Source organism: Nipponia nippon, unplaced genomic scaffold (assembly GCF_047370975.1).
Source record: "Nipponia nippon isolate SJK-2023a ecotype South Korea unplaced genomic scaffold, ASM4737097v1 scaffold_7, whole genome shotgun sequence".
Classification (NCBI taxonomy): Eukaryota; Metazoa; Chordata; class Aves; order Pelecaniformes; family Threskiornithidae; genus Nipponia; species Nipponia nippon.
In genome coordinates, this window is record NW_028262391.1 from 44,198,590 (window position 1) to 44,486,947 (window position 288,358).

The 288,358-nt window shown below is 37.4% G+C and overlaps 2 long non-coding RNA genes across 5 annotated transcripts; both read left to right on the top strand.

The window, feature by feature from the left end:
• Window positions 1-11,193: 11,193 nt before the first annotated feature.
• Window positions 11,194-57,107, top strand: LOC148051049 (uncharacterized). 4 transcript variants are annotated; one of them, XR_015700418.1, is made up of 5 exons: window positions 11,194-11,247; window positions 52,856-52,947; window positions 53,692-53,920; window positions 55,125-55,256; window positions 55,716-57,107. It is a non-coding gene; the product is annotated as an uncharacterized LOC148051049 (long non-coding RNA). The 4 variants fall into 4 exon arrangements; XR_015700417.1 differs by lacking the exon at window positions 11,194-11,247 and adding an exon at window positions 44,288-44,353; XR_015700420.1 differs by lacking the exon at window positions 53,692-53,920.
• Window positions 57,108-74,229: 17,122 nt separating this feature from the next.
• On the top strand, window positions 74,230-198,838 carry LOC148051050 (uncharacterized). The gene is made up of 4 exons (XR_015700464.1): window positions 74,230-74,785; window positions 116,729-116,874; window positions 187,370-187,471; window positions 197,977-198,838. It is a non-coding gene; the product is annotated as an uncharacterized LOC148051050 (long non-coding RNA).
• Window positions 198,839-288,358: the final 89,520 nt, after the last annotated feature.

A 288,358-nucleotide genomic window follows, 5' to 3' on the forward strand; every position in this document is an offset into this window, starting at 1 on the left:
TCCCGCTCCTTCAGAAGACGGAGATGGACTTCAGTGGAAATTCTTCTTTAAAAACGAAAGAAATTTACTGAGGAATGATTTATTATTGAAAATACACATATGCTTTTCCTTTGTGTATTATTTTCACTCAAAGTTCCCAAAGTAATACAGTAAGGCTTGTTGCTTATGATTTTATTTGCTCCTTTTTGTTGCTAAGATCTGGTTCAAGTAATTACTATGACAAGTAAAGGTTGCAGTTACTTCTGATTCTGAAGTAGTGTTGGAATAAAGGTGGTGTTTTAAGAGATCTTGAATTAGATCCTGTATAATAGAAAGAGTGAATATATACATCAAAATCTGATTTTGATGGATATATTAAACTGTAGAATAAACAGGTGCGGCTGTGATATCCTCTCTTCCTTTTCAATTTTTGGTTTAACTTTCAATACTGGAAGCCTTCAGCTCATAGCAAGAAAACTACAGTCAGTTTATTCCTGATAAAATAAACTACAGAATTCAGCAATGATATTGTTGAGTGCAATGATATCATGACTATGATACCTGCAGAATATATCCAATAATAGGAATGTGTCATAGATGTCTGAAAGAAGTGATGAAGCAGCTGCAGTTCCTCCACTGGAGAGAAAGGAAGCAGTCAGAAAATACTGAGGAAAAAAATGAAGCAAATACAATTGCCCTTTTAAAATTGCTATTCCCCTCCCTATGGGCTCAAATAGTCCTAATTGCTTAATGGAATGGGCACATTTGCATTTGAGTTTTGAGAGGAGGCCTCAAAACTGCATCAAAATTTAGTTTAACAGCTTGTTAATGTCAACCACAGCTTAACACTGAGGCATTTTGTAAGGTAACTTTAATTAATGAGCACATGAACCAAGCTATGATACAGTATCTTCAGAACCACCAGTGGGGAAGAGTTTGGTCTCAAGAGATATGTAATGTTAGATTGGTCAGAGAACTAGAAAATACCTGTCTTGCGGTTTGGCAATATATGGGCTGGAAAACACTAATTGACCTGTTTTAAGATGGGCTTATGCAGCCTTCCAGTTCTGGATGTGTAATTGTATGTTCACAAGAACTTGCAGTTATGAGTCACTAAGAAACCAGATTATGATGATCAGGTGATTAAGCCATAAATATTATTCTTGGCTTACAGTAAATAACATCTGTGAGATGAGACGTCATCTTTCAAAATAAGGCCTAGTTACTGAGACCCTTGCCAATTTTCTGAAGTGCTTCACATTTCCTATGGAGGCTGATCATATTTTTTAGACTTATCTTTATGTTTTGGCCAATGAAATTCTTTCAATGATATAATATTAAGTTGGTTAAGCACTTCCTAGGGAGCCATGCTTAACTATTTTTTTTTTTTCTGATGGCAGTTCTTTGCCCCTCTTCTTGTTGCCTCAATAAAGACTACTCTTGAACAATTCACAGCTTATCCGACTTCAGCGATAAGCAAGAAGGGAAGAGACAGATTCTTTTGCAGACTACAGTTTCTTGAAATAATTATCCTGACTTGACTGATTCTAGTCAAGTTTGCCCTGACATTTTGAGAATATAGCATGGGAATTAAAACACAAGGGGAATTTTCTTTTTCCCTTAATTTTCTCAGTAGACCTGTGGGTGGGACATCAAAACTGTTTTCAGAGACCCAGTTTCTTACTGTTGAAGTTCTTAGTTTGGGAGCAGAAATCCCTTTTTGGGGTGCCTTTGTTTTTAAATAATTCTTTAATTGTGAACTGCCAAGAACTGTACTGAGACATCATGGTTTTATCTGCTTTAGCCCAGCTGAAGAGATGTGATAAATGCAACCTGTTAAACGCCACAATAAAACATAGAAAGCTATAGAGAGAAAAGACTGAAATGATAGGCTATAATCAAAGGCGAAGGGAAATGTAGTGCCACACAAATACCTCTGAGCAATTTGTTAAACAAACTCAAGCTCTTGTATAATTAGATGACAAGATTTATTTTAAACTATGAGGTATGAGTGTGACAGCACTATAATTTGTCTTAAATAATTTCTTCACACCCAACAAGACACGGTCTTCAGAGTTCAGTCCTGCTATGCATTTCTTAAAAATAAAACCAAACATTTTTTACACCTAAATTGGGTATGGAAACTGAAATAAAGCTTGCTAAAAGGCAGGTTTGAAATTTCCTTTTAAGATTAAAGAGATTACTTGATTTAGTGAGGTAATTACTCATGCTTTGCTATCTGATTTCCTCTAAAATAATCTTGTTGACAGCTCCTGTTTTATTTTTTCATTGTGAAGGGATGTGTACACACAGAGCTAGCTTAAACATTTTGGGACAGGGCATCTATATCTGGTTCTCCCTTCACTCCCTGTGTAACCCATTGCTGTCCAGAATAAACAGTACAGAGTGAAAGTTCTCTCCTTTACAGGGGACAGTTAGAGGGAAGACATTTAGAAGTAGTACTGCAGGTACCATCCTTCTCATTTTCCCTGTTCTGAAAGGGGAAAGAGGGATGACAAGAATGCCATTAGATCTGGTGGTCCTAAACTCTGCCATGCTATTAACATTATTATTGTAATTTCTGTGAAGGCTAGATATCAAAATCCGTGTTTACTACATCTATTCATTTGCTGTACTTGTTTTAAATTAGTTTTCTAGGAATATTTCATAATAGCAATGTCCCAGTATGCTTTGGCGCTTGCCTGAACACAAATGCAAATGGTGGTAATGCATAGTTGCGTTGCCCTCTTGCTGCTTGTGGTGTCTGTGGCAGAGGACCAGGAGTGAGATGTCTGTGTCGTATTGTATACTGTTGCACCGATTCTTTACAATGACTGACTCTGCGAACAATTCAGGGAACATACCCAGGCAGATGGAGTTTTGTTTCCATGGCTCTGAATTGCTTTCTGCAAATATTCATGCCAGTCTATTGAATGCTAATGGCAAGGTGAGTCAGTGTGACCATAGCAAATGTCTATAAATATCAGAGTGAATATTTATGGTAACTTTTTGCTGTATTCATGCAGCCTAATTATAACATATGCCTACATTATTCATGACATTTTGAGCTCTTCGGTTTATTTCCTATTGTTTCCAGATTCTAGTACATTTTAAGCAAAAATACTTGCTGGCAGTACAAAATTCCTCTGTTTTCAGTGATCCATCTGCCATTTGGAATAGTTTGTTCAGACATCAAGTCAGAGACCCCTTCTTTGTGTGCCAGCTTTTTTCTCTCTATAAGCTGTGATGAACTTTTCCTTTCACCTTATACTCTGAGTGCTTTCATTCTTGCCACAGGGTCTTTTAAAAGCTCTGCATCCATCGCTGATATGTCATGAGGAATTTGAAACTTCACTGAAAGGGAAGGTAATCAGCTTTATGTTATTTGCTTATATTTTTGGTGTGTTTTATCCTAACTAGATAGAGCTGTTCTGAACCAGTGTCGATCCCAAAGGAAATCAGCTGATTCTTCATGGTGACATAGCTGGGTAGCCTTCCTGACAAAATAAAGCATCACTGCTCTGTAGCTTAACTCTCTGGAGGTAGTGCTCATACTTGCAACGCTAGAGCTGTTATATATTCATGAAGCTTTGAATTCATTAACTGTGAATCTGTTGTCTTGTCAAGTCCCTAGTAAGAAATGTTAAAATTCAGCCAGATGTCTGGTGTTATCTCCCCCTTTAAAAAAATAAAAAAAAATCAGAGAAAATCTTTAATCTGTGAAGTTGATAGTCAGTCAAGTTCAGTACTTTTAAAGTCCATTCAGATACCTGGCACTTCTCATGGCTTTGAACATAATTATTACGGTTGGGTCAGGAATTTACACTCAGCAATTTTTTTCTCAGGAAATGGTTAGAAGGACGTCTGTCGTTTATTGGTTGACACCATGAATATATGACACATTTGCTAGTACTGTAAGGCTGCTATTCTGTCATGCTTGGTAGCGGAGTGATACAACTTCTGGTAGCAGATTTTATGGGTGTTCTTATCAGAAGAACGTCAAGACTCAGAATTTCTGACCCAGTTCGTTGTTCTGCATGGAAAACTGCATTGATTGATCTTGCTGTCCTCTTTCTCAGAACTTACAGCTCAAGGATAAGATTGTAAAAATGGTTGCCCCAAGCTCTAAGGTTGGTAGCCCAGAAGCCTGGGAGCCTGATCCTAGTTTTACATAAGGAATCTTGCACGCTGAAGAGCCTTGTCTTCATGTTGAGTTTACTGCCTTGTGACAGTGAACCCAGCAGCTCTTGGACCCCTAAGTCAAGTTAGGAGCGTCAGATTTTCTTCTCCTCAGCAACAAGCCCCAAAGCCTTGGATTTCCACAAATTTGCTCAGAGCTTCTTGCACCATTGTGTGTGTGTGGGGGGAGTCCTTGGCTCTGGGGATCGTGCTCTCAGCTTGCTCCTGTACCTCCAGGACAGCCAAAGAGCCCCTGAAGTTCACAGCCAACGGCCATGGCATTTCTAAATGGGAAACAGGAAAGGAAGTTTTCTTGGTGTTCTAATATTTTTAGTGAGTTTTTTTTTTGTTGAACGTTCTTTATTTAGAATCTAACCAAAAATTATGTGTGATGCAAAATCTAAGCATTTCAAAATGCTGGCATTTTCCTCCTGAAAATAAGCCAGTTTGCATCTGTACAAGCAATAACTGGCACTTCTCAGCCGCAGACTGGGAACTCCTGTATCGCCAGCGCTACAGAGATCCCGTAGCTTCTATCATGACACTTTCTTCACTTTTCTTTTAACAGTACCTTTGTTTGAGGGGCAATAGCAGTTAAATGACTAAGAAAGATTTCCTTAGGAAATCCTGCTCCTCAAGAGCCTGTTGAGATGTTAATCTTCAACCTCCTTCCTTATTTTGGACTCTAGACAGACACTGTAAAAGCAGACTGGGATACCTTACTTCAAAAGACATTTTCAACACCAGTGGTTGCTTATTGATTCAGCTGTTCATAAATCATTTAGAGATCCTCCTGCTGAACACATCTTTCAGACAGGATTCCTGATGTTACTAAACTCAGCTATACAAGCCCTCCCAGGCAATCCACCCCAACAATAGCTTGTTTGATCAAGTGTCTGCTCTAGATTTCTTTTCTAGCATGAAACCTTTATGTGTTTTCAACAGAGTTTAGGTAGAGAATCCTAGATTTGTATTTTGAAGTAAGTATACGTTGCATTCAGCTCTATTTTATTGCAAACTACAAACCAAAATCAACCAGTGTTTAAAAGAATGAGGTAGTTTGCAAAAAAACAACCAACACAAACCCCTCAGAACTTGGGAAATGCGAGATATGCAACCTTAATTCAGTCACCTGTGCTTCTGAATTATGAAATACAAGGCTATATGATATGTAGTCACAATGCCTACATGCAGGGGAAAGCTGCTGCTTATTCCTCAGTTCTGTCACTCCTGACTTCTGAATGCTTCAATTTGCAGCATTAGCAATTCACTCTTTTTGAAGCATGCTATCTGTAATTCTCCCCAAACTTGTAAGTTGTCTAAATTTGGATAAATTTTCCAGCTTCTTCATACATTTACTTGATGAAAAACATCGGGCCACTGTTGTAAAACAGAGGGTACTAGAATTTCTCAATAAAACCGGCAAAATTTACCATGGTAAGAACAATGTATTTTTCACATAAATTATTCTCTAGAAAAGCTGAATCATTTTTGCTGAAACGTAAAAAAAAAAAAAAAAAAAAAAAAAAAAAAAGCCTGAGGCAGACATCAGCCTGGAATGGAAAATGTCAGTCAGAGCAATTAAAGTGTAGAAACCTATAAGCAACTAAAGCAGAGTCTTATGACAGAAAGTATCTCGCCAGTCTTGGCTGAACACCAGAGCCAGTATCACTTACCTTTATATAGGTGTTATAATCTAAGTAACATATACTAAAGCAAAGAAATGGTCAGCTCCTGCAATGTCCCATACACTTAGGGAAATGGGTACCTAGTTCAAACTGATGAACATGGGATTAGTTATTGCTATTACAGCAGTGTGGACTTAGAGCCACTCAGTTCAATAAACGATCCTACAACAATTGCACGTGTGGAATGAAGCACACTATTGCACAGCTTTTTAGGACAGGATGTGCAACAGATACTGTGCTATGCATTTGGGATGAACTGGACGTGGGTGGACAACAAGAGGTGGCAAAAGGGTAGATAACTAGTGAGAATAGTGAGTTACGGTGATGCTGAAAGTGTCATTGTAATAGCACTACAAAAGAATGTATGGAAACCTAAAGAATAACACTGAACAATTTTTGAATCAGAGAGAGCTTGTGCAGTCTACAAGGAGATACTCCTATTTGATTTGCTAAATTACACGGAAACAGATTTCTTCTTGTGAATGTGTGTAGGTGATGAAAGGTTTTATGGTATTGCGCAGGTATCATTTCTGCATATTCTGTCTTACAAATAATTATTTTGAAAAATAAGTATTTGCATTTAATTTTGCATTTGAAAAATGCAAAACAAGAGAGAAAGTATCTCGATAATTTAATTCTATATAAATATTGCAAGTTAAAAATACTAAAAAGCAATTAAAAGCTATTACAGGGAAGCCTTGTTACATGTGCTCTATCTAAGCTCCCCAAGACACTGAACCCAAAATTGTCATCGTCTCTACACTGTGCACCTCACTGTCAAAGAAGAACATGACTCTTACTCATACCCCTAATCATTTTCTGCTGTCTGAGGTGGAAACATGACAGGCCAGTAAGATTTTCAAAAACATTTAGAAAATGTGTATAATTGTGGGGAGTTGAAATAAATAAGACCTTTTCTTCCCACTGCCTTCACAGAGACACTTCTCCCTGCTGCGTAATTACCTCTCTGCCTAGCACTACACTATGCATCGAAATAAACCTAGATATTTAATAATCTAAAGGTGTTTCCTCTGCAAGAGGTGATAAATGTTTTATGGCTGAGTACTTTTTAGCACCAAAGTCTAATTTTTAGCATTGCTGTCAGTGTTAGATCTTTCTAAAATAGGAACAAAAAGGAATTTTCTTTAAATAGTCTGCTAACTCAAGTTAATTATTAGACTTTGGAACATCTTTTATCACATAGTAGAGACAACTTTACCAACACAGTAGTTGTTCTTATCTTACTGTAGGTATTCTTCTGAATAACAACATTGTTAAGTTGTATTTGTGCAAGGTGTTAAGTAGTGGTTTATATCATGCTAGCTCACTTGTTTGGAAAACATAAATACGACAGAAAATGTCTTTGTCAATACCCATCTAGACAGATGCCATGTTTAGTTGGTTACATCTGTGTGAAGGGAGTGTTGAGATGCTGCCAAATAGAAAAGTGATGTTAAGCAGAATGCAAATCCCAAATTCTCAGAGTGCAGACCAACGTGCTTATCTATTCTAATTATTACTTAACCGACGTTCATGTGTCTTTTTCTAATTCCTTATTATCATCTAAGTCTAGTAAATCCAAATTAAAGAGGAGAAAATTGAAAAGGCTGGTCTGTAAAACCAACAAATGACAAAAACAAGAAAAATTTTGTGCAACATATCGTTAAGGAATTGTTCATAAATCTTGTCTGGTCAGGCTCAACTTGTACTTGTGACCGTGCAAGTTTATTCCTTTTTTCCTCTTTTTCCCCCCTTTTTTTTCTTCTCTTTATTTCTCACAATTTGGAGCATCCTAAGTGTAAAAGACTTCAGAGTCTAGAAGTGCCATTATAAATAGAACTGTGTGCCCCCTTCCACCTCCATAATAATTTTATTTCAGTGCTTTAAATAATCAGTATCCTTCCTTTGGATCTACACTTTGTAGAGAGCTGGAGGTTCTGTAATGTTTCTCTGTAGCCATCACTTGACTAGAAAATATACTCTAAGCATCCAGAAATTTTCTGTTTCTCTTGATTAATGCCCAGAGTTGGAGTCCGTCCCTGACCTACTATAAGGTCTGGGTAAACATGACTTCAAGATTCAGTGCCTAGGTTTCTTTTGGTTTTGATGTTTGTTTTGTTTCCCCCCCATGAAATATATATAAGGCTTGGGTTTAGATTCAGGATTATGTTTCCTGAAACTGTAGCTTTTGAGAATTTTTACACTGTGTACAGAAGACTTAAAATAAATTTATTTTGTTTGTGAGCCTATGATTTGTGGGTGGGTCTAACAGTTTGACAACTAGGTGATCAAACTGCATTTTTGAGGCTGTAAAAATGAACCAGACACCAGTCTAAAACACAATTCAGCATTTTATCTTTGTAGAAGATTTTGTCTTCAACAATTTATTTTGCTAGTTCCTGTTGTGTTTAGTTGCAATGCATTTATGAACCTCTATTTGCAGCATGCTATTTTAACTTGATGTGCCAGAATGGGTAAATCTGAGGCTGTACAGGATAATGACAATGTCGTTTTCAAGGCGCTCTAAATGATATGGAAGATAACTTGAACAAATATTAGTTTCCCACTGTGCTCAGTTGTTACACAGTAGCTAATTAAAAGGCAGTTGACAAGCACATAAGACAAGCGATGCTTGTTGGAGTCCTTAGCAAGCTGAAAAATAATCTAATAACCCTAGAATTAATTTAGACTCAAATGTTTTCATTGCAAATGGTTAATAGGCTGATGGTTGAACTGGTGTGCTCAGACACTTTTCTACATGAAGTAGTACATGACCAGTTTAACTTTTCTCCTATGTAATAAAATTATACAAATCTAAATTATACACACGCTCCCAAGTTCCTAGACTTCATTAAATACTAGGGGATTAAAAACTTGTATAAATTAATCAATGTGCTATAATCCTAAAAATTATAAAATGAACCCTTGAGGAAGTAATGTAATACTAGCTTTTTAATTAGTGTGACACCAGAGATTCATTGTTCTATAATGTAAGTCATATGTTTATGAATTGTATTATCATTTTAAAATAGAAAAAAACCACAGCGGTTTTACTGTTTGCGAGTAGGTGGTAGGTGCTTATGGATTTTGATCCTGTAAACACATCTTCATCTTCATCTTCTGCTCACACAGGTAAACCTAGGCTACTGAGTATAGTCTTATCTTTACTTTCATGAGTAAATAGGTATCTTATGATTCCTGGGCCTATTTTATCACGATCTCCATAAATAATCGTTCTGGAAGCCAGAAGCCCTACTGATAGCAATGAAGTACTAGCAGTGCTTAGAATATCAGGTGCAATTTTAGTATGAAAATGTCACTTTGTTTTTTAGAGGAAGGTGGAAGCCAGTGTTAGGTACAGTCAGTTTTGAGAAGTGCTTCCTATGTCATTTGACATACTGTATTCGTTCAAGACACAAACACTTTTTCATATAAAAATATTTTTGAAAGTCTTCATTCATATTCTCAGTTCATCTTCATCCTACAGGCTGTTGTCATGGTCATTGTTATGGGAATAAAAAGCACTCCCTTCTATTACACAGGACTGATTCTGATAATGTTAAACATCAATGAATCACTCAAGCTTTTAATTCTGTCATGCCAGACCTGTCAATAAACCAAGTGACAAAATTTGGTGAAGTTAACCTTCAGATGTCAATGACCATAGGAAAAATAATAGCAGCAAATTTTACTGTTGTTCGTATGAAAACATAAAACCACTTTGATTTTCCAAAGGTTATTATAAAAAACACAGCACATGGCCAATTACAAAAAAATACTTCAAATTTCTTTAACAGTATCTATGATGTAAACAGAAAACTGCTATGTGACAAATTAATATGGGAGAGGGGATTTTGAAATAGAATTACAAATACAGCTTTCCAGTTTCAATGTAGATCTCATATTTTTTTCGTCAATGTAAAGCTAGAGTCCAGACTTTCCACTTAACCTCAAGAGAACCCATATGGGCTGTATTCTGTACCTACATGACCAAATTACACCTGCTGAGTATTACTTGTACATCTGGCAATGTTTTCTGAGCAATTTTGAAACTCCTTAAGTTTGAGAATTCTTCCTCAGCATATATATTTCACATTAGGGTTTATAATTGTTTAGAGACTGGTGTTGTCTAAATCGTATGCTTTGACGTTGTGTGAATTCCAGTTTGTAAATTCACCTTAATCTGGTTTAGAGAATTTAATTTCCAAGCAGAGCAAGTGCCTGTGGGCACTGTGCACAGCAGGATCAGTGCAGTGCTGGAAACCTGCACAGACCGTATTTAGCAGTGTGATTTAACAGCGTTGGACAGGGAACACTGCTTGAGATTGCCCCTTGTTTCAAAGGGTAAAACAAAACAAAACAACAAAAAAGAGGAAATGCTAACTCTGTCTTTGGCAAATTTCCCCAACATTGTCTGTTCTCATGAAAATGAACAAGGAAGATCAGAGGTTTGAGCATTTTTTCATATAATTCCTGTGGAGCTTCTGGAAGAGAGACAAGTTTCCTATGCAGAACATAATGGCAAAAAAGACTGTGGCTCTTTTGTTTCCACTCTATTTTTTAGAAATCTAAAGAAAAAAAGTTCAATGAAATTTGAATAGTCCAACAGTATCTGAGTCTTTTATATGTATTATTTATTGTACCAATCCTCAGCTGGTATAAATAAGCCCACTTACAATGATGCTAACTGTGGATTTGCTCAATTACATCCTCCATCTGGGCAGTGGAGCCATGCTTTAATAATAAAGAAGCATTTCTCTATTTCTTCCTTCCTTTCTCGCTTCCTGTTAGAGTATTAAAATAATTCTGTGTAAGCAAACTATCCCCAGGATATCCAAGAATTCTGTTGTTATGTCTTCTTCTGTTACTATTTACATTTACTGTAAATAACCCTTTTGCATTAACAACAGAAGACTCATAGTTATGGGAAATGTTCACTATTAGCTAATTTCTGATTCCATCAAATTTCTAGAATTACATCGTGTTATGAAAGGCAGATATTGCAACATTCTTTCCTTTTCAGTAGGATTTTCAGCAATTCAAAAAAAAAATCTAGCATTGGTTATATTTTATTTGCAGAGGCCAATTTTCACATTAGATCTCTTTTATGTTCAGATACTTCAGGGGATAAGCCAATACTAAGTTTTGAACTACAGGACTAGATTTTGAATATAAAAATGCACCTCTTATTATGAAGTGATTGCCAGAAGAGCACTTGAAGGAAACCCAAATTATGATTTTTTTGGTTTTCTGTACTCTAAAATAGCCTCACTACACTGTTTTTTATATGAACATGAAACATTGCTTCTAGGCTACTAACTTGTATTCCATGTTTCAGGTCAATGCGTTTTGAAGCAGATGGGGCAGTAATTAATGAAAAATAGTGTTTAGAAAAGAAGAGGTAAGTCAATTTTACAGATACTGTAATGTCTATGAACTGGCTTGACTGTGGCTGGATTGTGAAGGGGTCAGAGTTGCTCCACAGCTAGTTAATTCACTTGTAGGGAAAAAGGGAGACTGTAACCACGGTGAGCCGGATGCCAGAACCTAGACTGGACACCCCACCTCTGTACATTTCCTGATTTTTCCTCAGTCTAATTGATAAAGTATTTATAGATCAAATGAAGTATTTTGTTTTTAATGACATTTCGTGGACTCTTTATACCATTTTGCATTTTATTTCCATGAAAATCTGGTAAATTGCTGAAAGATGCATTTAATGAAACAGCAATCATAAGGGAGAGGTGCAGAATGGTACCACTGCCTGTGGATGGTGGTTTCTGAAGTAGCACCTCCAAATGCTCACAACTTCTGACAGTGACACTTGCTGAGGAAGAGAAATGCCTAAATTCCATTTGTCTAGTCCAAATAGTTGGAATTCCGAGTGCTAAAGAGCCTCCATATTAGATTAAGACCAATACCTGAATAAACAAGTGACTGAAATGCATTTATAAGAAGGAAGTATGTCTTTTACAATTTCTAGAAGAAAAATTGTTTAGTGTCAGTAGCTCCTTGGTGCAGTATTTGATCTCCTCAGTTCTAGCCAGCTTTCTCATAACATAAAAGTATTGGAGAAGTTTCCGTGAGAATTTGGAGTAGTGCTTGTCCTCCATTCAATGTCCTGCCATTTCCCTAACCTCCCTTCCAAATAGATCTGCCCGCGTGGTAAAGGTCTGTGAATTGGCTTTGGCTGTAGCAAACTTCATCAAAAAGTGTTGCTTTAATTAATACTTTTTTAAAAAAAAAATTATTTCTGAAATGACTAGGAATCTTAAGTGCAGACATGCAGATCTTAGCAGGATAGACATGCTTTACAAACAGATGATACAGTTGTAAGGGACAAGTGTTGACTGCTATGTCTTCTTCCTCCTATGACAAATCTGGGTTGGTGAGGTACATCAAGGAGCGGTTATTAAGTAAGCTCCATAGATAAATGGAGGTCTTCTGTTCCTGCTGCCGTTAAGCTGTCAGGTAGGGCAACATGTGGTAAAGTTTTGTTGTTAGCATACTTCAAAAACCTGCTTGTAATTCCTCAGTTCATACACACCATTTAGTGAATAATTCGACTCACTGGCTATCTTCCAAGCCAATAATGCTGACCAAATTATTTCGAACATGCAGATGGTAACAAAAGGGCACCAGGTGTTGTTTTATTGTAATAAAGATGTGCAAACCTTTGCATCTCACTAAGTTATTTATCCACATAAATCATCAGGATGCTCAGCTTCCTACATTGCTTTAGTAAATTTTGAATAAGAAGCATCAGCTGCTTTCAAAATGTGCCCTTCTCTGTGTGCCACAGATATTTTGCTTTGGGCTTATCTTCCACACTATGACCCATAGAGGCATTCAGTGGATCCTCTTTTTGATTTAAATGATTACTGAGTGATCGGAAGGCCAGATGTTCAGTGGCTTAATTGCTAAGTGTTACCCTATAAAAGAGAGCAGGCAGTTACTATCTGAAGGGAGGATTTTACTGCATATAAATGTTATTTGGTACATTAAGTGATATTATTTACATCCAATTTCTCTTTCTAACATGGTAACCTGAGGCAGTAAGTTGCCATGATGGAAAAATAGCATTTGGTTTCATATAATTCTATGTCTACCTTTACAGATTCAGAGAAACAAAACAAGCAAACATAAATGGAGAGCAATAGTAAGACAATATTGGTCAGCAGGATAAGGAGTACGCTAATACACCAGCAGACTAGTGATTGCCAAGTTTTCTGTAGGCTTTGGGGAATGACTACACTATATTGTCTATAGGAAGGATTTAAAACTCAACTGTAAAATCACAGAATTGAATATTGTAGCCCTCGAAGAAGATCAGGATTTGGTGAGATCACAAGAAGGAAATTTCCATTTCTTTCTGTTGTCACACTGATGTATGAAAAAGAACTTAGGCACGCAACATTGATTCAATATCATTCAGAGCTCTGCAGTAACTGGAATTTCTTTTTGTAAGAGAAGAAATTAAACGGCTACCTTAAGTAGTACAATAATGGGGGTGAGGGCTCTCTGAGCAGATCAGAAACGGCTAGTGATAGCACAGCTCATAACTGTTCAATATTCAGATAAAACTTACATTTACCTCCTTTGATCCCCATTCAAGTTTCTGAGTCCTCAGGGTTGGCTCATGCAGGAATCAAATACACAAACTGATTTTCTTTTTTGTAAATCCCTGTCACCTGTTGGCAATGTGAGCTGGCAGTAACCATTCTAGGCAACAATGCAGCTCTCCATGGTAAAAGAAGTGGCCTTCCACTAGGAAATGGAAATTCGCCATTACCGGAAATAAGTATTGACAGTGCAACTCATCTGTGGTGGACAAGGACCATGGAATCAGGCCCTCTGCAATACGTTTGATATTGTAGCTGATGGTTTATACCGCTAGTGCGTATTAGGGTTTTTTTAAGCACGTAAATGCTTGTGCCAGTTTCATCTATTTAAATGCCTTTTTTGCAAAATTGCATAGTTACTGAGAGTATAGAGCACCTGCAGACATCGTTAACTGTGATTCTCTAGCATGTCTTTGTCAGGAAACACACTGTTTCTGCTAAGATTTTATTATATTATGGCATAAATGACAACCTGAGTAAAACTGTTGGGGGAATGCTAAGGATAGTGCTTCTACCTCTGCAGGATGTGGGCAAAGAGTTAATTAATGTCTATAGTAGTTTTTACAAACAAGTCACACTGATTGTGAAACCCAGTTTAAACTGTAATGATGATTTTAACTTAAGAAATTAGAGAGTTTCCTGACTTAATGCATGGACCATCCATTCTTTTTCTTAGTCCAGGTCTATCATAATCTCTGGTATTGCTTTTTTTCCCCATAGAAAGGAAGGCTGAAAGATGACCCATTACTAGTCACAGCACGTTGCTCTCACTGATTGGAAAGCAGTCACACACCACCAAGCATTTATTCTGTTTACTGAGATGTAACACCAAGGAACAGCAATTCACACCTGCAGTGAAGTTGTTATACTTCCCATTTCTTTTCTTTATTCTATTTTTATCCTTCTTCATTTTTCCTGTTTCATTTTTCTTTTCTTTTATTTTATTTTCTTTTCTTTTTTTTTAATCTTCTCTGTTTCTCCTTCCCTCACTTCTGTGATGGGTGTCAGTGTCACCCTTGACACTTCCCTTAAACCTGAAGTATAAATGGTCAATGGTACTTTCTCAGCTATCAAATGAGTATTACCCTAGCTGTAATTGATGACTTTTCTGTTGGGCAATCAATTTAAATGTATCTGGCTAATATATGAAGTATATATACAAATGTATGTGTATATATTCACATATGTATAGCTTAGACGCAAATCACATCACGAGCTGTGAAATTTAAAGAGGAGAGCTCCCTTCTTATACACAACCTGTTATATGATATCATAGTATCCTCCAAAATATGGCATATGACTGGAGACCAATGAGGGACAATACTGTGAACTAACCCTTATCTGTGACTGACTGACTCATTCACAGAATCATCAAACCACAGAATATTTAAGACTCTTTTTGCAGAATATCTGTGCTAGACAAGAGAAAACATAGCTGGAAAACATTGAAGCAGTGTAGTAATCTTGGAGCAGTCCTTGGAAAGAAAGTAAGCAAGAGAGCAAGTAACATAGCTCTCTAAGGCAGCACAAACTTTTGTCTGAGGGTTCCAGGATTATTTTACTTTGCTTGTAAGGACCATAACCTAAATAAATAAATTTAATATAGAAATATCCCACCTGCCCCATACTTATTACAAACCAACCCCAGAGGTTTAAGATTACTATTCTTAACCTCTACAAACATGACACTTACCAATATAATGTCTCTCAGAGGGACAGGTGGGCATAGAAATGGAATTGCTAAAATGATTTTACTGTAGAAAGAAATGGAGACCTGGGTGGTAAGAAAATATTACATTTGAATTGGTCTCAAGTGTTAAATAATGGATATGTGTGTATGTAGGCTATTCAAATGTTTTTGATTTCTTATGCTGAAGATTAAAATTTCCATTAGTATTCCACCTCTTCAGTTTTGCCTGGGGACTGTTAATTACATTTCTGAAATTGCAACCAAATAAAAACTTAACAAAAAAGTAACAGCCAGATAACATAATAAGTAGTTGTTTTCCCCTTTCTTCTTCCCTGCAAGCAATGTGCTGTCCTCTATAGAGCCCTGGCCTAAAAACTTACCTGCATTAATTCCTGCACTCTCCATCTCCCCATCGTATTTACTACTGAGTAGAAAGAGCCCATTTCAATGTTATTATAAGCACTTTCATCAAAATGCTGGTGTCCTGAAATGCTACTGATGGTAGCAACTGTGATGTCTCAGGAACAAACCAATGGAGATTATCTTGGATTTAATCTAAACCTCCATAAAGTCCTATGCTCAGTGATGACAAGATTCTCTAACTAATGATGAGGTTCTACTCCATAAACCAAGACACTCAGTTGCTTTTTGGAAAATGTTATTGATATTTCACTTCTAATAATTTCTATTTGTGAGGGTGTTTGAAATCTACCGTTTTACGCAGTGTTTTAATCTGCCTGAGCATTATGGGTAGATAGGAATATACTGTCATGGCTGGTGCCCAAAATTCAAGGCTTTGTCTATTTTCAGAACTGTTCTCTGGTAACAGTATAGGTTCCAGTGGGAACTAGGTCTTGCAATGTGATGATGGCTGCTTTCATGTTTATAATGTGCAGTTGCATGAATACTGCATAAACGATGACTTTTTTTTTTTTTTTGTAGGGTTTAGTGGAGAATTTGGTATAAAAACATAAAGCATAAAGGCTAAGCCTTTTTGTTCTGAGTCTGCTGCAAAGCTGGATCATGGCACAGCCATGACTCCCCTGTGTGACTGGGGTACCAGTGAACCTCCTGTTTATACAGGCAATGACTGCCCAGCTGCCTAGAAGGCTGCAGAGAGCTGTTACAGTTTCATGGCAGTTGCAATGAGTAAAAATATACATAAAGGTAGTGGACATAAATGTAGACCTCAAAGTACTACTGAACTTTCTTTATAGCTTATTTCTGCAATCTTAATTGCAGTAAATTTTGCTGAACTGAAAGTAACTTCCAAGGGCCTACCTCTGCTTCCCTCCTATGAGCTTTAAATTGTGTTTTTATAATTAAGCTATAAATTTTAAAGCTATTTCAACTACACTTTTTAATATGCCACAGGTTGTCCACCTGTCGTAACTGTGGTTCGATTGTCATAGATCATTTTCTTTGGTGCACTGCATGACAAAAAGCTCTTAATGTGGCAGAAAAATCCTTCCTAAGTGAATGGCGTCTCAAGTTCTCTCTAAATAGGGGCATAATGCATGTTTCTAATACAGGTGAAAGCAAAAAAGTTTTAGTAGTGAAATGATAGAGTATCAGCGTAATCTGAGAAATATTATGTTTTCTGAGATTATTGATACTGATTTCTGATACGTCAGTGAAAGTGTTTGAAGATGTAACATCAATAATAAGCTGTGGCACTTATGGTGGCTACCATAATGCAACATTGAGATGGTACCATATGAGTTTTCAGCTACTGTATTAACAATTTCAGGGGTTTTCTAAACTAGGAATTACATGTCACTTACCAACAGATAAATGATAACTCTGTTAGGAAAGCAGTAAACCTTTAGCAGCTGTCCTAATGATCACTGCATATGTAGAAAATATGATGTAAAACTTCCAGTTAGTATAAGGAAATAATACAATTACAAGTATGGAGCTTTTTGAAGTAAATGGCCCTGGCTATGATGTGGATTACCTTGATTTTCGCCCTGTTACATCAAAAGTAAGTAAAACTTTTAGTCAAAATATGCAGAAATTACCCTGTGCCTTTCAAATGCTGTTGTAGGGTTTTGCATTAGTTTAGTATACAGGCTGCTGGTCACTGGCATGTGTTTTCTGGTTCAGAGAAGACATGAACCTGTTTAATATGCTTTGATTGTTCTGGTTTTCTTTCTAGTTTAAGGAAGGGGTGGGTTGCAGAAATGAAGTTTTCTTTTTTTCTGACCATTTTCTTTTATTCTTATTATAAATAAGGTTATAAAAAATGTACTTTGAATTAAAGCTATCAGTTTAGACTTAATGGAATTGGGCTAGTACAATGGCTGGGGTACAGATAAGGAAGCTGACAGTGGATTTCCAGTTTTTGTGTACTTTAGGGAAGGGAGTTTAGGGACATCTGTGATATATCGGCTCCTCCAGTTTCAGCATTATAGACAACTAAAGTAATTTGCTGTTATGAATACCTCTGGAGAGTCAATGTGTGCTGCACTGAATTAAATATCTTGAGCTAAGCAAACACAGAAAGACAACCCTAACTTAAAACTTAATTCAACTCTGAACCTGTGGATTCAGGTCTCATGCTTCTTCTTATTGAAGTATATTTCTATTTAATCTTTGTTGGGAACGATTGCTCAGTGTATTCAGTATATCCTTCTCTTTTTCATGCACAGAAGCCTGTGTGTATTTTTTAATTATAATCCACAGCTAGATGTTATGGAAGCCAATTCAGCATAAAATCATTCTTGTGATGTCTGAGCTTTACTGAGTCAAAGCATAAGTACGGCATAGCCAGCCTTCCACCATAGAAAAAAAAAGAAATTAACAATTTTTAATATTATGACATTTTCACCACTTTTTATAAATGTGTAAAACCAAAGTATAACGCTCTAGAGGAAGCAATAATTTCTGTCTTTGAGAGCATACACATGCCCTTACTGGCTTTGGGTTACAGGCATATGTATTTGAAACTAGAAACTTTTTCACCATAAGAATACTTATGGTGAAGAGCACATTCAGCTCTTACCAGCCCATTCCCTTCCCTTTATATCAGTGTAGAGTAAATAGGCTCAATTTCTTTGCATTGGCCTTATGAGAAGTATTTTTTCTCGGTCAACCTTGTTTTGTAGAGTTCGTCTTTTCCTTCAGTTTCCAAAGGCAGTTCTTAGAGCCTAGACATTGTAAAGGACTCGGGCATTTCTCTTATTAAAGTCATGGATGCTCCCAGATTTTCCTTGAGAATTAAGTTTCCAACAGCACAGGGACTAATAAATGTCTCTTCTGTTGAGAGCGCCCCATTTAGCATTCAGCCCCGTTTACAGTACATCACTGTTGCAGGAACATCGACATCCATACTTATTCATACCAAGGATGCTCATGCCATGTCCCTTGATCATTCTGCACTGTGTCTTTCTCATTTCTGCTGATATTCTTCTCTAAAGATAATTCCAGTGATTGTTGTGTTGGTTTTATTTGCCCCCAAACTGGTAACCCAGTGTCCACTTGACTGATGGTGTTACCTTATTTTCTTTATGGACTTCTCACACTGTCACCTAGATTATTAAGAATCTACCTACCTCATCTGGTAACCCCAAAACAGATCTAGATGAGGATATTTTATCAAAAAGTCAGGCTCTGAGGGAGCAGAGGAGCAATTTCATCATTCATCATGTAATCATTTTTTAATCAATATGAGTCTGATTGCATGAAAGACTCCAAATCCTAGTTCCAGGATATTGCAGGGGATACTACTTCAGGCTAGATTACACATCTTGAAGTGCTCCGGAAGATCTTTTTTCTCCCCAGATAAAATCTGTGTTGTCATCAAATGTATACATATGAGAATGAACCATCAGGAAAAGGCAGTCTCTGTCCTAATCCAAAGCCTAGCTGTGGGATGGTAGGAGCAATTACTCTTCCAGCCGATGCCCTGAAAAAAACCTGCAGACAGCTGTTTTCCATGTTCAAATCAGCACGGGTCCTAGATCAAAACAATGCAAGAGTCATTCTGTCCCAAACCTAAGCCCAGACTTGAACCAGGCAGTGGAGAGACCACCTCCATGAAGCTGGTGATCTTCTCCGGCTGTTTCGGAGCCTGACTGAGCGGCCGTGCGGCCCTGGGGCAGGGGAGCCAGTGTGAGCCTGGCGGTTGCTTGCTGTGGGGTGGCTTCGGCAGGTGCAGCCACTGACGTGCCCCTCGGAGCATGGCATAAACGTTTTCTTCTGCATGGGGAAAGGTATTGTCAATGCACACTAATTGCTTGCAGACAGCCTCTAAGGTGGCTGTTTATTAAATGCTGTAAGTTAGATCCGCGCAGTGTCAGAAATGCCTCTTTTTGCATGCTTGTTTATTATCAGCCTGCATTGTATTCCTGTCTTCAGTGAGAAGGATGAATAATTTCTAATCTGTGTGTTTGGAACTAGAAATTCAAATTTGAGCTTCACTGTAAGCTTATAGTATTTTAAATTCCTTCCAAGCTACGTTTGGCCTCAACTGCACAACGTATTTACTGAGACAAAAACAAAAGGACGATAATTTTCACTACAGCACACCTGCAATAATGGCTCACAGCATTTAATTTTTCCCTTGGTTTCCTAGTAGACTTTGTTTTGACACCTGCAAACAACCTTTTCTAAATCAAAGTGAGCTTTTTCTCTCCATGTCATTCTGCCACCCAAGTTGAGCTGACGAAGTCCAACTAAGAAACAGAGCAATTATAAACACAGTTTCCTCTGGTGCTTGTGCTGTTTTTAGCTTTGCTGCACTCCCAAGGAGAAACCTGTGCCTAATGTTTCCAGCTTAGCATGCAAAATTAATAAAACCTGACAATTAGACTGAGCAACATAAAATACAAGTAAGGGATCCTTTCCGATGTGATCGGACTTGAAGATATTAAATTGGCTCCTTATCATAAAACTTTTTTTTTTTTTGTTTAACACAGTGATCATAAAATGTGTATCTGGAATGATAAACAATAATTGGCTCTAGGCAGCCTTTTCTCACAGAGACAAAAGAACAGTTGTTATTGCTGTACTTCTTTCAATAAATACATTTGTAAGCTGAAACTCAGCTAGCCTGTCCTGAAAAGAGGCACACTTTCGTGAGAAACATAAAAGAGATCAAATTTATAAGTGGGCATGTAGACTGAGGGAAAGATTTTATTATATTAAAAAGTGTTATCTGTGCACATAAAATGCCAAGAAATATCTTGCCAGGAAAAATGCAGTCTGAAGTGAATCCTGTAATATTCTATAGGAAAGAATGGATTTAGCTTAGATGTAAATTAGGTCCTGATTCAGCCTATAGATGGTTTGGGGATTAGAATCATAGAATCATAGAATCATCAAGGTTGGAAAAGACCCTTAAGATCATCAAGTCCAACTGTTAACCTAACACTGCCAATTCCATCTATACCATGTCCTCGAGCACCACATCTATCCATTCTTTAAATACGTCCAGGGATGGAGACTCAACCACTTCCCTGGGCAGCCTCTTCCAGTGCCTGACTACCCTTTCACTGAAGAAGTTTTTCCTAATGTCTAACCTAAACCTCCCCTGGCTCAACTTGAGGCCGTTTCCTCTTGTCCTATTGCCTGTTACTTGGGAGAAGGGACCAACACCCACCTGGCTACAGCCTCCTTTCAGGTAGTTGTAGAGAGCAATAAGGTCTCCCCTCAGCCTCCTCTTCTCCAGGCTAAACAACCCCAGTTCCCTCAGCCGCTCCTCATAAGACTTGTGCTCCAGACCCTTCACCAGCTTTGTTGCCCTTCTTTGGACACGTTCCAGCAGGAATTAATATTCCTTATTCCTATAAGGTTGTTGTCTAATACTACTTGGGCTCACTTTTGGATTTCAAGACTTACACCACAATATTTCCAGTTGTTAGCTTGCTTTCAGTTTGTCTTCATGGGAAGGATTCAATTCATTTTCAATGTATTGATCATTAAACCTCATCACGCAACTTCCTTCTCTGTTTCTTGAAGTGCTGAATGTGTATTACAGTGATATTCTCCAAGATTATGGATAGCTCAGAAGTAAAATACTTTATTTAAGGATAAATATTTCTTTATTGTGTTGCTTTTCTTTGAATAACCAAGAAAAACAAGAATCCAGTTGCAGATGTGTTTCTTATATTTTTTTGTATGTGTTCTTGTTGGTTTCATGACATAGTGTAAAATGTTCTATTGCTACTGCAAACAAAATTTCAACCATTATCTAGAGCTTCAAGGATTTATTCCATAAATTCTAGATGATCCCATTTGATGCAGTACAGTTTAGACTGTACCAGACTTTGAAATGGGTATGTGATCATTCACCACGCTGTTTGGGTTTATTATATTTCCAGATTATTTATTATAATCATTGGTAAGTTGCTGCAATTGGAAGTAAAAGGAATATATAGGATACCAATTTTTACAAGGTGTTTTCCTTAGAGAGAGAAATATTGAAAAATGATGTCAACCTTCCATTATTCCAATTAACTAATTTTATTCATGGCTTGCTTTCTTACAGCAAGACATAAAAGCAAGTATGAATTGCCTTTAAGAAATGGCTGTATCATTTGTTTGAAAAAGAAGCGATTGTTCTAAAGGATTGCAAGTTGACAGCCTAATTTATTGACTAAATACCTATTTGAACAAAGGCTATAAGAGACTGCAGAAGAATCTTAGGAGTAGCTTTTAAGATTGACTGGGAGTCTTAATGAAGTCAACGTCCCTTGCCCTTGGCCTGTATTTCTATTGACTTCAGCAGTCACTAGATGAGTCCCATGATGACGACCACTTGCAGTAACAACAGCTTTCCTAAACTCTTGTGAGTAGTATTTTATTAAAGGAATACGCTCAGCTGATTGTGGACCTGTCCTAAGCATTTTGGAGGCCCTGTACACAGCGCTAATCAGTGCCTCTGCATTCCCAGAGGCTCACTTCATGAATCATATACCTTTGCTTCAAGTTTTATTTGTATGTGTGCCGCAGCCAAGAGTGGTCAGAATCTGGAAAAGTGGTTGGTTCCTCTTCAAAGCAAAATAAAATTGCATCTTTTTATGCAGCCCATAGGATTTGATTGCATAATATAGGAAATGCCCTATCGTGTTCACATCCTAAGTCTTCTGGCAAAGCTCGGTCTGACCAACAGATCTTGGATGGTCCTGAAGGCATAACACCTATGTCCAGCCACAGGGCATCACTGAGTATGAGGAAGCAGAGGGACAGCAAGAACTGGACTGACAATGAGAAAGGTGGTATATCTTCCATACTTTGTGTGGTCTTTGTAACTAAGTTTTGGTTGAGTTTGTTCATTTTAGTGTACCTGCATCACTCTTCTGTAAAGCACAAAGCATGAGTACTGTGTTCGGTTTTGGGCCCCTCACTACAAGAAGGACATCAAGGTACTAGAGCATGTCCAAAGAAGGGCAACGAAGTTGGTGAAGGGTCTAGAGAACAAGTCTTATGAGGAGCAGCTGAGGGAGCTGGGGTGGTTTAGTCTGGAGAAGAGGAGGCTGAGGGGAGACCTTATTGCTCTCTACAACTACCTGAAAGGAGGCCATAGAGAGGTGGGGGTCAGTCTCTTCTCCGAAGTAACAAGTGATAGGACGAGAGGAAACGGCCTCAAGCTGTGCCGGGGGAAGTTTAGGTTGGATATTAGGAAAAACTTCTTCACCGAAAGGGTAGTCAGGCACTGGAAGAGGCTGCCCAGGGAAGTGGTTTAGTCTCCATCCCTGGAGGTCTTTAAAAGACATGTAGACGTGGTGCTTGAGGACATGGTTTAGTGGTGGGGTTGGCAGTGTTAGGTTAACAGTTGGACTTGATGATCTTAAGGGTCTTTTCCAACCTTAACGATTCTATGATTCTGTGATTTACAAAATACGTAGTAAAACACAACCAACTTTCACATTAAATGATTAAGAAGAAAAATAATAATAAAAATATACAGAAATATTGTATGAACACTTGAACCACATATTTATAAGCACTGACCCTCAGCTATTCAGGAAAACATAAATATTTATTTGAGAAAATTACTATAAGAAGGGAAGAAAAATCTCAAATGTTTGATAAAGATTGAATCATGTTAAACAAATTGATTACCTCTAATCAGGTGTATGCTTGAATATAAGGGCCAAGGCCCAATAAGCAGACCTGAAACTACTGTCACCTGACATGATCAGCTTGACCTTATTAGTGAGTCAGCAGTTAGTATTAAATAAAGGAGACAACAGGATTGGTAAGTAAATGAAGACAGAAAGTCAAGTTAACTGCCTGGGTTTGTCTGATTGATATCTGATTTATTTTTAAGATAACTGCCTTATTTTGTCTCAGTGCAGTTGTTACACTTTAATATAGAGTGGTGCCTGCTGGTTAAGATATTAAGAAAAGTGCTATTTGGCTTATCCAGAGTGTTTTTTGAAGTAAGCACAAATGGTAACTTTCTGATTTTAAAAAGAGCTTGGAATTTCTTTTGCCTAAATGTTACATCATCCTGTTCCTTCTTGGTGTTCCTCAAAATACGATTTTTTAATATTTTTTCCTCATAAACTATCATAGTGAACTTGTACAATGTTAGGAATAATACATTACTTCATAATGTCATTTATTAGCATAAGTTCAATAGTTGCCAATGATCATAACATGCCTATTTTTGACTATTGGGACTCCATCTGTTATGATACTCTAGACCTAAATGAAAGATTACGTTGTACATTACTGGAGTGAGTCTTTTTACACATGGGAGGTGCTAGGAATTGTTATATACTTAATTTCTAATTTTTTTAATAAGACAGCTTTCATTGAAGGAAATCAGTTTTTTCAGTAATAACAAAAATACAATTTTTCTTCTGTTTTATTCTTCTGGTATTCAATATTCTTAATAAGCTTGTTTTTTTTTTCCTGAGTGGTAGGCTGATGATTAACCATATTCTGTGAATCCTGGATCTGTTAATATCCATGCTGCAATTTGGCCAATGTTCTCTTTTCTTCTTTCAAAAAGAAGAAAAAAAAAAAGGAAAAAAAGAAAAAGAGGAGGTGGCTTTTAACTGATACAGGTATTTGGAGACTCATTTTTAATTCTGCAGCTAAAGGTGACACCTCTGACCCTATTGTTCCTACACTACTTACAGGGTTTTTTTCCCCAACCTCCATGTTGAATTTCTGTGTGTATTGAAAAGGAAGCCTACTGTCAGCTCTTTATTTCCTGTTTATTCTACTGAGTCTGAGAGCTTTTAAGTAAAGCAGTACTCTAAGTGCCTGTGGAGATTGTGTCTGCACACTCTGTATACATTAAAAATTTCCAAATGGTGCGGGAATGGGAGGGACAGAGCTTCAGGGACTGCATTTTGGTGACTTACATTGTTACCCCATGTCCTTTTCTTTAATACTGTGTATTTCCACTCAGAAGCGCTCTTCATCTTTCCTTAAGGGTTCCTAGATAAAACATTTGCATATTAGAAGTAGTATGCTTCTGGTAGCCTTTCAATAAAGCTACAAGACTGACAAAATAAGAGTGTCTCCTTTTTAATGCTGATCTGCAACGTTACTTACTTAAAATGTTAAATGTTTTGCACTATTGTGTAGGTGCATCATGATACCGTGTGGCACAGCATATTGACATATCTTTTCTAGCTGGCAAATCCTAGCTCCCCAGTGTCAGGGTAAAATAGTGTTTACTATGGATGTATTCTTATAAAGAAAAGGTTGCTAGTTCTTGTCAATTGCTAGTGATTTGATAGAGGAATGTGTTGTGGTAGAGAGGGCTGAAATTGGGAAGGGTGAAAAAAGGAGATTAATTTTGAATCATATCATATATGAGCAGGCATCTACAATTGGTCCTTGAACTGGATATTTAGGTAACTGGATGCTGGATAATTTTTAGCTCCTGCTTAGGCATACAAATGAAGATTTTGAAACTTCAATTGAGGATAGGAGCTGGAAGCTCAAAACCTGTTCACTTCATTGCTGAATGGGAGCTGAACTTCTAAAAAGCGGTTGCTTGTTTAGTATCTGAATGCATTTTTTAAATCTGTTCTTGTACATGTGATTTTAAAATAATAGGAAAAGCCTTTTGGCGCTGCATATTATAGCATTATGACGTTGAAAATTGTTTGTGTTGAAAATTTCCAGCATACTAAAGGAAAATTTTGAGAAGGTGGCAATCTGCACTTTCTCAAAGACCTCTGTCATGTTAGACTGCTTTTGTAAACCTGTGCCAAAACAGATCATTACCAGCTGTCTTGTCAGAGCTGACAACTTGCTTTAGGTATACTTCTAAGATACTGTTAGCTCATCTTGTTTAAGGTCAGCTTATATGTTCAAACCAGTATGTGCTTATTGGCCCAACTTTTATTCTTGCATGTTTAGTTTTAATTAACGTCTTGTCATATGCTCAAAGATCTGTAGGCATGAGCTATGGTTATAATTTTTTTTCCCCAGGAAAGATGTCAGAGTGGAGCTAGTGCACAGACCTAGGAGCTGTTGTGTCCCCTCCATAATGCAGGTTAGCCCTTTAGTGCACAGGTTTTGAAAGCCTTTTCAGAAGAGTTGACAAAATGGGCTCTCTGAGGCACTTGAAAGATTCCAATATCTTTTTATCTGAAACAAGGACATAAAAAGCAGCTGGGAATAAAATATAGCTGAACAGATGAGATACACAGTCTGTTTTCTCCTAAGTAAAAATAGAGATTACTGTTCATTTTGAGACTATATGATACAATAAGAGTTCACTTGCAGTGTAACTATAGCTTATGTTCCAGAAGAGTTACAAAGATGAGAATGCTGCATTTACTCACCTCCTTTGCCAGTCTTATTCCAAGAGGTGTCAAGTGAAAGAGCAGATGTGTGTGCTAGGATATTATCTAGATTCTTTTTTAGCGATTATCAAGACTTTCTTATGTAGTAGACCTTATGTAATGAAATATATATATATTCCTCATTCTCAAATAAGAACACAAATCAACGCTGCAAAGATCATACTAAAAACATCAACTGAAAATTCCAGTAAGTATAAATTTTTAAACTGTTTCACTAAACTACCAATGTGTTAGGCTTAGCAGATGTCTTCAGTTTTTGTAAACATTTACAGTTCTAGCAAGGTAGGTGAACACTTAACATTAGTGAGTGTTCTGTACTTACAGCCGTAAATTATTTGTGATTCATGTAAATATCTTTACATGCCAAGAAATGCTGCCAAGTGAACACTGGTCAGCTATTTAGAAACACCTTGTATGAAAACAGACGGCTTTAAAATTTTTGTGTTTTTTTTCTTTTCTTTTTTTTTTTTTTTTCGCGTATGACCCAAGTTAACTAAATCTTCTCCTTGGCAAGGAATGCTATGTCTTTGATACCTGTCTTAAATTTACCTTTTATAGCTGTAAGACAGATTTCATTTTGTGAAGTCACAAACTGTTCTTCACTTCCCTGAGTCATCCCTGAAATAATTAAATTTAGGTCAAGCCTTTCCTCCAGCTTTGACTGCTGTTAAAGCTCCATGTGTCCCTGACGCTTGCTCCCTTGCTCTTTCTGGATCAGTGTTGCCCTCAAGAGGGTGGACTAAGAAGCTGGATAGCTTGGCAGTAAGCAGGCACACTTGCTTTGTGCCAGCAGAACCTGGGAATCCCAATGTGCCAGCAAAGTAATGTGTTTTAAGAGGCAAATATTTTCCGAATACCTTTTGTTTATAAAGGTGTGTTGCAAAGTATACAGCTTTCTTACCATTTTTAAATGCTGTATTTTTGTGGTTGCAGAAGAATAAATCATGCCAATAAGTAACATTGCAGAAATTAAGAAAATTCCAGAGAACAGAAAACTTCAGAGAAGTAAATAGTGAAACATATGCACCCAGTTTTAAGAAAGTATGATTCATAACTTCTAGCTGCAAACTTTCCATTTGTTCACCGTTTTGCTGTTCTAGGTTTGATTCAGAAACTAGCTCTTGAGCAAGGATCTTAATTTAACTTTGAGAGTCTCTTGGTTGTAAAAATGATGGTATTATGTATATATAAAAGATACCTATTTTAGTCTTTGTCTATGTAACAAACTACCACCCAGAAACATCTGAAAAGACAGCAGATAGCTTTATTTTTCCAGTGAGCCATAAAAATGACTAAAGAGCAGAACAGTTAACATTACGAGTTGCAGTTAGGTGTAGTGATACTAAGCGGAGAACATGGCAATAACTTTTCAGGATGTCCAACTTATCGATCAAGTGTACACTTTTATACACTTGTATACACTTTTATATAGTTTATTGCTTTAATATTATTCTGCTAGATAGTTCAAATCATACTGTGATGAAATTCCTTTCAAGGAAATTCTGACAGTATAATGAAGAACACTGTTTGTACATTGCTTAATGATACATTTCTTCAGCTTAAACTGAACAATTGTACTTTATATTTTGCTAGCTGAGAATATACAAAAGGAGAATAATTTTGGTCACAAAAAGCAGCTTGTATGTTTTTGAACTACACGCATGCTTGAGGGCAAAACCAAAATTATTTGAGTTTAGTTTTGAAACTGCATATTACAAACAACAGTAAAGAGTTTATGTGGGGAGTAAGAGATTCACAATGCAGTATTGTAATTCAAAATATCTTGGTGTGTAATTGCTGGCCTAGATGCTCGTTGCATGATTGATGACTCTGAATTAATGAAAGCATGGTTAGCATTCCTCAAAGTCCATTTACAATGCTATGAGAAAACGAATGGTGCAACAAAATCAAACACCATTTGTTGCACTTAAAAATAAATGGGGGGGTGCGGTGGGGAAGTGCAGTAGTGAGTTTGGGCTTACTTTCAACCATTCTGCATGTCATCTTCTCAAGCCTTTCTACTCTTGGAATCTATCTGTCTGTAGCTGTCATAAAAACCTAAAAGAAAACGGCACCTTTCTTCACAGTATTATAGTCTAACAAATATTAGACTGAAATCTGTTTGGTTTAATGAATGTTTTAATTAAGTTATTTTTGAAGTTATATTGATGGTATTAGATTAGAGAGATCATTTCTTGGAGAAAAGTGTATTGCTGAGGCAACAGAGGAGTGTAATGAAGTGAGTTTCTGCGATTTCATTAACAGTTCCCTTGATTAAAAAAAAAATAAATAAACAAAAAAACAAACATTGTTTAAATATCACAGTTCTTGTTCTAATGAACACTCAAATGGGAACAGATGAGTGTGTTGCATATTCTCTCTTAGTTCAATTGTAGTTCTTTCAAATGGCAACTGAAAAACATGGGAACATCATATTTGTCTCTTCTTCCAAGTGGAGAGCCCAGCATTGCTTACCCAGAAGCTCTGGCATGTGTAGACCACACACAGGGTCATCCGTCTGTTTATCTAGACAGAAAGATGGCTTTCTGAAAATCCTGGAGACATGAAACTGCAGAGGTACTCTCACCATTTCTAATTGTCTTACGGCTGTTTGACATTTTCACTTCCTGGGCTAGAAGTTGGAAGTATGCAGCTGGCAAGATGAGAAACAGGAAAGACAGATCTATCCACTCTGCAAAGTTCATGACAGGTTTTTCTCAAGTTTTTGATGGTTTGAGTTGGTTTTTCTTGTTCTGTACCAGTTCTTCCACCGTCTGTGCAATTTCCATTAATAGTTGTGAGTGATTTGTGTGTCTAATTCTTCATGCAGAGTGTTGAAAATCTACCCTAAAGCTATGAAAAAAATAATGGAAAAAGCATGTATAATTGAAAATAGTCTTAATCACTGGAATGTTGAAATCCACATGGCTTCGAAGACTTAAAAGATTTCTTGGTTTAGAAAAGTTGAATTGAAAAGCGCTGTCATTTTCTTTAAATACATTCTTTTGAATAAAACATCCATTCCTGGCACCAGCAGCAAGCTTCTAAACATGTTCAAGATGACATGATTGATAACAAGAATGCTCTTCTCAAGATGTTTCTAATTTCATCTCTCTGTTTCAAGAATGTTAAACTTCCAATATGATATATGATATAATAACAAATATTTAAACCAAAGATTAATATTTTTCTTAGGACCGTACAGTGACTGGAACTGAATGGAAGTCTGAAAGCTAGTTGCTGACTCCAGAATGTGGGTAAATTCTAGAAGCTACTGCCTGAGTACAAATTATTTCCCACTTAACGCTGCAATGGTAGGCACATTTCCAACTTAAATAAATGAATTGACTCCATTTAAGTAAGGGCCTTTCCAGTTTGACTATAGCAGCACATAATTTCAGGCTTTAATGGATTTATTGAATTTATATTGATATGATAGTCCATGTAGTTTTCACCTGATCTGAGGAAGATACCTTTCTTTTGCTTGGATGCTAGTCAACTCTAGTTGCTATCAGAAAACTAGAATCAAATAGTAATAAATATTCTCTCTCTATCTCCAAACCTCAAAATTAAGTAAGGAGTGTTGACTTTCATGGCTTCTTGGTAAGTCTGTACCAGAGAGCTTCCAGTTTTTGAAACTTTTAATGGCCAGCATCTGATTTGAGATGAGATTCCTCCTCCAATTCCAAAACTTTCTGTCATTACACACGAGATGGCCAATGCTAATCATGTTGTCTAGGTCAGCAATGGTCCATTTCTATGTGTAGAGAGCCTGTACCCAGGAAGCGTGTCAGATTTGTCAAGGAAAGAAGTGATGCTGCAGCCTGTTGAGACAAAGGGTAGCCTAAAGCAACTTAGCCTAGCTTTGGGAACCAACCAAAGAAGTCTTATTTTGTAATCTGGAGTCAGAATCATCTTGGAGTATGAAGAGTATGTTTGATCTTTTCATAAGGGTGTCTGAACCAGACCAATTCCCAAGGTTCTTGGCTGTTCCCAGTAAAGAATTGGGTTTTTTGTTTTTCCATCTGAAAAAGGTGATCTCTCAGACGGTTGAGGCAGATACACGTGTTTGAAGGTCAATGTCATTTCTCATCTAGTGCTTGCCAGCTGGCAATCTCCACCTGTAATTCTCTGAATTAACGTGATGGTTTTAAAACAATTAAATTTCTGGAACAATATGTGGCTGATTAACGATAGTGGAACTTGGTATGGGAAAGGACTAGCTGCTCAATTTTAATTTAAAATGTGTCAAACTACATGACGTGGTGTTATATTAATGTATATCAATGCCAGACAATGACATTACTGTAAATAGTATTAACTGGCTGGCTTAGGGAAAAACAAGAAAATTTAGAGTTGATGTATCAAATTATAGCTCAGATTCCAGCTTCAAATTATACTCTTGTCAGAAAACATGGCTAAATAAGGAGAGTGAAATGCTCATTAGTTTGAGATAAAATGGAAGTGGTACCCTGGATATTTAGCAAGTCGCAGTTTGTGTCATACCCTGAAAACTTCCTATCGACATCTCATAGAAGACTTTCTGTAGTACCTCTAGACCTCTTCACTGGTTTTCAGGAAGAGGTAAAAAGCCTTTTGGGTCAATCAGAAACCAAATTCCTTGCAACTTTTCCATTCAGTCAAAAAATATCTCCAAGGGGCAGAAATTGTTAACCAGGAACAATGAACTCTGTGAAAGTCACACACAGAACTAGAAGGAGGAACAGGTCAGCTATTGCTCTGATATTTAGGAACAGGGCCAAGTGTGTTATTTCTATATGATTCACTTACTGGGCTATACATGGAAGCAGGCTTCACTCTACTGAAGTACAATCTGCTGGGCCCAGGCTTCTACAGAAACTTTTTTTTTAAAAAAGTATCTGTATTTTTCCAGTCCTCCTTTCCAGTTGTTGAGAGTTAACCCTCTTAAAATTCTCTTCCTGCTAGTAAAGCCCATAAACAAAATGCAAAATCTCACTAGAAAAAAACCAAGCCACTCTTTTGGAAAAAAAACCCAAAGAAAATGGCTTCTATATTAATCAAGCCAGCCTGTAGAAACGTATTAATAATGTAAGAATATGCATGAATAGGTTTATAGAAATGTGAAAAAAATCTCAACTACCTATATGACTCAGACTAATAACTGTCAAGAAGGAAATACAGAAAGAGGAGAAACAGCATCTGACACTATGCAAAAATATAATATGCTATTCAACTTAAATAGGCCATTTATTTAAATAGTCTCCTTTAACCAGATGCAAGTGACCTGCAAGTATTTGAACAGACAGAAGATAAAATACAATCACTGTCATAGGAAGTCAATAATTAAAAACAAGATCAAGTAGAAAGCCACAGTTTAGGCTTTGCTACTGTTTATGCCAGCATGGCTTCCCGTCTCCTTATTGTAGGTTCCTTCTTCCCATTCCTGGAATCCCCCAGCAACGGGTGGCTGATGAGCTGAATCTCAGATGGGCATTGGGAATGCAGGTCTGTTCTTCTGCCTCCCCTTCACTCACCGCTGAACAGTCTAAATGAAGAGTTTCAGAAGAACGACACTCTACCTGATACTTGGCTTCTTCAGGCTTTTAAGTAATGTTTGCAGAATTGCCAGAATGCTAGGGGAGAAATAATACAAAAATGCTATGTATATATAGTTATTAATTATAATTATTAAGAATAATTTTTAACGAACTGATTAATATTCTTTCTAAATCCCATGCTCCTAAAGAGGAAAATTATGTATCTTAGATAACTGGAGAGTAGATAAAGCTAGAGAGTTTGGACTTGCGGCAGAACTCACAGTGATACAAAAAGCATCCTCCAAGTCATCACCTAGATGGGTTGAACTGTGCCTCATAGAAAATCCAGATTTAATGTTATCTTTATTTCTCAGGGGGAAAGATTTGCTATTGCAACAGGACAGCTGCACAGAACATACTCCAGTTACTCACAGGTTCACAAAAGCAGCGCTTGCTAGACCTTGCATCCAGGGCGACTGCTAAAGTAGCTCACTAGGGAAAAGGCGATTAACAAATTTTATGTGATTAATGTGGTAGGTCCCTTTGGCAGAGAGAGCTGTGATCTGGCTGTTGGAAAAGTCGTCTTTTGCATCTTGGAGCATAATCAGCCGGTAGCTAGTGAAGCCTGCCTGCATTGGCTCAGGCTGGACTGTGCCCTTGTCCTCCTGCAATGGGGAGTGTGGGTCAGGGCTGTGTGAGAGGACAAGCTTACTCTGCACGAGGCTTGGGCATCCCTGGGAGGCATTATGCAAAGTTCATCCATCAGCTAACTGCGGTTACTAACAACAACCTTCATTTTCAACAACCTTGATAATATTTTACCGAAATCCCAGAAGGTTTACCCAGAGTTCCTTTTAGAGACAATTGCAGCTGTTAAAATAATTAAATTTAATTTGCTTTGCCATGATACCAATTTGTTGTTTGTTTTCGTGAAGGTTTTAGCTGAGAAGCCTTTATAGATTTCATCTACTATTATCTGAAATGTAGAATTGCAACACTCAAGATAATTTTAGAAAGGCTGTTCATTAATTCAGCTGGGAAGGTTTCACTGCACCAAAGCTATGGCTCCATTTTTCTCTCATTGCACCATCTCTTTTTCTTGAAATATGGCAAAAAATTATTAAACCATGAAAAGTGCTGGTTATTCATTTGCAACAATGACTTTTCTGGGGGCTTCCATTGTCTTTCTTGTATCTCAGTATGATAAAAATCACAGATTCTTGGCCTGAAAAAAAAAAAATCCTTCATTTTTCTGGTGCATATTTCCATATAAGTGCAAAATGTTGGGTTTTTTTTCTGCTGTCCTTTTGTAAAGGTAGCCATGGATTCCCACATGAAGCACAACTATGATCACTTTTAAACTTGAGTAATTCAAGTTAAGGTGAAATTCAGATTCAATTGTAACTTTCTAGGGGACAGCATCTGGAGATACTATTCGTTTGTCCTGTCTCCGAGGAAGATTCTCTTGTAAGTCCATCCTTTAAAATGCATCTGTACTCTCTGCAGTGGATCTTCTCATGTCTAGCTTGTGGCCATTACTCTTGGACTTTTCACCTCAAACCACCTCAAACAGTTCCTCCCTATCCTTGTTTTGTTGTTATATATACATTCCACTGATACATCTCCTCTGTGCGGTATCATTTTCCACTACCCACTTCTTCAAATGTGATGGCCTCAGATCCTTAGATTGTGTAAATTAGATTAGCTCCTCTCTGGCTAGAAGTAAATCAATGGGACTGCCGCTGATTTACACCAGCTCAGGATCTATCCTGGTGCTTTTAATCATTTTTATAGCACCTCTTCAAGTAATCAATGGCATGTCTGTACTGTACTGAACTGTGGACTGAGTTCCAGCCTGTCGTGAATGAGTGGAATGCACCTCACTCAAAAGAGAGAAGCAGAAATATGTTTTATTGAGGTAAAATAATAATTTGACAGAGTTCAATGTATTTGATGGAATTTAACAAAGTTTAACAGGGGTTTGCCAAGGTTCAGTAAGTTTGATGGCAAGGTTCACTCTATTAATTACTGTATGGAAGAAACATACAAAGGACAACTGAGTTAGAGTTGAGTTAGAATGAATCACACAGAGACCAGAGATGAAAAGGGTAAGGAAGACCCTCCTGTTGAGTCACAAGGTTCAGAGTGGGCCCCTTTCCTTTCTAAACTCCTTATGGAGCTTAGGTGCAGCTACATCCAATCTTAGTCTCAGACTCGGACAACGGTTTATGTCTAATGGAAGAAACACAAAGAGTAAGGAAGACCCTCCTGTTGAGTCATGAGGTTCAGAGTGGACCCTGCTTGCTTTCTAAACTCTTGATGGAACTTAGGTGAGGCTAGGTCCAATCTTAGTCTCAGACTTGGACAATGGTTTATGTCTAATGGAATTACCTATACAAAGTTTATATTAATTAATATTTAATAGCTACATGGATTAGTGATGTTTCGTTAGTATTAATGCAGCATGCTATCAGTCACTTACCAAAGATCTGCTATTGGTAAAAGGTGTCTCTGCTTCGAGGAGCAACCTTGAGAGGTGTCCCAGCTCAAGGGGAGATCACCACCATGCAGCTGTGCTGCCTAGCAGGCATTGCTCAAAGAAGGCTCACTTTGTATGTTGTATTTATGGAATAAAGTGATTGGCTTGTAGTCAAATTACATGTGATGGGAAAGGTATGCACGAGGCTCCTTGTACCCACAACTAACTTTGTTCCTTGATAAACGAGTCGTGGAAAAGCCACCTGCTGTTTATGTGTCAATCGCATGATTGGTGTTCCAAGCTCATATGCATTGATGTTCACTGTGCCACTTGGCTCCTTTGTGGGTTCTCAGAGGACAGACTGGAACTAGGGGAGTTTTTGGCCCAGCCATGGCTCAGGCCTTTACCTCCTTTGCAGCCCGTACCACACTACTGCTAGTTTGGTTAAGGGGTTGAGTATATCCGTCACACAGCCTTAGGAGAAATTCTGGTCTTGGTTACACTGATTGAATTTTGTTTAAAATGAGAGTCCCACATGTGTACCTAGGGGCACAACTTGGACTTTCTGCACCTGAATACAGACGAGTAATGATCCTTCTAAATAGAAAGCTATATCTGTGTGTCCTTTTTAGATGTTGGCTCTCGGGAGTGTTCATTACTATTCTCTTAGAATGCATTTAGCGAAAGAGGAGAATTATTAAAAAGCAGATAAATAAAATGAAAGATGGATTCACAAAGGGAAGAAAAGTAAGAGTTAACTGGGTTTTAATTGCTGCCAGATTGCATCTAGTTTTCAAATGCTTTCTGGGGGAGGATACTCAGACTTCCCATCTCCAGCTGGGTTTGGGTTTCCAAATCTCTGTCAAACTAAGCCCGTTTCCTTGGTAACTATCTCTCTCTCCCACCTATGTATAAGGACAATTACTTCTTTCTGCTGAGCGGTGATGGTGGAGCCAAAAGAGAAGGAATAAGGTGAGTCTACTGCACAAGAACCCTCCGCACAGATTCCAAGTGGTTGGGTCTCTGTGGGGTGTGTAAGGATTACATGAATTAGGTAAGGACAGGGAAAAGACACAATATACAGCATGCTTTCCTCCATACTTGATACTTTTGCTCCATCTGGGTGCAGTTTTACATATTAACAGTTGCAATGATAAATGAAGAATGTGTCTTACATATGTGGATGCTCAGGAAGTTTGGGGTTTTTTTGTCTTCTCGAGACATTTTCCTTTCCCCTGTGATTGCGCTTGACTAATCCCTAAATCTATACCTAGAGTCAGTGGTTGGTTTGAGAGTAGTGGCCATGTTCAAGATCACTGGAAAGTGTCACTATGAGACCAATATTATAATTTAGAACTAGTATTGTTTTCTTCTTCATTGTGCTAAAAAATAAGGATTCGTCAAGGTTTTGAGAGTCATCCCTGAAGATTTTTCCATATTTTTGCTTCAGATTTTCGACAAATTTGAGGCCACGGGAATCTGTCCATCTCAGTAGAAATTATGATTTTATTTCTTCTGTGCTGTGACAAATTTAGAATTTTGCTGTGAAGACCTTCTTTATCTCTACTATTGAAGTTCTGCTTTAATGGATGTGTTTGTCATATATGGTGATATATATGATACACACTGAGTCTCAATGAATGGCTTTTTAATCAGTCTGGCAATTCAATCCCCTTATACAGCCTCCTTCCTTAGTTTACATTGCATAAAGGAGCTGACACTTCAATTATAATTTTTATAAAATAGTAATAGACTGTTCAAACATGAGGAAGGCTAAAAACTAATTCTCTCCTTCCTTGTCGCAATTATTCATCTTTCAACAAAATGGTTTTCTTATTTACTGAATTGATTTTCTATTACTTTTTTTCATATAAGGCCACAGTAACTATTTGTGATACTGTTACAGATACTACATCAATTATTTCTTTTAATTGCTTCATCCACCCATCTGTTTTCATGTATCTTTCTTCAGTTTTTCTCCTTAGTTAATGGACATTTTTCATACAGAGGTAAGATAGAAAGTGAGCTTCTACTCATACGTCTCCCAACTGGATTGTCGTTTCCTGTAGGTTTTAGACTATTTCTAAGAGCTTGAGTCAAAGCCAATGTACTGATGATGGAGCCATCAGCATTTTCAGTGCTCTATGGGAGGCTCAGTTTAGTCTCTATTGTGGAGAAACACTGTCAGCTACACATAAACCTAATGAGACAATTGTTAACAAGGTTGGTCATTGGAGGCTGAATCTTTAAAGGTCAGCCTTAAAACTTGCAACTCCTTTTTTCTAAGGTAATCTAAGTGTTATATCTATAGACTGAGACAACCTATAATCCAAAGAACCATACAGAGACTAAACAGGAGACTAATGATACCTCTAGTGAGCACATAATGTTTACTTTGACTTTTATAAAGAGGTAATTTGCAAGACTGGAGATAATCCCACTATACTTTATAATTTAAATGTCATTCAGAATGTATGCTGACATGCAACTGATTAACAGCAAACTTTGGTGGCAAATTAATTAGTATTTAATCCAGAGGCTCTATTAAGATGTGATGTGATGTGATAAAAATACCTTTTTTTTTCCAGTAGTCATTCAATTAAAATGCACAAATGATCTCGACCATCTTCTGAGTTTCACATATTTTATTGAAAAGCCTAATAACCATGTCTCACGTGTATGAAAGTTGGCACATACACAACAAACTCCCAGGATACAGATTGGATTAATGTGAAGTGCCTATGATAAAAGAGCAATTGTACATTTTTTAAAGAAAAACTAATGCCAATAAATATGGCTTAGATGAGTCTGTTGATTTCAGCATCCTTTGTATACTGTTTATATTCCTTATTCTTCCCTTATTTTGCTAAGTGCACTGTATGTAGTTTTTAGACTATCATTTATCTTTCAGCACCTCTTTGTTTCTTTTCTGAAATCAATGGATTAAAAGAATGTGACTTTAAAAAAAAAGATTTTTGTGCTCCTAGATAGAATTCTGTGTAAATAATTTATCTTCTTGCAGTGGTTTTCTGTTCTTTCTTCAACATCCTTCCATCTACTTCTTTCTTATTGGAGCCCATAATGATATTCTCTTTTGCAGATAAGAGTTATTCTCCTGCAAGCTCTCTGTTAGAACAGTTGTGCCTTTATGGTGAGAATATTAATGCAGAGCTCTTGTGACAATGGCCACTATTCAATAAGAAAGAGCCCAAAATTTATTTGGGGAAGGAGGGAAGCCATAGGCTGTAGGCAATAGAGCTGTATCTTATTAAAGTCTATGTGTGCCTTTCTTTAAATTTTTCAAAGATTTATTTGTGTGTCTCTTTTTTTTTAAGTTCAGTGGAACCCCATGTTACTGTTATAATGTCTACAATCATCAGATGTGCATGTGTTTTCTCACCAGCTAGATTAAAAAAAAAAAAAAAAGAGCTCCTCCCTTTTCAGTTTTTATCTAGCAGCATCCTTACAGCCAAGGAAGATGTGGCTTTCAAAATCTCAGATTTTGTCAGGTTTCCTGTTCAGGTCCTCACTGACATTTTTCAGAAGCCTTTGCTCACATGTCAGGAACAGTGTCCACAATGAATAAAACAGCCTACACATAACTGAAACAAAGAAAAGAAAGTTATCATGGTAAGTCAACCTAGATCAAGCCAAGAAAATTGCCACTCATTTGGGCTGTACCCAAATTACAAATCTTTGTAAATTATGCCTTGAAACCAAACAGTGGTAGTGGGTTTTTAATACCTGCAAAGCTGTATTTTAAGTGATGGACAACAGAGTGGTTAGCTGTAGTAAGCGTGACTCTCTGGCACTGGGAATAGAAATTTCGGTACTGAAACTGAAAAATTGCTCATGAAGGTATTGGCTCATTTTTTGTCACATATTCATAGACAGAGAAGCCTTTCGTGTATTGTTGTTTCCCACAGCACCTGTTTAGACATGAGTAGACAGTATCAAAATGGAATGGGGGAACATAAATTACAGAATTTTTGTTTTGTAGTCTCAGACATGTCTGTTGTGTTTGCTGGCTTGTTTTATCATTACTTGCCATCATAATCACTGTAGCTATAATACCCTTCAGAGATCAGGAGCTGCTCTGAAATTGGATTTATTTATTCATTTTAACTTTTATAAACTGACTTATTTCTGACACCATGACATATATCTTTTATCTCTGTAAATCTAATAATGTGCTAAGGCTACACTCTTGGATGGTGTAAATCAAGACAGGTTCACTTAGGACCAAGTCAGCACACAAGCTGAGAATCTGGTCTACAAATTTTCATAAAAGTACTGAGCAGTAGGCCATGGCCTTGATTTGCAATCATCTCCTAGAAATGGAAGAAGTTCCCGTAGTTACCTTGTTCCAATCATCTGTTTGTCATTTAAATAGCAATTGCTGTGTTGCTCTGCTTAATATTTTAGTTTCTGTCTTTGCAATATTTCTCAGATACTGGAAACTTTCTTCTGAGCCTTTCTGGCTCACTTTCAGCAATGAAAGTCAGCCTACTGTTGCTAAATGTCAGCAATACAACTACCCACGCTAGGACTCAACACCTCCCCTCCCTCTGTCTGTCTCCTTTTTCCATGTGGCAAATGACAAGTTTTCAGGAAAAGCACAGCAGGTGCTTGTGCTCTTGTGTGTCTCGGTGAGCTTCCAGGACCTCCTAATATTGAATGAAGGTGATATTTCCCTAGAATACCCTCTTCACCCGATTTCCAATATAAACTGAGCCAAGGGATTGACATAATCTGACAAAACATTATTTCTGTTAGGCTTTTAACCTTATTGTTTGACATAACTAAGGCAAAACCTTGCCCTGGAGTCAGTGAGCATTTTCCACTAAAGTGCCTGAGCTCTCTGTGAGGTTTCATTCCCAAATAAGTTGTATGTTTTAGCATATGTATTTAATATGAAATAGTACGTCCTTGTTCTTAGTGGGAATGTCCTCAACCTTTATCTTAAACTCTATCCCCATACCTTTTTTTTTCACGTCCTTCTGCTTTTCCTCCCTCTACTTTCTGCTTGCGTGCAGTCTTTTGAACAGCTTCCAACTAACAGCAAAATTGTCAAATGTGAAGTGAACGTCTGCTTTGCCAGAATGAAGCACATCTAGGCTGCGGCTGAAGTGGGGGAAACAACCTCATTGTTGTGGCTTTGTGTGCGGTAGTGGCTGATTGTTAGGCTGTCACCACTGCAAGAGGCAGCACCCGCCACGGTGCTCGGAGGAGCATGGCAGGGCAGCATCCTTGGGAGTCCCCGCACCCTGCCGCAGTGGCTCGGGGCCAGCTTTCCTCTCCTACAGAGGAAGAATGTCATTATTCAAAGGGAAAAATGGTGAAGCTCCCTGTTGTCACACTGTCCCACTTTGTAGCGTAGCTACAGGAGGGACTAACCTGAGACAGCTTTAAATGAAAATGTTTGGGATTCAGTACCATAGTAACTGCAGGACCACTGAGGAAAGCATGGACTGGAAAGCCCCTTTGGGATTTGAATGAGACATGCAGCTAGGCTGCTTCTTTTCGTGATGCTTTTTAATAGATTTCAACAGTATCTGAACTTGATAGTAAAATCTAACATGGATAGAGCTGAGCCCTACCTTTGACTGCAGTATTGTCATTCCATCTACAGCTTGATTTTTAAGAAGCAGCTGTTTTGCAGGCTCTGGATGTGATTGGAATAAGAGCTCAACATCCTTAATGTATCAGGTTACCCTATTGCTTTCTTTAATGTAGCAGTTGGAGGCATAAGGTAATGAAGGATCTGATTATCAAATGTGCTAGAAAAATTTAAAGTTGACCTGGACGTCCAGGTGAGCAAAGATAGAACAATAAAGTAGTTCCATTTGCTTTGTCTTTGCTGCACTTATATGCATAATATGTTGATTATCAGAGCAGCATAAATTTGTACTGCAGGAAATCTGCAGGAATACTGGTCAGAAATATCCTAATTTGATAATTTTTCTTCTTATTGAGATTTATTGCACTAAGCAGATATTCAGAATTTGTTTAGTCATGTAATCTAGAGATTTTCTGTCATGGGGAGTTCTCAAGATCATCATTTTAGAAGTCTCATCCTTCGATAGAACAGTGCTGTTTGATTAAACACTTGGTGGAGTAATTCCTTTCATGAAACAAAGAAATGCCTTGATCAGGTATTCAGACTTCAAATTTCATCCCTATTACCATGCATGTGAGTATAAGGCATGCCATTTCTTCAAGTAAGGTTATAGTATTCATCATAGCTTGAGTTTATAAAAGGATTTCCATTGAGTTGATCAGATGCCTGTCTGACTTTGCTGACAGATTAAGTCAAGTATCTTTTCACTTGCAGATTGATTGGAGTGTAAGATTAATTTAGTGTCTTCCAAATCACTTTGCCACAAATTCTTTTATTTTACCCTTTGTTTGCCCTGAGAAAACCTTTCTGTCTTTTTAATATGAAGCATAATAGAACAGTTAACCTATATTACTTCCTGAGAATATTGCTACCAATCATATATTAAAATATGATCAAGAGATATATAGAAGAAAATATACTTTATTGATAGTAGTCAAGATTAGAGGAAAACCACTCTTCTGTAATCCTATTTGTGTTTTCATAGTTGTATTATTATTTCAGGGAGCTGACCTTTTTTGGCTTTGGATAAGAAAGGGGAGGATCTGCCGAAGGGTGTATACAAGTGAGCCCTAAAGTTATTCAAATAGTATTACTAGTATAGAATAGCTGTGAGAGTGCTGCCGTGCATTTTCCTTGAGGCTATATCTGATATACTTGAACTAATGAGTTTCTGTTTGACCTGCTAAAGACAGAATCACAGCACTAGATTAGGAGGCTGGGTCTTTAACACAAGCAGGAAGCATCTTGTCTTGTGCGAGGTGCTAATGCTGGGAATGGAAATAATTTACAATAAAGATTGTACCTTCTTACTGGTGATGTGTTGAACACCAATATTTGGTATAAGTAAATGACTGTATTTTTCTACTGGCTTGAAGAGCTGAAATGTTTTAAGATTAAGTTCATTCATTTCGGGAGCTTCAATTACCTGAACTGATACAAGATTCTTTATACCTATTTTTCCTGTAGCACTGGTAAATATTATCTTCATTATTCATAGTGAACAAGATTTTCTGGTTTTGAGTAGTTTGTTCCAGTATCTGAAATTATTGTTTATGCAAGACAAGGAATAAGGACATTTTGTTTGCAATTTTTTATAGTTTTTGCATGCTATAATTCTGTAATCTGCTTCTATTGTTTCAGTTCTTTAATTGTTTCTGCTAACACTTATATCCTGTACAACCTCTATGAGGAACGTAGCTATTTTAAGAATATACATAAAAGCTGGCAATTACATTGTCTTATCAAGTTTTTGCAGCCTATTAAGTTGTTCAGTGGTACTGGAAATGATTAGACTCAATACTGTAGGAATGAGAGTCTAAAACAGGAACCTGGGCTTTTAAAGCTGTAATGTATCAGAACATTCTACCTGTTGATTAGGTTTAAAAAACACTGGCAAGGATAAATATATCCAGGGTGGAATTTAAAATGTACGCAGGTTTTAATAAAAGCAACCATGCATTAAATACGCCTAGTTGTGGAAGGTGAACCGGAAGGCTGGGTAGACCTCCCATTTAGTTTGGGAGACTCCGAAGTAATGCTCCTCTGCTTTGTTAAAGAAAAGACAAGTTAACATCTTCAAGATAAGTTAATATACTGTGGCCTCCAGCCACACTAAAGGAAAGTGCAGTCCTTGGCTGACAGGCAGCAAGTGTGATCCTGATTTCCTTCCTGGACAATGGACCAGCAAGATCCTGTGCCAGGAAAGGGAATGGCTGCACTTCTGTCTCAGGGCAGAAGCAGCAACTTAATTTTAGCAGTCTAGTTTATCCTTCATTCCTCATCTTTTAGCTGATCTAGAGTGGACTTAGTCCAACTATTTACCACTAAAGGATTTTGTGAGGCCATGCTAACCTGTAAGGAGTAGTGGAAAATTAGAGACATTAAAATACTTTTACAAACCTATCAAACTTAAAAAAGAAGTTCTTTTAATCAAAAAATCCCAAGCCAAGTCCTGGAGGGTTTACCATGAAAAGAAATTATTTGGCTTGCAGAAGAGACTCTGACATCAAAAGAAGCAGACCTGTACAAGCTGTGAAAATATGAAGCAAAGGGAACTCTTCTGCATATTATTAGAACAAAAGGTGCGGCATTATCTGTAGTCTTGGCAGTAGTGGGAGAAAGGACAGCTAGTAGGACTGTAGGGAGAGATGCATAACTATCAGTTGGCCTTTCAGTTTTATCAGTGCCTGAACGGCTTGGAGCTTTTCATCTGCACAGCTCCTGAGTTTATTATACCTCCTTTTTATTTTTTCTCTCTCTCTTTTTAAAAATTAGATGCGTCATTTCTGCCAGATGAATTCTGCTGAACAAAGCTGGGATTCTGTACAAAAAGGAAAACATTTCTTCAGGGAGGTAGAATTTTAAGTGTGCAGGACACTAAGGAGCTGAGGTTAATATGCTGATCCTGACCCACTTAAGTCTTTTGCCTGCAGAGGAAAAACTTTACATATTGTAATGTTCTGATGGCAAAATAAACTACTCAAGAACTTAGAGACGTATGTTGGACAGCTGCTGCGAGTCAGACCAGCACGAGGGTGGAACAGTCTGTGTATACTCTCTGAGTAGCTATTATGTTGCTAGAGTCCAAAAACTATTAAAAAGTTGGATGTTGGTTTTAGCTGGAAATTTTCTTTCCCTAAATTAGTCTTCCCAGATGCTACAGAATAATTTGGTGAAGATAAATAATGTACTGAAAGAAGAGATGCTTCTAAAAGAATTTTGCAGTAAATTACTTTCAAATGTGTGTGTATAAATATATATATATATATATGAACTTAACCAAACATTTGCAGACTCTTTCAGAGTAAAGTATTTTTGAGTTTTCTTGGAGAAACCTTCATTATAATTAATTATTGTCAAAGCCTTGGTCTGGAGAGATAAATAGATATACAGTTGTGTATTTGTACAACATCTGATTTTGCACAGTTTATAAGAACTTATTTCTGAACATCCCTGTTTGAACTTACAAAAACTCAATCTCGCTCTTCCTTTTTAAACAGTCACCAGCTGTGTTATTTTCTTTCATTCATTCAGCTAATTTTTTCCATATTTAAATAGCTTGAGAGCTATGTTAAGGCTTCATTCTGTTCAAAACTCAAATTAAAATTCTGATTTCTGCAGTGCCTGGCATTTCTGACTAGCACTTTAGTGACTAGCTCTGATCTTTTTCCTAAAGAGTTTACATGACAGTTGCAATTTTAGGGGGAAAATAAAAATAAGCAAACAGCCTTTTCCCACTGACATGGCTGTTTACAACACAATGTGGTTGTCTTCCTCATGTTCATGACGTAGTCACACACTTTTCTTTTGTGGGACATCAACTTTTACTTAGAATATATTTTAAAGAGAAATAGTTCTCAGGTATTTTCACTACACTGGATACTATGTTTTTACATACATATGGAATATGATGACTCTAAACAACTGCCTTTGCTCTCCAAGCTGGTTGAGAAAATGCAGATAGGCATATCTGTTTTGAATTCTCTTACTCAAATTTCACTTACTGGTTGCCATCTAGGAACCAGAAAGAAATACAAGGCTTGTAAAGTGTGGGAAAGCAGCTGCCTTTGACAGGCAAAAGGTCCAGTCCAGGTCATTTTCTTGGAGTCCGATAAGATTTGACTAAGACACGAAGAGGCTAGTATGCAACATGGAAAAATCTATCTTTGTTCTGAATGTAGTTTAAACTACTGACCCACGACATTTGCTACAAGGTATTCTGGAGCAGTCCTGAAGCTTTCATGACCAATGGTGTTACTCCCGTCTCTCCCAGATGTCTGTTAAATCAGGATAGATTCTTTACTCAGTTTAGAGAAAATGAAGTGCTAACACAGAGCGGAGGAAGACAAGATTTATTTAAAGCACTTGTCCCTCTTTGGAAGACAAAGCAGTAGATTTAAGTTAAAACTGCCAATATGGATCGCGCTGAAGATAAGCAACGTTCAAACCAGCACTGTCAGCCTTTTGCAGACTTGACCTTGGGCTTGTCTAAAGAGTGGACAAATGGCTCGGAGATCCTTGCCTTGTTTCAGTTTTTCAATTCTATAGATTTCTCCATGAAAGGAACTTGCAGATAACCTGAGCCTAAGATTATTTGTCAGAAGGTTATGGTTGTTTTTGTGGAACGCATCTCTGGAGGGAGTTACTTATAATGCTGATACCTCTTTCATCTGTTCAGACCCTTTGCCAACCTTCAGCTCTGTGTGCAGAGGTTTGTGCTGAATGGAAGGGCACTCCTTTCACCTTGCTGGAGGGAGCAGGTGACGGACTGAGAGAGGATGCCTGGCCTAAGCTGGGTAAGTCGCGTGTATTTCTGTCTGCGCATACAGGATCTGTAAACACCTACTTATCTAAAATGATTTGAAGGAGACAAGTAGTCTTACACAGAAGCAAAGAAAGGTCTATGTTATCAAGCCAAGATTTAATCTTTCAAATTAGATTTTGATGTGGCAGAAACCCATGGAAGGACTCGAAATGGCTAAAATGACAGTATGAATCTTTAAACTTTTTCAACCATCTCATTTTCAGTTACATGCTTATTAGCCACCAGTCTCTGCTAACCTCCACTTTTCCTAGCTCCTTCCTACCTTTTAGCCTATAGTACCTCCTCTTTTTTTATCTGCCAGTTGCTCAGCTTTTGCCCTTCCCTACTCTGTCCCCTTTCATTCAGTTCTTTTTGCCTTCAGCATTCCTTTTTCTTTCCTGCAGAAGCCCACTGGGAATAGATTTTCATGGTAGCTTGGAAACAGTCATTTGGGAAGGCCTTTTTATAGGTGAAATATGAGTCCATCAACATCCCTGCAAAACCTTTTTCAAGTTACTCTGATGAAGGGTTATGCTCATGACCAATTTATATGTAAGCTATGCTACCAGATGTAGTACAGATCCCACAGGATGATGGTTTGTCATTGGCCATTGCTACGGTTCCTGATGTTGCCTTGAAAGAATAAATTATGCTGTCAGTTACTAACTGCTCGTCATACTGTTAGAAAGGATGCTACCCCAGACACAGTTTAGGTTCCTTACCTTCTTTTAAACCTGGATGATTGAGACAGACTGGCTGCCTGTTTGTTCTGTCTTGTTGTCCATGACTCCTCTATCTGTATAATGTGTGAAGACAATATGATATATGTTAAAAAATAATAGAAGCTTAAATTTCTGTACATAAAACCCTCCTGAGGTGATCTTCTAAGAAGAAGGAGGGAGTAAAGACAGAACAAGAGGAGAATGTGTAGCAATATCATGACAAAACAGTATTATAAGCAACTTAAGAAACTTGTTTCTCATTCTGAATTCTTATGCCTTTTACTATTGGAATTGTCCAAAGAAAATACATATATAACATAACCAATTGATTCTATTATATGAAGTGATGCTGTCAGCCAAGTTGATCTGATTGATCACAGGTCTTACAATACAAGCAATGACATTTGTTTTATCTAATAGAAGGCAGAAACAAGAGTGACTGTATCACATCTGTGCTTTTTATGATTTAATTTAAAGTTTTTATATGTCACTGCTCTTGTTATGATGTGCTTTTACTAGTAGGAGAGGGATTAAAGGAGAGAAGAGAAACTGTTTTGCCTCTGCCTTTTGACTATCATCAGGCTTGATTGGCCCCTGAATCACATGGAGTAGAAAATTCTTAGTACTGTATGCATTTTAATACCTCAACATTTTATTCCAGATTCTTCCTAACTGGATTATTATTTTTTGATGAGAAGTGTTATCTGCATAAGCACTCTAGTGACTTGCACTGGCTCACAATGATTGCTGGCAACACAAGGCTTGCTCTAACACATCAAAGCTAATATGAGACTTGGCTTAGCAATAGTAGGAAACAAGTTCTAAGTGTTAAAAGTACCGAGCTCTTGCCTATCCAGGAGACAGCATAACAGCTTGCTTTATTCGTAACACCAAAGGAAATTCTCTGGATCTTAAATTGGATATTCATTTAGATTGTAGGGAGGCAGTTAAATTGGGGAAGCTGAAAAAAAATGCACCCAGTTGTTTGTGCCTAAATGCATTTTCTTCTGGAAACTCTTCCTGAATTATTTTATATTTGGACTTCTGTACCAGTATAAGATGAAACATTAGTATGTGGGTTTTTTTTCCCCAACCATAGCAAAGAAGATCCATTTTCCAGGCGCCTCTGATAAAAACTATAATTTAATCTGCAGTTTTGATAGCACCAGAAGGAAAGATCAGAAAAAATATGATCATACTACCTCCATTTCCTTGCTCTGATCCATCAGTTCATTATGTCAAGGTCAAAGCTGAAAATTTTAAACTCTTAAACTCTTTTTATTTTACAAAATGGAAAATGTCAGAAAATGCCAGGATTAGGAACAGTGTTGACAGAATCAATGCTACAAAGCATCATTTATGAGACCAGCAGAACATATAAATGCTGTGAAGGTCTTAGGTTTTAAGAGAGGAACATGCTCCTCCCCAACAGAGCAATATGCATTTATATTAATACCCTTACTAGGCAAGGTTTTATGGCAGCTTAGTTTGCTACCAACATATAAATCCTTCTGATTTAGGTTGTTTTGACTTCTCCTTTTCCCCAGTACATTCCTTCTTTCCTGGGTTAGTAGTTAGAGATCAATTTAAGCAACCTTCTGCCCTTTGAACTTACTTTCTCTCAGAACTCAAGACAGTCTAAAAGGCTTTTCCCCAGAACGCAATGGTACTATAAATGATAGCCACCCTCTGCCCGTGTGTCCTTTCAGCCTTGCAGTGCTGCTGCAATGAAAAGAAAAAAGTTATATATTTTGTGGATGATGTTTTGCCTTGCCCTATTGCGTGCTTTCCGCTCCTTAATTGAATTAGTAAAGTTTTCTATGTATTTTTTTGAAAAGCAATGAACTGAGTTCAGTACAAGTCTATAGTAAACAAAAAAGCAAATAGCCGAGTGACTGTTCCTTTCATTCCATTAAGTGCTAAAGCACATATTTAATTTTATTTGGAATTACAGTGAGACCTTAGCAAATTTTTAAATATCTTTCTCAATCAGTTAAATAAGTTAATAAATTAAAAACAAAGACGACAGAGGCAGCCCAGAATTTTAAACAGCAGACCTCATCCCTTGCCAGTCCTTCTACCACAAAACCTGCAAAACAAACACATAGTAAAGCAGATGTCTGAATTCTGAACAAAATATTTTTAAACATAACTGTCTGGCTGAAAACGAGGAAGGTGGCATTGATCCCAGGAGAATTTTTTTTGTAGTGAGTTTTTTTTCCCCTTAAAATTTCATCCTGATTTAATCATAATTGATTTGCTGAAACTCAACTATTCATTCAACTTCCTCACAGCCATAATGCGTGATTTTTTTCTCCCAATAGTTAATGAGTTAAGCATTTCTTAGGCTCTCTGTTTTTCCAAGCTGAGGCTTTTGTTTAGAAAAAGTACCTTCAGAAATACTTGTTAATTTTTTTTAGGCAAGTAACACTGTTGTGACAGTTAAAAACTCTGTTGTCAAAAGCCTCTCTCATACACTTAGATATTGATCTAATTCAAATTTCCACTTAGTGATTACAATGGTCAAATTTGAATCTTTCTTTTGTGTTCTGAATAACATGAATTTGTAACTTCACACCTTTGTGATGCCTGTCCTGCTTCACACACGTACTATAGCTAACCTAGCCCGTATATTTCTCAAATCTGATGTTGCACTGTAGGATAGCTGTGGGAAGCTCGAGTAGTTATAGACTCAAAATGTAATTTAAGATACAATGGCAAGAATGGCACTAGTCATGTGGGCTTTGTGAGAAGTACATTATGTGGGAGCTGTGTGATGCATCCCCAGCTTGGGAATTACCCTTTAGACTGAATGGAATTTGGTCCATAGCCATTAATACAATACAGGGAAATAAGGATAAAAGGAGAGGCTGCTTTTGCTGACATGAAAGCACCTCCGTCCATGTTTCCTTTTTTATATGAGCTGCTTCTGCTGCTGCTGCTGCCAAGCTCATAACTTCAAAGTCCTTTCTGTCCTTGTAAGCCAAAATTCTGTGTCTTGGTCTCCAGTTCCTATCTTCCTAGCTGCTCCTTTGCTACTGTTGTTTTTTTTGTTCTTATATCTGCCTATATCTTTTTGGTTTGCCTCAAGCAGATTTTTATTCTGAGTGAGTTTGTAGTCTCTCTTTGTAGCTTTATGGCTGTCCTGTTTCTTATGGATCTATTAAGATTTTTTTTTTTTTAATATAAGGCTGTTTTGCTTCACAAGATACCTAGTTCATTCCCTATGAGATTCTTCTGCACATATGAAAGATTTTCCAATTCCATGTTACTATTTTAATTCTTGTTTGTTCAGCTTGTTATTTTATTTCATTTCCTTACGTTCCCACTTCAATTTACTTCTGTCTCTTTAAGAATTCATTCAGAAGGTGGGTTTGTACAAGATATCACAGCTTTAATCCATGGACTCCTGCTTAGGTATTTGCCTATTTCTACTGAAGACATTAATCGTCCTTTACAATAAAACCACTTAATAAGCTGCAGAAAATTGATAAGGCAATTTAATTGCTAGTGCTTATGTATTTTCTTATTATAGCTAAAATTCCACCAAAGGTGGTGTACAAATGTACCAGAAGCTCTCAACTAAAGAACTAAAGTAATGGGAGCAGATATAGAAAATACAGTGTAAAAAAATTGACAAGACATCTTTACAAAGTTTCTTTTATTTATTCAACTTTTAGAAATATCACAGAGAGTGATAACTTGGTTTATAAATTGAAGGCATAAAGCGAATGTGCCAACATGAAAAAATATAAACAATTACTTTTTCTGTCATTTTTTGAATTATTCATTTGAAATATCTTTTAAGAGTTTTTCATTGCATCTGTAAGGCAAAGAAACAGATTTATAAGAGTAAAATGTAGTAAATAATTATTGAGGTATGCATCAAAGAACTCTTTTGATTATTTTAGAATAAATATTCCAAACTGCCACTTCTGATTTTATTGTCAAGTGTTGGAATATTTGATGTTTTCTATAAGGTTTCAAACCTGAGGCAAACAAATTTACAAAAAAGACCAACTTTTATCTTTTAAAGGAAGTGTATAGCTGTTGTGACTGACTCAGAAAAATAGAAACATAATTAACAAGTTGACAAATAACAAGGTAATAAAAAATGTATTTTAATTAAGGGGAACCAATTCCAAAATCTGAAAAATTAATCTTTGTAACTCCACGTCCTCTACTACTTGCCAGATAGGACATTATTTTCAGCCCACCCTAATTTATATACAACGTCGTATTACCAGATATTTAGGATACTTACGAAAAACTGCCCACTACAAATACACAGATCATATTCTTTCTCCTTAATGCACATACTCATTCACCAAAGCAATTCTCAAGGTCTGTATGGGGGAAAAAAAATGCAGCTTTTGTTGAGGGCCATGGAAAGTTAGTTTTCACTAGTCAAACTTGGATAAAAGTTAATTAAGGCTAGCTCTATAATCAGCCAATCAAATTACATATCCTCAATACTACTTTTTTAATTAAAAAAAAAAATACTAGGGAAGCACTTGGAAAATAAAGGTAGTACACTAGAAAAATATAGCATGAAATATAGAGAGTGCATAATGGAAAAATCAAATACATAAATTATTGTAATATTAAAAGCTCCATAGTTTTTAAAAACTTTAATACTTGTCTAATAATGGCACTTTAAGAGAAATGTGCAATAGAAATATCCAGTCCATTCTAAATTTTCAGAACTAGGAAAAGTTTCAAAAACAAGTTGGGGGGTGAATTTGAGGCATTTTTGGAGAAAGGAGTGAGAGAAGCATTAAACATTCAATCGGAAGTACAGGTAAGAAAAAATAATAGCTATTTCAAGTTGTCTCTCGGTGCAAAATTAAGTCTTATAATGAAATATTCAGAGCACATTCAATAGCTGTAACTGAGATCAGACACAGTCCCAGGTCTCTCGATCCCTTTGCTGTTAACAATTAACAGGGTCAGGATCAAGAGACCCAATTAATAAAGAATAACTCTCAAAAAGAAAAAAGATTTTTGCCGTTGACTTCAGTGGGATGAACATTTACTAACTAGTTCAATAGATAGCAATGCATGCATGCAATATAAAATATTTGAAAACCATCATAGAAATATTGTGTAAGTATTAAAATGGATAAAATAGAAAATTATCATCACTGATTCCCAGGTTTTGACTTGTATTTTTTATCCTTTCAAAGTCATGATTATTTGCACATTTGTTACCAAAAGAGAACTCAGTATTCTTTTTTAAATGTAGTGAAGTTGGTGAATTGAATTTTTTCACTTTCAATTATATGGGTTTGGATATAAAAATGCTTCGAAATATGCTGTTAATCTGTTACAGTCAAAATAATGGGTAATTGGAACAGAATGTCTTTTTTTATCTGGCTACATCTAGCTATCAAACAAATCTTTCTATTAATTGTTAAATCATAATGACTTCCAAAGACATTTCTCAAGTCAGTGTTGGAACTCTGATAACCTAATCTCCATTGGGCACTGTGACTGCATTGAACTGCCTTGTCATTAGTCTTGTCAGCTCTGTACCTACTTTTATTCCCATAAGTTAATGAAAGACTTTATATTTTTTGAGAAAGTAACCTTTTCAAAAGTAGTTTTACAGGTAAGGTTTTAGAAGACACTGTTGTTTTGTAATAATAATGATTTTTCACTATCAGTTCCTTAGTTTTAGGAGTCGTTTCCTGGTAATGCTCAAGTAGTGAAAAAATGAGTGGAAGTGTGATGCAACCCAGTTTCTAAACTTTCTCACTTTTGTGGGAGACAGACTGAGGCAAAATCCTGAATAATTTGGTCAGGCAAAACACCATCTGAGCAAAGAGGGAGTCTGGTTTCAGAGTTTGATCAAGCAGAGCTTGATCTGTCGTGTTAAATGCTGAAAGTGATTGTGCATGCAGAGGAGTGTGCAGACACGTGTGGAAACCTGTCACGTCTCATCCAAAATTGTAACCGTCTATTTTAGCTTAAGTGACAGACTCCACCTTCACATATTACACTTCTGAGAGCCTCTGGAAAAAATGTGGAGTGCCATTGGTGAGCACTGCGTCTCTGGGTAAACGGGCTTCCTGCGGCTGTGCCGTTGGTGTGGGAGGCCGAGGAAGGGAGGTGGGATTTTGCTCTTTCTCGAGGAAGAGCGAGCAGCAGCACAGCAGCAAGACCCAGATCTCCATTCAGTAGCTGGACTGGCTGCACTCACGTGCGCAGTCAGTGCTGCCGCTGTCAGTTGTTCTGAGGAATCACATTTTAAAGAGAGTGAGAGCACGGGCCATCACGACACCGACAGAAACGTGCGCGGAGAAGCCTGTGAGCATTTTCTTGGAACCAGCTGATCAGCGCCAAGGCTGGCTCCCATCAGCTTAGTTCAGTTGGAAGGATCATAATATAGCATCATACTGAGCAAACAGTAGGCTGATAGCTCTCACGTTATTTATCAGTAGCAAGCATTAATTTCCCATTATTTGCTGATATTAATTAAATTTGTTAAGACTTTATGGCAGAGCTACAGACATTTGGAGGCAAAAGTGAGAAAGACAGTTCATATGGCTTCAGCTTCATATGGCTTACAGCTCCAGAACAAAGGAGAGGAAGGCAGTGGTATTTTACAGTAGGTAACAGGGAAAGTAGACAGATGTGTGAGATGGTAATTAAATAGCACTGTAAGGCACTGTGGGAAAGATCCAATGACAGTATGTTAAAGAGATCATATTTAGATACAATTCAATATATTTGATAATGAGAACAAATACTTCATGAGCCTGCTATGATGCAATATTCTCCAAGATTTGCATCCTACATTGCCATACAGATACAGACAGGGTATGTTTGTTTCACGGAAGACTTTAATCAAATTTTCCAAGACCATTTGCCTTAAAATTTAGCTAGGGTTGCCTGAGTTCATTTGGCTAAAGTCCTTTTAAGACATGTATTATAAAGAGTGTTGATTTTTTTTTTCCTGACATATTTAAGAAGTAAAAGTGACTGTGTTTTCATATAGTATATTGGAAAACAAAGGGATTCTGTCATTTGGAGAATATCAGTCTCTTGTCTACATGAAGTGCATTAGAGATCATAGCACAGTGAACACTTAAAAGATCATCAGCTTGACACTGTCAAGAAAATGATTTTAAATTTTTGCTTGAACTTGTCCCCGCAAGCGTCTCTTTCTGCCTGTGCCTCTCTTTATTTGTGAAACCTACAGCTGTGGTGCTTCACTTTTGTTGAAAACCATAAAAATGCAACAACAAAGAAAAAAGCGCGAATCAAAAACATTGAGAGAGTACAAAATAGCTGCTATTTTGTTCCCTGGGCTCTCTGCTTAAGAGCTCTATTCACTTAAAACATTTTCCAGCTTCTGAAACACTTGATTAAAGTCAATTGGGAAAAAGATAAGCTCTTAAAAGTGCTAATTTGTGACTCGGAAAACTTGAATAAGTCTAAATATGAAATTCTCTGTTGCTCTGTGTTCATGATTATGGGGCTTGTTTGGAGAACATTTTGACATTTCTTTGCACACTCTCTGTGCCTACCTCTGCTTTGTGTTGTGTATTTTTTTAGGCATTCACTAGTACAGTGTGGCAGTTCAGCTATAAGCTCCCCTAACCTCCTTTCAGTCTCTTGAGGTTTTAGAAAATCTCCTTCAGATCAGGTGTTTCTTTTCCTTTGTCTTTCTCTGGTCATACAAGCCCATACGGAGTCCTTGCTTGACCTCATACACTAGACTAAGAGTTGAACTGATTATTCTTTGACTAATATCCTCTCATTCTTAGGCTGTGGTCACATGGATGAAATTTAGGAATAGAACCAGAACAAGTTGCACTGTGATGGATGTGTGCAAACAAGCAAGCTCTGCGTTGAGAAGGTAAGAAAGGAGGAGGCCAAGCACTAGAAGGTAACTATTTGAAGCTGTGACAGATCTAACTGCACCTCCCAGAAGCATGTTTGCTGCCATTGCGGCAGGGTGACATGATTTTTAGGGAATACACCCAGTGTTCGTAGCTTTTTCCAAAGTAAGATAGCTTATCTTTCAGTGTCTTAACTGCTTCGTGTGTCAAACCTAATTTATTTTTCATACTGAAGGCATCGTCTACATACTCTCTTCTTTCCTACTTTGAAGGTTATTAATTATCTTCTAATCTAGTAATTCCTAACTCTTCTCTCTTTTTGCAAGAACAAAATTATCACTGCATATCTTACAGATAACCCTATGCCTTGTCTCTCACACCTCCCTTCTCCAGTCACCCCCTTGTTCTTGTGGCATATTTGCGAGAATCCTGATATTAACAGAAGGTACGTGTTTGCCTTAAGAAGAGAATTCGCTCCTTCAACTGTCAGTTTCTAGTCTGCCCTTGAGCTGCTAATATAGTCATGTTGTATAATACATAGACGCTTACGTACAGCCTACAAGGTGAACAGCAGCAGGCTTTTGAGCACTTGAAAGCCTTTTCAAAATCTTGAAAATGAATATTTAGTTATTGGGGCCTTAGACCCTGTCTTCCATCCATAACCATGTCATGCATACATCATATAAAATTAAGAGCTGTTTCTGAAATTATTCCTATGTTATGCTGGTCTTGAAAAGGGTTTTGTTATTTCCCTCATGCAGTTGTCATCTCAAGTGTCAAATCTGTTGCTTCAGTGTTGGTGATGGTTTCAGAATTGCCATAAGACTTTCGACATTTTAATTTTTGGCAAAGCATTGGTGGGCTACTAATGCAGATGGGTTGACACTTGAAACTACCAACTGCGTGGATTAAAACTCTTCCAGAGTCCCTGGATTTCCTAACAAACCGATGTACACAATACAAACGGCAACTCTACATTGCCAGGTTAAAGTAAGTAGCTGCTGGACTTTTAGTATTTTGTATCTATTTTTATTTATAGGTATATAAAATAAAGAAAAGTCATGTGTGAAGTGACGTATGAATTCACTCATGAACAAAAGAGCTTAGCTGTATAAAGCACAGGCGTCTTCCAAAGATGCTTAAAGAAACTGAAATAGCTGACAAAAGCTGTTAAAAAATGAATCTTTCACACCAGTGCCAAATAACAAATACTTACATGATACAGGCACAAATAAAAATATAACTTTGGATTATATTAAATTTATATTCATAACAAATTAATTCCAAGGGTTATCTGTTTATGATATGATTTCTGTTTGGTTTTAATAGTGCATATTTAGGTTCCTGTTCTGCCCTGTTCTGTAATATTTTCATTGACAAAATATGGGACACGGGAAAGAATCAACTACTTGAGGGTGTTATTGGACAAAGGAGGATGCTGAATGACATCACTTTTACTAAAGGACACTAATGGGGTGGTATGGAGTATAAAAAAGAAGTATTGAGGAGCAATCAGTATTTCAGAGGATTAGGTCCCTCTGGTAATGCGATTAACAGGTTGAAAGCCTTTTCAGAAATACGCACTTTCTTTAGACTGAGAAATCAGGGTAGCTAACTTGCCTCATTTCTATTCCCATGATTGTACTACACTGTTCAAAAGAGTGACCTTTGTAGAAAATCAGCCCATTAATTGTGTTATGATAGCTAGAAGAGGAGAGTAATTACTTAACAGCTTAAAATAATGAGGAAAGCAAGCATCTCAAAATATAAAATAAAACTAAAAAATCTATATGACCTCCATCCACTAAGAGGTAGCACAGAATCAGGAAATAAAAGCACAGACGAATGGGCTACCACAGCTTAAAGAACACCAAGAAACTGCTCTGGAAGAACAGAAAGGAACAGAAAGACTTCTGTAAGTGAGAACACAGGTCGAAAAGCATAACAGCGACAAAGAAAGAATTTAATAATCAGAACAACAGTAATAAGAAGTTACGTATATGAAACAATCAGAAATGTTATGTTGTGTAGTTGTAGCCAAATACCTGCATGTTTCTTTTTATGCTTTAAAAAGAAAAAGTTAAACTCCATTGAACATGCTCTGATATTGCACATTGGTTTCTCTTGTCTCGGTAAGGACTCTGAGCATATCAATGTGATCATTAATAAAGTGGTGATGTAAAATATGTTACAGATTGAAAGGCCTAATTTGGCAAAGGACCAAGAATGCTCAGGTAGAGATTCGTCCCTTCTACGTGCACAGGTTAGGAGTCTGATCATCCTCCACTCACTATATAATCAATGAAGAGACAGCCATCTCCAGAAGGTAATTCAGGCTTCTCTAGAGAGTGATTTGTCTTATCATAGATCTGAATCAACCTCTAAAGTTTTCTCGGTCTCTTAACTTACTGCGTATGGACTGTAAGGTCACTAAGCTATTAACTTCGGGCTTCAGCTCTGTTTGGGCAAATACAAGGCCTAGGAAGTTACAGAGCCTGATAAATTACAGCACAGGCAAATGTGATTTAGTTCAAATGTGTAATTTGTAGATTGCAATGCTGTGTAAGATCGCCTCATTAATTCTAGTGATGGACTAAATTCTGAATACCTTGCATTGTATAATAATTTCTTTCATGGCAAAAGTAATTGTCCTGTAAATGTCCGGAGTTGTTATTCTTTTATGAAGAAATCCCACCTAAATGCATGTTCTGCTATTTTGTGCTCTGATTGAAGGCGTGTTCTGCAGTGAAGGTGGCTTATTTAGGTAAACACTCTGGATTTGCAGGTTCCTCTGCCAGGTGGTACCACTCAAAGTGTTGATGGATGAGAGGCCTGACAGGTTACAACTGAAAGGAGCACCACTGAGATGCAGCTTTTGATGATGTGAAAGATATTCTGCTAGTCCCACAAAATCACTATTCCGGGGCACATTTGCCTCCTTTTGCAAGGTATAGAGTCGCAACTCCTCTCTGGCCCACCCATCTTTTCTGCTTGTGGGTAGAGGCAGGTATGAATGGGGAATTGAACTCAATGGGAGCATCTGTATGAATTTTAATGATTCAAATTAGTTGGGGAACTTATTTACTAATATTTTTTGTTTGTTTATTTAAAGATGAAGTGAACTTCAAATGACTTGGAAAAAATAGTACTCGGTTAATACAAGCAGGAAATACGCCGTCGATTTTCCTGTTTTTACCTGTCACTTCAATGTGTATTGGCCAGTAATACTCTAAGCAACATGAACCTCTGTCGTTAGTACTGTCTTTTGCTTTCAGCCCCAGGAAAATATTGTGTATGGTGCAAAATATGATGTTTTAGTATATATTTACAATTCTTATGCTGGCATCTTAGAGGAATTTTTAAGTAATCAAGATCCAGTCAAATGTTTGATGTTGGATGAGGCACTCAACATGTGTGTACACCTGGGTCTGTCCTATCTGGAGCTTCCTAAAACCTGACAGTTTCCGTTTCCCATACGATACATTGCAATAATAAACTTAAAACCAAGTAGAATAATGAAGTACAAAGCCTCCCTATTGTGTCTTTCCAGTGTGATACAATACTTCTACTACAAAAAATGCCAGGGAAATGTGGTTTTCTATTCCTCCTCTTCTAGTGTTTTTGGACAACTGTCATATGTCAGCTGTGTTCAAGACCTGTAAGTATAATATTTACTGCTTCTAGTGAATAAAGAGTATGTGGAAAGAGATGAATGTAATAATGGTAAGGGGATAACAATGTAGTAGCAAGGTAAATTAATTTTTGTCATTCAGACCTAACAGAAAGAATTTTGAGAAGGCACCTTTCTTTTCATATTAAAAGAAAAAAAAATAGGTGCTTTTAGAAACTGAGATAGCAAAGTGAATGAACTTAGGAAGGACAGCTGAGAATGTAAGTATGACTGATCCTTGTCCCTGATGTACTTTTAAATTTGGGCAAAATTCATGAGACTTAAACACTTCGATTTTATTAGTCCCCCCTTCATTTTGATAGTCAGATATAATGGATTCTGTTGTCTGAATGGTGCAATTCTGTGTCTCATGAAAGAGGAGCTAGCCTTGAAAGCAAGTCCGGACGGTGTCCAACAGCCCAAAAGGAGTGAGGCTGCGTTCATACACTTGAATGAATATGCCCCCTCTGACACATGCGCAATGAGTAGCGAAGGCAAGTAGAAATAGGCTATGGTTACAGGGTGTCCTGGTTTCGGAGTTAATTTAAATAGAGTTAATTTATTTAAATTAAAATAGAATTATTTTATTTAAACAGAGTTAATTAAAATAGAGTTAATTTTCTTCCTAGTGGCTGGTATAGTGCTGTGTTTTGGATTTAGTATGAGAATAATGTTGATATCACACTGATGTTTTAGTTGTTGCTAAGTAGTGCTTACACTAAGTCAAGGACTTTCCAGCTTCCCATGCTCTGCCAGGGGCACAAGAAGCTGGGAGGGGCACAGCCAGGACAGCTGACCCAGACTGGTCCAAGGGCTATTCCATACCGTATGACGTCAGGCCCAGTATATAAGCGGAGGGGAGTTGGCCAGGAGTGGAGGAACTCTGCTCTGGGATGGGCTGGGCACTGGTCGGCGGGTGGTGAGCAATTGCATTGTGCATCACTTGCTTTGTATATTATTATTGTTACTACTACAACTACTATTTTACTTTATTTTATTTCAATTATTAAACTGTTCTTATCTCAACCGACGAGTTTTCTCACTTTTACTCTTCTGATTCTCTCCCCCATCCCACCGGGTGGGGAGTGAGCGAGCGGCTGTGTGGTGCTGAGTTGCTGTGTGGGGTTAAACCACGACACAGGGAAATTTAATTTTGTTCAACCTACCTACGTTTAATCTGAGGAAAATGTATCTCTTTTGCTTTATGTGAAACAAGTTTTTATACTGGAGACTACTATGCCACAAGGATGGTCTTTGGCTGATCTTGCTGTTTTTTTCCTATTTAGTCCAGCCGAAAGACTGAATGCACTTCCTCAGTATTCAGACATGACAATCCCTAGTAATTAGCTGTCCCAGAGCTAGATTATTAGTAAGCTATAAAAAAAGTCTCTAATTTCCATCAACAAATACGGTTTTCAGGCATTATAGTCCGCAAGAATAGCATCAGTTTATTTGAGATTTTCCTCTCCTAAGCACTGGTAGGAAGAGTTATTCCCATATGAATTTAGAAGGATGATTAGAAAGAGACTTTTTCAAGATGGCTTCAAAATAAAGCAGCCAGACATAAGAATGTAAATCATGTTCTATGGGAAGAAAAAAAAAAAAAAACAGATCAGGCTAAGAATGCAAATCGTATTCAAGGGGAAAATTCAGATCAATATTAGAATCTGCCTTGTGTGACTGCAGTAGCATAAAATTATCTGCTGAGCTGCCTGTAAAAATGACAGTAGAGAGAAGAAAAAGATTTCAAGCAAAAGATGGCCTGCTGATAATTTGGCACAATTAAGCTAAATTGTAACCCAAATTGGGGGTAAAATATTATATGAAAACAGATGCAAAATACTTGTGGAAAATGTCAGGTACATTCTTATTTCATTGTTACAGCGACATGGAATATGAGATGTTTGAGAGGTGGGGAAAATTACTTGACTGGTATTGAATTCCTAGGCAATGGAAGCCTGATTCTCCAAGGTTCAATTAGGAAACAAGTCAGTGAACTCATTTTTCCAATATAGTGTCTCGCTTCGAAGGAGAGATCCCAAACTTTGGTAGATATATTCTGGGGAAAATTAATTTAGGAAAGGTTTTCATTATGATTCACAACATTACCTGGAATTGGTAAGAATTTTGTAGGAGGAACATTTAGAATAATAGGTAATAAACCAAACCAACAAACAATTGTACAAACAAACCCCTAGCTACTTCAGCTTTAGTTTTCTGAACTGAAACAGAGTTAACTGATTCCAGCATTCACGGGCTTCTTCTCAGCCTCCAGTTTCTGCAGATGCTAGACACTTCCTCAGATTTCAGAGGATGTTTTTTCTGTGGATGGAGGATCCTACAAGTCTGAGAGTCTTGGCTCCCATGTCCTTGGTGATCTCGATGACACCTTTCATTGAATTCATTGTCAGACACCAGATCCTGAGAATCCCAGTGCAAGATTTGAGGTTCAAATTCCTTGCTTTAGAGCTGGGCTCTGACCTCCTCCAGCTACCTGCACAACATGATCTTTTTGGACAGGTAGGTCTCCCTCATTCTGGAGTAAAATATGTGATGGTACATCCTGAAGTGGTAAATCTGCTGAAATTAAGATAGTGCTGTGAAACATTTCCTGAATAAGTATTTTCTGAGCACCTTGTTGTGAGTTTTTTTGAAAATTTGTGAACAAGTATAACGATAGGAGCTGCTAAGTGTAGGCAGTTTTGAAGGTTGTACAGTTTCAAATAGGAGACAAGATTTTCAACATATTTGTCTAAAATTTACTTGAAATGCTGTTTAAAATTTTCTATGCGAATAGAGTGGAATAAATAATTTGTTTAGTAATCTAGATGAAAAAAGAAGCTTGTTCTTATTAAATATCCATTGAGATGACCTTGATTTTAGCATTTTAACATTATGACAGTAGCATATTAATGGAAAAAGATAATAAAGACCTGTTCTGTGCAAGCAGTCAGTGGTTGCTAGACAATTTTCTTCACTAATGACTAGTGAAAAATCATGGTCGTATGACACTATTACACTGGATTAATAAGTGTGCAGATTCTGCTTGTACAAATTAAGATGTGTGTCTGAATTAAGAAATACAATTTCCAGTTTCTCTTTCATGGAAAATACTCAGTTTCCATTGTTTAATAAATCATTTGACAAAACTAAGTAACAGGGGCTTTGATAGTTTGAATATTGTGTAAAGAGCAGGATGGTTAAAAACGTATTTTGTTGAGCAAGAGGGTGTGTTTTGCAATTATTTTCATGCACTATATGTGATGTATGAAGCAGTAAGCCATAGTACAAGGAAAGGGAAATTAAGAATGTCTAGCTTCTTTGCAATTCCACACTGCTGCTGAATGATCACCAAGGCTGGACCTACGAATTTGCTGGAGCAATTATTTAAAACTTCAACTACAGGCTTAGAATTAAAAAGGTATCTTTTAAAAGCTGAACTTGCTTCACAGCACATTGCTGCTCTTTTTACTTGTTTACTTGGAGACTGATGCATTTGGAAATTTCTGACTCTGGCAAGTGCAGGGCATGGTGGGAGAGTGGCAGGGAACACAGAGTCCCCTATCTTTCCTTTCCTTGGCAGACCTTTGTTTTTAGAAGACAGAGAGATGCAAATGAGCATAACTGGGAAAGTGACTTATTCATAGAGAGCTCCATATAGCCATAGACTCAGAAAATACGATGCATGTGAAAGATGTGGCCATCTAAGACTAGTCTTCACACCTATCCTTAGAGAATCATAAAGATTGCCTCAAACGACCCTTGTTTAATTTCTCTATATTGACAATAAAGGCTGAAATGGACATTTGGATAAATGAACCTAGGGAAAGCTGATAGGTGATTCTGTTTAAATTCTTTTGATTGCAGCAGAAATCAAATTTATTTTGCTGGAGGGTGACTTACCAAGCAAAGCACATTAAATCACTCTGCTTCCAAGGGAGAGTGAAGCAGCAGATATATATCCATGCTGGAGAGGTAAGATGTCTGTTACATGCTCATTACACATATTTATGTCTCAGCTGCAAACTGAAAAGTATTCATGAATTTTATATATTTTAAAAGTGTTTCCAGGTATGCCTTTAGCTTTTTAGTTAAGTCTGAGCTTGTACAAACTGCAAATTCCCTCTATGCCTGCTATACTGTTTAATTTTTCACCTGTCAAGAAGTTGTGGGAGTTTCACTGCAAGACAGTAGTGTAGAGATGGCAAGGTGCAACCAGGCATATTAAAGGATATGTATTCTGTGCTAATGGCACAAACAGTTACTGTCAGGTCTTTACAGCACGAGTCCTGGAAAGTGTCTGATCTGGTTTTGTGTAAATTGAGAACATCTTTGTAGGTTCACATTTTATTTAAATGTTGTAGGACTTATTGGCTTGTGTTTTGTTGTCTTGTTCTGTGGCTGTTAGTCTCCAGCAGACCTTTAACAAGAAAGCTGCCGCAAGATCTGCATTTTCATGGTGAGGAAAGTTTTACTTTAGATTAGCAGTGCTGATACAGCAAGGATGGGAACAACCTTATTTGGCTCAAATTTGCCTTAGGTTTCTTGCCTTGTACAGGTCTGTTGTTTGGACACAAGTCCATGCTCAGACACACATGTGTAACACAAACAAGCATTTACTTGTGATATGAAGAGGGTAGGAAATGCTGGGGCTGTACATTCCTGGCTACATCTTCAACTATACAGCTCAAACGTCCAAAATGCAATTATATTACTGCTGACATAGGGAGAGCAAGTTGCTTAAGTTCCCGTCTCTCCTAGAGAGCGGGTTGTGAGGGTGCGCGATGGGACGTGGGGGTAGCTGAGCACTGCAGCGTGGATGCATGCAGCCTAGCACACGTTGGAGATCATATCTAGGGCTTTGCCCTTCTTGCCCGTCATGACGATAACCTTTTGGAAGTGGTATGGGAAGGAAGGAGATGATGGGCAGTAATGCTAAATTTCTGACTAAGGAATATACTTTGCTCAGCAGTGAAAATATTCATTTAGAAACGTAGGAGGAACTGATCCTTTTGAAATCCAGAGAAGGAAATCCGAGCTCTTTTTGCTATGCATTTACTGCAGCAAATACATTTAGTGAAAATGAGAAGATGCACACCTTGAGAGTAAATTTGGGAGAAACAAAGACTTGTTTCAGCTTAACAGTCTTGAGCATTCAAGAGGTTTTAATCCCTAATTAGAAATAACAGCTTCTACAGTTCTCTATCATATTGAACGTTCCCTTCAGGTAAATGGAAATTTTTTGTTTCTACTTTTGAGAGACATAAGGAGTTTTACTAAAACAACAGGACATTTTAAAATAACCTCAAAATTTAAAATTCCGAAAACCAGAATTTGTTTCTTTCAGACAGCTGTTTTTTTTTTTTTTTTTTAAGATGTAATGAAATTAATAGAGTTTATAAACCATCCCTATTATGTTTTTTTTCTTCTGGAGAAAAAAAGTTTTGTGCAGAAAAGTGTCATTGATGTGTCTTAGGCTGCTTCCTTTTAACGACATACAGAGGAGAGTGATATCTGCACATGTGCACTGCTTGATTATATGGTCAGTTGATGATAAAACTGAATCCTCTGTGCCCACTCAAAACTGTTTCTTTGCATGTGCAAATATTAGTATTGTAGCTGGCTCTTAAATAGTTAATATTATTTGTATCACCTGATACCACCATGGTGCATGCTGATTAGCATATTATGAAATAACTTAATGTCCTTTCCCAATGTTTTCAAATGATGAAGCCATTGAAGATAATCTGGAATTTAGTTTTGATTTTCTAGACTGCAGCTATGAAAGAAATAATGAAAACATCTCCAATGGTGACACAAAAAAAATATTAGAAGATCCCAATCAAATCAGTGGTAGATCATCCGCAGGCATAGAGCCACTGCTTTCTGTCACTGGAAGGAAGACTTACCTTTGCAAAAAAATCTGAATGAAAATGCTTCTGAAATTTGTAATGTTTCCACATTCTTCTCTCAGTCCACAATAAGCCAGGTGTTCTTCCAATGGGGTATCAGACTACGGTCTATCAGACTTACTTGTGTAAGAAGAGACTAGAACCTAGTGTCTTTAAAATCTTTTTGTCTAATTTTCTGTAAGTATTCAGAGGAATAAGATTAAACTCTGCGAATGTGGGCAAAGCCCACAGTATTAGCCTTAGGTTATTTGAAATCACGGAGTCCTCCTTTCTTTACTAAGAGTACTGTGTAATGTATTTACAGATGAGGTGTTACTTTGAAGTCAGGATCTTGTCTTTGATCAAAAGCATACAGCTTCCCTCATGTCTCTCAGAAAGAGACAGTAGTAATATAGCACTGGTGTGGGTTTTTTTAATGTTTTGGACAGCAAAAATGACATTTACATGAAACAGTAATCCGGGGAATGTATAAGATAAGACAATTTCAACTACGAGTTGAGAGAAAGTCTCACAAGCAGACTTTAAATCAAGCAGAAGTGATAGTATGCCATACTCACTTTGCCTCCCTTACCTGCTGCTAATTAAAGTACTGATAAAGGAGGTCTGTCAACATTAATATGATGAAAAGTAAAACATGTGTTTAAAATTTTCTAGATGAAAGTACTGTTAATCAGTATTCCAGAAAAAAGGTTTTGAGTAAATGCTCTTAATTCAGCATGCTTCTTTAAGAAGTGTAAATATACTACAGTAGAGCTTTTTAATCCACAAAGGGAAAGGGCATAGAGACTGACAATGCAGTATTTTCTCTGGCTCCTAAGGAGGACAGAGAAGGCACAATACAATTACAAGGAAAACCACTTGAGTACTCGCTTGCTTAGTCCTTGTAGTCACTCAGGGCACTAACTTTATCAGGGCTGTGTATTTGGATCAATGTTATTTTTCTGGTGGTTTTATATTGACTGGCCATGGGTTGTTATATGTTTTTTTTAAATGTAAACTTGAATGTGTCTATCCTGGGAGGAAAGAAGGGAATCTGGAAGAATAATATGCTGCATACACACAGCAAGGAAACACCATTGAGGCATCTTTTCTGGCTTATCGTACAGCATGTAGTAGACTTGAATGTTGCGGATGGGCCAAGCATTGCAGCTCTCTTTATGGATACATAAGTAGTGTTATCTTGGCTAACAGTGGGAATAAGTAGCTCTATTGTTTTATTTTTGTGGCATGTTAATGTAGCACGGACATTTTTTTAAATGATTCTTTGAAGCAACCAAAGCTTCTTTACTGAGACCTGTGATGGCAGAGCTATGAAATATGTTATAGCACAAAGCACATTGTAACACAAAGATTGCTTTATCCAGGCATCATGTCTCTTTCAATATGTGCTGTAATCATGAAGTGCCCATGAAACACTTGCTGTCCCGAAAAGGGGTGTTAGGAAGCTATTTACTCTGTTTGCATCAAGTCTCTTAATGTCACCTAGTAGCTCTAAATAAGCAAAACTAGTGCTGTGTGGCTAGTTAGGTGTTTATCGGTAAACCGTAATACTAGAGAATACTTGTAGCCATCGGGAAACAGTGGGTTTGGACATGAAGTGCCGCTGTTGGGAGCTAAACGAGAATGTCAATCACAGCCCATGCCACAACCAGCTTTATACTTTGGGCAAAGCTTGGATTCCCATATGAGCTTGCTTCCTGTTCTAGCCTGGAGGGAAAAAGGGACAAAGAATGAAGATCCATTCATGTTTCTATATGATTTTTTTTTTTTTTTAACTAGGAGAAAACAAAAGCATTTTCTTTTTAATATAAGTTTTTAGGATTTAGTATTCTTAAAATACTGAAACCAAAATGGTGAAAGTATGATGCCCACCCAATCAAATGACGGTTTGTTGAAAAAGGCAAGCTAATATATAATACTAGTAGAAAAGTGCAGGTGAGTAAGAGAATAAGGTCCAGCTACTTAAATTTCTGGAGGAAAAAAAAGGGCTATAGCCATGAAAGAGTGCTAGGATCCTGTTCTTCCAGTTCCTGCATTGTGCTGGGTAGGGTTCCATGAAGTAGATTTCTGCTGGTGAAATTTCTGTAGCAAAACTGGATTATCTTGTTTTCCGTAGTAATGCATGAGCCTTGTATGTTATATGAAGCTGCATAACTGGAATTTTCTGCATTACATAATTCTTAGCCTTAAAACAAAATTATACAAAAGAACTTATAGTTAAAGAAGTTCAGTAAGGAAAGGACAGGTAACCTTTGTCACTCAAATAGCATTTGAGCAATCTGTAAATCGAACTTCTAACTCAACTGTTCATGTTGTATGTTACCTTTATGATATGAAGTGATACAATGTGCTCAATATTTTTTTATGCTTAAATACAATTACAAATACTTAAAATACTCAATATTCCATGTACCTTTTTAAAAACTTTGTGGGCTTCCATCATGAGTCTGACTTCAGATGGAGTTGTCTATCTGGAGCTGGGAAGCACAGCTGTGAAAGAGGATAGTTTTGGCTAACCAAAACTATCAGGGAGGGCATAGAGAGCATAGCCTGATTTGAGAAGTAACAGCAATACTTTTGGGGATTTTTCTGGACATTCTCCCTTGTGCTGACCTTAACTACTGCTTCCACCAGCCTTCCTTAGAGTATTTCTACCTCAAACTCTCCATCTCCTTCCCAGGATCATCTCCCTCTCTTCCCAGTGATTTCAGTTTTCACTTTTTGAATTGTCTTTCTATCCTCTTAGTCTCTGTTATAATAACCCCATATAAATAAGTAAAATAAAGGAAAAGTAAGGTTTTTTTCCCATTTCTGAATTGGCAGCACTAACAAGATACTTCTGTTTTTTATCATTTTACTGTGCTTCACCTGTTCTTTAAATTTTGGAATGACAGCTACCTGTTGGTCTAGGTCTATTTTGCACCTAGCATAAGGGAGTACTGATCTTTGTTAATTTGTAGTGATACTATTATATTTCAATTTAGTTTGAATAGGTGTTTCATCATTTTGAATTCAAAGAACTGAATAGGAAGAAGTATCATTATTCCCAACTATAATTGGAAATAAATAACAAAGAGAAAATAACTGTTGTTATTATTTATCTTTTTCTAAATAAGCTGAAATAATAAATTGTTCTTCCATCCTACACCATAGCCTTCCCTTGAGGGAAATAGGAAATGAAATGAGACATCAATAATGTCAAAAATCAAGATGCAATTAAAAAACCTGGGAGTGTAAGGTCTCAGAAATAGAGGGCTTTGGGGCCTTCACTTTGCGCTTCATAAGCAGGGCACGCAAACTTTTACTCCAAAGTTGTGTTCACCTCTACAACTTTGTCATAAGATTTCACGGCTAAGAGAAATAGCTTTTGATATTTTCCTTTTCCACATCAATCCTCTGTCTTTGTTTTTCTTCAAATGCTGATTTCTTTATGCTTCTGGTGCCCTGAGAAATGTAGAAGAGCAAGATGTGAAAAGAAAACCCTGGAAGTATTTTAAAAAGCAGCTTTGGTGTCTCACATCCTGCCCAAATGTATGGGAATATATACAATGCAAGTACCGTCTTTGCATTATTAATAAAGTTATTAACTGAATAGCGTAATGCTTTATAACTTTATAACCTTCTTCCAAAATTAATTCTGAATTCTATAAAAATTAAACCAGTATAAATCTGTACCAATTCAGTGGATTCATATATGCCAAATTTTTTTCTTATTTACACCAGTGTAATTCCTCATGTAATTTATCATGAAATTTATCTTTCAACCTCCTGTTGGTCTTAAAATAAAAATCATCTAAGGTCTGTTATAACTGCAGAATGCTGTGTATGTGTGTCCATCCATCTCTAGATAATATTTTTTAAAAGCTACTCCAAATATTTGCACTTCAAATGTCAAGTAACCCATTGTTTGCAATTAACAGTACAGAGTCCTATAACTGTTTAAAGAATGCACATTCACAGGACAGCATGGCCTGTGCGTGTCTGTTGAGGACTGGTTATTTCTGTTCTGTTTGTCGTGTTTGTAGTACGATATATAGAATAATTTCTAAAATGTGAAAGGTTTTGGAAAAGAGACACAATGCACTTAGATGCAATAGGATTAGATTTATTTTGTGTAATTTCTAGCAAGTGCGTTGTTACAAGATGCATGCTGGAGAATGCTCGTGACCTACGCGCACCTTGAAAATGAATACAAGGCAAATTAGCAGAGAGCCACAGAATTTGCCAAAGGCATTCTTTTTGAAGTGTTTAGAGAATTAATAAAAGGTGTTCAGTGTAGATGCTGTATGTATAACGTATAACATGCATAACATGCTGTATGTATAACATGTAAGCATTGTTCTGTTAAAATATGGCTGTCCCAGGCGTGTACTCTGTTCATGTCTAGAGACAGTCTTAAAAATTGCTGGGTTTATAAAATAAATAAAGCTCACTTGCTATTTAAATCCATTGCTTTTTTTGATTTTTATTTCGGCATCCTGAAGGTTTAAGAAGAATCAGTGTTTTGGCCCTCGGGCATTTCCCTTGCCTGCTTAGGAGTGCCTACAGCCAATACTGCCTTGGTTGCAAATGTGAAAGCGCCATTTGTATGAATACCACAGATGCTCTTATTGCTGAGGAACGAGAAGCAATTCTATGGCCAATTCTCATGATGCTGATTTTTAAAACAGATCAAACATGGAAAGAGCAGGGGAAAAAAATCAAAGATGTCTTTCCTATTTAATATAGGCTCTTGGATGGAGTAACCATCCAGAATTAGATTTCAGAAGCATGATCCCTTTTCTTTGCAGAATGAAACATTGTAGACTTAGGATACCAGGGGAAAAAGCTGGCTTTCCTAGTGCATGCTCTGCTATGTAAAGTACTCAGACAGCTGATTAATCTATGGGAGTTGGTAATCATTTGATTCTGGATATTTTGTTCAAATGTTTTTTTTTCAGTGATTCATGAAGCCCTTATCGGAATTCAAAAGGCACTTCACAAATCAACTAGGAGCTTAAAAAAAATAAAAAAAATCAGCAGTAATGAGCTCATTTCCATAGAAATGGACCAGGCTCGCTGGTGGGTCAAACTGTTTTCTGCACTTCCACTTTCCAGTATTTTCCTCAATTCTTCTCCATTTATTTCATGCATCATTATCTTCCATTATCTAAACCATGCCATTTGGCTTTTTGTTCTCTAACCAGCAACTGCCACTTCAAGGTATTTCAAAATGGTGGTAAAAAATTGTCATCCATATGTCACTCAAGAAACTTTAAAATTCATTGTCATCTTGAAAGCCATTATTCATGACAGTTTCCTCAATAGATTACAAATGATAGTTTGAAGTAGTATTGAGCAAAAATTTATAATGCACAAGCCTCTCTATTCCTGCTGGATTAGTAATGTGTTTTAATGATATTGCATTTGTATTCTTTCAGTTTTCTTTCAGGAAACATCAAAGAAGCAACACAATGTATCTTTCATATTCCAGAGATACCACAATACTTTAGTGTTTTCCATTCCTTCAGATTCACTGCTAACAGAGATGAAAGCTAAGGTCTTGTGAGCAAAACCTAAGCCATCTGAAAAGAAATGGTATCCCTTTGAGGTTCTCAATTTGTTGAAAAGAGGGAATTACTTACAGTTTTATACACCACAGCTTAAGACTTGTTTTGGCAGGTTCCGGAGAAGTAATGTTGTGGTCATGTTCAACAGGCCAATATAGAAGGTCACGCACTGGTGCTGGAGATGTTCAGATTGTTTGGTGGGCTCTCATCCAGGAGATGAAGAAGGAACAAGAAAGAACATTTTATGGCTTGAAATCACATACACAGACTTCCAACTGAAGGCTATGCACATTGTTAAGGAAAAAACCTTGTGATCCTGAAAAACAATGGAGTTTGAATAGGAAAATAATATTATTGAAATCCCTTACATAAATGAAGTAAAATCTCTTCAGGAAGTATGCCACTGGAAAGGTTTGCCTTTTTCTTAAGTTGCATCAGGTGAGTCCACATCCAGAACTGAAGATGAAAGACAAGTTCTGCATGCAGTAGAGTTGTGTATCTCCTAGGATGGATACCGTTGGGTTACACTGTGTGATTAAGTGTAGAAGTGAACTATATCTCGGCTGAAACTTGCATTCGTCTCCGTTCTGGAACAGGTAGGAATTGTATGCCAAAACAAATGGCTTCAAAGAGGAAAGCAAAAACTTGTTTTGGAAGTAGACTTTCTACCAAAGATGGTGGAACCGTGACCAGAAATCCTCACAGAGCAGAGACATGCCATGGAGTAGGAATAGGAGGGTAAAGCATACAAGGTTCATCTCCTTTTCAGGAGGCATAGTATTTTCTAAGCGAATACTACAAGTGGCATAATGTAAGGCAGCCACTGCTTCCTTTCAGGAAAAAGAAAGGGTCTCATAGTCTTTCCTTTTTCTCATTTTTATCATACATAAGTGTACATCAAATGAAAATCTGGTCTGCCGTCTCCTGTATCGCGTTTTCTATGAGAGCAACACTACTGGGACCAATAATATGCATATTTTAACACTAGGCAAAAGTGCAAATGGCTTTAAAAAGCAATTAGACAAAAGCACCGAGCATAAGGTCATTAGTGACTGTTAGACAAAATGGACAGGATAAAGCAATAGGTTTAATCCTCTCTAACTAGTGATTGCTGGAAGCTGCCTTCTCTGGAAAGTATGTCAGAGCAGGGTCATGCTGTACGAGCCCCATTTCTTGCATGTATCTGTGGTGAATACTGCTGGAAAAAGGAGGTCAGCTAGGCAGTGCTGGGCTCTGCCGTAGTGGCAGACCCCCTTCCTTACTGAATCGTGAAACGTGGCAGAATCATGATTCCAAAGTCCCCCAGGAAATGTAATATTTTTAGAATATTTGATGTATATTAAAGGACATAATAAAGCTAGCTGCTTTCTTGCTTTTCAAGACTTATATAATGAAAGTAGGTAAACCTTTGCTGGAAAAGAATAAGAGATCTTACAACATAAATGAGCACACTCTCGCATATGATTTCTGTAAGAGACAACTCTGCTCTCTTTCTCATGATAAGTGGTACCTTGTTTTGTGAGTAATGGTATTGAAAGCCATGGTGGTGCGTGCGTAATGGGTTGAAAATGAGCGCATACAACAGAGATAATGAAAGTACAAAGTACAGAGATTTTGATGATTTCTTTATTTCTTGCTCTCGTTGTCTTAAGTAGAGATGACAGTAAAGAACACACGTCTTTTTGAAAGGGAGATTTTTGCTTTGTCTTTTAGAAAGTACAATTGAGAACGTACAGGATGTAAGCTAATGGGACAATGCCAACAAAACCCAAGCCAAACAATTAGTTTTATTCTTGTTTATTTCTATTTTGCTTCCTGAAGAAAATTCTGTCTGGATGAGAGTAATCATACAGGCTTGCTTTTGCTCCTCCAGGCTTCTCCCTACTACAAATCATCCTGGGCTTTATAAAAGAAATCGGGAACTCTCTTGTTGAAACTTTGCAGTGACTAGTTTTCTGGTTAATTGTCAGCTGATTTTTCTGACACTGATCTGTAATGCCATCCTTCTGTGGAGGAATTATTGAGGATGCCTTACTGAGCACAGATGAAGGAAAGTTTCCTTAGCAACAGGAATAACATGGAATGCTGAAAAGCTCTCTGGTGACTCTCCTTGTTTCTGTACAACAAAAAAGGCTTTTTTTTTTTTTTTTTTTTTTTTTTTAGTATAAAGATTCAGACACACAACCTGACATTTTGTGCCTACTTTCAATTTTTCAAGCAAATGAAGTTAAGAAACTAGTAATCCTTCAGGCATCATTCGAGTAATTCTCTTAGTATGCCCAATTCCTTCATTAATTAATTTGCAAAAGCCTATTAGCATATAGCAAAAAAAAAAAGGCATGATTTAGCCTGACTTGTATCCAAGGAAACATGTATACTTAATAACTGAGATAATACTTTGCACCTCTGTAGCACTTCTCTAGCCATGCTTTACCATCCTGGAGGACTTTAAGGCCAGATTTTAAATGTGTTTAGACATCTACAGGTGCAGATAGGTGCCTGGAGAGTTTTCAGAAAGTGATTTCAATAATCCATCAGTTATCTGCTAGCTCCCTTGTGAGAGGCAGCAAAATACTGTTTCCAGTGGTGCAGATGAAGATTAGGAAAAAACACAATAAAGCTTTGAAAGACTGAAGAAAGAATCCAACTTTATGATTCCTACCACTATGCTTTAATGACTGACTAATGTTCCCTGCAAGGCAAGACTGGGTAATTAATGCAATTTAGGAAAAAAAAAAAAAGAACATTTTGTTTGAAGCCTACACCTGAGTGGTAAGACATCCTCTGGCTGTTGTCCTGCAGAGGCAGCTCACCTTGAAACTGGACTCTGGCTCAGTCCACTCCATTACCCACCGTGACCACTTCATCACTCAGCTCTCCACTGTCATGGCAAGGGACAAACACTGAACTACCAGAAGCCTTGTGGGGCAATAAATCCATTTGCTGGCAATAACTAGCAGCCACAACATCTTAGCTGCTTTCGTAACTGACTCTAGCTCCACCTTGAAAGTATAGTATTTGGAGGGCTTGGTTTCATTCTTCCAGTCAGATATGACTGCCCTCTATAAATAACACTCTTAGCCTTTGATTGGCCAAGACTAAGCATGCCAAAGGTTTTATTTTCTACAATAGCTCCTCCATCATTCTGGTATTCCTTGTCTCTGCTTATTTTGGTTTGAATTCATCTTTACAGAACATGGGGTTAAAGTGCGTTAGAACTCCAGTACAAAAAAAATGGGTTTACGAAAAAGTAACTTTTGCCTCCTTCTCAAATGGGAGTTAGCCAGAAATTTCTACATATCTAGTACCAGAACTATTGGGAAGAAAGGCTTGGTATCAGGTCCAGTGAAATGAATAGTTTTCTTTATTCTATCCCTTGAAAAAGAGTTTTGGTCTCAAATCTTTTTGGCTAAGTTTTTTACTTATTTCCTGCTTTTTGCTAGTGTAGACAACATAATATATTAAGGGAAGAAATTAGATTATGAAGACAAAAACAACAGAATGTTAAATAATACTTGCAAAGCAGTATTGCTAGCTGAGGGTGTGAATTCAGATATGCTATTCTGCTAGTACTATAATTTCATTGATTCTCTCAACTGGGAAATGACAGTTAAAAATTTCCTGCCAAAGCTCAAAGTATCTATTAGATAAAATATCTAGTACTGGAATATAACTGGAAATCAGTGGGCGTATTGGTCAAGAAATACAAACAAAGAAAAAAAACTTTTTTGTGCGAAATCTTTGTATCACATATTTTTATGCCAGTTTATATTTCCAAAGAACAATGTTTAAAAGCACTTAAAACAAGTGAGTATACCTCATTACATTTTCATGTAGGGTATACATGTATTTGTACTTTTCACTGTGCAATAATAAAATGGCATAACAGGAACATCATTATGGTCAGAAGAGATTTAATTGTAATGCAAGTTTAATTGCCATGAATGATTTACAACCATATTATTAACAATACAATGCCTTTGATATTTTCACATGTTTGCGGGGTGCAACTCTGAAATATATTTGCCCGTAACTGACAAACTAAATTATGGCTCAGAGAACAGAAAAAGATACTCTCTCTCATTGTTAGGTGATGAACATTGAGATATATAAACCACTGCAATAGAGCATTAGAGTGTTTTACATCAAATCTCTCGTGACAAGATGACATTTTCCACCTGTTAAAAAAAAAAGAGGATTGCACACCTGCTAAATCTCAGATAAAGAATACAAGAATGACAGCATCATGGTTAGGATTTCACCTTATGGGCCTGGGTTTTTTGTTTAGACATTGTGCACGCGTGTGTGTTTGGCAGCATTCTGCAGCTACTGCCTGCTGGCATTTCTGATGTGCTGGCCATTTAAAGGAAGAGACAGTCATCCTGGGATAGTGGTTTTGAAGACTGATAAATAAGGCCTGGGGATATAATGGAGCTCCATTGACCCAGGAAGTGAAAAAATTGAGAAGAACCTGGCCTGCTGGTAGTTGCTGGATTTTCAGCAGGTCCCTCTTCCTGGAACGCTGCTTTTCAGATGTCCTCGGCAGGCGCTGTCTGTGCACGTGCAGTGTTGTGCGATGCAGGGATGGCAATGCACCTCCGTGTGCTAAGGAACGGAGCCATGTGAATTAAAGCTGTCACGCGGTGTATCCCAGGGTGCTATTCATAGTGCACAGTAAACTCTGCATTTACTCAAACATTTCTTTCCAAATTTCTCAAGTGGAAAAATGGGAGCGCTATGCAACCCAAAATCTCACAGCGAGACCTCCTGAGAAAATGCACCCCTGAGGGGAAGCTGAAATTACAGGAACAGCGCAGGGAGCTTTGGAAATAAAATACAACACCGGCACATCGGTTCTGAAGCAGTTCTGTGGAAAATTCATGGATGAAATTCCTTGGACAGAAATTTCCTTTTGATACAAGTCAAATTACACATTAAAACCCCATAAGCTTACCTGGCTCCGTAGCTCATCTGTAGCTATCAATGATTCCACTGCATATGCAGTACTTTGCTTAGGCTCAGCAGATTTTCCACCTCTTTTAATCTATTTATTGCATATACCGCAATGCTATCACTAACTTATTAAAGTCACCACTAGTTTATGATTACCTAACAGCCAAGTTTATTTGCTTCAGATGCACTGAGCCCCTGTTAGAGTTACAGGAACTGCTTGTGTCACAGCTGTTGTGAACAAGGTGCCATCAGGATTTCACTGTTGTCCCTACTGCAACAGGGATGGCTCGGGGAGGTGTTGTCTTTATAAAGGCAGGCTTTTGGACAAAGAGGGAGTCTTTACTGGCTACCAGCAATGTGCTGTCTATTTTATGTACATGCACTGTTTAGGGTGCTGTACCTGTGCTGCCTATAAGTAACCAAATGCATATACTTATTATTAGGTTATTATTTGACTAGTGTGCTGAAGAGAGGAGGATGTGTTGGCTGGAGTGTGCCTCTGACCAGAAACTCACAATTATTTCACTCAAAGACTACAGGTTAAGGGTAGATGAAGATATTCATCGATTTGTATTAAATTTGGCTGATAATTTGGCCAAAAGAAAATGCAACCTACCCCAAATCTTGCAGTTTCCAAAATACTTTAGTTTTGTTTGCATTTATAATAAAAGCAGAGGGATAGACTGGCTCGATTTGCACACTCCTGTGGATGGGATCTGGGTTGTTTGCTGCGTTACCTGTTTCACCCCCTAGCTCTGAGCTCCTCTTGAGGAGATTTTTTTCTTGTTGCGGCTTGCGGCGGCGGGGAGGTCAGGCGGCAGAGCCTGAGGGGGAGCGCTGGGCTCTGTGGGCATAGCAGGGCCGCCCCGGCGGGCGTACCAGGCTGCCACGCAGCCCCCGGCTAGACTTTGCTTTGGACCACAGCGACTGTGGGTGTGACAGTAATCCCAAACCTGTTGCATTTTTTTTATTAAACACCTTGCTTTGTTCAGCCTGGAACCCCTCTTTTGCATTTGTTTCCCCGGGGTGAGAAAGCTGGGCTCTTACCCCACCCCAGCTCCTGATTTCAAGTCAGGGTCACATGTGCCATCTAGCAGCTGTGCAAGATTGGGTCCCTCCCAAAGGCTGGGAAGCCTAATGCCTCTCACCTGCGGCCATCCTTAGATGAAGGCGTTTGCAGGAGCCCCTGCCCTGCCCGTCAGCAGGGCTGTAGCCTTGTGGTTCTCGCTTCCCTCGGCGGGGTGGTGGCTCCCCCAGTGCAGGCCCTGGGCCAGGCCGGGCCTCCCCAGAACGAGCTTGCACTGCTGAGGTGGCTCTTGGTGTGCGCTGCTGCCGCCTGGCAACTTCAGCATCTCCAAAGGCGGTAAAAACAGTTTCTGTTCTTGCCTGAAGCTGCTGTGGAAACTAGTCAACAAAAGTCTTCCTGTCAGTAATAACTGTGGCCCTAATCAGCTCAGGTGCTGATGTAGATGAGTCGCAGCGATAGCCATGTCAGGAGGGCGATGCCTGTGAAGCTGTTGTTTCCCGAGGACACCTAAGGGCATGGAGCAGGCCAGGGTTTTTCTCTGGTTTATAATGTTTTTGCGGTTCCTCGTGTGTGTGCTGTGCCAGTCAATCAGCGCAGCCCCATAGCCCAGAAACTGTTTTTTTCGTCTCTCCGCTGCTTGATGACGGTGTGTGCGTACCGGACGGGAGGACAGACCCTGTCAAGATGCTGCCACTTGTGTTGCTTTCTCCATGCTGACCCCTTCTGTCTTTGTGTCACCGTGTGGTAAGTGTTATTTATTAATTATACTGACAGAGGCAATGAATTTTTTTTTTTTTTGTCAGGTTGGAATATAACATCTATCTTGGCTTATCGTGCATAGAAACTGATTCCCATATACTGCGCTCTTAAAGCTTGTTTAGTGCTTTCAGATCCCATAGCCAGTATAGGCAATTCAGGTACAAGAAATAGATACTCCTGTTAGTGTATTTCCAATAATATTTAACTTATCTTTGCATAACTTATACAAATAAAGCTCTTCAAAGAGAGGAAAACAGGTGCAATACAGCAGTCGAATAACAAGCTCCTTCTGTATTTGGCTGCCCCTGAGGAAAATGAAGGGGTGGTTCCCAGAGCTCTGGTGCTTGCTTGGGTCAGCAGGGAGTCTGGAACATTTGTTTCCATGACCCTGTGCTGCATTGTAACTGCTGGAGATTGCTGCCCACTAGTGATCAGGGAAATCTGTGGTTTAAAGACCTTGCCTTGGTGAATTTTGCATTAGTTTGGCCTGGAACAGAAGAAGAAATCTGGCTAACTGTTACAGAGTAGGATGCCTTAGAAAGCACCCCCTTCCCCCAAGTGCAATTCACAAAATTGAAATATTTTAAGTTGTTATTAGAATGTTAAACTAATTAGAGTTAAACTAATCTTTCTTTTGAGCAGTCTCAGTGTATATGGGTTATACTTCTGGTGTGGCTCTAATGATGAAGTCCTTTGATGGTAGGGTCTGCAGGATTATTTTCCCTTCTACAGATCTGTCACTACATATTTTGAGTGAAAGGCTGCAATAGAAGGTGTGGCAGGACAGATGCTTCATTTCTTTCCAGCTAAACCAGGGAGCACGTGTGGGTTCTTTGATGCTCGGCTTGGATGGTGTGCATTACGCTCCTACTGTGGATTTTAGCTTTTTGGGGTTTTTTTTTCCCCCCCCTCTTCTAAAATGCATTTAAATACTTATTCATAGCTACCATTTTAATGCTGAAATTAAGTTGTGATTCTAGTAGATCAAGATAAATATCAGAAACTAGGTTTTAAGACTTTTTTTTTTTCCTTCCTGTTATCTTTCTCTGCCTAGTCACTATAAACATGCACCTGTTTGAAGGTGCTTTAATTTGCTGTGCTTCCTTCCTAAGGATGTTAAATTGCAGCAGAATCAAAGTGTAACTTGAAGAAAGCTTTGGCAAGCGTGTCTGTGTGTTACAAAGATGCCGCTAAGATCTGCAGCAGGTAGAGCCAGGGTTAGCCGTCCGACAGCCCAAGGGAAGGGGAGGCAGCGGAAAGTGCTGCGTGAAGCACTCAGTGCTTCTGAGAGGCAAGAAGGCTGAATTGCAGAAAGGGTTCTGGCCCATCAGAGGTGGGAATGCAGAGCTTGGCACGACAATTCTTGCTCTATCAATAGTCTCTGGCTGGTCCCTTGATCTTGGACTTTGACTTGCTAGCAGAAATGTCAAGACTATTCAGCCAGACTCAAAGTCTCAAAGGTGGAAAGGGGAAGCATCAGGACTACTTTTGTCTTTTTTAAGAAACTAATCCTAGCTGTGAAACATCTTGCTGCTTTTCATCACTAGTTTTAAAAAATGCACTGCCTTTAGAAATGAGTCTCCCATTTTAGGGCCAAATTATCTGCAGGTGTAAACTCATTTACTTCAGGGAAGAAGTGCCAACCTTACTAGTTATCTTCTAGTGTTTACCATTATTTCAAAGCATTTACCCTCTGAAAAGCAAGAGCAGCACGATCCTGCTTGTTCCTCTGGCATCTTAAAGATTTCAGTCCTATCCCTTTTTAACCTTCCTTTTCTCTAGTGAGTGCAGTGGGTTTTTTATCTTGAGTTGAAAGAGTTTGTGCTGAGTGGAGTTCAGAAAGGCTCATTTTTCTTCAACACTTACAAAACTCTTTTTCAATAATATTAATTATTGTTAACAGGTCTCTTAAAGATTCAACTTAGATAAGCTATTTTGAAACATTGGTTATCCTATTAACTGATTATAAGATTGTTTTTAAAGTGAAAACTGCATGGTTTTCTGGTCATTCAGGTTCCCAAAATGAATGAGCACTTTCCTTTGATTTATTGTTATTATTTCTCAAATACATTTAACGTAGTAGATAGTGCACGTCATTCTGTAAACTGCTGGTCTGAGCTGTTGTTTATTTTGTTGAACTATGCTTCTGTTGCATAATTGCATTTGCCAGGTGGAAGTGAGAGCTGTCTTTTTGAAGTCATAACTAATAGCATCTTGGGAGTTTACTCCAGCTAAATACTGCCCCAGTTTGTTCATCTCCGTGCATCCAATACATATCAGTCAACCTCCTACAGCAGCTTTCAAGGTTAACAGTCTGCATGCCCAAGGATAGATGGCCTACTTATTTATTAAAAAAAACAAAAAAATTGCTTTCAGTGAGTGACAATAGATTCAGTGATGCTGGGACTTCTGGAGAAAAAAAAAAAGAAGGGTTTTAATCGGTTAAAATAGGAGGTATTTTATACAATGTTAAAAACCTAAGACTACATACAGAAAACTATTACTGTGAAATAATTTCTTCTAGGTCATATTAGGATGTAAATGTGATTTAAATTAAATCAAGGAAAGTGACCAACAATTATAAAATCCTATTTCTGAAAAATGGAATTTAGGGTTTGCACTATTTCTCTATCAGACCTTTATGCTATCTCTGTAATAAAAGGTGAAAAGGTGACTTACGCTATTTAAAAAGGAGGTTATTGCAAATTGAAGATAGAGCTATAATTGGGTCTCCTGCTGATGCAAGTGAAGAAAAAACAATTAGTGGAACAGTCTAAGAAAAAAGGCTAATCTCAAAAAGTGGTTGGAAAACAGAAAGTTCTTTCCGTTGACATGCTGACACAGATAATGATAATCAAGGCTCTGCTGCAAAAGTTGCTGGGCTAGACAACTGGGCTTGTGTGACTGACTTCCCTGGTACAAGGCGCTTTTGTTTGCGTAAGTATTCGCTGTACACCTATGCCATTCTGAGTGCTTGGGTTTTTTTGTTCACTATGTTTGCTAATTAGGAATATTGTAGTTTTGCATTTTGATCTATGTTTTCCTTTTTTTCAGTGAGGTATAGAGTTCTTGTGTACAAAATCATTGAATATCTACACACAATTGAGGTAACTGCTATCATCTTCATTGAGTGTCTTCCTAGTCAGTTGATAACTATACCCTGGTGTGCACCCAGGCTGATGAGCACAGGATTCGTAACCAGAGTATCTTTAGAGATTATTTGTATGCCCTGAAATTCTGTCTTTTCCTTAGGACAAGACTTTAAAGATAGAGCAGATTTAAATGCCACTCGGGCTCTATTTACCAGAAAAATAGAAGGGTGATCGTAACTATTATAGGTGTCATCAAGCTAACTTCAGTTATTCACTTTGGGTAGTGCTTGAAATCTAGTTCTTGTAGCACCAAGTTCACTGGGGTGATCTGCTAGCTGGTGGTTAGTTAGCCAACAGGTCCTAAATCTGCTGCTCCAGCTGTGGTGCTGCCAGCATGTGAGATGACCTGTGTTTAGCTGAGCTGCAGTTGTCCCTTGTGTTGCAGAATAGACAAGAGTATCACAGGCATACTGCAGTTCTTCTGAGAAAAAGCTGCACTTTCCTTACCAGATTTGTACTTAATAATTGGTTTTATATTACTGAGTTTTTTGCTAAACTTTTTTTAAGGCCTGCCTTATCAATATTTTATAGAAAATGTTCTTTCCTGAAGTCTCATATGAGTAGCAAAGGTCAGGTACGATGGCAGTCTTAAAATCCACATTTTTATTTGACCTTTATATGCTTAACAAGTGTATAATTCTTCCCCCCCAGCCAATGGGAAGGATGATGTGCTGTGTCTTTGATGCTAAGGTGTCTCAAATTCTCTGTTCCTGCTTCAAAATCACTTTTGTGAAATGCTCTAGCTGTGAGACTTGTAACTCTTGGGGCTAACATATCCTTTTGTTGTTGTTGTTTGCTGGATGGTGGCTGGGTGGGGGGGAATCCTCAGCATTTCCAGCTTGCGTTCTGATTTAGAATAAAATTGTTTTTGAAATATGACCTTTCCTGTAGAATGGAACTAGTTGAAACTTTAATATCGAATTAGTGCTTGTAAGATTTGTAAGTGTCGGGGCCATTTGGCAAGCCTGCAAGGCGTTTCTGTCTCTTGTCGAGACTATGAAATTGCCGGGATTTGACAGACAATATAACAGCTACGTACATCACCGTGCAGAGAACGATGAGGTCATTTTCCCCTTGGATCAGGAAGCAATACCCTTATGAAGCCTGTGTATCCTGCATCGGAAAGAGAGCCTACACCCTGTGGGAGGGGACGGGGAATTGGCGAAGCTAACACTGGGATGTGCTGGTGGGAGCTTAGAATTGCCCTTCTCTGCACCAGTTTGTCTCAACCAAGTTTTTATGTTTCTTACTTGTAGGTGACAGATAAGCCCTGAATTTATAGAGTATGCATATGTAATGAAGGGGAAAAGAAAGCTTTGTGTTCCTCAGTGCAAACTTGTGTTGTAGTTACAGTTTTATTCTGATGTATTGGGGTAGATGCAGTCTGTCAGGATATTACAAATATTCAGGCATTTTTCCAGTTCAGATATTTTCCAGTCAGATATTTTTTTATCATCCAAGTAAGTGCTGATCCCCAAACTGGTACGTCTTAGTGCTTTTAGTTAGGTGAGTTCTTTGGCTTGGAGCTGGTTAATCACTGATTGGAAAGTTTGACTTGAAAAAGAAAAGTCTCAGAAAGATATAACTTGGGCTGTATATTGTAACTAAAACATCTTTAAATCTGTTAATTTTGCTGATATTGCTGTATTACCTACCTGCCGGATGTTACTTACTCTGAACAGTTTCTAGGTTTGTAGTAGCTTGTTTCATGTATTTTGTAGGCTGGCTTTATAAGCGTTAATTAGTCGAAAAAAAAAAAAATGTCGTTGATTGTACGGCAGTACCATCGTTTATTGATGCATCTTTTAAACCATTGCTTTTGTGGTCATTTCCTTCTTATATACATGCATATATTTATTTCTAAAATGAGGTAGTCAATGACCGTCATATCATTTGAATAATGAACTGAAAAGCTTAGATTTGTTGGGAAGCCCTTTGCATGTGGTGATTCTTCAAAACATGTTTTTGTTGTGATTGAATTGGGTGTCATTCCTCTCCCCTGCTTCACTGTTTTGTCCTTATTTTTGCTTCAAGAAAAAGGTAAAAGTAAAATTCTAGGTTTCATTTGTAAAGATTATTCATAGAGGAAATTGTATCATCATGATGAACAAACAAATGAGGCATTTTATTCACTTAATGGCTTATGTTTATAGTAACGTATACAAATCGCTCATGAAAGAGTGCAGAGCTTAGGATGCTCTGCTGAAGGGGAGTCCTGCTTGAACAACAAATTCAGGATGTGTTCAACAGATTTTTGTCTCATGGCTGTAGCATCTGGTCGATTTAGACACTACAATTGTGAACCTTGCTTTAATGAAATTTATGAAACAACTTGAAGTGCAAATGTCTCTTACAGAAATTTTCAATAACAAGCTTAAATTACTATTATATTTTAAACTGAAAATTTTATCTTAGTATTAGCCTAATTCCCAGAATGCAATATAATTTGTTTCTGTTTTTTTTGAATCCAAAGTATTTATAAAGGTAATAAAAAAGATGCATTTCTATGTGATTACTTAAAATCAGGATTAAACAAACATTAAACAGAACCAAACTAAAAGTAAAGATGGTAGAAAGGCTGAGTAGTGATATATTCCAGATAATTAGTCTGATCTTGAGCTGCAGAAAAACTAGTAACAAAGAATCCCATAATAAACTGCATCTGAAATAGTATTAGGCCTTGCAATAAAAGGATCTTGTGGGGTTTTTTTCATCACTGAAAATAAGGCAAAAATGAATGTACGTGTGACTGCATTTCATAAGAACTTTCTTGAATTTGCTTGTATAAATCTATCAATGGGTGGCTGGCTGAGACTCCCTGTCAATGAGATAGCTGAGAGGTCTGATTCCTGAACACAGGAAGGAAGTCCTTCCTCTTGTCCAGTATGAGCTCTCTCTGTCCTTAGGCACCTACTGCAGAAATGAAAAAGACCAGGGGCAAGAGGCTGGAAAGTTATAGGAAAACCAGAGTATTTTATCCTCTTCTGTCTATTGCGGTGATCCTCAGTAGCACATTTACAGCCTGTACCTAAAGAAACACAGTAAATGCAGGTTGCCTTAGTTGTTACCATGAAGTCCTTTATCTCCTAGATTTGGAAACTTCAGATTTTATGTTGTTTCAGAACTGTCTTTATGAAGATGACCTGTCATTAATAGGAAATTCTTTATATCTCTATGATTTTTTTTGTGTGTGTGTTATATTAGAGATGTAAAATTATTCCAACTATTGGGAAGTGTGGTTGGGTTACTGATGTTTAGGGCAAGAGTTGAGGCATGTAATATGTGCAAGCAAAGAGGGGATAGTTAAACTTTCTGGTCTGCTTTTTACAAGACATTTTGTTGCCAAACCTATTTTCAGCTTCTGAGTGAACTTGCAATCACACTACTAGGAATTTTTTTAAGTACTGTAGTTATAATTTAGGAAAGTGTTTCTCCAAAGAATGTGGGTTCTGACAATTTTTTTTTTTTTAATACCTCTGCAGAAAGAGTTCAGCAGTTTCTTGGCTTCAATGACTTTTTCAAAATAAAATCCCAGACGCTGTCTCAATCATTTTGGAATGTTTTCTAAAGTTGAGTAAGAGTGGAGGGAGCGGGGGTTTATGTGCATGCATGCACGCACACGGATGACAAGGATTTGGAGTGAAAGAGGGAAGGGAAATGGCAGTCCTGGTCATGCTTAATTTTATTGAGTTCGTTAGTGGAGGAGGGAAAAGGTACAGCTCAATGTTTTGAGATGGGAAAGAATATTTCAAACTTGGTCAAGTAAACGTGAAACTCTGACTTTGTTTGAGAAGACACCTTTTCCATTTTTGAGCAGCTGCAGCCATTTGCTCACCAATATTTCCTCTCTCCTTCCCCCCAAGCCTGCCTTTCAAGAGGATACTTTAAGCCTGAACTATGAGTTAGGGAGTTTAAAATTCCTCTAAAACACTCTCGGCTTTAATATTGGGAAATTGGCTCATAAACAGTTTCACTAAGTTCACTTGTCCTTAGGATCTCTGTGTCACTCTTCTGTGAGCTTGGGCTTCTGAATGATTTTTTTGTTAGGTTTTAGGACTCCTATGGGATAGATTAGTTTAATTTATAGTCTCTAAACTGTACAAAAGGGAAAATGAAGTTATCTATTACTAATATTTAAAAGTTAGTGATTATATTGTATTTACAAAAAAAAAAAAAACCAAAACCAAAACCCACCAAACAAAGAAACAAACAAAACCAAAAACCAAACCAAACCAACCTAACAGCACCTCTGCAAAAAGGTGTCTTGTGACTCAGATCTTAAGTTTTTGCAATAAAAACACAGCTAAGTGCAATTCAAATATCATGAATTTGAACAAACATATATCATCAGAGCTATATGGAGACCTGAAATTCTATTTTATAGAGGTTTTTAGGATTTCAAAGCTCATTCCCATCCAAAACTAGAATGTGAAGGTTACAGAGTATTTTTTCACTGTTTAAAATTTGCCAAAACATTTGGTTTCACTTTATGTAATTCAAATGGAAAAGCATTAAAAAGTAAAGCTATGATGTAACAGCTTCCTTCAGCTATTTTCCTTCTCGTGTTTCTTTCCAGTACATTTGCAGTGCTACTAGTGCAATTTTATAACCTATCCTATAGATAGGTTATTAAATCTATTTCCTAATGGAAAGCTGATGAATCCTCTTCTAATACTTTTACTCTAAATGGCAAATAATACGCTTTAGTTGTATGTATGTATGTAAATCATTACATTAAGTGACCCCAAAGCTTGTTGACAATGTTTGAATAGAGTTCCAGCTTTGACTTTTGGTTTTTATTTGTGAATTCAAGCATGCTAATGGAAAGATCAGCAGCATACACTGAAACATCAGTCCTATATTGACAAAAGACATTGAACATGTTATGGATCTGCGTACACCCATATGTGTATAAAATATGAAGATATCCATATATATTTTCTGTCCTTAAAAGTGAAATTATATTCTTATTTAAGTCTTGAAATATAGTACACCTATCTAAGTTTACATAAGCTCTGTGACAGAATGTAATTTTTGAGCAAGACATTCTATATTTGCATAATTATTTCTTTCTGAAGTGTTAAAGATACTTTTTGTGCTCTTTTGCACTCATCTTAAGAGGCTTAAAATTTCTTTTCAAATAACAGTAAAGAAAGTTATAAGATCGTATGTTTAGACTGTAAGATAAGAGAAAACAAGGACAGTTAGTAGAGGATGAGGTCAGGATTAATTTCATTATATTCTCTTCTTAAGATGGTGTGTTTAACCATTAAGTGAATTGGATATGTAGTTGATATAGCAAGAATCTTCCTGGATAAATGTGTCAATTTCCTGTGTTCCTGCATTTCATATGTTCTACATAGATCTTGAAGATCCTAATAACTTCCTGCATATGTATTTCATTAAATACTTTATCTTTTGTGCAAATCCCCATTTTCAGTGTAGAACTAAACAGAGTTTTCCAGGGTAGTCTACCGGAATTTGAACTTGGAGCAGAGACACTATTTCTTATAGTGATGGATAGTTGCTGCTTTTGAGCGATGGACACAGGATGTCAGATCCAAATTCACATTTTTGTTGAATCAGATTAATAGTGCAACTATTATGGTGCTCAGTCTTATATGAAATTCAATTTATTTATGCTCTTTTCAATTTTCATTGTATTATTGAAAATCATCTTTAGTGAGCATGACTAACGAGGCCACTACATGGATAAGGTAATTCATATTCTTCAGAGTTAAGCTCAGCTCTCTGCATGCTTAGAGACAGAGAGTCTCTTGATAATCAGTCCACCTTCTTGAGCCTTTTTCCTATAACTGAGGAATTTTTATCCAAAGGAGTTACTTAGCAAGAGGACTTCTGATTAGGAAACAAAACTGTATATGTACACCACATGATGGTGTGATTTCCCAGAACCGGATAGCTTAAACTTCTGGCTCCAGGTTTTCTTTGGTAGATTGAAGATGCTGTGGTAAACGTTACAGCAGCGCTGTGTGTTCAGATGGCTTATTTCTGCACTGCTCCGGAGCTGGCGCCCCAAGCTAGACCAGGAAATGTTCGTCCCCAGTGCTGCTACGTATGAGCTCTTTCTGTCCTTAGGAGTCCACTGCAGAAATGAAGACTAGGGGCGAGAGGCTGGAAAATATTGCTTCCATTTAAAAGGTAGGGTAGCATCTTGCCTAAGTACGTGCTTAAGGGTCTGTGAGAGAGACAAGAACTAAACTCAGATCTCCAGGGCCCCCATCCAGTGCTTTAATCATGAAATCATTCTTCCCTCAGAAGTGAGTTCTTGGTTGACGCGCACAAACAATAAGCTTTCTTCCCTGCCCTGTGATGCCTTACTTGTTTGCTGCTGAATGAACTGAGAAACTTCTGTGGCAGCAGATATCCATATTTCAGAACAAAAATAAATGGACATTGAGAAACTTTCCCCCTTACTTCCAGGCTCTGTATAAGATACTTCTCTGGAATCTACTTGCATTCCCTACAACTGTGGGTTTTTCATCCTTTAGGAACTTTTTTTCGGGCTTCTATTTTTTCTTTTTTTCTAATGCACATGCCACTGCTGGCACAAGGGAGACAGGAAAAATACAAGAAGAATGTAATAATTCAGAAATTTATGAAATCTCCAAGGTACTGTGTGCAAGAAAGCGTCTTAAGCTTTTGCCTGGGTCATACAGTTGAAATCTGGCAGCTGTTCTACTGCTATAACTCTTCTAAGATGCTACAGTGTGTTTATTCTAACATAGTTTTATTAGAATATATATTTCAGAGAAAGCATTTTGTTTGGTAAACTTGTGGCAAAAATATAGTTTTCTCCTGTATTTAAGTCCAAACTGGGGGGAGAGGGGGGAAAGGAAAGAATTATGATTAAGTGTTGTTTTTTTATGATCTGCATGTAAGCTAGACTTTCAGCTGGTTATCTTGCCTTAGTTCCACTGACTTAAACAGTGTGATGCTGATTTGTGCTAGGTGTCAGAGTGACCATTTTATATCATCAACTTAGTATTTGTCATCACGCATATTTGTTTGTCAACAAAAAATGTTGCTCCTAATTTCAAAATGATACGGAATGTATTTGGGAGGTACTGATTAAAAACCAAATTGGGCCAATTGAGATGACAGCGTGTGTGTGCTGGATGGTACAAAACATTTGTGATAGCAGGTTTGCAGAAGCTTAATGGTATAAAAGAGACCATAGTGGCTGCAGTAAAGGAAAGAAGTAATATCTTCCCCAGCAGTAAGCAATCGGACTGCTGAGCAAAGAGTTCTCCCTGGGAGGTAAGGCCCTGATCTAACAAACACTTGAAAATATAACTATGTCCTATTGTCTTCAGTGGAATTTTGCACATGTTCAGTGCTGATAAAAATTTAGACTGAGATTTAGTTGAAACAGATTTGTCTGGAGCAAAATACTAGTAATTTTTTTCCTCATTTGTCCATTTGCTTTCTTAATCTAATATATTTCCACCTTTTTCTCCACCAAAACTATGTGGTATAAATCTTTTATGCTTGCCTTTCCAGCTATGCCTTTTAATCTTGGGAATAGTTTCTTTATCTTTTCAGGTGTTGGGGCATCACTTTAAAATGCAGTTACTGACTCCAGAGATAAATTCTGAGTAACTCATACCAGCTGTTTAACTTTATCATAATTTTCTTAGTGTTAGCCTATAATCTTAAATTACCTATAGTGAGCATTTTAATTTCCTTTTTAAAAATGGCTTGCCCTTGTTGCCTGGAGATGATACGTACAGTGAGGACTGTCCATTACCCAAGGGTCCCTGGCCGTTTAGTTCCACTTGTTTGGACTTGCACGTTTTGATGTTGTGCCAAGGTATATCATTTACATTTGTCAACAGTGAAGCATGAGGGAGCACTTGGTTTGTCAGCACAGTTAAAGAGGTACAAGCACCGTAGTTCGTTTCGTTCCTTGTGCCTGTATCTGTTTGTTCAGGGTGCAGCGGCTTGTACTAGAGATGATCAGGCTGTAGCCTGAAACCCCTGTTTTATTTCAATACATGAGTTCAGCATGCTTCCGTTGCTGAAAAGCAGAAAGAGGGAGTACGAGTGCCTCATCATTTTGTGCTGTGACTATTACAGGCTTTATTAGTAGCCTCCAAAGAATATCTCCAAATATACTGTGATCCTCAGTGGTGAAATGAAGAGGTAGAGTACTTGTATCACTTATCTCCTGCATCTCCCACCATGTTAACACTCTGCAAACATACTAGGATTGTTCACTGAGGAAGTTATTAACCTTTGCATGCTGGAGGAAGCACACATTTTATTGCAGTCAGCTGAAACCTAAAAATTCATTTAGGTCATGTCAGCCTGAAACTTGTTTTTTAGCATTTAGGTTACCTTTGTAAACTTCATGCAGTATCTCATTGATAGAAAACTCATGACTGATATGAAAAGCCTGGTTCGTCATGTCTTCTACCATTTTGACAGCTCATCTTTCGCTTGTTTTATTCTTACTTTCATGGTAGCTGTTGAAGGGTTTTAAACACTCCCCTGGTTTCTTGACGGATATTTATGCCTCTTATGGGCCTCTTATGAGATGAAGAAGCAGAGGTCAGAAGCATCCTGGGAAATGCTATATGGAGGCAATAGTAAGCTGTATGTACATGATAGTGTGTTTGTTTGTTAAGAAGTGATTTATGTATCTCTGAGGTGTTTACTTTGGGGAACTGAAGTCACCTTGCAGAATTATAAACAAAATGGAAAATGTGAGTCTTTACGAGGTTGGGTTAAGTGAGTATCAACACTTCAACGCTACTTGATTGAGAGGTGTGGTTTAGTGTGTATAGGATTGGGTCTCTAGGTTTTGCACAAACATATGTAAAATAGAGTTTATTTAGAAGAGAGGGATTATTAAAAAGGTTTTTGCTGAAAAAAATAAATTCTTCTTTGTGTCAGGAAGAAGGGGCTTCTATCTTTTTCTGGTGTCTAGTTTTTATATAGACCTGAATATCTTTCTGGCTTAATTTAAGTTATTAATTCCTTGACTCCCCTTGAAGTGGACCGAAACTAACATTTATTCTCAAGAGCTTGTTCCTTAGACCAAGAAATAAATGGAGATACATTTGAATGAAGATACATGGCCTATGACCACTCTGAACAGAAGGTCAAAATTTTACTGAACACCTTTTTTGAGAAGTGTGAGGAAATTGGGTGGAAATGGGCTGTTGGAGGGGGTGCTGGTGCTTTCTACAGCATAGAGTAAGAGTTGTCAGCCTGAAGTCTTGGCTATTGTGCAAAGATAAAAGTAGAAAAACCATTATTTTCAGTTTCTTGAGGATTTTTTTTTTGAGGGGAGAAAACATTTTCCATCTTCAGTTGTAGTAAAGTTTCATTTAGGCATTGGTGTCTGTGTGAAAGTTCAGGCTTTACCAAAAAGAAAAAAGAAGGGGGGGAAAAAAAAAACCAACCCAACCATCATCTAAAAGACACGTTCTGCAAAACCACCCTTCAAGGAAAACAAAGACTTCCCTGCCTAGTTCTGCAATGATCACAGCATCTCTAAGAACAGGGGGTAAAAGGAAGATCTTTGGAGAGATATAATCGCTTGGATCTAGGGAACATTGTGTCACACTTTAATTGACTTGTGGCATTCTGAATCTACTACCCAGTCCTTTGGAAAGTTTCTCCTTTTCTTTTAAATGAAACGAATATATAAACCAGAAATCGGGAAGAAGGCAAACATGCCTTTCTCAGAGCCTGAGTGTACTTCTACAGTTCGTTTGCATTCACAGAAATAGTCTCAGTGAAAATTATTAAGTCACATGAATAGTTTTAACGTTCCTGCCCTGGACTTGGATGGTTTAGTCTCAAGGAAGCAAATATTATTCCAAGTATATCAAAAAAGGAAGTTAAGTCTTTGAAAATAATAGTTTCAAAGTCTTTGCTGGCAGACATCATGTATCATTCCATCTCTGCCCTGCTCTAATTGATTTAGAAGTGTTAGGCATTTAGTGAGTGTGAGTTTATCATTTATTGAAATCAGTCTCTTTCTGCAAGCTTGCTTTCTTCTCCCTGGCAGTCAGCTAAACTGTCTCCAAACCCTGAATGGCTCCAGGCTGAACTAGCCCAGCGCTGATTGCATAACACAGTAACAGCCCCGAAACGTTGCTGTTATAGATTGACCTCATCTGACCTGGAAATGCCAATCCATTAGAGAAAATAGCGCTGGCCTCTGACAACAAATAAATGTAACCCCTGCACTAGGGCAGAGCAGACTCGAAAAACAATGAAGCGTTTTCCCATGATAATTGTTCCACGGTCTGGAGCAAAAATATTTTGAATGCCCTCTAATGAACAGTTGTAATTAATATGCATATGGTTATGTTTTAGTAATAACCAGATCTCATAAAAATGCCTCTCTGATATTCCTGTACAGCTTGTAGAGTAATTAATGTAGTTCAGTGTACTTGGTCTATTATGCATTAAAAAAACAAACTGTGGAACATCATGTTTTCCACTATGTATTTTACAGAAAGCCTGTAGATTTAATGAAACCTGTCCGATGTTGAGGAAATTGCCATATTAACTACAATTTATGGTTACACAAGCAACTTTTATGGCTGACAAACAAGGGATCTAAGACATGCAAGTAAAGTTAAAGAAACAAAAGCTGAGCTGCATTGTATGAATGTGATTGTGACCTCTAAGAAAATGTCTTGAATTTTCAGAGCTCTCTGAACTCATATATTACAATCAGCTCAGGACCCTGAGAAATGAAATCACTTTTTCCTTGTGTTTTGTGTGCAGTTATAGAGTTATAGCTAGGGCACACATCTCTTGTCAGCAGTGTGCAGCAGGTGACTGTGCCACTGTGCTACAGTCTATGCATTTTCAGTACAGACTTAATAGCTCTATGGTCAGTGTCTTGTCTCTTCATTAATTTTGGTAAGCGCTTTTAAAAAATAGCCTAATTAGCAGAGAAGGGGAAATAAGAGAAAGGTCTCTGCATAGCATCACTTTGAATCGCTGGTATTATGCGGAGCAAGAACTGTATTCCAAGGACACACTAATGGCTCTAAAGGGTTAAGGGCAAATCACTGTTTTGTGTGTGTGTCATCGTCCCCTCCCCCCCCTTTTTTCCTTCCTTTTTTTAATAAAAAGAAACAACATAGAAATACTGTATATACTACAGAAATGTCACTGAAGAAATTTTCCTGGAGCTGCATTTTTAGTTAATATGCCGCCTTTCTACCTTCTCAAATGTAAGAATCCCTTGTTTCATCAGTGTGCTCCCTTACATGTCTGGCTGCATTTCATTTTTGTCTGAGACTGTGAAATACCCTCTGCAGTTACCATGGGGTAGGTGGTGGTTGTTCCCCTTGCATCCCAATAATCTAGTTCTGCTTCAGTGCTCTTATATTCTTTAGGATAATGCTGTTTTCCCATGTTATGTTTAGGTTGTGTAACCTTTTTGTTTCTTTCATGCTGATTTATCAGATAGTGATTAGTTTCTATTAGACTACAATACACTTATCCATTTTCTGTATACTAGCTTTAATTTCTTTTTATCAAGTTACTGGATCTTTTCTGTACTACTATTAGTACAGAAGACCTCTGTATTTCCAGGTTTCTCTTTTCTGCTAGCAAATGCACAATAAAAAAGTAGCATGCTTGTGAAGTAATGGAATTATTTCCATGTAAGGAAAAGATATTAAAACCAGCAACTATGTCCTGTCATTGACTTTGAAGAGTGTTATGACAGGAGCAAATACTGAATCTGTTTTGTAAGGAGTATCCTTACTACTTTTTTTACGTTGGATATGTGTTACATAGCCTGTCTGTCCTATCTAAGACGGTTGCATGAGAAGCAGCCCTGCATGCCTGTGAGTCTCGATCAAATTAAATTCCTCGGGGTTTTTTTGTATAGTGTAACTGTGCTGGTTTTGGCTGGAGTAGAGTTAATTTTCTTCACAGTAGCTAGTATGGGGCTGTGTTTTGGATTTGTGCTGGAAACTGTGTTGATAACACAGGAATGTTTTAGTTCCTGCTGAGCAGGGCTTACACAGGGTCAAGGCCTTTTCTGCTTCTCACCCCACCCCACCAGTGAGGAGGCTGGGGGTGCACAAGAAGCTGGGAGGGGACACAGCTGGGACAGCTGACCCCAACTGACCAAAGGGATATCCCACATTATATGATGTCATGCTCAACATATAAAGCTGTGGGAAAAAGAAGGCAGCGGCAGAGGGGGACATTCGGAGTGATGGCGTTTGTCTTCCCAAGTAACCGTTAGGCGTGATGGAGCCCTGCTTTCCTGGAGATGGCTGAACACCTGCCTGCTGGTGGGAAGCAGTGAATGAATTCCTTGTTTTGCTTTGCTTGTGTGTGCAGCTTTTGCTTTACCTATTAAAATGTTCTTATCTCAACCCACGAGGTTTCTCACTTTTACCCTTCTGATTCTCTCCCCCATCCCACTGAAGGGAGAGTGAGTGAGTGGCTGTGTGGTGCTTAGTTGCCAGCTGGGGTTAAACCACGACAATAATAGAAGTTATTACAAAAGTATCTGCTTTTCTAGCTAATATTTTAGTGAGGGAGAAAAATGGCCTTGAATTACTTTAGAAATGTTTGTCAAAAGTAGCTGTATATATTTAAAAAAAAAAAAGGAAGATCTACAGATGTCACTAAATGTACCGGCTACACCTGGATTAAGAAATTTCTGAGCTGAAAATATAAAACCATACATACAATGTACTGTGAGGTATCCTAACATCACTGCCTAATTTCACATGCTCAAGCCAAGGCCTATCTTTTTTTTTTCTTCCTAATTGTTATTTGTGTTCCTTTACCTGAAATAGACTTTGAATTCCTTTATTGCACTTACAAATCTATTTTGCATTTCCCATCCTGGAGTTTCATTTTCTCCCTACAATATGGACAGCTCATTACTCAGGTTATCAGGGAAAGAGAGTTTCCTCCATCCCTGATTCCTGGGGTTCTGTGTCTCAATATTAACGCTTACAAATGTTTCTTTTGGTATTTTAGTGGTATTTCTAAAATTAAATTTGCAGGTGTAGGCTACTGATACTGCATTTAAAAACTGTAACCTTTTCAAATGGGTGAGGATTTTTATTGTAATGGATTTGCAACTTTTTTCTTTTTTTTTAAAACTGCATATTCGGAGAATGTGGTGAAGAATTGTTCTCATCTATAGTTTGGCTAATGAGGACAACCCAGGGCACAAAGGTACTTTTACAGTGGAAATGACTACTAGAGTCAGTGATGAAGTATTTATGATATACCATTGGCAAACGCCACTGAGCAGATGCAGATGTAATTGTGAGGCTTGAACTGTACCTATAATTCATTACAAGATGCATTTCTATGTTATATTTTTGGAAATATGAAGCTCTTGTCTGTGTATGGAGTCTGTCTTCTGAAAGCATCCATCTGATTCGGACCCTGGCCTGAAGGGAAGCCCTGTGTTGGAATGCACTAGGATTTCTTATGGCCAGTGCAAGGATGCGGGGACCTGGTGCTGCTCTCAGCCCAGGAAGGGATATGAGCTAGATACTTTTATCAGGGATCATACAATTAGCTGGGAAATGCAATAGAGGGTAAGTTTGAACAACAGATTTAACTCGAGTCAGGATTATAAAAGGGGAAATTGGATCTTTATCCAATGATCCCTATTGACTGTTCTTAAAGATTTATGCAGAGAGATGTATTTTAACAGTGTCAAAGAGGTCCCTTTGTGGTCACGGTGGGTCTAATGTTGACTTATCTAGTACTTAATTTGGGCTGGCTTCATGGATTTAATTCTGTCTAACCTTAAGCACCTATATAAGCCTCCCAAATTAGGAGTCCACTTGCTCTGTGAAGATGGTGGAAAGAAATAAGGTTGGTCAGTAGCTCCCATGGGTTGAACTGCCTCTTAGAGATGATGGTTTCTCTAAGTTAGCTCTGTAGGGAGCCCAGGGTGATAGGCTTCTAACTTAGGCTCCAGACACTTCAGAAATTATGAATGTGACTCTGTAAGTTGAGGCAAGACTGCAGGGCAAAAACAGATGTGAAGTGTAGTCAGAGAGCAGGATGTGCTGGCCACAGGAGAAAGTGCTAAGTTCAGCCTCTCTATATTTCTCATGCTGGGTTTCCTAGATGAAAAATAAGCATCTTTTATTTTACAGCAAATATTTCTAACAAATGACATCAATCCCCATCTGAGACTGCCCTGGGGCATAAAAATAACATAAGGGGAATGTTTGGCCAGCATCTTTCATACTGAAATAAACAGTATCTAAACAAATATTTCTGTATTGTTCCTAAAGACAGACTCTGCTAGACAAGTACTATTGTTAGACTGTTAGAATAGGAGTAAGGCAGTCTGCTACCTGGGTTTCCTCATTCTAGGCAGCAGATGAACTAAGTGTAAGAGCTGCTCCTCTTTTCTCCCAGGAGTGTTTACAGTTTTGTTCACTCTGGCCTAAACGTTTGTGGGTGGTTTTTTTTTTTTTTTTTTTTTTTTTTTTTTTTTTTTTTTTGCAGTGGGGTCATTGAAAATACCTGGCTGACCTGCCAGTCTGGTTCTGAGTATTTCAAGCTTGTGTCCATTCAATCTGAAATAGTTATTTTGTCTTTTAAAACAAGAATAGGAAAAAAAAAAAAGAATTTTTTTTACAACTTTTGTCATTTACTACAGGCATTTATAGATATTTTTAGGAAAGTTGGCCTTGAAAATATATTCTGTATTTGCACAATGAATAGGATGTTTACCTTTTTAAAATGTTTTCTGTGAACAGCTTAAAAAATTGAATTAACTTTTGCAATTTAGAGGAAAAGTGAACTATTTATTTAAGTACTTAATCCGTTGTGCATCAAGGCACTTTAATGATTCAGACAAGAAACAGACTGAAACCCAACAAATGTGGTGAGAATAATATGTGACGAAAAACTTGATCTCATTTACTTTTATTTGTGAGGTGGAAGGAAAAAGTGGTTGAAATCTTCTAGGTTAATGGAATTCTGAATGTTATCTTATGTGACCATGGTATCTTGAAGAACAGATTAGCAGCTGGCTGGATCAGTTTGCTGGCAAAGCAGCAGAATTCTTGAACTTTGGATATCTTTGGTTGCATACCTGGAGGAGACATGTTCCAACTGCAAATAGGAAGTCAACTGCCCCGAGCAGCTGTCCTTTCACTGCTCCAACAGGCCAACTTCATTAGCAAAAATGGATGACAAAAAAAATTCTTTTAGGGAGCAATATCAATCATCAGCTTCAGTAAACATTGTTTGGAGCAGTGGAGAAAAATGCTTTTGTCTGTGCTTTTGCAATTTTATCCACTTCTGCTCCCCAGAGCTTATTCTGAAGCCATGCAATTCCTAGCATTTTTTTCTGAAGAGAGCTCGCACTAGAGGCCTTGTCTGCTTGGTCACCCCTCAAGGAGAAGGAATGTCTCTCCATATGTCTTAAGCAGAAGGCAGCCTAGGCTGACAGATAGGAATGAGATGATGTATTCCAAGAAATGCTCGATCCATGGCAATATAATGAGTTTGGGGGGAGGGAGGGGGGGAACTAAACAAAACTTGAGGCAGATATGAATACCAGTGAAGGACACAACCCCTGCCTGTCCCCAGAGATGGCGATCTACAGGTGAGGCTGTGTACACATCAAGAGGATTAAAAAAAAAAACAACAACAACAACAACAACAACAAACAACAAAAAACAACTGAGGAACAAGAAGTCGAACACTTTAAAGAAGGAAGTTGTAGATAGTTCAGATGTGTGAAAACTGACAGTGGTTTTATTGTCTCCTTGTAACACAGCTCAGAAACATTCAGGAAGCGGTAGATAGAGTGGAAGAAGAAATCAGTAGAATTCAACGGGACGGGGGGAAACAAGATTTGAGTGATCTAGATCTAATGAAAAAATCTGTTTGGATATACATGTGCAAACTCAAGCATCTGTGTGCATGTTAATGTATTGGCCTATTTTGTACATAGTAAAAATACGTTGGTTAATGAAATTCTCTCTATGGTACTGGACTATTATAGACAGAGTAGTGATTTGCAAATAACTAATCAGCTGTAAGCCTATGTGGAAAATAAACTTTGTCATTACAACTGTAGATCGACCCATAGCTGCTCTACCTCCAACATGATAGCTGCCATGCTATGATTAGCACTTCTAAGAACACCAGGTGAGAACCCAGGCCTGTTTGGCAATGAGCAAGAGAGAAGTCCTCACCAGTTCTCAATCTCCAGCACAGTGTAGAACATGTTTTAGCTGTTAGCCTGCAATTTATCCCACAAACCTGCAGCAGATGCTGTGTTTCTGGCCCTCTGAGTCAGCAGCATAGAAAACCACACAAACTCTGATCTTTATGTAACTAAAAGCAGTTCGACTAAAGGTAGTCTGCTTCAGGCATACTCATCCTTGAGTCAGTCAGATTTTTTTCTTCCCTGTTTTCTACTGATAAACAGTATTTCCCATTTTTCTGTTTCCCTTGATTGTTTTCAGCCTCATCCATGTTTGCATCCCACTTTATGCATTGTCAAAAGACTAGTCACCTAGTTTCTGGAGAATTAAAATTAGTTGAAAATTATATGTAATTAATTTGCAAGAATGAACACTGATGTTTGGGTTCAGCCTGGCTGAGAGATGCTCTGGTAGTGCGTTTTCACCACCCTATGCTATAGACATTTCTCCCATAGTGTCCCTCAGCGAGCCAGTTCACCTCAAATGCTTCCTCCCCTGCACCAGGACAGTTTCCCAAGAAATAGTCTTTTGCTGGGTTAATGAATGCAATTAGGTCAGTGAAGAGTGCTGTGAGCAAGAGTGATGACGTGGGGCAAAGGGCTTAACGGAGATGTTGGGAAGGCATGATGCCGTGAGGGATGGAGGAGACAGACCTTCCCTTTTGGTGGCCATGGACCGTTACAGCCCTCTAGCTGAATTGCTGATCTTTGTCCTTACCAGCAGTGTATTAATTTTGCATTTAGTTGAAATGGAGAGATCCATGACCCAAATACTTTGCAACAGCAAATGGCATTTGCCAGGTATTTGTAAACATCAGGATTCACTGTGACTTGGTACGTGCCTGTAATTCCTTGTTTTTTAGATCACTTTAGTCAATATAAGCAGACAGTTCATGCTACAAATGTAGTATGGGCTACAAAATAAATGTTTTACTTCATTTAGCAGGAGAAAAAAACAGGAAATGAGAATAATGTTAAGATCCCACAAAACCGTAGGTCCTCAGGCATCGGACAGGGAAGTAATGTACTGCTTTGGACCAATCTATACCTTGTCAACCAGGAGGCTTTCTGTTCCTCACTGTTTTTACCTGGTTTGGTCAGTTGTGAGGGAACGTAACTTGCAGAAGGGAAGAGAGACACTCTAGCTTCACAAAAGCACTAGCATTTTTTATTATCCATGTGTCTCTATCCCTCTATTGTTGTTTCTGTATTTTTTTGGAGGGGTATTTTTACTGAAAGAATAAGGAAAAGGTAATTTTGTAGTTTCAAACCATTTGCTCATCCTTCAGTCTCCCTGATTAACTGTACTAAATTCTACTGGAGTTTGCAAAAAGCAGGTGTTGGGGATTAAAAACTTTCCGTAGGCTAAACCAGGTGTCTTCCTCAAATCAATGAGAATATCACTATGAAAAATGTATTGAATGTGGCAAGGTCTTGACTTCCTGAGAAGAGCTAGTGAGAAAAATCCATCTTTTCCCATGAGTTTCACCATTATTAAGAGTTCGTCATATGTTTCTATATAGCAGTACTAACAAGCTAGTTGTGTTTTTATTCTGTCCCATCTCGATTACATTCAGCCCTCAGGCATGTCTTTATACCCAGTAAGTCTTCTGTCCTACTATAGAAATCTTTGTAGTAATAGATTGTAATGAAGATTAAGTTGATGGGTTCATGAGTGATTTATTATAAATTACTGTGCAGTAGTTTGTTTTTTTTTTGGGGTTTTTTTTTTTTTTTTTCCTCAACAATACTCCCTGTATAGTGGAAAACCTACATGAGTATGGTCTCAGAGCAACCTTTCAGGGAAACAGGAGGATAAAATCAGTCAACAGTGTCCTCTGCTCTTTGATACCTTTTCAGAAGGCTTGCTTGGAGATGGTGGGGTTATCTGCTTTGAATTCTGGAGAAATGCATTACAGTAGCACTCCAGCACAGGATGATGCAGACCTCTCTAGGAACTGTACATAAGTGGAAGAATACAAATCAGCTTCAAGATGAAAGCTCTTAAATCTGTTCTCTGCTTCTCATGCTGATTATCATGGCCCCAAGGCATAGTTACAGAAGAAAGATGCACTCAGGAGGGTTACTTCAGAATTTCCACGAATCATTACTGATTATGTATGTGTATTTTTAAGTGTTTATAGATGGATGACTGATACACTAATGATGTACCGTTCAGAATTGCAAAAAGACAAACAAGACTTGACTTGCACGTCAATTTTCATTATTTTACCTTTTGCAGTCCATGTGACTCCTGTTTGTAAACAGTAGCCACAGTAATGCATTTAGGAAGGTTTTCATATGCATATATACATATATATGCATATTTTTGCCAGATAGGCACCTTAAAATTTTCCAGTCATTATTATGAAAGGCAATATAGCCTCTAAAGCTCATTCTGAAAGGATATCTATAATCAATTAACTGATTCTCTAGAGCAGCCTTAATATGTTGTTTTAATTAATGCCACGTTTGAAAGCAGAGCAAGCTGCTGAGAACTCTTGCAGCAGTTACTGGGTGTTTTGCACTGCTGTTTTGCAGACAGTGTCTTTCTCTAGTTGTACAAACGCTTTATGTACTACTGTTTCACCATTCTAATTGTACCTGTAGGATCAAAAAGAAAAATGAAAAGAATGACATTTCCAGAAGAAATAAAACATATGTGGTAAGCTTCCAAGTAAATAAGATGAGAGGTGCTGATGTTGTTATAGCAAACCAAGCAGATCAGTGTTTCAGGGCTACCAGAGACTTCCAAGGTCTGTGCTTGAGCAGAAATAACCTACTGCAAAACTGAAAACAAGAGATATGCACAGTGGGGAAAATAATATTCAGTAAGACTAGAAAATAAAAGGAGTATTGGCATGTACTTACAGCAGAGGTGTCTATTTCAAGATCAAGCATCCGTATAAGCACTGCTGATAGTATCCCTTTGATAAAAATAATAATTCTTCAGCTGTGATTTGATAAATCTACATTTATTGGCTAGCACTTCAGTGGGTCTCATTTGGCAGAATTTTATTACACTGAATTTGCTATACAGCTGCTGAAGCTCTTCACTAGAGTCAATAGCTTACACCAGCAAAACCTCTAGTTTTTGTATTTAGAACCTCGTGGTGGGTTTTCATGCTTCTGGTCTTTTTCCTATGAGAAAGATTTGTGCCATACCCCCAGTTCTGCGTTGAGTTTGTGTAGTCGTTAGCTATAGAACTTTTTTTCTTTTGTTGTGATGATAAAAAAATGATTTAGTGTAGATAAATACTTTAGGTGCAAATTATCCTGTTTGTAACTCTCATGATATAATTTATTTTCATGAAGGATTTAGCTCGTTGAAAGTTAATAATCCATTTTTCTGAGTTACCTTTTTTAACTGTTTCTGGCTATATAGAAAACACTTCATTTAGAAACACTGAAACTCTTCTGATTGATTGGAGACCTCAGGGTGTTGGAGAAGATGAAAATGAGACAGACTTGCATATGGTTTAACACAGAAGACATCCAGGGGTTTTAAAGAGTAGTGATGTTTTCTCCATAAAAACATATATGAATTTTCTAAATCTCTTCTGGTTGTTGAAGAACATTATCCAGCAGTTTCAGTAGCAAATCTTGGAAACAAATCTATTCTGAAGATGAGATCAGAAAGCTACCTATTTAGCTATTTAAGATGCATATTTTCATTAGTAATCTGGCATTTTAATTGCACTTACAGGTGGATGATTACTGAATAGATTTGTCTCTCTTTTTCCACAGTGTAACATTATTTGTGTGTGTTGGTTGATTGCGGTTTTTTTTAGTTTGTGGTTTTTGTTTCTTTTTGTGTTGTTTTTTATTTTAATATTTTTCTGCTGTTTGGTGTAGAGAATGCAAAAGAAAAGCTTGGGAGAATGAAAGAACTGAATGACACTGTTCTTATTCTTGGACAGAGGGTTCATTTTTATATCTTCTTTGTGTGCTAGTAGAGCAAAACTTGCCACGCTAACTGCAGGGGTGCATTTGTTCATACCAAACTTTCATTTTACTGGGCTTTATAAAATGATCAAAATTATTCTGTGGTTGAAACTTGGTTGCATCTTCAAAGAATTTTTTGGGGAAAAATTGAATGTTGAAATACTAAACTGAAAAGCAATCTAAATGAATTAATGTATTTTATAAGCAGATTGAAAACACATAAAGAGGTGATGGTAAGACTGTTGCTGGTTTTCGTTAGCTTGGATCAGGCTTTTACATTCTTCCATAGTTTAAAAACAGACTTGCCTGAAAACAATGAAGTATAGCAGTCTGCGACTGGAAGTGCATCGAACGGCTGCAGGCCATGGTGGAGCTAGGCACGGTGTGTGTCTTCCTGCTCAGCACTCGTGCCTTGTCGGTACAGAGGAGGATCCTTGCTGTGGATGGAGACCGGTGCTACGCTTTAGCTAGCCCAGGGCAGCTGGCCAGTCTGCACCCCGCCAGGCTGCGATTGCATGACAGCCGTGCTTCTCCCCATCAGTCACCTGAAACCGTTCCCTTCTGTCACCCTGCGCCTCTTGAGAAATAACTTGCTGCATGGCTGTTTTAGCAGTAACCTGTTGTCCCTCCTGCTGCCGCTCATTCTGAGGAGTTTGCCAGGCGAGTTGCTTTTGGGGCTGCTGGTGGCTGTGCATCGGGTGGGAGCAGTCGCTGTTTTAGACTGACTGACCAGCCCGTGGAAGGAAGTGACAGGACCTCTTGTTGGTGTGTAGCTGATGTGGAAGTCAACCCAACAAGCAGTCTGAACAGCCTGAGTATATCATGAGAGTGATTAAATTCCTGCTGTGTATAATAATTGCTATATTGATAGAATAGTGGAGTAAGTGAATTTGTGCTTAATCTGCTGTATCAACCTGGAAAAAAAAGTGCTTTGGGAATGAGAGTATTTTTGTACTTATATTTAATTTGATACCACTCTTAGTAAATGGGTCAGTGATCTGAGGTATTGTATTTTTGGCATTAAGAGAAGTGCTGTATGCTCCAAAATGCATTAGCTTTTCTTCCTGTGAAAATCACTCCACTTTGTTTTCCCTGGCTTCAAGATGATGAAATTAGTTTGTGGCTTTTTTTTTTTTTTTTTTTTAAATGGGCAAAATTTTGGTTTGGCACGGGCAGGAAAGAATGTGAACTAACATCCAAGCTGCTCTTTGAAAATACACAGATAAATTGGAGAATAATAATATGCTTTTCAAATGGTTTCATCTCAGTGGGGCTCTGATACACCCAGCGCGGAGCCTGGTTTTGGCTAACATGAGTTTTCCAGCATCCTATTCTGTGTCTGTTGAAAACATTGGTCACTTTAAAGTGAGTTCTGTGGGAGTTGGAGAAGAATACTGATAGATTTTGGTGGGATAAGGGAGAGTTCGTTTAATGCTTCATGCACAATTACGTACACCAAGGAGTTCAGGCATCTCAAAAGTAATTTCCAGATCAGTACCAACAAATACCAGTTTTGCTGAAATATCTAAATGCCTTGGATATTTATCCTACCCTGAAATGAAACAGAGCTGGATAATTTTGAGCTAGATGCATTGAAAATTGCTTCCAGGCTATTAGAATTAACATGTTTTGTCAAAACAAAAATGCTGAGATTAAATGATGTGGTTTCATACTCATTCAGGACTTTGGACTTCTTTGGAATAAATGATATTTCAAAATAAGAAATAGCATTTAAAATAGCACAGGGCAGGCATGAAGATCCAAAGCTAAAGAAAACAAGCTTAAGCCAAAAACTGGTGCCGTTTAGGCAGAACGGTTAGGTGGGCAGCTGGAAGGGAGAACGCACAGGCAGTTCTCCCGGGCAGGGAGAAGAACCAGACAGCTTTGACTGCTTGGCCTTCGGAGCTGCTGCTGCTTGATTGCCCTCCGCTCCACCCCTTCTGTTTGTTTCACCAGGAAGACGCCTGTTTTGTTGCATAAATGTAAGCCAGCAGAGAAGTGCTGCCTTGGTTTTTAGAGGCCACTTTAACTGCCTGACCCGGCATTTGCATGGACAGAAGATTCATGCCTTAAGTAGGGGCTGCTAGTGTACTAATTATGTAGCGATGGCAGTCTCTGTATAATAGCAATTTTCAGTCAATTACTCAGTGCACAGTGTCACTATTATAACCCAATTAATTTTAAATAACATTCTAATTTAAAAGAAGGCAATATGTTGCATTTCCGCAAGTTATCTATAGTGTTATGATGGTTAATTTAGCTAACTCTCTTTCGAGTTGCATTATACAGTGATGCAAACAAACCAGTGAAAAATAGCATGACAAAAAATGACTGCGTCTTTCTGGTGCCGAAAACTTCTGAGGTTGTGCATGGTATGGCTTTCTCGGGGTCTGTCTTGATAAGATGCACGACTCTGGAGGACATTTTAAGCCAATATTTAATTGGAGGGTGGTGTTCTGCTATACCTATAGTTTAAGGTGTACATAAAAGAAAACTACTAAGGTTAGTAGACCATTAAATGAAAATTCAATGTTCAATTTCCATTGGTGATTTAGGATTACATTTCACTCATAATTAGTAGGGTTTTAACTAAAGGTCTTTCCTGAAGAGAGAACATCACAGTCACGGTGAATATTAACAACGGGCTGCTAATTTACAGCTTTATTTTGTCTGAGAATTCTAAGCTTATGGTGTAAAATGTAAGTAAACGAAATATATAGGTCAAAACAGTGGACTAGATTCTTCTGAATCACTGATACAAACTTACCCATTTTATGCATCAAACAGAATTTGATTCTGGCCTGAGTGTGAGGCATTGGTTAAGGTAGCAGTGGCTGAGCAGGCTCCCCACTGTTGCCCGCACTTAATCCAGCTGGTGACGTGCGCACCTGGTAAGCCCAGATACCCCAATGAGCATGTGTTTTTTGTAACAGCTGGAGAAAAAGGAAAAATAAGTATCGGTTTGGGAAGAAAGCTGTTCCTTCAGCTTTTGATGAAAGCAGAGGATTGCCAGCCCTGGCAGCTCTGGTGTATCTATGGCTCTGACACGTGTCTTTGGGGTGATCACAGAGTTATGGCCATGAGCGCGAGTGTCTTCCCTTAGGAAGAAACAAAGACCACCTGACAGCCTGTGGCTATGAAGAATTTCATTGGGAAGTGAGCAAACTGCTAACCTGATGCCTGGCCTTGATGTAAGCAGCAATGACAATCTCTTTACTCCCAGATTTTGCTGTCACTTGGTGGTGAGGTTTCCATCTGGACTCCATGAGGTGTTTTTAGATTTAAACTGACTGACTGGAAGAATTTGAAGGAATAACTCCATTTGCAGCAGTCCAAATTGCACAGGGCTATTACCTGGTAAACTATTTAAGAAATGCTTATAAATGTGGGTTATTTGTCATTGTTTGTTTGACTAGAAGAAAACACCTCACCTGTTTTCCACCCACAGGATTTGCTTTTCATTATTACTTTTTAAATTATTTCCATGCTAAGGTTGCATGGTTTTTCTGTTAGGACATGTTGGTGCTGTTATCAAACTTCTCTTCAGTTGGGAAATACAAAACCAAGGATTTTATAGCTGCTGTACAAAAATCCATGTCTTACCTCCCAGATCTCTCTTATAAGGGTTTTCTGTAGCACCCATCACTGTAGTATGTAAGTGTTTAACTGGCACTGTGATGATTTAGTCATTTTAAGAAAGAGGTAGAAGCAAACATGTTTAAAGTATCCCCAATGGACAGAGAGTCAGATACTCATTAACAATATCTTCAAACCATAATCAGTTAGCCTCGGAGAACATGTTTTATCTTGCTCTCAGCCAACCTTTCTGCCCGCAAGTGATTTGCACTCTTATTGAACAAAGTTGGTAGCAGAATGGATAATAACAAGTCTGAAAATGCTCTGTGGTCTTGAAAGTAAAAAGAAAACAAAAAAAACAGACAAAAAAAAAACCAAAAAAACCCCCACAACCAACTAAAAACAAACCAAACCTGGGCTCAGGGACAGCAAACCTGGAGTTTAGAGCAGAAAGCAAAGGACATTAAAAGGTCAGGGCTATTGAAAGTTACAGCATTAAGGTGATGTCATTGGATAATAAATTGTTACTGTAAGAGAAAAGGTAGGAAAATATACCTGGGGCCCTTCCATTTGCTTTCTCTAATGCAGAAATCTGTTTACCATCTCTTAATGGTAAAAGCACACCTCAATTTTTACTGTGGGGAAACAGTGATTGGAGGAAAATATAATATACAGTGTGAACGTCTGCTGCTGTCATAATCACAGCATCACTACTACTTGGCTGTAATATTTTTGGTTTTGATAATGTTGTAAGATATTTGCAGAAAGAGGATATAGGAATAAGTGAGGACTGACAGCGTGAGCAGTTACTGACCTTGTGAAATAGGCATATGGTTAGTGGCTGCATACGGATTGTGATACTGCTTCTACTTCTTAACACCCCCCCTTGGCTTGCGCTCCTACACTCTTGTGCTTCTCACGAGAGAATTAAATTTTGGTATGTTTCAGGATTATTTCTTTTTATAATTATCTTTTATAGGTCCAGCATCAAAATGGCTCATTAAAGTGGTGAGTTCTCTCTAAATTGTGTACTGTAACAGTGCACTGATACAAGGGAATCTTGTGTGAATACACAGCTAGTAGCGTGGGTACCAGGGCTATATCTTTACAGCTTGCTAGGCACAAGAGAAGCTGACGCTTTATGCGTGGTAGATGACTGCTTGTTACATCTTCCAGACGGTCTGTATCAGGCAGAATTGTTCTTCAGTCTCATTACAAAGTTGCAGACCTAATCTAAAATGAACCACCTTGATCTCCTTTTCTCCCCTGTTGTGTTCAGTGCACAGTTGGTGTTTGTTTAGTTATATTTACTCATTTACATGTTTTAATAACATGCTAACTATCTAATTTATATCTGAATTTATTAGATGTAATGGGGTTGACATGGAAAATTGTGTACAGCCACCACTGGATTTTTCCCTTTCCTTAGCTTTATAATTTCACTTCAGTATATTGTTACATTTTCATGATAAACCTAATGATAGCACAACATGCTCTTGACAAAAAAATCCTTGATTTTGCTATTTAAAATTTATATTTTAAGAGTTCTGTTTTCCCACTTTAACTAATGAACAGTAATGATGGCATATACGTCTTTCTCCTGTGATGTTTAATTGGCATGGTTATCAAGTTATCCTTAAAGACTGTTTGTGACAGAGCATGAATTAGAGTCAGACTTAGTATGTAGGAGGTGGATTTGTGCTCATAAACTGTTATTGAGGGAGAAAAACTATCCGGAGTGGAATTGCACTATCCATGAGTGAAAGCTAAAGGATTTCCTGAAGGATATACTTGGATTTCACCAAAGGAAGACTGACTCAGGGCAACTTAAAGGCAAGATGTAAACATACTGTGCCTAAAGTGTATATCACTTTAGGAGATGTGGGATGGTGTATTGGTGTGTGTGGTGGGTTTTTGTGTTGTTTTATTTTGAATCTAAATCTGGCGGCTCAGAGCTAACCCCACTGCCGCAGAAAAGGAGAACCCCTTGTGTGGAAGGGGCTACGTATGGCCAAGCTACAACCGCTGTATGACTTCAGCATTGCTTAATTGGAAATTGGGTGGAGTTGTGCTTACTTCTTGACTATATTGTTTAAGTGAAGTTTAACAGTACTTAGTTAATGTGTACTAGTGCTGCACTTGACCTAAGGTGTTTTTTTTTTTTTTGTGTTGGTTTCCCCCCCCCCAAGAGTATTGAACACTGCTCTTTAATTTGGTGCAAACAGCTTTAAAAATACTGAATTGGTGCTATCCCCTTTAACTAGTATTGTTGAAATGTCAGCTTTGATAGACATGTCTAGTTTTGTTCTGTGTCTGAATTTGAACTGAAACATGACAGTTGTTGACTTTAATAGGACTTAGCTCTCTCTTCAATCCCAAGCTTTAGGTGTTCATGTTAATTAAAATGCATAGTAATGACAAACTGGTGAATAGTTACAATATAAAATGTCAATTATCCTATTTTTGAATGCATTTGAAATAATAAATGAATTCATCAAGCCACAAGTCTCCAGCTAAACAGATGTCTGATATAAATGGATGGGAAGAGTTAGTGCCATAATTCCGACAAACATTTGTCAAGCCTCTAAAGATCTCTATACCTTAGCTGTTAGGTCTGTTAAGGCTTAAGACTTGTCCACAGAGAAAGCAGGTTTGGCTGTCTCTCTGCATGCCAGCATGGCTCTGCGAGATGTCAGCAGGCTGTTGGTCTTTGGTGCAGAGTGCTGAAGGAGATGCTGCTTTAGTACTTCAGGCTGCTCCTGGGGTACACAGAGGCATGGAAACTGGCTGTTAGTTGTAAGTTCAGGCCCCTATGCAGTAACGGGATATTAGAGGTCTGTGGGTTTTTAGTGGTGTAGGTTTTTTTTTTTGTTTTGTTTTGTTTTTTTGGTTTTTTTTTTTTTGTTAAACTGTTGTTCTATCTAAAGTACTAGGTAGTGCTAATGATGTTTTCTTTTTTTCACGGTCAAAAGTACTGAAGTGTTTTTAATATGGCAAAGATAAAAATGGGTAGCTACAGGAGTGACTTCTGAAGCAAGGAAGTTTTCTCTTTTGGTCAGTCTCAACCAGCAGGCGGATAGGAAACGCTCGCCCTTTGAGCAAATTGGGATACATTTACAAGCATTTGATCTCTGCTGAACTGGTGTAACCATATGAAACCTCTTCTATTATTATCTCTGTGTGCTTCAAATAGTTCAGGACCGGCAATGTCAAGCCACTTTGTGATACAGCTTGCCTGCAATATTAAATTTTCAGCAGCTGCATTTTAATTGGGTGACAGTTCAAAAGCATGGTGTTGGCTTGTGCTTAAGGAATCCAGATTTGACTGCTTTAGAACTACCTTGTGCTCGGAAATGCACCAACACATCCAGATTGTGATCAAACAGTCTAGATGCACTTTCTTGCCTAGCTAATACACTCTATATCTTCAGCAACTGAAGGACAGGCTGCTGGTCTAATGTACAAGAACTAAGGCAAGCATACGTGTGTATATATATATATACATGATTAATATATTAAAGTGCTGTGCTATTAATACCAGAATTTTGTGAGATTTAGGAATGGGTGAGATGATGTCAGAAGCAACTTTCAGCTAGAAATAATAGTGATTGGAAATGGGTATTTCCACATTGATTTCTTTTTAGGAGGATTCGGTTTCCAAATTGATGAATGCTTTCAAGTGTATAAATGGTTGGCTTGCTTTTTCTCTGGAGACTTTCAGATACACTTGTATCCATTCAAGGTTTGGAGAATGTTTAGAAATACAAGGTGTAACAAAAGACTGGCTCTTCATGAAAATAGTCCGGCAGAATTCTGGCTGATGTCTTTATACACAGACCATGTTGTAATCACATGTAGGACTCGTTAAAAGCACTATAGTAGGTTTATAAAGCCCTGTTTGGTATGGTAAAGGGAAAGTACGGCAGGTGAAATACAGAGAATATAGTGCGTGTCACATTGAAGAACAATGGGACAATAGAAAAGAAAGTAGCGTTTTTTGTGCTCTTCTGACTGCACATCTGGTATGTGCAAACCTGGTATCAAATAGTAACTTAAGAGTAGCTTCAAGGGAAACGTGTAGGTGAGCATACATAATAATTCCTTAGGCTAAAGTTAAGGCTTGGTAACATATGCACTGTTCTGTCCTTAAAAATGGAAAGACGTTGTGTGAACAGCGTATTTATTCTTAGGTGCTATTATTCTTAGTTAAATGCTCAGTTAATGATGTAGGTAACTATGGTGTTTAGAAACCTTAACTGTCTTTGGAGTTACAGTTGTGCATTTTACAATTTTTTTGTAAGGGTAATCTTTGTATAGCAATCAAAAAGTCCCTTATGTCTGATGTGCTTTGAGCAGTGGGTGGAAACACAGCTGATTCATTAATTTGCTGGTGTAGTTAAGCTGCAGTTGTGAGGAAGGTGGAGGAGTTGAGAACCAGGGGAAGACGACGTCTGGTGACTCTGGGAAGAGAAAGTGGAAGTGTTCGCACTCTGAGAGAAGGATCCTACCAGGAATGTGAAAAGTACAAAGTCTAAAATATTGGTGGCTCTCAACTAATCTGTAGAAATGTTCTTGATCTTTAGGTTTTCTTCTGCTTGATTTATGTGCTGTCTCCAGTTGTCTGATATCTGAGAAAAAGCAACTGCCAGAAGTCAATGATTAAGGCAAGAGAAGTTTTTGTTAGGTCTTTGAAATCTCTGCTTTTCAGTAAAGGTTCCCTTCTGATTAACTCCCCCCATGTAATGTGTGAGTGGGAAGCCTATACCATGTAATTCATCTGTCCTCATCCGCTTGCATGAAAAGGTTCACTATCTTTTTCCCTGATAAGTCATAGCAAGCAAAAATTTCACCCATTCCTTACAAAGTTGACTTGACAAAGTGCCCCACAGCACTCTCTGGGACATAGAAAGAATGAAACGACTACTGTGCTTCATTAAAAATGGATGAACACAACTTACTTTGCATATAAGATCATAATCTACTCTTCAATGAATAACTGGGATTTTACACACTTAATGCATGGAATTGGATTTCTGTTTTGCATTTACTGATACAACTGTATATATTCTTAAAGAATCCATCGCCAAGTTTTCAACTGTGTAATTGAGTTGTTACTGAGCCCACAGACACTGTGTGCCTCTGCAGTGCTAATCCTGGTCTCGGTGTTGGACCATAGCTTGATGTCAGGTTCTGTGACCATTTGACATTACTGTGTTAGCTGACTACCAAATGTAGTCCAGCTCTGCTCCAAACATTGTAGGATGTCAGTGAATGTAACCTGTTGTAAAAGAGGTTCTTTTAATAAAGTTGTTCTTTCAAAAAAAAATAAAAAAAAGGCAAACAAAAAAACCCCCTGAAAAACCCAAAACAAACACCAAAAACCTGAACCACCCCAAACCCGCCAAATACCCAGCAAAAAACTGCAACAAGCCACTAAATACCCAAGGCCATAGAAGAATGTGCTTACATCTGTCATCTGTGTTCTGCTCACTGAAATGTCTTTGTGCCTCAAGCAACTGGAAATTAGCAGTTTTGAACTTCAAGTATTGGATTTTGTACTTGACAGGTAAGCAGCATTAATTAGTACAGCACTGGTGTAGCAGGCTGTTACCAATTTCTGCTTCATTGTGAAAGGAGCATCTTCCTGCTGTAGAACTACTGTTCGTGTAAGACTGTTACTGTTGGCCAGATGTAATGTAGAGACTTGCGAGAAAATAACAAAAACATGGATATTCATTTCAGTTTCTTAATCAAAAGGTGCAGTTCTAGATATCTGGGTGGCCAAATGTCTTAGCTCTCTAGGCATTCAGGAGTGGAGACAAGTCCATGCAGGTTCATGCCTGCAAAAGCCCTGCTGTGATTATCAGTGGAGGGTTTACCTCAATTTTGAGTTCAAAGGTCAAAACCCTTCCACTCTCAACAAGCATATCGGAGCTCAAGAGCTCTGAACCATCGGCTTTCTGTCTGTGAGGGATGGTCTCGGCTTGTAGTGTCAATCATCACAAGAATCCCCTTGGAACTGGTTTTTTTTTACATCTCAAATTGTTCTAATACTGAAGCCTGTGCTTGACTAGAAAGCAACACACAGCTGGAATGCAGTTTAGCATAGTGAATAAACCACAAATTATAGTTGTAACAAAACAAAATGCTCTAGCAGTACTGTTGGCCACCTGAATGTGGGTAAGGTCATTACTTGCTTATTTATTGGCAAGCCACTTGTGTCACTCCTCTTTTTACAGCAAGAGGATATTGACACTGGCTTTCCTTGCAGAAAGTTTTCAGCTCAACATCTGAAAATGTTATAGAAGCTCAATGTTATTGCCGGCATATTAGTGTCAAAATTGATGAATTACACAGTGATAAGTGATGATTTTAAGCTTGTTCACAGAGTTTGGGAGAAATTAAAATTCGTATGTAACTAAATTAAGGTGTTTTGGTGAATTCTTACCTTATTAAAGACATGTAAAGAACTGCATTGTGTTAGTAGTATGAAATGAAATAGTTTCTTTAGGTCTGAAGGCCCTTAGGACTATTTAAAACAAGGTGCAGTGCCTCACCTCTGCAGATTTCAGGCCAGCTTGCAATGCTTTGTGTTTACCATAGGACAGTTAACACAAAACCCTTGCTTAAAGGTGGTTATTTTTTAGGGATTTTGTTTTTGGTTTTTTTTGAGCAAAGGCATAAAGTGACCTTCCTTTCCTTTCCAGTCTTTTAAATTAAACAATTACGGACATTAGAAAGTGCAGCTGAACAGCTTAACAGTTTATCTTAATGCTTACTATCTCAGAAAATTATTTAATCTGCTAGAAAAAAAAAGTTATTTATCCTTGTGTGTTCTTGTGTACTGGCTGATCCCACCCACGTTTCTTAGAAAAAACTCTGAGCAGTATAACATTGGCTCTCAAGTTTTGCTGTTCACTCACTTGAATGTTGTAGACAAACACAGACAATTTCAAAACTGAAGACTCAGTGGGTGGCCTCATAGCGTAGCTCTGCAAGCGAGACGAACCTCTGTGAGCAGAGTGAGCACCAACCCCACACACCATTAGTAAAGGTTTCCCAGAGTCTTCCTCTAGCTCTGTCGTGCTTCCCCCCTCCTTTTGCTGGCTCTGATCAGACGTGATCCTCCATTATTACACAAGCTTTACTCATTTCTCTAAATAGTTTTTCTTTGCTCTGGATGTGAAAGGATTGGGTTGTAACAAAAAGCTGAATTTTACTTAATTTTAAATATCTGATTTTGCTGAAAACGATGGCATGACCTGTTCCATTCATGCTCACTTCAGGCAGTAGAAGGTTTAAATGCATAGGTAATGGCTTGCTGTACTGATACTGCTTTTCATACAGGTTGTAGCATATAATTATTGTTGTTCTGTCTTTCCAAGAGAGTGCTCACGATTACTTTAAGTGATCCCCTCCCCCTCGTTTGTTTTGTTCATGGGCTTTGGTGCTTCACTAAATGTTGGCAGCACACAGACTTTCTACAGGTGAGATTAACATTGCTTGCTGCGCCCTGAGAGCTGGTGGCACAGCAGGAGTCAGAGCGTAGACAAGTACAAACATGCAATGCAGGAAACTTAAACCTTACCAGGATGCCAGGGAGAAAGCAGTTAGTTAGCAATTACTGTTTCTGTTTGTTGCTGTTTTCAAATAAAGCCTTCTTTTAATCCCTTCCTAGAATATATCACAGGGAGTATCCTAGTTCAGTAGTTGCACTTAAATCAAATTAATACGCTTGTTTATTTTAATCCCTATTGCACTTCCAGTTTAAATTGGGAAGGGGAAGACTATTTAGAACTCGAGGTAACAACAGCTTGATCGCACTGTACCCTTTGGACAAACTAGACTAGCCTGTACTTTGAATGTCCAGTTCTTTTGAAGCCTGCATTTAGCAGCAGAAACGATTTAAAGACAGCATGTTTTGGTCAGCATGTTTTGACAGCAGTTCATACTTCAGTTACCTCTTGTTAAGACTCTAAAGGAAGAAACTTAATTTTCCTTGAAATACGGTTAACTACTTTGTCATAATAAATCAACTCATCTCTTGTATGTGTTAAGAAATGTTAAGTATGAATAGCATTGTTTATTTTTACATAAGAAATATAGATAAGAATATAAGTAAGAAAACATATGTAAGAAACCATTCTTTACCTATTGCATTTTTTGTTATCTCTAAACTGTGGGATAAAACCCAGACATTTCCTCAATCATCATGGTGTTTCTGCCTCAGTAATTTCACCTAATAAACCTTCCTCTGCACTTACCATCTCTGAACAAGAAATTGCTTTGAGCTATTAATTATACATTTTTTCTCTTTTTTTCTCCAGTTCTCTCTGTTCTATTATCTCTGTAGGGCAGCAAATAGTAGCTCAGATAAATGTGTATCTTTATCATTTAAAATGTTTTAAGATTCAGTGTTTATCATAACCATCTCTTTTGTTAAGGTATGTAATGTTACATTATTTAATGTTGGCCAGCAGACTCAGAAGGTACTGGGAAGGGAGGGTGCAGGTGGTGTGATTGCATAAGTTCTTAAGAAACTTAACTGAAAAAGTGCTCTCCACTGTTAACTTTGCCCTATGTGGGTCCTGGTACCTTGGTTTGTAATGGATATCCTCTGCGAAGTCTCATTGATGTGATTTAAAACATCTAAAGCTAATTATCAGCTCTGCCATTCACTACAGGTTGCTGCCTCTTTGCAGGGTGGTCGTTAGGGACCTTCCCTTGTGCCTCAGCTTCCCTGGTTCTCATGGTACTCTTATTAAGCTGGACTCCAGATGACAATAGTGATACAGGGGCATCTACAATTAGTAATGTCTTCAGCCTCTTCAGCCTGAGAATGCCTGTCAAAGCTGTCTGATATTTTGCTCCTAGCTGAATTTTGCCAGTATGTTTGTGCCACCCAGAATCTGTCTTAAACAACTATGTTTTAATTTTGCCTCCAGTGATGCACACTCGGGTTTATTTACTCTTCATTTACAGTGCTTCCAGTCAGTAATCTTTGCTTCTGTTCTTGTATTCAATGCGGGGTGTTTTCTCCCAACCACTGATTGCTTTTTTTTTGAATTTGAAAGTGGTATTCCAGATGTCAGCATGCAGAGGGAGGAAAGGCATCGTTATAATCAGTGGTGATAAAGATAACGTATACAGGGAGAAATTCAAGTAGAAAGGTGAAAACAAGCCAGTATCTAGAGGAATCCCTATTGTCTATTTCAGGACTGAAGTTGTGTCCTCACTGATGCCTATAATATAATTTGCATTGAATTCATTGTAGCTATAATTTCGCTATGGCTTGGGCAGTAAGTCTCTAAGGAAGGTACAAAGCTGTATGGTCAGCTTTGAATTTTCAAATTACAATACCTGAGAGGATGGGCACAAGCACACAAGGGCTGTGCTTGATGAAGAGGGTCTTGAGTCGTGATGGCTATGGCTGATTCCCTTTTAGAATTTTGCTCAAATTGTGAAGCAGCTGTAAAATGTCAGCCTTACTGTGCACTACCTGGAGAATTTCAGTCCAAAAATACAGTCCACAGTTATCCAAAACTGGTTCTAGGAATCGTAAAATTCTTTTGCTATGTCCTGACAAAACCGATAACATTTCCAGATGCGTTAGGGCTTTCTAAATTGAGATCTTAATCTAGCAATATTATGAAGATGATTTTAAAAAAAGAAAAGATTTAGTAACAGATACATTTCCTTGGATTTATCTCTTATTTAATATTGTAGCAGCCAAGACTTTTATGTCAGAGGATCCTAAAACTAAGTTATTGTTAGAATTAATCACAAAAGTTGTCATGCCTACCAAGCACCCGGAACCAATCAGTAGCATTTCAGTCTTTCTCAGGTTTAAATCTCATAAAATTCTCAGCCATCCATGCTTAATATCATACAGCCTGTTAGCACTGCTACAGCGCTGGCAGAGCAAGACAGCACTGCTGTAGCTGCATGTTACCTGTCTACCAAGGAAACCGTATCCTGGAAATGGGAACCGGTCACTTCTTTAATGTTGTATTTGTTCAGAAATACGTGCTGTATGCTCATCAGCTCTCCTGTCAAACTCTTTAGAAGCCTGTCTGTAAATTAAGTGGGTTTAGTTTTGCTTTTGCCTTTTGAGAGCTTAGTTTATAAGTGGGTCAGTTGGCCCTGGGGAAATTACAACAAAAGCAAGACACTGCAGAAGAGGCAGGGGTTGAGTGCAGGACTGACCGGGGAGGTCAGGGGCCCTTGGCTGGCGGCAGAGGGAACGCCGTGGGGGTCGAGGTGGTGCTGGGAGCTGGAGAAGTGAAAGGGCAGCAAATGAACTGAGGCCCAAGGAAATCTGCCGGGGGAACAGTGGAGAGGGAGGAAGCAGTGCAGAGTCTTAGGGCTGTAACTTTTTGTGTGTGGCTATCTACCCAGCTGCGAGATGTGTGGCAAAAGGAGAAATTAGCTCAGCAGTTGTCTTGTTTTGTATATTGTTTCATTATTATTTGCAATGGTCACTATAGAAAACATCTTAAGCAGATCGATTAGGATGTCAGGTGTATAGACTCTTCCTATCTACCAGAATTTCTTCATGCAATTTTAAGCTAGACTTTTTATCTGCTGCGTTGCTGTGGGCTCACTGGTCCAAAACTCCCAGGAAAGAGATGTTAGCACTTATGTGTATTGGATTCCTGTTCCTGTGTGTTCTCCCATCCATACAGAGTACTCCTGCCTAAGCATCTGGTGATACTACAGATTAATTCTCTGAAACTCCTTTCAAATAAAGTCCTAAAAGAACTTCTGACTGGATAGATATGGTATTCTGGAATCTCTCATTCCTTCAGGTTTTTTTTTTGTCAAAACAGGTAGTGTCCTCTTTAAAAAATAAGTCTTTGGTGCGATTTTTATTCTAGATTATAAGATGTGGTACACTCTCTCTTGTGTAAGACTTCCTGATAATGGAATTGCTGAACCCCAGCCCAAACGTAACCCCCCAAACCCACAGCATCCCAAAATATCTCTCTTAGAAAAATTCTGTCAATATATATTTTTATGCTTGTGTTGCTTTGTTTGATGTGTGCTCAGTCACAAGATTGTTCAGGGATCAACTGTAGTGAAAATAACTTGGAGCTCTATATAGCTTTTAGATCGTACATAGGGTGCAGAGCACCTCCTGTTTTCCGTAGTCTTTGTTCTGTCAACTTTTTGCCTGCCTTTATTTTTTCCAGTTATTTTACCTTCCCTAGATCCCCATGGATTACAAATTCAGATGCAGATCTAATCAGTGTTTTAGTGAGAAAATAATGAAACCAGTGTTGCTGAGCTTACAGGAGATCACTAGCCTGACACAGTCACTGTAGCGAGAGTATGAGGAGGGGTTCTTCCTGGTTTCAAAAGAGATTTCTTATAAGGAGTAGTGTTTCACCTAATTAAGAGAATATGTTTAAAAGAGTGAATGTGCTTCAAAGCATCCCACAGAGGAGTCTGCAGAGATGCATGTTGGCCATTCTTTAGTTGGATCAAAGTGGCACAGACACATTAGGCAGGTTGCTCCTTTTTATCTGGTTATTCTCTCTCAGCGCAACAGATCTGACTTTGTTAAAGCATGAGCAGCCTTTGTGGCAATGGTTGAACAGTGTCCAAAGCTGATTTGTTAGACAGCACAGAGAGAACAATGAATTATCTGCTATAAAACTGCAACAGCTGGCCTGAAAATTAAGAAATAAATGATAAATTAGATAAAATGAGATCCTCATTTTGTTATGGAGATAAGAGGCCCTTACTGCAGCAAAACTTGCTAACCCCACCAAGTAACAGAGTGAATACCACCAAGAATTGTGATGTGTGAATCACCAGTACTGTTGCTAACCAGAGACATCGACTTGTGGAAGTGGTTTATATCTTTCCATAGCATTTTACAGTTAAAAGGTCCTGTCTTTCCTTATTCCTGACAGGTTTTGTTTGGTAGACCTAAGTAGTTGCTGTGTTGTTGCCGCTATACTTGCGGTACTATCCTCATGTATGTTTTGCATTTCTGCTCGGAGTTCGAAGTGACAGGTTGAGCAGCTGAAAACAACAAATTTCGATACTCTTTTGCCCTCCTCCAAAGTTCTGTTAAAATGCTTTGTTATTTTTATTTAATCTGCTTTCTTTGGGTTTTGATTTAATGTAATGGCTTTTTGAAATCTAGAGGCTATGGGATCACGTACTTTCACTCGGACAGAAATTGAAAATGTAATAATGGTGTGAACTCCTGGATCTTATTGATTCTTCATGTGCAGGGGTGGCTCACCTTCTGAATGGCTACAGAAAGCAGCCGTCGTATGCAAGAACTATATAAGACCGTAGCTCAAAGCAACCAAAAAACTAAGCTTTAAAAATTGGCACCAGCTATGTGTCTAACTGTAGCTGTATTTTACCATTGTGGTCCATCTAGTTTTCTGCTGTTCCCCCTTTGCAGTGTTTTAATACATCTTCATTCCTTTAATACAATATTGATAACAGTATAAGCAATGTTACACAGTTTTGTTTAGCTTGGGATATATGCCTTTTTCTGCTGGATTGCTCATTTTTGTGTTTTCCCCTGTTCTTAAATGGTTTTCCAGCTTGTTGACACATCAAGTCTGAGAAGCGCACTTCAAACTGTTATAACATTCCATCTGACCTATGGAGATTATGGCTCCTGAAGTACAACAAGCACTTCACTGAGTTTCTGAAAAGACTTTTTGGGATTAATTTAGTGGTGGGGGTTTTTTTTGTTTGTTTGTTTGGTGTTTTTTTTTTGTTGAAAAGTGGGTTTATTTCTAAGCTTTTTCTTAAGGTATACTTAGCATATACATGGTATACTACAAAGTATGTAAAATTTGTCAAGAGAACTTTCCAGAAAACTCCTGATATAGAGGAAAAAAAAGCTACTGAAATATTCATCATATGTTACTTGAAATATTTTGTGAATAATGGACAGATACTGTACCAGCAGATAGTCTTTAAAATAACTTAATAAAGTAGGAACTGATAAAATTGTGTGATGTTACTTCTGGGAATAGTTGCAAGCAACAGAAATGTTGATTAGCTGGCCCTTTGCCTTTCTAGTGCTGAATTACTAAAATTATAGTGAAACTGTTGCATAAGTATGCATAATATCTAAGAATAAAAATGAGAATTATTATTTTTTTTTGTCTGTAGAAAATGCAAGTCAAACTTTTCCCACATTTTCACTGAGATTTCAGTTTCATCTTTTTTTGGATCTGTTTTATATAAGTCCTCTATGTATGTATATTTTCCTAATTTGCAGAAGAATGAAAAATATGTAATCAAAATAGGGAAGCTATCCAGGATACATGCATGCATGTGAATGCACATAGGTAAGATATTTATTAAAATGAAGATGTACGCTGCTAGCAGAAGAAAACACAAATCTAAGCTGCATCTCTGAATCTTAGAAAAGCCTGGATAGGTATTCTTTGTCTTCTCTCAGTGTTTGACATAAATCAGACTATAAGGAACTGAAGTTTGCCACCTTTTAAATTTTTTTTTTCCTTTAAGAAAGAGTAATCATCTTAAATTCAAAGGCAATTTCCCATCCCTTAACTTTTAAAACTGCATTTTAGTATTGATTTTTGTTTTATTTTGTTTTATAGACTTTAACAAACCTGGGAATACCAGCTGTTACAGATCTTGCCCTACAGGATTAGCTATAAGGGTTTGGTGTCATTCTTTCATTTTGTTTTTGAAACTGCACAACATTATGTACATAAAAAATGACATGGGAATAGTATTGGCAGAAGCAGAGGGCTTTTTTTGGGCAACAGTCATGATGTACAGTGGAAAATGAGCTGTAGCAGGTAAGAAGTTTGTGTCCAATTTCAAGACAAATGCCTTGATGAAATGTTATGTGGATGGCTCCCTGAGCCTGCTGTGGTTTAGCCTAAATATGCCAATTGGAATCTTGTAGATTTTCTGGGCTGGAGGTGGTCATGCTAAAAATACGGATCTTGGAGAAATCAGATGTCTGTATCTTAAATCATGTACTTAATTCCGTGTTTATTTTCCTAAATTGCATAGTTCCTACTTGCGAGAATGGAATTACTATTTTTGTATTTTGACAGTTATAGTTAATAGTGTTCTAAAATTTGTTTCTTACCACGAGGCTGTTTGTTTAGGGAAAACTGAAACTTCTGATTCCATATTCTGCTAAATTGATTGTGTTTGTTTAATATATATATATATATGTTGCATATCTGGTATGTACTATACAGTTGTCTAAAATAATTGATATGAGTTTTTTTGGTCTTGCAAGATTTGTCAGAGGACTTGATTTAGTTATACTTCTGTTTATTATCCATAAATGTCTTTCCTATAATAATCTGGAATATTTTAATTTGGTTGTAAAAATAAAATAATGAAATATTTATTTCCTTGGATCCAAGCCTTTGGTTTTGCACTTGAAATGTTAAAGGAACTGTAAAATTGCTAATTTGCATCCCCAGGAAATATGGAACACCTGTTTTTTGGTAAAAGGTCTGTAGTCCTTTACTGAAATTGAGAAAGTAGTTTCACAAGACGTGTACTATAGGACTGATCACAGCTAGGAGGCCTAGGTCAGGTTTAATTTTAAAACAGAGTTAATCCTGATCTTGAATACTATATGAAGAGGATTATGGGAAATTTTTCAACACAGATTTCCCTTTATGAGTGTAGTTTTCAAGTTTAAAACTTGGACTTATTCTGTCACTCAGTCACTTTGGAACATAAGCTATGGTTTTTTTGTGCCTATCACACGGTAGGTACAAATCAAGATGCAGAATTGTACTTTTGTGGATACAAAATATTGCCACAAAAATATTTGGACCTTTTCCCAAAACTACTCCAGAAGACAAATCAGAATAAGAGTATATTTCTTCTGAATATTGAACCTAGAAATACAAACGAGGAGTAATGTGAATGATTAATATGGGAGAAGTGATCCAGCCTTTGGCAGTGTTGAATGCTCTATCCTGACTTTTGCGCTTATGAATGTGGGTTAAAGATAATGCTGCTAAGAAAACAAACCCGTTTGTTCTGCTCTTTTCATAGTGCAACCATCTGCTTGAAGCAAGTCAAGAATTGGGAAGAACTGCATTTGCCTGCCTTACGTAATAGAGAGGGCACAGGCTTTGGGACTCTATCTGTGGCCAGCGCCCTTTGTGTAGCAGCCCTGGTTTAACCTAAGAAGAAAAGCAGTATGTATTTATTTATTTATTTATTTATTTATTTTTAGTGTGCCTGAAGGAGTTAGGTGCTCAGTTTCCTCTGCCTTTCGCTTGCTTGGCTTGGTAACTGAAAAACTACCTGACACAAGCAGACCAATTTAGTATGGCAAATTAAAATCCCACTGGGGGTGCCAATATAAGTTTACACAAAATAAACAGAGAATGCTTTCTGAAATGCTGAGAAAAGGTGTAACAAACTTCAGCCACTCGAGTTCTAGTAAAGTAGCAAAGTATGGCCATAGTGCAGATTTGTTTGGGTTGCACATATCCTAAAATAGTCTCTTATTATCACAATGCCTTCTGTGTCATCACTTCTGTATAAATAATACAATTTTTCATCCACACCTAGGGAAATAAGTGTTTTGCTTGTGCACTGCCAACATTGTGTCCTCCAGTACCTCCTCATTTCACGCTACCATGCGTAGAAAGTAAATTACAGCAAGGAAAGGGGGCAGCTTGGTATCCTGTGCTATAATTTGGCAATGGGCTTTTGTGTATGTGTAGACAGCTGCTGTTTATTCCTATCATGCATATTGCAGTGTTCTCAATTTTCCTCCCACACGAAGTTGTATTCTTGTATTCAGTTGAAAGGGCACTTAAAAAGCAGTATGTCGCTTCACCCATGATTGTAGTCAACGTAACAAAGATTGTATACTTTCTAGACCTGCAGTATAGCATCAAATACATTTTTAATTTAGGTTAGTAAGTACTAAGGCCAGAAGGGTGCAGAAAATATATTATGTCCTTTTACATTATTTACTCCCTACGTTATTGATGCATTGAGCCCAGCTGGATATTTGGATATGACTTTGCATCTCTGTCTGGGGAGGGGAGAAATCACATCTTGAAGTCTTCTAATCATCTCTCTTGGTAGTTTGCTCCACTGGTTGCTTGCCCTTACTCTTCAAATCCGTGCTTTAATCCACTTTGATTATTGTTTGGATTCACTGTCCTGTTTGCTTACTCTTTCCTCATTAGAATGCTTTCCTATTGCCCATCATTTTATTCCTGGAAAAGGAGCCTCTCTACTGTTTTACTGTGCAGCACATCTCTCTGCAGAGCGATTTGTGAAAGTCTGGGAAACAGTATTGACATGTCAGTGGGATGCTCCTCCCGTACTAATTACTCTGTCGTTTGTCCCTCCCTCCTTCTTTTCTGTGTTTAATTAGCTCAGATGCAGCCCTGCGCTGGCATGGCTGTGCAGTTCCTTTAGAGAGTTGAGCTGGAGCTAGACTGGGTTAATGGCGCGGTGCTGTATTGCACAGTGACGACACCGCGTCACTCTCTCTTTTGATGAGTTCAACAGTCTGAACTTGTTAAGTGTAAATGTAAGGCTCTGTTTTCCAGCACTCAAGTAATATTCCACCATAATGGATCTAGTCATTCTAGACTTTCAAAAATGTGCTCAAAGGAGGTTTTAAACGTCTGAGGTTTTACAAACCTTAAAAATCTGGGTAGCTTGGCAGAAAGGGAAGTGATGTTAGTAGGCTCCAATCTACTACCCTTGGTATTCTGTAGCATTATTTCCAGAAAAATGTTGTATTACTCAATCTGTATTATTGATAGCTTGGATGGGGTTAACACCAAGTGATAGTCTTAATTTACAAGTTTACCACTTAATTGCAAAAGTTTGGGCAGTAGGTGAATGTTATTAGCATTATACATTTTGCTGCATGGCACAAGTGACTTTTTTATGCTAGAAACGGTTTAGGAAATAATTCTATGTAGTTGAACCTTGACAACTTTGTTGCAGTGACTTCCTTACTTTTTCCATTTACTGTCTTTCTAAAGTTTTCGTAACATGTGGTGTTTTCTCAAAGTACAGTTTTTATTTTCTAAACCTTTTATCATCTTAGATGCTTTTCTCTGAACTCCCTCTGATCTGTCCATCTCCTAAGCATGCTGCTCCAAAACATACGCGCTCTGACTGAGATCTAATGGGACTTGGATAATCGTGCTTATTTTACATACTTAGTGCCGTGACCTAAATAGCATTCACTTTTTATGTGACAGTGTTTTATTGTTAACTTGCATTCGGTGTATTATCTGGTATGACATACAGCTCTGTCTCTGTGATGCTCCTGTATAGAGTCTATTCACAGGGAAAATCCTAATGGCCTTGTTCAATTTAAACTTGTCGCATCTTCAAGCAAGTCAGTTGATCTCAGCGGGAGTTGCCAGATTAAGACTGAACAAAGACCTCAGGATTTGGTTCCCTATTGGTACATTTGTTTGTTCTTTTGAGCTGAAACTATTTGTCATTTGTTTCTATTGAATCATAGTACAAATTGATTTAATTATTTTAGTCCCTCAAGGTCTTTGACATCTTGCATACTGTTTAGGTGAGGTGTAATAGACTGCAGTTCTCTTTTCCCTCTATTTCCTCATACCTCATAATAAGGTTGCTGTATTTGTATTATAAATGCAAATTTGGATATTTTGAAGAGTCTACTTAGTAGCCAAGCTCAGTTTCTTTATCATTAAAACTTGCTGGAAAAACAGCTTTTTCAAGGGGATGGGAACAAACCTTCCAAAGAAAACAAATAAACAAACAAACAAAATGCCTGTATCACACAGATGTATTTCTGAGGGGAAGAAAAAAAAACAAAAAAACCAAACAAAAACCCAAACCAATTTGTTTTCTTAAAGACTTGTTATGTTTGCATGTTTAGAAACAAAGGTATTAAGTGAAAGAGGTAAGTGTTGAAAAAGAATTCTTTTGTGCTTCTGTTTTTGAATAAGATGGCATATATAATTATGTCATATAGAACCCCTTTCCCCTCCATATTTACATGAAACCTGCAAATATTGGAAGCAATTGTATTTCATAGAATACATATCTGCATTGGTGAATCATATTTTGAGCTGATATTTAAATCAATCGCAAAATACTGTATCTTGCAAAATCAATGTGTTGAAGATATTGAATCTGTATCTTTAAGAAGTAAAATTAACTGTTTGATTTGATTCCTATGCAATTTTTCTTTTTTTCCTTTTTTTTTTCTTTTTTAAATAAATTGGGGGGAGGGGCAGGGTGAAGGCATCTCTTGAGAATTTGTAGGTGCAATGAGCAGCTTTGTCTCTTTCCAGTGTAGCTAATCAGCTGTTCAAATAGGCTGTGGGAGGAATAACTGGGGGGAGGGGGAATGAAATGTGTAACTGTACCTTCCGTATTGAAACACTCTCTTTGGCTGTATATACTCATAGAACGGTTACCTAACAAGTGGTTTATTACTACCCTAAAAACAACTTGATTACTTACACGATATTTATCCCACATCAGTGAGTTTGAGAGCCACAGTGTGTGTTTGCATGCTTAGATATCCACCCTAAAGCTAGGTGCAGAATTTGTGGCTGGAGGAAAGGGTGAATGCCTAAGATGACTTTGAAATGGGACTGATCCTCAGCTGTCCTATCAGCTGTTGGGGCCAGTAACAGCAAGAGTTATGTAGTGGCATCCTTGAAATGCATCTTTCAATAGCAACGCTTTTATTATCCGATGGGTTTTCACTGGCTTTCTTATGTGTTCTAAAGTATTCAGATGCCAAAAATAATTTAAAAAAACAAAACAAACTGAAAAAAAAACCTTTCAAAAGCTGTGGATAGTTTAGCTCAGTTGGTACTGCCTTCTTTAACTCCAAGCGTATGTATCTAATTATGAAGATCTGGGAAAGGCTGAAATAATTGGTCAAAGAAAGATACATTGAGCTGTGGGATTAAAGACATACAGGTGTGGAAGACTGACCTATTTGAAGAAGAGCTATGCAGGTCTAGTGCTGTGACTATTGTCTGAGTATCTCCCATTATAGCAGTTCCTGTGGTGGAATATGAGTACGTAAAAACATCAAGAATTTTATCAAGTTGTCTGCTGTGGATGCATATGAATATGAAAGAAAAAATGCTGACAATTTGTAGCTTCTTCTGAAGTGTTCTTTGTTACTGTCCCTTTTTGTCCCTTTCTACCATTCATAATTAAAAGGGGAAAAAAAAAGGGGGGGGGAGGGGGAAGAAGGGGAAAAAAAAAAGGAAGAAATCTTTCAAAGACCTTTGGCTCTAATTAGATTTTCATTAAGGTTTTATAAAATCTATTACACAAAGCCTCATAAGGAATGGGAACACAATTCATGGAGATGATTAACAAATTGGCTTAATGAACTTATCTTGAACTTCTCAGACCCACTGTGGAGTTCTCACTACCCTGAAGTGTTAGAAACACACACATCCAGTATGACAGTTCAGAACAGTATAAGAAATAAAAATGAGATCAGATGGTCTCAGCCTTGTTCGTACTTTTTTGAGAGTGCACATCAACAAGCCATACTGAACTGTCACTAATTTGACAGCTGTAGCAGTGAAAAGCCCCATAAAGCCAGAATAAGACACTGGGATTTGTGCCAGCTGAAGGCAGTTTTACCTTGAAAAGACTGACTCTGGGTTGTGTGATTGAACAAGGAGCCTAACGTGGCTAAGCTCTTATCTTTCATTTGCATAGGAACTGAAGAGAAAGCAGCTGCTTGGTCCTATTTTGCTATTTGTTTGCACTAGTGTAAGTACCAGTATTGTCATACTAGACTAATCTGCACAAGGTCTGCCAGCAGAGAACCAAATCAAGAACAGAACCGCCAAAACAGAAGTATTTTCCAAAATTACAAAGATTATGTTGGAGAGGTGAATTAAGAAATGGCTTTAATTTTCACAGTTGTGGGATGCTCAGATTACAGTCTTTAAAACTTTAAGACTACTGTATGATTAATGCAGCTGATATACATATGGCAGCTCAAAGCATTTAAAAGAATAATAATTCTTGATGTTAAGTAGATATGGATGGGAAAAAAATCACCTAAACTCAGTTTTTGTTCAAGGTGATGTGTTTTGTTTCTGACTGTTGTGGGATGTTTAGGTTTGAGTATCACAGTGTGAAGTCTAAAACCAAACTTTCATCCAGGAATTTGGACCTGGGTCATCATGACAAACACCTGTCAAAGTTACATTCTTCAAGAAATATTATTGAAATATAGTAATTCCAGACAGGATTACTAGATCTTTATGAGCTTGTGGTGTAGGAAGTGATTAGAGCATAGCTACACTTTTTTTGGCATTCCTTAGCTTGCATGTCATTTAATCTCAAGGTTGCAGTTATGTCTTTCTATTTTACTTTTGTCCGTTGTAAAATGGAATCTTGCCCTGTTCGTTAAAGGGACCCTGCAAGAGGAGTGGTCTCCTGTCCTGTTTATCTGAATGGTGGAGGTTACTGCAGCATCCTGCCAGCAAGCCTTCTAGCCTCTCCCAAAGGGTTAGAGTCTGTCGTGTCTAAGTGTGCTTTGCCTTGGTGTATGACGGGTAGGTGTGATGCCTTGCAGTGTGACTGGCTAAGATTAAGTTCCCCTGGCTCAGCAGCAAGTAGGGCCAAGCAGGGGTACAGCTTAAAGCCTAGGGGGACCAGTAACTCCTGATGGAAGTTCTGGCTTCAGCAGCTGTGCCCTTGTTCTCCCTTCTGTGTTCTCATGCTGGCGCTTCCCCTGTTAATAATGGATTTTCTACTGTTGTATGTTAAGCCAAATCAGGGAGGTGACTGACTGATAAGGTTTTGCTGATGAGTTGTTTTTCTGCCGAATCATTTCCCTAACCTGGATCTCTGCGTGGCTGTGCTCTTTACACCAGCACAACCCCAGCGCAGCAAGGGAAACAGGAGTGTGTGGTGGAGGAGCGACTGGGCCCTGGCAGCTATCTGGTAGCACTGCTATTGAATGTTCAATTACACTCGGCTATTTTCAGCCTGAGAATTAAAATTCAGCTATTTTCCCTTACTGGGAGGGAGTAAACACTATAAACCCCCTTCTTGGCTCTGTTTAACTCCTAATTCAGCTTGCTGTATGGGATGTCGGCTGTGTCCTTTTCCCATCCATCTGTGCAAGAGCGCGAGTAGCAGCTCCCTCGCCGTTCCCCAAACTGTCATCTGTGAAAGGGAATTCAGTGGAGTAAAGCAGCTCCCTGTGTAACCGTATGTCCCCACACGAGCTTGCAGAACAGGAATCGCAGTTTGTCCTTATTGTTGTCTCTTGCCAAGCTCAAAGCATCTCCTTTTCAGTCGTTGAAGAGGGTTTTGAATGCTTCTAAGAAGCAGGAGTTCTGGAAACCAAAACATGAAATAAGGCTTCTGCCTCCTGAATGGTAGCAGCGAGATGGGCGGTCTGCCCTTTTAATTGCCCGTCTCTGAGCCGGTGTACTGGATCAATGTCTGTCACTTGTCAACACGGTATGTTCCAGCTTCTTTTGGGGATTTTGCTCCGGAGTACTCGTCTCAAAATGAATCTGATACATGGAGCTATGCGATCTGTTCACTTTTCCCAGCATTTGTCTGCAGAATACAGTAGCATTCAAATAATGTAGAGTCTTGCCTTCCATCGGTTTTGTAGAAGATAGCTTGAATATAGGTATTTTGCAAACTCTAAATACATCTTAGGAAAATTCTTTTATCTTCATAATATCAAGGTCAAAAAACTGCTTTGCATCCTTATGGGCTTTTTAAAAGTTAGGTCTCAAATGCCAAAAAGTAGAAAAAAACCTAGGGTGCCCTTGTGACCTTTAGTTGCTTCCTTGTGCACATATGTTATAGTAGCTATTTTAGAATTATTTTAATTGCAGAATAACAATCTTAGATTCAAATTTTGCACTTCAGAAAGGTTAAGAAATTGCACCTGAGGGCACGCAACTACGTCACGCTGGGACTTTCTTAAATGTGACTCTGCTGGAAGCAAATGTGCCTTCCTGTTAAAAGGATAATTTGTTAGTCAAATAAACTGGGATTGTCCTCCTAGTGCTGTCCACGTTTGGTCTTGCCATAAACTTCAATGTATACGAAGAAATGTCCCTTAAGATTGTGTTCATTTTACTTTTAATTTTATATTAAAGTTTTCTGAAGTTCATTATTTATTAAGGGAAAGGGTGAGGCTTAATTACTGGAATAAGGAATAATGCAGCGCTGTAGCTGTGTATTGTCCTGGAGGTTACATTTCTGCTGCAGAAAGTGCTAGAACACCAGTATGGGCACACAGGTGAGGGTGCAGCCTGATTCAGCTAACAGCAGGGCCAGGTAGCTCTTAAAATGGCAGTACAAAAGTAGCCTTCTTCCCATAAGGAATTACACCTCTTATTTCTGAGGATCAATCAAAAAATTTGGTAAAATGCAGAGCATTCTTTTAATTTGCCTGAAAAATGTAAAGATTTGAATCAACTTCAGTGAATGCTGGGAAATGTGGCAATTTTGAATGTAGGCTAAATCTTTCACACTCTGTGTATGCAAAGAATGTTACTAAAACTGGAGTAAAAAGACTATGGCCTCTTGTTTCCACTGCAATCAACCTCAAAGTCCCTAATGAATTCTGTCAGACAAGGATTTGGCCAGTATTTTCTCATCTGCAGAGAAAGATATACCAGGACTGGATTTATAAAATCCAAATGATATATTTACTGATGAGCTTTTAGTTTTGACAGGAGGACACAAAAAAATATCATTTAGTACTTGTAGCTTTTTGACATTGCATCCCTTGACACAGTGGGTACTTATACTTGTAGATTATAATTCCAGACATCAGGGAACAGATGTTTCTTTGGGGGAAAAAATAAAATTGTGACAGCAGATGCAGTCAGGTATATAAATGAATACAAAAAATATTGCAGGTTTGTCTTTTGGGTGGTTTGCTGGTTTTCTTTTTTTGGGGGGGGGGAGGGGGATGCTTTGAGATGATGTGTATTTGTATTTTACATAATCACAATGGAAAAAAGCCTGTATTTGTAATTTTGTTATACATTTTGATCTTTTGTCACCAAATTATTTTTTAACAATAAACAGATCTTTGAAACTATTCTCAGAGGAAATATATGTGAAATTATATTACCTAATTGGTGCCTTTTACTTGGAAGGACTTACTAACTAAAAACAAAGCAAGTTGGGACAGCTCTTGTATTCGCTATTGTGATTTTTAAGCAGGCCAGTTGAATGATCTATCTTAGATTTATTTTTCCACAACTCTATCTCATTACTCTTATACATGACATTAAATGACTAATGTATTTTCTCATTTTTTTCAACATCTACAATGTCTGTGAACTGCATTATTTTTGGGGATGTGTGTCCTGCGTAATTTATTGAATCCCTCTCAGTACGTTGGTTTCTTACTTCATTCATAGATAGCAGTAAAATTCAAGTTATTGAATATTAGTAGATAGAGTAAGTCACTCCACTACAAGAAAGTTAGTTTTGCTAGTGGAAATACTGTATGTCAATTTAACATGTTTATTGCACAGGCTACGTAGTAAATGCTTTCCTCTTAATTCTACTCATAACTTCACTTTCACATGAGCAGCAATTGGGGATGTACTGGCACTATGAGGCTCTGGAAACCATTCCATTTCCAACATGCAGCCTAAGCTCTGAGCAGCATTAGATGACGTGGAACTTAAAATGCTATCAGTCATCTTGAGCCCTATGAAACACAGTGCTTCCATTGTACCTGCTACTGATCTAAGGCAATGGTAGCCACAAGGGAATTTTTTTTTTTTTTTTAAATCTGTTGAATTTGGGTTTTCATCCTAATGGCATAAGCTATTAACATCTCTTCAATTTTATAAAAGAGAGCAAAAGAGTGCCTTTTCTTGGTTTTCTTATAAAGATAGATTAATCTCTGACATTTTGGCTGTGGTGTCATGAGGTTCTTAACTTGTCAAGCAGTAACCAAATACATCCATTTGCCTATTATTCCCTCCCTCAATTTTGTATTCTCCACTTATGAAAACCACTTTGATTAATGTATCTACAGTTTCCAGGACTCTTTATAGAGCTAGCACTGGTTCAGTATACTTCTTTGGCAGCTCTTGTTGGCAAGATTTGTATGACTTGCATGCTAAAAAAAAAAAAAAGAAAAAGGGAGGGCCATCTGACTTTGGGTTCATAAACGTAACTGTCAAAACTCTCATCAACTTCAGCGTTGCAACATCAGTCATCAGAGTTTACATCCAAGAAATTTCTGATATTTAGATACTTCCTTTCAATAGAGAGTTGTCACCAGTGTCTTTTATCTGAAATTCCATTCTAGGTTGTCCTGTTCTCAAGAGAAGAAACAAAAGGAGGACAGTGCTTGTGCCCCCTCAGGGAATTAACATGCCCCCCCACCACTGCTCTGTGACAAGTACAAATTGCAGACAGGGCTGGGGCTGCTGCTCTGTCTGTTGGAGATGTCTAAACTATGGGTTTTTGTTGTTTTCAGGAAGTGGTTTTATGCAGCTGTCAGATTGTACTTCAAAGGATTTTTTCTAAACTTACTTCCGAAAACTGAACTGCCCCAATATGCTGCTTTGCTGGCTGTAGGAAGAACTACGAGTTTTCCTCCAAAGAGTCCGCAGTGCATATGTGGCACCATTGTGTCCTGCTGGGCCATGGGATGGGCAGATACGGGCTGCTCCTGGCCAGGGTTGCTAATAGTGTATTGTGAGAAGGAAGACATAAGCAAAACAGAAGAGAAAATAACTTCAGCTCCTTAACTTAGAAACATTATTTTACATGCAAATTTTAAAATGGCATTTGCTTTGGGACCCTACTAACAAAAAATGGTATATTTTTCTAAAAGCAATTCAAATTACTTCATTTCAGAGTTGCGAAGTAAGAGCGTATTTCTGAGTGATTTACATACTGCACCCTCACAGTGAATATACATCGTATTTGAAGGTAAAGTGAATAATTTGTAGCTCTAAACAGAGGCAGAGTTTAATTTTTAAAGCTTCTTCATGTTTTTTTAAACCCTTTTTTCAGGGAAGCTTATTCAATACATGAGGAAAGGATGACAGGAGCACTGAAAACAGCTTTTCTAATTACGTTTCTGACTTCAAAATTCTTATTTCAATAAAAATATGTTAGACAATGACCACCAAGAGTGGACTGAGGAATGTCAGTGTCTAAACTTGTCGTGTGTTCAGTCACCTACACCAGGGATCTCCCCCTACCTGACCCTGGCACCCTGCCACCCCCCACCCTCCGGTGATTTTTTTCAGCCTTTTTGAAGAGTTTCAAATCCAGCATCATCAGAAAATGCCAGCTGAGCAGCTCATGTACTTCAGGTACTGGTGAAGTAAGATCATGTTTTAGAGAGACTGGTCTGAATTAAAAGTCAGTTCTTACAGTCTAACGAAACTAATGTCCACAAATTTCTTTATGTACAAATGGCAATAACGTTTCTTTCTATTGATATAAAACAGGGATAGGTTAAAATGTGAAATAGGCTCTGCTTGCTAATGTTTATTGCCTTATTGGTTAGACGTGGTTGGGAGTATGTATGCGTGTATGGAGCATTTCCCATTGTTGCATCTAGTTGAGAGAATAAAGTCCTCGCTATAGAAAGCAGTGTCTCTGCTGTAAGCTTGGAAAAAGTGTTCTGTTTCTGTGAAAGCTGACTTCGGTATATTCAGGTATTCTGTAGAGCAATGAGTTAGAGCAGGGTGGGCTGTCCTTACCGAGTGTGTCCTGTCTAGGACAGGTTGTGATTTAAGATCAGATACGCAAAAGAAGCACGTATGCAGCAGGATTCTGTGAGTGCACGTCCCTTTTGGCAAATGCACATTATGTAATTTATTATTCTTTTTCATGTCCATCATATTTCAAGTTCATTCTGGGGAATTAAATGACAGTTGAAAAGGATCCACTCTTGAGAAGTTTGAGGAGCAGTCTGTAAAAGCTCTGAAGAGGCAAGAAGTCATTCTGAAGTGAGAGGTGCCCCTGTGACTCTTTCAAGTGAGGTACCATTGCACTTATCTTAACTCACTGAAGGATAGGATGCATTCAACACTGTTAGAAAAATTGTTTCATTTAGATCTGTCTCTACTCGAAGTAGAGCTGTGCTTGACTGATCTTCTGCTGTGTATGGCAAACGATAGGTGTAGCTCTGGAGTGATGCATCGCTAGTGGCTCAGGGTGAAGGAATCATCCTTGCCTATGGCTGAGGTTACACTTGCTGTGCGGCTGCATGCTCCTGCAGAGGAGGTTAAGGCTGTGGTTTAGCAGTGGATAGGTTTGCGCTCTGGCTTTTCTGCTTGCAGCCAAGTGTGTGGAAGCAGGAGCCCGACTTGTTTGTCTTATAAATCCTGCCTGTATTGAGATGCTGAAGGCTCCAGGGTCCTGGTGCCTGACAGGACTTGGCAGTTCAAGTCCTTTCTCTTTCATTTTCATCTTCCAGGTAGTGCAATGTGGTGTTTGGGGGTGAGGGAGGATATTTTTATGAGGGTGGTTTTTTTCTTTGTTTTGAAAGGTAATTTCATACACTTAGTTCAGACATGTACAAACTGAAATTTGAGAGGTGTGGAAGTCATATTTCAATATAGCAAAGGCGGGAATGTTTGTGCCAGAGATCTGAAAAACTCTTGAGTTGGCTTTACCATTGAAATGCCTTTGCTGTGTGGAATCGTGCTCTTAGTTAAACTTCAATACTCTCTTTTGGAGAACTGGAAATAAAGCTAGCTGTTTTGATTAAAAAGGAATATAAAAATTAATGAAAATTAATGGTGTCAGGAGTTTTTGGATACCCAGATTCTAGTTTTCATTAATCTTAAAACCACACCCTCCCCTCATGCGTTTCTGTGATCAACTGCAGATGCCCTCTATCACTTGTGAAAATGCAGTGTTATGTGTCTGGTTCTTGTCAGTTATGGTGTTTGCCTGGGCTGTGCTGGTAGCTGACCAGGAATGTGACTACCTGTAGTAATCCCCAGGGACTCTGCTCTAAAAATAATCCTCAGCAGCCTAAGGAACAGCTGGATCCAATTACTACTGTTTTCTGGGGTAATAATCAAATTAAGTTTCTTATAAGCTTCTGGGACTTCTAAAAATTCTAATGTTTTGAATGTATCTACTGTTTGTTTCGGAGCACCACAGGGTACCTCTCTTTCAGGGTTAAATCATAAGACTTGCACATGCAGGAGAAGCCTTTGTCTGGACTTCTCCTGCTTGTTTCAGATGGCTTGAGTTAGATTCATTGATTTTAGTTTTGTTCCTGGCTGTCTTCTTGCAGAAATGAACTAAAATTTTAGAATAAGATATTTCAGAGAAAAATATATTTGGCTCCATAGATAGATATCTCTATTTTGCTATATGCAGATACATTTGTTGTGGTGGTGGTGATTTTTCTGTTGTTGTTCTCTGTGTGTTTTGTTCTGTGTGGGTTTTTTTGTGTTTGTTTTTTTTTTTTTTTTTGTAAGGATTTCATTCGCTGGAAGGCTGGGAGAGAATACCTCAAAGCCTGAGATCCTGCTTTGCAATATCCCTTGACTATCTCTGAAACAGCTCCTGCTATTATCTCTGTCTCTCCGGTATCTGTTTAATGTCCGCTTGATTTGACTTCCTAGCCTCGTTGAAGCAGTAACTTTAGTTTGGAGACACAGAGCAGCAGCTCTAGTTCTAGTAAACCAATCTTTTCTTGTAATTGTTCATTTGTATTTGGGAAGCTTCTGTGATAGAGCTGTTGTAATGTCTGTATGCTTGTTTTAAAAATATTTTTAAAAACTAATTAATTACTTGTGTAAGAAATTAAAATAATTCAATACGGCTGTTTACGTGGGATTTGCTCACTAACTAGGTCTCAAATGGCATTTCTGCAGTTGCTACATACTGATCTCCTATTTGCTATATGCAGACTTTTCCCTATCAGTGAGGAATGTAAAAGACATGATGAAGGTACCTTCTCTCCAGTCCTGTTTGTTCTTTATTTCCTTGAAAACAGGGGTAGTGGTTGCCTACTAATTTCGTGTGTTAGACTTCTTTTCAAAAGAAATGTCAGTATTTGTTATTCTGATAAATAACTAGATGTTGCTCATGATATTTCAAAAAAATATGAAAGAACTAATTAAAATTAGTGGACTTACATTTGCTAAAACCCAGAGTTTTCTAATGGTGAATCAAGCCTCAGCAATATAACTACCATTGGCCAACTAGCCATGCAGTTGATTTCTAAGATTGTGGTAATTATTGTGTCCGCTTAATAACAAAAATAGTCAACTAAGTTTTAACACTTCCTTCAGTTGTCTCTTTCCCTAAAACAGAAAACTAATTATAAGAATATTCTCATGTTTTAATTGTGACTATGGATGACTGATGGAAAACATGTAATTAACTGATGCAAAAGTTGACATAAGACAGTTGACACCAATTTTTTATACATCATTATATGAAGACATGTAGTGAAGCAATTAGTCCTTCATTAGTTCTAAGTTATTTCAAAAGCTTTGAAATACTTGTATATTTAATTTTTAATCATCAAGGAAACGTATCTTCTAATGGTGTTAACTTCAGGGACTTAAATGAAATGCACTCCCATGAGACCCATTTCAATAAGATAAACGGCCTCCACAGCTGCTGGGCCACAGAAGCTTTCATGAGCTTTCGGGGCTCAGCAGTGATGCAGGCTCTTCAAGATTTTTACTCATTTTTCCACTTTTTCATGACTGCAGAGTGCTATCTTAGAAATGCTGTGCTACTGCAGACATTGGAGAGGAGCTGCTATCGACGTTCATCCTGATTGCTGTTATATGGTCGCCTTCTCTAACACTTTCAGCTTTTTAGTCACTGAGGCCAAAAGCCGCAAGCTAGGCTTACATGTTAATATGTGTTTGACTCTGACTGCTTTGACATTCAGTGTTAAAAATAGTACTGAAATATAACCTGGGTGAGGATAGGCAGCTGTTTAGCTATGGGACAAGAAGTTTTGTTCAGATTTCCTTTGTGGTTTTTTTTTGTCTCCAATTTGTTTTTCTCTTCACTAAGCTGGCTTTCATAAAGTTTAATGTCTTCCCATCTTTTTGAAGATTTTTTTTTTTTTGAAGGAATTCCTGAAAAGATTATCTTGTTTGGCTTTCATTGGCACTTTGTCACCTTCTTTCCTCTTAAGGTCCTTATAAAATCTCACCCTGGTTAGGCTGGAAGCAATAAAGCAGAATAGATGTGCATTCCTGTGTGTCTTGTAGAGGATCCTGGTTCTGTGCAAAGTCTTTATTAAAAAAACCCTTATAACCTATATGTATGTTGTGAAATTATGGATACCATATATAAAAGAGCAAAACTGTGGGAAACCAAGTTGTCAAATACAACCACGCAGTAAAAGAAACCTGTTGTATAAAAGCTGGAGAACTCAGGGAAAACTGCTTTACAAATGATGTTTTGGCATAGTGAGGATTTACTAAGTGTTCATGAATTTTAACAGATTTCTGATTAAGTAATGAAAACCTGTCCCAGACAAAGGCCAGTTTTGTTGATCTGAACATGCGTGGAGTCTGCACATCGACACAGAATAGCCTTTTTTGTGTATTACAAAAATCTTTTTCAATCCACTACAAGTATTAAAGCTGTGTTAGGTCATCAGCTAACATAAATTTAAGTAGCCTGACTTCAGTAGGGAAAGATTACAGAACACCTGGACCTTTGAAACAGACATAATATGTTTCTATTTGTTTACTTGAGTAATAATAGTTACTTAGTAATAAATTTTGACTTGCCTTTTAAGTTATGCTGAAATTCAGCTTTCATTATTGTTTACTTAATGCTGCCAGGAGAAGAGTTTAATTTCTAGCATGGTGTTTCAAAGTGCACCTTTTCCTACCGTTTTTCCTAAAATGCATTTTTTCATATGCTGAAACGAACAGTATCACATTATATTCTTGCCTCTTGGTGGCAGTTAGTTATTGGTGTCACTAGGATCACTGTGCAATAAAGATTTTTATACTGCAGCATTCAGGTATTCAGAGGTAGACTCCGAGAAGATGCTTTTGCTAGGGATGTTTGTTCAACTTCTTTTGTTAGACATAAAACTTTAGTGTGAAAGTAGTTGTACTCAACACACGTGAACAGCACTAGCTAATTATTTTTCCTGGCACATTTGCACCTTTAAGACACCCACTCACTACACTCAGTTGGTGGAAGGGGAATGAGGAGAAAAAGGAATCTTATCGGTCACTTTTAAGCTGCATGAGACTTCCTTCCTGCACGTAATTTTCTAGTCTGAGACAGATGGCACATTTTGAGATACACAGGGAGGAGTAGAGGTGGAGGACATTCACAGGTGATTGTAGGCTCAAAGGAAGAGACTGTTATTAGGCTTTTTAGTTTCTAAATGCTTTCTATTCCCTTCTAAAAAGTGTTAAAACAGATTTAGGAGCAGTTATCTGGTATTGGGTGGTTAGACAGCTTATTTGATCTTGAATGACAAATAGTAGTGCAGACAAGTAGAACTCATGTGAAAATGGGTTAGCAAGAAAACAGGCCTTAAGGAGCACTATATATTAAAAAAAATAAAAGACCAGCTTCACTTATTTACAATTTCAAGTCTCCAGGAGTTCAGTGTACTCAGCCCTGCTCAGGACCAGATCCTATTTGCATGCAAGAGACCAAATTTTCAGTCTGAAGGCTCATGTCTGTCTTACAGGATAAGCTGCTGGATGTGAAACACACTGCTACGGCAGCCCTCAACAAGCTTTTCCCTCTGCATGAAGGTTAAATGAGAATTCTTTGGGCGGAAAATGATCTTTTTCTTTTAATTTTATTTTTGTTTTTTCTCCTCCTGTTCTCCTGGCCATCTGCATCCTCCGACAAGATGTTTACTTCAGGCTGTTTGAGCTAAGGTGAGGGAAAATGCACCATGAACCACTTAGAACAGATTGATGAGGCAGAGGAAAGCAGACTTCAACAGGGATGGCACTCTTGCTCTTTTTCCAGGGAAAAGTAGGTGAAGATGTTTATTAGTTTCCAGAGGATCCTTACTTATTATGCTATGAAAAAATGAGTGATGCTGGTGAGTCTTGTGTATTTATTGTATTATTTGTCATATCTCAGTTTATTCAACCAAGCAGTTGAAGTATAAACCAGAAAACTCAAGTTGAAGATGCACTGACAGCAGTTCAAGGAGCAAACACTGGACTGATGGCAGGAGGACTGGTCTGTATGGTCTCTGCTTTTGGGACTGGTTGCTAAAGTCCAGGCTCTGGAGCGTGAACACAGTCTTTTAGCTTATCACCTGGTGATATGTTAGTGAAGAACAGGGTTCATGTGCGAGCAACATGGCGTGAATAAAAGCAGAGCTGCATCAGCCAGCAGCAAAAATGTCAGAGTGGATCCGCTTGGTAACAGGTTTTTTTTGCAGTATGCAAATTTCTAAAACTTGTTCCCACGCTTGAACCAGTTGATAGAGATGAGATAAATAATTTTGGAAATATGACGATCAGGGCCTATGATTTTTAATTTATCAAATCGGTGGAAAAAAGGAAGAACATTGGATCTTTTACCCTTGTATGACATACAAGGTTACCGATGACACAGCATTATTTTCCTCTTTATGCTGATAACTTAGAAGTTGAAAATGTTGAGTGTTGTATTTCACAAGGTGTATTAAGCATTACAGGCTTGATGCTATGGAAATGGAAAAATGTCAGTCATGGTGGTATTAGAACAGGAAACAAGAATGATAAGTAACAAACTCAGTACTTAACACCAAATCCTGAAGGTTGTTCCATTTTTAGTGTTTCTCTTATCCTGAATATTCAATTAAACTTATTCTTTAAAATGAGAAATAAAACAGTGGTAGCTGTCTTTACACTCCAGTCTTCATCACTGTCCTAGGTAATGTGATTGCATAGTGTTAAAGATGAGTGATTTGGAGTGTGCAATACTATTCAGTAGTAATGATTTTTTATTTTGATCCTTTATATTAAATTTCTGGGTTGTGTTGGGAAGGGTCCGCTGGATATTGAAGTTTTTTGATTTGTAGCACTGACTGACATTTGATAAATACAGAATAGAGTTCACCTTAGCCGTGCTGATACACATCTGGAATAATGTTCAGTGTGAGAGAGTTGTGCAGGATTATTTGATGGGCTTTTTATAGTTCGCAAGGGGGTGGCATCCATAGTCCTCTCCCAGGCAATATTTAAGCAGAAACCTCAGTAATACTGTGGACTGCTGAATGGAGTCTTTAGTTTGACTCTCTTTAAAAAAAAAAAAAAATCTTAATTTCTGATAATTTTGTTTTGATTATATATAATGGTTATTTCAAAAGTTGTATAATTTTTTTTTTAATTCTCTGCTCTGTAACAGTAATGTTATTACTGGCCATACTGGGGTGTATTAATACTTGTAACAGACTATTTGGTGGATCATTTTTTAATAAAAATGGAAATTCCTCTCCATTGGAGATCAGGTATTTTCCTTTTCTTCCTCCTTCAAATGCCGTATGATATAATTTGTAGCTAGACTTCTGTACTTTGCTCTTCAAACAGAGCGGTAGAAGGGAATTCTTCACTTGCAGTGGCAAGAACACTTGCTTTTGCTGGATTGAAGAATTAATTGGAGGCTCTGTTAATGGTCCTTTATTGGTAATGATCAATAGACTCTGGCAGAACTGAATATGAAGCCCATTTTATTGAACTCTTCTCTAAGTGCATCCTGTGTTCATTTTAGCTTGGCATTTATAAAAACACCTGGGAATAAATTAAGTTATTCCCTGTGATGATTGAAACTCAAATTTACCAGAAATTTAAGGTAGAATTGTAGAATCTTTTTCCTTGATGTTGAGAAACGGAAACTACTGAAATGCCTTGGGTTCTAAGCAAGAGAAATATAAGTAGACCACAAAGTTTTCAAAGAACTACTGAAATAGATTAAAGTTAGACTCGTAAGTAAATCATCCTTCCACCTTTGTGCCCTTTTAGAATGGATCTTTTCTTCCAGTCCAGTTATTTTGGTCCACTAGATCTGTGTAGTTTTCTCTTTTGCCTTTCCTGAGAGGCTTCCATGAGTGACAGTTTCTGCTTCTGCTACAGGCAGAAGGCCACTTGCTGTTTCTGTCCCATGTTATCATTGCCCTGCCCTGCTGATAGTCTTTGATTGTCCTCAGAAAGAATAATGGGTCATTCCCTAAGAAAATTCAAGCTAATTGAATATACAGAAGTTAGGATGTATGTAAAATAAGATGTTTCCCCTTTGATGCACCAATCTCAAGCTTTTAAGATGAGAGAGCATATATACAAAGTATACAAATCAATAATGCAGGTGGCACCCATTGTATTTGTAGCATGTATGTATAATATAAATCATTCATTGGTTTGTACACCATCAAAATTGTGTTCCTTATTTTTTGAGGATTGAAGATTGAATCAGACATTTTTAATGCACTTCGTGTCCTACTGAAATTGAGTCCGTTCTGCTAGGAGAACCTACAATTATCTATTTATCTTGGTTTGTTGTTGGCTTTGCCACCTTGACACAGCTATGGTGGGATCTGGGAATGCCCTCATAATTCACATCCAATTTTTCTTACTGCAAACATATATTTGAAACTTCTTGAAAGTGAAGCAAGCACCGTCTAGCAGGCTCAGGCATACAGCCTACACGATGTGTATATTAGGAAAATTGTAGTGCCTTGCAAATGGCCCGGTGAGACTACTTAAAAATTGATTGCAAATTGGCAGGCAGACACACTAGCTAATCCTGGAGTGAAGTTTATGATTTGTTTATATTTACCTAATCATAATTTAATTTTTCTACTGTTAACACTTAATGCTAAACCAGTTTCCTAGTATCATCAAGTTCCCAGTAATTTTAAGATTCCAAGAGAGTAAGTAATAGCGACAGTCAGAGGAAAACATAACTGTACTCAACCACGAAGGTCAGACTTGGAAACAGTTGTCACATGCAAGATTTAGTAGTTTAAATAAAAAAGCTGCTTTGTCTTTGAACAGAATCTCAAGACTTCTGAAGAAAAGAATTGTTACTAAATCCACTTCCTAATTTTCATTTATCTTTGTTACTCTGGTTCAGAGATTTTCTTGAAGCTTACTTGGCTGCTAGAATACACAGATACAGCTCATGTTTGTGTTTCTATGCATCCGACTTTCTGTTTCCACAAATTGAAATATTTTGCTAATGAGATTTCTATTCTTGTCGGACGTAGTGTGTCCCAAGGAGAATGCCAAAGGGATGAGTCAAAGGAAACAAACACTATTCTGTAAATAGAAAAGGCATGACAGACTAGTAGATTCTGTTCTGTCTTTAAAAAAAAGTAAATAAAGGAGAGGGAGGCAAGAAGAGATGTACATCTCACTACTGAATGTTCAGGTTTTCCCTTCTGGTTTAAAAAAAAAAAAAAAATTCTAAGTCTGTAATTTACTGCTCTTGTGATAATTTCAGCTCTGCACTGAAACAAAGATTTTAAATTCTGACATGAAGAATATGTCTTTATCCAAAGATATTTGATGAAGAATAGTGAAGGACCAAGAAAAGAAGAAATCCCCAAATTAGCAATTCTTAGTAATATACATTCCTCAGTATTAATTCTCTGGGGATAAGAAGTAAGATTTATATCCGCCGTTACCTCTGGCTTGCCAGTTACTCAGCTTTCAGCTAACTTTAGATTCACAAATACTCAGTGTTCAGAGCTTTTCCTCAGTGTTCAGAGTTTTTCCATGTGTACCTATGGCCTTTTAAGTGTAGAATTGAAAGGATACGAGTAGTAATATAACAAATATTTTAAATTGTTACCCATATTCATCATACAAGAAGGCTTTTTCTTGTAAGTCTGTGAATCATGTTACATCGGTTGAGAAGACATATGCTACTTGCATGATGTTTGGATATGTCACAAGTATTTCTGTTCCGCATTGATTTGTTTCCATGGATTAGTGCCTAACTTTGAAATTCAAGTTCAGTATTTACAAACAGCATTGGAAAGTTTTTCATCATCTATGTTTCCAGTGGCAATAATAACTTGGAAGGAACGGGTGATGGGTTTAATTTGTTTCATTGCTTTATTAAAGGAGGACCTAACTTTCTTTAATAAAGACTTGTGCACAGGTATGCTTGCTGAGCATATAGATAGTATCACCTATTCATAAAGTTATATTAACAATTTGTGATGGAGGAGTAAACAGAATGCATTGGTTCAGCATTAGTACTTTTGACCTGTATTCCTCTAACTATTTAAATATTTGTTGTGTAATTGCGTAAATAATTGTGTATTTCGCTTTGGACTGACTGAGTTGTTTCAGTTCCAGCTCCAGTTTGGCAGACTTGTTCTCATCCACTGATACGAGTGGGAGTCTATTCAAGTAGGAGAACTGGAGTTCAGCATGCAAGATGTCTTTCGTGTCAATATTCATACACTTTTTTTATCAGAAAGGGCTGCTCAGAATTATGACTTGAATTATGTACAATTCTAGGTGTCTACGAAGAAGAAAGCACCTTCTCTCCAGTTAGGAATCAAGTAAATGAGAGCTTAATCTTTTCAATTCAACATGTGATTGAGGAAAGGAGGGATGGAAAGGGATGACGTGGTAGATAGCAGAAAGTTAGCTGTCTTCAGTATGCTGGAGAGGTGGGGTGTGAAGGGTTTTAACTTGTGAAGAGCTGGCGACTGATCTCTTTTCTTCTGAGGCCAGCAGAAGGCATTGTTCAAGACCTGTATCAAATGTCTCAGCTTTATATCAGGGCCTGAAGGCATGACGTGTCACTTCAGGTATCCTGCTCATGGTGCAGGTTGTACAATACATCTTGCTGTACCTAAGTTCATAATGGCTGAAAGCTCCGTATTGTATTTTGATACTAATATGAAAAAAAGAGGAGGGGAGGGAGGTGGAATCTAATTATAAATAAAAGTTGTCAGAGCTTGCTACAGTGAAAGGATAAAATTTTCACCCCCCTCTTAGTATTCATACTTGCCTTTGTTAAGTATGCGTTTATAATGCTATTACTAACAGTTGTGTACTGTGATGCTGGATTTTGGGTGTTTGTATTTGCATGCTGATAGCTTGATGCCCAGGAATACTGTGGAAAGGAGCTTCTGCTGTGCAGATTTAGATATGGATGGATCCAGATTGTCAGGATACTATAAGAAAGAGATAAATGATGCATGTATACCTATACAAGCTTGTATGCATGTCTTTCTGGAAAGTCCTGAACAGAAATGTGGAAAACACAATTTTTTCCTTAAGCTTTATATGTTTGCATGAATAAGAGGCTTTTATATCAAGAATCAACAAATTAAGCTGCAGTTTGTTTGAATCTGTGTTAAATCATCCTAGTGATGATATCAGAGGTCTGCATCATGCCCATATACATAGAAAATAGGGTTTAGAGTCTGTTTATAGAATAATACAGAAATAATGTGGATTAATCACTGTAATAACACTAGACCCAGAGCAGAAAATTTTACTGCAGTATTATTAGTGTTTGGGAAGGAATGCCATGTCCTGCAAAAACGTAAGTGAGGGAGCCAAGGGAGGGTGAGAAACAAGTGCTTAAATCCAGGTTTTTTTCTTGGTTATAGCTCATTTATCTTGAATAATCTGTTGGCTCTAAATGTCTTGAATAATGCCATTAGAGGAAACTTCCCTGTGGAAATGAAAATTGTCCATACAAAGGACCTTGGTGGTTTGGGTGTGTTTGGGGTTTTTTTTGTTTGTTTGTTTGTTTTTGGTTTTTAATTGGCATATTAATTAACTGAATGCTAAACTGGGTAGAAGATGCTTTTTCATACTGCATAGTGATAAAACACCTGAAGTAGAAAATTTGTCTGCATATACGGGTTTTAGGGGTCCATTTAAATGGTTTTTGTTCTTTTGGTTTGAATGATGTTTCTTGGTTATTGCCATGATTTGGATTCTCTTATTTAATGGTGCAGTGTATCACTGGTTTTTACACTGACTGAAAAAATTACAGCTAGATTAGGCAGTCTTTGATCTTCAGTAATTAAATTATGAATTGATTTCACAACAAAAGACTAAGATGCTTAGACATCTTCTAGAATAGGTTGATAATGAATATCTGTAATACTTAACACTAGGAACACATTGCTTTTTTTTTCTTTGAAAGAAAAGAAAAAAGTATAGGTTACTGTGAAAGGCAATTTAAATGAGTATATTCTTTTCACACTGAAACAATTTCAAGAATAGTATAATGACTAAAAGTATTAAACATACTTAAATTCATATGTAAAGTATGGCAAATGAATATGATTCCATTTATTCTATGGAGTAGATTTAGTTGTGCTAAGTGAACAAAAGCCTCAGGGAGCCAAGTTCCACTGAGATTAAAATAGATCTAACTTGAAAAAGAATATAGCCTGAGTTGCAAAACAAGCTGGTTTACGCTTTATAAAGCTACATGCCAATATTTCCTTTCCTGAGTAGGCTTCTTCTACCTATATGGTAGGGTTTCATTGTTCTCCTTTTCTTTCCCAGTCTCCAATACCCCTTCATCTCCCATGAAGAGTTTTTCTTTAAGAAAGATAATTTGAGTACATTTTGTGTTACTTGGCTTTAAAAAAAACACAGTAAAAGTGGGAAACCTGTCCAAGCATACCTGCCTCAAGTCAAGCAATTGATTTATTATGATAATCTCTCTCCGTTCTGATTAAAAAAGAAACCATAGCAGGACTCCAGAAACCAAAGCCAGGTTCTTCTAACACTTGCCGTAGTATACATCTGAATAAAATCCACTGCAAAGGACAATCTAGTCTGGCCTGCTTTTATGAAGAATGGCTAGTAGGGGCAAAGAAAGTCAGGGGAGAATTTCTAGATAAAACTTAAGACGTGGCAGCTAGAGGGAGTGACAAGAAAGATTTCCCTCTGTGCAGCAGGACCGTGAGGAAAACAGAAGGTTATTTTTCCAGGCATGTCTCAGACAGATTGGGTTGAAATACTCATTGGTGTAAGGCCATTAGACTACAGAAGAGTTACCCTGGGTTAAACTTGTCCTCACTATGTCTCAGACAAGGGAAGAATTCTAGCTTTGAAGAAAGCAAGCTAGAGATTTATTCTCTTTTAAGCATCTCCTCCTACACTGTTGTACCTTTTTCTCTGCGTTAAAACTTTTTACCAGGAAGACCCTGGTTTTGACAATGATCTGTCAGCCGTCCAAGATAAAAGAACAGAATTGCTGAAGACTTTACTCAAGAGCGTTGTATAAAGCCTGAAAAGAATTGTCCACTTTTAAGCTGACCTACATTTAATTATATGGTTAGAGCTTTTAAGTGAGCACTGGGATTTGAGATTGGATGAAGCCTGCAATTTCTATAATAGCTTTGAGAATGTGAGCTTTGTGACCTCCTGTTTGTTTAGAATTGATGTTGCATGTCTGATGCTGCCTAACTGTATATAGTCTTGCGCAGCAGAATACACAATGACACAAAAAGCAGAAGCTGACAGTTTTAGGTAAGTTTAAGTCCTTTACAAATGTAGTAAGTATAATACATGTGCTAATAAGAGTGCCTAGAGCTTTTATTTCATACTCTGGTTGTTGCTGCAGCAGAGCTGAGTAAGGATCGTTGAAATGCTGTAATCTTTGGACATTGGTTAGCTGTTGCTGAAAAATCGCACAAAATGGTTCAGAAGCTGAGTTAGTGACTGGCATTTCTCAATCCAGAGAGACCTGAAATGAGGAGTCTCTTCTAGATTAGTATTAGGATAAGTGAGGCACTGTGGTAATAGTACAATTTGCTAAAATGACGTATTTTCTTGTAAAGAAGTAGCCAGTTGGTTGAATTATTTGCATTAGAACAACTTCATTTGCTGAACCTATTCACCAGTTGTACTGTGACAGGTGACTGCTGCCTTTATAGGCTGAACTAGTTTGAAACTTGAACGCAGGGAAGGAATAAGATTCTGGATACTATACAGGCATTCTAGCTTGAGTTTTTGCCACTGAGATAAATTGTTATGGGAGATTGCTTTTGGTCCCTGACTGTATATCCTGTTCTATATAGCAAGGGGATTCTGTGCAAGCCAGGGGCCTTTTACTCCCATCTGGAATGGGAGAAGGACCTTCTGGCAGTTAGAGAGTAGCCGGAGATATGTAAATCTAAGGAATTTTTAGACACTTAAAAATTTCCCTTTCCATGCTGATTACATGCATGGATCCCAGATTGAAAATTACCTGGCAGGTACACAAAGGACTGAAAGCAAAATCTTTTGGCTATTAATAGTTTGCTTCTGCATTTAATTCTCTCTTCTCCTGCTATCACCACAGCACACAGGGTTGTCAGGCAAAAACAAATACTTATTTTCAAGAACAGAAATAGTTTTGCAAACATTCATGAATACTCTCAATATTGTTTGCTTCACTTAACTGGGGAATGAAAAATGCAATGTGAGAGAAAATATGACTGAAATTGGGAACTAGATGTGGGACTTCAACTTTCTCATTGCCTGATAACAAGTTCAGTGCTTCATATCAGCTTCTTATTGGAATAGGAACTGTGAATTTGTATTTAAGGATACAGCCAGCTTAAAACGTTCAAATTGAAGTTATTTGACAGTGAACAACCTTTCTTTGAGCAAACCTATGCACAGAAGAGTTCTCTCAGTTCTGTCAGGCCCACTAGCTGAAAATACCTAGTTAGAAAGAAGTACTTTAATAATTAAATAGTCAACACTGTTTTGGCTATAGAAGTATTAATTACAATAGCATCTTCTCTGTGACTGGGCCACTTGCCAATGAGAATCTGACATGAAAATTGGTGAGTAAGCAGCAAGCTTAATATTGCAGCTTTCATTGCTTTGCTGGGAGCAGCACTGCTACCACTGGAAAACGTATGAGAAAGTTATCTTCTTGCAATATATTTGTAAAGAGAAGAAGTTCAAAATTAGGCCTTTTATTTTCACGGTCTGATCTGCCGTTGTCAGGAATAAATTCTCCGCTTGTTAAGACAAACGCATAACTGAATGAATAGTATTGACCACGTTATGTTTATTTTTCTGATTTGGAGTTCATTGGCTGTAAGAAAACTATTTTCCATTTCTAGCCTTCAAAATAAAAAGCAGGAAGAAGTAGTAACCACAGAATCAGTTCTGTAAAAGAACGTTCTTTTCCAGTTTGTAAAACACCTGTAAAGATGGTACTAAATCCTCACTTGAGCTAAGCACAAGGCAGATAATCTTCAGCAACGGGGAGGATTCCTTTATTTTGTCAGCAGGACTCAATACTGGGTTGAGGCAGAATTCTCCCACTTTACCTAGAGGCCATACCCTTATCTAGGAGGCAGCAACTTTCACAACTGCTGTGAGCATGGAGTCAGCACTTCCTTCATTACCTTGAATGATTGTGCAGCAAATCAGCTATGGGAAGATTATACGGTAGACAAATCTTACTAAGGCTACATTCATAACTATCAGTGGCAGAAGCTCATGTTTTATGTTTGGGCATAGCAACCTGTAAGCAGCTCAAAGCTGTTTCAGAGTCAGCGCTACAGGATGCACTCCAGAAAACACAGGGCGATATTTTTGCAGTTCGAAAATGTTGTGTGCCATTTTGGTTTAACAAGCCAGCAAAGAAAAACATCTTTTCCTGATTTGATCTCCCGGTTTGATCTCCTGCTGTGTGTAGATACCGTTTGAAACACAAGTAGCACAGCTTACATTTGCCACTGTTGGTGAGATATATGTGGTATTTATCATGACATTCATTCCTTTTAGAAGTGTAAAAATTGAAACTGCATTTGGGTCATATTTGCTCTGTATGGAAGATGCAGTGTTACAATATGGTTCAGGCTGATGTGAAAGCAGAGGGGCTAGGCTAGGACTGCTAGCTTTCAAGTCTTGGAATCACACAGTAGGAGTTTATCTTCTTATTTGGAGAGAAATACATAAGGCTTTTTGGTACTGGGACCAGAAAGTATTGTATGATGTTACAGCAGATCCATTCAGTTCCAGACGTCTATAGTCAGGCTGGAAATAATGTAATGAGAGGAGCACTGCTTCCTGCACTATGTATGCGGCACCATTTCAGAGCAGCCTGAGGAAATATGAGGGGAAAAAATGACGCTGTATATGGGGAGGCTGGTTGTGGAGGGTATAAAAGTAGTTGAGCAGGAAAGAAGGGAAAAAGGAGCAAAATAAGTAAAGGCAGCATGTTTGCTGCAGGGAGGGGAACACTGGAAATAAATGCAGAGTGTTTCCACATGTGCAGGCATTATGAAGAGTCATTGTGTGGCAGTCATTTCCTACCAATGTGTTCTTAAACCTTTAAAACTCCACAATCTGTTTTCCTTAAATTAACCCACTTGTGAAACTATTTGTGAGACCACAAATGTATCTAACATTTGTGTCTTACAGTTAAAGGTTACGTACATACTACTAACATAGCCTGCAGCAAATAAAATCCCTTCCTCCTCCTGTTTTGAGCTTTATCTCTCTGCTCTTAGCACACGGTGCAGCTCCTCTGTTTCTCCTGTTCCAGCTTTTGTCTTCTCATAATCGCCTGTGCTCTGTCCGTGCCGTACCCACAGGAGTACTTGCTCCTTGCTTTCCTTCTGTGCTGCTGTACCTTACATGGTAAGCGAAGCAGCAATATCCACAGAGATTTCCTCACTCTTCCTAGCAAAGCATAAGGCAACTGCGGTATCTAGGGTAGTGCACAGTGGCGCTGCATGAAATCAGAACGTAGTCATGAACGTAAGTCGTATGTGATTTAATAATTTCATTCTAACATGGGTTCTTCAAAAGCTGTAAAAATAGATTTTTTTTTTTTAAACTTATGTCTGTCCATAATTTGATGTTTAGAAGTTCTAATTTTACAAGAACTATTCCTTAAACTCCATCAGTGCTGCCTCCTTTCCCCTGCTACGCAACCAGAGACTAACAAATTTGCTCAACCAAACAAATGAGTGGTGTTGGACATTGCTGAGGCTTGTTTCTTGAGGGACGTCAGGTATACTTGGTCAGAAATTGGACTAAATCACTTTGCAGCTTCATCATTTGTCTGGCTTGAATAAACTCAAAGCATGGGGAAAAAGCCATTAATCTTTTGCCTGTGGTGGGGCAGGAAGGGAATGTGAGAGGGGCTAAGCAATGGAGTTTCACAGGGACGGTTATGACTGCGATGAGGTTGACTGTATGGATTTTTTTTCTTACCTGCTTATGAGACTGGGCTGCTTTGTTTAATACACATAATGTGGAAGTAAAGGGGAGATCACTGATGAGGAAGAAAAGGAATAATTGCTGTTGTCATAGTAAAAGAACTTTGAGGACTTTCATTAAATCCTCATGGCTTCTAGCTATAGCAGCATCTTCCACAAGTTAAATTTTTAATTTCTGAACTATGTCATTTTATTTTTTAACATTGTAGAACACTCCATCTTAAATAAATGCACTGGTTCAGAAATAATAGCAGGGAAAGAACCAGAAAAGCTGTACATTAGTTACTCAGACTTCTGCAAAATCCCCCACATTTATTTGACGATTTGGACAAGTAAATTAAGTCTTTATTTGCTATTTATTTACTTTAAATAACTCAACTTATATTATTGGATACCTGTGATGATACAAAGCTGGAATATAATGTAAACCCAGGGTATGTGTAATGCTGATTTCTAACAAATATACCATAGGAAAGTGTCAATTAATTTGAATGAGGCCATTTTTGTTGAATTGTGGATGTGGATAAATAATGCATAGAAACACAGTCTATTTGATAAAATTTTACCAGAGGTTATTATTAGAGCTTGCATTTGTATTGTCTTTATCTGTAATATGCAGGCTGTGCCTATGCTCATCTTGTACTGTCTTACACTAGATGTTCTATCAATGGTGGCAATAGTCACTCTGTCATATCATTCTGCTCAGAGAAATGTCTAAATAACATAATGATAGCAAAATTTCCACGACTGCTGTACTGTTTTTGCTGCCATTGTAGCTGTTTAGGTAATGGCACAAAAGCAGTAGTTTCCCCTCAAGACTGCCTTAAATCAAATCTTTGCATTCAATGTAATCACTCTTTCTTTGGTGAGAAAGTTGTAGGGATTGAAAATCCATGCCAACAAAAATTAACAATTTAGTTGTTATGTTCTATGGGTGTCACATTTTAGGTATTAATTTAGATATTTTTTGAGTGCCCTATGAAAATAATGTCATGATGGTAAGATTTGTTGTCTATTTAAAGGTTTATACATGCATCAGAATAGCGAGGGTATGCAAGAGGGCATGCAGCTGAGCAACATAAACATAATGTAAAAAAAGGCAGATTTGGCTTTAAAAGCTTTTTTTTTTTTCCTTGATTTAGTGATAGTTTAATTTTGTGTTTCGTTTTACCTCTGTAGAGTTCAGCTGTGTTTTAAATTAATTTATTGTGGTGGTTTTTGTATTTAATGTAAGAATTAAAACCTGCCCCATGCTCTGTTATTTGTTTCCTTTGTAACATGTAAACTCAGGAATTTTTTAATGAATAATTCTGACAGAGGAAAACAGTACTAGGAAGAAAATGGAGGCTGAAAGTCTGATACTGCAACCAGTTTATCTTACTCCTAGTCATATTCTTTGACACATCCTTGATGAATGCCTTTAGAGCAATGCTGATATCCTACAGCAAAGGGAATGGTGGTGGCTGTGGAATCATATGCTGTAGAAGTTTTTGTACAATGTGTTTTTCCCTCCTTCCCACTTATTCAACTAGCATTTAGAATGACCATATATATTTTTTTTTATAGGGACTTCTGCAAAGTTTTTTTTTGTTTTGTTTTGTTTTTCAGCAGAACTAGGTCAGTACTCTGTCTGCATTTTCAGATGGATGCTAAAATAATGCTTGCAGAGTTCAGAGGTCATGCTGCATAATTTAGCCTTCCTGTTTGGGCTGGCCATGAATAAGTGATACCAATTAAGGAATTTGTAGCACTAGCTGTAGCAAACATGGGTGCTAGTGTTGCATAAAGAAGATATTTCTTCATCCAGAAGAAATCCATTTGGAAATAGAAAGATGTTTTCAATCATTGCTTACCTGTTACTCCCACCTGTAATTTCACATTGCGACTACATGCTGTTTGAAGAAAGAATTGTTCTTATGACTTGCTAAACTGCTCTCTGTGGACGTGAGAAGAAGGATATAAGCAAGATTTTCTGATATACATGATCCAGTGCAACAGAAATATTTCTGTACTTCAAATATTCTGATATGTGTTTCTGTGATTTAACAGATAAATCAGTACCTTTTATGTTTGTTCACATCTCCACGGTATTAATGACACACATTTAAACTGGGTGTTTTGGTTTTTTTAAAGACTTTAATTTTAGATAGTGAGCAGAAACAAGAATTCTTATTGAAATTCTATTAAAACATTGAGCTTTTTAGTTTGCTTAATATAAAATTACATGATTAAGGATGTATTTTTGTCTAATCTAACATTTAGGATTAACTGGTTACAATTTTGCCCGTAATACTAATATTGTAGCTTCTGTCAGAACAAAGTTCATGTTTACTCGAATATCAATTAGCGTAAGGGGGAATTAATTCAATTCATATACTGGATGCACTACTCATTACTCAGGACATCTAAAAGCAGAATTTATATAAAATTACTTGATTGTAATCTTCAGAAAATGAGGTTACCTTTAAACTCAATCCCAATTCTTAAATATCTGTTTCATAATAATATGGTCTGCAGTTTTTAATACTGGGAGCTTTATTCATCTTGGCTGTATCAGTGTTTAGTTAATGATAGATTAAAAAAACCCAACAACCCACCAGCAACTTAATTTCTGTATACAAAGGGATACTTCTGTTAGTGCTTTTGAAATTGTGACATTGCATTATGTATTTCTTCCATCAGAAAATGGTACTGAGAAAGAGTAGCTAGATGTATCCTAAGTTAATTTTAATTTTTTTTCAGTTATAGTAGAATGAAAACTTATTTTGGTCAATTCTTTTGAAGACTGCTGTGGTTTTACTAACTTATTTTTAACATAAAAGTGTTTCACTTTTCCTGAACTATTATGGGAAATACCAGGTTGTAGTTTTGCGCTTTATAAAAGCTCTTTGAGTTCGTTAATAAGTCACATATCAAAACTCATATTCTACTATTGCATGGGATATTTAACTGATATCTGTTCTTTTCAGATTTGCTGTGGGAACATCTGGCTTTTTTATTCAACAGGAGAGAATCCAAAGAGGAGACAAACAGCTAGACAAAATATCTTAGTTATGAATTCTGGTTTAATAAATGTGCTTTCTATGGATGATTCATAGATTTTATGATTACATTCAATTATTTTTCAACAGCTCATGCTTCTTTTCATCAAGAATTTCAATCAATGCCAACTGATTAATTATCATTCTACTAGTAGCCTTTTGTCTAATAAACAGTCATAATGAGCATGTTCAGTCTTGGCATATATAAATGTCAGTGATGTACTAATAAAATACTTCTAGAATTGGATGCCGGAGGTAGTCATGCTTTAGATCTGTTTGTGAGGAGACAAAAAAGCAATCTCCTACCCTTTGCTTCCCCTTTCCATCCAAAATAAAAGCTGTAGTTGAGCAGTAAGGCAGGGTCAAATTTCTTCACTCAAGAAGAATTTCATTGTGCCATGGTGAAATACTGTTAAGTCCCTTGTCTTGACCTTAATTTTTACATGACAGTTTGTGCAATGCATTCTGGAAATATTTTTGAGTGGCTTTTCCCATACAAAGTGTTCATGTGCATTGTCACTCTGACAAAAACAAGATCCCTGCAAAGCAAAGGCAACCTATGAGTATTAGATCTTTGTGTGACATAAGAGGATGATGTTAGTGCCCTTTCGATGTTTAATTACGAACCAGCAACACACACAACCTTTCCAAACCAAGGATGGATATTGCCGAATCACGGATAGATATTGCAGAAATGAGTGCTGCCTTATGGCTCAAAAACACTCTGGTCTTATATACCTTTGAACAGATGGTTCATTTAAGTACTGGCAGTGTAGCTTGACTAATTGCTTTAGACCTTCAATTTTTCTGCTTTATTTGAGTAAGAAGTGGGCAGCCCTGCCTGCACAGATATATGAACATATGAATTGTAAATAAAAACAGAATATGGAATGTGAAACCATGTTTAATTGTATGAGGTGGTTTTCTTGAATTGTCACAAAATGTATTAAGGAGAAACAATAATGGTTGCCTGGTTTTGAACTTGGAAAACTGGTTAAATTTCTAGCCTTGCAGCTGTGCCTTACACCAAAGGCTTCATGCCCTCTTACAATGGATGCTTGTGGAAGAGTGGGATAGACATGTAGTGATAATTCCCCAGAATGTTCTCCCATACTCCTGTGTGTTGTGACTTAGAGACTTTCTGCACTAGATTTACTGTGCGTGTGTGTTTAACGGCCCTTGACGGATTTTTCTTTTGCTAATTTAATGGATTTTTGACTATGTATTTTTTTAGCATTCCTAGAATCCAGGGGCAGAATGTGCCACTTAACTGTACATTGTGTGAAGAAGTTTAATATTTTTGTTAATGCTGAACATACCAATTTTTTTCTGTTGCCACTAGTCTTTCATTTGCAGGTACAGGGTCTGCTGATCATTGCTTCTTCAGACTAGGTACAGTTTCACAGATCTTTGCCATATCCTTCTTCAATTATCTGTCTTCTATTCAGAAGACTCTTTACTATATTCATGTGTGTATATATGAACGTAAGCGCACACATGACATGCACATACATATGTACACATATACATATAGCTGTTCCTCACACTGAAACTGTTCCACACCTTTAGTTAGTTTTCCTGCCCTTCTCTGTACCTCTTTGTGTGTCCAGGAAATCTATAGTCTTTTAGGGATGGGGGAACAAAACAGTAAACAGTATTCAGGATATGACTGCACATGGATATTTAGTAGCTCTTTTTTCTTATAGTTTCTAAGGTTTTGATTTATCTTTTTGTCATTGTTGTGGAACATAGAATGGATCTGTTTTAACCCCAACTGCTCATTTCTTAGTATTTATACTTAGCCCTCATTTTAAGTGTAAAATTAAGGTTTTTCCTCATTTACTTATACTTCATATTTCATCTGCCATTTAACACACAGTCAGTAGGTATTGGGAGGGCTTTCTGCAATTTCTGAGTGTGCTACCCTTGGTAAATTCTTAGCAACTTCTCAGCAACTTCTCAAGAACTTTGTTACCTAAGCAGTCCTTTTTTCTCTTTCCCTGTGAAGATTGCTGACCAGCCCAGATTGCTGTAACACTCCTCTTCCCACTGAGAAAATGCATCACTTTACTCCTGCCCTGTGAGGGCTTTCTTACCCTATGACAATTTGCTTTCTTTCAAGAGGCTTTAGGGGTGGTATGGCTGAATGTGTTGGGGAGTGTCAACTTGATCTTCCTTGTCTACCTTTCACCCTTGCACAAAACCGCGTGTTCGATGACAGTACTTTGCTGTGTGATCTCAGGCATGGTCTGTTCTTTTGACTCCAGCTGAGCTGGCCACGCTGATGAATCACATTGGTGAGCTACTGTGATATTACAATTTATTTGAAATTGAATCACCATGTGGAAACCTCTCAACACAAAATTAATTTTTCTCCTTTTTATTTTAAGGTACGCTTATAGCAAAGGTAAATGCCACTGCCCAGGGACTTTGCTTGTTGCGTTTAGACTGTAGTCTTTATTTTGATTATGGAAAAATATTATTTCTGACCATGTAGTGTGATCATAGGCCAGTCTAAAGAGTGCCAATTTTCTGTGGTTGCTACGAAGTCTGGTTAGCATTGCACCTGGCCAACTTTTGACTTTCTCGTTGATATACTATGATCAAGTTAAAATGACCTTTTTCGTAGATCTGGAGTGGATTCAGTTCCTCTGGTCTCTTTGTTGTATTATTTTATTGTCATGGTGCTGTATAAAGACCTAAAGTACGTAATGCAAACAGGATCTTGGTGAATTTACATTAAATAGCAAGATGAGTGAGGATTACCCTCTCGTGCCTCACTTGTGTGCCCTGAGACTTTTAAATTATAGATGTGTACTCCAAGATTTCCAGTGCAAAGGAGACAGTGAGAGAAATCAGGTCCAAGATAGTTAAATGTGACAATTATAAATATATCATTTACTGGGAAAATCTGTGTGGAAAAAACCTCTTTTTTTGGCATAGTTCGTAAGCGTGGGTGTTGCTATCAGTGTGTTTAGTGAATGGATCTATTTACACTGTAAATGTAATATTTCAATCCCTCACAACAATGCAAATAGTCTTTGAAAGACATTTCTATGCAGCAGGTTTTTTTTTTTAATGTTTGAGTTCTGTGCAAAGATGAAGGTGCTGTCTACAGCTTAAAAGGAAGCTAATGAGATACTATTATACGAGGCTTCCTTAGATTGTTGGGTCTTTCTCTCTGAATATTGAGCATAAACAAACTTAAACATAACTGTTGCTGTAGTCCTGCTTTCCTTTCTTGGTTAAGCAGTGGTATTTTAGCTGGTCTATCGGTACTGCTGTGCTGAATGGAGTCCGGTGTTAGAAAAACATCAGGGTGCCTCTTGCATGGTATAATACACAGAACAGGAATTCTTCACATCAGCAGTCTATCCACACCGAGCACAGAAAAGGAAGAACAAATATTTCTGCCTAGAATCTAACAGGGGAAGGAAAGAAGGAAGAAGGAGGAATAAGAGTGAGATAATATCTGAAAGTACTTTCAAGGAGGGTTTAGAAGGGCTACTGCTGTGAGGTAGGCAATCCAAGATAAACATTTAATTTCAGGGCAAATCACCTTTCACAACAGATAAAAATATTAGGAACTCTGAAATGGATGGTAATGTTGGTTCTCAATTGAATTTCTTATCACTTGTATATATTGATAAAAATACACTCAGGGTTAGTAACTGTGAAGCATTTAAGTATGATAAATACACTGCCTAATATCTAATAAGGATGCTATCTAGCAGATAATCTCACAATATTAAAATATATAACTATAATGTAAAGCATGAAGTTAGTCTTACATGGCACAGTAATAGTATGGCTTAATAGTGGCAGATACATGATCAGAAATTCCAAAGAAATGCCTGGTGATAAATATTATTCTTAAGCTTTTGTATTTAATGGCTTTGTCTGAAGACCATAATAGCAATGTGCTAGGCTGAAAAGGTGTGGTTTGTATCTTCTTTTAAGAGCTGGGATGCTTGCTTGAACTTAGGTGAATGGTTTTGGCATCCTAATTACTTAGTTTGATGGAAAACTGAAGGTGTTCCTCACGGCACATCTCATTCAAACAGGATGCTGAAATAAAGTAAGTGTTTGTAAAAATTAATAAAAGAAAGAGCTGGAAGAAAGAATGAAAAAAGTAATATAAGTTAGTATAAAACCTTAAGTTGTTACATGAGCGTTCAAAACTATTGACGTTCAGCTAATGTGGTTCAAACAAGCCTAATACACAGCCTGCACTGATAAAAATGTCCTTTACTGAGGCTGTACGTAGTTCCCATGGTAAATATCTGTCTTCATCTTCTTGGGAATGAGCTTTAGATCGAACCAGCTGAACAGACATATTTATATGCAGACATTGTTTTCATAGCTTGATCCTAAAATTTTTTTTTTTTTTTTTTAAATAGGTGCTTGTTGGCCTTGAGAGCTGTTCATGACCCTGTTCTTTTCAGCAAAGATTTGAAACTTGCCAGAGTCTAGCTTTTGTCACTCTTAGTACTGTCTACTTAAACTTGATCTTATTTCAGAATGTGGAACAGACATTGCAAAATGGCTCGGTAGGCAAGCTGTTAGAAAAGAAGAGGAACTTGATTGCTGAGGCATGTGAGTCTTCAGATTTGTGTGTGTGTTTGGGGTTTTTGGGGGTTATATCTGGCTTGAGACATTTTGGGTATTATTAGCAATATTGCTGGGTCGTCTTTACTGTAACTGAGCTTGGTATACATGTAGTTCTACTCAATGTGAAGTGCACATAGCAGTCCTACTTGACATGTACACCAGACTACCCCATCCGAGACATTTTTTACTTTAATCTCTGTATATCTCTGTATTGCCACCTTCCTGAGTCAGAGTATTGTTATGAAGATAAATTATTTGGAAAAGTGCAGTGTGTTTATAGTGATGAGGAGCATTTGCAAAGCAAATCTGAGGCTAGTGGAATAAATAAAATGTGAGTAGACATTAAGGAGAAATATTATAGAATAATTGCTTCTCAAAAGATAGCTAGCCATACTGTGAACCAAATTAGAAATGCTGAAGAAAAAAGAATATATACTGAAGAAGGTATTTAAGAACTTCAACATATATGGAAGAGAACTGAGGTTAAGTTTTATTGTCAGCCTTAACACCTCAGAGTAAGTCTTGAAAATTCTAAATACAAACCTCATGCTAAAATGAATGCAATCATAACTGATTATTTGGGGAGAGTAAATTATATTAAGAAAAACTACGCTTTATTTTCTACTAAGCGTTGTGCAGTGGACTATTTGTCCTTGTATTTCATATTCTGTCACTAGATTTCAAGAGACATTTTTTTCTTTGTTCAATAAGTTCTATGATTTATAAAAATAAACAGGGACCCAATGTACCATTTTTTCTTTCTCCTTTGTATTCTAAATGATAGCATACTTTATTATGGAGAAAATAGTACTGCAGAAAAACAAAATGGAAAATTTCAGCATAATTGAAGTACTCTTGAAGCTTCAAAACCCAACTGCACTGTACAGATTATGAAGAAATTTTAAATTTGTCCAACCATCTTAAGATGCTGCTTACAGGTTTGTCACGTAATGCGCTGAAAGTTTTGTGGATCTAGAAGGGTCCTATCATGTGGGTCTCGCAGTGTCATAGGTCGTATTTTTATTGCTAACCATCTTGGTCTTTCTATTAGAGATAACAATTCCAGTGGCTGTGCCCGAGTTTTGCATGTTATGGACCCAGTATTAGGATATATAGTACTACTACTAAAACTAGGCTACTAGTTGAATACTTATTCAGTTTAAGCACCTTTAACTGGATATTCCCTGTTGCTTTACAGATGCTTAGTTTACAGTCCAAAAGACATCTCCGCTTTTGTAAATGTTGTATTTCCTCATGTGCAACATGTTTTTACCATCTCTGGTAGCTATGTCATTATCAATAAAGCAGATATGCAGATGAGCCTCTATAGATATCGTAAATGACAAAAAAAATTCTACCTGATATATTGTGAAATTATATTGGTATTGGCAAATGAACCACAAGTGTATTGTACCATAAACTAACATTGTCTTACTGGCTTGTAATGAGCTGATTAGTAATGCAAAATAATTGCAGACAGAATTGATGTTACACTCCTGTGAAAAACAGCAAAATCAATACGACTCCAACCTCTCAGGCTGTAGTCAGATTTCTTTTTTTTTCTTTATATTAAAAAAATTGTAAAATTGATTCTCCCTAACTTGTTCTTTCTCAGTAGAAGAGCATTAAATCTGCAAGGTAAAATAGACTTAAATGAAACAATGATACTTTGCGTTTTTATGATCTAGCTTGTGCACTGTATTACATAATTCTCAGCTCTTTGTAGGGAATTAAATTCTTTAAGTTACTTCAAGTATGGTACATGTGTAAAAAATGATTATTGAAATCTTGCAGTTACATACTTTGTGGGATGCAAACCAGAATGATATCCTCCTAATTAAGCTTTTGCCTTCTGGAGGAGGAAGAAAAAAAAGGAGAAAAAAAAAAAAATAAAAAGGCTCTGAGGTTCTGACTTAAGCGGCATTTGCTAGACAGAATCAATTGAAAATTGACTTCAAGCTCCTGTCTCAGACACATTTTAATGCATGTCTGAGTGCTTTTAAACCCCATTGACCAGCTTATAAATGATTAAAATACTTTCCCTGTGGCATACAGAATGTCTTTCTATCTTTATATCCTTTTGACAGTTCACAGTTGCAGTGACATGGTGAGGGGCTTTAACCAGTTTGCAAATATCAGATAACCTACCTGTCAGCTGTGCTGCAATATAATGAAGAGTAGAATTTTGCTAATATTAGTGTTTATACTTGCAAAACAGGACTGGCTGATCACCTCTGGCCAAGTGGTACTTGTGACGACATATGTAACTGAATCAGATATGCCATAGACATAGTTTGAGAGCTCTTACTTCCAAAAATCATTAATGCTGTAAGAAATCATCACCTGTAAAGAATGTATTTACATCCAAATTGATAAAATTCTGTATTGGTATAGTGAGGAGGAAGGGGACAGTACATAAAGCAGAGAGAAAGCAAGCTCTATTTTTTTTATTTATTTTTTTTTTAGTTTTTGCAAGTTTTGAAAGCAGCACTTTGATCAGATGAAACAATTCAGTAAAGATTTTGATTTTAAGACTGCTTTTCAAGAGTTAGTTCTTTGTCCAGACATGAATATTTATAAAAATGTTTTCATGAAGTGTTTTAAGCCACCCAGTCATGCTCACTTTAGTTAGTTAGAAATAATATCTTCCAAGATTGCCTACCCCAATGAAACCAGGAGTTTTTACAGTTAGTGATTTTGTTTTCTGTTAACCTGAGGCATTATGGTTTAGCTTAAGTGAATCATTTATTTCATTATTTGTTGAACCTTTGTGGCCATTTTAAAATTATTTGAGTCCCATTTGAAATGGGAATGTAATTTCAAAGTGTCAGTCAAAATGCTGTTTTAAGAAATTTCATAGGTGATATTACAGATTGTGTGTACACCAGGGAAGAGATTAAAAAAGCAAGCAACAAGTCAAGAAAGGTTTTAATGTCAGTGAATATTAAGAAAGCATAAATTATATGGTTTAAAAGTTTTGGTACCCATATAGATTTGTACGTTTCCCCATTGAATTATCCTAGATATGACTAATTTACCTTAAAGGAATCACTTTGTGAACAAAGATGATTATATTTTCCTCTTCATGTTTCTTCACAAAACTGAATCCTTCCCTTGCTGACATGGTATTGAGAGCAATGTGTAGCGTGGGTCTCTTTTGTGGTTTGTGTACTGAGTCCTACCACCTTGCGGGTGCTGTCCAGGCTGGGCGCTGGGATATGGCGTAGCAGGTAATGTTCATCTGGAAAGAGGTTGCCACAAGACGAATGGGCCCAGATGGCTTCCTTGGGTGCTCGGATAACTTGATGCCCCTTTTGTGGACCTTGATTGTGTCTGAGATCACACTTAGGATGATTTCCTCTCGGGTTGGGTACACGGTTGCCTTTTCTTTTACCTCATTTCATTATTTCTCATTTGCCTTCCCTTTCCCTTCTGCTGCTGTTTGCAGGCCAAGTACATTTCATGAATACCTTTCTCTGTCAGAATGTGTGCAAGTCCTAGGAAAAAATATTTCAGTTTACAAAAAAGGGAATTAGAGAACAATTCCATAAACAGCAACTGTAACACTATCACCACCACAGACTGTTAAGAGCTTCATTTATGAGTGCAATTAAGCATATGGATAGCTCAGGTTTCGTCATCAGCCCAGAATGGGACAATGTTACTGAGGCAGATTCAATCTAAATCTGTAACAGTAAAATTGGTCTAAGATGTAACCCTTTAATATGCTTGGAAATGAGAAGTTGTCAGAATACTGCTTTATTTGGCAACATTTGCTGATGAAAGGATGCATTTTAATGCAGCAGGGAGAATGATCACTGACTGACAAATACACCTGCTTGATTCAGGGTGTTAAATGCCTCAAATTTATCAGAAGTAACTGAGGGGAAGTGGGGCAGAGGGGACAGTGCTCTGCTTTCAGGTAAATTACTCTGAGGGGCAAAGCAGCAAAGAGGAGAATAATTTTGTTTACAGGATGAGACCAGACTGTTCAAAACATTATATACAGAAACAATGAATGAAGGAATTGCACCAAAAATTATTTTGCATTCTGTACATTATCAGATATTTGTTATTATAGGTATTAAGCTTTGGGTCCCAACAGGAAGGAATAGTTCTGTCCCCATTTACACCCATGCAACTGCTTGACAGCTAGGTAATTACAAACATTTTTACCTTTGCTTAAAACAGACAAAAACCCAACTACTGTTTGAGAAAGATCTAAAGCAATATCATCCATGTGCTATCTTCAAATATAACTAAAGAAACACTCTTTCTACTCATTAACTTAATTTACTGCTTTCTGTTTCTCTGTAGAGTTTGCGGGGTTTGAATGATAGTGTCTCATATTGACATTATTGTTGGGGGGCCAGAAGAAGAATCACTAGGATTAGCATATTTGGTTATAATATTTCTGTTTTCTCCTTGCTTCTCAGGCAATAACCATATTTAGCAACTTCTGTAACTGTAGACCAGATTGTGTCAGGGAACAAACATCTATGGGGGTGGATCTCATAAAATTTTCTACTTCAGCAAGCAGCAAAATGAGTGTAATCAACAATAGGACTGTCAAAGAGTGGCATACCCATGGAGCTGTGGGTTCAGTGGGCATGTTATCATCTCTCTCCTGCACTGGAAATCTAAGTCATATCGCTTTTCAGAAGCAGTATTTTCTGATCAGCACCACTGAAGTATTGCACGCAAACAGACAATTTTTGTTGAGCTTGTGCTGTATTCTTAGACTTTGGGATCTCTACAGGCCAAAGTTCTGTATAATAAATTCCCTGATTAGTAGCTGAATTTGTGCAATTATCTCATTTCTGCTCTGGTTAATTTTATTTTTTTTCTTGTCATTTGTCTGTTTTCAATTCAAATAGAAAATTACTCTCCTCAAAGTCACAGTTCTGCCAGATACGTATTTGAAAGCAGCAACATATCAGTTGGACCCATAGACCAAGTGGGTTTTAAAAAAGCATGCTAGCAGCTTAGTAGTGAACCATGAAGTTTATTATAGGAATTTTGTATATAAAACCAGAATAGAATAGTAAAGTTTTAAAAAGGCAACTTGTTTCAGTGCTTTTCTGAGTATTATTGTTGAAGTCTGTAGGTAATGAAATGCCCCTTCTTCCAGTGTGACTACTGATGCTTTGAATGCCGTTTGAAGTCAACAGAGCTACAGGTGCTTAGATGTTGGTGAACTAGTTGAAGTAGTTTAGCACATTAATCAGTGGTTAACCACAGTGCACGGACACACACAAATATTCAGTATGCAGAGATATTTTGAAGTAGTTATAGGGCAGGTTTTTGCACTTACGTATGAGAATTACCTTGCTTTCTTGTTTTGCACAAGTGAAATATGTCTGGATTTGTGTGATGAGAGTGGTATGTGCTTGTTTTTTGATACTTAGACCTATTGCTGTATTTTGGAACTTTTTTCCCCAAATTCCAAATTCTTGTACTTCTTAGTTTTCAAGTGTTTACAGAATTGAAGTGCAGCGTTGTCAAGGCAATGAATGAAGTTGGTTCATGGCAATAATATCCTAATTTTTGTTTGCATCAATGAAATAATCACTTAGACTAGAGATGTACTAACATGAAAAATAAGTGAAGGATGTAATGCCCATCAGTGAATTTGAAAGTCATTACACTTTTTGAAGCATTTCCTTCATGAACCTTGTAAGAGCTTGTCTACACAGGAGTTATTTTAGAATAGCTAATTAAGAGATGGAGTATTCAAAGTAAGACATGCCAAGTGTGGAACTATTCTAGAGTAGCTTTTAGACTGACTCTACATCCAGCCTCAATCAGAATGAATTTTAAGCTGCAGAGAAGGCAAAACTTAAAACAAAGTGGACTTTTTCTTTGTGTTTCATGTTGTCTGGAAGTCAGTTATTTACTTAGTAATTTTTAATTTAACTTGATTAAGAAACTAATTTGCCCTCTGCATTGGCCAAAAGCTGTCGTAACAGTGTTGCAGGGCCTGGTCCCTTCCAAATTCTGACAAAGCTGCTTTCTTCATTTTTAAGGATCTTCTTAATGGATTTGTGATCATGCAGAGCTACACTGATACCCTTCCTCTCTTTGAATAGCCCTGCTCTGCAAGTGGCTGCATTAGCTTTAATGGAACAACTTGAGGGGAAAAAAAAATGCTACTCAGTTTGGGTAAACTGCAGGATGTGGTATTTAGACAGGACTAAAGTAAAGGAGAAAAAGAAAATAGTATCTTTTCCCCTTTCGTGTTTCTTATCTAGCTGAGCTGAATAAAAATGGGGATTTTCAGTTGTACATGATGCTGATGAAAAGTGAAATCTCACCATTTTATGTGTGAACATTTTTGCACACCTTCACAGTAGGGATTTTCCCTAATGCCTTTTGCATTAACAGCTGTGATGGGAACTCTGCTTCCAGCAGGTTCAAGTGGTTAAATCAATAATAGAAATAGTTTAAAAATACTAATCCACCGCTGCTATGTGAACATTCCATGCCCAGCCTGCCGACTGTGTATGCAAACAGATAGTGGTGGGCATCAATAATTTTAATGTTGAATTTCTCCATATCTAAAACTTCAGTAAATAGCTCTTCAGATAATTTTTCAGAGGGCAAAAGTATAGTCAGACACATGGTGTGTAACCATATGCTAACTGAAGTGATTCATTATCACTGATGAAAGGAATTCAACCAGTATGAATTGGCAGTTGATAATTTGACATATGCAGCTAAGCACTGAATAGGCACAGCATTTCTTGTGTGTGAATTCTTTTCATTATACCAGAGAAACACCGGCAGCTGAAATTAAGTAGGTGTGGTACTGTTGTCAGGAACTGTAGATGGAGTATAACGATTTCCCCATCTCTAGTAATTAGAAATTTGTGTTAGGATATGGTAATTGACTTCTGAAATAGGGTTAGGTTGAGAGTGAATTGGGGAGCATATAAAGAAGATCTAATAATTACAGCAGCAGCACCAAACTTGTATCTGGTAGAAACAGTGTAGCTCTACTACAGGTAGTGGAAACTTTAACAGTTTGCACTCGACTGAGAGTTGATTTGAGGTAGAAACATCTTGTTCAGCTTGCATGATAGGTACTCAGGATAATGAACACCATGGGTTTAGTGGCCTCAGATAAATTGAACCTGAGTTATGCTAGGCACACCTGCATGGTAGAGCATGCGGGAGAGAGATTTCCAAGCCACTGAGCAGCTTGAGTAGAAAGTGTCTGTGCTCTTAGTGTAAATGTGTTGGGTCCAACTGATGCTCTGTGGCAATGTGTGTGGTGGGCCACAGGGGAGGTATCGTATAGTTATTGTATTGCAGTAACCCGGGTTTTCTTAGAGGCTTCTGGGCATGGAAACTGTGGGAAGAGTTTCATGAGCATTAAAACATCTTTGCTAGTATGTTTCTTCATTGGAAGGTGAACAGGCAGGCTGTCAGCCTAAATAAAAGTGCATCTAATTTCTAAGCCAAGGTGTTGAGTCTTGTTTTGAACCTTTCTGTGAGCTGGCAAAGATAAAAAGTCTAACTACCCCCCTACCCGTCTTCAAGTATCTCTACTCTCCCCTCTAAAGCTGGCTTGTTATTTGTGGGCTTAATCAGGTGGTCTTTACACTTCAGTGATGGCTCTGTTAACAGAGAGTAATATACATAGTCTCATTTTCTCCAGGTGAAAAGTGCTATGTAACCTCCCCCTGCTACACACTTCCTGCCTGTTATTTATGATTTTAGCTTTGAAAACAGTTTATCCCATAATTTGACTTTGATTGTATTCAGTCCACACTTTGATCTAAAAGATTAAGATGGCTGGGGTTTTAGACGTCGTCCCTAGATGAAGATCACAGGGACTTGATGAGGGCATGGGGAATCAAAAATAATTAGGGAGAATGTCAATGTACAATACAAAAAGGTGAGCTTCTCTGCAGTAAACACCTCCCAGTAGGAAAATGAAAATGAATCTCAGTCCATGTATTCCCAGTGAATCTCTGCCATATTAAAACCCTGAATGGGAGTTAGAAATATATAATCAGACTTACCCTATAGGGATTTGAGGCATTAGTTCATCATTCCATCCAAGGCACAGTCCAGGCTTTTTCTCACTTTGAAAAACCTTTGCATTTTCAAATAGACTAGGAGGCTAAGTCACGTTTTGCCTTTGCTTGTGTCACAAAAATATATTTTCATATTTATAAAAACCAGCAATAAGATTCTATCAAAAGGAAGTCCATATATCATCTGCCTTTTATATCTGTTAGGTAGTCATGCATGGCTTTCCTCTGTTCAAGGAATTAGTCAAGCATATAACAAGTAGATCACTGACAGTTTAGAACTGTTTTTCTGAAATGGTGCATTGTCAGTTGACTGGAAACAACTTATTCTGGGGATTTCTTCCTTCTCCAAGTATGTCAAAAAGTGGTCATTCACTTTGAAGTCCACAATTGTATTTTTTGCACCAAAACCAAACCTAAGTAACTCATGGAAAAATGTGACATATGCATGTGATGCTCTTTACTGCAATACTTTATATTTTCCTTGAAACAGCATTGTTGGGAAGAGATTGGGGGTTAACTCCACATTTGAAATTTAACCTTAAGTCCAGGTATTTTCACATGCGTTAGGGGGTGGTGGTGGTGGTGTTTTGCCAAACAGTGTCTCAGTTATGGGACTCTGAAGTACACCCAAGAGAGGCAGGGGACAGGATGGCAGAAGAGGCAGATAGCCAGTCTGGAGAAAGCAGTGCTAGGCTGTGGTACTGGTGCTTTGGAAAGCTTGCTGGTTTCCCAGCTGCTTACAGGTGGGCAGGGGCAGCTGAGCAGTGCTGTGTGTGTGTCACTGTTGGCCTGGGCTAATTGTGACAGAACCTGTTATGCCTGAACTGCTTAGACGGTTGTGTGAAGGCCTGAACTATTGAGAGCTACAGAGCTGGCTTGTAGCTAACGCTGTCGGGTAAAATATCTAATCATTGCACTGTCATATACATGCATCTTTAAGCATGTTTCAGCAGATCTGCTCATCCCAGCCTTTTCGTTATGTGTTTTGACAGCGCCTAGGATCAGAGAGCTCTAATACTTTGAAACTTTATGCTACTTGCAGAATTCAAACCCCTTCCCTGTTACATTTTCAGAGCCATGGGAACGCGTTTGGTAATAGTGAGCAAACCCAGGCTCGCTCCTGGAGCAGTTGCAAAACCAGAAGGTCTGGGAAGATATTTGTTCTGAATTTTTGTGACTCATCTTGGATCAAGATTCTGTGTTATTCTGCCACAGTGCCTGAGCTAACAAGCTTTGCTGAGAGTTAGAAATATATTTTGAATTAATTTCTACTTAAACATCATTGTACTGTTAGTAATTTCTCATAGGATGATGCTGTTATCTGTGGACTTATTGTAAGTCATGGCCATGCTAGATGGAAGTTCAGCAACTTGTGCTGTTTTAGGGTATGTTATGCAAGAGAAGTTGTATTTATCTGCCATATTTAAACACTTACGGACAGTAAAATAAAAATGTGTCCATGAGGGGTTGATTTTGCCTGTCAGCTTCTGCCTAAAAGTAATTTTTGGTTGGTGATTTGAAAATCATTATAGAGAACAGAACTACATGGATTTACTCAAGCTGAGGAAGTCGCCTGCAGTTTCTAGGTCAGTATGTATGGTAGAAAACAAGTAAAATTAAGAACGTATTTTGAAGAAGCCCCTCTATAATTGTTCTGCAGTTTCTTACCATTTTATCTGTAAAATAACCTCAAGTAAAAATGGTGGCATACCTGTTCTTTACATTGGATCTATAGCGTTATAGTATCTGGGTGAACCTACAAAGCAAATGCCTTACTTCTTGTGGCAGAGTCATATTTCACAAACTATAACAACATTCCTGGTGCTTATCTTTAATGTTTTTGCACTAATAAGGATTCTTAAGCAAATACACAATATAGGGAGATTAGCTATTAGAGTGTGCCATTCACACTTACTGCTGTGTCACAGCTGGTATGCATTAGTAGGTGGTTGGTGCATGCTTTGTGTTGTGAGCTAAACAGTAAAATTAATGGTGCTGGTCGCTATCTGCAAAAGTCTGCATAGCCTTTTAAGTAACTGGGTGCCCAAGGCCATTGAGAATTTGGCTTTTACAGCAAAAGTTTGCATCCCATCATACCTTCTTCATTCACAAGGCTCACTTCTTCCTAGACAGGTATCTCTTCTAGGAGTTAAACTTTGAGTTGTGCTTTTTGGTTGCCGACTCCTTTATTGTTTAATAAAATTCTGTCAAAATACATTGTTTCAGTGCAGCATTATTTAAAACTTGGTGTAAGAAAAAAAACTTTGTCTTGTATTTCTTTCTTCTGTTCTTCAGGAACTCCTGACTGCTTACTTCCCTGTTTTTCCTTCTTCCTTTAGAAAGCTATAGGAAGCATAGCAGTGGCTCATAGGTAGTATACATCTTAAATCTCTAATGGACGTCTTAAGAATGTGTAAAAGCACAGAGAACTGGGTAGAATCTTGGGTGGAACTGGGTGATTGCCCCACTAAGGCATGCTGCCCTGTTTTATATTCTCTGGACAGTTTCCATGTATTCAGCCTGAAATACTCAGCCTTTCCTGACGTCATCCTCTGGAGATGTTTTCTGGTTATATCTGTTTTGGGAGTTCCCATCTTACCCAGTCAAAGTGTCACCCTTTTCACGCATCAATTAGTCTCATTCCCTTTAGCTGGGCAACTAAATCTAAGTGAATCTGAATTACAGTTCTCAAGTGCATACTAAATTATGACATAAATACAAGTGTATAATTAATGACAACCACTTGAACAGTATTGCACAGGCAATTTCAGTAAAAAAATGCATAAATCCAATAGAGCCTGAAATATGAATTTCAGGTATTGAACACTGCACTTGGAGGTTTTCAGAAAGCTGTATTTTCATATATATATAGAAGATGAGAAAGCTGGATTTAATGGTGGAAAAGATACTTCATTAATGTGTGTGTGTGTACCAAGATATACGCACTGTGTATGTAGAAACATATACACATGCAGAAGAGGCTGCAAATTACTGAAAATGACATTATGGAAAGATACTGAAAACAGTGCTGTTAAGAGCTCTCCCCTCCCCCCCCCCATGCTATAGTAGATAATGAATAAATGTATTACAACCTGTACTATAACTTTATAACTGATTTAATACTATAATATCTCCTTACACTGGACAGCAACTAGTCATAATATGAGTGTTTAAATTCACATTGTGATTCAAATTTGGTGCCCTATTTTATGGGGTTTTTTATACACTGTTTGTTGGAACTGAAAACTGGCTAGCTCTTCTTAGCACTCTGATTTTATTTGACCTGAATAATATTCATCCATCACTTCTGTTTTTTAAAGCATTAATATCTTGCAGCAAGGTTTCAAAATGGATTAAGTTCCTAATCTTTCACTCCAGGAGACTTAGGTTTGAATCCTTCATAGGTGAGAATGATAGTCAATATGTTATTTCAGGAGCCTAGCTGGTAAGGATGGGTAAATAAGATGGTGCTGTGATCCAAGTGCTTATTCTCAGAAGTTCTGTGTAACAGAAAATATGTAGTTGTTTAAAAAGAAAAAGCACAAAACAACTTCTTTCACTAGCTATCAAAATAAGAGCATAAGTGGATGTCCTAGGATGTTGTGAGAGGAAAGATGTTCAGACCTCTGTATTCTAATCTCAGTTTTGATTTTGTTCATATTTAGGAGATATCATATACTACATGGTTGGCTTTTAAGTGCAGTGATCAACAAGGATATGAATAAGCCACTAAGTGTAGAAAATACATAGAAAGCAGATGTATTCATTGGTAGCCATTGAGAGAGTTGTTTACAGTGCAAGTTGTTTATGGAAGTTATGAGCGGGTCAGTATAGGTGAAAGATGAAAGTGTGTGTGTGTGTGTATTGAAGCATGTGATACTGTTGTAAAAGTTGTAGAGGTTATTTTGTTTCTCGGGTCATTTAGTGTAGAAGATTCCAAAAATACGTGGAGGTGATTCACAGCAGAATCCTGGAAAGGCTGAATTGAGACAGGGAATGCTGTGAATAGGTTGGGACTAGAAAGCAGATGCATCTCAGCAGAACTTGGCGTTGGTTTAGTCTACAGGATTAAGAGCTTGTAACCATATATCTCTTGTAGTTTTAATGGGGTTGGGAGGCATTTGCCAATTCATTTTTATTTCATCTTTTCTGTATTACTGCTTCATACCTCATGCTTTCAGGAAAAACAAGCATGGAGCAGCATACCTCTTCTTCTGCATTGACTAAGCAGATAAATACAATTCTTTAAGTTCATTAAATGTGTTTCCATCCTTCAAAGCATTTAGTTATGTGCTTACCACATATAATTAGTCCCTCAAATGAAATGAATGTCATAATGAAGGCTTTCTTGCAAATAGACTTAAGAAAATATGAGGGATTTTAAAGTCAACAGAGATATTTAGATAAGCAATTGTTATTCATTTTATTATCGGTTAATGATTAGATTTAGTGGGAAATCAGTGTGTAGATTCCTTACATGGCCTTGCAAAGGTCAGTGCAGTTTTCTTGCCCAAAATTCACTAAAAATTCAATGGACTCTGAGATTCAGGACAAAAATTATCAAGATACTTTACCAGGGATGTTGGAAACCCTTTTGAAAAACAAAATTTATTTAAATAATTAATTTTCAGGAAGGATTTTTTTTTTTAGTGAAATGATGATAATGATTAAAATCTCATATGGCAGTTCCACGCATTCAGTTAGTGCCGATGGTCTTTAGTGAAACGCTGTGCTGCGTGTGGAAAGATCTGAGGTGTTCCCGTGTTCTCTAAACCTGTTTCACTGCACGGTTGAGAGTGACCAGGATGTGATGGAAACATCAATGTAAACTTTTGGTTTGGGGGGGTTATACAGTAAGACTTATCTTCAGAATCAAACCATCCCAAAAGCTGAATGTTTTCAGTCAGATTTCAGACAAGTAAGTAAAGGAGAAAGCAGTAAAAACTGCAAAGGAGGAAAATCAGATGGTAGCGTGGATGCATTTCTATGGGACAAAGAGTATTTGGTTACGGAGGAGGACCTTGTTTGTATATAAATCAAATCAGATATTGTATTAGCCTAAATCTGCACCTGGGAATATATCTGTAAATAAGTTATGTTGATATGTAAGTGTGGTCTCAAGAGCAGGCCTGCTTCTCTGCTTCACTGACAAGAGATGCAGCCAAAAGGGCCCCCTGCTTCCCTCAGTGTGTTTCTTGACCGAAGCATCGCATTCGCCATTAGTCTTTGTGGAAGTTCAGCCTTGGATCTAAGCTGCGCGGTCGGGACAAGGAGCACCAGTCAGGGAGCAGTGAGGCAGCGGCTGTGCTGGGGGGGCCTGTCCTGACAGTGCCCTGGTGCCACTGGCCCCGGGGGAGTCGGGCACAAGCGAGGTGACGAGTCGGGCCCGAGGTTACTCAGGGAGCCAGACCAGGCACCGGCACTGCTATGCCGTGGCCTGGCCTGCGCCCCCGAGGGGGTGGGGGGCTCCATGGGGCAGGGGGACTCAGGCTGCCCCCAGGCCCCTGGCGGCCTCCGGCAGGTGCCCTTCGCTGCGTAAAGGAAGGTGCGGCCTTTTCTGTGTGTGTGTCCGTTCTTTGCACTGTTAATAGGCTAGTTGGTTGCTGAAATGTCAGAATTATTTATCGTGGAGAAGCTGTGGTGGTAAGAGAGGCGTTTTGAAGTGTTTCATCTTTCATTATAATTGAATCTTTGCAGAGTTTGCTTTGCCAGTCATGGAAGCCTATGCAAAGGTTACTGATTTGTGTGGTTTCCACAAAGATGCAGCTCTGCTATGCTGGTGTTGCTTACCTCGGACAGGTTATATGTGCTGGAGAAGACGTTGAGTCAGTGATAAAACCATTACCTTTCCCCCTGACCAACAACAAGAAGCCTGAATCGGCTCCCTCACCTCCTGGTCCAACTGTTTGCAGCAGTCTTTCTGTTGCTTTTGCACAGGATGATTTTCAGAACACGACAGTAAGTTAGCTAACCCTACCATAGGGGTATAAATGTAACTCAAATTGAGTGTGCTTGATATAGGGCTTAATTGTTTGTTTAGCATGCTTGCAGGCTCCTGGAGCTCGCTTGACCGTCCTGGCATTTGGTGAGGAGAAGGAGAGCGCTGTCTAAGGTTCTTGCCAGTTTAAAAAAACCAAACCAAACCCAAACCAAAACCCCACAAAAACTGCACACAAGCATTTCCCAGAACTTCAAGTAATTTATTAACTTAGCATCAGCAGTGCATATACTCATTCGCCTTTGTTCAGATAAAACTTCTGTCACCACCAAGGCAAGAAAATACTGTTTGAGATGAGGTAAACAGGAATGATCTAACTGAGCATAAGTCAAGTGGCAAAGAAGACTTAAAAAAAGAAAAAGCGGGGAGCTTGAAAATTAAACAACTGTACCTTAAATTACTACTGGAACTGGTCAGTGGGGATTGCTATGACATTGGCAAAGACTTTTTTCATTTTCAAACACACAGTCTTAGTTGAGAGCCTTAATGAGTCAGTTCTATCTTGAAGATCAGTGGCCAGTCCACTTTCCAAGATGCTGTATTTCTTCCACCTTTTCATTTGCTTCTCTCACAGAGAAATTGTAGCTTGTCATTGACCAAATATATATCTTTCTGAGCAGAGTGCATTAATATGCTGTAACAGTCTACTTAAAACTACGAAGTGTACCTTGTATGCCTGTGCTAGTTAATCCAAAACAAAGATTAAGTAAGGTTTTTGTATATAAGGGGAAAGCTGAATGTGAAATTAAAATGTAAATCAAAAAGTAATTGGCTTTTTGTGCATAGTTTAGATAAGATTTACTTTTGAAGAATGACTTTGTGTTTTAACACAGCAGGCCAGACACCATGTGGCACACTTGCACTTAATAATGGCAACCAATCTAGGCCATAAATATTGCAAACGATGCCATTTGAATGAGGAGCCCTATGAACCGTAATAAAAACCCCTGTGATTAATTCTAAAACTGCTCTGTTCATATTAGACCTGCAGTGGCCTCCCTGATGAGATCAATACAGCGTAGCAGAGTGATTCTAATAGAAGTGTTATTATCTTTTAATCTTCAGGAGAATGCCAACTTTGAGAATTCTTCAGCATTCTGGCTGCTTATTTTCTCGGAGCAACCTTGAAGGCAGTTGTTTTCTGAAATGAAGATACATTAGAGTCTTTTCAAGGATTTATCAATAATATGACACGGTCACTGTTTGTGGAGCCAACAGCTAAAAGGCACATTTGTATGCTGAGACTTACAATTGGTCACAATGACCTTCCCTGTCAGCCTCTATTTTCTCAGCAGACAAATGCCTACGGTGAATGAGGAGTAAAGGACAGGGACGGGAGTGGGGGTGTGCGTGGGCGGGGGGGGGAGTGGGACAATACAGAGTAGTGCTTTTCAGGCAGCCAACAGCATCATCTTCCTAGAGCCTAGGTTGCATATATTATGTTTAGCTCGGACGTTTCACTGTGCGCGCTGTAGGCAATGCTAACTGGAATATGAAGTTTGTAACAGAATTTCATTATTAGTGGAAATGAAATTTTATTCAGCGATTGCTATAATGAGGAATACCTGGCAAGTCTGAAAATACACATTGTTGTCAGTTGAAACATCTAAAGAGAATCAAAAGGCAGAATGATTTTATTATGGTGTTTACTGTATTTTCACATAAAATAACAAGAAAGCATTCTTTAGCTTGTAATGTAAGTGTGGCAAGGTAAGGTTAAGTATCCAGTAGATATTTTTAAAGTTTTTTCAGGTGGGGGTGAGGGGGGCAGTGTCACCAGCCTGGTTCTGAACCTTCTGAATAATAGATTTGCCTGACCAAGTTTTATGAGGTTTTTGCATATTGTTTACAGCATTATCAAATACACATAGCTATTACATAATATGCAGCCTACTCTGTAGAAATTGAGCATCCATATGAAAATAGAGACAACAGCAAATAATGCAAAAGGAAATTCTTTGATGCTTCGTATTTGTCTCTGTTGTCTAGGAATGGAAAATGTAATGTCACTTAATTTGAAGTATCTGGGTTATAAATATGGTTTCTACAGGAATCTTCAACAAATGGGAAAAACACAGTAGAAATTAAGCTATTCAGTATAATAAAAGGAAAGTGAGAGCTAGCATTGGATTCATGTGCAGAAGCTGACAGTCGGGAAAGCTGTCTGTAGACAAAATGCTGGGTACTGCTAACAAGATATGCAGATAGATGTTCTTGTATAGAATCCGTGATAAACCAGTAAGAGAAAAATGGTGTAAATAAAGATACATTGCTTCCATTTCACACTTGTAACTAGTTTAATTATTAAGGGTAGCGATCAAGAACCTATCTTTTTTTTTTTTTTTTTATATAAAATCTGGAGTTCTCATCAGTTCTTTCCTCTGTAAAAATCACATTGTTCATTTCAGTGACTAGTAGTTGTGTGGATGTTGTGGTGTGTGGTTGTGGGTTTTTGGTTTGTGTGTTGTTTTTTTTTTTTTTTTTTTAAGTTTCTGTTTACACTATGTGTATTTCACTATGTGGATTTTCTTTTTTTTGTTTGTTTGCACAACTGGCTTTAGATGCTTGGAGGATCTGTGTTTGAGACTGGCAGGCAAAAGTTCGCAGTTCCTTGCAGACAGACACCAGTATAGCTCTGTTTCAGTGCTCTGTAATCTCAGGCTTTCTTTTGAGCATGCTTAGTGAGCCTGCTCCTCACACATACTGCTTTTTCCTGGAAGGGATGGTTCAGATGTCTCACCGTGGTGCACAAATTGAAGCGCGTTAGCTCTCCCTGAGAGTGCCCACACGCTCGAGTAGCTAGCTTGCTGTGTGTACTTGTAATAGTTTATTGTGCGCTCATATTCATGTGTTTTAAGAGCATTGTCTGTTGTACCTGTGAAGGGCTGAAATTCATCCTAAATGTAAATCTGGATTTCATTCTGTAGTCCTGTTGAGGACACATCATTGGAAGAGAGCAATTTTTTTTTTTTTTCTTTTAGCAACAAAAAAAGGCAATGAGAAATTGTGGCACTGCTAGATGGTTGCAATAAAAATATTGACACTTTTTTTTTTTTTTTGGCAATGTGCATTAATGCCATTGTGGAAAAAGCAGGTAACATGTCAGATGAGTTCCTTATCAACGGAATTCATAAAATGTTTATGGCTTAAAATTTTGTTGTACAGGCTTTCATATTTAAGTACTATCCTTTCTGTTTTAAAAAATAGAAAGTTTCAAATGCCATGCTCTTGTTTTCTCTTTAAGGAAATCAAAAAAGGAAAAAAAGCTCTCTGGCAGACACTTTTAACTATGCTAAATGTCTTTGCAAATGTAATCCTCATCTTAGTTTTGTTCTCATTTAATTGAATTAGGAAGGCATAACAAACCAAAAAGTTTACTTTCATGTCCTTAACTTTGCATAATAGCTAAGGTGTGATATGTGTTTCTCTTGTAATATTTTTCTGTGTATGTTATTCGTACTTAGCAAAGGACAATTCTTCTGCATATGAATTGTAATTCATATTCATGCTTTTGCTTCATGTCTTAAATTTTAATCAGTGTTAATTAAAATATATTTTCTTCAAGATCCTTTTCTTAATCTTAACCTACTAATACTCATGCAAGCTGTTAAACAATAGGAAGGCCTTTTGAAAGATGTTTTTAGCAGCCATACAACATTTCTGAAAATGGAGATTAAATTGTTTGGCTGTCGTCTGGTACATACGTGGTAAATACGGAAGAGATACACAGTGTAATTAAAGGATCTCGAGCTGCTTCAGGCCTAGGTTCAAGATTAGAGGCAAACAAATACCCTCCTGTCTAAGACTCATGGGAAGAAGGCCAGTTGGAAGGAATGGAGCTTAATTAAGGCATAACTTTTTAAATTTAATTCACAGGGAACTATCTGGCAGAACTTCATACAGTGCAGATCATAATTCCTAAATAATTTTCATCAAGTAGAAGGACAGTGTTATTCCTCGCAGTCTGCTACTGGGACCATTGTACACTTGTCTTATATGAAATTTAGGGGTCTTGGCTTATATGAAATTTAAAGAGTCCTTTCCTGTTAGGCAATAGGACATCCATGCTATTTCCCATCTTCAGGGGAGGCCTTTCTCAAAATCCTTTTCCATTGTAGTTCAGCGGGAACTGAATGTGTAACAGCTGTGTACACGTGTCTTAACTCTTGACCTATAGACCAGATCCTAGGGATTATATGGGCAACTATTTTTCCAGAACCATTCAGTAGCAGAAGAAAAGTAATTTTTATTCTCAGGTGATCCATATAGCACCCACAGCAAACTAAGAATACTGTGTTCGCAGTAGGATATCATAGGGAGGAGGGTGTGACGTGGGACTGTTGTTGGAGGGGTGGGTGTTTAGGGGGTCAGTGGCATACCTGACTTCTGCTGGCTCATATTAGCAGTGTCTTTTTTTCTTATTTTTCTGAACTCTATATGGGACACTTAAGAAATGTGACTTAAGTCTTCTTTCACAAGCCTCTTAAATGTCTTTTTTTATTTTCCTTTTCCCCCTTTCTGGGCTAGCTATTACATTTCTAAGTCTTGACTCTCTTGGAACTGTGCTGAAAGTTACATCCTGGAGGTATGCTACAGGTTACATCTAAAGCTATACATTCAAAAAAGAAAGTGCCATTGATCATACACACTGTTTTACCTTACTCTAGTAAAGAATTTTTAACATTGGTCTTGTTAAATCAAGTCCTGATATTGCTGTGAAACAATAGGAAGTCCTTTTGAAAGATGTTTTTAGCAGTCATACAATGTTTCTGAGAATGGAGATTAAATTGTTCAGCTGTCTGTTCTGATATATTTTGTTAAATCAAGTTATGATATATAATTTTGGTTCATCCTAAAATTTCAAGAAGTATTTCCAAATGTGGGTCATAATACATGCATAGAAGACTGATTTTTTGCAAAACTGAGAATTCCAGATAAGACTTGAATAGGAATTGGACTACTGAGCACTTTTATTTATTTCTACATGGAAACACACGTACACACATATGTATTTAAGAGTTATTAAGGTCACAGTGACTGATATATACTTGCAGGAATTTATGCGGCGTGGGTTCACCATGTATAAAATGGTCAGTTTTTTCCCTGTAATATTGAACATTGAAAGACAGTTGTGTTGCTAACCAAAAGATACAATTTGCTTATACTCAATTCCTTATTTATAATCAATCAATCTAGATAATTTTTAAATTAAAACTGTTGTTTCAAGTGTTGCTTCCCTTATTTTTAAACCATATGTATCATAAATATATATTGTTGTGGTAATAAAAACTTTAAAGTGCTAAAAATACATGCAAAGCATGGCCATTTGCTTTGCTTTTTTGCTTTCCTGTTCCCCCCACCCTTTTTTATTTTTTCACTCTGTATCTGTCTTCACTGTGCAACACCCTTACTTAAGAACACTTTGGATTCTTTACAGATTATCACAATTTGAATTCAAAAATAAAAGTTAGTCGTGATCTGTGTGTGGTGGAGTGGGAGTAATAGATTATACCAGATACTATCGGTGAAGTGAGTTGTAGTAGCTGAATATGTTGACATAGTTGGAGAGTTCTTTCTGAGGCTGAATATAAGAAAGCAAAACCATTCCAAATTAATGGCCCAGGTGGATGCAGAGATTAAACCCTTTTATTTAAACGTAAGAAAACTGACTTTGAAAGTAAAGCCGTATAACACAGCTTGGAAAAGATGCAGATCAGTTTCCATCACTTACTGTATATATCAAAAATAAACAGAGAAAAAACTGAGGAATGCTGATTTATAGAATTTTTAGTGCCGTGGGTAATTTTTCCTCCCAGTTTCAAATTTCCGTCCTGCTCCCTGCTGCTGTTTTTTTATCTTAACTTTGCCAGCAGTAGCAGCCATTCTAGAATTAAGTGTGTTCCGAGCTTTGCTTAGAAAATGATACTAAAATCCATATGTCTGAATGTAGTTTCCAAATATGATGCATGAACTCTGTACAGAACTGTTGGTTTGTTGTTTGGATTTTTTTTTTTTATAAGGTCACTGGAACATTTTATTAACTTCTCTAAGAAAATAATTTATCGGTAGTAGTTGTGTGTCCATTTGGAAATGGGCAGGGAAACAGCAGTTGTGGAAAAGTGCTACTAGTATTATGAGGGGAATGAAGAACTAGTTGTATTGGAGGAGATAAAAAGATCTTGGCTTGTTTAATGCAGGAAAATAAGGGCTGAGAGGGGAAATGACTGCTCTTTCTTAAAATTTGTGGGTAGTAAATTTTGGAGAAGGATTGTTTTAAATTAAAAATAATAACTCTGTGAGATCAAATTGATATAAATTAAGCAAAAATGCATTTAGATTGGAAATTAGAATGTGTTTCCATTGCTGTTTAGAAGAATGAAATTCTGGAATAGCTTTCCATGCTGGCTTTGAATAAAACAAACAAACAAAAAACCCCACCCTCCCATCCCCCCAAACCCACAGAGTATTTCAGGTAGTATTTGATAAATTTATAGAAAGATCACATGACACGCTGAGCATATTGTAATTTTTCATTATCTTATTGTAGCACAGTATGATTTTGGGGGCTTTGCTCTTTTGCAGAAGACTTGGGTTTGGTCCATTTAGTCTGTTACATAGCCATGGAAAGGTAGACTTTAAAGCCCACGTAAACACCATGACTCAAGAGTGTTAGCACTGTGAAATCAGGAGTTGCGCTACCTTATAAAGTAGGCTTTGTGCTTCCCTTGGTGTGCCACTCGCTTTCACCCTCCTGCCCATTCCTTCATCCATCCTTATTACTATCAGAGCTGCATTCATTTTGGTTTGTAGTACTATGAGTGTGTGAGAATGAGATCCTGGCTGTTCCCTAGTTGTGAAAAGTGAAAATGTCCTGAGAAAGAAGATCAAGAATTGAAAGGACCTGCAGTGCTCCCAACTCTAACTTCCTGCAAGACTTTAGGCTGCATTATTTCTACAATGCATAAAAACCTACTTGACTGGCAGACTGGAGAACTGAAATTTTCAATCATTTTGGCTAAAACCAGATTCACAGCTTCATGGCTGAAGATGTGTTTAAAGTGGTTCCAATGCTTACTTTTGGAACATGAATTTAAAAAAACCCAAAAACAAAACTTAATATTCCCAATGTATTTGTACTTCACTGGAAATTAAAATTTTAGATATTAAACCATTTTATCCATATGTTTGTGCAATTTTAGTCTGTCAGCTAACACAACTAAAATGGTTCCACAAAAAAAAGAATCCTTGCATTTTGGTTCCTCATCATGGGAGCTTTGTGACAATATCCAAATACGAATATAAATGAATGGAAAAATGAAAAAAGTGTTTTATGTTCTATATTTAACATTAAGTAATGAGACAAATTTTACGGATCGGATACTTGGATCAAGATGCTGCATTAGGTTTTTAATCTAATCCCAAAGATTTTATGGTTGTTTACTTTGATTTTTGTGTTCTTTTGCAAATCTCTAGCAGTTTTACCAACTTTGTGTGGTCAGTGATTTTGTAAATCAAGACAATGGAGGCTTTTTTGTTTGTTTTTTTTCCTTTTTTTTTTTTTTTGAGAAAGCTGGATTTCACCCTTGATTCTAATGTTTAGCCTCTACTGAATCTTCATCCATAAATGATGAGTTGCTCTATTAGATTGGCACGATGATGATCTGTCAATATTATCATTTGTTGGAAAGCTAAGAAGCCTATGTCATCATATAAGGAGTTTTAAAATATTTGTCATAGCTGTTTGTTGAGCTTTCAGGTAAAAGTAGTTGAAAATATCTTGGTATTTTTGGAGGTAAGATGCCATTCTCCTGCACAGGGAATTTCAGTGGGATTTGGCTGTGTGACTGCTGTTGCCTCTTTCACAAAGATGAAATGTATTAGTCAAAATTGTCAGGAAATTTTTTTATTTTTCCAGTCCCCCCGAAACAATCATGTTTGTTTGCTTATCACTGGTTAAGAGTGACAGAATGACCTGATCAACCTAGCATATATGAATAAAACGTATTTCAGTTTAATAAATCTGGTTTACCTGTGACTAAAAATAGTCTGAGTTGGGTGGGTAGTAGCTTAGGGAATCAGACTAAAGGTGACTGTCTAGTGTTGCACCTAGTTTTGTCTCATCAGCATTCAGTTCCACTGCCTAAGCATGAAGGAGGTAAAAGTCATTATATCTTGAAGAGATAAGAGGAGTGAGAAGTGAAAAATGTTCCTTATTTGAGCTGAAAAGAAAGGGAAGGATCATGTGCCTTGCAAGTCTCTTGTTTATGGTGTTCAAAAAAATTTGTGAGCAAATGGAGTTTGTTTTACTTGCTTCTAAAAGCAAAAGTAGCAATTTCCTACGGTATTTATTTTCCTGAATTGTTGTTGTCACACTTTTTGTAACTGCAGTGAAATAGTGTAACTTGCGTACCTCTGTATGGACATAAGTTAGAGGGTCAAGCTGATGAGAAAGTACTTTGGCTTTCAGTCATAGCATCTTGTATCAGAGCGTAGTTATGATCTAACAACCAAAGTAGGAAGATAAGCAGTGAAAGCCAATAGAAAATAAAAATGCAGTGTACTAATTCTCCACTTTGCTATGCTGATCATTCAGCTCATTCCTGATGGTAGGACCTTACCTCTGTAACTCTCAGAGGATGGTATACGTAGTAGCATATCCTCCAGTTGAGTAGCAGTGTTACAGGGAAAAGCAGGACAAGGCACTGCCGCCTTTGAAAGTGGATATAGTGGTGGTATTGTCAATAGACACCGAGATGCAATGTTGATGAAAGTGAAATAAATTTTAATGTTCACGTGTGTAGGGAAGGCACAGGCTGTTGTGGGGAGACTTCAGCTGCCCCAAAATCTGCTGGAAGAATGATAGGCTTGGGTGCAAGCAGAAGACAATTCCTTGAGGCAGATGAATGATGATCTGAGTAGGGGAGGTGTTCTGCTGAATCTCTTCCTCAAAAACAAAGAACAACTGGTCAAAGGTATAAAGGGCAAGGGCATCCTTCCCTGCAGTAACCGTGAGAATGTGGACTTTTAGATCCTGTAAGATAGAGTAAGATCACAAGCTTGGATTTTAGGAAAGCAGGTGTTGGCTTACTCAGGGATCTTCTTGGCAGGCTTAATGGAAGACTGCTCTAGAGGGTCAAAGGGACATAGGACAGCTGGTTGATATTCAAAGACAACCTCCTCAAAGCACAGAAACAGTCTATGGCAATGTTTAGAAAGTTAAGCAAGCATGGCAGAAGACCAGCATGGATAAGCGAGGAACTCTTGATTAAGCTCAAACACAAGAAGGAGGAGGTATAGAGAAAGTGGAAGCAGCGATGGGCTACCCAGGAGGAATACAGAGTTGTTCCCTCAGCATGCAGGGATAGAATTCGGAAACTTAAAGCTCAGCTGGAGCTGAAAAAAAGAGGGATGTGAAAGGCAACCATAATGTCTTATAGCAGTGCATTGACAGCAAAAGAAAAAGGCTAAGAAAAAGGTGGGTCAGTTGCTGCTCTAACTGGACATTCTTTCAGCAGGAGATTGGACTAGGTGACCTCTGGGGGTATTTTTTGGCCTATGTCATTTTATGATTCTGTGATTTGTGGTGAAGTTCTAGCCTACACCACATGCTACAAGACTCCGTATGGAAGGAGACCAACATTGTGTGCAATAAGAAAAAGGTGCATCACAACATGGGTGGCACTATTTAACAGAAATTTGAAACTAGCTTTTGCAGCAAGCATAGAAAATGCTTAAGTCTAAATATGTATAGTATGTATTAAAAAAATGAGATGACAAGGTGTTAAAATAGCTTATTGCAGAGATAATATTATCAAGATAATATATCAAAAAAGAGGAGTTCAGTGCTTTTTGAGCCTGTAAAATGAAGTTTGTCCTATAATCTGACACTGCGATCTCCGCCAGCATGGACGGACAAGTCCTGGACTTTCCCACAGTGCTCTTCACCTTCAGCAACCCAGACAAGGTCCCATTTAACAGCTGTCTGCACAGTGTTACTAGATTGACATTTTAAATTGTTATTTATGCCATAAAATGATACATTAGGGTCTCACTTTTATGGTTTTTTTTTCCTACCTTGTACTGTAATTTGCACCTGTGTGAACTGGAATGATTTCTTTTTGTAGTTACAAAAATCTCAGCTCCTATACCAAAGATCACAGAAGTCAATAGAAATTAACGAGCTACAGTGGAGTAGGCCCTAACTGACTGTTTGATGTACAGAGCAGAGAATTTTATTGTGCCTAGTAAAATTAATTTATCCATTTCAGATGCCTGTCTTATCAGTTCTTTAGGATTTTTTTGTTGCTGTGTTTTGGGTCCTATCAATATTTTGATAGGTCCTGGTTGAACCTTGTTAAAATATGGCTATACACAACTGGCTTTTCCCTGGAAAGCAATGTTATTTTTCTTTTACTAAGAAAAAAGCAATATGTCTTTAGAAAATATCAGCATGACTTTCTCTCACATCTGTCAGTTCTGTTTCATTACTCCTGGGATAATGTATTAGTTGGGAGCAAGTTCTCTCCCTGTTCTGCTATTCAACATTTATAAAATCAGGACATTAAACTACTATAGTGTTATCCAAAAGCCTCATTTACTTTGAATCTCTCAATTTCAGAGGATTTTGTGTTTGTTCTGAGCTTATTTGCACAACTTAGTATACAGAATTGATTCTAGATTTATGATGCCCACTTATGTATTCCATGACTGCAGCATCGGGAATTTCATTTGGCCAGACCTGTAATTGTTGTAGTAAATGTTTGCACATTTTAGTTATATGTTGTTATATTTTGTAAGTAGTTATTAGCAAAACAACAAAAGGTCACACATAATCTGTGAAGATGATGGGAAAGTAATATGGAGATTCCCTGCTAGATCAAATAATTGGTCTCAGCTAAATTATCTGAGCTCTTTGTTTGCTGTTGGCAGCTGAGATACAACAGGGTCAGGCATCTTGACCATGCTAAACCTTCCTTTTTCATTGGGGTTTGTAGACTGCAACTTCTGTCGGGTGATTCTGTTGAAGGCAGCTTATTTTCCTGAGAATTGAAACATGGTAATTAAAGGCATTTTTAAATTTTATTTTTAAATGATGCTGTCGGGAATTTCTTAAGGTTTTTATCAATCTAAATTGTGGGGTTCATAATTGCTGTTAGATGTACAGCAATGGGAATTCTGCAGAGGTCTCTGTCTCCTGCACTGTGTGGCTGTTGCATATCAGCTCTGCTGAAAGGAAAATGCTGCAAAGAGACTTTTAGAACCTCTGCCCCAGTGTCTTGCTAAATATTTTCCTAGAAGCATCGCACCAGTAAACAGACAGAACTAAGTCAGTCCACCATTTAGCCAAAGATTTACAGAATGTACTTTTTTTTTACATCATGTTATAGTTCCATCCCTTTGTACTATTTTTTTACATCATGTTATAGTTCTGTCCCCTTGCTGTGGTTGTAAGATATCTATGCCATCTATTAGTGATTCCTCTGAAGAGCTTGTAAATTTTGAGTTCTTTAACTCAGAGACAATCCTACTGTCTGCCTGAACAGTACTTAGACCAGTCTTGAGTGGTGGTAGAAGTTAGTAGTATTTTTATTTATTTATTTTAATTTTGCAGGCTTTTTTTTTTTTTTAGAACACTGAAAGAAACAGCTCTTCCTAGCGATGTAAAATGGTATTTGGTGTAAAATTCTAAAGTCTGCTTCTGAAAAGTGTTGTAAAACAATTTAATGATAAATTTCCATCTGTTCTGCTGAAAAAGCAAAATATTTTTATTAGTAGCCATTAAAAGTAATATTGTGTAAAAAAACTTTGGAAGTTTTATTTGCCTAGAAATTGTTATGGCAATTTACCTTCCATATCTATTTACCAGTTGTCCAGTCCTTTAGAATTTTTTATCCTGTTTTGCTCCTCACAGACTTTAAGACTTTGCTGAATGGGCATGAATCCCTACTGAATCCGACCTGTCTACCTTTCCAAGTGTTTCCAAAAACTAATTGTGAAAGTGGGATTTAATTTTGTTACAAGAGAATTTGGTCATTGACCCTGGTTCTCAGATGCCTTGCATGATTCTCTGTGCCCCTGCAGGACATGAATTGAAAACCTTTAGGCTAGGGACAAGATTCTCAAAACACTTCTATACATAATATTCTGTGTTCCATTCAGATAATAGCCTGATTAAAGTAGCATCTTTTCCACTTATGGATACAGTCATTTCTATAGAAAAGTTTTTGTGCTGGATGATGTATTCCGGTGAATTCAGAGGATTAAACTGTGCTCTGGTACTGGGGCAGAACCAGAACAGGAGCTATACTGATGTAACTACTACAGCGAAAAATCACACTACTAACAAAATAAATTAAGATTCTAGGAGCTATATAAACTATGTCACAATTCTCTTGATCAATTTTCTTTCTGTAGGCACAGATGAATAAATGTTATGGACAGAATTACATTGTGAACAAAGTTGAAGATTCTAGACATTTTCAAATTGGGTATCTCAGTAATTCTGCTGAATCATAATGAAATAAATTTTCTGTTGACAAAATCAATGACTATGTAGGCTTCATAAGTTGTTAGATTCTAATAATGAGTTAGATATTTAGCAAAGTGATATTTAAGCTTGAAAGTAGGTGGGATTTTTTGCTCTAGATAGTTTACTTTCCCAGAAAACTTAAGAATATTTAAACATTCTGCTTGTGATAGTGATGAATTTGTCCTGGAAGTGTGGAAATGTCTATTTCAGGAGTTATTTTCTTCATACAAATGACAGTTTTTAATGTGCTCCTTTTTTGTTTCCCTTCGAGCACATTGTAATTCATATTTGTCCAGCTTAAAAAGGCAGCTCAGCATTAAAAAAGTATATATATATTCCCCCTTTTGAAGCTGCCTAAAAAGAAAGCCTGAAGCAGTCATCAAATGAAAAGATGCATGAATTTTAATTCACTACAAAAGTACACCTTCAAACTTAGTGATAATTTATTTTTACTCAGATGTCCAGCCAAGCATATAAAATGATGTGAGGAAATGTTAAGATAAAGCTCGTAGAAGCTTTCCTCCTGTAAATGTGTACTCATTTCTTTCTTATATAGTTATTTCTGGGCCAGTAATATGGCAAGTAATATGGCTTGCAAATAATTATGATGATAGTGGCATAAACAAAGGTCTTTTTATGAGACACAGGAGGAGAAATTTAATTTCATTTATGCTACTACAATGTCTTAGGCTGTCTAAACATTAGGATATGGACCTAGGCTGTCATCATGTCTACATAGCCTAAATAAACACTAATGTCCTTAACAAAGCAGTAATAACTCTTGGTACCTAAGAACACTTTTTTATTAATTTAGTTTTTGAAGTATAGGCCAAAAATCAATGTTCATAAATGTTTGAAAATGAAGGTGGTAATGTTGCTTTGTTTTTTTTGACTCTTTTGTTTGCCGCTTTCACATAGATGGAACCTTTGAATGGGACTTTGAAACTAATCCAAATTCATATATATAGAATAATGTGAAGAGTTTACCAACTAAACCATAAAAAAGAGTTGCTCTTAGTCTTTTTCTTGATACCAGACAGAGGCATTTTCCTGTCACATCATTTATGGCCAACTACCATTACCAACAATTGAGCGGCCTCTTGACAAAGGTTTCCAACAACTGTGGCTACCAAACAGCAGATGCTGTGTTTTGTTTAGCCAGGGAAGAGTCAATAATAATGTCTTATTGCATCCAGCTAAGGGGATGTTAATACCTGTGCTGGAAATCCATTTGTGTAAATCAAACCAAGTATTAAACATTTAAAGCTTATCAGTGGTCTTCAGCCTATGACATAAGGAATCTTATCATGGAATTTCATCATCTAAGCAATGCCTCTTCTGAGGTTTTGGAGAATCTAGGCCAGATACTTGGCTCCCTCTTCTGGCTTCCAAGAAGTTTCTCTTTGTGTAGAAATTGTGTGGCCTAAGTCCTGTTCTGATTCACTTTCACAAATGCAAAACACTGTTGGATTTTGATCTTAAGTGCTTTGATACTTATTTTCAAGACCAGGTTTTGTAATTCTTGCCAATTTTAGAAATGTGTTTGTTATTTGATGGTGAGAATGGGAAGATCTTGATGAGTACCAAAAGTTTTTTTTTTGACTGAGAAACTCTTGTAGACTATAGATACTCACTTGAAATTAGGAATGCCAGACTTTGACAAGGGCATACCAACCCCAAACCAAATTTGCAAACAGTGAACTTACCATGTAAGCTTGGCATGGAAAGTTTCTTAAAGGTGCTATAAATAATATTTTGAGTGGTATTGGTGAATTTTAAAGATGGAATTTTAATTTTATGAAACTCAAGAATGTGGGCAAATCCAAATGTTTTCTTGGGCATTTTTGCTGTTTGATCAAATCCAGAAGGATCCAAGGCATATGTAAAGTAGAGAAAATGCAAAAAAAGTTGGCTTTGACTTATTTTATATAAGAGGATATTATTTCTTTTGTATTTGTTATATTTAAAAAATTCTAAATACTTTTTAAACATCTATAAATAGTGGTTTATACATTATTGTATTGTTACTACAAATAAAATTTAGTTTTTCCAATCAAGTATGTTTTAAATGGTCCAGAGGATAAGATGAAATGAAGACTCTAAAGATTGATGAATATCTGTGTCAAATCATAGGTATTTTTACTTATTCACTGTAATATAATCTTATTCAAAGCTTATTGAGTCCAGTGGGTTAAATTACAGTTCTAAAACCTGAGAGAACTGTCTCACAAATCAGAAATCAGAGTCTATTTACAAGAAACTTACAGTGCTTTTGTTTCCTTTTGCATCAGTATGGCTCCAGATTTCAGAAGAGATTTGCCACCTACAAAAAGGAAGAATATCGTATGTATTTCTTAATCAAATGTGAAAAATAAAAGCAGCAGGGCTATAGCTGAAACCTGTGGCTGCACTGATGCTTGTATGAGAACAAAAAAATCTTTCCCTACAAATCCCTAGATTTCAGCTTCCTTTGATACTAAAAAGAAATACAAATGTTGAAAAAGATAAAACAATATATTTTTTAAGTAATCAAAGGGGATATAGAAACTATGAAACCAGAAAGTTCTACAGTAAAAATTAAATAATTCTTCCAATGTATAGTAGCTATTTTCAGTTTGTAGGGGTTAAGTCCTTAGTCGGTAAAGACTTGGCAGATTTGGATCACACGTGCATATTTCTGTGGAAACCTGAAGCAATTGAATGTGTTTATTTGCTATGAAGGAAGTTTTGGCAATGAATAAAAACAAAACCAGAAATCAACATAAGAAAGAGATGGGTTTGCTAGTAGGTCTCTCTCTCGTTTGTTTCTTTTTTTTTCTTTCTTTCTTTCTTTTATGGACTTTCATCTTCAGGAGTCTATTTGTTGTCTTTTTTTTCTTATCTGTAACATGGGAATAATGTTTTAGAAGACCCACTTGCAAAATTGCTCACTGACCCTGTAATGATAGGGACAGGTTCTGAGCATCTTACTCTCCATGTTTCCTCCTGGGAGTTGGAGGAGGAGGTCCCAAGTTTTAAGTTGGATTTTGACCAGGGAAGCGTTTTGAATATCTAGTTTACAAGTATATGGGGGTGTGAGATCCTCAGATTGAATGCTAAATATTGACTGAGTGTAAAAATGTAAAGGTTTTATGCCGCTGTATAGCTTGCTTTCAAAAGCAATCTGGTGAATGTGATTCTTAAAACATTTTTAATAACGTTCAGTACCATAAGGTAAAAATGAAGTGTATTCCTTGCCAGATAACTACGTTTTGTCTTTTTGCTTTTGGCTGGATGAAATAACCTCTCTGTAGTTGAGTACTTGTTAAATTTTGTAGTGTATATTTTGCCGTCTGTAGGAGTCCACAACTCTTAGCGTTGGGACCATCGATGAAATATAAACTTTGCTATGAAAACTCCATTGCCGATGGTCTTATTTTTTTGTTAGATTTAACCAAGTTTGTAGGTGGCATCTTGAGTTTTCAGGGCTTTGGTTTGAGGAAAAGGGTTAAAAGTGCAGTAAAACAGTCTACTAATCAATTTTAACATCTTGTGCCAGAAATCTCTAACTTTTAACTGAAAGCAGAAAGTATTTAAGTTGGTTTTGATCCAGAATGAATCATGCTTTCTACAGGAAATCATAGCAGCTGATTTCTATTACAGAATTATCATGAGTACTACATGAACTATATTGTATTGTCAGGTATGTTTCTGTAATAAATGAGACTACTGTTACAAAACCCTAAAATCTGGACAACTAGGTGCTCCTAAAACCAGTTTTCAGATAATTTATGATCAATTTCTACCTTCAAATATCCAAATAAGAGAATGTATTTGCTAATACTGGTAGGTTTGGAAGCGTGTGGAATTAAGGCATGATTTTTTTCATTCATGTGCAGTTGTATGCATTTCATAAGAACATAAAGCCAATACTTCTGTATTTGCTTCACAGCTATGTAGGTAGAAAGACTACTTTTGAAAATGCTGCTGATTTCATACTGAAGTGTTCTTTTGGTTTTTGTATGGTCCTATTTCTGAAATCCTTTAAGTTGCTAAACAATCTTCTGAATAAAGAAATTCCCCGATAAATCCCGTATATGTATGAAAAATAAGAAAAGATTAAGAGGTTTGGTTACACATGTTATTTTATTTACTGATCAGAGAATCCAGGTATTTTAGAAGCTCTGTAGAGTTAGATATGTTAGGCTTCATTCATATGACTAACCCCTTTGAAACAAATTAAGCATGTTCTTTATAGTTCTGGTACTGGGACCTAGAACCTCTTTTTATGACTCTCTCTCCTTACATACAGAAATTCTTAATGTACTTAATAGCAGATGCTAGCTACCAAGCAGACCTGCTTCCCAAGTATTGCTGTATGCTTAGTGTTATCAGCACTGCCGTGATCATTAACAATCAGGGTAAAAGAAAATCTGTGCTTAATTATGGAGCTACAAACACACACCGAGATACATCTTTCTTAAAGTACCTATTTTGTGGTTGCTTGTCATGGAAGCTCTTCAGCTAAGGAAAGAAAAAAAAAAGAACAGGTGAGAGAATGATGTCTCATATTCTGAAAGTTGTAATATTATGATGTCTCATATTCTGAAAGAGGTAAGAGAATTGATGCCGTGCCACAGTGAAACTCTTGTTTTGAAGCCTTTTAGCCTTCTGCCTTTGTTGTTGTTGTTTTTTAATTGATTTGAGAACAGGAATGAGTGGAATACACCGTCTGATGTTAAAAATATTTATAAAATTAAATTTCTGTGGTTGAATCTTGGTGATACTACCTAAAATATCTTTCTTCTAGTGAAAATAGAATTTTCTTACCTTCCCCCACTGCCACATCTCCTAAACAGATAGGTGAAAGAAAAATATTAAGCAATCATGCCTGAGCATACTGGAAAAAATAATATATAGAATAGTCAGAGAGACTCCATTCCTGTGCTTAAGGCAGATTGGAAATTGCTCCCCGCAGGGCATGGAAGGAGTTTGTGATGGAATACTGTTTGAAAACCCAGGCCTTGTGTCTGTTCTGCTGTGCTCCGCTCTGGGAGGTAATGCGTCCTGTGAGTGTACAATATCCTTTTGTTTGAGCATAATTTGTAAAGTTACACAAGGTATATTTAGGAGAAAGTGTATGGGTTATGTTTTGCTTGGCACTTAAATGTCTTACACTTCAGTTTCTTCATAAGAAGAGACTACACTTACTGGTTATGCAAAGCTCTTTGGTTTCTTTAAAAGGAATGTGCAATTTAAATTTGTACATGGCTGTTAATTTCACCGTATCAAATGCAGACTGCACCAGTAGAAAATCTGCACTTAAAAATGCAGTATCTGAGGAAATATCTTGTGAAACTTGTTAGAAGACAACACTATATTCCTCATTCTTCAAAAAATGTGAGGGTGGTTTCCTGGCTGAATTACAGCCTCATTACACCATATGTTTAGAGAATTCATCTCCCACGGCCTGAGGTGTGAGCGTGGATCAGGACAGTGTTATGATCAACACCAAAGTTTGTTATGTCCGTGTCTGACAGAGGAATGAAGTTTTTCTGACAAGTCACAAATAGAAGTAGGCATGATGTGATACTACAGCTATTAAATCTTTAATAACGTCAAGATCCTAAAAAAACACAAACCCCTCAATATCACTGTTGTCTGGAAGAAATTGGTAGGTGATGCCCTCCATAGCTGTAGGAAAGTTATTAGAAGTTCATCCTTCTTCCTATCTGAATTAACTAGGTCTTGCCTCAACTTAGGTTTGGCCGCCTCAATTTTCTTTTCTTCCCCCCCACAAACTATATGTCTTAAACCTGTGTGTCTCTTTCCATGACATTCATGTGTTTGATGTTAGGAGAGATGGGTTGTAAAAAAATTTTGACATAATTTGGTGCTTACTGGAAGTGTCTTCTGATATCTAATCAGGTGTGTCTGATGCTGAGAAGTGCAAGCTGTTCTTCAGGGGCAGGCTCAGAAGTGATTCTGTAAGAATATGTAATATGGGCCTTTCCGCTTAAATGGAAGATTGTCTCCTCATTTCTATTACTTAATGGTGGCTTAAATCCTAAAACACTGGATTTTGCTCCTTTCCCAATATTATTTTTCCCTTCTCCTTAGCTAACTAGATAAAGATAAGTGTAAAAACATAGGACATTGGCAAGTAGGACTAAAAGTCACCATTGGCTTTATGGAGACCCTGCAGCTATGAATAGATGTTTCATTCAAAATAGTCCCACTACTGTAAATTGTGTATCGTACCAGGAGGGAAACAATTGAAGGAAATACTGGGAACAATAATGGAACAGTTGAAATAAGCTCTAGGTCTGTAACCCTCTGGAAAGTTTCATCACTTTGCAATGAAGCAGGGGTTTAGAACATGGTTTTCTTTTCTAGTTGAGTTGCTTAAAACGGTGAAAGAAATCTAGTGCTTACTAACTCTGAACCATGTCGGGGATAGTTAATGGAAGTATAGCACAGATTATTACATGCTGATTGTTCCAAAGAAACTGAAGGCTAGGATATCTGCAGCACACTGAGACCCATCTGCAGACATAAGCAAAAAAAAGAGCATGAAAACCCACCCCATACCTATATGCTGAACTTCTAAAATACAGTCTGTACTTGCAAACAGCAATGACCTTATGTGGTATTTCCTAAGGGCTGTGAGGTTCTCAGCAAAGATGGACCTAGGCTAAAGAGTGTTAAACACAGAGGGATTTTGGGGAAACTTTTGTAGTCTCAGAAGACTAACCACATAGTTAATGCCTGACAGTGGCACTGATGTCAAGGGAAGGACTATAAAACATGGTAAAATAACTTAGAGACAGATTTAACAGTGTTAGCTAAATTTATTTTATTTAAACCATTGATTCAAACAACATTGTTTTTATTGAAACCGTTTTAGACAACAAGTGGTTATAAATAGTTGAAATTCTTTGGTTTATTGATATTGACATATTCATCTAGGAAAAGATGATATGGGGACCTGTGTCAGTATGAGGGTCTGGTATGATCCATTTGCAGCTGGTTTGTGTTATGCAAAAGCTTGCTGGTCAGTTAGAAATCTGACACGAAAAGGAGGACATTTCCATTAGTAACTTGTTTCACAGTAATTACTGAATACAATAAATGCTTACATAAAATAGCAGAATATTCAGCATCGAAAACTGAGATCCTAGCTGCTCAAGTAACTGTATGGTCTAGTATACTCTACCTTAGAATTGGGAGATTGTTGGAAGTTGAATATTAATATTATGCACTCTGCACTTACCCTGAGTTATTGAATAAAAGGGAATTGCTCCTTTCATTATTACCATTGTTTTGCAAAAAAAGTTCTGACAGAATTATGACTCTCTTTTTGACAATAATTACTCTGTTGCATCCCAAAATAAATTATTTAGCTTCTAGAGAGGTATGGGATTTTAAGAGATGTTTTAGCATTTCACGTTAATGTTCTTTGGTGATTCCCATGGCAGCCCGTTTGCTTCAAAGCAACTAATTCTCCTTCTTATGAGATGTTTAATTATGAATTCCCCTGCTTTATAAAACACCCAAAATGTTGTGGTTAGTCCTCAGCACTGAGGAGGCTTATATTCTTTTCTGGTTCTAATTCTCTCTCTTTATAATGTGAGCTGCTAAACCTGCTTAACCAAATCCTTTTCAGACTTCTGTGTGTGACTGCACATCAGTGTTGTACTCTAGATACTGAAGTATCATATTTTTGTGCTCAGATGAATGAAATCAGCATCACATTAGGTATTATGCTCCTGTAACATGCTTGTTGCCATTAAAAAGTTCAATCCTGAATCTAGTTTGAACCTATAGCTGAATTCATGTGATTTCAGTGGAAAAGTTTGGCACCTAGACTCTCAGAGGATATTTTAAGAAACTATACCTGAGTGTTGTTTGGCTTAATATAATGTTCCTGTAAGAACCATGCTCTGAAAACCTTAAGTTTCCCACCCGTATGGCTACATTTTTGGATTGGTCCTTTTCTCAGACAGGAGAAGGAGAAACAACCCCTAATACTGTGTATCCAGGTACTTAAAATAATTATCATAATGGAGCCTATGTGTATGAGTTTAGGTTTTAATTTTTGGTGAATCTAGTTATATACTACAAGGCAGATAAAGGATCACTGGAGAAACCCCTGTAAAATTACAGTATCAATTTTTTTCATGTTACAAAACCATGAGTTCCTTAGATGTACATATGATTTAGTAAGCTCTCTAATTCTCCCTTACCATTCAGGTACACAAAGTATATTATATTCTGTATGATTATAGAAATATCTCAGCAGAAATAAGCAAAGAAAAGACAAAACCAATATGAGTTTAAAATATACACAATACTAAAGATGTACTTTATTGGTCTAATTCTAGACAAGAGATTTTTAGCAGAAGGAAGACCACTTATTCCACTGAGCCTTGTAGATATGGCTTTTGGTTTTCTGTAGTGTCAAATTTAATATGCTGTGCCATTTACCAGCTGTAACAATCATATCTGTGTGGCACTAGAGACAGTCACACTCCCCCTACTCATGGTTGAAACTTCGCCAGCAACTATACTCCATAGCTGAAACTCTGCTGAAGATTTGAAAACAGCATTTCTCATTCCTTATCAAATAATGATGGAACCTATTCTTTTCAACGTTAGTTAAATCCAGGAGTTTCACTTATAGAGGAACAAAGAAATCTTATTGCAGAAATGTTGTCAAGAATTTGTTATGAAATGATTTAATGAGGCAGTTGTGGAAATGAGGATGTTGGGGCATAAGAGAACGGGTTTCTGCAAGGCAGAGTCTTCTGTTATTTCAAATAGGATTTCTTAGTATTAATGGATCAGTAAAAAATGAAAACTGACAGCAAGGATGCCTCTCTGTATCAACAGTTGAACAATTCTGCAGATCCAGTCTTGAAAATACTGTTGGTCTGGAATTGAAGTCTCTCACTGTCTCCTCGCTATTGAACATTGAGCAAAAAGGCTTCCAAAAGGAGCATACAATTCATATTTTAACTTTCACAGACAAAGATAAGATACATCTAATGAGTTTATTTTTGGAGTTGAAGGTGAATCCTTACTAGACCACAATTATGCTGCTAAATTTAGTAAGTGCGTGCTAATAACATTTAGGTAGTCACTAGGATTACAGTCTTGTGCTGGGTTTGCACAAATTTAGGTTCTTCAGTGCAAGGAGCTAACTGTCTCAACTGGTAAGACAAAAGGAGGATAGTAATGTGTAATGGAAAAAAAAAAAAGCTCCTGTTACGATCTGAAAATAGCATGCTTTCAATTATAAAAGACCGAAAGACTTTTCTTCTGTTTTTAAGGGGAGAGATATGGAAGAAGGGTGGAACACAAACGGGGGAGAAAAAGACAAGCAGAGACAGACAGTAACGCAGGAAAGCAGTGCAACGTGACTGGTGAGGAAGGTAAGAGATTTGAGGAAATGTTTATTAGTTTTGTTTCTGTTTGGAGCTGAATTGGTATGGCCTACGTACTCTTTGAAACAAAAGTACTGCTTCATGTGGAAGTAATGTCTAATTTGTTCTAGCATCATCACTCAAACTCTGACAAAAACATGTTTTGTTTTAATAATAAATGCATGATTAATGTTCTCATTTTGGTCATTAATTAATCACAAAAACATGCTGAAGTGGACTAGTTTCACTGTTTGTTATGGAGATTTGTGTACCTTTCTCTGAGGTCACAGTTAAAAACAGGAGATCAGGGCCTATGTATTCAGCCCACTATCAGTAGTAGCCTAGGCTGTTGTTTGGTTGGGTTTTTTTGTTGTTTTTTGGGGTTTTTTTTGTTTTTTTTTTTTTTTTTTTTTTTGTTTAACAAATCATCTTTTGGCTCAGGACAATATTTTTGCAAAGCAGGCCTTTCTCCTTGATTAAATTAACAGTCCTTTCATCATTTTGAAGCTTTCTATAGCTCTTGATTGTGTCAGAGGATTTAGACATTGTATTACTGTCCCAAAAGTGACTGCAGTGTAGCAGTTATAAATACCATGTCAACTTGAGTACCAGTAAGAAGGTAAGCACATCAGCAAGGAGCTGATTTTTCCCATGCTTATTTACCTTACAAGGAAGATAAATGACTTGCAACTCCTTCATGTTACTGGTACCCAGCCAACTTGCATATTTCTGCATTTCATTAAAGTCAGTTCTGGACCTGCACTACGGGCCTGTCCTCTCACAAAGGTGGTAGGGCAGTTTATGCTGCTCAATCCAGATGTGTTTGTAATTGTTGCTGCTGTGCATTTGAGTGCATTGTTACAGAAAGAATGAAAACAGTGTGGAATGGTTTTCGAGAGGTCAGCATAGTTTTATTATTTTAGAGAATAGTTAGATATTGCTTGTGGTGGCTGACATGTGATGATAAAGATAAATTTAAAGCAGCTTTTTATTACTTATAGTGCCGTTTATTCAATAAGAAACAATTTTTTTAATGAAGTTTTTTTAAAGGTATTATCATCAGTTAGTTGAATTGTACTTACAAATATTAAACTGAAACATAATGTAATAAAATAAAAGTAGTGGGGTTATGAAAATAACTGTTTTGGTATAAAGAGATACAGCTTCTTGGAAAGCCCAAAGGCCAAAATTAGTTGTGACAATAAAATATTACAAATTTCAGATTAGCTATTGAGAAACTATGACCTGGCCTTGGCTGGCTTTAAAAAGTGCAACATAAGAGATTCATGGAGGAAGGAAAAGAGCAGGAAAATGAAATTTCAGGAACTGCTATTGTAGGAAGGGGTTTAAGCAATTTGTAGATAGCAATGTATCCCCTTCAAGATTGAGCCATGTGATTAAAGTAGTTTGTAATTGTCCGAGAAGATATTTCTTCTAGTCACTTCATTTGTACTCTGCTAAACAATTGCTGCTGGAACTCACTGTAATGTTTCCAAATTTTGAGCCAATTCAAATGATTGCCCCCACCCCATGGTTGTAGTTTTTTTGTGCCTTCCCATTCTTCTTAAAATCAAACTAATCTAGGGCACCTGCAGATAATACTTAGTCCTGCTTTGCTGATGAATTATAGCCTCCCAGGTTACAACTACTTTTAAACTATAAATAAGATTTTAATTTTACTTTTTATCATTGGGAATGACATAATGCTGCTTACTGGGAGAAAAAAGTGCGTTGCCTACTGTGACAGGTATCAATTGTCTCCGTATTTTAAGCTAGTGAAATAAACTACCTTTGTTTTATGATAAATAAAGCATATTTCTGTATTACATTAAACCTTCAAATATTCTACTTTTATTAATCTAAATAACATATAAGTTATATGCCACATACAATCTTCATAGGAACTTGATTTGTGCTACACTACATTGTCAAACAAACAAAACCTCCACACACAACCCAACAAAACCACAAAAAATGCCAGCCGCAATGTGGGATAGGTTAATGGTGTCCAGATTTCATGTAGAGGTAAAATGAGTTATTAAGGGCAAACTTTAATTGAATGCATTGGTCAAAGTCCACTGGTATTGCTTTTGTAGTTTTGGGTAAACTGGACTGCTTCCAATGCTTAAGTGATGGTGGTGCAGTAAAACCAGTTGCTGAAATATGAGTAATTTCTCACTCTTCTGCTTCTTGATAATGTGATTAGGCAAAACACATTATACATTATAATTTATGAGTAATAATCTTAATTGCAAGCTATATGTAATTGGTGTGGTTCAAATATCTGCTGTTAATTGTTGTCTGCTGTCAGTCTTGACTTTTCTGAACAGCCATGGAATTTGATTTTAATTACTAAGTTACTTGCTGCCATAAATGTCCAGAAGTGATTTATAAAATACTGAATGCCATACCAGCTTTGACAGTTTTTTTCCATGCAAGTCCTTCAGCATACTGAGGAAAATAACTCCAGTAAAACCAAAGCAGCACTATTGTCAAAATATGATAATCAGAGCTACAGTTACACTGCAGTTTCTGTAAAAGGAATTTCTTTATTTGGCAAAATACTTGCATTAAGAATGGGGATAGTGATGCCATAACAAATTAATTAGGAAATACATGTTTCTTGACTTTTAACTGGGCTTTCTGACACAAGATAACCAGTAGGACTGAGAAGTCATAAATTTCATGAGTGAAATATAATTCTGCTTGCTGGAGGGGTGTTATGTTTGTTTTTTTTTTTTTTTTTTTTTTAATTAAATTTAACTGAATCTGTGTTCGACAAAGACAAGAGATTGTTGTTAGTAGCAGGCTTAGGGTCACTGACAGGCTGCAGCTTGCAATTTTAAGGGTACATAAAACACTGGCTGTATTCCACAGTATGCAGTGGTAAACTGCAGACAACAGTAAAATCTCCCTGTTGCAGCATAAATATGGCATGAAAGTTGATTAACCAGTTTTATGTTGTTATCCAAGCCTGCAATCCATCTGGACTAAAATTATAAAAATGAAAACTGAGTTTTTCAACAGCAAAATAGTGAAACTAGATTAGAAAAAGCAAAGGTTTAGACATTTAAGTTGCTAGCAAGATGATCAGTTGTCTACTCTGTATGGTACTTTGCTTAATTTTTTGTTGAATAACTGTAAACTGTAGAATTGAGATCATTATCATTAAAGAAAGAGATGTTTGGTATAGCTGAGCAGGCACATATGAAGTGTGGTAGAATCCTCACGTGTTCTGGGCTTGTATGTGTGTGCTCATCCGGAGAACTGCAGACATTCGAACATTCACTTTGAAATTTGAATAGACCTGGATCTCTGGTATCTTTATTCTGCTGTTTGTAATGTTCTCAAAAATATGCCCTGTTCATGAGTCAAGTTTGGCATAAACTTTTTCACCTGTTGTGCTGATTTGTTTGAATTTAAGCCTTGGTATTCCAATGACTTTATGGATCAATATGATGGTAATTAAATATTTCAGACTTTGATGGTATTTGTAATATGGCTATTTTGGAAAAACAATGTTTGAAGATAAATTCAATATTCCAAATTCTGATTTTGAAAAGGTGTGCGTGTTGCTGAGGCAGCAGATATGCCACCATGAATGAAAGAATTTGGTGTGTCTATACATTACATAAGCATGAAATTAAAGAGGAGGAGTCTTGCTCACATGAGGCCTTATTAGTTGCAAAATGGGGTCAACAGGAATCTTTCCACTGGATCAGAAGTAGTCCTGATGATTTAACCTGCATTTACTATGTTCTGCTAACTGTCCTTGCAAAGTTGTATCACTAATCAATATGGCCGTAGCACTGTGTAGAAGTGGATCAGTTCAGCAAATGCAGGAGCTTGCTTTACGTGACAGATTCAAAAGGCATATATGGTGTGTATGGTAGATAATGGGGAACAGCTCACATGTCTGTTCTGTTAAGACTTCATGTCTCTTCATCCCAATGAGAGACTCCTGTTTATTAAGTCTGTCTTGCATAATTCTCCAATCTAGGTTAAATCTAAAACATAAAATCACTTTGTTCTAAAGAAATATGATTTTCTGATCCCAGATGGATACTGTCTTAACTATTCTTGTACTTATCAGCTGCTTCTCTCCTCCCCCCCCCCCCCCCCCCCCCTTTTCTTTTTAAATAGCATGAGTGCTTTTTTCAATCAGTCAGGTATGATTAAATCTAAATTCGGGAGGGAATCTCTGCTGAGCATTGCCTTTATTGTAGCAGGTCCACTTCATTCTGATGCTTGGCACAAAAACCAAGGGATATTGCCTATTTTAAATGAGTATCCTATTTTTTTATAGAATTGTCAGAATCCTAAATCAGTATCAACAGAATCTGCACTTGCCTCCATTTATTGCTGAACTACGTGTTAAATAACGTGCTCTTGTTTTCTTTTGAGACTCTGAAGTTAAGCCTGTTTATGTAAGATTTTAAAGTAATTATAGGTGAATAATTCTGCAACATATGAAAACAAAATATCTCCTAACCAGAGCTTATGAGGAAATAGAAGTTTAATTCAAGCCAACTTGAGCCATTACAAGAATTTCAGCTGAACAGAGGTTGGTCTAAAAATATGTAAATGTCTGTTTTATCCCTGCCTTGTAAAGTAATATTCTGAATATGGACACCTTTGTTTAATCAATCCAGCTGTATACCGGGAATGTGAAACTAGGTAATTTTAAAAACAAAGTGATTGTCAATGCTGCACTGATCAGTTGATTTAGTTAAATACAAGATCTCACATGCTTATAGAGATGGTAGTTCTAACAGCGAGATGATGATAGACATTACAGGTTTCAAGGTCAGGAGTTGTGCATGTTGAGATACAATAACATTTCAAGATTTACTGTTATTAATTAGGACTTGTAAAAACAAACAAACAAAAAACCCCCCAAAACCAAAACAAAAAAAACCCACAACAAACCAAAAACCCACCCCCCCCCCCAAATTATAACATGTATGTAATGCCTTAATTTTTGTTCTGCTAATTCATTGCTTTTATTAAGCATGTTAAAAGTAATACTGCTTTTTAAGGTTGATTAAAAATCAAACTTTGTACTGATTGTGAAGAAACCAGGAATTTTGTTTTCATCTGTTTATTGAACTAATGCTGATTTTCTTTTTGGAAGGAGGGCTGGTGAGAGATACTCATACAAGGAACAGGAGCGGAGGATGTTTTTAGATTGCCTTATAATTTTCAGGAGGACTCAGAAGTAAAATTATGTACCCTAGAGAGAAAACATTTGCATCAAGGAAATTCTGATTCAAGTCTTAACAACAAGGCAGCTGATACTAGCTATTGTAGACAGAATAATGCCATGTGACTGTAGTGATACAAATTTTATTTCAGGAGCACTTAAGAAGCATATGCTAATGTTTTGTAAGGGAGAATGGTTTTAAAATGTCCTTTGAAATGAGAATCTATGCAATTGTTTAAAACGAACGTGTGTTAGCAGCATTTCTTAATTTATATCTCGTCAAGGGCAAATGAGACAATACTTCTACTCTGTAAAGACAAGATACAGATGGCTGGAAAGAAATCCAAATAAACAAAGTGCTTTAGGTCTGGCTATCATTGCATCCTGCGGCTATCTTTTTCCTGTATCCTTCCCTCTACTGACTTTGAATGCAGGTACATCTTGTTGCACAGACCATTTAATCTGTTACAGTGGTTATCAAAATACTATGGATGTAACGTTCATTTGCAGAATATAAACAAATATGCTTCCATTTTGAGATTCAAATGAGCACAGAAGTATTTTGCTGTTTCTTTGTGCTGGAGGAGCCTGTAAGAATTAGTCCTTTAAGATCCTAATTGTTCAAGAGCCAGAATTCAAATAGAAGGACAGCATCTGTTGGTTAAATCCTGCTTTTCTTAGAAGACGTTTGGCACTACAAGTGCTACTATTTGCAATTAAATTGCTGTCTTCTGAGGGTGGTTTCTTCTACAAATGAAGTTGTATTTCAAGACTATAACATCAAGACTGCACGTAGGAGTCTAGTGGCAGAACTGCAGAAAGTATTCCTGTCATTTAGGAGTATGAGAAAGTATCTTTAGGTTGTCATGAACTATGATTTCATTCCAGAGAATAAGTTTTGAAAAATGGTGGACATAAGTCTGAGAAGAAGCTATGCATGTGTTAGCTATCACATCAGTATAATACCAAGAGGAGGGTAAACAGCACGATTGTATTGGGTCATACATTGAAGAAAAATATGTACTGTGGTGGCCTGCTAGCAGAAAAAGGAATCACAATTATTATCTAGGCTTTCTCATAGTATCTGTTTGTCAGCTGACATGCATATATACAGAGGAATTCAATGTGCCTTAAAATTTGTGACTTTTTTTTTTTTGCTAGTTTCTCAGTTCAGTATCTTTATAAGTAGTTTGAACTCTGAAAACAATACTGAAAAAAACAAACCAAAAAACCCGAAATGCAAAAAATCCAGCAATATTTCAGAACAGTATGTTGGAAATAAAAGTTGAGGTGAAATAAAGCCCTCGAGTTTTTTATTTCTTTAGAATTCCTTGGTTTTCATTGTTTTCTTCTGAAGGTGCATTCTTGGATGGAGACTGGGTCAAGACTTCAAATTTATAGTAGCATATCAGTGAAAGTCTAAGACTGATACTAAAATAAACTAATTTATTTTACTAACGATGCTGCTGTTGGCACATGGCATGGTTTTATGTTCTGGAATGGCCATTTCTTAAGGTTTTTGTGAAGAGTAGGATGAACAAAAACTGAATGTACCAGTGAGATGATATGGATTTCCATTGAGAAAGGGTAGAAGCTTAGTGCCTAGCTTCTATGAAGAAACTTAACAGCAAATGTAGTATGAGACAGTGGGTGAGGAGGGCAGGTGGGGGGGATAAACAGCGCAGTTTTGTGTTTTTCAGTCACCCTTTTTGTTCACTAGCAGTTGATATATGTGTGTGTATACACACACACAAACACACACACACAGAGATTATAATACATAGTATCTATTTTAGTGAAGCTTTAGGGAAAAAAATATGTAAGATTAAATGGCCAAATTGAGACTTCTCAATGAAGTGCAGCCAGCCAAAGCTGTGTGATGCTTTAGACACTGCCATTTGATGTTTAATTTTGGACATCAAAATTGCTGGATTATTTTTATTTGCAAGCTTATCAAAATGATTGCATAGCTCCCAGTAATCTTTCCTCTTTATTTATGGAGAATATCTTAATTGCAGTGATGCTGTCATATTAGGCATTGTTAAATCAACTTAGCTTTTATTCATTGTTTTAGTCTTTCATGTACTGATCATTTTCCTTACTCCTTCAGCTTTCCACATTTATACAGATCACAGGAGAGATATCCGTATGAAATCATATTTAGTGATTGTGCTCTTAACACCCTTTTCTGTCAAGGCTACTGGCATATTGATGATGACCCCCTTATTTAATAGTGATTATAATTGATTTCTCATAACTCTTAATGCCAGGCAATGATTAGAGAATGAGCTATGGCCAGCTCTATCTCATGGTGAGAGTTTTTTTATCAGACAGTGTAAGATTTGAGTAGAACTGGAGGATTTTTTTAATGTTATGAAACCCTTTGTGAGTATTAAAAAAAAAAAAAGTAAAATGTGATTATTTTAAATGACTCTACTGACAAAACATTTAGTAACGAATGCTACTGTTTGTATTATTGTATTATCTCTAAATGCCAGACTAGGCTAACAAAGTAGAAACCTTGCAGTCTGGCTCCTCTTTGGCATTGTTTATTTCCTATTACTTTATAGTTTCCTTACTCTTAATAAGGCCACGCTCATCACTGATCAGCTGCTCTCCTCTCCGAAGAGAGGACACTTGAGAGAAATGAGAACATCAGAAAGACTGGGCTAACTATGTTGGGGACTTTCTCCCTGAGATCTTCAGAGTACTTTGATATATTCTCACTTCTGGAGTGATGGGTATTGGCAGGTTAGTGTGCTTTCCAGCATAGGGCATGGTCGGAGAAAAAGAAATATCTTTGGACTAGTAACCTAAGGACAAAATACACCTTATTCCTATGACAATTATTCAGCAGTGTACGGTACAAAGTAGACATGGTCTTGGTTTGCTTTGTTCTTGTTTTCTAGGTCTTTCAGGCAGTCATACGCATAGGTTTTCTCCCATTATAGATTAAAAGGCTTGACAGACCTGGAAGTTCCTCCAGTCTGGGTATTCCAGATTCAGTGCTGGCAGTGTGAACCAGTCTACTGCAAATGAGATAATATATGGGGAATCAAATATTTGAAGAAAGATCAAAAACCATGGAGGAAGTGCAGAGCAACAGGAGAAACACAGAACTGTGATCTATTTTCTTGCTCCGCCACCTTCTGCCATCCCCAATCCAGCTTACTAGGATTTTTTTACTTCTTTTTTTTTTCCTTCATTTTTCTTTATCCCATAGCTTGGCTAAACCTAGTTTTCTCTTGTTTTACCTGTGCCTTCTGTAGCCTGTTGCAGATAGCTATTCCTTCCTTCTCACAGTCAGTTCTTATCGATATTCTGATCCCACCTTCCCACAGCAAGATCTACTTGACATGGTTATTTACAGCAGACTTTCACTTGTAAACATACAAAATTTAATTGTTTTTCTTGTTTGCTATGCTGCCTTTGGAGCAGTAATGCTGTCTAGCTTTTAAGCCTAATGCCATGGTGCATCTGACAACGTAAATGAGAAGGAACAGTATAAAATCTGAGGGTTCTGTTAAAAATATAATATGCATTTGTAAAACTTGGAAGAGAAAGAGGTTTCTTCTATATCTAAAGTGTTAGGAAATAGTAATATAATTCAGTTTCCTGTTTGTTGGTGTGGTTTTTTGTTTTTTTTGTTTTTTTTAAAGGTGAGTGTGGGGAGAGCTCTGCAGCATAAAGAACAAACTCAAAATTTATTCATTAAAAATTCATGGGCAGTATGTTGAGGAATGAGTAAGCTGCTTTTTTTCACGTTCACTTTCCCCACTTTCTTTTTTTGACAGAAAGTATGAGAAACGTAGAAAGCAGTGCTGTCTGAACTGTTGACTTCGGTGGGAGTTAAAGCATAACCAGCATAGTTATACTGGAGGACTGTCTAGGTTATGAAGAGCAGGCCTTGAAATTGATACTTACATTTTTATCTGTTCTTCATAGCTGGTTTAATTTTTGCCCTCAGACATGTCTCTCCCCCTCCCCCCTCGTCTGTTTGCCCTTGTCAAATGGAGGCCGGTGCTGTGGTCCCGCACTGCCGCTGCGGTGCTTTGTGCAGCATTGCCACACCACAGGCTTGGAAGAGGGCAAAGCTGTTGCCAGCAAGGAGTCCAGAACTGGCCGTTTCGGCTTCAAAAGAGAGCAGTCTATAACCCATCTGTCAAGACAAGGGTTTATTTAACACATTGTATGTAAGATCTTGGTAACCCATGCTATAATTATTTAAAAAATTATCACATCAATGAGCAGTTTACTATGTCAGATGACCAGTATCTGCAGTAGTCTGTTTGCTGCAATTCAAGCATATCCAAAGATGTGACAACTTTTACTGTGCAATGAATGCTGATCCTTTTTAACTATCCAGTTGTTCACCAGTTTGTTTGTTTTTTAAGTTTATTAAATATATGGATATGCATAGCCATGAAGCAAAAACAAAAAAAATGATTTGGTACTGTTTCATACAAGTACATAGATGTTTCATCACAAAATCATCACCTTTGTTGTGTTCTTGTTTTTCATACATGTATTTTTTTCTGTATGGTTTTTCAGTATTGGAGACTTGATGATAAGGTAGATACCTGTGCAATCGAAAGCAGGGTCTGAGCATAGCAGTTATCTGTCTCAGCTCTCAGGTTTTGATTGCCCTGTTCTCTCAGCATGAGTTGATGAAAGATCTATTTGGGTCCTTTGCAGAAACCAGCAACTTTATACAAGATCTTATGGAGAGTGATAAAAATTTCATTCCCAGGCACTTTTAAGACCATATAGGAATTTGGATATCGCACATCTGTGTTTTATTTTGTAATTTTTGTGATTATTTTTTTTTTTTTTTTAAAATCATTGTGGAAGTGTCACTACAATAAGAGACTTGGAGAACTCTCATCTCTCTTTATAACTGCAGGTAGCAGGAGGTACTAAAAGAGACAGTTTGCAGAAAGCTATATGAAGAATCAAGGCCTCAGTTACCTATAAAGAGGAATAATTGTAACCTCTCTTTTTCCAGAAAGACCTGAGCTTGCAGCCTGCTGGAAGGAAAATGTGTTTCATTGGGTGCTGTCTTATGGTAGAATGATAAGACCAGACACACACACACACACCCACCCTTGTCCTCTCCCCTCATCACTTTATCAGAGATGATAATGTGCAAGATTTATACCTAAAAAAACTTTTTATCTCTTGCACTTCAGTTAATGGACCACTGGGATTTCAGCATCTTGAATATAGTGTCCCAAAGCTGTAGCAAGAACATGGCATGAAGTCTTCTCTCCCAAAACTATGTCTGAACCTGATCAATATTGCTTCTGCCTAGGAAGAGAAGACTGCAGATCTAAAACATTGGAATGAAAGGGAAGCAATATGTGGAAGGATGCGATGGGGGTCTGACAGGGAGAATATGCACCCATCCTCTGTATCTTCATTTATGTATGTATGTATTTATTTTAAATGTCTACCTTTAGCTTTGCTTGTTTCTTGGATATGCCCAAAATGGTCTATAGGCTAAAATGGCTTGTGGTTCTCCCAGTTAATAGTATGAGCATATTGAAATTACAGTGTTTGAGGAATTACGTGTTGAAAGGATCTGTTCTTGAGATTAAATTGGAATCATTATATACAGGTCTTCATTCTACCCTTATTTTGTAAGTTACTTGTACCAAACAAGCATTATTTGAAAAAAGTCTTTTATAGGAAAAGATTTAAGTACAAATGCAAATTCTAAGTGTACAAAATCTCAAACAAAAACGTACGGAGTCATGAATTTTTAAAAAATATAAATGAAATGTATTTGTTTCAGAACATTCAGTTACTTACCATGATTTTGCATAGTTTGTGGCTAACTGTTGCATATAAGCACTGCCTTATTTAGAAATAGGACCTATGTATCAAGATTTAAATATTACCTTTTCCAAAAGTAGAGAATACTGCATTGTTTTTTTTACCTTGGTTTCTTCAAATTTTTTTCCTTTATGCAGTGATAAAGCTAGAGAATACGTATAGATGTTCAACAGTGGTAGGAGAACAGAAAGATTTCGTCCACCAGAGTTGCTAAATCAGTGAGATTTGTATTTTTAATTCTGCTGTTATTGAGAGGTTGAATGTTTTTTGCCAAGTATTTGAAGTAATTTAATACTTAAGGCATGGTAAATCTATAGAATGCATTCAGAGAAATACAATCCACAACTGAACTTCCTGACCTGATAAAGACTCTTTAAAATGTTAATTCCCAAGTTAAAATTGACTTTGTCAGTGCAAACAGGAGTAAATGTAAAACACTTCTGTGTCTTGTGTGTTTTTTGTTTGTTTGTTTGCTTGTTTTTTAATACGTTATCCTAGTCTCACCAAAATAATAATTTAGTGTGAAAATTCAAGTTTTCAAGGTCCAGTTGTAAGAAAAAGTTCATCGTTTAATGGGTTTGGAAAGAATTTATCAGCACGTGCATATCAAGGTCAACAGCAGGACACTGAAGAAAAGAAGTAAAGACTCTGCAGAGGAGTGTGGTGTGTAGCTTTCTAGAATTTGCAGAAGGGCTCAGTGGTACGTTCATTATTAGGATGAATTTATGGAATCCTGAAGATGTTCAAGGCAGTGCACAATCTGTAACAAGAGTGGAATTTAGTCTGTATCTTCCTTATACTTCTTACTTTGAGCTATTCTTTCTGTGAAGCTGAAAGAGGGGAGGACAAACCTTTGTCAGTGTTACTGTGTCCTTAATTTAGACATGTCTATATCTGAGACAATTATGTTGTAAGAGTGTTTCTCTTTCTTGAGGAAAGTAGTATTTTTTTATATATAAGAGGAGATTAAAACAAAGAGAGCACAGTGTTGCATTGTTGAAAAATAACTTCTAGATAAGGTCTGTTGCCCCTAGTCCTAGTGACTTATTGGGATCACATTTTCATCTTCATGGAGAGGATGCCATGGAGAAAACTGTAGGACAGTCAGGCAAAAGGAAATCAGAGGCTGATGTGAAATGATGTGATGAATTTAAGCAGGAGGATGTTACTGAAGATCTATGAAAGTTGCAGAATCAGGCTCTTTATTTGATCTTCATATCAATTATAGTTGCCTCTGTTTAAATAAAGTGCATAGTAATATTATTTTAATCGTTTGTTCAGTGCTTAATAAAATCTGTTTCTATTCTATTAGCATTATGTCTGTTAAACAGACTGAAGACTGTGAGTTATCTTTATAAATTAGCTTTTCCTTTTCATTCTCCTTAATAACTATGCCTGTGGTAGTTTGTTTCTGTGGTGCTGTTTGTCATGCTGCTTTGTCTTTTATTTTGGGTAAAATTCAGGAATGCTTGTATGGACAAACACTCTCAGAATCCCATATGAGACTTTTCTGCATGGAGATCACAAGATTTGACTCCAGAGGACGAAATAATAAGAGCAGCGAAGCCATTGTCATACAAAAATTATTGTTTGACAAAATTAACGAGGAGGTCAGATAAATTTACTCAAAGTGCTTGGAGAATAAATTGATCAAAGGATGACAATTTTTTCCTTCTTAATATAAAACTCCTTAGAAATGCATATCCATCACTGATTTCACAACAGGATTTTTTTTTTCCTGTACCCTAGGAGGTATGAATTGAATCACCAGTTTGACACAGGGTGCAGATTAGGCAGAAAGTTGCCAGGGAGCTGTGGAAAATTTTGAAGCTAAAATTGATTTGGAGGACGATATTGCTTTTGCTATTTACAGCCTGTACAGACCCTCTGAGGACAAGTTCCAGGGAATGTGTGGGGACAACTGCCTCTGCAGCCAGAGCTTGGATGTTCCTATAGACAGTGTTAAGAGATTATTTCTGATGTACTTTCTGAATTTCCAGCTACCTGCACAAGGAAAAAGTCATTGCTTTAAAGAGAAGAAAAAAATAAAAAAAATCTAGAAATGGTCAAGGTAACCAGCCTTTCCCTACTGCCATGCATTTGAGGTTAGTTTAATCCCTACTCTTTACAGCCTGTTTTGTTCAGCCCTTGACATTCTTTACATTAATGTTCCAATAGCAGAAAGTATTTTCCTTGGAGACCTGGTGCACCTGTCAGAAGGACTCAAGTTGTGTATAAGGATTTGTGTATACACATATGGTTTTTCAAGCCACGTATATTTTTTTTATGTAGATAAGAAATCTTGAAGCAGGGATCTTTCTTTTCTTTTTTCTTTTTTTCCTAAGCATGTCGGGAAAGTTTTTATCCTGATTGTGATGTGGCCTGTGACACTTCAGAGAAGCAGATTCCTTTATAGAGGAAGCTGTGGTGGAGGAGGCAACCACTGAAAAAATGGGGTTTACCATTAGAAATCTAGCTTCAGTGTTAAATTATGGAACAGATAACACTACTTGATAATAAATACATCTTAGTAGCTGTGCTTCTGGCGATTTTACAGATGCTGATAGTCAGTTTCATGATAGAACACAAATAGAAGACTTCTGAGCTTCCACTGCCTTGTTTTCATTATCATGCAGTGTTTGTATTATATGGCAAATTCATGAGATGGTGCTACAAACTGAAACATGTGACATTTGCATTTGCACTCCATATACACTCTAAAGCTATGCTTTATAATGTTGTTATAAATTGTGGTCTGCTTTTGAGAAGCCCTTTAATGTAGCCAGAAAACTTTATATCACTTGTCACTAATATTCAAAGGATGACATTGTAAAAAAGAAAGAAGCTTCTTACTATAGACCAGTACATGGATTTGATTTTGCAAGCAACCCTTATACACATATGTAGTTCTAGTTCATTAACCTTATTGGGACTACTTTTCTAAGTTAGTAAGACTTTTTTTTTTTTTTCCCCCCCAGTAAGGATTTGGGGGGTGTGTGTGTGTGTGCAGATTAAGCATATATACATTTGTTTGCTTGTTTGTTTGTTTTCCCCTTTTTTTTTTTTTTTCTTGGACTCATACCCTAAGAAAAAAGCAAAATAAATTTTTTAGCCAATTTTCTTAGTGTTTTTTTTTTTTAAATAGTCTTCCTTCAGTAGAGAAGTGCAGGAATTTACTTACTACTCAATATTTGCATAGAAAGAGTTAACGTAAAAAAGTATATAGATAATAAGTACTATTCACACCATCCTGTCAGCATCTAATTCAGTGAATACTAGGTGGCTGGAATAAAAAGATTTCTGATAAGTTCTAAATTGTTTTTATTCTACATCAAATAGAATAACCCTTTAATTTTATTTATCTATTAGTGAAAAGGCAGATAGTAAAAGACACAGAAAGTCAATAAGCCCACTGACTGAGACACATGCTTCAAATGTTAGACATGCTGATTCTAATTCCTGCTGGGAATCATGGTCATATCATAACCTAACTACTGGGTTTCTGGTTATTTGGGGCTTTGACTTTTGACTAGAAATTCCCTTTGAGCCTGGAGAATTTTACAGATAAAAGCAGTGTCCATAAATACACTTCTATGATAGCTTTTTTCAGAATTGGTTTTTTAATATTTTTTTTTCTTCCCCCCAATGGAAAATGTTTTATCAGAAAGTTCCTGAGCACTTTTGTTTAGTGGGACTTCTTAAAGGCCATGGAGTGGGGAGAGGTGGGGAAATTAACAGGTGTTCAGGTGGGGAAAAAAAAAAGGTTGTTTTTTTTTCTCCAGTTAGCTACAAACTAACTGGTTAATTGTCTTTATTACTATACATTAGAGAGTAATAAAATCCAGTCTGATATGCCAAAGACGTGCTTTATTGATGAGTAAATAAAATAATTCTATGTAGGGGTTGAGAGTTGGAATGTGTTAAAAGCCAGAGTGGTGAACATTGGAGGTCCTTCTCCAAATGTAACGCACTTCTTCATCTGTCATAGTTTATGTTAACCTCCACACTCTAAATGCCAGGTACAAGACTAGTTTACTGATACATAGTCATAACTGTATCTAGTTTTTTTTTGTTGAGCTCCTTTAAAAGCAAAAAAAACACAAACCAAAACCAAACATCAACAAAAAACCTTCATGGGAACAACATTGTTAGAAAATGAAATAATACTGCTGGTGTCCCAGTGAAGCTTGTTCAGGTGAATATAAAAGAAGAAAAAAATGCTTTTAAGTCATTTTGAGGTTACAAAGATTTTAGTTTTAAGTAAATGCATTTTGAATTATGACAGGGAAGCAAGCTGCCTAAAATCAGAAAACCATACTGTGCCAGACAAACCTGAGCAACACTCATTCTGTAGTCCCTCCGGTTTCACCTTGCATACTGTCGTGGTTTAACCCCAGCCAGCAGCCAACCGCCACACAACTGCTTGCTGACTTCTTCCTCCACGGTGGGACGGGGGAGAGAATTCGAAGAGTAACAGTAAGAACACTTATGGGTTGAGATAAGAACAGGTTAATAATTGAAATAAAATAATATAATAATAATAATTAATAAATTGTAATGAAAAGGAAAATACCAAAAAGAGAGAGAGATAAAAACCCAAGAAAGACAAGTGATGCAAGTCAAAAACAATTGCTTACCACCAACTAACTAATGCCCAGCCTGTCCCCAAGCAGTGGCCCCACCTGGCCAGCTTTCCCCTAGTTTATATACTGAGCATGATGTCATATGGTATGGAATAGCCCTTTGGCTGGTCTGGGTCAGCTGTCCTGGCTGTGCCCCCTCCCAGCTTCTTGTACATCTCCAGCCCTCTTAGTCAATAGAGCATGAGAAGCTGAGAAGTCCTTGATTAATATAAACACTACTTAACACACCGTTCTTTTAGTTGCTATCAACATTATTCTCATACTAAATCCAAAACACAGCACTATACAAGCTACTAGGAAGGGAGTGAACTCTATCCCAGCCAAAACCAGGATGCATGTATGAGGAAATACAGGATAATTCAGCTCAGATGGAAAACTTTAAAATAAATCATAAGTCTTAAGGATTGATAGTGTCATCTAATCTATAGATCAGGTGTGGTGTAAGCCATGGCAAGATGAGTTCTCTAGGAGGAGGTGGGACAAGAAAGGTTATTTCTGCTTATTCAGTCATGGACCTCTGTGTTGCTACCAGCCTCTGTAAGGGTTCTTATTAGCACCAGCTGCCTTGGTTTTTCTGTTCACAACACCCCCATGCTACCATGCTACCCCAGGCTTGGGGAAGAGTGGCTTGTTTAGTCTGGAGAAGAGGAGGCTTAGGAGAGACCTTATTGCTCTTTACAACTACCTGAAAAGGTTTAATGAGGTGGGGGTCGGTCTCTTCTCCCAAGTAACACGTGATATGACAAGAGGAAACGGCCTCAAGTTGCATAAAGGGTAGATTTAGGTTGGATGTTAGGAAAAGCTTCTTCACTGAAAGAGTAATCAGGCACTGGAAGAGGCTGCCCAGGGAAGTGGTTGAGTCCCCATCCCTGGAGGTATTTAGAAGATGGGTAGACGTGGTGCTTAGGGACATGGTTTAGTGGTGGACTTGGCAGTGCTAGGTTAACAGTTGGACTTGATGATCTTAAAGGTCTTTTCCAACCTAAATGATTCTATGATTCTATAATAGCCTTTTAGGACCTTGGTCTGAAAATAGTTATTGAGTTCACTTAGGCCACAGAACAGCAATCAGTAAGTCCCATTTGTCACTCTCGGTCTGCGTTTGATTAGAGGGTGCTTTTAAAAGTGGATGGCTCCAGCAATGCAGTGAAACCCCCTTGAGTCCCCCATGTGCTCCTTGCTACATACTGAAGTGAGTTCAGGTAAAAGCCTTGAAACTGTGGGTTAAAAAAAAATGCTTCCTCAGTCATAAGCGGTGTTGTGTTATGTCTATGATGCTATAATACAGTTTATGGAAAACCTGAATGTTTACTCTTGTTTATGCATGATCTGAGTTTACTCAGAGTCTGACATCTAATTAATACTGCACTTCATAAGAGTTTGTATTATTCTTTATGAGCATTCAATAAATTTTTAAAGTCAAGTCCTTCCTAATTGGCAGTAATGAGCCAGTAAAACTTATATTGGATTAAGAAAAGACGGAAACCCACAAGAGGTCCCTGTGCAGCTTAATCAGTAAAATTCTAGTCACAAACTTCCATTGTTTCAGTTCAGATAACTGGCACTGCCTCGCGGACTGCCTTGGGTGCTAAATCTGATTGATTTTGTTTCCTTCATGTCATGCCCAACAGTTATACACTCTGTAGCACTTTAACTAATGATGTACCAGAGCAGAAATCATACACACTTTTAAAACAGCAAGTGACATAATCTTTCAGGTAACTCAAGCAATTAAGTGAGTTATCATGATCTCTTTTCACTAAAGTTAACTGTCAAAGCCTACTTATGCTTGGAAACTTACTGGAAAAGCACAGACTTTTGAACGTACGGACCATTGCTAGAGACCTTGATCTTACAAACTTATCCAAGTGATTCCTGGGTTTGACAGTGCAAGATTTAAAGCTGAGGTGCATTTCATGGCATATCTTCTCTTGATATCAACTGTCAAAGTCCTCTTAGTCTATATGGGCTATGGCAATTTACCTCAGCTGAGGATCTGCTGCAGATGACTTAAGATCCCTAGGTGAAGAAAGGTACTGGGGGATGGAGTGGGGAGGAGAAAAGCCTTAATAGCTGAACACCTTTTGAAGTGGGTAGCTCTGGGTAAATTCTGCTTTCTGCAGTCACAAAGAATCACAAATATCGTGACTTCGGTCACATGGGTGAAGAAAGGAGGATTTGGCCTTCTGTTACTTCAGAAAAATACTATATCTGCCTTATCTAAAGACTTCACAAGTGAGAAGGCAAACTGTTTTCCCCATCATGCCTTCTTTCTCTACTGTAGTTTCAAAGAAAAACCTTATGTTAAAGAAAGCTTGAGACTTCATCCTGTAACTTTGGTTTAGCTCCATTTACAAAGTAGACATTAGCAATGTAATGTGCTTCACATGAAGTTTTTCAGAACAGCTTGGTTGGTTTTTGATTTCCTGAACAGGAACTTGTTCTTTGTCTGCCCAGGCAGCCATGGTGGGGTTTATGAGCACCCTCTGGATCTTCTCTGCTGGGGTGAAGCTGGTATTCATCTTCTGTGCAAGGTTCATACACCTGGTAACAAGGTGGAACAACTGGAGCACCATGCTGCTCCGTCATACCGACTGAAAACAGTTACCTGAGATATAGTATTTGAATCTAGTGGAAGCTGTTGAATAGCACACAGTAAAGTTACGCATTAGTTTGTATTGGGAAATTTAGGTTAACTAAGTGAAGTAAAACCAGTACAAACTCAGTTTTATGGAATCTCCTGATATTTGAAATGTTCGTGACATTTATTTGTAAGGTTCTGGAAGCTTGATTGTGATTAACTCTAGGGTTAGCTTTATTTTATAAAAGTAATACAGTTGTGATAGGAAGCTTGAATCAACATTGACTCAGAGGAAGGTGCCACTTAGAGGAAATATTTACCTTTTTACCTGCAGGTTTAAAATACCTAATTTAGGAGTTCTTTCTGTTGCAGTTTATAGGGCTTTAAGTTGAACTGTGTGAATATTCCCTGTGTGAATCACCAACACTACTTCTTGCAATGTCAGTACCTTCAAGTAGGTATTTTCTCTCTGTTATTCCAGGTCTTTTTAGTATGTGGCACATGGCAGAACCACCATATTAGCAGTATATTCTGTTTTTTTCAATGGTGTATGGGTACTGTAAGGGTAGAAGATATCTCAGTCAATCTGTGTATGTAATATGTAGGCAAAGAAATCTCAGTTTTGTCCTTGCCTCATGGGTCAAGCAATATTGGCAAGATATTTCTTTTTGTGGTCTATAAATACTCCCTAATCTATATGTCCTGTTTGCGTCATTGTGCTTGTGTCACCTTTACTTTCCAACGTGAGTTCGTGCATTCTATATATAGTGTTTGCAATGCAGGGAGTAAAAATGCTAGATGTGGTAAGTGCAAAGTTATTTTTAAATGCTGTGAACATAGATAGCATTGACTTCTGAAGATTATGGAAACAAGGGTTTTTCAGCAGAGAAAAAAAAAAAACCAACAAAATAGATTTTTGCCAGTTCTAAGTCAACTTTTAGTTCTTTAAATGTAGGCTTCTACTGCTGCTGCTGAATGTTTGTAGAGATGATCATAATGGTAGTATCAAACTGGTAAAAGACATTATATTCCTGGCAGAAATAGTCTGCCAGTGGCGCAAGGTATCTTGGGAAGCATATCTGTGAATTCTCTTGGTTATGTTTAGTTTATTCATGGTTCTCATCTGTACAACATAATAAAGCTGAAGTAGATCTCATGTAAGAGAATGTCCAAAACCTACATAGCGGTATGGCTCCAGCGCCATAAAACTAAACAAATAAAATGCAGACTTTCCCTGAAAGTTTGCAAAGAAGTAAGCAATAATGGAGTAACTTCTTTTTATTCATCACTGGAATTTTTAAGTGCAGATATTTTAAGTACAGTTTCTAAAAGGTTTTCAGGAATTTAAGTTATTATTGTAGTTTTAAATTGATCAGGATTTTTGAGTATAGAAGTTTGTTCCTGACAGTATAATTAACTTAAACACAGTGATATCTAGCCCTTTGGTAGGTAATAAAGGTGTCTCTTGTAGGGATGTAGAGTCTGCACCTCCTAGATGTGCATGTCACATGACCCAAATATACATTTTTCCACTCATGCTGGTTTATTTCTCCACTCATGCTGGACATCAGAACTGTAACTCCTGTCAAGAAATGGTATGCAAAGTTCATTCTTGTCGGGTGGTTCCTTGTGTTTTTGTATGTGGGGACAATCGGTGCTTGTGTTTGGTTGCCAGAGATGTGCTTCTGGACTTGTGAATAAGTAACCCAGGTGCTCTTGGGGGCTATTAGAAACAAAGGAGTTTTAACTCCCCGATCTGAATTTGTGTTTTTCAAGTCCTGCCAGTGTAACCCATGGTAGTTATAACAATTCACTTTTTAAAAAAACATATCAGTTCAGAATGAATAAGAAAAGAGAGTAAGCCTTTTCATAAGTCCTTAAGCTTTGTCAAATTAATAAATTCCTTACATTATTGGAAAAATAAAGGTAACATTGTGCAAGAACTGTCTTCAAATTCTGCCTGTTTGCCATATGGCTTCTGTTTTAGATTATGGAATTGTTTGTCTGTAGCTCAACATGGTTCAAACCTGGAGCTCCTATTCCACAGAAATTCCAGTGTTTCACTTGCTTTTTTTCTTATTGTTTTGAATTGAAACAAAAATATAAATATTCCTCACAGAAGAAAATTTCTAAACTACTTTTCTGAAAAAATGGAGCATCTTTTCATGCTAACCTTACTGGAGTATTTCTTTTTGATAAGGTTGAAATATTGTCTTTTGTTCTTATAAATGTTGACTAATTTCATAATAAATATCATTATAATACATAATCTGCCTGACCTCTTAGAGGAGGGGGACTAGCAAACTGGGCAGAGGACATGCTGGGCAGCCAGCCTGCCTTCTTTCCTGCCAGCCTGGCTGGCTGGTAGGCAGGCTTCCAAGCCAATCTGCCAGCCCTCTAGCTAGCCTGCCTGGTTTCCATCAGAAGTTTTAGTGGAATAAACATTCCCGTAGAACATTTTGATCCAAAAAATCATCAGTTTCTGATGGAAAATTGTTCATCAGAAGAGTTTTAGTCTGCTCTATTAAGAACATAAGTCTCTGAAATTGTTAGTCTTGAATAGAAGTGTTGCCAAACAATTGAATGTAATAGCCTTCACTGCCTGGAAGGCTCATTCACTTTGTCTCTGTAATAGCTCTTGGTTTTCTTTTAACACCCCCTGGAAAGGAGTAAAAGTTAATTAAAGTGGGTATTTTTCTGTGTTTGCAGTCTGTTGCCATTGAAACAAATGTGGAAAGGGTTCAATGAAACAGAGTTCAGGGTTAGCTGAACTTAAAGGTGTCAAGAAAACAGCTGTACTTTGCAGTCTGAACTATCAGCCTAATTAGATTGGCAGATGAAAAAATATTGTACGTTTCTTAAAAATAAAAAAATTGGAATATCATTTCATGGATAGCCCTAACATTTTCAGTCTCAATTTGTATAATTCTATCAGACTAATTAAAATTTTGTTCAGATCTGGATATAGCTCCCTCTGTTAGAACCCTTCTCTTTTGCCTAAGCGCAAAGAAAGCATCAGTATGAATCAGGAAGTATCACTTTTTAGGATACATCCAAACAGATGTGCCTAGTGATATAAAACTCAGTTCCTGAATATTTAGCTTTAAAGAGATGGTATTTTTGCAAGTGTCTTTAGTCTTTGTGTCCTGTCCAAGGTCTATTGCAGCCTAAAGTTATTCCTGTGTGTGAGCACTGGCCCTGTGATCCTTTGCAGTCCTACTGGAAGCCTTGAAGCACAAGCAAATGAGATGTGTGATAAAGGATGTATTGGACGTAGCTGAAGATGTGTAAGATGTACGCGCAAGCATCTGTAAGCCACTCGTTTGTAGTCTCAGTTCTGGGGCTGCAATGCAGCACAAATTTGGTGCTCTACTATGGCTTAGTGTCAAACAGCAAGCTCTGGCATCTTTGTGTTTACCAGTGACTTCTGCCTGTCATTGAACCACCAGTTTTCTACCAAAATCTGTTTTTTTTGATTGACGTTTTTTTTCTTCTCCATTTTCATTTGTGACATAGCGATGCCATTTGTTTTCTAAGTGGGAAAGATGCATTTCTGACCACTTGCATTGATAACAATGCTAAATTTACATTAATTGAAAATTTTTTCATGCAGAGGAAATTTGCAAAAGAATGCTTTAAACCAAATTTTAGCCTAATTAATAGAACTGATTTAACAGAACTGAAGACTGGACTCACATCAGTATGCTGGGTTATGATAAATTCTTCTGTTGTCACCTTTCCTCTTATGAATCGCATTTGGAGAACAGGCCTACAAAGAGCAGTAATAATATTGGTGAGATAGTGAAAATATATACCTGTGTGATCTTTGTATTATACTGTTGCAGACGTTCACATTTAAACGCTATTCTGAAGTTTTGATTAGGACATCAGCTATGTAAGATCTTATTCTTAAAACTGTCTGACAGATTTGGGGTGTAGAAAATGACTTAACAGACTTTAATACCATGACAGAGCACTCTCTTAAACAATGAACTCTTTCTTCTTCTTATGTATTCCTCTCCTTCACAAACTTTGATGTGGGACTTTGATTAGGTGTCACAAAAATATAGAGTACTTCATTTTGGCATATTTTAAAAAAAATCTCATCAGTTTTCAGTGAACAAAATGCCCTTATCTGCTCAGCATGTCTGAGATTGAAGAAGACTTCAATCAGACCTGGTTTTCACAGTAAAAAATCCCACTGCTTTTTCTTCAATATATCCTCTGCCTAATCAGAACCTGAGAGGTTTGGCTCAGGAAGAAAGGGGTAAATAATAGGAACTGATAAACTTATCAGTAATAAACCATGGTACAATGCACCTTGTGTCAGCCGGCAGACTGGAAGAGGTGAGGAGGATGAAGGTCTGTGTGTTTTTACCATAAAAATCTCCACCAGTCATCTGGGTGCGGAAGGATACTGGAGTTTGCTGAACTCCAGCAGGTACTGGGATAGCAATGCAACTTTTTTCTTTTCTAGCGTCTCAGATTTGCTGTGGAAAATTTCAGCACAGCATTCTTCTAACCTGAACTAAAGATTTGGGTCTTTGACAGAAAACAATTAATGTTTAAGTTATGCAAACAATAAGTTTTTATACAATGTCCAAGGGGCTCTGAAGGAGTACCTGCTAATATTAAAATGATAAGATGTATCAGTAAAATAGCTAGAATCACTAGTGTCTAAAAGCTCTTATATTTCCCCAGAATGTCAGCTTCCAGATTGTTGATGAAAAATCTGGTTATATAACTGAAAACTCTTTGGAAGTAAAGATTTCCACATAATAAAAGAGCCTCTTTATAACAAAGAGGTGATGGACTAGATACTTCATGAGTTCTTATTATGCTGTTGGAGCGGTTTAGTTTTATCAGACTTTGACAGTTACCCAAGTTATACTTTGCCTTGTTTGTTCCCCCCTTTTTTTAAGTTGCTGTTGATTCAAAATGAAAAAAGTTAAGAAAAATAAGCCAAAAGGGCTCTAAGTTTGTGTGTGGGGGTTTTTTTAAGAGATTGTGTTTACACAAAGAAGTGTGTAATAACACTTTTTTTCTTACATATGGTTTTATTTAATTTTGGAAGGACAATTGAATGGGAATGGCAAGCACTATTTTGCTCCACAGTTCAAATGTTGAGGCAGAAGGAGGAGGTGGGAATTGCGCATTTTTCCTACAGTAAGCCAGATGCCTGCTTTTAGAAGTAGAAACTTTCACAAGGAAGATGTATTGACATTTCACAGTTGTGTTCTCTTAATGTACCAAACAGCAGATATTATTTATAAACCTTCTAATGGAAATAACTGTAGCCACTTTATTATTTCAATGAGCTCTTAAAATGTTGATGAGTAGTGTGATGTTTCTACATAATAATGCCATTGAAAATTACTGCTTTTGTGTATATTTTTGTGAGGATGCATTTATTTGACATTGTTACAATCATCTAACATTTTTAAGAAGTTTAGTGCAGGAACAGTAGCTAGTGGGAAAGTTTTAAGCCTTATTGACATAAGAATTAAACCTTTAACAACTAATATGTGTAACTAAAACTCAAACCTACTTTGTTCAGCTGGCATTCAATTGAAATAAAATTCGTAATTAGAATAATTCCTATCATATGAAGAATTCCACTGAAAGATTTCTCACTGAAAGGAATATTGAATGAATCAAAAAAAACCTGAGGCATCTTGAAGAGTGTCTCTGGTTGGGGTATTTTTTATATCAATAATTAACGTTGTGTAACTAGAGGAAAAAATGGCTTAGTGTTTAATGACGTGGATTAGAGATATTGTTTACGCTCTATTCATATGCAGATTTCAAACCACTTGATAAAGGCTAGTCAAATGATTTTTTTCATATAGCCATTTCAGAGATATGACATCACGGAGGTCAAGCAAGCAAGTGTATTCTTGACAACAGGAGTCAGGAAAAATATATCAGTAGTATCTTCTGTTGGGGCTATATCCTCTTGAAAGGAAGAGACCAGCAAAGCATGAATGGAAGAAGGAGAATTACAAAGTTAAAGATCTAAATTTGTAGCTAAAGGAGATGTTCAAATATTCTAGGAGCTTTTGAGTTGAGGATCAGTGTTTGCTTGTTTGTGTATTTTTGTGTGTGTTTCTCTATTTATCGATGTGCATGTTTGCTGGTACAAGCTTTTATAGGGTCTAACTCTTCTTTTGAGATGTTTAGCAGACCTAAGACTCTGCTAAACTAGTCAGTATCAGTTTAAGGCATAAATGTCCCCTTAGCGCGAGCATTTGTAGTCTAGGTTAGGACAACTTTGAAATGAAGAAATGATGCAGTTTAGAATACGTTTTCAGGAGAGAATAATGTTCTTAGCAGATATTGCTTTCGTATAGCACATTTATTTATAATTCATTAGTAATAGAAAAAAATAGTTTAAAGGATACTTTAGAACTTTAAGTTATCATCCTGTGTTGGCATGGTCATATATGTAGAGATCTCAATCTTTTTGATCTAAATGGTTCCAGATTGCTTCTTTCCTTGTTTTTTGTAGTACTTAATTGTTTTGTTGATACAATATGTAGTTATATTTTAGTAAGTATTGCCATATTATTTGTTTATTAAATGGCTGGTCTGCATTTGTGGAAGTGCAGTAAAATGCATTAATTCATCATAGGATATAACATCCTATGATACCATACTACGTTGCATAGTAACATTTTAGTGCACTGAAACAAGAAGGAGAAAGAAGGATTCCCGCCACGCCCCCCCCCCCCCCCCCCCCCCCCCATCTTAGACTATTGTTTTCCACAAAATGTAGTGGAAACATCCTGGACTTTACTGCATCTGTTTAATGTGTTAGAAGTCCAGTATATGCTCTGGCACACAATGCTTGAAAAAGTTCAACAAAGGTACAGTGGCATCAAATAAGGCATTTTCAGTCTTTTGGGCTGTAACAGAGGATTAGCAAAATTAAAGATCACATGTATAGGTTACTATTCCTACTTGGTAGACCATTTAATGCAAGACTATCAGGAGCATGGAAAAATTCAAGGTGAGAGATGTTAAAAATAAGGCTGGTTTATATTTCATTCCCAGACTGTTGTGCTAAGAAGTTTCTCTAGAAAAGTGAATTTCAATCAAATCTCTTGAGATAATCCCCAAGGCTACAGTTTTGCACCAACTTGAGTTACTTGATATTGTAAATTTGGAATGGATCCCAAACAGAGGATTATCGACTAATATCCTTTTCTGTTAAGATGCATACATAACGATCAGACTACGTGTAGAAGACTGCATGGTTCCAGAATACCCCCCTTCACCAGAGCTTTATAACTGACTTTTCCTCATTATTTTAAGTTCCACACTGCGGAGTGTCTGAACTTACCAAAACACTGTTTAATACTTTCCAGACATAGCCACAAACACCCAACTGCCCTTTCTTCTGCAAATTACAGAAAAGAAACTAACATCAAGAAAGCAAATAATTGCACCCATGATGCTGTTATGCTTCAAGATTAGGTGATAAAAATGGAATTTACCTCTCATCCTAATAATGTCTCACATAAACATAGTCTTCAATGGAAGTTATTCCAGTTAGAAACTGATAAAAACTGCAAGAAAAAAAAGCAGAATGCTGGCCTGCTAGTTTGTCATTGAGTAGCATGTAAATAATTCAGGTGTTACCCAGATTTACCTGGTTAGCATGAAAACAGCAACTAGAATTAAGAACAGTATTTAGCTCTGTTCAAGTAGGCATAAAGGTACTGTCTGTTCTAAGAGCTTTCTGAAGACTCTTAACTGTACTAAGTTGCCCCTATGTAAATGCTTATTAGAAATAAAGGACAGTTGAATGTTTGTGTAGATACATCATTGGAAGTGAAAGAAAAGAGCCAAAGAAACACATGCCTCTTTGTTTTAATGTTTTCTTTCAAAAGTAAACTTTAGTTTAGGTATATTTGTACAGAATTGTACAGAATTGGATGTATTGTGGAACCCAGTCAATGAACAGTTGTTGAAATACACTTTAGTTCTTTAATATCTTCAATCTGGGCTTCTGTATAGTGTACTGAGCTTGTGTCCTAGCCTAAATTTTGTGCACTCAGCCAGAGCAGTGAATAGGCTATTATTCTTTAAATTATTATCCTGCTTTAATCACATGATTTTGTCAGATCTGTCTTAAAGTTTCCAGTATGAAAGTGTGACTTTAGAATACATAAACTTCTGCCGTCTAGTCATTATAGAAAAGAACACAAATAAACTTTTCTGTCTAAATCCCTATTTGAATGTGGCTTTGATAAAATGTATATCAAATCCCAGTTACACTAGGTATTAGTCTGAAAAAAAATTATCTCTAAAGTATCTACTCACTAGCTAAATATTGTTGCTGTTTTCTGTTCTTGTTTCTTATGTGTACGTAGATTAATATCACATATCAAAGTAACACTGAGCTTCACACAGCTCTATAGAAAACAGTGAGAGATGTTTATTTCTGGTTTATAGTTAAGGTTAAAAACTTGCAGACAAAAGAAGCCCATCGCTTCTCTTCTGGCCTGATCTTTGGTGTATTCACAGGCATTAAGCAATTCTTACAAAATGTGATTTTGATTAACAAGTCCAGAGGACAACACAGCTACATGCTAGGTACTATAAATTACGCAGAGAAGTGAAGCAAATGAAAGATATTTTTTCTTTTTAAGTCTGAGCTGAAATTGTTTGCGCTACAAGTTCCACATTGCCCTCAATCTACTTATAAAGCAAATGTTTTGCTAAACTTTAGTTTGCAGCTTATCTAAGAAACATCATCCTTCACACAGCAAAGCACACCGTGATCAAATTTTCTCTCATCGGTGATCCCCTTGCATCATTTCTTCCCCTGTGGATTTTTTCTGTTTACACCTCATGGCAACTTTTTCCTTCTTCTCAATTGCATTTCTTATTTGACGACTGGTACACTGAATTGGCACGTCCAGGCTTTATCAAATCACTGTGTTTAATAAAACAATTGTTACCATCCTCCACCTAAAGCCCCTCCCCCATCACCAACAAACTTGCTCCAAACAAAAGCTTTGTTTGACTTGTCAAAGAAGAAGGAAAACTTGCAAGGAATAAGTGACTGAGATTGCCTGGTTGGTGGAACTTAGTTAATTAATATAATTGAAATTACATGTGTTGCTAATGAGACAAAAATAGGAAAACAAATTGTTTCCATTAAATGTCATTTGAAAATAATTAACAAAAGATAAACATTTAGTTCAGTGACCATATTTGGCCTCTAGTTAGCTGTGATGCTCTTTAGCATGTGGGACTTTTTGATGTGTAAATGAAATTAGAAAATACAGCTGTGTAGCAAAGTAACATGGTCTTTTATAAATCCATTGTAAGCTCTGACAGCAAAAGAGTGAAAAAATCCTGAGTTCTGTATACTAACCTGTTGAATAAAAGAGAGGGTTCTGCAGTACAGCCACAGAAGAGTAAGAATGTATTAAGCACTATATAAAAAAAAAAAGGTATGTTCATCAAAAAATGAGGGACAAATATGCACGTTATTTTCCAAAGACTCCTTTGATCTCTATAGCAAAAATACTTATATAGCTGCGTATGTGTGAATTTGCCTCTTCTGGAGAAATGAAATTTAAATATATTGAAACTGATGGAATTCAAAAACATCAGTCAAAAACAGCTATAGCAGGACAGGTGCTCTATATTTGGAGTTTGCAGTTGAATTTCTCTACTATTAAATCATAGGTGTTTAGAGATGGAAGTTTCAAATTGTCACACTCGAGCTTGAGTCATTAGGCAAGTTGTCCAGAGAAGATTAGTATGAGAAAGGACTATAGGATTCAGCTTAAGTTTCTTTGATTAATTTTGTAGCAGAGGGTAAATATAGGCACTGTATGGTAGGAGGCCTTGCCAGGAACAGAAATAAAGAAAAATATGTACTTTTCCATTTTCACTGAAATGGTCCTTCTATATAGAACATGGGTTCTTCAGGTAAATGAACTTTACATGTATGTAAACTGCTTTAAAAGCCATTTTGTTAGAAGACTTTAAAAGCACCAAGTTACTAAATTTTGTTACAGTGCAAGGGATTTTTCATATTTTTTATCAAAAGCTGAAATTCTCTACTAGATGGGAAAGAGCATTCCTCTCTTAATTTATCCTTAGTGAGCTCGTTGTTTATGTTAGTCTCCATTTTTGGCTATAAAATTTAAGCCACTTGTTATGTTCACTTTCAAGCAATCAGTTTGAAGTCTTATAGTGGTGGGGAGGTGAACCATCCCACCCATCTTTCACCATGACATCTGTGGCCTAGGTAGTGAAGTGGTTTCTAGACTTGATGACATCACCACAATTTTCTTGCTGGCAGCTACTGAATTTTTCATCTTATTCTGAAGATCTTTTGTCTTCTTGAAACATTTGGATTATCCCAGGTCTGTGGGCAGCCTAACATAACAGTCACAAGAATAACATATTTCCTTTATTTTCTTTATTTACTTCTTTTCTGCTTTGGAGGTGGAGTGACTATGAAGACAGCTGACTTGGTTAGAATAACTTTCAATCTTCTTTGCCTGATGCATGTCCTTCACACACAGCTCCCAGCCTTCCTAAGCCCCCTGCAACACCCAGCAATGCTAACAGTCTGTAATCATGGTTTTGTATCATTACTCATTGATGGCTGAAATGTTACCAGCTATGTCTTTGTATCACAAGGCAAATAAAGTTTGGCACTGGAGCAGAATCACAAACTGTTGAAACTAACTGTTAAGACTTACAAAGCCAAGGAATATGTCTTTAATGGTGTTCTCTGAGCACAGAAACACAAACTGAAGTGGAGGTTTGTAGAGGCGGCACATTATTCCCTGTTCTTTTCCTTGCGTAAACCATGAAGGTTAAAGTTTGTTATTGTGTGGCTGGTTGGTGGTTGTTGTTGTTTTGTTTTGTTTGGTTTTTTGTTTTTTGTTTTTTTGTTGTTTTTTTTTTTAAGGCAATTAGTACAGTGCTCTGATGGATTAACATCCTTTGAAAGCTCAGGTCTCTGATGAGAGATGTCTGTGTCTAGCTACCTGTAGCTAAAGTCATTGTATTGTTTAATTGGTACCAATGTGCTGTAAAGCAGGCCTTAGTGCATCCAGCTGAGGACATCATATGCTCAATCTATATTTGCAATCTACCTATTTTTTCTCATAGGGCTATTTTTCTTTATTAGGAAATAGACCATAATCCTTTAACACAGGCAGAGTTTGTTGTTCACACAACGTGTCTCAAAGAAATTAATGGGACTGTTCCTGAAAGAGCTGTTGAGATGCACTTGTGTTGTAGGATCTGTCTGTAGGTACTTGTGGGCAAAGTACTTGTTCTTTGCTTGCATGGCAAAACTCCCTTCAAATTCAGTAGGGACAGGCTCTGTCCGTTGAAATCCCCTCTGATGTTGAGTCTCAGGCAAATCTTCTGCCACCTAGAAAAGACACCAGAGCCTTGCTGTTGCCTGAAAGGAAAGCCTGGGTCTGTCAGGCATGCATGTGATATTGTCCTCTGTGAGGAAAGGCAGTCAGGTAGTCATCTTCTCTTGCAAGCAAAATCACAGTCACAAGAGAAAACTAAAGTTCTCCTTTCTGATTACAACCTGATGTTTCTGCACTAGACGAAACCCAATGCATTTCTTGGAATGCTTTGCCAACAAGTTCATGACTTACCAGAACATAAAACAATAATTTATTCAAAAGAATTGATTTCTGATTTTGCATAAAACTTTTCTCAGTCATTTGCCATAAGTAAAATTGGTAAAAAATTTGATCAGTTTCTGAAAATGGTTTTCAAATATGTCTGTCATTGAGATCACATTTTTGTAGCTCTGATAACCTCACATTTGTCCAAGTAGACTCTTCAATATATTTGACTGATGTTACATGTGATGGACTGGTCAAGCAGTGAGGAAGTCAGGGTGCACATCTTGACTTTCAACCTAGCTCGAGCCGCCTTTGCCAGGGAAGAGGAGTTTCTGAAATCATCTTCTTGCTTTTATTCTTGTCCCAAACTGTGCTTGTTAACTGATTCACTGACACATTACTCTGAACACCAATTTATTAAGTGCCTTGCAGGATCAGATGTATTAGATAAACAGGCCTTTCAAAGCTAATAGGTCAATAAATAGTCAGCAAGTAAATTCCTTACTAATTACAAGGTTGAATGTGCATGTTAGTAGGCCTCTGATGAAAGCAGAGCCTTTTCAAATAAACAAACAAACAAAAAAAAACCAAAACACAGAAGGGCAGATAATCATACTGTCATGCCACAGGGAAATTCAGGTTTATTTGTACGTGGGATTAAACTGAGGTGCTGGATTGAAAGATACCAATGGGAACGAGACCACTGTCATGGTGGTGTTAAGGCTGCAGGTTTTTTGTGTGGGTTTAGGTGAGGTGTGCCTGAGGCAGCCTGTGATGTGGCACTGAGGGAGGCAGACCCTGGGGTGGAGAGAGCATGTACCGAGCACCAAAACAACAGTTAAACACTTTTCTGAAAGAACACATAAGCAAAGAGAGCAGATTGAGTGACTGAATGTTAACAAAACAAAGCCCTTAAAAATAATTGCATTTTTCATATTGTGATTCATTTCAATTTCATGAGTCTCAAAACACCACTTCTCAAGTGATTAATGTTTTCTCCATTGATTGCAACTGTGCTTGAGTGAAGGTCTTTCTTCATAGTTTTAAATAAAGAAATGTTTTAAGGGTCATGATTAATGGTCTGACATTGAGGAGCCTTTCCATAGCTGTACAGGAGGGAAGTGGGTAGATTGTCAAAGCAAGCTGTATCTTTAAGTGATGTAAAAACCCCAAGTTATAATCCACCGTTGGACATAAAGCTTATCTCACATGATACTGTTTTTAAGTATTTTTTTCCACTGTTACTGCCTTGCAATCTTATTAATGTTTTCTTATCTCCTACATTTTTCCTCCCTCTTTTATACTCTTTACTTCTGATTTTTTGAGTAAACAGAGTAAAAGGGGATAATAAGGATGTCAGCTTCAAAAAAGTGTGAAAGTCTTGCCTCATTAACACTGGGGAGTTAGCAACAGAATTTGACTCACATTGTCTAAATGTAAAGAAAGTAGGTAGTTTACAATAAAAAAACCCCAAAAAACCAAAAAACCCCAAAACAAACCAAAAAACCAACAACCCACCCTAAAAACCCAACATAGCTGAAGTAAAGGGAGCCTACATTAATTAACAGCCCAATACACACTTCATTTATTGCTTTTTCTTCTGTTGTAATTTCTTTATGTCCACTGGCATCAGAAGTGTGGTAGTCAAGATTAATCTGTGTGGAGATGTGGCTGACTTGGTTCACAGCAGGACAGACGGCTCTTCCAGAGACTGTTTGTGGACTGGAACGATAAATTGCAACTTAAGAGAACCATGTGTATGTCTTTGCTCAGGCAGAGGTTTCCATTTTGATCAGCCACAAATCACTTAAGGCTTTCTGTACCTCAGTTTCTCTATTTTTATCTATTCACTCAATATCTTTGTGAGATAAGTAACAGTTGATCTCATGTGCTCTGGTGACCTGATGTAAATTTACATATCTTAAAGTTAAATATATTAAAATGTGATCTGTTTTGAACTTTACAGTTTAACTGTTACTGAAGGCTATTATGTATTCATCTTTAATTTTACTTAAAAATGGACAAATAGTCCATTTAATGAACTGTACTCCAACAGTACTTTCTGCACGTGCCATTGTACTCTGCCGATGAGGGTGTCTTTTCATCAGCAGCATCCTTCTGAGCAAGGGAGCTGGAAGCTCCAGGAAGCTGGGCAGGGATCTCAGGGCTAAGGGGCAGCTTGCTCACCTGTGTCGTAGGCATCGCTATAATATTCTTAGGCCTAAACTTTGCACTTTTTTCCCCTGACTGTCTGATAAAAGACAAAATTCCAAGATGCCTCACTTCTAATGTAGTCCATGAAAGAATTTACTTATGCTACCATATATACTATCATGGAAATGCTATTTATTTGTAATACATTTGACTTAAGTTAGATGCTTTTCTTTCTTCTGAGCTCCAACCTTGAGCAGAAAGCTTCCATCAGAATTTGTGCTTTCTCAAACTTAATCTTTCTTCATAGAATCTACATCTATTTTAAAGCTGCTTTCATGCAAGTGTGATTGCACGCAAGAACTCGTTTGTAATTTATGAAACAAAGAATGTGTTTAGACTAGCTTAGCAAAAACATGGAGAGGGAGAGGCAACATAGTGAGGTTCTCATGCCCAGGAGCTGCTTCTGCCCTAGACAAAATGTAGGGTGAGAAGGAGAGAGAATCTGTAGGAGACAATCTAGATATTTTGTAGGTACTTGGATTTTTTAATAACAACACAAGATAAGCAATTTGGGATGTGTGTTGGCTAAACGCTTTATGAAAGGTGCGGTAGCTAGCTATTTTGTCAGCATTCTTGTGAGGCACTGAGGAGCCAGACTGCAAAGTGAATGTGTGCATATAGTTCAGTCTGATAACAGTTTTTGTTTAGTCATTAAGACTTGTGCTCTCTGAAGTGCCAAGAAATGGCTTTTAACAAAGAAAAGTATATTCTGAAATATTCTTCATCAATAGGATGCTAGTTAATTCTGGTTTTACAGTAGATTATATTTTTAAGCCTATTATTTGTATAGAAAGTTCATTCAGGTACTTTAAAATATTTCTATGTGCATTCTGTTTGTTCTTCATGCATTTTATTGAAGAGTATTTAAGATGTCAGCTATTGAAGTCTTTTGTTGTCATGAAAAAAAAAGATGAGTGAAAAAAGTGGAATAAAAGTAATCAAGAATAACAAGTCTTTTTTCCTCTAGCAGAATTTTAAAAATCTGAAAATTCAGATTGATGTCTGGATTTTGGTTTTATGGACTAATTCTGGTTTGGGCTTCAGTGCTATTGAGCCTACTAAATCTCTGACTGTGTCTTGAATTCAACACGTGAATTCAAACAGTGAAAGATATTGTTTTACTGCAGTTAGCAACCGTGCTCAGCAGAGATGGCAACATGCTGAAAAATTAATTGAGAATTTAACCTTCAAATGAAAAATGTATAGGCCTTAGACTTTATTATAATCAGCTTACACAGTCACACATGACTTTAGAGATTATTTGACTTTTTTACTGTTTTACTTCTGCCCAACAAAAAAAAGAAGCCATTTTTGCATAGGCCACTAATACATAGTATTCATTCAGTGTCTATTATCTTGTTTGAATAGCAGCGTTTTTAAGGATCATTGTTTCTGCTTGCTAAGTGGATGTGTAACAAGATTAACAGCAAAGTCTCTTCCTTGCGGTTTTTAGAACAAAAGCTAATCAGCACTCCCATGAAAGTTTAAAATTTTTATATTCTTTAATTTTGCATATTGTTAGCTGCAAGCTGATCCCTAATGTTTGTTTTATTTTCATCTGTCAGAAGCAATGCCAAAATATATTTTGTCTGACTTTAGTTGGCGCAATTAATCCTTAGCTGGAGCAATCTCTGACGTTTTTTTGTTTGATTTAAGGATCTGATCTGGTAGTGTGTATAACACAGCTATTTCCCACCAAAAAGACATTAATTGTTATCTACATATTTTAATAAATCTGTTGAAGTAAAATCCATTGATATATTTTTTAAAATGTGTACCGTGTGTGGAAGGGGGGAATGAATAATAGAATATTTAAACATGAGAATGTAAGTCTAGTATATTGGCATTTGCTTTAACTCCTTTTTTTTTGGTTCAGGTATGTTTGTCTACTTAAACAAAAAAAAAAATCAAAACAAACAAAAAAATCCCCAAACACCTACCAAAACCCAAATTACATTTGTTTTAAGAGGATTTTAAGATCTTTGATATTAATAGGTCAATAACATTTAAATTTGTGGAATTAAATTGCAAAATAACATGCATTGATCTTTCTTGACCACTGAATCAGGCTATTATAAAAATCCTTTGCATAGCTCTAAAAAGCCTCATAGAAACGGTGATAATTTTTTCAGTGTATATCCTCTTGTTCACAGAAGTAGGGCCATTTTTAAGGGAGAAAACCACAGCTTTTGGATAACTTCCCCAAATTTATAGGCTGTTCACACTCAGTATTTTTCTCACAGCTGTGAGCTGTGAAATTTGCATTTTTCATTAGGGTCTACTTTTGATCTGAAATCTTTAGGTGCTTATAAACTGTAAGAAAAATTGAACTAAACAAATGTTAGTCTTCTCATACTTTCTTTTTCAATAACAGGAGGCATTTTGCAAAGCCTCTATTTCATAAGTTTTCTGTCAAGTCTGGCTCAAAGTCAGAATTTCCATCCATGTTGATTCCAGTCCTACTATTTTTGTCTGTACATTGAAGCTGCAAGATAGGCTCTATGTGGAACACTAGGGAGGGACTACGGACTCATAAACGCAACTTCTGTCCATGGTGAGATTTGTTCTGTTAGGACAAGGTCCACTTCTCTTGGGGGAAATCTCCTTCTGCTGTCTGCTGGAGTAGCATGAAGATGTCAATAAAGTATGAGAATAAGAAGGATTCAGTAGATGTATATTTACATTTTTAAAAAGTTCTTGAGAAGACTACACACCAAAGGCTAAAAAAAAATTAATAAATATTAGTTGTCCTTGACTTAGAAGAAAGAGCAATCTTAATGGTCACTTCTTGGTTCAAGGAGAGTCAGTCTTCTGCTACTAGAGATTGTAGCTGATTTTATGCAAGATGATGATCTGGAGACCAAAGTGAACACTGAAATCTCCAATTTTGCAGATGATATGAAACTCCTTTGAGTCATCAAATACTGTGTTAATGGCGATAAACTCCAGAGGACCTCACAGAATTGAGCAGGCAAAAAGGGTAGCGGATGAACTTCAGTATGTATGAGTTTGGGTAATGCATCTAGAGGAAAGTAGTTTAAATTATGCTTATTTGATATTGAACAATTACAGCTTAGAAAGAGATACATCAGAGTCACTGACAGTTTTCTGAAATCATCGGGTCAATATTCAGTGGCAGCCAAAAATGCTGACTAAATGTCAGACATCATCAGAAAGGGGAGAAATAAGATAAAGGGCACCATTTTGCCATTGCATAAAACTTTCAGTGTGCTCACATCTTGTGTACTGTGTCCCCTCCGTTTTCCAAAATCTGCATTGTCATTGAAATTACGACATTTAGGAATGCAGTGTTCCTTTCTATATGTACCCTTTACATAATTTGACACTATTGTATTCTTGTGAGAGCAAGGTTCCTTCTGTGGGGCACTGCCATGCACGTGTTTCTCCTTTCAAATCCTAATGGATCTATGTTCACATTGTGCCTGTGAACTTTGTACGTTGTGCAAGCAGTAGTGGCAGCGTTTATACAATATGCCTGTATGTATTTGCAGGCTTTAGACATCTTTGGAATATCTGTGCAATTTCTGTTATGTTTTTGAGAAATAATTAAAATTATTAGGAATTATATACATAACAAATTAGGCAATTGCAGATAGGTTAATAAACCGTGTTTCAAGGTATTTGGCACAATCTGTTTCAGAGTTATGAACAAGTAAGTGAAATGTTCTTACAGTGAATAAGCCCATATATTTTTCTAAATCCCCAACACTAAAATGACTTTTTCAAATAATTTCAAATTACACTGTTCCCCACTCAGGTAACTATGGACCTAGGGCTAAATATTCAAAATGTCAGGGTATTGGGAGAACCCCAATCCTAATTTGAAATAATGCTGTTAGGCGCAGTGAAGTTGCATAGATAAAAATTAGTTCAGAATTTATCCCATCCCATGGCTTTTCTTTGTTTTTCTGCTTTACACTTTGTATATACCAGAAAGACTGGCAATGTTAGTTTGCACTGATTTCATTAGCCTTTTTTCAAAAGAGAGCGAGCTGTCTTTTGCATGTTTTGCAAGAGTGATTGTTAACTATAGGGAAATTGTCCCAAACAGTAGGTCAATTAATTACTGCATTTTTAAGCTCCCCCTTGTAAAACAGCAATTAATGTCACTGCATTTTGGTGGATTTCTTATCCATTTGAAATCACTGTAACTCTAGGCAGATAACGCTGCTTTATTATATGTGACAGCTTTTCAGAAGATCATATTTTCTTCCTTAATGAATGCTAGGATTGAGGGTTTTTTTAATTATTTGTGGCACCTTTTTATTATTAACAGAATGAGAAAGCAGTGAACGTGGGGTATGTGAAGTGAATGGGGACTATTGACCTCCTACAAGTAGATATTAAATAGAATGGATCTCAAAGTCCAAGTTTTATGTGATGAAATAAAAATTATAAATATTTGCAGTTCAGAAACAGTGTGGCTCCAAGGACTTCCACAGTTTTCTTATCCCTTCTTCCTTTAAGCTTCCATTTTTTTCATTTTCATTCCAAATGAGTAAGAGTTGTGGATTATTTAGTGCATTCCCTGTGTACAACGCATACTTGTTGAACAAGGCAGAATTTACAGCACTCGGGGAATTTATTGGGCAGGAAGATAAAAATAAAAAGCAGTGTTGATCTTTCATAGTGCAGTGTTTTTTGTCCTTAGATGACATTGTTTCAAATGACGTGTAATAGAGGTTGGTATGTGTAGAACTAGACAATTTTAACTAGTTGTAATTTACTGTGAAGTTACTGCATGTTGGTAGGAAGATAAAGATCTTTAAGATGATACTGGTGAATTCTGACTGTTAAGCAGACAGGGAGATTCCAGTGACTCAGTCTCAGATGGATTGGTTAAAATAACTTGCACGAGATAATGTCCATCCTGAGAGCTTAAACAGCACATCATATCCAAAGCGTTTACTGAAATGGTTGGAAGATTTGGACAAAGTATGAAGAATAAGGAGTTAGTTTGAGTAACGTGTTATATTTGGAGTATTTGCTCTTGTAAATGGCTGTTTGACTCATTAGTATCTTGAATGATACATCAAAGTATGGTTCAGACTGAAAACGGAATAAATACGACATTATCCTTTTGTATTGCTAAATGTAGGGCACCAAATGTTTGCTTATGTGGTCTAGTATGATCAGTGGTGTAGCTCTTTTGACTACAGTGGAATAATACTTGGGATGAGCCTGGCCCCGTGACCCTAATCAAACTGAGTAAGATGAAAGGTTTGGGAGAAAAGAGCTCAGTCTCTACTTAATAAGATCTTTATGAAGTATTATGGGATTAGGCCTTTAAGGAAAGGAAAAAAAAAATATAGTGGCATTTTAATCAGGCACATCATGGTAAAGGAGACATACAGCATTAATTTAATGGAAAGATTTTCATAGGCTCATGATATGGCTAAGGAATGAAATATGTCACATAAATGTAAAATATAATGTGATTTCTAGTACAAGAGAATTTGATACCTTGACTTTGCATAGAAAAGTTGTGTTTTTCTGCATTCCCAGTGATGTACAAATTTTTAATTGCAGTGAAATCTGTGCAATAGACCATTCTTAGGCAAGTTTGTATTTTAAAGGTCGCACTAAAGACATTTAAGTGCAATTTGGCTTTACATTTATTAGAAGGCCATGTCTGCTAAATAAATGATTTCTGCACTCACTCAGTTGCTTAATACAGTGGCTGCTTTGTTTCCCCCACAGATTAGTGATGTCATCTTGCATGTCCATCTCAGTGAGATTAGCAGTGAATACCCTGTTTTACACTTGAGGGATTCCTACTGATTTAATCCACATGTCAAAGGGTAGAGGTATTCTTCTGAATATGGAGCAGTTAGGGGAATAACCTAAAGGCAGCGGATTGTTTATTCTCTGAATTTATACACCTCAATTTTTCCCTTTGGTATTAGGTATTTATTGTTAGATGTCCCCACAGTAGCGTCTGTTTTGTGTTTCTTGGACATACACACCTGACACACCAGATTTTTCTTTCCTTGTTTTTCTGGATGGCTATCTTAAGAAATAGCAGTATTGGGAACAAGTGACAATTCATTTTGATAAGTCTCACATAATTAAATCAGGGATTCAATTTTGATGCTGGTCAGTCCTTTCAAGATGTCATTGTTCTTTTGTGATGTTGGCCTTTTATTCTTTTTCACTTAGAAATACCAAAATAACTGTGAATGATTTTCTGATAAATGATCATCACAGAAGAATGCAGAACGAGCGATTCTTATGCTGCTTTTCCTTCTAAGGCTCGTGGTGATTTGGGAGGTTGAGTTGTTACATTAAATACTTCACGTTGGTTGTTTCTGTTAAATAATTTGTGAAGAGAGAAGACCAACCCATCCCCACCTTCCCCCTCAACCCACTGCCCGTCCCACAGAGGCACGGCTCCTTGTGCTGGGGTCAGGTCCTCTTGTATCTGCCCGTTTCGCCAGACTGAACATGCATGAGAATTACAGGTGCTCTAACAGGGCAGGCATTTGCAGGTCACTTGAACTTGGCACCTTGTACACCAACAACTTTGTGTTTTCTGGCACCTGTTGACAAAGCAGGCGCCAACACAGTTTAGCCTTATAGCAATTACAATATTTGTGTTTGAGAAGTTGTTTTGTGTCCTCAAGCTACTCAGAAATGCTGCAAGTCAAATATTGAAGGACTAAAAAGAAGAAAAAGGGGACCTTGGCCTTGGATAAGACAAAGCGCATGGCATGGTGGCCAAACCAATGTTTGTGCTACTGATTATCATGGAAAAATGTTGCCTGAATAGCTTTGAGTAATAGAGATGTCCCAAAGTAGAGTTAACTATGTATTTCTAGTCCCCCTGTTTCTTGCCGTTTTTTATTGTACTGTGCAAGGGTAACAGAAGGGAAGAAGTCTATTTACAATGCATATTTAACTGTCATTCAGTTCTGTGTGTACAGAGTGGCTTGATGGAGGGTTTTTCTGTCCTTTAGCTTCTGTGCAGTAACTCCCTTGGCTTGTTATCTGCTTGCTAAGAGTGCTTGGGGATTGAAATAAATTATGCTCAGACCAAACTTTCGGGAACTTAGGATATGGAAAAGAAGAAGGTGGCAGTGCATATTGATATGCCAGAGAGCAGGGAGGAAGGGAAGGAAAGGAAAAGAAGGGAATAAACACAGATAAAGGAAAGCTAATGCAGTAAGATAGTTTTTACTCCCAGGCAATGGGAATTGCTTTTGCTTATAACATGGGAAGAAGGACCAGTATTTCCAGTAGCAGTAATGCTGATGGGTCTCCTCTATACTATATGCATCATTTCCATGTCATTTATTATTCTAATTGGCACCTGCTACAGGGTTTATTAGTAGCCTTGCTAGGGATCAGCAAAGTGTTGAAAAGGAATCTCCTATTTTTCTGGCACATCGGAAAGGGCTCTAGGGGGAGTAAAGCAGCCATTAAAGGTATTTTATCATCATTTCATTCATTTGCAGGCAGACATACACATACGCACTCATGGAGGTCTTATATCAGGTGCCTTAATATCCCTTTTCTTAAAGGAAACTGAAGATTTTAATCTTTCTCGTAAGCATTTAGCTGACAAGACTCAATGGACAGTGCAAATGATATACCCCCCCAAAAAGACTCTGCCTTTCAAGTCATTGCGATGTGCAGAGCTACAGACCACTTTAGGTGGTCTTTAAGAAGTCAGGATATGATGTGAATCTCCAAATGATAGCAACACTTTGATTAAAGGCAAAAACATGAATGAAAGAGATAAGAGAGGGAAATAAATATAAATCAAGCATGCTATGTTCATCCTTATTATAATAGGCCACAGCTGGAAATGACTAGCAGACGATGTGGGGAGTAGTACTGGATCAGGGCCAGAATGTGGACAGGAATAGCAAGTTATCCATTAAGCTGAACACATGGATGTCGTACAGTGCTGTTTCAGTAAATAATTAACTGGATAAATTTGCTATTGTATCAGCTGCCCATGTACTTTTGGTCTACAACATGGCCAGTTATTTCTAAAGTGTTATCAAAAGCATAGGTAAGCTCATGAGCTTAGTCTGTCTCTAGATTTACCTGTTTCACTGACTATGCTATCACTAGAAACAGGCTTGTGTTCTGCCTGGAAGAAAGTCCCTTATAGAATCATAGAATCCCTGGAGCCATCCACTTTTAAAAGCACCCTCTAATCAAACGCAGACCGAGAGTGACAAACGGGACTTACTGATTGCTGTTCTGTGGCCTAAGTGAACTCAATAACTATTTTCAGACCAAGGTCCTAAAAGGCTATTATAGAATCATAGAATCGTTTAGGTTGGAAAAGACCTTTAAGATCATCAAGTCCAACTGTTAACCTAGCACTGCCAAGTCCACCACTAAACCATGTCCCTAAGCACCACATCTACACATCTTTTAAATACCTCCAGGGATGGGGACTCAACCACTTCCCTGGGCAGCCTCTTCCAGTGCCTGATTACTCTTTCAGTGAAGAAATTTTCCCTAATATCTAATCTAAACCTCCCCTGGCACAACTTGAGGCCATTTCCTCTCATCCTATTGCTTGTTACTTGGGAGAAGATACCAACCCCCACCTCGCTACAACCTCCTTTCAGGTAGTTGTAGAGAGCGATAAGGTCTCCCCTGAGCCTTCTCTTCTCCAGGCTAAACAACCCCAGTTTCTCTCAGCCGCTCCTCATAAGACTTGTGCTCTAGACCCCTCACCTTCAAATGGCAATGCATCCACTTGACTAAAGCTTATGCTGTTGGGGAGTAAAACCGCAATTAAAGTCCCTTTAACTTTCCTTAGCTAAATCTCCACCTCTGTAGTGTTCCTGACTAATGAGTAGTATTGTAAGATTGGAGTTGCAAGAGCTGTGTTTATTTGGGTGGCCCTGCATGAGCGTACATCAGGGTTTGAGAGTTTCCAAGTATATAAAATCCAAGGCTCTGGGCTGTGAGAGACAAGAATGGTGCATGTGGCAGGAGACCAGTAAATGTTTTAGGCATATGTAGGTGAAGGTATTGGGAAGAGAGTTAAGTTGCAGCATATGCTAGTGCAATGGTCCCTGGATATTGGCAGGCATGGCAAGGCTTAGGCTGTATGGCTGTGGGTGTGATGGAGCACTGGCATGAATGCATAGGGTGGGTGACTTGGCAGTGGTCTTACCTCTTGCTGGGTATGGCAGGGGTCCTATGGTGTATTCAGATGAGTGTCTGTCCTACTCTGATTATGGTGATATTGCGGTTTGGTCTGTGTGGCAGGCAGATCCAGACACTAACTGGTAGGAGCTGGAGGCTCTCCCTTGGGTGGCCTGAGATCAGCATGGTCAACTAGGGATGTTTCCTTCACTGCTGATGTAGGTGTGTGGACAGAGATCAGGTGGACTTCAGGACCCTCCAGAGGCCATAGCATGGAGAGGCTGATGCACCTGCCTGGGGCTTCAGGAGCTCGAAAAGGCTGGAAAACAGGCAAAGAGCCTGCGGCGCAAGGAGCCCTCAGAGCCTAAGTGCAGGCAGGGAAGTGTGTACGGAGACTTGCTGGGGCTGTCAGGAGCTGGAACTAGCTGTGATTTTAACAGCCGATTGTACTGAACCGCCTCCGGCACTGCCCTGACCTCTATCAATATTTACTATCTTTAGATGCTGTTGCCAGAACAGTGGTGGGTTTCTTTAAGACACTGATCGTTATTTACAGTGATGGTCGCCATGTGTTGGATGTTTCCTGACCACTTGAAGAAGATACTTTCCACTCATATGACCATCAAAGATCAGCAGACCAGTTAGGGAAAGATAGCAATCAGTTTTATACATAGCAAATAGAAGTGCTTTATAATTGTGATTTTAAGGAGATTTAAGAATCAGTAGGGGGTACGGGACAGGAGATGGAATGGGAAAGGTTCCACCATAAATGGTGACTGGGCACTGGGCAGTGACTGGAAAAATTTAAGGGTGAGTGCAATAAGATGATGATAAGGCTTGGATTACTGAAAATACCTGCCCAAATGCTTTATCCTTGGGCAGATTACCATTCTTCTTGTTGTTTTATAGTTTTGAGAAATTGAAAAAGGGTTTTGTTTAACATGGAACAAAGGAGATTAAATGGAAATCTTTCTCGGTGTTTTCCCTGCTGTTTATATTGAAATAATTTTATTTAAATATATACCTGAATTTAATTTTGAATGAAATATTAGTTTCAAGGAGTTGCAAAAGTTTGACGTTTTTTGAGAATATTGAGTGGAGGCATTTTCTTAATATTTTTGCCCAAGTAGTTTTTGTTGAAAAAAGTTTACTCTGCTAACAATCTTAATACTTTGAGACTATTCATTCATATTAGTAAGTTCGTATCTTTATAAAATGTTAAAATATTGCTCAGTAATTTTAAAGTAATATAGATGTTGGTTTTATTTAAGTCACTTAAGAAATAACAGCTCAGGAAATAGCATGGCAAGATTGCATTTGAGGAGAGGGAGAACAGAGATGTGATGTGGGGTCTTTGTAAAGACAAAAGTTTCTAGAGGATATTGGCTTTTGAATCCTATTCCTAGTTTAAGCATAAGTGTTGAAAGGCAGCCATGTGTTCAGATATCTGTTACATTAATTGTTCTTAAGGCTAGTAATTTTTTCCACGGGTAAGGCTTCCCAGATTTCTTTTAAGCCATCTGTCGAGGAAAGAGACCATTAGATCGTCAGACATTGTTTTCAAAGCTCAGTAAAATATTAGATATTTAACTCTTGCATTACTTAATTTGAGAGAGGACTTTAAGTGAAGGCTATTTATTTTACTATTTTATTTTTTTACAAATGGAGAAACAGAGGAGAAATGTTGGGTAACTCACTTTGTCTATAGTAAAGCTAAGACTGGAACATGGCAGTTCTGGGCTTCTGGTCTTGTAATTGTAACAGTGAAAGTTCCTTTTATACGTATGGGTAGCATGCTGTTGTGATAATCTTGATTAAAATAAATTCTAGATGATCATTCAAGTTGCTGATCTTTCCTTCCTTGAACCAAGGAAGACAATGCATAGAAAGAATTTTTGTTTCACTTGGTGAGGTTGAGAAAGTGAGCTCTAGCTCCTGGAGTAACTGTGACTTCCTCTGCTTCTACGCCTCTCACTGTCCCCACACGATGAGGACTTGTCTGTATTTCCCAGCAGGGTGTTTCTCTCGCATTCTTTTGTTTGCTGAAAACTCAACTGTACTGAGAATCCATAGTGAAATTCAGTTCTCAAGGCACAGGCTTGCCATTGGCTTTATAAATTACTATCAGTTATTTGAAATGATTTTGTGGTAAAGTTAAGTAAAACTTTTTAAAAGGATTTAAATGAATTTTAAGGAATTTAAATGTAGAATCTTCTTAACAAGACTGGAAATATCTACTTAGAGGAAAGAGTCCTGAAGACATTGGGGAGGGCCCAACCAGTAACATACTATGTGGTAAGTAGGTAGTGTATCTGGTGAACAGCTAGTGAAAGATGATTTGCCTAAGGTAGGACGGAATGTTCCTCCAGACGTTACCCTGTGAAGCAGCCCTGCTCTGGTGGAATCCCTCAGAAAGCAGGAGGAACTCCTTGCAGCTCTCTTTTTTTGCCATTATGGGCAGCCAAATTCTCAAAACCATCAAAAAAGATGGCATTGCTTTGTTACTCTTTCCCAGCTACGCTGTATGGGAAAAAGAGGACACTCAGAACTCAGTGTCTGGTCAGATTAGTCTCTCGTTCATGGTACCTGGGAGAAATCCCTAGAAAGCAGTAGCTATGGTTTATATAGCTCTGGACGTGGCATCATGGAAAGATGAAAAGAGAGTTTATTCCCCTGATCATATAAATAATGTGACTGTGCCCTATTATGATAGTTTAGATCTAATAAAACCTAAGTAATTGCTGTCCATTGGTCTATGTGCCCTCATACAAATTATTTCTACAGGAAAACAGTAGACACTTCATTCTAATGTCAAGAAAGAAATACAGCTTTGAGAAGGCAGTAGATGCAATAATTTTAAAATCCCTGTGACATGTATGGGAGTATATTGGATTGTTCCTTCTCCTATAATAGGGTGCCTTTTCTTGAACCTAGCAGTGAGTCTGAATTTACCAGTAACAGTGTGACAACAGTACTTAGTTTCTGAATCGTTTCTTGGGTAATCTCAGGATAACCCTTAAACTGCAGCTGTAGTTGTAGCTTCAGCCAATTTGGGTTGGTATTTAGAAGCATAAAGAGAACAGGAGTTAAATACTTTACTTGTGAAAAGTCTGCCAGTTCTCTTGAGCTGTGAGGTGCAGGAAAACTAATAACTACTGAGATTAAAATCCATTCCCTCCTCCCAGGGACGGCTCCCACAGCCACAGCGATGCTAGGGTGGCTTGATTCCCTGCTTGGGAGGACCTGCAAGGCAGGCTAGTAAATGATGACTTGCAGCATTTTTTATGGCCTATTGTACAGGAACAGTGTGCTGTGGATGTCCTTGGTTGTCATCAGCCATTGCAGAATGCTGTGAATCATCCTTATTTTACTTCATGAATTGTAAAAACTATCATACATTTCATAGGTATCTCAGGACAAGACAGTAAATTTCAATTTTTTTTTTCCATGAATTTACAGCAAAGTCTAGAAAATAGCTTCTTATGCAGTTGGAAAAAATAACCGTAGATATGAAGAGCAATACATTGTCTTCAGTTTGTGCACACAACTCCCTCTGACATCAAGGGCAATAGGTGGCCCATAGAGCAATTATTTAGTGGAAAATGAAGGAAAATATGAAGAAAGGTGTACTAAGAGCGGCTGACGGTTGGAAGGGATGGAGGTGAATAAAATTATTTTCCAGTGGCATTTTGTTCTTGGCTCATTGTTTACACGAATAGCACAGAAAATTACAGCTGCCATCTTCTCTCCTACTTAATATAATGTCTTGTTTTGTTGATGGTTTCTCTTAAACATTTCATAATAATGGCGCATCACTGTCCATTTGTGAGTAGAATTACTTGTTTGGCATATGCAAAGAAGAAATCTCCAAATTTTGTATGTTAAAAGTTTTTTTTAACCTGATAAGAGCAAGTGCATAAATCATTATCTTGCTCAAAATAGCTGCCAAATTCTTCTAGGGACATTCTTGGTATATATCAAAAGAGCGAATAATTTCCATGTGAAGCTAAATGTTACTCTTAAGGTTGTGTGCATCTTCATTTAAAGTTCATTTAGATACTTCTCACATGTTTGAGGATGAAATCTGGCCACAATGGTAGGAGAAAGTAGCAAGTAAGATGTTATACCATGAGCATGTTAGAGCATTGAAAATCTGTTTGTTACTTTCCATTCAAATTCTGATCCTACATAATTGATAAAATTCCTGGCTAGAATTCTGTGGAACTGGTATTTATGTGTAGGACCAGATGCACTGTTAAATGCTCATTGACATCAATGTGTTCTCATCCCTGAAATGAAAATGAACCCTGTTTTTAGCCCTCTTTACATGATCTCTTGCAATCTCTTGTTCTTAGGTTTATCACATTAAAATGCCTTTCTAGGAATCATCTGTTATTTCTCAGAGAGGTTGGACAAATAGAAATATCTGCAAAGCCTAAATATAATTTTGCTTTCTACCTTGTTGCAGAGAGGGGAACAAAAAGATCAAAGAAAAGCAAATGTTAGCCTTATTTTCTCTGGCAACTCAAATAATTTTTGTATTTATTTTTTCCCACCTTTTGTCTCTTATAGGAACCAGGAGCTTTGCATTTCATGCACAGTCATGGAATATAATAGTGTAATTGTCATGCAAGGACATAGTGTTGCCAGCTGAAAGTAGTTAGCAGTTTGTATTACAAATATGTCTTCTAATTTTCTTTTCTATAATTATAAAGCATTCTGTAATGACATTGAACTAAAATATCTGCATTCTACAAACAGTTACTTACAAAAAAGAGAAGTTTTGTTATGTAGTTCTCAAGCACAATCCAGATACTCTGTAGATATTAATGAAAAAGATCCCTAAACTGCAGTGCTTCTGAGGCTTTTAAAAACTTCACTGCATAAAATTGCTGAATTTTGAGGGGTACTTCATTATAAAAGTACCAATTAAGAAAAATATACATGTCCAGAAAGTTAATAGGTTTTAAAGAGTCTAATGTATCTCCAGTACCCTCCTCTTATTAGATAATTGTATTTAGCAGGTGAAGGCTGTAAGTTAACAATTCAGTTAAAAATAAGACTGCAATAGAATAGGAAAAATTTCAGACTTTTTAGATGGGTTTTCTTCAAGTTGTATTTTATCTACCTGGCCAGTGGTTTTATTCATCAGTGGAAACTATAATGGTTTTTGTCTTACAATTTCCAGTTGAAAGCTTGTTTTCTCCTGCACCTACAGACATAAAAGACACCACAGCAAAAGGTGCACCTTTTTTTCTTTCTGAATGGAAGCTCTGTTAAAATGTACAACTCAATTAGGGAAGATTAATCTATGAAAACAATGAGATCAGCAGATGTTAGCAGAGGAGAACCCAGAACCACATCCTCTGCTGAGGCTTCTAAAAACATGCTGTTGCATTTTCAAATGGCTTTCAGTTAAAAAGTAGCAGGGGGGGGTGGGGAGTGGGGAGGAAGCATTCAGTAAAAAATACTTTTTTTTTTTTTTCTTTAAAGTGCCCAAGTGCTAACATAATTACAAAAGGGAACAATAAGATTCTTAATATTCAGTGGCAACATGGAAAGAAAAATGCAGAAGAGAACAGCAGCTGAGACAGTCTTTAATCAGGGTCCCTTATAAAGTCCCAGAAAAAGACACAAGAGGTCTGATGAGACACAGCTGCACTAATCCTTGTATTAAAAAAAAAATTCAGAAAGAAGGGGATATGTTAATGAAAGATTGATAATGCAAGACACAGTTGGCTGGAGAAGATTAATGTATTAAAACAACAACCACAACAAAGGATCCAGCAAGTATACTCGGATTGTGCAACCACATCCTGCCGTGGATTTTTAAATGCAGCATTGCACAAGCCCACACAGCTCGCAGTAGGAATTTCTGTGAAGGTATGAGGATGCGACATGCTTAGAGCTGGCCTGCCTGTGGTTACAGCCATCAGGTCACAAGACTCATCCTACTCCTGGGATTGAACTTAATGCCTGTAGCACTGGCATGTTTTTTTCCCTGAAAAATCCAGTGTGGAACAGGAAAATATTTTTGATAGAAAAGTAATCAAAACCAGTATGTTCTTCTGAAACATTTTAACTGAAGCAACTAGGCTTTTTCTCACCCACAGAACTCCTTTTCTGGAGAACGTTCACCCAGCTTTTCCCTAGATATTCTTCTTTGGGTCATACGTAGTACCTGCAAAGCAGCTGAAATATTACAGAAGAAAATTCACATTCCTTCTCATCCTTCTCATACTCTTTTTTTTTTTCCCCATGATACTGAGCAACGTGGGGAGATATATAGCATATCACACACAAGCTGAACTGTCCCATTCTTCTGTCAAGTTCTTAAATAACTTGGATTAAGTCCCAGATTGAAGCATGAGAGACGCCATCGTGGCTCAAAGTACGCCCAACGCTTATATCTCTCCCATTTGCTCCTTCACACATTGCTGTTGGCGCCGTGCCTCACACCCCTGGCAGAGGTGGTTACTGAGCAATAGTCGAGGTCCTGCCCTGTGGTGAGTAAGAATTCCTCAAATGTTGATTCAGCAGTCTGAGCATGATGAATATCGCTGCAGTATTTTCTTACAGGGATCGTCAGGGCCATATACTTCTCTTCCATCTATTCATCTAACTCCTGCATCTCATGAGACCTGAAGGCAGCCTGTGACCTATCTGCAAAACCTGGGCAAGCCTGGAACCTGACCAAAACAATACAAACGTTCACTTTTTTAAATTTTAAGTGATATGTATTGCACATACTGAACACCTGCTTGCTTCTGCATTGCTGACCTTGCCCTATTTGACTGTAATTTACAGCTTAATTTGCCTTTGATCTTCCTTTTCCAACAACATATTTTCATTCACTGCCACTACCTTCTGGCAGCATTTCACTGGATCCATGGATTAGTGTAGTTTCCTCTAATGCTTCCTTCATTTGCAGGACAGAAATCACAGGCAATTGCAAATAGTTGGATCCCTTTTTAAGGTAACCGAGTTCCTATTCATCTAGTTTTCCAAATAAAACAGGCTTTTCAAATTCCCATATGTTTCATGAGACATTTTGCATGTTTTTTCCATTAAGAAATAGCTTAATGGAAAACAGAGGCAGTTTTAGGCACTGGATTGATACACCATAACTGACCTAAGATTTTTTGGCAAATATCAGGTGGTGACGTTTGTTTAAAGCATGCATCAAGGAAGCATGTGATATTGGCACTTGATGCGTTTCTAACACTCTTCCCTTTTCCAGAGCAGTTAGAAGCTGTCTAGAGAATTTCTGGCAAACTTTACTTGAAAACTACCCATCTGGAGCAGCACTTTCCTAATTGACCACAATAAGAAGCCCCTGATTATCTTCTCAGGGACACACAAAAGGAGTACACTGTAGAATGTCTCGAAGCTAGGCTGTGAGGATATTGCCTGGAGTGCATTAACCCTCCCTTCCAATTCTTTAATACATAATGTCTAATCAGGAAATATTTAGAATTCTTTGTGCCTCTTCCAATTCAATTACTGTAAATATAAAGTTATTTGTGTTGTTATTCTAAATAATGAATTTATTTTATGAAACATGTTTGTAAATTCAGTTTGACCTGTACATCAGAATGTTTAATTATGTTGTTTGTTGAGTGTTTTAATTTATCTTAAAAAAAAAAAAAAAGTTTTAAATATTGTCAGGTGCTCTGCTTTGAAATGCTAAGTATTTAGAACTCTGTGGTAGTAAATTCCGTTCATGCTGCAGTTGATTATCAATTTCCAACATTAAGTATTAATTATAACTCTAGCTTGTTTCTAACCTAGTAAAAGTAATTTCCAAACCTCTGTGACGGATAGCATTGTTTTTGCCAAAAATGTCTTACGCTATCTCTATTTATCTCTGTAGACATGTATTGAAATTACGGTCATCCCTGCAAAGTTGACCTCCCCAAGAAATGGTTTTACAAGATTTTTTTGGAACACACTCAGGGCATCTGTTTGGGTGGATTTTCTTAATTCTGTGCTTACATCTTTTCCTATTATATGTTGTGCTGGTTCTGCAGTTTGCCTTTCTGTACAGTTTCACATGTGTCTATTGGAAAAAAAAATCTAAAAGAACCAAGATATTCCTAGAGCATCTCCTGAAGCTGGCTTACGTTGTTGCATATGTGAAAATCTTTTTTCATTAAAGAAGGTGGTACTGGATGACTGCTACGTCTTTAGTGTAGAGTCATAGTAGGGACCTCTGGAGTTTTTTGGTCCAACCTCGTGCTTGAAAGGGAACCGTCGCAACCACTAGATCAGGTCAAGCACAGCTGTTATCTAGCCTTTGGCTCTTAAACTTCCATGGATGAATGTTCAGCTTCTGATCAACCTGTTCCAGTGCTGATGTTTGTCAGCATCCTTCAGGATAGAGGATTTGGTGTTCATTATGCAACTGATTTCCAGAATGAGAAGATTGCTCACACTAACATCAGGGCTTTTACACAAAGAAAAACTTAGGGACCAATCGCAGAAAGAAGTGTGCTTTGCTAGGTCTAAATTTCCTTTCTTTGAAGCTGAAGGTATCATTCCTGAAGTCCTGACTATAAGCATAGTACTGGAATTTTAGAAGTCTGAGCGTAAATATTTGATCACAAAATGTTATGCATGAGCATGCATTTCTGGGGACACGCACTTACTGCATATATTATTGTGGTAAGGCTGTTTTGCAACATTCAGTGTTCATTTCTGGTTAATCAGAAACCTATTACTAGCCTTGTATTTATGGTGAGCTTTAGTAAACAGAAATTAATGGAAACTTTATGGGAATTCTTTCAGGGAGATATAAAAATTTGAATCCAGAATGAGTTTCTCTGTGTGCACTGATTAATCCAGTTCTGTGAATCTTCCAGAATTACAAGAACTTTTAAGGTCAGTCTGCTGATGTAAGTTGTATATGAATCTCTGTGTAAACACAAATCTGTTGATCCCCCATGGTAACCTTAGAATAAGGAGGCCATGAGGAAAAAGAAGAGATGGATTTATGGTGTGATAGCCATTCTACCAACAAACCAGGCAGACCTAAATGAAAACCTCTCCTTTCACTTTATTAATGAACGCAGCTATGTTTGATGTAGCTATGGTGGACAACAGTGGTGTTTAAAAAGCAATAAAATCAACTAATGCTTTCATTATAATAATGATAACTACATCAAAGGGACATACATACTCAGCAAAATGTCTCCTGTAGTGCATAAACATCACCACCACAGGAGATGTTTATTGCTTTGGACATGCTCCCTTTGATGTATTTATCAGTTAAATGTATTAGTTCTGCTTCACAGTTGTGTGCAGAAATAGCACTAAGGAAGACCATATTTTACATATGCTATACATAGCATCATAATCTTTGAATACCAGGATCAATAAATAAAATTAAGTCAAAATAGTTGACTACATTTAGTCAACAGTGTGGATGTTGACTATTCATGGCAGCACTGAAACTCCAGCTGCCTTCATGGGTCATTTTTGTGTCAGCTAGAAGGAATAAAAATTCTCGCAGCATTGTCTGATTATGCAAAGATGTTTTTTCTTATATGAAATATTTTCTGCCATTAAGATGGAATTAATTAGGTCATGTCCTTAGATGAAGGAATGATGAGCTTCACTTTGTGTGTGTTGTGTTTGTGTGTATTTATTTTGTCTAAAACTTACTATTCCTTCTTCATTGATTTTGATACTGTGATTTAGATAATTATGTGGCATACTGATTATTGTGCATTAGATTCAGCTGAAATCACTTCAGTTATGTTGTAGCCTATTAGTACATGGTGTCCATTTATGTGCATGTATAATTGCAGATGTTGATGTCCTGCATTTACTTCAACTACTGAAAGAAAAGATTCTTTTGTCTTCCTGAAAATAACCAAAGTTATTTATACAGAAATAATTTAAGTAGTATTCAAGTCATGTGCACATAGACCATCTAACTTGAAACTCTCCTCTTTCGTGGCTGATGCTCTTACCGTTTCTTGATGCCATGCAATTTAGATGTGGTACATGGCAGGCCACCTACTGAATTATCAGAATGCTTGACTATATTTTTGCATGTCTCTTGCATTTTTTGTCTTTGGTTGAAAAAGTATGGAAGGATAGAGAGTGATAATTGTGTGTGTGTAATTTTGTATTAATTACTATATCACAAGCAGATCCAAGCAGCCGTGTTTATTTTAAGGTTTCTTAATGTAGGATATCTAATAATAGAAGTTAAGGGTACATTTTTGTCGTATCTTTTCAGTAGATTGCCCTAGTATGTTATGAAAGTACTTAATTCATTGTTTCATTAGTTTTCTTGCAGAACAAAATGCACATTTTGGTATGTTGGGTTTTTTCCCACCCAACACCTTGCAGATGTCTATACTGTTTGAGTTAATAGATGCTGGAACTCTCTTTTCCAGAACAACTGAATACAAGTTGCTGTGTGATAGAACGCATTGTGTACGCACTCATGGATTTCTCCATGTGCTCTGCCTCACTGAAATAAACACTAGACACTGAACCTTGCTAGTGTGAATGCCTAGAAATACATAATAAGCAGTGACTTACAGCTCTTTTATAAGAAATACCTTTGTGACCAAGAGTGAGGGAGTATTTAAAATATCTCTAGCCTGTCTGTTGAACAGTGTTTACTCAGGAAAACATGTTAGTGCTGTTGGTATTATTGTGACAGGAACAATTAATAAGAAATGAACCAGTTGCATTATTGAAAAATATTTTTACGTACTGAAATGTTGACTACTCTAAGGTGCATTCTTTGAGCAAGGGTTTTAGGGATGTAAATAACTTCACACTTACATCATGTCACTCTTAACATGCAGCATGTAATCATTTTAACCAAGCAAACAAATGCTTATTTAGGAATGAAATATATGGGATACAAGACACAGATTGCACAAGATGTAAGAAATTCCTTAATTATACCCTTTCCAAATAGGTTTTTTTGTTTGCATTTTTAGTTTAATTTTTTAATATGCTAAGCTTTCAGTAATTACTAGTTAATACTGATAATTGATTGTGTGGCTCTTAAAATGTTATATTGTTGATCTTTTATTTATAACTAATCAGAGACTTAATTATTTATTGGTTACATTTCATGTCACATTTAATAGGGTGATGTCTGGGCATAGGAGACTTCCGTTAATTATACACGAAAATCTTGTTTAAAGGCAAATAGCTTGATCAGTCTATTTCTTGCAAGCTATTATTCTAGTCATACGTTAAATAAAAAGAATTCAAGAGAGAAATTGTCTTCTGAGATCTCTGTGGTTTTTATAATGGCAGGAAAAGGCAGCGCTCAGTTATTTACCTGTCATTTTTATAAGCCAACAAGTGTGATTGTTTGTATGCAAATGCTTGTTACTTCCACGCTGATTTGGGCTTCCTTAATGCCCAGATACATGATGTTGCATGCATATCAACTGCTAATTTCCATCATGTCTGTCAAAAAATATCTGGTTTTATATAAAGATAACCTTCCTATTTGCCTGTTGCTACTCAGTAGTGTTGATTTTAATATTTGAAAAAACTTACCTCCAAAATAAATTAGAAGTTGTGCTTCTGGAAATACACACTTTGGAAAGATAGCAAAACTCCCAAGTTAATATCACACCCACTGAGGAGAGCAGTGTCAAACCTCCTGCGCAGCCAGGATTTCAAAGAGCACTGGAATTGGGCAGGGGTGCTCATCTTCAGCACAGTGGAGTCTAATACCTGCACGAGGATATCTAAGTAGGTTTGGTATCTAGATGTTCAAGATATTTTGCACATATTTCTATCTTCTTGATAAATGTTGTAGAACTTCATGTGGTACAAGGGAAGTCAGTGAAATAAATGCTTTTCTGGTGCTCAATCTAATGCTGTCTCACTCATGCACCATGTAAGCAGAGAGCAGGACAGCGCTGGGTCGTTCGCATATGCGCCTCTAGTAAATTTCTCCTTCATGATCCTTTTGTTCAAATAGAAGTGCCGTTTGTATTGGGGTACTGGCTTCTGCAAAGTTCACAGATCATATGCAACTGGATGCAGTGAAAATGTGAGAAAATACTCAAGATATGTTGCTTTGTGAGAAAGACAGATTTCCAGTTTTCACTTTGATATCCGAACAAAAACAACTTTCAAAATTTCGGATACCTTGGGAAATCCAGGTTTTGTTTGAACCGACCTGAACTGAGGAACCTCGTGATTTGTTGTTGTTTTTTGTTTTTTTCCCTCCAATGCTGCCTTCATTCCACAGGACACCGAACTGTATTTTCACACTGCTTCCACACTAGTGTAACGTTGTTTAGATGACTGCTTGCATTATGTCAATTCTATATGCTAGTGGTAGTGTGGCTGGATTTCATCTTCCAGAAAATAAGCATGGGTTGCTTTTTATGTTCAGCTCTGTTATGTTTTATGTTCAGTTTTTTCAAGGCTTGCATCTTTTAATACATGGCTGTTAAGTGAAACTAGTGCCCTGGTCAAATAATAGGCTGCCTCTCCAGAGATGGTTGGCTTTAACATTTGATGAGTTTCCAGAGGCAAAAGCGAGGTGTAAAAAGATGGCATTTTCACATGAGAAAGTCTTCTGTTTCTCTGGAACAAAGATGGCAAGATAGCATGCTCCTGCTCAGAGGAACACAGGTCTGGGTTCCTGGCCATGTTATGTGAGCAGCCAGGGGGACAGCCGGATGGTCACCAGGGGCTTTATAGAGTCACTGCACTCCTGAAAGGGAGTATTTCTGGGGAAAAACTGAAACAGGCAGAGTAACATATCTTCCACAATGTCTGGGGATGGTAAAACAGTAGGAGTTACTAGTCAGCATCCCAAATCTGAGAAAGGTGCCTGGCAAAGGACTCGTGGTGGCAGTGCTGATAACAGAGTTTGCAATCAGGCCTCAGGAAAGAAGCCTCAGCTCTATGAGAGTGATAAGGAAGGGAGACGGACACTGGGAGAGTGGCATTTCTGAGAGGGCCTTGGGGATTATAGGGGTGAGGGGAAGAGCTGGGAACTTGGAGTAAGTGCATTGAGAAAACAGATCTAAATGGAGGTTTCTAGTTAAAAATCTTGACGTGGAGGGTGAGGACCTGTGCATATCCTCCAGTTACCTGGAAAAAGCAGCCTGTTACTTTGTTTTAATTGGAAAATGGCCCAGGCTTTGAATTCACATCACTCCTGGAAGTGAGATCTGATCCAGATTAGTATCAGAGTGTGCTAAAGTGAGCTAAGAGCTCAAATCTCATTTAGAGATTGCCTTCATGTTCTCCCAAAAATGTCATATCGCTCAATTGTTATGTTTTTTTCCCAGGTGCTGGAGACTATAAAACATACTAGATGTCTTTTCAGTAATGTGAAAAGTGATTTTTTTAAAATTTTTTTTCCCCAAGATTATACTGCGAAGGGAAAACATTGGAGTTGAAAAGAATTTTTAGTAGGAGTACATGAGTCTGCCACAAATAGGATGAAGGAAAATAAAACAAAATGGATTTATAAATCATAAAAGCACTGTCAGGTTTTTAAAATGCTAGTACTCTCTGCTGGCTTTGAAGCTGTACATAGCTTTTTCTTAGTTCTTCCTGTTTCTGGTACTCTGTGTTCCTGACAACGTCTTAAGAAACAGTGAGTGCCAGTAATCAGCCCCGTACCCCTGCAAGGGCTTTGTGCCCCTCTTAGGGTGGGAGTCACTGGAGTGACTTGAACAGGTTCATCTGGAGGAACTCAGCTTGTCTTGGTTGTAAAAGAGACTAGTAATGTCTAGCCCAAGTTAAGGATATGGAAGGTCATATTATTGCATGGACAACATAGAACAATTTGGCTAAATCCATTTCTTGTGAACAGGTTTTCTTAGCTTCTCAAGTCTGGAACAGATAAGGGATGAAGAAACCCAGGACCTGAACTGCAAACTTTTGTCAATAATGATGATGATGATGATGATGATGCAGGTGGTGGGACTTTGGTAAGATAGCTCCCAAAGAACTTAAAACCTGTCTGCTTAGTTGATTTGCCCTTTTACGATAGTTGTTTCTGATGTGGAGCATTATGAAGAGCCATAATTAGCAGGAAATGTTGTGCTCTGTCAGCAGAAGGGTCCGTGCTGGTCGCCTCCCGCTGAGTTTCCTTGGGCTCTCCATCTGCAGAGGAAGCATGCTGGCTGTCGTCTGCAGTGTTGGCAGCTCCAGGTTACCCCCTGCGCCCTGGGGATGGGAATTAGAGTAAGTCAGATCCATTAGTGCCATTGCAGTACAGGTTGAGCGTTTTTATTACTATTTTTTAGGACTGAAACTTTAAGGGAGATCTGGCTAGTGAGAGTGCGTCAGCCTCTCTCACAAGGGTGGTAGATCCACTGCTGACACCGAACATGTTATAGTTGCTGTTGTGTGTCACGACACTTAAACATAATCCTGGGACCAGTCTTTTGCTAAGCTGCTATAGATTTACTGCGTTACTCAGCTAATCCCACCATGTGAACAGCACATGAAGGTGTTTTGAAGGCTTCTAAAATAGATGGATTTGTCTATTTTCTAAAGTAGAGCTGCCTCCTCTCTTCCTGCCAGGCCAGCCCAGCTGACAGCCCTGCAGCTCCTCGGCCAGCGGGAAAGAAGGCAGAGGGGCGAGGGGATGTGAACTCCAGCCCTGCCAGGCTTTCCCTGCAGATTTCCCTTCCCTTGTGCACCCCAGCAGCAGGAGCCCTGGCCTCTGTGTTGATACAGCCCTTGCCTGCATCTATAGCACTTAGAGTTGTTAGGGGCTCATCTGCTATCAGATTTGATGCGGTCAAATCTCTCTGGAGGAGCTGGTTCAGAGGTCTATCTTCTCCTCTTTTGTTTCCCTTCACTTTAGTGAGCAACTTTCTTCTCTTTATTTTGTATTGTGACCTCTGCTTTCCCTGCATATTTTTATTTGGGAGCTCTCAATTCACCATGCTGGTGACACTTGAAGTGCTTAGCAACATATGGAAATTAAGAACAATCCTGAATTGCAACATTTTCTACCTTTCAATCCCCTAAGGCTGCTGGAAGCCACATAGCTCATTGCTTCAGCCGAATACAGGTACCGTGTGCAAGTGTTAGAATTCAAATTGCTAATCAAAAACAGTCGTTATAGACAATGATGGATTAAAACTGGTTTAATAAATAGCATTATGTTGTCCTCTTTAGCAGAGCGACAAAGCCATCACAGTAATCTTTGGAGGCTGAGGAGGGGAGCACCATTCATTAGAAGTGCAGTTCTGATGAGGGTTTTGTGGGGGTTTTGTTTTGTTTTTTAAACATAAAACTAAATGCTTCTAAACCAAGTTGATACTAACACAGATTCTGCACAGCAGATGCACTGGGTTGCAGTAAGTGATATATCTCAGAGCTTGTAAGATGCACCATCTCCTGAAAAATCTTCCTGCTTTCCAGATTGTCAGCCAGGTCTATGTCATATCTGTTTCTGTTAAATGTGTGCCTGGAGAAAATGCTTTTCCATTTTATTGCACATTTAAATTTCAGAAGCTATCTGGAATTTACCCTTTCTTGATTTGTATTTTATTAGTGCATAATATGGTACCATACTAAGTGTGTCTATGGTTTTTGGGTTGCGTAGATTTATGTTGTGCTTTATCCAGCGTAAGTTCTCCTGAGCATGCCACTTCATAACAAAGCGGGAGGCTAATCACACCCTTATTAGCTTCAAAGAGAACTACAGATATTCTTTTTCTTTCTGCTCTGGCTGGAGATTTAGTTTAGCTTAAAGGAAATGGAGCTGATGTTAATGAGAATACATTGTCTTAATTTGCATATTAGATGAGATAAATATTGAGTTAATTTACACCTAAGATGGTTTTTATTGCAATCTACATGTTCCACAGTTATATTCAATATATTTTATACATCAACCGTGTATAGTTTCGAGGAATAACGTGAAAATACATTATTTTCATGAGGAAAACAAAAGGGGGACTGTTTCTTTTATTTAGATTGGTTTGCATTTGTTTTTAAAATCTTAATAATAATTTAAAATAATTTATACTCATATCTTCCTACTTTGTCTGCTGGTAGCTACATATGAAAATGTGAAGCTGTGTAAGTAAGTGCCTATACCCAGTCTGCAAGCTGGGAGTGCAGATCACTCATCTTAATTGCATCCTTGAAAGTTGTGGAGATATCTGCTTACCTTAGCTCCTAAAAAATATTAGAAAGTTCAGAGATGGTGGACTGTGCTTTTCTTTTGTATGGAAGGGATTGCAGGAGCAAAATGTGGGCATGAAAATAAAACCACAAAAATTTAAATTATTTGAGCCATGTATCCTTGAAAGATAATTCAGAGGAATGTTCAACATCTGAATGACAAAAACTGTGCTTTGTTGATTGCACGTCATGACTCACGATGGCGGGACATGTTATAGTAAAAACTTCAGTTTTGGAAGACAAAATACTCATGTAGATATACTTAAATTATTTCAATTGATGTAGACATAGATGGTTTGAAAGAATCCGAAGAGCTTAAAAAAAGGAAGACAAGGTACTCTGGATGTTTTAGAATTTCTGCTTCCTCTGTCTTTTCTCTCCAGCTATATTTCCTCATTATAGATGTGAGAAGCATCTTTGCAAATCTTACTAACATAACAGTTTCATTCTCTGATTATCTTCTGATTATAATCCTTTCTTTTGGAGAAGGGGAATGTGTTTTTTGTGTAGCACAGAGGATTTCAATCAAACTTTGTATTGCAATGCACTACCTGTGTGTCCACATACATTAATTATATTGTGAAAAAACGTTTTATGAAATGGCTGAAATTTTCAAGTGTTCTGCTAAATGCTGGGTATATTGTTACACTATTTGACTTTTCCACTTGTCCACTATGTTAAAAGTTTGAAATGCCAAGCATGTTGTCAAAAGCCCATCATTAGAAAAAAATGTCGTATTCAAAAGCGTAGCAGTACTGGGCGTTCTTTTTTACATTTCATAGCAACAGTTCAGTCTACTGTGGGAAGCAGTCTTTACACCAATTTCTGATTAGAGTAGTAAAAAATACAGATATGTCTTTTTTGAAATTTTATAGATCATTCTTATTGTGTTTCCTCTATTTGGTTAGTGACACCCAAATCTGATCATCGTATTCCAGCTGAGATCTTGCAAGTGCTGGGCAAGAGCAATGCTGGGATTACGTCTGTTCCTGCTATTTATGCTTCAAGAGTAGCATCACATTTTTGTTCATGTGCATCTGGCAATCTGCTATAGCCCTGTATTCTCTGTTGAAGCACTGCCATGCAACTACTTGTTCCTCATTCTGTATTTGTGCAGTTAATTGTTGGTGCCAGAGTGTAGTATTCTGAACTTCTGGCTACCAAATTCTTACACTATTTCAGACTGTTTCTCCCATTTTTTAGGATGTTAATGTGTATGCTTGTGTCACTGAGTCAGCCTGCCTACACAGGGTACTTCAAATCTATTCTCATGATCAGGTGTGCAAACGTAAACCTAATTGTTACTGATCTCAGCTATCCCGAGGCCTACTTGTTCACTTGGGAACAACATCTCTACAAAAACTTAAGCTTGAAAAGACCTACATATTCCGAGGGTCTTGTTCTGTAAAAAGGAAACAGCTTTTTAAACGTGTTTCATCAGCAAGTTCATGATGGTGGCACCTATGTATTACTGAGGGCTATTTCTTGAATATTTTGGCTCCGATAGCAGATGCACCAGAAAAGTAATGGAATATTTTATATATTCTTCTCTGGCTGGTATAAGTATAGCAAGCTACGCTTTAACAATGTAGTATAATGTTTTTACTGTAAAATGGAGAAATTGTAAAAACAATTGTTTCTTGAACAAGTAGCTCTAAAGAAGACAACCTGTCTCCTTTGAAACATGAAACTAATGCAAGAAGTGCTTCCTAATCTTAAAGCTGATGAGGCAATCCTGGGGAAAGGATATTTTGAATATTTTCCATTGTTTATTTTTTTTTACACTCTGTCTACATAAATAACCTCAGAGAAATATAACAAAGCCCTCATCAAAGATGAGAGTTTAACTGTGAAATTAATGAAACAGCATGCTTGGCACTTTTTGTCCCTGCCCCCCCCTTGAAAAATACCTCTTATTCTTTTAGAATTGCCCCTGAAAAAAAGAAATAAGTTATCCTTAAACATCTACTTAACTCAGCTTTAAGAGAGACGATTGGGAAATTACGGTACTAACAGATCTTGCAAAAATACGTAACCTTCTTCCAATTCAGACGTAAGAATATGTCTGCCATCACATCAGCTATGGAGACCCCTCTGTCCTTGGTCTTCTCTCCAGGTATAATTTTCTAGCCTTGCTTCACTGGACTGCTGAAGTAGTTTCTATGTCCCCAGAGCCTTCCTATGTAAGAGAAAGAGGAGGAGGTGCTTGTACTTTCTCCCTTTACTACCACGTGGGCAGACAAAAATTAACCTGTCTGAACTCTGTAATAGCAGAAGTTGTCATTATAGACTTGTGCAAAGAATAATTTAAGAAGATGCTTATGTAGCCTTTACAGAAAGGGAAAAATATTTCCAAGTCTCAGCAAAATCTTTTAAAACAAATACATCTGCATTTGGGATGATTCAGAGGATAGTATGTGAAATAAATCAGTTGTAAAGTCTATAACAAGCATCATAAAAGATTCAGAAAGGTATTGAATTGGTCTGGATGAAAAGAAAACAAACATAAATCACTAGACTTCAATTAATGTTGTGTCAGGTTTGTTTCTGGATTTTTTTTTTCCTACTTAATAATGTTCACTGAAAAAAGCATCAAGTTAAAAAGGGATATAGGGAATTTTTCCAGGCTACATCACAGATGTCGCAGATGTCACAGACTATCAGGGACAGCTGAGAGTGATGATAGAAAGCGTGGTAATAGCTTTATGTTGCTTTTCTGTAGCTCTCTGTTCCCTAACGCACTTACTTTCTGTTCTAGAGCAAAACTGGCCAACGCTTTAAAGTCATACTTGCATTCCTCCAGTTATGATATATCTTCAGCAAGTAATAATCTAAAATCTTAAAAATGTATATATTACTATATGTATGTATGTATTGTTAGACTGTCAGGAGCAGTTCAGTTGTATTTTTAATTTTTAAATGCAATAAATTCTAAGTCTTATTGGCCAGATTGTGTGCTGCTGTTGACTCCTTTTGCTCCAGCACAGCAAATGAAAGAACAGTAATTTGAGTTTTATGGTTTTGAACTTTGTGATTATCAATGCAATCAACTTCGCTGTAATTTGTCAGAATAGTCTCCTAAAATCTACTTGAATTGAACCAAGTGATAAAACAGATATAAAAAAAAAAAAGAAAGAAAGAAAAAAAGTTATTTTTAGACTGGATTTCCACAGAGGAGGTTACACCTTCATAGCTTTGACTGATGTATTGCTTTAAGAGAATGATGTATGCCTGTGTACTCTTTAGAAATAAAAAAGGAACAGCCTTTGAATTCAATAAAACCTGATTGTAAAAATAAAAGCTATTGGATATAAAAACGATACCAAGAGAGTCAGAGTGGTGGCAGGTTATAAAGTGAAATGGTCATTGAGTAAGGCTCATTTTAAACACTTGTATTAAAATTTAAAGGAATTAAATGATCATATATTAATTATCCACATAAATTGAAAATATGAGCTAAGAATGTGGAAAATGGCAGTAGACTAGTGATTGCTTTTGCTCTTTGTCTCTAACAAAGCAAAGCTTTAAAAAACTTCTGTAGCTTTTCATTTAAAAAAATAATTCCTAAAAGATTAAAGAAAGTCTCAGTGATGCAGATCAAAATGTTTCCACATAATTTTCTGTAAGCAGCCCAACTTGGCCTTGTGAAGAAAAATGAACCTAGCCATTTAGCATGCAGATATGTAACAGCTTAGTTTGTTTATTGCCTATTTCTTGTGAAGGTTAATAATTGCAATGTTTACACTGAACTTTTAATTAAAGTGTCTTTGATTCTCTAGATTTCCGTTTAACTAAGAGTCAATGTCATTATGCCTCATGAACCATGCCTGGTATAGAAATAGTTCTTACACTTTGTCACTGCTCTCTTGAAATTTAATATTTTCAGTTTTGTTTCTTACTTTATAAATATCTCAGTGCCTGAAGCAGCAGATGGGGAGAAAATGGCACAGTAATCTGTCTCAAAGTTTTTGCATTGCTATGTCTCTTTCACATTTTAAGAATTCAGAGATAAAAAGACCCCCCTCAGCCACAAGAAACAGAAGGAAAAACCTGTCCTCCTTTATTACCCTCTCAACTTTAAATAAAAGATAACATTCTAGGAAACACAAAGAAACAAATATGTGTGTGTCTCTTTCAGACCCGCATTTTAACAGAGAATATAATAGCAGGTATAGCCCTTTGATTCTAGACAGGTGTTCATAAGGTATCTCTTTATCAGTGTTAAGAAACTGATTCCTGAAATGTATTTTCTCCTAGCCGTAATCAGGCATGGATTTGCTTTGGCAAGAGACAGGCAAAGAAAAAAGGCAAAAGAAAACAAACCAACTATTTTGCTGGGTTTTAAGGAAGGAGGATAATAGATAATATAGAACTTGGACAGGAAAGTGAAAGGTTTAGTAGTAATGTGTATAAAGATATGGATATTGCCATATATGATGTAAAAGCAGAAGGTGGACAATTTACTATTTTATATCAGAGGGATTGGCTGGCTGTGTTTTTGTTAAAGAACAAACACTGAAAAAACTGGAGATAAAGGAGTGTGATATAAAAAGCAATGAAAAACAGTTTAGGCTAGATAGCTCTGATCTCTTAGATAAGGTAGTGGCTTTCTAGATGTAAACTTCTGGTCTGCTTGCGTTTGAGGAACTGATTTGGTATGCACTGTGGAAAAATGTTATTTAAGCTGACGAATTCTGAAATAGTGAACTGGGAAGGAGATAGCTGAGAGTGTAAGCCAGGGAGGACTCTCTAGATAAAAGGAGAGTAGGCACAGAGTTCTTGAAATAAAGGGTTTGAGATCACAGAAATATCTTCTTCAATGGTGTCGATACCAAGTTGAGAACACAGCAAAGAAATTTGTTGATGATAAAGTTGAAATAATCAACACAGAGGAGAATTGAGGCATTGTGTAGGAGGATCTGGTTGTCTGGAGAGTAACAGAATTACTGGGATCAAATTAATGATATAAAGTGCAGGGTTGTACTTTTGTGGTATAACAAAAGAATTTCTGCTTTGTGTGGGAGTGCTTCGGGGGAAGTGATGGAGATGAAACGTTGGGTGTGTGTGCTGGTTGCAGGATGGCTGCGACCACAGAGCTGTGGCTGGGGGGAAAAGAATGTGAATCCTCTGTTGTACTGGGGTAGGTGTTTCCAAGAGAGAGATTTGATACTATTGTAAAAGGCATTGATGAAATGTTGTTTGGAATGATATATAAAATGTTATGTTTCATATTCAGAAAGTATTTTGATCTAGGAAAAGGAATGCCTGTTTTATAAGAGGAAAATTGACCTAAGCAACTTTTTTAGCTTAGTCAAAGAATTGCTTTTTGGCCTTTGTATCAGGCCAGCTGCGATTTCAGTTGAACGGATCTTTGAGGAAAGGTAGGAGCTAGGAGGTTCCTAGGTGCGGATGGATTCTTGCTAGCATTCTGCAGAGGGGTTTTGGCTGGTTGAGCTGGGTACTCTCATAAGCAAAGCTGGCTGGTCTGCCCTTTGTGGAATTTGCCTATGACACTAGAGCCTCGGGTGCATGTTTTTCACACGCTGAAAGCAAAATAAAAAGGTGGGGTAAATAAAACAATTCCAGTACTAAATATGAGTTATGCCATGCATTCAGAAATGAAGGGAGGGGTATTTCCATCTTCTAGGCAAATATATTGTGTCTGGTTACTGCAATCTTTGCAAATCTCATGGGGAGCTAAGTTTACAAACTCCACTATGCGCATATATGGCTCAGTCAGGGACCAAAGCTGAAAGGTTTCCCATGCTGTTGCTATTCTCCAGAACTTTTATTCCCCCAAAAGGATCAAAGTTAATTGAGCTACCTGACAACTAACTGCAGCTGTGAATTTAAATGTGTTCTCTGGTGGATTTTTTTTTTTCATTTCATATAATGAAGGAATTGGTACTTTTTTAAAGATTCTGACTTCCTTAGTTGGCACTGAATTTGTCACGCTGGCAGTTACAACCTCAGAAAAAATGTTTGAATGAAGGAAATATAGTGAAAAGAGTCACTGTGCATATTGAAAGCAATTAAAGAAAAGTTTTATCCAAAAAGAAAATATTCCTTTTGTCTGCCAGGCTTACTAAGCTTTATGAGCTTTTACCTAGATTTTCAATTTTTATTATTATTATTATAAACAATTCCAGGGTCCTGTATTGAAACTCAAAGTTTCTTGCCATAGGCCAGTTCTGGTTATAAAACATACTTGTTTTTATGTGCTCCCAAATGCCTTGCGCCATGGCTTTTCTAATGCAGAATAGTGGGAGAGTAGCCTAGGGATTTACTCATCATGTTTAATGTCAAGAGAAGTATTTCCTTTAGGTCTCCTGTCACTGTCAGCAACAAAGCAGCAAGTAAGAAGCTCTGTAGCTCCTCTCCTTTCTGCGACATCTGCAGCAGACAAAATTCTAAACCCCTCAATTCCCAGTCATGAATGAACTATAAAAACAATGTGTCAGAAATGAAAATTGTTCCATCATAATTTTTCACAGTTCTTTTTGACAAAAGCCAAACAAGTCTCATGAATACACATTTTCTATAACCTTATACATTATGTATCAGGCTATAGTAGGAGTGTTGGGAATTACTTGTCCCTAGTAAGGGCCTTTGAAAATGCATAGTTGGTAAACAAACCAAACTCTAGGAGTAGTATGTACTTTTTTACATATTATATTATTACCTGCTTTGTGAGTAAGGACAGACACATCACTTCAGCACTATACCTTCTGATAAATCTTCCAATATAACAATATGTGGTAGAGCACTTTCATATCTTCCTATTATAAACTAGAATTTCATGCTCCCCAAAACTCTTCTGGGAAGTCTGAACAAGTTCCCACCAGAGACTATACCACCAAATGTTGCCAGGAACATGATAAGAACTAGTGTTAAGCTGTGTTAAATATGGCTAGTTGTTCGTCGTATCACATGGTGTTTTTCAAATGGCAGGCCTCTGAACCTGGATTAGTAGTATTTTACTGTCTTACTGTAACACGTTGGGACATAGCTTTTCAGTCTCCGAGTATAAGCTTTTTAAACTTGCGTATTGATCGCACTATAAAGGTGTTAGGCATTTCTTGGAAAGAATTACTGTTAATCTTTTGTGCATAGATTGGGTTCTATCTGTATGTAAACACTAACAGAGATACCAACAGGATGATTGATTTCCAAGGAGCAGGAACTAGGCCAGTAGGGAATGTGGCTCCTAGACATCGCAGTGCTGTGCTTCCTGTCGCAAGGGTATGAAATTCCAGGGTAAGGATCAGTTAGAGGAAGTTGCAGGAAATTCCTCATCATTGCCAGTCAATGAAGATTTATGGTGTTTGCTGCTGTAATAATTTACTGATTGGTACCGCTTGACTAATGCAGACATAAACCAGCTGAGTTCTCAGTTTAACTGAAATGATAAGGCAGTTTGCAACTGCTTTTAGGTGTCACTGATAATTTACTCATGTGATTATGATTTAACTTTTCTGCGGCTGCTCCTACTCCAGTGGGAACTAAGAACATTACAGGAGTGAAAGTATAAATTAGCTGCAGACAAACAACATATGTTTATATCTGTTCTGTAGTGAGACAAGCATTTTCAGTGAAACCCCATCCAACTTGTTGATCTCTGTTTGGCTAAGGAAAATACTTAAGCTGTTTAAATCAGGAGCTACTTTTGCCTGTGCAGCTGTTTGATATGAACTGTAATGTGGCTGTAAAGTGTCTTGGAGTCCCAAGGCACTTCCATAGCTACTAATAATGGTTTGTGAAATTTCAAATACAAAAAAGCATTACTCAAATTAGTATGGATAGAACTTCCCGGTCTAAGGAGTACTGCCCAAAGTAGAAAAGTGATAAACAGTTTGGCCCCATTTAACTGCCGCAGTTATCCCTAATAGTGAACTCAGCTGTCATAGAAAATGCTGCCAGCTTTAAATATGATGAAAGAGCTGGGTTTTTTCCTTCAAATTCATATGGCTTTACACCAGAAATGTAACCTGTGCACCAAAGAAAAGCAAAGCCAAGATGAATGTCTGCCTTTGTTATTTCTGAGACAGTACTTCAGCTTTCCAAAGACTTGCTCTGCTGACTGTTCAACACCAAAGCTATCAAAAGCATCAGGAAAAACTCAAAGAATGACTATTTAACTTGTTGTAGCAGCAGATATTTCAGAGATAAGGAAGGGTGGTAGGGCAGGCTGCAGAGATTTAACTAAAGGGTGTGAAAAGGGTAGAAGTGATGTCTTTTCCAGCAACTCTCAGATGTGGCAGGAGCATAACCAACTCTCTTATTTATCCTTGGCAAAGGTATTTGGCCTGCCACTATGGATTTTTTATTCTGGCAGAGCATGCATGTGTCAGATATAGAAAGTTCATTCTTTTATACACTAAGGACAAGGAAACAAGAAGGGCAGCAAGTTCATGTTCTCTAGGCAAACTACAATAAGCAATAAATAGGGCATCTGAGTACAGTCATATTTATTCACTTGCCCACAGGTACAGGTAGTACTAATAAAAATGATTGTAGAAGACAAGATGATCTGAACTGCTGTCAAGCAAAGCCTTTCGTTGATTTATGTGGAGTGAGTAGCAATGTCACAGCAGGGCATAATTTTGTACTGAAACAATGCAAAAATTGGACAGTTTTCAAGGCCTTGCAGTGACCCAAGTCATGAAAGCAGGTAGGGAAGCTTACAAGTATAAGAGAGATCAGAGATCTATGCGTGTGCCAACCTGAGATTAAAAGTGTGTGATTTTTAAGTTTTTTAACAGAGTCTGTTAGTGCCCAGTGCTATCACTTATGTTTTCTCAAATTAGAGATCAGCCTTTGTTTCATTTTTAGTTTATGAGAACATGCCTCTTGCAGAATGGCAAATCACTGAGTACTAAAATATGCCTCACAAAAAAGCTTACTGCTACATGGTGCGGTGTAATTTCTTTCCTTCATTCTTTAAAACTGTGTTTTTAGGCTCCAGAAAACCGGTAGCTTTAGTTATCAGTAACGGTAATAACTTCAGCCAGTCCCATTAGCTCAATACGTATATTGGGATATAGTAGCTTATATCAGTACCAGAAGTTAATATTTATGTGAAATTACCATTTTACGCTATTTCAGGTAGTGAAAGCAGAAAGAAAGGCTGCAGCATCTCAAATTCATTTCTACGATTCTGTGTAGTTTTGCTTTTATTACAAACAATGAGTTAAAAATCCAGTTTTGAAAATTTCTTGAAATTATTTAAACAAGTATTTTGCTTCTTAAAACTCTTCATCATGCTATTTACAAGGATACTGAATGGAATTTCAGTCCTTAAATTTAACTGTTTCTGAGAAAGAAGCACTGTATTTTATGCAAACTTAGCTTCTGTATTTAACAAGTGGTGTTGTACTAGAGATCTCAAAAAATTACTTCTTGCTGCTTTATTTCAATAAGCTTTCAAAATGCAGAGAAAGTTGTCACATTTATGGCTTCATTCTGTAGGAAATTGCTAGTTTCATTAACAGGCTACTGAAGTCAACTGTTTTATTTATAAGCGGTAAGACTGACTTTATGATGGCAACAAGAACTTAATCACTTTTCAGTTAAGCTTGAATGGCGAAAGAGATGTTGAACGTATGTACGCACTGTCCAGCGCATAAGCTTCTCTATTGTTTTTTTTCTAACATTTTTAAATACTTTCAGCTTGACTGCAGCAAAGCAAATCAAAATCAAGTAATTCTGGTTATGACCTAGTCTTTCCTATAATGTATATTTGCATTTGTGTTGAAGAAATTCCTAATCATGATAGAAATAGATTGCAAACATACAAGTGGCTCTTACTGCAGTCAGAGATTTTTTTTTTTTTGAGGTCCTGAAATCTTCCTGTCTGAATTCGTAGCAATTACTGTAGTCAGTATTATTACTGTTTTCCTAATTACTCTTGGCCTCTACCTCCTTTGCTGGTTCTGTGAAGATTGTTATTTGTTCTCCACAAAGTTTAGACTCTTGGGATGAACCTAAACTGCATGGGAGAACGAGCATTTGGAGTCAGGGTTATCTGCAAGGTCCTCAAGGTCAGGAGCAGGAATGAGGGAAAGGGTCTGGAGGAAGCGAGTACAAGTGAGACCACTGACTTGGGTACTCTTGGGAGGAAAAGCCTCATATTGACAGAAGTGCTGGTTGTTTGCTCCAAAAGTCCATGTGGTCTTAGAGCTGGGAGTGAGGTGGTATAGGTGCGGAGTGGAGACTTTGTGAGAGAAATGGCAGTCTGGTAAAGAGTATGTTCCTTTCTGTATTTGTGACCAAAAATACCATCTGCTAAGAACAGATCTGCCTTTGCATGGTGGTCCCAGGAAGTACGCATAAATGAGATCTAGGTACAGCCTATTCAGCTGTTATAAGGTTAGGGAAAATTCACCTCCAAAAAAGGGCAAAAAATTGGTTGCGGAGTTGCTTCTTGATATCATCTAAACAGCTGCTCCATCACTAACTACATCTGAAACTGTTTTATGTTAGCATAAGTGTAAAATTCTCCCTATAGAAAAAACCAGAGAACTGCACAGTGTGACTAATTATTTTTGGTCTCTTTTTTTTGCACTAAACTAAATTGCCCTCTCTTGGTAATTTGGTAATGTATAGGATAGGGATGTTCTTTCAGTCTTCTTCCTGCTACATGTTATTTGGAAACTAAGTTAAGTTGGTAGCAGAGTGGCATTGAATGAATGGATATGGATCATTAAAAAATTTTCTTTCCATAAAGGGACTGAAGCACACTGGTCCGCCCAGGGAAGCTGCATTCCCAGTGTCCCTACACACTACTAAGTAGAGGCATTATCTTCAACACTCTATTTCATCTGCTCTCAGTTCCGGTTAAAATGTTGGTGTGTTTGAAGGGATCGACATGCTGATATGACAGCTGTCAAGTGTGCAAGACGTGCTGCCTGTACTGAAATACAGATTTCACATTGCTCATTATGCACTAGGTGGGGCTCCCATATTTCTGCCTAGGATTACCAGAAGACCTATGTGTATCGTATAAGACTGACATATTTTGGAGTTATACCTCATCTGTATAATCTAGTACTTTCTGGATATGTCATTCTTACTTCTCTGAAGAGTTTCTGTGGGAGTGATTTTTCATGGGGAAGTCCTGGGCAAATAGCTAAAGTCCTGACATTCTGGTAGGACAAAAATTCTACGTAGGAAAGGAGATCTCCCTGAGATGTGTGTTAGCCTACTGTTGAAGCTACCAGTAGACAGCACTTCATTATGCACTAGCTACATCACAGGGTGTAACTAATAAAAAAGAGAAGATATGGAATTGTCTGATTATTAGACAGATTTATCAGTAGTGCATATGATGAAACAACAAAGTAAGAGATAAGATTGCTCACCAAATGCTGCACACACGGAATTCACACAGTTACAATTTATCTGTGTTACTATTAGCTGATCTAGATGATAGATCATAGCGTAGGTAACAGTGAAGTGTTGCAATACAAATCTGCCACATTAATTGCAGCTCTTATCTAGGCACCTTAGCATTCGGAACACACGTTTAGTAACTGCTGAAGCAACTGTGTCTACAGATCATGTAGAATAGCTAACGATCAGCCTAATTAACCCCCCAAAATTTTGTGCATGACTAATATGCGGGCAAGCTTTTGAAACTAGGTAGAAACCTATTAGAAGCATTTTGGATATAGAGAAACTTTAATCAGTTTACTCATCAGAAGATATTCACGAAGATGTTAAGGTGAGTTGCTCTGAACACTTGCAGTCATATGTTTGCCAATGGCAAGACCAATTTTTCTGAAGTTAGGTTGTGGGGAACATGAATGTCATAAAAGAATGAAAATCGCCAAAATAATCTCAGTGCGACTTAACTTGAGTTTGATACCAAAACAAGGTAACACAATTGACTTCAACATTCTTTACTACTCTGCAGGTAAGTAAATTTGTCAGGAGGATACAGTTTTTTTTCTTAGCAAATGTAAAATTTATTATATGGCAGCATGCACACTCCTACTGTTCACTTTTTTAAAAATTTTACTTAGGAGTTCAGCACCTTTGATTACTCAATTTTCTTTGAAGAGACAATTGCCGGTGCATCCATGTCTGTGTTTAAGGTCTTTTTTAACAGTGGATCAATTTTTTGCGTATTTTACCACTTGAACAAATAATTATTCAGTGTATACTTGCATATATCTAAAATAACTCATCTCAGTACCGCAGAAGAATAATTTCTGAGCACTCCTGAGGGAATTATAGAAAAATTCTGATTTCTTAACTCATATCTCAAACATATATGAAGTATGCTAGAATTACTGTTAGCTCTTGTTCCAACCATTGTAAACACTGCTGCTTCACTGTTCTGCTAGGATATCTCTGATATCTTATCCACACTGTTTGCTCTCAAAGTCAATGTAGATATTTTTCAGTGGACTGAAGTGATGTTCTGTAACTTCAGAATGATTAAATTGATAGTGATTTCTTGGAGAACAAGAGCACTTGTGCATTCTGGTCATGATGATGTGGAACATGAATTACAAAACATACCCACTACACTGTCACAATTTATATTACTAATATTACTAATTAGAATTGTGATGACTTTTTCTTGCAAAAGATCATAAAAAGAACAGAAAGTGTGACTGATTAATAAAGAGTTTAATGAGGACAGAAAATGGTACAAAATGAGTCCATTCTCACTATACTCTTAATACTGTAATCTTTGCAAGAACTTTTAAACTGCTCTTCTTAACATACCAGACCTACACTGTAATAGTCCAGCACACTTGGCAGTACAGTCACAGGACTGCGGTTGCCTTATTTCTGTTTTTCTCCTAGGAAAAAGTAAAAATTGTGTATGAAAAAATTACTGAAAACAAACTGGATAAACAATATGTAATTTTTTTATTATTTTCCATATTTTTAAAGATCTATGGATTGATGATTTGTGTACTGTACTTTTTGAAAAGTATATAATTATATATCAATATAATCATTCCTTTGTCCTATGCTTTAGTCCTATGCTTTAGTGCCTATCAAATTGGTACTAAAATCTTGGCTCCAGTTAAATTCTTGTTGAAATGAGGAATTTATCTTGAGTTTCTCTCTCTTGCCTTCATCATGGGAGGGAATGGCATCATCTTGCTCCCGGAAGAGTCCCCAGGAAAAACGGTGGTGCAGAAAGGGAACAAAAGCTACTACTGGTACCTCAGGTCGAGCCAGTCTGACAGTGTTTGGGCTGAAAGTTCCAGCTGCTGCCCTTCCTTTTAACGTCCTCTCTTGGTAAGGAGAAGGCCTGCTGAACTTTTTCTGCCTGCCTCTTATGTGACCCAGGGTCACGCAGGATGTGCAATAATTGACTGCTCTACGGTGTATGTTTAATAGTAGTTACAGAATACCAAAAATGGAGAAGACTCTAATGCTTTAGAAACAAATCCAGAACAGGAGGAGAGTATACATTATACTTTTCTAACTTAAAAATTATTTGCTTTTAAAGGGCAGCGTTAAGGACATACAGTCTGCCTCTGGACTCTGGGCTGTTTTATTTGTTTTTACCTGAAATTTTTTCTTTTATTTCCTCTCTCTCCTTTATCGGACAATAATCTTTTGTGTCATCAGATGCTGCTTTTTTTTTTTTTTTTTTTTTTTACCTGCTTAATTTAGTGACAGGGTGTCAGTTAAACTGCTATTTGTTATAAGCAATAAAATCATGCATAAGATGTCCTTGGTACATTCATCTAATTTAACTAATGAAAGCATCTGTCATTAGGATTGTCTTAAAGAGTTACAGTGTTGTCAGATTGTTCACAAGTGGTTCTAATACTTTACATTTTCCATCTTCATCCATTTAGTGCCATCATTTAAGGCTGCAAAATATACTAGTCTCTTTAGTACAAATACACTCTGATGCCTGGTTGCTGGTTGCATTTTCACCTATGTGAAAACTTCAGTGAAAAGGTGTGCTGGTAGAGACACTTAGCTCAATTTTAGCTAGATGTTTAATTTCCGTCTGTTTAATGGAAGCAGAATTGTGCCCACTGGCAGAAGAAAACTCTTTGTTTTATTTCAATATGACATTTGCTTCTAGATAAATTTTGCTATAAAAAGTTTTCCCCATTTTCTGTTCCTCTAACTGCATTGACATATTTTTACCTGCTTGACCATATAGGAGATATTTCATTAAATAAACTGTATCTGGGAAAATGTCAGATACAATCATCTGGAATATACCCGAACACACCTCGGCAGAGCTATCTCCAAGCCTTCCCTTGGCTCAGGCCACGTGATGTCAGTATTCCCTAGCAATGCTGTTGGCAGACAGGGCTTATTAAATTAGCTATGTTACAACATTAATATTCTTTGATTGCATTGTGTTGGCTCAAGGAGTATAATCTGTGAAACATCAGTAACTAGGTACAAAGGTAGATTTTAATTTTAATGCAACATGGTAGTTGATAACATACCTCTTGTGCAAGCCAAAATGAAATGTTCGTTATACAATATATGCCTGTACTTGAAGTGGACTCTTACTATTTTATTGAAAACTGTCATTTGTGATCCCAAGAGAGCCCTTTTGGTGCTGATGAAACGCTAAGGTTAAAATCCCAGTTCCATGGTAAAGACAAATGGAAAAATCTTTAGAGCATTCTTAGAATTGTGTTTCTGAAAGACTGCTACTGTCATGATTATTATAGCCAGAATGTATTCATTGTTTATTAATTTTAAATTTACCAATGTTGCAGAAGAAAAGTCATAGTAATCTTTTGTAAGAATGATGTTTGCTTCCTTCATAAATGCCACTGGATTTTCTGCTAACCTACTAAGATAAGCTGTTCTTAAAGCTGATATGGACGTACCAATGGGAAGTGATGGCTGCTTCTTTGTCAAGTGTGCTATTTTTTAAACTTTTGAAGCTACTCTAATCTAAAGGTGGTGGTGGTGTGGCGGGCTGTTTTTTTTGTTTTGGTTTGGTTTTGTTTTTTGTTGTAAGTTACTTAGAAGTGCTATAGAACCTGTAACAGTAGTCCTGACAAGGATAGGAACTGAAAATGGGTGATCACTGGAAAAACAAGGAGGGGGAACCCCAGTCCAACCCAAACCAAAAAAAGTAACAGTGCATTAGTCCACTGTGAAAAATGACATTTTTTCCTAACAAATCTAAGAACAATATAAAGAAATATTGCTTCTTATATTTCCATGTGCTTTAAACTTTTCCACGTGCTTTAAACTGGCTCTTTGTTCCTGGTGAACATCCTTAAACTATCTTTATTAATGACTCTATCATTCAAGTTTTTAAGTTAGCTGTAACAACTACCATTTTAACTCCTTTTGTCAAAACCTTCTTAAGTCTTTACTAAAATCCTAGTAGGTCTTTCCTGCCTAACAAGGGCTGATTTTAAAGAGTTGCAGAAAGACCTTATGAGTTCTTCAGTGGCTCTGCTTTGAAATAGCACACAAAATTAAATGCAGATAAATACAATGTGATTAACAAGAGTAAAAGCTTCATATGTGAAGGGATGAGTGAATAGCATGAGTGAATTGACCAATACCACTCAGTTACAAGGCAGTTCTAGGAAAACTCAGGCCAGAAGTTTAAAGTTCTAGAAAAGTGTTAGCTTAATTTACAGTAATCAATAAAAAGGAGATCAGATATTAGATATTAAGAAAGGAATAGAGAACAAAACAGAGGAGCCTCATGATACAGCTGGATAAATCTGCGATGCATCTGCATCTTTAATACTGTGTGTGGTTATGCCACATCAAAAATGATATCACAGAATTGGAAAAGGGTCAGGAAAAGGCAACAGCGATGATCAAAAGCATGAGATGGCTTACGGACTGTGAACAATTAAGTTGGCTAGGGCTCTCCAGCCTAGGGAAAAGATGACTGGGAGCTGGAGAGGCAAATAAGAACGTGTCCCGTGGATTGCACAGTACAGAGCCTGATTGTTCAGTGCTTTTTATGAGCAGGAAGTAGGAACAAAGTGAGTAAGAAAAACATCAGAGCAAACAAGAAACTTGTTCACACCATGTGTAATTAAGCTGTGCAGAGCTTCTCATCACAGGATGTTCTGGATGCTGAAAACTTACCTTGGTTCAAGACAAGCTCATGGTAGATAAATCCATTGTGACTTACTAAATACAGAGAAAACACTTTTTTTTCAGGGAGTCCCTGAAATACAAATTGTTGGATACTGGGAAGGTATCATAGGGTGCTTGTCTTGCACCTATACACATACCTAGGTATTTGTTCTTGCTGAGGCTACAGACAGGTTAATGGACCAGACGAACCTTTGTTTCAAGCCTGTATGTGTGTTCTTATGTCCTGTACACTTCAAAATTCAGCTCTTACGCTACTGAGTAACTTAGGAATTTGAGGTATTAAAACCCTTTCTACTGAGAATTTATATACCAAAAGCATTTAAACACTTGGGTTTTTTCCCTGTATATATCTATCACTGTTGTTTCTGTAGGTCTAGGCAGCATATTGATGCTGCTTTTCTTTGTGATATACAAGTGAAGAGACTCTATTTTCCCTCTTTTTAATACTGCTGAAGGAGTATGATGTTATCAGAATGGCGCTTCTGACCATCCAGAATATGTTTTAAAAACTGGAGTCAGGGTACCTCTTTATGGCATCATAAAAAAATAGTCAGTACAAGTACGACTTGGATTTTCTTTTTCACTGTAATATACGTTGTTTGTTTTGACTCCAGTACTCAGATGGAGCTAGCATTCAAACAACGGACATACCTGTGTATCTCAAAATTAGTCATGTCTTGGTTATACACCTGAGACCTGAAAGGAAATGGTATCAAAATTTTTTAATGAAATGTACTTTCAAAACATAATGGAATGTTTTGGGTTTTAGGCAACACAATGGAAGGTATTTCTAAATGAATCGTACGTCTCCGTATCCACTTCCAGAAGAATAACAAGCTAGTATTTATAATAATGGTGAAAGATTTAGTGCTGGGAGAGTTTTGCTTCCTGGCATCTCTGACTGACATTAGCACGTGTTAGTGCAGACAGTGCTAGAGACACAAGTAGGCTGATGAAAGTGCTTCCTTGGGATGCAGATGCCTGTTCAGAGCAGGGAGTTGGGCCATCTATCATTGGTCCCCTCGAGTTGTTCACCAAATTTTTTTTTTTAACTACTGAGAGGTGGAGTAACTGTCTTATTTTGACATTAAGTTACAAACTGGGAAATCCTTCTCTTAAGTTTTTATTGCAACCAGTATGTTTCTATGGAAAGTTTTTGTTTTGACAAATTAATGTTTTCCTGCTATTTCCGTGAGCAGCCCTATGTAGGAAGTACTTAATAGTTCGTAGCTGATTTTCCTGCTTTCTGTTGGAGAAAGTGTGTACAAGTCTGCAGAACACTTACCAAGTCATTTTGGTTTCTCATTACTCTGTCTATTTAATAACCTTTCAGCTTTCTCTGCTGAATCATAGCCATGAAAATTAGAAATGACAGCAGCAAGAGGTTGTCTAACACTGCCATAGCTAACTAATGGTTATTAAATATAACCATTTACAGGTCTGTTCTCTCAGAGTCCAATGTGATCTCTAATCCACTTCAGAAATCCTTAGGAGATAAAGGTTTGTACAGTTAAGTGTGTGTTAAATGTCTTGAGGTGGTTGATTGGCTGATTTTTGTTTAAATAATGCTTCTGAATATGAAATGCTTGATGTTTCTTCTTTTATATATGAGACCTGTGCTTGTTTTGACTGGGATAGAGTTAATTTTTCCATAGTAGCTTGTATGGGACTATGTTTTGGATTTGTGCTGAAAACGGTGTTGATAACACAGGGATGTTATAGTTACTGCTGAGCAGTGCTTACGCAGGGTCAAGGCCTTTTCTGCTTCTCACCCCCCGCACCAGTGAGGAGGCTGGGGGTGCACAAGAAGCTGGAGGGGACACAGCTGGGACAGCTGACCCCAGCTGACCAAAGGGATATCCCACACCATATGATGTCACAACATATAAAGCTGGGGGAAGAAGAAGGAAGGGGGGGACATTCGGAGCTAGGGTGTTTGTCTTCCCAAGTAACCATTAGGCGTGATGGATCCCTGCTTTCCTGGAGATGGCTGAACACCTGCCTGCCGATGGGAAGCAGTGAATGAATTCCTTGTTTTTCTTTGCTTGTGTGTATGGCTTTTGCTTTACTTATTAAACTGTCTTTATCCCAACCCACAAGGTTTCTCACTTTTCTGATTCTCTCCCTCATCCCACCGGGGGGGAGTGAGCGAGTAGCTGTGTGGTGCTGAGTTGCCGGCTGGGGTTAAACCATGACAAGACCAAAGGCAGATTTATTATCCAGTGACTGCAATTATTTTGCTAGTTCTGGCTGATTCTGGGGCAGGCTGGGTATTTTCTTGAATTGTGTCTTACTCTAATGCTGAAAGTATCTGGTATCAAACAAACAAACAAACAAACAAAGGTCCAAAAAAAAGCATTGTAGTCTTTCCAGCGAAATGTTGTTCTAGGACAAAAAAATAATAAGTATTTAGAAGAAAAGTAAACCAAATATTAATATCACTGACAAACTTTGCTGCTCCATTTGGAAACCTTTAAGGCCTGGACTTTGTAAGCTATTTAGAAACCAACACAAACATCTCTGAAATATTTGGTTCTGGGAAATGAAAACTGCGAAACAAACAGATCTTTTAATGTGTGTGTCTGTAGAAGAGAATGCCTGTACTGTGCACCTCTGCTGCCAGGGCTCGGTTTTATGTTATCTCACCCATCAGCAACTATCACTTTATATAGTAAAAAGTAACTGAGTATGTTTTACCTTTCTGCTCTAGGAAAAATGCATAAATGTTCTTCATAACATTCTTGGCTAAATCAAGATCACAAGGCATATATGTCATATACCATATGGGTCATCATCTCACACAGATTCAGCATCATTCCAGGGAAAATATTTATTTCTTTGTCATTTGAAATTGCCAATCTGTTGAGTACCAAACTTTTCTAAACATAGAACGATGGGCTTTTTTTGTTGTTGTTTTTTGATGGTTTATTTTATTTTATTTTGGCTATGTGTTTAACCTCCTGTCCATTCTAGTCCCTCCCTCCTTTGCATACTCTTGGTTTGAGCACTACTTTTTTAGACCTGAATTCTCTTAGTGACTACTGAATGCAAAGGGCTTATGCCATCAGTTGTCTGGCATCAAACATGGATGACAATTGCAAAACTATCCGTGGAGATTTGTTTTCATAAAACCTTCATAAGCACGCTATGGTCCATGGCAAAAATTTGACAGTTGATGGGCAGATATTGTGGAAATTCTTGAGAAAATTTATGGTTCATATGAGGCTCTTCCAGCATTTTTCATTCCTTTCCTCTTCCCACCTCTCTGAAACTTTCAAACATCCAATTGGGAAGTCCAAAAAGCCCATTTGACCTTTGTAACAAAATGCACATTTACATAGTAACTACTCAAGTAAAAAAACTCTGCTGAAATAAGTTTTTATAAATTATGTAGAGAACAAGATGAATAATGAAAACTATTTTGATATTTGTGAATAGTTAGTTTGAGGGGAAAGGGCAAAAATTCACCAAATAAATTGTTTGCCCACTCCTAGTTCCATAATGAATTTTGGTTTTCATTTTTTTTATTTGCAGAATGTATCTCATACTCTTTCAAGTTTTACTAGTGGCAAAATAATAATAAAAAATAACAGCTTCCATATGGTATTTTTATGTTTTGCAGATTCTCAAAAGTCACCCGATAGTTTGGGTGCTCTTGATTTTCAGAAAAACCTTTAAAATTCTTTCAGCAGCCTGATTTTCAGTGCATGGATGATGAATATTTTGTGAAAATCAGGCTTTTTAATGAGTCACAAATCCAGTTCCCCAAATCACAATCAATTTTTAAGAGATTTTGGCCTTTTCTATGGATCATAAATTTTGCTTTTGTTATCGCAGTGTATATTTTGCAGAATATTGTCAGAAATATTTGTTTTGAGACCTTTAAAGGAAAAAATAATTATTATCTTTTAAATTTTCTCTTTGCACTTATGCTTTTTATAGTACATCTTGCAGCAGTTTTAAAATGCCAGACTCAGGAATCCTTTGTTAGTGCATGTTTTAAAGGGGTCTAAGTATAGTTTTATACACTACAATTGTTCTTGTGCCAAAATTAGGACACATACAGGAAATTGCTTGGTCATGTAAAATGTCTTCAACAGTCACCTTTACCTCTTTGCTTTTCAAAGTCTTCTCTTCACCAGTCCAGGCCTATATTAAGGATGCAGGTAGCCTCACTCCTTGCTTAAAAATTTTAAAGGAAGCATCCTAAATAACACAATAACAGTACCATTCTTGTCATCTCTATAATTTCTTGGCTGCTAATATAAATTTGCATCCCTACACTGAAGCTAGTGGAGATTTGCATAAATGAACATTTTCATGGAACTTAGAATAGATGAGGCTTTGGCTATTGTCCAAATTGTCATTTTAATACAAATGTATTGCTCTCTGAAGAACAGTATTTTGAAAATTGGCTGCTAAAACTTGATCCCTAAAACAGCCAGTTTGATTTTCAGTCACTCAATGAAGTCAATGGGCCTACTAATCAAGTTTGAAGTTAAATACACTTTCAAGTTCTTAAATACCTAAATGAGAATTTCAAATTCTCTCTCCTTTGAGTATTGCCAGTGTGAAAATAACGGCCATATGTTTTAGGTAGTGACTGACTACTGAAGGGAAAATTAACACAAGTGATATTATATTGATGCTGTAGTGCTCATAAAATGAGATTAAGATTCTCAGAACATGACAGTACATTGTAATAATGGGAGCTCAGCACATTGCAAGGGATGGGTAAAATCATGGTCCAGCAGAGAAAGAATTAAATTAGTGGGCCAAACTGTGTCAAATCCTGTATACTGTTATGTTTGCATCATTTCTCTTACTTTTCCTTCTTCAAGGTTTTTCCGAAGGACTTTCAGAAGGAAAACCACAATCTAGCATTAGCAATTCAATTTAGTCCTAGTTATTTAGGAAGTACTAAACAAAGAAAACAAAGGACCTTTAAATCATGTGATTTTGTTGCTGTTATTGCCTAGCCAAACAGGCAGTGCAACACTAGGGTGAAGTCAGCAAAGGAGTGTAAAAGCCTGGGAAAGTGTTCATAGTACAACAGAAATACAGTATGTGACCAACTACAAATAAACCACTGAAAATATAAATTCTGTAACTTCAGAATTTTGTACAATACTGTGTTTCAAATTACTTATTGAAGTTCAGTAGAGTTTGCTGTATGTGAGCAAAGTATGATTTATTGCCACAGAATATTTTCTTGTAATAATTCTTCGAAGTCTATAACACTGTAATTAGATGTCTTCAGTTTTTCAAAATGTTCTATCTGTCCATGACAGACTTCTCCATTTATTGGTGTCATACAAAAAACACACACATCCATAATGTTATTGCATGCCTTCTGGCATTGTTCATATTTAAAATTCAAAAGGAATGGTGTTACATCATAAGATGGCTGACAGTGGTGCATAACGGCTAGCATTACCAGCTAGGTTACTTTCCTCCTAGTAATTTTAATATACCAACAAATTAAAAGGAGCTCAATATGAACTATAGAATGCCCTAAAATGGAGACAAGAGATGTGGTGTAAAATTGAACAAGACACATCTTTTGAGTATCTGACTTAGCAGCTTTTTCTGGGCTGGGAATGGAGCTTTCCTTGTATAGGCTCCGGTGAATCCTTTGGACTGATTCTGTGCCATGATCATGAAAAAGTAAAAAATGTAAAATGAATGACATTACCAATCCCAATATTTGTTGAAATACTTTTAAACCTTTTAAACCTTCACCTTTAAATCATAGATGAATTTAGAAGAATTTAGTCCCACTAAATTCAGTGGGTTTTCAAATTCCGCATGTATAATTCTCAGGTACGGTGTGGCAGTGTCAGGGCCAGGGCAGTAATGGCTCCCAGCTGCTTCCTGGTAGGCTCATTAGCCCTCAGTGACCTCGGGAATTCAGCTGAAATGATTTTTTTTTCTGTATGCATGAGTTAGCCACGTTAAATTGTGACATGTCACCGCAGAGCGAGGAGAAAAAAAAAAAAAAAAACACAACCAAAAAACCAAACCTCTACCATGTTGAAGCAGAATCATACTCCCAACTCTATTAAACTCATAAGTTTTCGGGAACAGAGTAGGCTTTTTGTTTCTGTTTATATGCATATGTCTGCCACCCTTTTAAAGTGCTGTTTTTACAATGTGTGGAGTGAATGCCCTAGTGTCCTTGTCTGTCTTTAAAATAACAAAACCCAGGTGTCATGGGTTAAGAGAGGAAACTTGAAGGATCTTATTGCAAATGATATACAGCAATGAATTAGAAACAACTTCGTCTAGACAAAAGACAAAAAAAATAGAGCACTGAGTGGATTTGATACCAAATTATAGTAGAGGCAACTGATAAAGTATTTTCTTAGGGTGAATTTCACATCAAAGCAATTAATAAAAGGAATTAAAATATGCAGTCTGCATGTGACACCAGATTGAATGCTCTAGACTTTGTATCCTTTCTCATTCATATGTGAGAAAAGACACTACTGATTAATTGTTTCAGCAGGCAGTGAGATTTGTGTAAGCAGACCTAAAAAGTAATTTCCTTAGTTTTTATCAGTTTATCTTCTACAGAAATGTAAACATGTGTCAGTATCTTAAGCCTATAAAAGAGATTCCTCTGATCATTGATGTCAAATTTCATAAAAATGAATTATTTTCAAGTAGAGAAATCCTCCCTAAATGCTAATGGGGGACCATTTAAAAGGCACAAAGTTAGTAAAAATATGTGCCTCTGTGACCTACTTGCAATGTAAACACAAGAGATTTTCATGCTGAAGTGCTACCTTTGTCACTGGGACATCTTGCCAAACTGCAGGGATTCTCTTTGTGCCAGCTCCCCGGGGAAACACTTGAAGCCTGGATCCAAAATGGCTGTTAGGTCTCTGATAATGCCTGTTGCTCTATTTTTTTAATGTTTTGTGTTTTTACTTTATAAGAAAAACTATGTTCTGAAGCTATGCCTGTTTCTGTATATGTTTGAGCCATTGGTTTTGGTTTTGTTTTTTTTAAAAAAAAGTACCCCCTCCACACACTGAGGTCTTAAAAGAAGTGCTTTGTTTAAAGGTATGGTTCTCAAAGTAGCTGTTCAGGGGTATTTGAAAATAATCAGGGGAAATTTTTTTGTTGTTTATCAGATGTTGGTTAATTTTATCTCCAGGATATTCACCCTTTGATACAGTTTGCAAGAACATAGCTGATATTTCCCAAGTTGGAAGCATCTTCATTCTCATCCATCCCCAATTTTTTCTACAAAAGGCTGCAAGTTCACAAAATTAAGAGGTTCAGAAGGCTATTTTATGCGAAATATTATAAAAGCTCTGACCTGGGAACTCAGGCACTGAATTTTACTGGTTGATGTGTTTTTGTGAAGGGATTAGGTACTAACTACAGTATGCATGTAAAGTTCTCAGGCCAGCAGCAACATAGAGATCCTCAACCAAATCTGCTGCTGTCATTGAAAAAGCAGGCATAATTTGCAGATGTTAATATCTTCCATGAGATATTCTGGGAACACTTATAGCCCCATCCTTTCAGTTCCAGTTTGTATGCCTCACCATGGCAGGGCTGCTAACGGCCTTTACTGCCTGGTTATATTTGCACAGGAGATGTGGCTTTTTCTGGCGGACACACAGACATTGGAAATCCTGCTCTTTTTGTGCCAAACTTAATAATGGAAAATAATATAAATTGGAACAAGCTTATTTAAATCCTTCAGACGTGTATCATGTTTCTCAGGAACTAGCCAGAAATAGCTAAATAAATTACACCAGTCTTCAAAGGAGAAGTGTTTTCCTACCATTTGAATTCAGTCAGTATCTTACATAGCTAAACAAATAACAGGTGTGAGTTTCAATGAGAAACACACAGTTCAAAAGTTTGAATCTGATTCACACACCAGTGGTCAGGCTGAAATATGAGGCTTGAACTTATTATACCCATGTAAGGAGTTTCCTGGTCTCGGCTTCAGACGGGAGCGCCAGGGAGGAGGCAGCTCTGCAGGCAAGGAATGCGTGAGGATTAGAAGGCATACTTTAATGTAAACCAGATTTCTCATAATCTGGGGGATGGGGCTTTGCAAGAACTGCAATATTACCAGTCACCAACCACTTTAGTATCCAGCAGCGCTGTAGTAAGTTGAGAAATCCTGAGCCTAAGTGGCTTTTGCAGTGTTGCTCCCAAGGGCCTGGAGGGAACCAAGGGAGTTGTTCAGCAGAGCCCCTTGCAGTTCAGAGGCAAGCAAGGAGTACATAAGACAACAATAAAAGCATCGATTCTTCATCATCTTGCCTTTCCAACCTCCCACTTGTGTCCCGAAAGCCACCAAACATTTCCAGCACCTAATTTCCCAGTGCTAAAAGAAAAAAGCCAACAGCAGAACAAAGAAAAGGTCCTGATTCTGCATGGGGATTTCTGTCTGCACTTTTGCCATCATGGGCAACCAAGCTGTCACCAAGCAAGGCTCCCCGGCACGGCTCTGGCAGCAGGAATACCTGCCTAGGGTCATTTGCCTGAAAAAAATACACGTTTTAGTGCTTGTTTACATTAACTTTCTGGCAAATGTATTTTGTGTTATGTTAACGTCAGTATGTTTTTAGGAGACAGAATGTTTCACCTAAGGCTTTTTATTACTGCCTATCTGTAGTTTCCGAATATGTTCCCTGCATGATGGATTGGCAGGAGATTTTTGTGGAGTTTCTTACTCTATTATGCAGAAGTGAACTCTCATAGAAAATAAATTTGGAATTCATGATGATGACTATCATATCAGGATTTGACTCTGTGAGCTATGTTTCTTCAGATCACATTTCTTACATTATAAATAAAGAAACTTACCAGGGGAAATAAAAGGTTTATAGAAATAAATATGCTTAAAATATACTAAATTAATAACTGAAAATGAACAATACAGTTAAACTGTAAGCTGCTCACAAGTTGTGACAAAGTGAAATAGATTTTTTATTGTTGTTTTGATGAAAATATATCTAATTAGGCTCTTAATGTAATATATGAGTACCTGAATTATGTAGCTCATTCAAATGAGGTCCAATAAAATCTTAATTACACACTGCATTACCATGTATTTCATATGCTATATATCTTTACTGAATATTTGAAAGAGTTAAAAACAAAGGAAAAAACCCTTTTTATTTGGAAACAGGCAGCCGTAAACCCTCATCTTGCAAACATTTGCTCATGTTCTGTCTTATAAGAAATGCTATTGATTTTAAATCATCGTGGTAAGTGCTGAAAACTGAGCAGATTTGTGTAATCCATTAGCAAACTTTAGCCCTAAAAAGCCAAGTACAGAAGCAGAGAATTTAGTCTTTACTAATATATTTTAGATTTCTCTAAAACAACTTCAGATCGCTTTTGTTCATGTAAATAAAAAATTTCAATTGACTTATTTTATTGTAATAGGAGCATCATAAAATATATAGGTAGGCTTTAGAGTTAAGAAAATACAAAATGGTAGAGAAAAATACATCAAAACCATCTGAAGCATGATAAATTGTAGAACACCTTTGTAATACCTAAAATGTAATGGATGCTCCAGCTTCTTTCCAAGTTCACTTTCTCTCTCTGCTGAAAAGAGCTCAATGAATAACCGGATCAGGTCTTCTGTTAAAGTTAACTTCCTTGCTTTGTCGGCTCAAGAGGATGGGCAACACGGGAGTAGTCCTGCCAAGCCAGGCTGGGGGCAGAGGAATACCATTGAATGTAAGTGTGGGACCTTGCTTAGCATGAAGAAAATTGTTAGAACAAATTTGTAAGGTATTGACTAATAAAATGTCAGTGTAAAACTGTGGGACACCATATGAGGTGCTCTTAAGTGTGGAAAGTAGCCGACGAACTGAAAATGTGAACTGCCTAGATTAACAGCTAAAGAGTCTGAAATGATCTGCTGCAATAGTGAATATGAGTAGGGTTTTTGCATTTATGAGATTTTCTGGCAGCACTTCTCTGAATAGGGTATGGTATATACAATATGTTCTTTGTGTATATATCTCTGTCATAGTAAATGAGATTTAATATATGCACACCAAGGGTGTATTGTATCTGTAGGTACAGAAAGAATTGCACAGCATTGCAAACATTCCCTGATGTTACCCGTCTTTCTTTTGAATCTGCAAGATCAGGCTATGCAACATGGATAGCAGATGAAACAGAGAAACATGCCTTTGTTCTTACTCTCAGTTTGTGTGTTCATTGTAATATGTCACCCTAACACTTGCAGAGTAAAAAATGAAGTACTTTTTGCATTTTTAAAAAGTTTTCTTTATGAACATGGAGCGATAGAGCTATTTCAATACGTGGATATACAGCAAGAAGATGTGATTTCAAGGCCCAGTTTTACCCTGGATTTACTTCAGTATTGCACAAGTTCTAGCCCAGTGTTATAGCTCTATAGTTCCTCAATTAAGGTAGGCTGGAGAATCTGTCCTTTTAAATATGCTGAAATTTCAATATTTATTTTTAACTGTTTATTCTGAATCTGACTGTTCTGAAGTTACAGACAAACTGGAGTTCAGTCTTCTGAAAATGAGCAGATTCCATCCCATTGATTTGAGTTGCTTTGTTTTTGGCAATTGGACTTCTAACATCAGTTTCTTACAAAGAAGTACTGAGCTGAATAGTGGATGTTGACACCTGCAGTTTTGGCTGAATTCTCGGCCTTGCTGGTAGAAATTCCTCAAATTTAAGAGACTTTTTTTGCTTCCCAAATACATGGATATGGGTAGGTAGGTACTCCAAATATTTAATCAAAACAGGCTTTTTAAAACTAGACAGGAGGAGTCATTGAATTTTTGCCACACTGAGCATGTGAACTGGGCAACACCTCTAAGATGAATCTAAAGGAGATTCAAGCACCAGAGGGTACGGTAAAAATAGATATCTATAATTGTTCTTTAGAAGAGCTATGTTTTAAAAAAAAAAACAACCCAACAAACCAGCAAGTGATGCCATCATAGAAAATGGTGCTGCTACCACATTTTAAGTAAATTCCTACTGGTTAAAATCTTCATTCTGGGGAACAGGACATTTGCATGAAATTCTCTTTCCTACTGCAGCAATGAAGGGTATCTCCATGTGAAGACCTCCTGAAGCTTTGTTATTGTGCAGAAATTAATGCAAATAGTGTAAGGAGGAGGACAGTGTTGACTGCAGCTGAAGGGCATTTTGCTGGGAGACAATTTGCAGGGTTTCACCACACCTAGGACTATAAAGCCCTAGATGTGCTTTATGGTAGATGTCGCTGGGTACGAAAAAAGATATTTACGATACAGTTGAAAACTCAGGCTTCACATTTCACAGAATACAGTAACCACAAGGCTACTAAGCTATACTTCTTTTAGTCTGATAAATGTGTGTTTGGTTTTTTTGTTTTTTTTTTCATTAAAAGTAGATTAGTTTTGATAGGAGATGGAGTGGCTGCCCCTTTCTCCTAATACATACAGAGATGGACCATTGATTGTGATGTTAGTGGAAGATACAGTTAATTTTCCATGTAGAGAGAGCCTATGTGGTTCTCTGCTGGTTTATGAAATCTTTTGAGTATTACACAAGAACTAAGAAATTACTTGCATAATCTGGGCTGGTAACAGCATTACAGAAGAGTTTCAGTTTGAATTTTCTGAATATTGGAAGGCTTCTAGGTGGAAATGTTTTGGCATGACAAATGTAACTTAGATTTTGAGTTTAATCCAGGTGAAATCAGCAGAGACTGATACCCCTTTTCCCTTCCCCTACCACCGTACAAATGAAGGCAGGGTGAGATCAGCTGCTGGTGTTAGGAGGCTCACCTGGGTGGGAAGGGGCTCAGGTGTTTCCTTAAGAAAGCTGAGGGAGCAAGTGGTGTGTGCTCTTGTGGAGGTTTGCTTCTGAAGAAAGGAGCTCCTTTGGGTAAGTTGGTTGAGGAGTTGTTATCTTAGGAAATATAAATGTCTGTCCTTGCTCTCTAATGTAGTGATGTGTATATATACATATCTTTTATTTATATATATATACACACACATTTATACATGTGTATTTAAGAGGGTATCACAGGGAGAGATAATGAGTGCTGTGTAATGGAGAGCAACTCCAGGTGAATTTTCTTGGCTGTAGATCTTGAGATACTTGCACTTACTGCTTTGAGCTGCTTATAAAGGGCTAGATGGTAGAATTTGAGTTGTTGTTTTTTTTTTCCCTAATGGATGTAGACCCAATACAGAAAAAGAAAGCAGAATGGTATTTTTCTGAAGTAAGATTGTTATTTGTGCTGTTGATAGCAATTATGGAGGAAACATACCTGCCCTGTTATAGAAAAATGTTCAGGTTATTTGTTTAATAAGAGTCATATGACTACTAGCACAATGAGTGCTTTCTTCCTCAAAACCTTAGCCTTAAAAACTGTGGTTGAAATTGGACCATTGGGGATGATGTAAATGAGGCTTTTTATTTTTAAAGCGGAAGGGAAAAATTACTTAATGCAGTTACAGTAAACAAGCTTGCGGTGCTCTATAACGAGCAAAGTTTAATTGTACCTGAGTCCCACTACTCATATATGCCATTGTTCATAAAATACTATTAATTGAAATCACTAAATGGTAGCTAACTGTTGAGCTTTTAATCATAAAATAATCATATAAGTTGGTGTGGAAAGGACATAGTAGTTAAAAATGTGAATGGTATGATTAGGTAGCTAATTCATTAAAGGTGTGTCTGCTGCTGGTTCACATGAAAGGTTTTAAGTCGGAATTCATCGAATAGGGTAACTTGGAGCATCTGAGCTGAGCTCTTTTTCTGTTTCCTTAGTGTCACATAGAGCTGTTAGCTGGAATGTCTAAAAGCAACAAGTTTCATTAGGAAGCTCGGGGTGATCATCTTGAGTGCTATTACGCGGCACGTGTGGGACAACCAGGGGATCAGGCTCAGCCAGCATGGGTTTATGAAAGGGAGATCCTGCTTTACTAACCTGGTCTCCTTCTATGACAAGGTGACCAGCGTAGTGGATTAGGGGAAGGCTGTAGATGTTGTCTACTTGGACTTTAGTCTAAAGGCCTTTGACGCTGTCTCCCACAGCATTCTCCTGGAGAAGCTGGCTGCATATGGCTTGGACGGGCATACTCTTTGCTGGGTAAAAAACTGTCTGGACGGCTGAGCCCAGAGAGTGGTGGTGAATGGAGTCAAATCCAGTTGGCGGCCAGTCACAAGTGCTGTTCCCCAGAGCTCAGTGCCGGGGCCGGTTCTGTTTAATATCTTTATCGATGATCTGGATGAGGGGATTGAGTGCACTCTCAGTAAGTTTGCAGATGACACCAAGTTGGGTGGAAGTGTCGATCTGCTGGAGGGTAGGAAGGCCCTACAGAGGGACCTGGACAGGCTGGATCGTTGGGCCGGGGCCCAACTGTAAGAGATTCAACAAGGTTCAGTGCTGGGTCCTGCACTTGGGTCACAACAACCCCATGCAACGCTACAGGCTGGGGGAGGAGTGGCTGGAGAGCTGCCTGGCAGAAAAGGACCTGGGGGTGCTGGTTGACAGCCACCTGAACATGAGCTAGCAGTGTGCTCAGGTGGCCAAGAGGGCCAATAGCATCCTGGCTTGTATCACGAATAGTGTGGCCAGCAGGACCAGGGAGGTGATAGTGCCCCTGTACTCGGCACTGGTGAGGCCACACCTCGAGTACTGTGTTCAGTTTTGGGCCCTTCACTACAAGAAGGACATTGAGGTGCTGGAGCGTGTCCAGAGGAGGGCAACGAAGTTGGTGAAGGGTCTAGAGAATAAGTGTTACAAGGAGTGGCTGAGGGAGCAGGGGTTGTTTAGTTTGGAGAAGAGGAGGCTGAGGGGAGACCTTATTGCTCTCTACAACTGCCTGAAAGGAGGTTGTAGCCAGGTGGGGGTCGGTCTCTTCTCCCTAGTAACAAGCAACAGGATGAGAGGAAATGGGCTCAAGTTGTGCCAGGGGAAGTTTAGGTTGGATATTAGGAAAAACTTCTTCACCGAAAGTGTACTCAGGCACTGGAACAGGCTGCCCAGGGAAGTGGTTGAGTCCCCATCCCTGGAGGTATTTAAAAGACAGGTAGATGTGGTGCTTAGGGACACGGTTTAGTGGTGGAGTGGTGGGGTTGGCAGTGCTAGGTTAATGGTTGGACTTGATGATCTTAAGGGTCTTTTCCAACCTTAACAATTCTATGACTGCTGGGTTGCAGGACCCCAGGTTGTGGTGCCCTTGCAGTGCTAGCGGGTGGGCTCCGAACACACCTGCCATTTTGATGGGAGCTGCAAAGAAGAAAATCTGTCTGTGCTTTGGTGGAGCAGGCCTACGTGACACAGAGCAAATGGACTTTTTATACTCGGTATAAATAGAGAAACTTAATGCTCCATCAAACCAGATAAATCTCAAACTCATGAACGTAACTGAGCCAATGACTGTGGTTTAACACACAGTGCTGTCAGTTAAGACCTGTTCTTCTGCAGTAGAAGAGCGGTACTCAGTACTACAAGGGAACTGCTGTTTCTGGCTAGCCTTTTGATGGATTCTCTATTTCCCTTATTTTCCAGTGTTCAAAAATTGATTATTCTTGTCTCGTGCTCAGTTCCTGGGAACATACCCCAATGTAGTCAGACGCTGGAAAGTGTCTGGGAATATCCGTTCAAGAGTGGGGTCCCAGCTGTAGCCAGCTCAGTGTGCTTGATAACCAGATGAACCCAGTTAGCTATGGAACTGAAGCCACCTGGGGTTTTCCACTGCCATCAGGAAAAGGAGGAACTGACTCTCAGCCTCCTTGAGTCTCCCATCTGGAAAGGAGGGTTAAGAAGGGTAGTTGAAGAATGAATATTGAAATTATTTTGAAGGTTAAACCTAGGAAGATGATGATTTTTTATCGGGATGGCAATCATCACCATTCTGTTGTTAGCACAGCAGCTTTTTATGGAGTTACCTTTTACAGCCGGTGCTTGCTATGGTAGTTTCTTTTCCTTTGCTTTTAAGTTGCTTAAGTGTTCCTGCAATATTGAGCTATATTGCACCTCTGGCACTGCCAGATGTGTCAGGATCATTATGACTTTTTGCTGACTTCTGTGTAATATAAATAGAAATACAACAGAGCAGACATTGAAATAGAACCAGTAATAGAGGCTAGAGCACACTGTTACTGCTACGGTTTGAGGTTAGCTTGTCCCTGGTAGGTGAAGCGTTTATATTCCTGGAAAGAATATAAAATATGAATTATGTAGCACAGATACTTGTGCAGGGGAAAACTGGTATTTATAGAAAGTTTATCTGACCTTTTGGAGTTCAAGTGAAGTTTATATGTCCAGCTCATAGTCCATAAATTTTAAAGTAGAAAAAACACATTTTCTCCTTTTTTCACGGTAATGAAGACATTCTCTTTTTCAGTATAATTGTATTGTCAAATGAAGGACCGTTCAAGTAATCAGCAATGTAATTAGGAAAGCTTTTTTGCTCGCTCTGTCTTCAGTCGAAATACAATCCTTTTTTCTAATGCCCTTTGCAGCAGGGCAGTTTCCTTAAAGGAATGGGAGGAAAAAAAACCCCAACCTTTAATGAACAAGAGAGCCAAGGGAAACTGATACATTATTTTTTTATAACTGTCTCAAAGGCAGCTTCAGCTTTCCATTTTTAGCAAATAAAAACCAGGTTATGAGACTTACAAAATGTGTTGTATGTAACTGATCTTTTGTTTCCCTTCTCATCCCCCTTTTTCCTCCCTTGGGAATTGCAGATTCCCGTGCTCTAGGACATCTTATTTATTAAGAGAAGTTAAACTGAGTAGCTGGAGAAAACTCTGCTTTGGAATTATACTGGCATGACTTGCAGAGGGTTGGAAATGAGCAGGCATGCTCCAAAGACTGACTGATTCCCTCCACTAGGGATTTCTGTTGCATTTTAGGGAAAATTTCTCAGCTTTAGTGTACTATGTTTTATTTATTTCTAGACACTGTTACTATGTTTTTCTGCATATAAGATATTTGAGACTTGTACTTGGAGCTGTTGATGAACAAGTGGGACTAGGAGGTTAAAAGAAAACGGGCAATTTTTGAGAGGAGGATATTGCCAACGAAAGAATGAGTTTCCATTTTTGCATCCCTTAGGGGAAAAAAAAAAAAAAGTGGTAATAGAAACCAGTAGTGTGCTTGGAAACATGTGTGACTGGAGCTGTAAAACTTTTCCAGGGTTGTGCTCAAGGAGGTGAGCAGTTTATAAGCTAGGAAAAAGCACAGACCCTGAGACAGCCCTATAGGCTGCGTGTGACTGTTAGTAGCTGAGAGTAAGGACTCCAGTGTGTCCTGTGCTGGAGGTGTGATCTGTGCAGGGCTGTGTCTGTGTGAAGTAGAGTAGCCACTTTCCAAAGGCTTAGTTGTATCAGACAAGTAATTTTACCCAACAGCAAGGTATGTAAAATCATGCCTGCCTTTAAGCCTGTTGATTTCCAGTGGCGCCATTCGTAAGCATGTGCCTAGTTTTTCTAAGAAGTGCAGCTAAATTGCTGTCTCTACTTATTTCATGACAACTTTGACAAACATCTTTTTTCAACAGAGATTGATAAACTGTTGACTTACTATTTTAAGCAGATTAGATGAGGTGATGGGAGGAAGTATCGTAAATATATTCATGTACAGAAAATAGATGGCTGTTTTTACAAGAATGAAAAGCAGCTACCCTTATTACACTTTTTATAGTATCCTGCATAAGGTTTTATTTAATGGCTTATCATAAATTTTCATTGTCTTCTTTCTTTATCAGGTAAAACCAGATTCTCCTTGATCCTAGTTGCTTTTTTTATTTCAGCTCTCCATAATCTTTGTTCTAGGAATGCAGGGTAGGTGGGAATTAGCTGGTTGTGCTACCATTGCAACCTGATCTTCTTTAGAAATTATATTGAATTTTATTTGGAAGAAGAACCATTTGACCAAAACACATATTTTTAATGAATTTCAGTATGAAACCTTTTGATTATAGCTGATTAATATGCTGAAAATCCTTTTTTTGTAGGATGCAGGCTAAATTTTTACTTTGGCTACAACAAATGGCAAAAAAAGACATCTTTCCAAATTTACACAGATTTTTAAATGAAACTTTTTTATTTTTATTTTAAAGTGTTATTTTTGTGGCTATATTAATAATTCCAGTTTTAGTATAATTTTGATACAATTTAAACTAATTTCAAGTTGAAATATGTACTTGTTAAAATCTAGAAATCTTGCCTTGTGTTTAGCCAGAAGAAGAAATTAAAAATAACTTTTGGTCCAAACCATTTCTTGAATTAAGTCTGGTTTAAAAAATGTTTTGTTTTTGCTGCTCTTCTGCCATCATATCTGCTGTCTTCAATGTCATGCACAGGAGCATATAAGCAACAGATGTTTTTTTTGGTTTTTTTTTGTTTTTTTTTGTTATACTTGGTTTACTCTTGAGCCACTATTATCGATATTCCATTTACTTCTAAACCAGAGCAAAGACACATTTTTGTTGAAATGAAGATAATTTTATTTTGACAATTTCTGCAAAAATGAGCACAAATGTATTTTTTAATCTATTATAATATTTGGCTTGTGTTTTCACCAAACATTTTGATGAAATTGAGTGTAAATATGTAAAAAGAACATTTATGAATGATGAATATTTTCTATTATAAGAAGTTTTTCTACCGTGTAGATGGTAAAATGTTTTTCTGTTTTTTGAACTGGATTTTTCCACTGTAGGGATAAATCAGGGAGTTGAAGTCTCTTGACAAAAGGGAAGCAGTCTCTTGTGTAATCTTTATGGAGATCAGATACAGTCTGAAGAAGGTCAGATTTTACACACACATAGCCAAACCTTCAGCACAACATAGCATGTCAGATATTGGAGTCTTCCCCCCAGATAAATTGAAATACCTATTGAGATCTGAGCTTTTCTGAAAATCTGGAATATGATGATTCTAAAACCATTGGTTTCTCTGTTTGCACATCAGGAAAGGTAATTTACCATGTTTTATCTGAAAAATATTTTGTCTTCTCTGACAAGGTCTGAAACATCCAACTTTGTCCTTGTGTTATATCATTAGAGGTGTACGTCGCCAGTACTTGTTAATACCATCTTAACTGCAGCTGTCTCTGGGTAACACGCATGGTCTGCAGTGGAGGAATGAATGAAAGCTTAACCTGTGTATTGCTGCCTCTATTTGACTGGGCCACTTTGCATTTGCTGCTGCTGAGCTCTAGTGCTAAACCTTTCCAGACTCACTTATTGAAATTAATTTCTGTCTTGTGGTGTTTCAAACTGAATAGGCATCTCTAAATACAACTCCTTGAGGAGTCTGCATTAGTAATCCACCTGGGTGAGAATTTGAACTACAGGTTATGTGTTGGTATTGGGTGCTCAACCATCTTCATCCTGCTGTATTGGATCTTTCTTACTGTTTTTGATCTAAATAACTATGTAGCCACAGGAAAATACGTTTACATTAATGCTTCCCATCGTAAATTGCCATATCTGCTCCAAAACAATGCCTCTTTAACAAATAAAGGAACTGTGAAACATATGGTTAACTGTTTGTCGCATGTAATGTTTTTGCAATCTGCAGATGCAGTACCAGGCAGGAGAGAGTGAAATAGCAGTATACATGCTGTAGCTCAGTCTTGGGATCAATGTAGCAAACATATTAGATAGGTGGTCAAACTAGTGTAGACTAAGCTACACGTTTAGGTCATAAGGTTCTGAGGAATAGCCCTTTGTATGACAAGAGAAAGAACCTTAAAATGTGTAAATCCTCTTCTGAGGTGTCAGTATGAATGCTGACCGAAGAATCGGGATCTTTAGTAACTCTTCAGTGCTATGATTTAAAAAAAAATAATTATAAGCCAGCTTTGATGTATGCATTCTTAATGACTAAAGAATAAAAGAGATATCAATCAATCTTACTTTCTTCACAAAACAGGGAAAATTTTGTTATAGCTAAAGCCAGGTAGCATGGTGAGTTACCTTCTTTGTATTCGTAATTGTAGAAATTAATTTAAGCATCTTATTGTCTTTCTGTTGTTATGCCTGCAAGTGTACGGAGAAGAATGTGTTATACACTGCGATCTAGTAAATGAAAAGTGTTGCAGAAGGGTCTGCAGGAAAGGAATCGTGAGGGACCTGAAGCCTTGTCTGTTGCACACTCAGAGCATACGTTGCAATAGGGTTTTAGGCCTGAACTTATTTTCCAGTCACAAGGTATGCTATAAATGCTGCGGTGCACTTTTGGCTCTTAAACATACGTGTGCAGCTCTTACTAAAGTCGGAGGCGTTATTTGGCTCAAGGTGTTTTGGCAGGATTATTTTAACCTCAGAGAAGTTCTGGATTTAGCTTGCAAGGATGAAAGAAACCAAAAAATGGAAAGTTTTCAGAAAATGGTTAGGGCTTCTTACGCTCTTAATCAACTGAGTGCTGCATATGGTGACTAATGCTTTTGATTTTGGCTTCACCCTTTTCTTCCTGTTCCTTATAATATGACAGGCAAGCAGAGGGGAAAGAATATTTCTAAAAATCACTGTTGTTCTGTATCAGTTTAGATGCTGCTTGAAAATTATTCTTGCTGAAAATTTTAAAATTGCTTTTACAAACCTTTGTTTCTTAAACTGTTCTTTTAACAATTAAGAAATTTTGAAGCAAAGAACACCTTGGAATGCAATCATTTTGGAGTAGTTAGAAGACAACATCTAAAGTATTTGCAGACTAAATTCTCTACTGATGGCTGCAAATATTTTCTTAATTTAAGAAGCGTGATTAAAACAGAGTATTTTAAATATTATTCGGCTGTGATTAAATGTTGCTTTTGCATATGGCATCTAATTGTGATTTTTTCATTTGTTTGTTTTAAATATACTTTTTCCCCTCATTGCTTTGAAGGATGCTTTGGGGATAAAGGTAATTTTGATACCATTTAGATACTAAGTCATGTCTAAATGCAACCTGATGAACATGTTGCAAAAGTATGTGTAGCTCATTACTAGTAATGGTTAGAAATCTGTTTGTTTCAACCTACCGAACATAACCTATCCTGTTCCCCACCTTAACGTTTGACATACCACCTCCTACCACAGGTTAGAAATTTTCTATTAACAAAAATATGTCCTTTCAGCTCTGAAAAATTTATTTTACTCCTCATATTTCATAATTGGTTTGATTTACAATAATTTACAATTTATGAACTTAAGTTTTCTGTGTTTCCTTTCATTGCTATGTCCCTCTAAGACTTTGGTAGAACTTGATGTAGAACTGGGTATGCTACAGAGCACGTGGCATATGTGGACAACAAAAAAGAAAAGGTAAATACAAATATACCTGTAGCTCGTTGAGGCTTAGGCATCTCATAAAGAAGAGTTGCAGCAAGGTTGAGGGATAAATTGTTAATATCTCAAAGCCTTTTATCCCGATCTTGCCCTGTTTCTCAGTCTGTCGTGTTGCTCCAACTAGTGTCACAACCTAGCTGAAACTTACTTCCTTGTAAAAGAAAAACACAACAACCACAAGAGTTAATTTCTTTGTCAATGTTACCTGCCCTGGGGGTAGTGGCACCAAACATGATCTATGAAATACAGCAGCTTTTTAGCTACGTGGTAGGTCCAGGAGATCATTCTGAGGAGAAGACAGTGAATATCTGTGAAGTGTCAAGGATGCACTAAAGAGTGAAAGAGTATCAAGATATGTGACAAAAGTGCAATATGTGAACCTGAATTCCTCCTCTTTGGCTCACAGATGACTCCAAGCTGACAGAAGTTTCATGACAAAAGCTTCTAAGGAGAAACTGGTGTTAAAAGAAGCAGCTCAGATGCTAAAGAGCTAAAAGGGCAAATAGATGCAAAGGAAAATGAATGGTCCCAACATAAGGATCTAGTAAATTTGCAAAATATTTTCATAATATCTCCATGCTCATTAACTGTCAAGTATTGTAAACAAGAGCTGTTGACTGCTGAGCATTTTCAAAATCTGTTCAATTCAGTGTAGGTGCTCCAATAAAGTCCTTTGAAAATCCGCTCTTATCTGTGGGATCTAAAAAGCTACCCATAGCTTACAAATGGGAAAAGATGTCCCACTCAAAGGCGTAAGTGCTGTCATATTGCTTGTTATTCGTGTGTCAGTGGGTTTGCATGTGAGAAAGTGTAGGCAGAATTTGATTCTGCTTTTAATAAAAAAAAATAAAAATTATGAAAAATATATAGTCAAGTGCATCCGTGAGCTTTCTGAAAAACAAACACTGTCTTCTTTCTCACATCTCAGAGGAGCAATGTAAATGTGCTCAAATGTTTACATTTTAAATTACCACCTTTCACAATGAAGAGTGAGAGACAAATGGCTGTGTTTCAAGTAATTAGAAAAAACCCTTTGCCCTTTTTAAAGTAAAGAAATTATATGAATTCATGTTTTTCAAACTGCGCTCAGAAGTACTTGCTTTGCACAGTACTTCATATGCATTCTAGGTGAGACAGACCTGCTGTACGGAGATTTGGGTTATATTTGCAGACTCAAAGACCTCAGCTGCAGCTGATTTCTCAAAAATGCCATGAGTCGATTGCATTGCTGTTCTAGCTCTACTGAATTGTCCACTGCTATTTCAAGAAAGAAACAAGTTATTCTACTTTACAACAGCATAGTAATAGTATTTTTCTGAATGTCAGTTTCTGAAATCTGACTTAGAGGACTTCCATTGGGGTTTCAATTTTTCTTGTTTTCTCTTTCCCTTTGTACTTTGAAGTAGAAATATTTTAAATACTTCATTTATTTGATTGTTCAAATCCTGAGATACTGGGCTCAAAAATTATTGGTTTTCTTTTCCCTTTTCAAACCACACATGCACAAACCTCAAAGCGAGTCTGAAATCTGAGAGTTAAGTTTCCCTGATGAGCTACTGGTAATTTGCAAGACAGCTTTTTCAGTAGCTCCATTATCATTGTGGTGTAAACCATGGTTTCAAACCACCTGCCTGTTGAATGAAAAAGAACAAACTTCCCACCACGCTGGTGTAACGCTAAGCAGAGCATAGAAAAACCATAACATTGCTGATGTAACAGTAAAGAAAGTACAAACAAAGGACAAGTATCTCAAAGTATGTGAGTATGCGTACTCACTCTAAGCAGTAAGTTACTGCTGTGATGGAAGGTCTGAATTGTTACTAGAGTTGACGAGTGCTATCAGTGAGGAGGCAGTCTTGTCCACAGCTTGGAGTATAGTGCCAAAATGCTGTACTACTTGTAAGTCTGTGCGCTTCCTGGAGGCTACCAGTTGTCTATCACTTCTTCTGGAACTTTGAAATAATATTGTCACTCGCTCTGTAAACAAGTGGCAGAATCATTTTATCTGGCTCAGCGTGTGTCAAAACACACTTGAGGTTTCCCTGGAACATGTGCGATTTTCCAATGTCTAAAGATCCTGTTGCTAAAATAGAACAGTCTTATTTTACAGTATTTTAAGGATACTTAAATGTTAAGCAGTTAATAAGAAAAAGAGATATTAGATCAGAATGTTAAGGGGGGAAATTAGAAACTTTTTTTGCTGTATGCCACACATTACTGTTGGTTTTTTTTTTTAATTATTTTTTAAATACTTGTTATAAAACTGTATCCCTCAGACAGGGAGACATTTATCAAATAAATTATTCCTTGAACATGTTTGTTAGAGAGGTGTTTACATTGATTGTTCTCTCTATGGAAGTTATTGATGCTGATGTGCAGCCCAGTCAGGATTGTATTGGCTATTCAGTATCTTAAGATACTCCAGATCATTATTTGCTCTTTCATTTCCAAGAGGAGAATCAAAGAACTAGAGGATGGTAGAGAAGAATTTGTTTTTTTTTTTGTTTGGTGGTGTTTTTTTTGGGTTTTGTGTTTTTGGGTTGGGTTTTTTTTTTTTTTTTTTGTACCTGTTGGTGTGAAACCAATATATTTGAAGATGGATCCATTTAGACTCTATTTTGGGAATAAAGATGAGGTCATTGTTTGACCGTGATTTCCAGGGTGAAAAATCTCCCTAAGTTTCATCACTGTGTGTAGCGTGCATAGCTACAATGCAGTCCTTGGGCACTGTGCAAGTATTATCTTCCGTTGAGTTGGTTATGTTCTGTTTTGTCACTCAGCCCGCAAATGAAACTCTGGCTTGCCGTCCCCTGACGAGGTCAACGCTTTGCTGTTCTCTCCCAGAAGTCGAATGTTCTTGTACACTTTTATCTTCGGATGTTCCTCCGGCAGGGCTCGTACTATGTGCGTCAGTTATAAGAAACGGTTGTTTGTATTCTTTGCACAGCAGCTTTCACTATGCCAGCCTGCAAAGGACAAAATTACAAATGATTGCAAATAAGGCAATTAAGTTTGTACCCCATAAGAAAAGTCAGGTATGGAGCTGGAAGAATACAACTTACTTGCATGGTATGAAGTTTTTTTTCTGCAGACATTGCTCAGAAATGAGAAATTCCAACTTGCTCTTATGGATCATCTGTAGAATGACTTCTGAGTGTCAGTAAAGGGGTATGTGCTTTCCAGACTCATTTCTGGTTACACTTCAATTAATTTTTGGCTAACCATCTTTACTTTGTTGTTATTAGAGAAGGTTTTCTCCCAGCAAACATTTAATTCTTGCCATCCACCACACTTTGCAGCTGGGAAAGCCATTATTAATAACGATAGTGGCTTTTCAGTATACCACTTAAAATTTTCAGCAGCATGCTAGAATTTTAACCTTTAGATGTAACACTGTAATGATATATCATCCCTAAATAATGAGATGCCAACTGCCTACTGAAAGTAGGATGCACCTATTTTCAGCCTAAAAATTGTAATTAGCTCTTACAATAGCTTAACTTTCTCAGCAGAAGTGGCGTCCAGGCTAGTGTTATGGTGGTGACCAGGATAGCAGTGTTAGGATGAAGAGAGTCCTTATAATCAAATTAAAAAACAAAAACAAGAACAACAACAAAAAACCCAAAACAAACCTGCCTCATTGAGAACCTTTTAATTTAAAACAAAGGAAAACTCGGTTATAGACACTTTAAGACTTCCTTGTTGCTAATTGTTAGCTTCCAAACATGCTATGATTCCTACGTGGCTTTTATTTTCAGGCAGAAAATGCATAGTAAAGACGTTTTAATTGACCAATGGGTCAATAATAAAATAAATTAAAAAATTTACTTTGGCAGTAATAGCAAATTCTGAATGTTTGATGTCTATGCATGTTATCAATCTAGCTTCTAAAAACTGTACTTTTTTTTTTTTCTGTAAGCACAGTTTTAAGCTGTCTTCAAGTTCCTGTAGAGGATTATCTTTAGGAAAAAAAGGCTTTTAAACACGAGTTCCTTCCCACTATGGTCTTAATCTTGAAGTACGTTAAACAAAAGTTACCAGAATAATTATAACCCCACTTAATTTCACTGTCGAATCTTTCCTTCCTTGTTCTAGGAACCTCTCTTCTGTGCCTTCATGTTGTGTAATCTGTTATGGGCAACAGGTTAGCGTGTCCTTATCAAATCGAAGCATATGCTTCAAACTTTTCCCATTCTTAAGGCAAGATTTTCTCTTTTTACTGTCCAGAAATGGCATCCTTGGGGTAGAATAAATGTTGTGAATTTCTTTGTTCACATGTGGCAAGTGGTTTTGTGATTACTTAATATGGGGGGAGGGGGGGGAAACCCTTGTGAACATCTTCATACAATAAAACAACTTTCTTGAACCCTTAGACCAATCTGTGCACTGCAATGTCAAATACACAGTTAAGTAATAAAGCTATAAAATGTTAAATTTAATCTTTTGAGTTCCTAAAAGCTTTACTAAAAGCTTTAATTTGCTCTGGATTGATAGGGAAAAAAATAAAGAACTTTCCCTGCTTACTGTACATTTACACTATTTTTTTAGACTTGAATAACTGCTGCTTTTTTGCTATTCCCTGAAATTTCTCATTTTCAAGTCTCTTTACTACTTTTTTTTCTTGGTAGATCAAATAATCAGATGCAGGACTAACATGACGTGTGTTTAGATTGCATTGGGGCTGTGCAGTGGATATGTACTTTAATGACAGGACTATTATCATATCCAGAGTCATCACAGTTGTAGTCATCGCTTCACATGTAAATAATGTCTGACTGCGATGTGCCCTGTCACTGGGTCCTGTAAGAAATGAAAAGTTATTGATCTTGTTTACCATGGTGTGTCTTTAAGAAGAGACCTGCATTTCCCTGCAAAATTATGTTAGCTGCCAAGCCTGTTGGATAAAGTAGGATTAAGTATATAAATATCTAGAAGGCACTGCTATAGCCAGAAGTTATTAGGGAGATAGTAGTTGAATGGTGTTAACTTAAAAAGGGTAAAGTCTTTATCCCCTAACGGGCTGGGCTCTATTTGCTTCAAGGAAAATCATTATATTGACTTTTTTTCTTAAAGAAAGTAGATATAAAATTTGGATTTATGTAGCAGTCTTTCAGCATTTCAGTTTTTCAGAGCAGTTTGTTACATCTCTTCACCCACTTGTAGGGGAGAGAATGAGCAAATGGAGATACTTTCTGCAACCTCTTGATGTGTTCAGGAGCTGATTTGCTGAGAAACACTACAGAAGAATTTAGAAACTGAAGAATAATAAAACAAGTGGACTGAAGCCAACCGGTGTATTATAACCTAAACTGAACTTGATTAGGAACCAATACAAACATCTTTTGGAAGAATTCTTTTTTAGCATCTTTAAATAGCAATTTTATTGTTAATCTGGGGGGAAAAAAAAGGCAAATCCAATAGCGTGACTCCCCCTGTTAAACAGTGGAGCATTGGTTTAATATTCCTTTACAATGGATAGTGCTATCTCTTGAAGGAAACAGCCTGCATGAAGGATGCTATCAGGGGCTGGCTGAATTTTTTTCATTGAATTTATCCCAATTCCTTCAATAACAATTTTAAAGTATTTTGATCCTGAAACATTTATACAATGCCTCATGTTCCCCTTCATACTGACCTCCTGGTGATACCTGGTGCACCAAAGTTTTCCTACAGGCATGGTTCCCTGCTCACCAAGAGGAAGAATACGGGGTGTTATTAAAAGAGCCTCAGAAAGGTTGCCTGTGGCAGTATTTAAGAATGAAGATAGGTTGGCTTTCATATGGATTTTCTTGATTTTAATACTTTTTCTACAGTTCTAAAATAATGCTTTTAGATACGGACGGCAGGTACAAATATCTATATTTAGTCTGTTTCATATCTCTAAATTATCAATTATACGGTCCCACTGTGTCAGAAGTAGTTATTCAATTAAATGTTTCTCAGAAAGTGCTTGGGATCTATTCCAAGACTTGTCTTTCTTGGTGTACAGTGGGAAGATAAACCTTCTGGTGAGTAGGAAGTCGACCTGCTGTTGACTTCAGCTCTCTTTTCAGTCTTGGGTAAAAAAAACTTTCTTGCACTTTATTTACATTGAATATCACATTGCTTTTATACATGTCCCCAAAGGTTATCTGGGCTATGTCCATGCTGTACAGGTGGTTGCACCATGATGCATTCAAATGTCACTGAAAGTCAATGGAGTCCCTTCTGGTTTTGCAATTTCAGTGGAGGTTTGTAGAACAGTTTCTGATTTTGTGCATTTTCTAAGCGCTCAGGAATGCTATGATAATGCTTTATAAGGGCCAGAAATATACTTTATAAATGTAGTTTATGCAGTTCGTACAATTGCATAAGAGTATATTATACAGTAAAAATATATGGGATATAATTCATGGCTACAAATGTAACCCATGACACACAAAGCAGAGTAAGACAAATGTACTGCTCAGATATCTATAATACAGTCAAGATTCTGTATTACAGTAGGTAAAGCGATCAGGAGTGATTATAATAAAGTCAATAGCAACGCAGTCGCAGAAATAAGGATAGCCCTGTGTGATGTGAACAGGAAACACTGTCAAATGAAGAGACGCTTAGTAGGGCAATCTTGTGTTTCTCAGTTTGCTGTTAAGTAAGTGGAATGAGAGTTGTTAGCTTTGTTATTAACTTTCCTTCAGAAAATGGATAACTATGGCTTGAGTATAAAAATATTCATAAGTGCTTGACTCCAATTAGAAACTATAGTGGTTGAATGAGCAACAGATCAGCATCTGGGTGAGCGTTCTCATGGCATTAAGAGTAATTTGTCAGGCAAAGGTGAGATTGCAGCAGGTTGTCATCCGTGACTTTTGAAAACGAAATTGTCAGTATTGGATCCTGAAAGAGTTTATGAAAATTAAAGGACCTATTGTCACGTTCTTAAAAAATTCAGCCTTTTGAGAAAATTGGTTACTAATTATTTCAATAATATGCAATATTCTGTTGTTAGCTGAACTCAATAATAACTTCACAAGTTAAAAATGACAGGTGCTTTAAACATTTTTGTAGTAAAAAGGCCCAAATTAACTGAAGCTGTAAAAGCCATATGCTTCAAAATTTA